General features: G+C 43.2%; 4 protein-coding genes across 20 annotated transcripts; 2 read left to right on the top strand and 2 right to left on the bottom strand.

The window, feature by feature from the left end:
* Positions 1 to 9,377: 9,377 nt before the first annotated feature.
* PTPRJ (protein tyrosine phosphatase receptor type J) lies at positions 9,378 to 37,796 on the bottom strand. The gene is made up of 24 exons (XM_037402590.1): positions 37,725 to 37,796; positions 36,229 to 36,247; positions 35,055 to 35,222; positions 34,036 to 34,302; positions 33,203 to 33,469; positions 30,012 to 30,278; positions 28,615 to 28,881; positions 27,150 to 27,416; positions 26,215 to 26,481; positions 24,163 to 24,450; positions 23,774 to 23,908; positions 21,004 to 21,214; positions 20,712 to 20,830; positions 20,053 to 20,140; positions 18,956 to 18,997; positions 18,106 to 18,114; positions 17,928 to 18,015; positions 16,719 to 16,809; positions 15,792 to 15,865; positions 15,504 to 15,638; positions 14,992 to 15,111; positions 14,064 to 14,224; positions 13,428 to 13,563; positions 9,378 to 12,672 (listed from the first exon to the last, which is right to left on the bottom strand). Exons 1-24 carry the CDS (start codon positions 37,794 to 37,796, stop codon positions 12,514 to 12,516), a joined length of 3,717 nt encoding a protein of 1,238 aa, XP_037258487.1. The 3' UTR covers positions 9,378 to 12,513.
* A 95,513-nt stretch (positions 37,797 to 133,309) lies between these two features.
* PTPN5 (protein tyrosine phosphatase non-receptor type 5) lies at positions 133,310 to 210,320 on the top strand. Of its 17 annotated transcripts, none has more exons than XM_037402389.1 (16): positions 133,310 to 133,703; positions 137,004 to 137,148; positions 138,144 to 138,304; positions 171,094 to 171,226; positions 175,770 to 175,951; positions 176,890 to 177,009; positions 178,859 to 178,942; positions 183,967 to 184,205; positions 187,073 to 187,262; positions 190,276 to 190,360; positions 193,322 to 193,401; positions 193,877 to 194,014; positions 197,184 to 197,294; positions 201,004 to 201,164; positions 204,392 to 204,505; positions 208,231 to 210,320. In XM_037402389.1, exons 5-16 carry the CDS (start codon positions 175,790 to 175,792, stop codon positions 208,322 to 208,324), a joined length of 1,578 nt encoding a protein of 525 aa, XP_037258286.1. In that variant the 5' UTR covers positions 133,310 to 133,703; positions 137,004 to 137,148; positions 138,144 to 138,304; positions 171,094 to 171,226; positions 175,770 to 175,789; the 3' UTR covers positions 208,325 to 210,320. The 17 variants fall into 17 exon arrangements, with proteins under 17 accessions (XP_037258286.1, XP_037258293.1, XP_037258285.1 ...); XM_037402388.1 differs by lacking the exon at positions 133,310 to 133,703 and adding an exon at positions 133,756 to 133,905; XM_037402390.1 differs by lacking the exon at positions 133,310 to 133,703 and adding an exon at positions 133,756 to 133,998.
* A 7,811-nt stretch (positions 210,321 to 218,131) lies between these two features.
* IGSF22 (immunoglobulin superfamily member 22) lies at positions 218,132 to 244,991 on the top strand. The gene is given in 28 exon segments (XM_037402588.1): positions 218,132 to 218,200; positions 218,583 to 218,730; positions 220,379 to 220,642; positions 222,176 to 222,446; positions 222,646 to 223,009; positions 223,011 to 223,170; positions 224,866 to 224,943; positions 224,946 to 224,964; positions 225,579 to 225,694; positions 226,970 to 227,164; positions 227,461 to 227,516; positions 227,518 to 227,563; positions 227,566 to 227,609; positions 227,612 to 227,701; positions 228,661 to 228,859; positions 229,954 to 230,053; positions 230,055 to 230,077; positions 233,224 to 233,412; positions 233,415 to 233,496; positions 234,326 to 234,392; positions 235,206 to 235,490; positions 236,331 to 236,422; positions 236,424 to 236,622; positions 238,122 to 238,380; positions 238,383 to 238,432; positions 238,434 to 238,568; positions 238,619 to 238,712; positions 241,454 to 244,991. Coding segments are annotated over 28 exon segments (3,762 nt in total). The 3' UTR covers positions 241,522 to 244,991.
* Positions 244,992 to 249,363: 4,372 nt separating this feature from the next.
* TMEM86A (transmembrane protein 86A) lies at positions 249,364 to 272,163 on the bottom strand. Its single transcript, XM_037402405.1, has 3 exons — positions 271,570 to 272,163; positions 254,405 to 254,669; positions 249,364 to 250,223 (listed from the first exon to the last, which is right to left on the bottom strand). Exons 1-3 carry the CDS (start codon positions 271,588 to 271,590, stop codon positions 249,796 to 249,798), a joined length of 714 nt encoding a protein of 237 aa, XP_037258302.1. The 5' UTR covers positions 271,591 to 272,163; the 3' UTR covers positions 249,364 to 249,795.
* Positions 272,164 to 288,153: the final 15,990 nt, after the last annotated feature.

The raw sequence follows: 288,153 nt of genomic DNA, 5'->3' as shown, positions 1-288,153 counted from the left end.
CATGTTTGCCAGACAGCTTGGTTCAGACCTTCGGAAGGCACAGGAGCACTGTGTCAGATCAGGGGACTGATGCATGGAAATGTCAGCCCCTCTGTGGGCTCCCCAACAGCCCTCCTGTCCCTTGATGAGGTGCCGTGGGCTGGGGAGACCCCAGTGCACCCCATAAAAGTGTGGTGCAGCCCACATGCACCCCAGAACCCTGACGTGAGGCCCGACACAACCTCCCCTAGCCCCCAGAATGGCGGGCCCCGAGGAGCTGCCTCAGCACCTTCTCTTGCCCACCGCAGGGTGCGCCTGCCTTGGATGGCCCTAAGGTCGCTCTCACCTGCCATGGGACTCCTTGTTTCTCTCAGCAACATTTTCACTTCATTTCTATTTAGAGGGAAACATCTGAAGAAGGGAGACCCACCCGCTGGGTGACACAAGGGCTGGGCGCGCCTCAGGGCTGGCTGGCAGCTGCGGGGTGACAGCTCTTCTCTGCCGGCAGCGGGGGGTGGCTGCTGTGAGGAGAGCTGGCGGGGGCTGCCCCGTGCCGGCCACGGCCGGTTCCAGCCAGTTCCTGCCACAGCACGGCGCCCAGCCTCTCAGGCGAAGCTGTGGAGCCTCCGGGAGGAGGTACCGCGACCTGAGCGCAGCGCGCCCATGGTGAGGAGTGAGGGGGCAAGGTGTGAGGGGGAATAGTGTGACGGGAATGAGTGGAAGAGTGTGAGGAGGAAAAGTGTGAGGGGGAAAGTGAGAGGAAGAGTGTGAGGGGGCAAAGTGTGATGGCCAGCACTGCCGGGCCAGACGCAGGAGAGGGCTGAGGGCTGCTTGAGCCGCCAGAGGCACGATTGCCCTTCCCACTGCCCGGGCAGGCGTGAGGAGGAGGAGGAGGGAGGGCAGAAGGGATCATGGTAGACACAGCCCTGCCTGGCTGTAGGGATTGGGAGTGAAGGAGCAAAGCTGAGCCTGAGGAAAAGGGGACAGGGGTGTCTGTGTGTGCTTTAATTTGTCTTTGTTTCTTGCTATCCAAACTTATTTTAATTGGAAATACATTAATTTTCCCCAAGTCCATTTTGCCCATGATGGTAATTGATAGGTAGTCTGCCTGTCTGTATTTCGGCCCACGAGCTCTTTTATCTTACTTTCTCCCCTGTCCTGCTGGGGACGGGGCTGAGAGAGCAGCTGGGCAAGGGGCTCCAGCCAGCCAGAGTCAACTCACTGCATATTACTATTAATCAAACTATTAACTTTGCACTTGCTCTTTTCTCTCCTGTTAGCTTTATGATTGTCTGTTCACTATTTATTTGTCTTTAGATTTGCTGTACATGTTCTTGTGGGCAACATAGACTATTCCCCTGTGTGTTTTGCTCTCTCCAGGGTTTCTCCATGTCTCTGCGTTTCAAGGTACATACCCTCAGGGTGGCAGGCACATCTTTGCTTCCACAGTAGTAGCACCTTTGTGTTTAGTCCACTCTTTTTCAGGGCAGTCTTATCTATCAACCCATGCAATAAGGTATTATGTACAGCGCAGCAGCTTTTCCTGTAAGCCAGTAGTGTCTTAAAAGCTGTTCTCAGCTGCCAGTGCCAAACGAACCTTACTTTAACTCATGCTCAAAAAGGTCATGCATGGGAGCTATGAAGCCTTCCCTAGAAGAAAGCCTTTGATGCCAGCCTGGTCTGTCCGAGTCAGTTCCTCAGCATGCAAATCCATAGGCAATGCCAAGAGTAAGGAAAAGTAAGAAATTACTACTGCTTCTGTAATTTAAGTACCAGATACCATCGCTTGCATTTTATTCCAGCCCCCATTTCCAAACAGCCACAAATAGATTTGTGTTTAAAACCCCCAGCTTTCTCCTCCTTTTAGTGACGGTGATGTGCTGCAGTGTAGGAGAGGTGTAAATCTGTTGTTGCCACTGTTCTGCTGGCCCAGCATCCTCACCTGTGCTGTACTGCAATTTCAGTTAGCACAGAATGCCTCTGTCAGCATCACAGGCAAATGCATCAAGTATAATGTGCTTTTTTTTAACTTTAAAGTCTTCACCTCCAGCTTGCATAATATCACTGTCATGGTTTAACCCCAGCTGGTAACTAAGTACGATGCAGCCGCTACCTCACTCCTCTCTCACCCAGAGGGATGGGGAGGAGAATTGGAAAGGAATGTAAAACTCTAGGGTTGAGATAAGAATATTTTAATAATTGAAATAAAATAAAACAAACACAATAATAGTAACAGTTATAATGAAAAGGAGGGGAAGAGGAATGAAATGCAAAGGGAAGGGAGAAAAGAAAAAAGTCGATGCACAATACAATTGCTCACCGCTCACCACTCTCTGACTGATGCCCAACCAGTTCCTGGGCAGCAGTCCCCCAGCCCTGGCCAATTTCCCCCCCAGTTTACATACCGAGAATGATGTTCCATGGCACGCAGTACCCCTTTGGCTAATTCAGGTCAGCTGTCCTGGCTGTACTCCCTCCCAATTTCTTGTGCCTCTCTAGCCTTCTGGCTGGCAAGGCCTGAGAAACTTAAAAAAAGTCCTTGACTTAGTATAAACATTACCTAGCAACAACTGAAAACATCAGTGTGTTATCAACATTTCTCTCACACTAAATCCAAAACACAGTACTATACCAGCTACTAAGAAGAAAATTAACTCTATCCCAGCCTAAACCAGGCAAATTACTCAGCTGATCTCTTAATTTTCTACATGCAAAACCAAGCTCTTTGTTCTGAAACCACACGGCTTTCATCTGCTGCCAAAGGGGAATCCATCTAGCTGCTGTGACTTCCCCCTTTGAAATGAGTCCTCCCCACAACCGTTAGCAGCCAGCAGGCCTGTGGCCTCATTGGAAAGCCTACCTGGTTTTGGTTTACCAGCAGAGTAGGGAGGGCTGGAGACAGCAGGCTGCTCACAAACCCCTCCTTGCAGCTACAACAGTCAGCTTCCAGGGCAGGGGGATTTGCCCAGGTGTAGCAAGACCCTAATCACCACTGTGTTTTCTGTTTGCTTTCTGCCTTTGCTGTGAAGTTACTTAGGAGTAGTTGGCATTTCATTTAACCATATGAGTTATTTTGGGGTTTCCTATCCATTGCAGCCCTATTGTATCTCCTGGTTTCCTGTGCTGTGGCTCTGTTTGGTGCGGAAGGCCGTGGGCTGCTCTTGGGGACCAGCTGTGATGGGGAGACAGAGCCCTGCCAGCTCCTTTGCAAGGCTGGCAATGCACCACAGTGAAACACTGTGCTGTCCACTGTGACTTCATGGGCTAGTCCCTCAACTGCTTTTGCATAGCAAGAGCGAGATCAAAAATCCAGGCACATCCTCAGATGACTGGTTCACCCCAAATGTCTCTTTCCTCACCCACAGCCTTAAACATCAGCAAGTCCCCCTAGCCTGGCCACCCTCACACCTGCTGCCTGTGACTTTGTGCAGCTCCGACCCCCACCTTATGTTTCATTGTTGAGGTTATTTATTGCTGTAATTAGTCAGTTGATTCCCCCATATGTGAATACTGTGCCATCCTGAGACTGTCACTTCAAAGGACTTTTGTCAGATTTATCACCAATAATTAAACTGTCTCCACCCAAGCAGACTGTGCTTTTGATCAGGAATAGGCAGTTTGCTCCTGACTGTGGGCCAAGGAAAGCCATGATTTGATCACTGGCAGATGTCCTAGTGAGCAGGGGAAGCTCACTTTGTTATGCTTAGCAGCTCCTGTCTTTCAGTCATGGGAAATCATAATTTGCCTGTTAGCATGTAAGAATTTTCCTTATGCATCAGCAAAGTTGAAAGGCCATTGTCAGCTTGGAGCACGAAGCCTGCTCTATATGGAGGCTGGTGAGAAACTCCACACTAATCTTACCCTGCTGTTTGCCCGCTGGTTTCTGGTCCAGTCCCAGGTTATTAAGATGCAATTAGTTGCAATGAAATTATTCAACTATGTGGAAATGCTTTATTTTTCCCCTTCTCTGTTGTGTGAAATAAGAAGAAAAGGCACCGCAGCTTCACATCTGCAAACATTTGCAGCACATACCTGCAGCGAAACATGCAGGTTTTCCCCTCCACAGCCCCTTGGCTCCGGCGCAGCGAGAGTGCATTCTGCTTCCTCCAGCTCATGGGAAAGCGATTCAGCCCCACAATGCAGCTGCTGGCAAAGATGTCAATTTGTTTTGCCGGTCCTTTTTGTGGTATTTCATAGCTGATTTGGTGTCTGTGTTAATGATACCAACATTCATTGTCCAGGCTTTGAATCGCCCATAAACCCCTCTGATTTTATTCCGACACCACCCACTTTACTGAAAGGAACTACTTCTGAACAAAACCACAAAAAATGCCTTCAAATGTCTCCTAAAAATTTTGTATCTAAGAAGTCCAGAAAATGGTAGACAATTGTAGATGCTGTCTATTAGAGTGACCATGGTCATCACACTGCTGTTTTGTGCCTTGTTCAGCTGCTGGTTATATTTATCTCCTGCATCTGGTTGTATCGACTGCAAATTCTCATCAGGAGATGAACCTTCCCTCCTCAGCAGCTCTGTCCTCAGTCCAGAAAGCAGCCAGCTTGACTCCTCCAGAACCATCCTGCCTTCGCCAAAATAAACTAAATAGCAAAGTCCTTTAAAGTTGAAATGTTTGCTGATTGAAAGCCCAATCCAAGGAAAAATTGTGGTGTGGTGTTTTCTCCAAGTGCAGAGAGAGCAGCCTCTGCAGACGGTGGTGCTGCTGGTTGTGTTTTCACATAGATTCTGGCTTTACCTAGTAAAAGCACTTACAACATATTGATCACTTTATGTAATAAATTGCAACTATAATAATATTTCATCTGGAACCAACTGACCGTGTTCTACAGAATAATACTTCCACATACCTCTAATATCATTTAAAGCCAGTGACCTTGAAAGAGTCTTAAGGCCCTGGTTTGGTAATAACATTTTGGCTTCCTCAGACTGACTTTTAAAATTTCAGCCTACCCAGCCATGCATGCTTACATGGCATTGGAATAACATAAGAGGAAAAAAAATATTTTAAAAGATATTTAACTTGTGTCTGTGAAATGGAAAGTCGAGTACCTAAATACACATAATGGATGGCTCAGTGCAACACTCTTCAGGAAAAAGCACATACTTTCCACAGCTGCTTAGAATAAGGCACTAACAAACCTATAAATCGCATAAGAGAATACCGTGGAAAAAAGTACGTGTCCTATACATGATATGTGTTGACCTACTTCAATATCAAAATCTACATATAGGAGAGCTGTCAGTGTTCGGGTAATTAGTCTTCAGTTCTAGATGACTCAGGTTACCATCTGCAGAAAGTTTAAGCAGCTGTTACTGATTGACATCCATATATATTCAGATTCCCTATTCTCTGTACCACTGTTTTCTAACTGGGTGCTTAATTTTGCTCAAAAAAATCAGCTTGGTTTGCCAAAGCTCTATGCAAGCTGTTTGCTCTGTGTATGCCTTCACTCCCTCTCTCCTCTGACCAAGGGTTGTCGAGCAGAGATAAGGGCATGCTCCACATGTGAGTGAAACTGGTGCTTTCTTTGCATTTCTCAGTATTTCAGTCCCCTTGACTACAAAACACATTTTAGAGAAACAAAATTGGAATATATTCTTAAATCCTGATTGAAACAGTCAACCATTCATCTTTACTTTAAATTGCTTTTAAAAAATGTCCAAATTGTGAAGAAATAAAATGGAAAGCAATTCCCAAGAAAGATTTTTTTTCAGTTAATGTGGAACTGTTCAGATCTTTGTTTGGAAGCATTTTTTAAAGGCAATGCTTTCTGAAACCCTAAAAAGTTCATTCTCAAAATACCAAATGGCAATATCAAGTGTCTTAACAGAAATAGTGTCACTGGTACTAATGTGCTGGCAGTGAGCTTGACAAATAAAAATATTGATGGTCTCACTTTGAAATCTATTGGCTGCCATTTCAGTCATATTTTAGGACATCATCAGGTGGAAGAAAACCAATCCAATAGCTTTAGACATGACTTATTATTAAATTACAATGGTTTTAAAGGTTTGATTGATCCTGATTGTCCAGAAATTTTTCTCAGCAATTCGGTAACTGGACTCCAGAGCTCAGCCTTCCTCCAGCATGTGCCAACCTGCCCTGCCAGTGCCAGCGCTGGGAACATCGATCTGGCCTGGAGACAATAGCTGAGAGCAGTTCAGCTCAGTCAGACCCTGCACAGAGCAGATCTTCCATGGGACCGGTGCTGATATACAAGCATGGGAAGTTTGGAGTTGAGGTGTTACTTCTAGTTTTGATTTATTCCTCATTCATTGCAAGCAGCCGAGTAGGTGTAGACACACTTTCCAGTAGATTTAGGGCATTTGCTGAAGGTCCCTCACACACTCATCTCCATTATAGCTGTGCTCGTGAAAAATCGCGTGCTTTGCATTGAAATCTTTCTGTATTTCAGGCTGGAGAAGGAAGAAGCCAAAGTAACTCACCAGATGTTGCCAGATGCTTTAAAAGGTGCATTTAAAACCTCCCTAAAGACTTGTAAAAAAAGGTGCGGAAGAAACTTCGTTAGTGTTACACACACATACACAGATTCATTAACTGAAATAGCCTTTTTACTGTTTTTTATGTTGAGCAGTATGAGTAAGGACGTCTTGCTGTCTTTATTGATGTATCTGCACTGCGTTCGGCAATCCTATAAATCCATCACTGCTGAGAAAAGCTGTGGAGCAGACAAACTGGGAAACGACCGCACAGCCGACAATACTGAATAACCAGCTTCAGGCTGGTCCAAGCCAGTCCTCACCTTGGACTACATGCACCATCAGAAAACACCTAGCAATGCTCAGGTGTTAAAAGCCAAGGATTATTTGGCATTGTCAGGCTATTGCTGAACTTAAGAGCTTTTTCAAAAAGTTACCTGATCAGGTATACAACACTCCACAGGTGAGCATGAGGTACCTAGCACCTGTGGAGCAGGCAGACAGCCTTAAACGGGCATGGTGACCTGGGTGGCATTGACGTGAGCCAGGGCTGGAGGGGACAGGCTTTGTACCCATAGCGTGGGGAGAAGAAAGGTGAAACAGCACATGGGGTGGTGGGAGGTTATCAGAGTCTGGGAAGGAAGTGAAAAAGCGAGCACCCTCGCAGGAAAAGCGTTCCCTGGAAAGAACAGAGGTATCATGTGCCATCTGGAGGCTTACAGCAGAAATGAACAGGCTGTATTTCCTTTCTGGAGAGACAGCGATCACCTTTTAGGTAGGCACATATCTTAATCAAGAACAGATGTTAGATCAGCCTTTACCAAAGAGCCTGTTTTCCTTCTGATAGTACATTCCCAGCACTAGAAGCACCACATCAGAAAACTGCCAACTAAAAAACCAAAACAAATGAGTCTAAGAAGTATCTTAAGGGAATACCAGTTGCCTTGCCCATCCTGCCCTGCACAGAAACAAGGGCAGAGTCACAGCACAGTGTGCAAGGAGTGCTTTTGTCCTTAGCACACTGAGCACACAGCTTTTGTGTCCCTAGCAGTTTTCTTGTAAGCATTATTAATACACTAGGGGTGTCTATGAAACACTAGCATTACATCCAGAACATTGTTCCACACAAGCTGGCTTTTCCCTAGTCACTTGGAAAGTTGACGGTAAAACATGAGTTAAAGTAACTCATTTTGGATCAAACTAGGCTACCTTTTCTTGGTGTGAGGGGCTGATTTGCTAGGTTTGCTTCTGGCTGTCAGGAGATGATGTCTGTTAACAAAAATGGAACCATTTAAAGCCAGAGTTTTCAGTGACACGAGGTCTTATGGGAAGAGCTGAAAGGGCCTCCCTGAAGCAGTGCCACAGTAACTGGGAAAAGGAAGCACAGTAACTTCCCTGGTGGGTGTGAGGAGAACACTGTACCTACCTGCCTCAGAAACAAACTGTTGATCCTTGCTTGCCCCTCATTCTGCCCCTGGACGAAAGTGATTGCATCTGCATTTCTTAATTAACTTTTACTCAGAACACCCAGGAACTGTTAACACCTAGCATCTTTGCCATAGCTAAGAGACTTTTTCTTTTTTGCTTGAAAAAAGCAAAGTGTGTGAAGTTTTCAGGTGTTTTTCCCTTCCAAGCTCCCATTTCTGTCCCTCTTCTGCAAGAACATCCACATCTGTTCATCTCCAAAATCCATTTGCTGCCTGATAGCACCCAGCCAGGAAGGGCATGCAAGGGAGCAGTATTCCAGACTACATACCATTTATCAAGCAAAGAACAGGACAGGAAGATTACATCCTTTCCTGTCTGAACTCCACCTTTTTATTCTCAAAGTCAGTAAACCTAATACATGGCACCACCAGGTACAGAATGAGACTTCCAGATACACAGGATCTGTTCTGCCCACCCCAACAGACTAACACTCCATATGACATCCAGAACACTTGGCTTTACTGAAGTTCTAATATTTCAAATCTGATTTAAGGAAAACAAAAAAGTGAGGGATTTTGCTCCCTAAAAGTGTCCCCGAGGCTGATTGGCCCTGGTAGTGGTGGTCACCTGCTGCAGGTCCTACGCTGGGAAGTTCCTTGTCACAGCTTCTCTTCTGCAGAAAGTCTCATGCAGCGCACTCTAACAACCATCATGTGGCTGGCACGTTCTCCCACTGGAAGATGATGAGACAATCACGCTTTGCTCTTCCCCTCTCACCATGTGGTTGTTTCAGAAAACGCACCAGAGTTATGATGGAGGATCATAAGATTTTACAGTAAGTGTCAGCACCCCGTGATAAATTGCAGAGCTATTGAGTGCCAGTATCACCCTCCAGGCATGTGATCCTCCTTGGGAGTGATTCAGATGGCAACCAGGAATGGAAACCAAGAATTTTAGAAGACACAAGATTTATATGGTAATTTTATATCCATCTGCAGTCAGGTAATCTGTAATCAAGAAGCCAGCTATAACACAACATTACCAAGATATTTCTGCACCCGCTTCTGTCATCACCCCCTGACAACAGGACACCTCTTTCAAGGGATGAAAAAGCCATCACTCTTGGTTTTGTGGAAGTAAAGGAGTCCTAGAAACACTGGTCCTCCCTCAAGGCTGTTTCAGTTAGCGGAAATCTTTTGACTGACCTTGGATGAAGTTATTGTTCCTTTAACCGGTACCAAGCTCTTCATTTAGAGAGACCACCAACTGCCAGAACACAACAGCATCAGGCCCTGTTCCACCAGGCAAGGCTCAATGACAGATTAACACCCTCGCAGGGAGCCCTAGTGACCGTAATACGTACCCAACTCATGTGCCACCCTACAGGATGGGAGCCCACTCTCCTTACCCATTATAAAGCTCCTCAAATTAAATGGGTATTCTAGAAAATTAATTTTATTCAAAAGGAACTGAGAAGAAAACCCCAAGAAAGGAAACACAAGTCAGAAAGTGCTCTAGGATGATGCTTTTTAATTGTTATTTTTATATCTTTAAAAACAAATGAAACCATTAAAACCATTATAGACATGTGCTGAAATTTCCTGTACAACAAATATGAAAACAATTAAGATTTATACATAATTTCAAGATATTCAGCAGTCACTTATTTGACACACATCAACTTTTCCCTTCTTAAGCAGGCCCCAAATGGAAAGAAAGAATTGAACAGAAATGCAGATGTAGTTGCCACACAGTGGAGCTTTCAGCCTGAAAAGCAGGTATCTTTACATAAGCAACAGCAAGAGAAAACATTGGCCAAAGAGACAGACCTCAGCGACTGTAACACACAGAACATCAGAAGGCAGTGAAAAAAGTATTTGCAGGAACTCACATCATCTTGACCAAGACAGATCAACAAGGTAGTAGAGCATTGCCTTTAATCCTCCTCTTCCTGCAGAGATATTCTATGAGGCATGTTCTACTTCCTCTCATCAATACTACGGCCAACTTTGTGTTTACCACATTTTAAGCCTTACCAACTTTTTCCACCTATACCTGCTATCAGCAGGTCATTTCCTTCCAACTTCTGTCTCTTCTCACAATGGGTCAGATTTGGGAATACACGTGTATTAAAAACAGATACTCATTAGATGGCAACACAAGGGAGAATTTGGCACCTGCTTCCAACATCAAAACAACAGGACAGATAGGTTTGCTTTCTCTAACAGTATCTGGGCAGTGACCAGGCAGAAACACATACCATTATAAGCTCGTTTTCTGATGTTCTGCTGCAATACAATGCAAACGTGATCTAGCATAGAAGATTAGTCTCCCTCTCTTCTGTGCTATACAAAACAAGGGCCTTCTGAAGCAAGAGAGCATTCAGCACCCTAAGGCAGCAAGTTCTTGGGAGACCTGCCGTAATCAATACTGTCTCTGCGCTCTGCACAGATGTGCAGTAATTGAAAGCTTAAGAGAGAAAAATATAACATGACTAAGGGGCAGACTTTCTTCCCTCCCAGTTCCTTTGGAATGGTTCTGTTTGGTCCAAGTGGTTTATCTTTGTCATCTGACAGCAGCTTAGAAAGAATGCCAGGTGAGAGATCCACTACGTGGAATGCCAGTTTGGATGGAGTTAGGCAGGATCATTAACCTCGTGGGGTTTTTTGGGATTTTTTTTATGTGTGTGGGGTTTTTTTTTGTTTTTTTCTTTTTAAGTATTTCAGAGAAAGAAAAAAAATATTCAAGAACCCAGAAGTGGCTGCTACAAAAAACCCCAAAAAACACTCCCCAAAACCCTGAAAGCTGAAGCACACTGTGGTTTGTCCTCCAGTTTTGTTCACACATTGCACACCACAATTTCACTCCAGGTTGTAAAAAATTCCACGGTATACCTGTAAAGTTACAGCTGTGCACCAGGAATTGCTACATTTTCCTTCAGCTGACAGTGGACTCTGAGGTCGCCAGGTTCCACTGTACTGTCACATACACTCCTAGCATCTGTAGCTTCTTCTGACAACTCTGCTATAACAAACAAAAACCCAAAACAACACAAAACAAAGCAGCAGAATACCAGGGACTCTGGTTATTAAACCTTCATAAGACTTTCACCACTTTATAGCTATTCTATAGCATTATTCATAAACTTTGTATTCCTCTGCAATGCAACCAGTGCAATGATCCAAAGACCAAAAACTACACCCCCCCACCCCCCACCCCCACCTAATTAAAATTAAGAAGTCCTTCATTGGTAATGCCTTCATAAGTCTAGCAGTTATGTACCAGCAAAATAATTCCAATCTGATCCTTGACTTGTAAAATCAGCAGCTAGGGGGTTTCTGCTTGTTTGTTCCATTTTTAAAAGGACCAGTTAAAACAACAGCAGCAGTATATTGCAGGTAATTATAAAACCATTACATTAGGTCAATGAGATGCAGGCAGGTAAGATGCGTCTCAGTTTTGAATGGCTAAAACAACTGAGAAATTGGTCTTTACAGGAGAATTTTGTGCAATTTGTTCTGGTAGAAACAGTAAAGCCTGTCAATCTGGGAGTGCTTGGACACATGGAACCTTCGTTTCGACATTTTCACAGATTTATATATTTGAGAAAAAACAACAACAATGATAAAAAGACACCAACCTGAGTAAAACTCTATTAGAATAGAGTGATCATTATTCAGTAAATTATATATTGCACCTTTAAATAAATCATTATAAATTGTATAAAAACAGGAATATCAGCCAGGAACAGGGAGAAGCTATTCTGTCCTTCATACACACCCACACATACCCGCACACACATTCACATACTCACTTGCTCAGTTTTTTTTTACTATAGTTAAAGCTTGGAGTGACAGACCACACTCCTTTTGCTCTAGCAGAGGCACCGAAACATTAAGGCAGGGGCTATTTGTGGTGAAATGCAAAAACAAAGCTCACCTCCAAACTTCTGGAGAGTCCTGCCAACAGTGCAACTACAGTTAAGTTTGACATAAGCCTTATTTAAAAATCTGTGTTCTCATTAGGAGTTTCAGTACAAAAATAGAATCTCTGCTGGTTTTTTTCTAGAGTAGCAACTGGAAAAGGCACAATTTCCAAATATAAATGTCCATTTGAAGGAGCTGTTTGTACTCCTTTTTTAAATAAACAGGAACACAGAAAAAAAAAAACCCAAAACTCACAGAGGCACATATCTATTAGCTAAGTAATCAGATACAGTAGATAAAATATGTTCCTGAAACTTATAATTAAATATATTAAAACAGCCCACAAGCCTGGTGTCTGTAAATAAAATCATATAAAATTGTAATAAAAAGCTTGTGTTATTATTTTAATATTAAATACTAGCTCACCGTTCATACTGCAAATGCTATTTTCACTTATCAGTACTGTTAAATTCCCAAGAAAAAGCAAGATTCTTCTGTTAACTTTAAATAGTTTTGCTTGGTTTGTTTTTTGTTTTGTTTTTCTTTTATATCAATCTGCAGCTCCTGACAGAATTGGTTTTCCTTCCGCAGATCACATCGTCAAATGCAGACAGAACTGGAGAAGCCAGACACTCCACACAATCCTGGAAAACTTGAGCAGAACATCTCCCTTTCCTATGTGCAGGTAACGCCTCCTGGAGACATGGCATTCCTTCCAGGCTATGCGTGGTAGCCATTTGCCTTCCCGAAGCCTGGCCCAGGTGTGAAATTCTCATAGATTGCCATTGCTGTCATGTTTTGGTAAATAAGATCTGTTTTCTTGTCTTTCTGGGATTTAATAATATCCATAACACACTGGTTTAGGAAGACGTACTGGTCCTGATGAAAGAAAGAGAGGGTAATACATTTCTAGAAAATAACTCAATTTTGGAAGTAATTCTGCTCCTGAATACAGATTCTGGGGTTCGGATGCACTGCGCTGAATGCTATCGGGGAGTATATTTTAGAAGTTGTACGTATAGTTCATGGGAAACAGGACTGGAAAGGACCTCATGACATCATCTGATCAACCCTCCGTAAAGAACTAGGATCAAGTTTTCCGTCATGCCTAACTCCCTCTTAAAAGACCTTCATGATGGACAGTTTACAGCCTTTTTCAGATCAGCTTGAGTTAATCCACACACCTGTCCAGACTGATGTCATAATTTCAACAGGAACATGGGTGTTCCTGCAGAACAGAACTGAGACGACTTGACTGAAGATAATTCTGGCTCACAGCTGTAAGGATAAAACTATAAAACTCACATGGGTGAAAGAAGCTGCAAAAAAGCCCCCCAAAACCAAAACAAACCAACTTTTTCAGGATTTGATTCTTTCCAGCTGCAAATGCCACTCCTACGAAGTACTCTGTAAAGAGATTGCTTGGATGTACTATGGCCCCTGGCTGCAACTACTTTCGTGGGAAGAGATGAGGCAGGAAGGAGGGAAGATAAATAAATATCAAATAAAAAGCAATTTCAGATTGCTTCTTAGTATCTAATCTTCCTATAATTTTGAAGTACACCTTGAGCCTACCCTTCCTGGATTATTACGCATATTGGAAAAACATGCTGCTGGACGAAAGACAGCCTTACCTCAGTTTGCACCATTAAAGGTCGGTGCATGCGAAGATCATACACCACTCCATAGACATCCACAGTGTTCTCCATTTCAATCTGCTGAATCAGGCGGTCAATGGCAATGAATGTTCCTGTCCTCCCAACACCAGCACTGCAGTGACATGGGGAAAGCTATTTACTGCTTTCTCTCAACCACCTGCTCACCAGTGGCCTGCCAAAACACCAGTGAGTCTAGCAAAATGCTTTCTCTTATTGCAGTGGCACGGGTACTAAAAGCCTCTGCAGCCCAGTGGGTGGTTCTTACTACCACCAACAGGGAGGGAGGACATGCTTTTGGGCTTCCCAGTCTTGCACTGGCACAAGGTTACCTGTAAAAGTACTGGAAAAGGCAGCTTCTTGAGCTAAGTTTTCCAGGCTAGGACACAGGGTCTATTCTAATGAAATTTTGTGTCATGTACTTTGCTACCTATATAGCATTGCTACCCTTCTGAGGCATGGGGCAAAGGTTTTAATTTGGCAGGATGATTAGCCCATGGCCTTAAGCAAAGAGACTTACTTTTTTTTTTTCTTTTTCTAAATCACATTGAAAAGAATTGTTTTTAAAAAAGCCAGAAGATAAAAATGTGTCTAACACAAATATGTTCTTCCTACCTGCAGTGCACCAGAGTAGGAGAGTCGATTGGATTTTGACTGCTGTACTCATGAACAAGGTGTCTGAAGTTGATGAGAAGGTCTGTTGTCTCCGGCACTCCATGATCTGGCCAGGAGGTGAAATGGAACTGGCGCACCGTGTGGCTCTCTGGCGTGTTAGACTAGGGGAATACACATCAGGGGAAAAACAAACAAACAAATAAAGAAACCGGCTCCAGAGGAGCAACAGTAGGGCTTCCAGACATATGTACTGGGCAAAGCTCAGCTTCACTAGGTGCCTGTTACAAACCGTGCAGTAATTTGATCAATGATATTTCAGTTTCCCTCCTCCTGCTCTGGTAGAGAATACTTCGAAATAATTTCCTTTTACTTTTCACTTTACTCCAAGATCATCTCTGCTGCATTTCATTTGCTGACAGAAACAGCTAATTGTTCAGTCTAGCAGACAGGACAAGTATCTGCGTAAGCAGAAGTTCTGCGTAAGGTGCGAGTCTCAGAGAAACACCAGCTCAGGACCACTGACAGGGCAACCAGCAATTCCCATTAGCAGGCCAGATTTTGCTGGCAGACCCCTTTATGCCACAGGGAGGCTCTTACTGACAACTCACTCCCACCACTGGATATGTTGCTAAAACAGCTGTGAGAAGCCAGGGCTTCCAAACATACACACAAGTACCACAGGAATCTCGTCGTCAGCGAATAGTGTGAAAGATTTTAAATCAGACTTCTGGCAGAAAGCAGTCCAATATGCTCCAAGCCTCAAATAAAAATAAACAACTTTTATCCTTCTCCCTCAGATAACTCTGAATTTCATTAAGTTTTAGTGAAATTATTATATATTATCACATCAGTGTTGCTTAACATGTGAAGTCATAGTGATGCAATAAATCACTTCTACAGATACACTAACAACTGGGGGGGGACTCACCTTTTCTACAGTGAAGTCCCTTATTGTCCATTCTGGAAGGACAACCTCCGAGACCATTGTCACAGTAATGTCACCGTAGCTCTTGGATTGTTTGTCTGGCCAGTATTGCTCACATTTGGTCTAAGAAGAGAGTTGCAAGATGAGGCACATCATACACAGCAGCTGACTCTAGTTTTAAGTAACACCCCACCTGAAGCAGGGCTAGAAAGCACGTCGCCCTTCCCAACAGCCCATTCCTGGGCAGAAGCTCTACCAAAACCATTCCTCAGGGAGAAGAACCCACCCTTAAAGGCAGCAATTCCACAACCCTCCTGAGATTATCTTTTCTAGTAGTCAGCAGATATAAAATGGGGAAAAGCTAAAAAAATGGGGCTTACTTAATTTAGAAAACAGTCTTCCAGTAAGTGGATGGTTTTTAAAAGAAAGAAGGTCTCCAGCCTACTAGGGTAACACCAAAATTAGAAGAGACGCAACAGTCTTCAAGAGATGGTTCAGTTTTAATAGAAACATACCCGGGCTTGTTCAACACATTTTGTCAACATCACAATAGAGTAAATATTCTTTTCCCAAATCATGCGCCAGAAGTCTTCTATAGTACTGGGTAAAGGGCCCTGTGCGGCAATAAAGGCCTTCTTTGAGTTATAGCCCTAAGACAAAAAGCCCAAAATAAATATATATATACACACACGCACACATGCATTAATGAGACAAAAAGCCAATTTTAAACATCATCATGAGCTGTTAAGCCTACATCATAAAAACACGCATTATATTTCATTTCAACTAATGAAGCAACTTACAGGCATATAGTTTGCATTAATATAATCGTCAGTTGCAGAGTTTTGATCTGAAAGTTTCACACGAGAAATATCATCTGCAGAAAGAAAAAAGGAAAAGAAAATGAGGAATTTCAGAACCTGAACCTTTCAGCAAAATACTGCTCATCTAACACATGATTTCTAAATAAAAGGTGTTTTATAACAGTGTGCATTTTAAGAATAAGAATATAACTTCAGTGATCACAAATAGCAGCAGTTTAGAACTTTTGTAATGAAAGCCTTCAGAAAACCGAGTTGTTAGGATAAAGACTCAGAATACTGAACAGATATTTTATTTTTAAAAAAATATGGTATGTTTTTGCATAGATATGTATTTTTAATCCAACAAGAAATTTACTATAGTTTTAACTACTAGAGAAAAATGTAATTTGTCTCCTGCTGCCACCGCAGCTGTTTTTCCTCCAAAGCACCCATAAGTACCCGTCACTGTTTGCCTTCCAACTCCTCCTTACATGCTGCTGCGCTGGGGTGCCCACAGCCAGCTTGGCCGGGTGCGGAACTCGGGTTCAGTGGCACGGCTGCCCAGCTGGGCCACAGCTCTGCGCATCTGTGTGGCCACAGCAGCTCTTACCCTCTTGGGTTTGCCGCCTGGGCTGCAAGTTTCTCACGAACAGAAAATTACAATTATTTAATTAAGGAAAAGCTCTTTAAGGAGCTTCCTTGAGGGAAGCTTGGGAAATTTAGGGAACATTCTTGAGGGAAAACTCCTGAGGTTTGCTTCTACAGTGATTTTGGGAACGCAGCAGCCCAAATTCATTCATTTGGCAATTAATGACATTAGCCCCTCTTTGAAACCTCTGGTTACTATTGAAGCCAGGTTAACTGAACCCAAGTGTTTTCATGTAAAAACTTGACCAGTAGAAGATGCAAAACCGAAGAGTAACTCACATGGTAGGACATTGTTGTATCTGTTTTTTCCCCTGTTCTCGGCAAGTTCAGCAGCAAATTTGGGCTGATGAACACCAGCAGACTTGAGTTCCTACAATAAAAGAGGGCCTTACCAGCACATGGTCCTGGTCTGGGAACCAGACACAACTGAAACAGACAAATGCTCCAAACACCTTCGGCCTTTGCTGTAACAGCAGGCACATTGAACTGGGATAAATGACAGAAAGAATCATCTTTTTACATAGCAGGAGCGTGACTGCGGCAGAGCAGACGGAGAAGGGATGAATAAGGAATGCAGGCACAGCAGCATGTTTAAAACCCAGAGGGGGGTTGTAAAGCCCAGAACCAGTTTTGCAGAAATAGACAACATGGACATCAATGACACTGACAGCAAGGGTGCACCCGTTCTGACCCCTGGGCAGCGACCTCCCTCGCATAAGCTCTGCATCACAGGGAGGAAGGGAGCAAGTACATCATGAAAGGACAGAAGGAAGCACAATCTCAGAGGAAGGCAAGGCAGAGCACAAGCCTGAAAAATGCAATCAAAGGGACAGAATTTCATCTGGAAAGAAGAAGAAAGTCAGTTAATAGCTTCAAGGAGATGAAAAAAATTGAGATTTTTTAACAGCAGACATGGCAACACAGAATCCTTACTGACACTTGATTTGCGTTTTGTACCCTGCTAACAGCTAAGCTTTAGCACATTTCACAGAAAACCATTTATGGTCCCTAAGCTAATCACAATTGCTGTTCCTCTGACTGCTCCGTCCAGCTATGCACAGGTGTGGTTTGCAAATCACACCTACACACTGAAGAAATCAGTGCTGTTAGCAAGAGACCTGTCTTGCTGTGTAGAAAAACAAAAGATAAAAAAACCCCAAAGTGCAGAGAAGTGAAATAGCTCTCCTGAGGCTGACTCTATAGTGCAACTCAGGCAAGGACTGAGGAGACGCTGCCTCTGACGAGAGCTCTGCCCAGCAGGCCATGCTGTAAGCTCACAGGGTGAGAGAATAGTTCAGGATGTGAAGTATTTATCATGCACTTTGGAGCTGAATCCGAGAAGGGAAGGCTACACACGCGGCGTAATAATCTCTGTTATAAAGATCCCTTCCCTCCCACTCCAGTCAGCCTCCTGTATGCTCCGTAGGAAAGCTAATTTGCCTTTCCAAAAACATTTGTCATGAAGCTCTCTCCACTGAGGGCACATACCTCATACTCTTCAGCAAAACCACAGTTGGAGTCAGCTTGCTGCTTCTTAAAGTAGGACTCGAAGTTCTCCACTTTAATGATTTTTGATCTGAAATGAGAAAAGCCATGTACTGGTAACTGAGATTACGTAAATAAACCATGAATTCAGTTAATGTGTTAGAAAGTATGCTTTACTTACTTCTTGATTCTTCAAGGGAGGGTGGGGGGGAAGAAAAAAAGGCTGATTAGACACATGCAGCTTATTTTTCACTATGTGAATCTAAGAATGAAAGCACGACTGTTAGTAGCAGCTACAAAACCGTGCATTTACAGGGGACAGGTTACCAAGCACAGGATTTAACTGATCTGTTAAACCAAGGTGAGAATAGCGCATCCTTCAGGAGAAGGGTATCACAGATGCCATCAGTCAGCTGCTTCTGCACTCCCCTCAGACTTGCCTCATTCCCTGGTGCATTTTATGTAAACTATCAAAGTCTGCACAGGTGGGACTTCATGGGCTGCTCTGGCCAAGACTTCCCACCAGCACAAAAATTCGATAATGTGATTCAATTGCACTGTCTGTGACTTCCAATATATTGTGGTTACCCTCCCACGGCAAAGCTTGTACAGTATCAGGATTGTCCGAGTTCATGGCTCAGCACAAAGTAATCATAAAGCAAAGGAAAATCCAGGACACAGTGCAGAACTGTGCCTATGTGCACTTTATCAACAATTTGGATTGTTCCCTCGATGTGCACGGAAGCCCACGTTTCATTCAAACATCCTCTTTTTTCAAAACTCCGTGGAGCATCTGTGCGTCTAATAACAACTCACAAAGTGAGCGCTCCAAATCCCTGCGGCAGCTCAAGAAGTGTCAATCAATGTCATTAAATAATTAGTCAGCAGGCTAGAGTCTTTAAATTCCACGAGGAATTAATATTGAAAAATTCTATATAAAACTGCACAGAAAACCAGGATCAGGGTTCACATTAAGTTTTGCAAATATCACTTGAGCTCAGAAAACAATGTGTGAAAGGATATGGACTTACTTAATGGGAGAAAAGGACACTTCAGTATTTCTTTTATCTTTCCTATATGGTGAAAGAAAACAACACAATACACAGCAGAATTTAGTGGGATGCATATTAAATTTGTGACAACAGCTATTTCCTGTGCAAAACAATTTCTTTTAAAGCATCTTATCCTGTGCAAAAAAACCCTTCTCAGGCAAACCCTACACCTGAAGCGAGAACAAAATACTCCATTCTTCATTCAGTGGTGCTGTGCAATGGGACCGTTTCTTTCTGTCAGACCCAGAGTACAACACCTGGACACAAAGCATATGGTTTGGTGGAACAAGCACATCCGAGGGATCCACGCTGTTAGCTAGCATCTCGGGAGAATCGCTGCTAACCCCAGAATGCCCACACTGACTGTTCAGCAGCCATGTGTCAGTGGTGCAGAAAGTGGCAGCTGAATGAAAGTAAGTGCTCCTAGCTTTAGAGGAAGCTCTTCTCAGTATTGTCCACAGCTACTGGACATGCCTGTAAATATAACAGCAGTTAATCAGAAAAACTAAGAAAACTGGACTAAGGGCCCTACAGCCAATTCTTTAGAAAGGATGTACCGCACAACCAGAAGCAGGAAAAGGACTCTGAAGTCCCAGATCATTTGGAAAACACTGGAAACAGGAACCAGCTCAATTCCTAGGCAACTCACCAGCTTCTAGAAACTCCGGAATAGAGATTTCACGTAACAGGCCATCAAGCAAGTAAAAAGTGTGATTAATGGTTCATTTAAAATAAAACCATCCAAGATATAATTACATATGTCTTTTAGCACAATAATTTGTGATGTTTTCTCACTTCTGACTGAATGACTTCATCAGCATGCATGAATTCAGAAGAGCTAAACAAAACAAATCTTAACTTGTCAGTTTGTAACTATGGGGTTTAAAAAAATAATTTAACTAGTTTGGCACATCCACTCTAATCTGTGACATACAAACAAGGCTTTTAACAGAACGTATTTTAAAACCTCATGACAGAAGCGCATAAAACAAAGAGAGGCCTTTATAGGAGAAAGATACAGAAGTGAAATACTTGTGGTTCCTCATCACAGCAAATGCATAATGAACACACATTACCTTCTCCTTCTCCAGAATATGAAACCCCCTATAGAAACTACAGCCAATATAGCTAAAAGGCATCCAATAACAGCTCCAGCAATAACACCTGGTAAAAGAGAACCAGTATTACTCATTACTGATTTACCTCCTTGGTAATGATTTAGCTCAATCAACACGCTACAAGAGAACCTCAGAAGTGACAGAGCACACTCCGCTCTACTAAACATCTATTCTCTACTGCGTCCTTTGTCAGTACCAGTATTGAAAGCTCATCAAGAATAATAAACCAAGCATGATAAATTAATACAAAATTGGCATCAAAGGACCAGTATTTGCATTCTAATACATCCGCTTCTAATTTACCAGAACTGTTAGTACATCAGCTGCTTTTTGCTACTTGTTTCTGTACCAAAGTCTCACTGTGCCATCCAATCCCTTTTAGTGTGTCATGAATAGCACAGCTTTCTGTTACTTCTGCAGGGGAAAGCACACATGGGAAAAAGAGGTCACCTGCAGGGCTATATGCAAGCTATGAATTTACAGAGCGGTTCACTGCAAAGCTAGAAAGAAACAATTCAATACAGAAAAAACAGAACAGCGTGTGTTTTGCTGTTATGAAACTTGCCACACACTGTATATGTGCCAAGCCACCAGTCCTGTAATTGACATTTCCATACCTGGATCCTGGGGTAGCAAAACTGCCTCAGAACAGGGTGAAAATGATACGTAACTATCTTCCCCCACAATGATGTTGGCCATAGTAAAGGTTATGTTAGTGAAACCTGCAATGCTTGCCCTGTTGGTAAGGGAGAAGAAAAAAAAACCAAAGACAGAGAGACAGGTACATTACATGGTTTTAACAGACATAAGCAAAATCTGTAATAAGCAAAATCTGTAATCTTTTAATCAGACAATCTTTTAGCTTTCAACTCCAGAAAAATTACCCAAACAGTGGTTTGAGATAAATACCTGTATGAATGAAGAGGAATCAATGGTCCGTTTTCGTAGGCATACATTGTGTTTCCCTTGCCGACATTAATGATGTTTGTACCATTCTGAGAACGGAAAGAAGGTGATTTTGCCTGCTCTATATCTATGACGTATGTTACATAGGTGACTGTCGTCCTCTTCTTGAAATCTTTGTATGTGTTGTTCAATTTAGACTTCAAAGACCCACAACCTTCAGGGAAAAACAAGGCCATATGTAGTATACATCACGCACTGATTTTTGTATTGCTTGGTGCGATGCCCGAGACTGTCACATTAACCACAGCTGCCATTATTCTGTAAGAGCTGCCTGAAATGAAAGCCTGAGCGCACCAGACAATCTCAGAAACCTCTTCTGCTGCAGTGCAATCTACTGAACTACCTCCCTACTCCCCAACACTGTTTGTTTTAATCTCACTGGTTTTACCTCCATGATGTATAGCAGAGCTTCTCTGTAAAGCGGTGTTAAGTAGCAGACTCCAGCGTCCTCGTGGACACCCTTCGTGAGACAAGCCAGCCATACCCATATGTGCTCTGTCAACTATCATATGTAGCCGAGTACAATGCAAACAGTGTAGAAAAAGTCAATTGGTATTTGCTAACACTGTGCTACCGAAACAGCATCAAGCCTCATTCAGGGTGACACCAAACTTGTCCTGAGCTATAGGTCCTTGCTACATCTTACAAGAAGTCTCACACCTAAACCCTAAAGAGACAAGAGTTAATTTCTGCCTTTTCTTGACACAGACAAGCACTGGCCAAAGCAGTATGTCTTCCAGAAGACAAAGAAGAATAGGCTACTGTAGTCAAACAGTGGCCAACAGGATACCACCTGCAGAACAGCATCCCTTTACAGTGTCTGTTGTTAGAAGATGAACCCTAGAAACTTGAGGCAGATTATACAGCTGATGCCCATGTGATTTAAGAGGTAATAAACAAGCTCAAAATAACAGTTGTCCAACAACTCAAGCGCAAACTGATGTAAATACTCAAAGCGTTGCAGGAGGAAGAATCTTGCTCATTTGACTGCAGTTTGCATACGCTGCTCCCTACCAACTGCCTTACAAAGCCAAAAGCTCCTTCTAAAAGCAGATATAGTATCAAATTCACCTTTAAAAAGGAGAAGCCTTGCAGGAGCTCTGAAAGGTGGAAAAGCTCCAGTAGCTTTTCTATAGTTGTGTAGACATGGTCTGACCTGCCACCAGCAGCAAAGCTCTCACCAACTATAACTGCAGGAACAGGGGGCAAGACAGCTTTTCTAAAGCAGTGGCTTGGTTACATTAAAAGCAGCTGAGGTTGCAATTAACTCAGTTGCCTAGAAATGGGTGTTCAATCTGCGTGAGATACGTTATATGCCCTGCCCAGTCCCTAGTTTCCATTCCAAAAAGATGTACATCTTGGGCTGTATCTGCAGCTCCTTGGGGATGTCTTGGCCATCACCTCAGGACGCCTCAAACAGCCACAGACACCATTGCTTACACAACCGAAAAAAGTCCCCTCTATCCAGCCTAAAGGTAATGAATGATGTCTGTTTTAAGACAGGGAAATACATCTCAAGCATATTAATGCTATTTCAACACTAAAAAGCTGAAGCTATGCTTGGCTGTAAGGATAGTTTTCTGCTCCTATCAAAGCACTCAGATTCTAAATTATAAACACGGGTGATCTTCCTTATTTCAATCACATCTTGAAAGTCCTCTTTCTTGAATAACTTGCAATCAAAATCACACAGAAGAACATGCTGAATCTCATCAAGACTAAACAGGACTGGGTGAAGGTACAAGCAGAGCTGTTGCTGCATGCAAGAGATCCGACATTCAAATCAGCAACTCTGGGGCAGCTACATAGGCATGTGAAAAGTAAGAATTTTCTACATATGTTGGACATATGTTGTATGGAAACCACAGAAGACCGACCTACAGTCAAATTGCTGCAAGATGAACTTCCACAGTGTTAAGACAAAGGTTAAGCATGAATGTGAAATCCCACTTGGGGGGAACAATCTCCAGCAGCTGCTTTATTCCTCCAGCGCACTGGCAGAGATGAAAAGAAGTTCAACTGGAACCTATGCTGCAAAGTTCGTTCCTTAATTTTACGATTTATCACTGGACATCCACCAAAGACACTTCTCTATTTTGATTCTTTAAAGAGGTGAGTTTGAAAGAGTACCCTCTAGCTTTCCATGGCATTCAACCTCCCACAGCGCATAATGCTGACAATGCTATTCAAAAGTGTTCCACTTGCACTGCCTCTCAGTTAATGAAGTATTTTAAGTAACATCAGAAGGAAAGTTCTCTTTTTTTTTTTTTTTTTATTTTTATTTTTAAAAGATCTCACTGCAGACATCTTCCAGCTAAAGAAGGGAGGGGGAAAAACATCCCACATTCCAAAGCTGCTTATTATTAGTAGCCCTGAAAATTACTCTGTGGGAGAAAAAAAAAGGATACCACACACTCTTGTGGCAGGAATCACCTGCAGATCAAGTTGGCGACAGCACAGTGGCAATACATATGACACTTACATACCAGGATAATTCAGGCTGGAAAAGGCTGAGTTAAAACAGTGGCTTTCTGAAAACAAGGAGTGATCTGACTTCAAGTAACCAAAGTATGTGCCTTGTGATTTTTGAAAGGTGATTGAAAATAATGAGTCAGCTTTTTCTCTATCCATTTAACTCCTCTTTAGAGTTTAAAACACAATGCTGTCTCATAATTGTTTCACACAGCTACAAGATACTATCATAGTATCTTACCTTGTTCTTCTGTTGTGATCATCACTGCATAGGCTTTCAACGGTCCATTCACTGACTCAAAATCAGAGAATTCAACAGATAATGAGCTGTGACTGACTGCCTTGACTAAAGGAGCTTTGCTTGGAGCAGGTGGGTCTATAAACAGAAATTTTTTTAGTACCTTAACAACTGATAAAGAAAAGTTTTCCGATCATGAAAACGCTGTAATACTGGTGCTGTTCATATAATGCGTATTTACTGTGAGTCACATTAGACTTTGCATGAATGTAGTGTTTTATTCATAATCTGTAGGCTGATAATGTACTGCACATCAAGTCTGGTATTCTGTAATCATTAAGTTAATATTTCGGTTCTACAAATATCTTTCATTCTCAAATGTTAATGCTCACCAGTAATGCTTGTATTACACATTTGCTGCACTGGACGGCTTTCAGAACTATTTGAAAGAGTTGCAATAGTAACAACATAGGTCCTGAAATAATCCAAAGACAATGTTCTGAAGGTTTCCTCTGAGCCTTCTCTCATACAGGATGGAGCCCATTCTTCTTTTTCCCATGTATCATTAAAGATTTTAATTTTGAAGCCGGAATTGTTACCAGAAGGACATTCCCATTTCAGCATCAGGGAAGACTGCTTGGCCACTGGTTCACAATGAAATGAATTCACTACTGCAGGAACTGGGAAAAAAAAAAAAAAAAAAAAAAAGAGAAGAAATCAAGTAACGTCGTAAATAGAAAAAGATGTCTATTTATAAGTTCTGTGTATACATGTCTGTAAAACTTGAGTACTCCTTTCCACTTTTAAAAAGGTGAAGCTACTGCCTAGAAGGACTTACTACCCTACAGGGGAGAGAAGTATTTAGCACACTAAGAACACAAACCTCTTCCGTGTCCTCTGACTCCGCTGCAGACAGGTTTACTGAGAAAATTTAGGTTGAGTATCTGACAGGATGAGCAAAGTTTCCAAAATACTGTTCAACCATTGAACATACTACTCCAAGAACATTTTTAGAGTAGTATGTAGATTGACACTAACTCCATGTATAATTACATAAAACTCTTAGTGGCCAACAAATTGGAAAACATAACCTCTGTGCGCTTTAGAGCACAGCAGCAGCCATCCTCAAGAGCAGCAGCAACATCATCTCAGCTTCTGTGAGTGTCCTATAGGACACAATATAAAAATTCCAACCTTATGATCAGATACAAAAAGACATTTTAAAAGTTAACATAGCAGTAACACTGAGGAAAGGTCCCTCTAAACTAAAAATCTCCTAAAACTTGGCCTTCAAGACCAAAACTCCTGTAACGTTTACTATTCTAACACACGGTAAAGTTACCCACGACTTTGATGAAGTATTTAATACTTCCAAATAAAGGGGTAAAAAACCCTCATGGATTAAGTTATTTTGTTATTAAAAATGGGGATTACTTTAAGAAACTAAGGAGAATCAGAACTGTGTACCAGAAGAAACAGATTTAGTTAAAACATAGCTGTGAGTGACTGGGACTTATTTCTACTGCATTTTATAAAGATTTCTTTTCCTCTAGTGACACTGTCAGCTACTCCTACAAATACGGTGAAATTATAGAAGGTTCCAGGGTTTATGTCTGTAATAACAGCTCTGGTGACGCTGGCTGTCTGGTTTCTAGAGGAGGAACCATGACTTTGTATCTCTCTCCTGTACGCATAGTGAGAAGTATCATCTGTGCTCCATGGGAAAAATCAAAGAACAGCAAACTCTAGCTGGGTATGGAACACAGGGCTGGGGTCCATGAAGTCAAGGGGAGACTCCATCAATGCTCACAAATACTTACTGACACACACAGACAGAAAAAGCAGAAGCACAGCCACACTTGCACATTTTGGAAAGACTGAGAATTACAAATAGCCAAGCAGCACTTTCACAGTACCAGACTCTCTAAAACAGGTTGATTCTGGGGCACCTCTGGAAACCCCACCGAGGAGCTCTGGGGCAGATTCACTTCACCTCAGACAAAACAGGACAAAACTAAGGAAAGGAACAGCAGCATATATTCACAAGGGGGGAAAACGGTCACGATGCCCAGCATGAGGATCACAGGAATACCTCAACCTTCTCTCTGCTGCCGAGCTGAGCAGAGCAGCGTGGCTGAGCGCCACACAGCACAGTACTGCTGACAGCCCAGCTGCAAGCCCGGGCCCCTCCAAAGGGGGAATTTCCCAAGACACAATTCACGTTCTGTGGAAGCCCTTCAAAATAAGAGCCTGAGGGCCTGCTCCACAAGGAGAAGGCAACAATTCCCCCACGCACATATTATAACATCACTGACTGCAGGTAGGCTGTGTACAGCAATTCCCCCTGAAAAAATACTGCACTTCAAGCCTCAGGCAGGTAGGCAGAACCCTGTGCTGCACAGGAACACACATCCCAACAGCAACTGCAAGAAACTGTGACTTACTTGTATACAGGCTGATGGACATCGCTTCTCCTTCCGTCTGACCATCAGCCGCTACTGCAAATACTGTGAAACTGTACATCGTCCCAGGGAATAACTCAGTAATTTCAACTTCAGTGACATTGGATGACAGGTTCCTAACAGAGGTACCACTTACAACCTCTATCCTGTACGTGTAGGAGCTGGAAGCAGTGGTGTTCACTGCCCATGTTAAGCTGACTTTCTCAGCACCAACATACTCCGCCTTGAGATCCTGGACTGGGCTGGGCTCTGTGAAAGGCAAGACAACAATCTGTTACCCTGCAGCAACACCTGCTCACACACACGGACAGAGGGAACACAGCACACCGCCACCTCACCCTCTTCACATCACTCACTGCTCAGAGTGCAGGGGCACCCCAACAGCATCACCACATGCTCCTGGATGCTTCTGCATTAATGGGCAGCTAAGAGAGACTGAAGAAAAGTCATTCTGAGTCATTCTGAGTGCACATCATCTCCCTTCGACACTCCAAAGGAGAAGCACAGGCCATCACTGACCACTGCTCCCAGGGCTTCCCTTGGGAATCCAGAGAGGTGGACAGGAAAGGAATCAGTATGGTGGGAAGGGAAGGGGTGCTTTTGTATGTTTGTTGTTTGGGGTTTTTTTTGGTTAGTTGGATTTTGGGCTGCTTGTTGTGTGGATTTTTTGTTTCAGGGCAGGCGGTGGGGTTAGAGGTGTATGGTGGTGGTTTATTGTTTGTTTGTTGGGGTTTTTTTTTCTTTAAATAAAATACAGTTGGAGTTATGCTTCCTCTACATATTCACACCTTATTCTTAGTAGGTAGGCCAGGTAAGCCTTGTATTATATTTCAACCCTTTCACAGGTAGGCATAGCCCTGTGCTGCACAGGAAAACACAGTCCACTAGAAATGGGGATCCAAACAACCGTGACTTACTTGTATACAGGCTGATGGACATCGCTTCTCCTTCTGTCTGACCACCAGCCGCTACTGCAAATACTGTGAAATTGTACATCGTCCCAGGGAATAACTCAGTAATTTTAGTTGTGGTGACAGTGGACGTCAGGTTCCTATCAAAGGTACCACTTACAACCTCTATCCTGTACGTGTAGGAGCTGGAAGCAGTGGTGTTCACTGCCCATGTTAAGCTGACTTTCTCAGCACCAACATACTCCGCCTTGAGATCCTGGACTGGGCTGGGCTCTGTGAAAGGCAAGACAACAATCTGTTACCCTGCAGCAACACCTGCTCACACACACGGACAGAGGGAACACAGCACACCGCCACCTCACCCTCTTCACATCACTCACTGCTCAGAGTGCAGGGGCACCCCAACAGCATCACCACATGCTCCTGGATGCTTCTGCATTAGTGGCTGGTAACAGCAAAGCAAAAAAAGAGGCAACTCAAATACAATCTTCCTTTCATGTTCAAAAGCAGCAGGACAGGTCACAATGGTGCCAGCACTCCCAGGGTTTCCCCTGGCAATCCAGAGAGGTGAGCAAGGACAAAAGAGTAGGCGGGAAAGACAATGGTGCCACATCTCTGCACAGCAAAAACTAAGGAAGATCAAATATCACTGGAAGAGGAACAGAGGTGATGGCCCAGGCTCCCTGTTTTTCTGCAACTCTTGTGCCCCGCACTCACTCCCGTGGCAGAGAGACCATCTCCAAAACCCCTCTTTCCAGCACCCTATTCTCTGCATCTTCAAAACAGGGCTACTAGCCATCAGGCAGCACAGGAGAAAATTTTGGGACTTTACTGGAAAGGTAGGGGCACACATGCAGGTACATTTCAGGACAACACAAATGACAAGAACAGGCATGTTTTCTTTCAAATACACCCTTTGGAATGACCGAGCTGGGCTACAGCCTTGCAGGACAGCTCTAAAATTGTCTTTCCAACACCATGTGTCAAGACTTGATATTCAACATGGCAAGGTACTGGATGGCCAAAGCAGTTCTCCTGAACTAGCGTGGCCTAAATCCCACTCTCCTGCTGCAGCCTGACAGCAGCTACAGAACCTCAACTCACAAAAGTTCCCCTGGCACAATACGCTTTCTGCGGGAGCCCCTTAAAACAAGAATTTCAGGCCCCCATCCTCTTGGAAATGAATGCAACCTCCTTTTCCAAATTTAAAGAGAGAGGTCCCTGGGGAAAAACATCTTCTCTGTATTGCCAGCCTTGGGGACGAACTTCACCAACAGCTTTCTATCATAGCAATGCTTCTGATGTACTTTAACACCCCAAGGTTGGCAGATCGGCCATCTCCAGCTCTAGGATCAAAACATCACCCCTGCCTGCAGCAGTACCCAATTACACCCCTCGGGCAGGTAGGCAAGGGCCTGTGCTACACAAATACAGTCCACCTGAAACAGAGCTGCAAGAAACTGTCACTTACTTGTGTACAGGCTTATGGACATCGCTTCTCCTTCCGTCTGACCATCAGCCGCTACTGCAAATACTGTGAAACTGTACATCGTCCCAGGGAATAACTCAGTAATTTTAGTTGTGGTGACAGTGGACGTCAGGTTCCTATCAAAGGTACCACTTACAACCTCTATCCTGTACGTGTAGGAGCTGGAAGCAGTGGTGTTCACTGCCCATGTTAAGCTGACTTTCTCAGCACCAACATACTCCGCCTTGAGATCCTGGACTGGGCTGGGCTCTGTGAAAGGCAAGACAACAATCTGGCAAGACAGAGAAATAAAGAAAGAAGAGCCACAGCCACATTTCCTTATTCCATATAAAACGAACATTATTTGCAGCCAAGCGGCACTCCTACAGTATCAATGACCAGTTTCAGACATTCATGCTGGGGCATTTCTAGAAAAGCCACAGAAGTTCTGGGGGGTATTCTCTTCAGTTAATTTCACATGCTAAAATTATTTGTTTCCACAGTGGGTTTCCAGACAGATGGAAATCAGGGAAGGAAGCAAAGTGCAGGGTAGTCTTGGTCTGTTAACTCAGAATTGTGCCCGTCCGTGTTAATCTGAGCCCTTCAGCCCAGAGTCACCTCAAGATCAGCATAAGGAAATGGGCTCCTTGAGCAGGCCCAAGAGCTGACCCACGCGGGGGGCTGTGTGTGCAAGGCTGGTTCGGCACCAACACCAGGCAGGCAAAACCCACCCCAGGCAGCTTAGACAAGCTCATCTACTCAGCAGCAGCTCCAGCAGACACTGCTTCCAATTGCTTTGTGGGGGAGTTGCCTGTTCCCTTTCTACCCTTGAGCTAGACACAAAAGAAAGACCTTACCCTCCCATCCGTCCCTCTGATCTGGGGAAAAAGGTGCCATGGCACAAAGCCAACAAAAATGGCACCACACTGAGTGCAGCCCTAGGCACCGTCACAGCAATGGGAGCTCCAGTCCAGGGACTCCATCAAGAGCTCAAACCAATCTTCAGGAACAAAAAGCTTCTGTGATCTTGGCCACCACATTGCTGCACACTATGTCCTTTGATATGAGCTGTAATAACCTGCTCCCAGAAACACTGTAGGGGGCCTATTCAGCCCTCAAGTCTAGAAAACATCATGCTTTTGTGGCAGCCAGATCTCTACGTACTCTTGAGCAGACAAGCTGATGAAATAACTGCTTTACAGGCAACACGGGCACACACAGATACACATAAAATCACAGTTATTTTCCGTTTTACCAAAGACCACTTGCATTCCTGTTCACAGGAGCGAAGCAACATCGCAATGATAAATAGTAAAAAGTTGCACACCGAAGGTAAAAAAGCAGGACAATTCGGTACAAGCTGAATGTTTACAGGCAATGGGGAGGCACTGCTTCCTTACTTGTATACAGGCTGATGGACATCGCTTCTCCTTCCGTCTGACCATCAGCCGCTACTGCAAATACTGTGAAACTGTACATCGTCCCAGGGAATAACTCAGTAATTTTAGTTGTGGTGACAGTGGACGTCAGGTTCCTAACAGAGGTACCACTTACAACCTCTATCCTGTACGTGTAGGAGCTGGAAGCAGTGGTGTTCACTGCCCATGTTAAGCTGACTTTCTCAGCACCAACATACTCCGCCTTGAGATCCTGGACTGGGCTGGGCTCTGTGAAAGGCAAGACAACAATCTGTTACCCTGCAGCAACACCTGCTCACACACACGGACAGAGGGAACACAGCACACCGCCACCTCACCCTCTTCACATCACTCACTGCTCAGAGTGCAGGGGCACCCCAACAGCATCACCACATGCTCCTGGATGCTTCTGCATTAATGGGCAGCTAAGAGAGACTGAAGAAAAGTCATTCTGAGTCATTCTGAGTGCACATCATCTCCCTTCGACACTCCAAAGGAGAAGCACAGGCCATCACTGACCACTGCTCCCAGGGCTTCCCTTGGGAATCCAGAGGTGGTCAGGAAAGAGACAGACTAACTATTTCAGTCAGAGGGGCCCTACAAGGATCACCTAGTCCAGCTGCCTGATCACTTCAGAGCTGACCAAAAGTTAAAGCATATTATTGAGGCCATTGTCCAAAGGCCTCTTAAACACTGACAGGCTTGGGGCATCGACCACCACTCTAGGAAGCCTGTTCTGATGTTTGACCGCCCTCTTGGTAAAGAAATGCTTTTTATTGTCCAGTCTAAACCTCCCCTGCCACAGCTTTGGACCATTCCCACAAGTCCTGTCACCGGATCCCAGGGAGAAGAGCTCAGCATCTCCTTCTCTGGAAGCTGGGAGAGCAATGAGGTTGCCCCTCAGCCTCCTTTACTCCAAACTAGACAAGCCCAAAGTCCTTAGTGGCTGCCCATAGGACACACCTTCAAGCCCTGTCACTGGCGTTGTTGCTCTCCTCTGGATGCCTTTCAAGGACCTTCACATCCTTCTGCAATGGCAGGGCCCAGAACTGCACGCTGTACTCAGCGAGGCCACACCAGCGCTGAATGCAGAGGGATAACCACCACTTTTCACCGGCTGGTTCTACTGTGCTTGCTGCCCCACGGGGCACGGTTTGCCTCCTGGCTGCCAGGGCACGCTGCTGGCTCATAGTGAGCCTGCTGCCAGCCAGCACCCCCAAGGCCCTCCCTGCAGGGCTGTTCTCCAGCCACTCCTCTCTCAATTCATACTTGTGCCTGGCATTACTCCGTCCCATGTGCAGCATCTGACATTTGGTCTTATTAAATTTCATCCTATTAATCATAGCCCAGTGCTCCAATCTACCTAGATGCCTCTGCAAGGCCTCCTGTCCCTTAAGCAAGTCAACAGCACCTCCCAGTTTGGGAGCAACACCAGAAAATTTGCTAATGGTGTGTTCAACTCCTGCCTCCACGTAGCTGATAAATACGTTGAACAGGACTGGCCCTAGAACTGAGCCCCGAGGAACACCGCGGGAGACTGGTTGCCAGCCAGATGCAGCCCCATTCACTGCAACCCTTCGAGCTCTGCCATCCAGCCAGTTCTTCCCTCAGCACACCGTGAACCCAGCTTATCCCACAGTTGGACAACTTGTCCAGAAGGATGCTGTGAGGGACAGGACCAAAAGCCTTACTAAAATCCAGAAAAACTACATTACTGCCTTCATCCACTAGGTAGGTGACCTTATCTTAGAAGGATATCAAATTAATTAAACAGGACTTCCCCTGTGTGAACCCATGCTGACTGTCCCTGATGATTGCGTTATTCCTTAAATGCTTTCCAGCAGTATCTAGTATGATCTTCTCCATAATACTTAGAGAAACTGAGTTTACACTAACATAGTTCCATGGATCTTTCCTCATGCCCTTCTTGTAAACTGGAATAACAATGGCTAGCTTCCAGGCAGCAAGGTCCTCCCCAGACTCCCAAGACCTTTGGTAGATGATCCAAAAGGGGTCCTGCTGTTACATCCGCTAGCTCCTTCAGAACGCTGGGATGAATCCCATTGTGCCCCAGGGACTTGTGGACATTCAGCTGATACAGCTGGTCCCTTACAATTTCAGTGTCCACAAATGGAAAGTCACTGGTCCCGCACACGTGGTCCTCTAGCTCAGGGGACCAGCAAGCCAAGGTCTATCAGTATTATGAAAGACAGAGGAAAAAAAAAAAAAAAGCATTGAATGCCTCTGCTTTTCCTTCATCCTTATTACTAAGGTGACCATCTTCAGCAAGTATCAGTCCAATGTTTTATCTAGACCTCCTCTTGTCATTAACATACTTAAAAAAACCTTTCTTGTTGTCTGACACAACATCAACCAGTTTCAACTCTAACTGAGCTTTGGCCTACATTCTTCTCCCTGCATATACGAACAACAGCTCTGTAGTATTTCCGAGAAGCCTGACCTCACTTCCAGAGATCAAACACTTCCTTTTACCTCCTGAGCTCCACGAGGAGTTCCCTGTTCAGCCAAGCTGGTCTTCTGCCTTGCTTGCTTGACATATGACACGGCAGAATTGCCTGTTCTTGTGCTTCTAAAAGGTGGTTAAAAAATCAGCAGTACTCGTGGACTGCTAAGCCCTCAAAAGAAGATCCCCATGGTAGTCTGGCTAAGTAGCTCCCTGAATAGCTCAAGGTTTGCTCTCTTGAAGCCCAGGGTAGCAAGCCTGCTGTCTTCCCCCCCTTATTACACTGAAAATGTTAAACTCGACCATTTCACAATCATTATGGCCAAGACAGCCACCTAGCACCACACCTCCCACAAGTCCTTCTCTATTAACAAACAGCAAGTCTAGGAGGGAATCTCTCATAGTTGTGTGAATCACACAGCTGAGTGTGAATCACTCAGTACTTGTGACAAGAAATTATCTCCTATATGAGGGGATATGAGGAGATCATGACGGAAGGGAAGGAAGGTGGGTTTTGTTTCATTTCTTTTTAAAGCAGGGATGTGTTTCTTCCACACATTAAGACCCCATTTTTAGGAGACAGCTCAAATTAGGCTCCAGGATTAAAACATCACATCTACACACAACACTTTTATATTTCAGCTGTCAGACAGGTAGGTAGAGCTCTGAGCTGCACAGAGGAACAGGGCTGCAAGAAACTGTGACTTACTTGTATACAGGCTGATGGACATCGCTTCTCCTTCTGTCTGACCATCAGCCGCTACTGCAAATACTGTGAAACTGTACATCGTCCCAGGGAATAACTCAGTAATTTTAGTTGTGGTGACAGTGGACGTCAGGTTCCTAACAGAGGTACCACTTACAACCTCTATCCTGTACGTGTAGGAGCTGGAAGCAGTGGTGTTCACTGCCCATGTTAAGCTGACTTTCTCAGCACCAACATACTCCGCCTTGAGATCCTGGACTGGGCTGGGCTCTGTGAAAGGCAAGACAACAATCTGTTACCCTGCAGCAACACCTGCTCACACACACGGACAGAGGGAACACAGCACACCGCCACCTCACCCTCTTCACATCACTCACTGCTCAGAGTGCAGGGGCACCCCAACAGCATCACCACATGCTCCTGGATGCTTCTGCATCAATGGGCAGCTAAGAGAGACTGAAGAAAAGTCATTCTGAGTCATTCTGAGTGCACATCATCTCCCTTCGACACTCCAAAGGAGAAGCACAGGCCATCACTGACCACTGCTCCCAGGGCTTCCCTTGGGAATCCAGAGAGGCAGGCAGGAAATTGATGAGGATGGAGGTGAAAGCGGGGAAAGAAGGTAATTAAAAACAAAACAAAAACATCTGGGCTGTTTCCGCTGCACACTAACATCCCACCCTTTGCATACAGCCCAGATTAGGCTCCAGGACTAATATATCACATCTACATACAGTAGTACTGAATTATAATCTTCACATAGGTAGGTAGAGCCCTGAGGTGCACAAAAAAATTACAAACCACCAGAAACAGGGCTGCAAGAAACTGTGACTTACTTGTATACAGGCCTATTGACAGTCCTTCTCCTTCTGTCTCATCATCATTCACTACTGCAATTACTGTGAAATTATACAACGTCCCAGGCATTAAGTCGGTAATATTAGTTGTGGTGACAGTGGATGTCAGGTTCCTAATAGAAGTACCATTTACAACCTCTATCCTGTAGGTGTAGGAGTTCGAAGCAGTGTCATTTACTTCCCATGTTAAGCTAATGTAAGTCATACCAACATATTCTGCTTTGATATCAAGAACAGGGACGGGCTCTGTGAAAGGCAAGAGAAGAAAAAAAATAATCTTTTCACCTGCAAGAATATTTGTTGACAAACACAAAGCACTCTTCTCCCCACCCTACCCAAATAACAGGTCTCTGTAAAACAGTAATCAGTCTGGGAAAATGATCAAGCCACCCTTACATGTTGGACGCACTTCAAGTATCACTTCATCTCAAGGAGTAAAACTGTCTAGGTGCAGCAGTGACTACCATCCTATCCTGCCTCAGCGGTCAACTTCACGCAGGGAGCTGAGAAAGACTTGAAACACACAACTTGCTGTTATGTTTCCTAATCTGACTATTCCAAAGGGAAAAGCCTTTCTAGCTGCAAAAATCACACACCTGTCCTCCAGACAGATGATACAGCACCCTCCACACCAGGTAGAGTACTTCAGCTGTGGTCTGTTATGCATGTATTCCAAATCTGTATGTCAGAGTATGTTTGAACTGTTGCAGCTGTAACCTAAAAAGCTAACATAAGGAGAGAAGGAAGCCCAAACCTAACAGTGATAAAACTGTTTCAAGGCTACACACTAATCACAGCATTAAATTGCACTCCCAGTCAGCTGTGCAGATACAATTCTTTGGCTCATTCTCTACTCCAGTAAAGGAGCTGGATCTGCACCCCTGCAAGGCTCTTTGCACTCTGGGCTGGAGTTCAGGCTTAAAATGCTAATGCAGTATAAAAGCACATCTAAAACCACCTTGAAAATTCACATCCCAGTCACATTCCAAGTGACTTACGTGTTACATTGTTCCGATCACTTATTGCTCTGTTGGATAGTGACATATCCCTGGTGGATCTTCCACCTCCGTAGGCTTTGTTCCCACTTGTAGAGTTTACTGATAAATTGTCATTACTACTGGTTCCTGTTTCTGCAGTTACATTTCTTGAGCTGCAATCCTCAGTGCCTGAAAGAAAGAATAAAAAGCACTAAGTATCATTACAAAACTTTGGGTTTCCCATTGGCAAAAGCATAGTCATTTTTACAGATACCATGCACAGACCCACTCACTTCTGTTTTCCCAGTTGTTCTCCTACAGATATTTCACTGCACATGCCCTGGTTTTACCACGTTTAACTCTTCTGAGATTATTTGTATTAGATTAAGAGATTGCCACATTGTTTTGGTCATGGCTTGAATGAAAGCTACCATGATCTGATCTTTTTTTCTGCGCAGTTTTGCTTGAAAGGAATTGAACAAACTTGCATCCACATTCAGGGTGTGTATTTTCCTCATATATTATCAGAAACTAGCTGCTTTATTTAACCTGGCATACCAATTTTGTCTCTTCCCCTCAGTGTATGAGCAAAAATTTTCATACCCTTGCAATGTGTTCCCCCAAGTAAGGAAGAGACATGGTATACCTACGAAAACAACTTCAGGTTGATGCAGCACAGCCCAGAGTATGCAGAGAGTTGATTCTGAAATTTAAAAGCTAACTCACTCAAGTCTGACATTTGATATTAAGGTAGAACTCAACTGCAAGTACTTTTGGAAATTTCTGCCACATGAAAATCTGCCATCTTAGCAAGTACAGCAGTTGCTATCCTCACTTCAGAAAATCGTCAAGGCATCAACTTCGGGTGTCTTTTTTTGTTTTGGGGTTTGTTTGTTTTGTAATGCCTTTAAGTATATTTTCCATCTTTCTAAGCACATTAAATCCGTACTAGATTTTACCAGAACTCTTTGCAAACTGAAAAGCAAAGGGATCAAAGTACACACTCGTATCTTTAAAAATCCTTAAATGCATTCCACGAAATGTCACACAGTTTTGAATACTATTTCTAAAAATTCTTTTCAGGAAGTTTTTTTAAATACTTAGCTGATACAGCTGTATCTTTCTTAAAATAAATTAAAAGAAATAAGAGGTATATGAAAAAAAATTAAAAATTGAGAAACAGAATGATACTTACAGGCAATTGTACATCTGACCTGGAAAACAAAAATAGCCATAGAGATTAGAAATTCAAAACTACCAGAAGTTCAAATAAAATAAGGACTGGTTTAATTAACACATGACAGGGGAGGTGGGGAGAAATCAGTTTAAGATCAAGACTTTTCAACCTGCAAAAGAGATACCTAAAAATCTACTGACATAAAAATAAAAACAAAATTATACCAAACTACTAGATAAGAAACCCAAACATGCCGGTAAAATGTCAGTTTCAATGTTGGGTTTGTTTTTGTTTTTTTTAACTGGTTTATTTTGTTACAAAACCAGCTTGCATAACATGTTCTGATTATTTTGCACATATACCTTTAAAAACAAACCCCATAAGATCTTAGTCAAAGGATAATTTAGTACCTTTGACACCACCCCACAAAAAATGGCAGATGCCAATTAGGTCTTTTTTATTCATAAGATTTTTCCTTTCATCCTATTGCTATATAAACTTTCTTCTCACAAAAGAATATTTTGCATTTTCTGAAACAAACCCATTGTAGTCAAAGTTCAAAACACTTAGTATGTGTTCTGAAATCTAGTTTATATGTATGTGCATCCATAAAGTACCCACAGTAGCCATTTAACTGCAGCCCAAAATGACTTTGCTAGTAATACTGACAAGCACAGCAGAATTTTGCTTTGAAAATGTTTTTTAGTATTTCAGCTTCATGCTTTTACTTCTGAATAAGCCATTTCCCTTCCTGTTAGTGTGTAAATTGGCCTGTAAATTGCCATCTTCATCTCCCTCGGGTGGCAGCACAAAATGCTCCCAAATGAGTGTAGTAAAAGCCCCAGACTGAGGTCTGCAGGTTCCCGAGAGGAAAAAAGTGATTTCCGAGGACTCCTGTAGCCAGCTGATACCGACCAACTGCAGCAGCCACTTCGGTAGTGTAACAGAGGTACCGCTCCAGCAATTGTATCAAGGCTTAAATACAGCTGTTCACCATGCAAAGCTACACGTGACCAGGCAAAAACGAGCACACAGAGAGAGACCGGCGTCCAAAGGACACACAGATCCCCTGTGTCGTGCTGGAGATCCGCAGGTTGCAGTGCCTTGTGCCAGGGAGGCTCGCGGGCACGGGAGGTTTCTGCCCACGCTCCGCTGTGTCTGGTTTTGGCATCGCAGTGGGTGCAGGTGGAGGCAGCCCCCAGCCCCAGCAGCTCCAGCATCACCTGCAGAAGGGCTGGTCTTCTAGCTGGACCTTATACTGTATCGCTCCTAGGAAATCCAGTTTAGCTTTATGTCAAATGGCGTGCTACCCACACAAAGCACCACTCCCTCTAACTGCAGAGGTTGACACACTTATCTAAAGCACTTGAAACTGTCTCGTTTCCTTTTTCCACCCTGTTTTCTTAGGCAGTTTCTTAGCTGTTTCTGCAATCCCATGAGCTAACTCAAAATAAGCAGCTGTATCACCTCTATATATCACACTAATGCAATGCAAAGCTTCAATCCCAAATTACTTGCCTCGCAGCTCTCATGTTGCTGAGGCCACAAGTAGCTCCATCAGCAGTAGCTCCCTGCATCACAGTCATGGGCCCAAGCAGATGCACCCTCAAAAAGTAGTCAGGAGATACTGTTAAATCTTGTTCTCTGTATGAGTATGAGACTACAAAAAGCACTCTCCACAAAGATGAGGCAGGACAGCCGTCCGGAAGCAACATCAGAAGCAATGTCTCCAGCTTTACAGTAAGGAGAAACGCAGCAGAAGCAAGCTTCACGTGGAGACAACACACACTCGCCCCCCTCCAGCCTCTTGGTGCCACAGGAAGAAGTTTGGGCACACTTTCTAGGGAAAAGAGCATTTACAAGCATCAAAGAACTAACGCCTGGTCTTCTCTAGCACAGTCCTACTGACAACTCAGCACACCAAGGACATTACTTGGGACACAGATGTCCTATGTACAAGTGTGAGGCTCCTCCTCAACCTTTCTGAATATTTGAGAGCTCAGCCAAACTGCAAGGTTATTAGAAAGCAAGGAAACATTCATCAGCACTCAGGTCAAGAGCCTTTCTGTATTCTTGCACAAGGTGGCCAAGGAAGAAGAGACTAAAAGGAAAAGCCACTCACTCTTAAGGCAGGAAAACACCACTGTGCAGCACTCAGAGAAGTACTAAGCAATGTGGAAACAGCCACTGAATGATGAGCAAGAGGTGAGATTCACTGAAAAGCAGGGCAATCTAAAAGCAAAGCCAGAAAGATACTATGTTTACTAAGAAAGGGAAATCACAAAATGAAGAGAACAACAACAAGAAACACCACAGGACTGAGTAAGTTACAGTGATTTCCGCAGCCCTCTACAGACAAAACAGCAAAAGCCTGACATCACTCACAACCAGGCCTTCAGTTACTTTCTCATCTGCCTGAAGATGATTAAGTTTCTCATCTCCCTCTCCCCATATTTTGGGTTCAGGGACACAGCATCCTTCCTGAGCAACAAAAACAGACATCACATGACTGAGAAACAGGTATGCCACTATCAAGTCCCCTGCACCCCTGCTTCTCACCTCCCCATTTCTTCCCTGCTAGCTCACAACAAGAAGCATGTTGATTCCTGTTTTACCCCCTGCCACAGCCATCTGATTCAACGGCAAATTATGATCAAGCTGCTAGAAACTTGGTTGTAATGTCATGCCTGGGTTTTATTAATGATGGCCAAACAGCAAAAGGAAAGTTATGCTACAGCTCCTGTCACATGGCACACAAACAGCTTCCCATCACTTTACTTGCTTTTGTGTATCACATACTTTGGCAATACCCCCTCACAATACCCCTCTGACTTTCCAGAACCCTATTGTGCAAACCAAATTCAAAAAAAGCACATCCCGTTGGCAGCAGGCAGGCCTCCTTCTGAAACCCAAAACTGCGCAAAACAAATGATCCCATTCCCAAGCATCAGCCTGCTTGACTCAGTCATTCCGTGCCATATTTTTCAACATAAGCCATATAAACTGAACTGTTCTGTAGCCTTATGTTTTTACTGAATGAGATGCTATTTATACAAAACATTTGTTTATTATTTCAGAGGATATTTGTGCTGAACACCTGATTCTCCTTGTGTTTGCATCTAATATATCAGGAGCCCTGCCATCTCTACTTTTTCATTCTATGTCACAAATCCATATGATTCATGTATAGAGTTGGGTATTCTTTTCAACAAAAAAACTGGAACTTGGGGTAAGTGTGGAACATCCCTCCCCAAGAAAATAAAAGCCAGCACAATGCTGAACACTGAACATTTCAACTGAACAGGAGATGTGTGTACACATACTCATTCCTGTCATTGGCTATGGCAAATGAATTTTTTCCACGTGTCACACAGCCATGATCAAAGGCTGCACATCCCAGAGGAGCTGAATAATCCATCTGCGCTCACGCAAGGTCTGTCCTGCGCTCCTTATGTGTGCAGTTTTTTATTGACCAGGAGTTGGTGGTATGTAATAAGATGCAGGATTCACCTCCATCCTCCTCAGCTATCCAGTGGGTCACCTAACTGAGGAATTATTATTCGTAGTCTCACAGATAATCTTATTGAGGAAGAAATAAGATGTGCTGCAGGAAAACATCTTCAAAAATATTAAGTGACTGAGAAGCCCAAGTTCCACAAATATCTGGTAAGACTTAGACTAATACTATGATATTCTCAGGAGCGGGATTTAAAACATACCTGCTCTACACATGCATTGGGGGAGGCATAGAAGCTGGTCAGCAGTGGAGAAGACAGCAGTGCCTCCCCTCCTGTTGGCCACAAGACTTCAGATCAGCTTGGCTCTGCTGCTGAACTGTACCCTCAAATGAAGTTAGGTTTCGGGGGGAAAGCCCTTGTCACCAGCAGCCCATCTGCCTGGGGTGCTCCAGTTTCCAAGACAAACAATGTGGTTTGGGTCATGTAAACACAAGGTTAAGCAGCTGGCTGAACAGTCACAGTGAGCAAACCAAAAAATGCTAAGTAAAAAAAAAAACCCTTAGCCACAAATTCTTTTTGAGAACGCTGCCTGAGGCCCTGCTTACTAGTATTTTTTGTGCTCACCAGTGTGTGCCTTATGACTCAGATGCAAAAATCCAGGAAACTAATCACAACCCTTCTCAAAGCTAACAGTGTTTCACATGTGTACCTTCAGATCTTCTCTCCTCCACCTACCCATCCTCTTGGGTTTGGAGGAGCTCCACAAAAGTACTGCCAAGCTATCACAGTGGTCTCCAAATTCTTTCTCAACACCCTTTCACGAAAACAACAGCACAGTTTACTGCTCCAGTAACCCTGGTCTCACCTCCTTTTTTCTTCCTGCTGTGCACACCTACCATTAGCCATCCCACATCCATAACTATGGGCTTTCGAGCAAGCCACCACAGTGCAATCACCACCACGGTTTTAAGACTCCAGGCTTCACTTCGGTGATGTTATCAGTCATCACGCTCAGCCAACAAACGTTAACTAGTGAAGATGCAGTAACTCAGCCACTCACAGACTGCTCTGCCACCTCTCGTATTTCATACTTTTTCAGAAAGCATTCCCACAGAAAGGTTTTATACAAGGTCAGTGAAGTGAAAATTAAACCCTGGCATGCCATTGGGAAGCCCCACGATAATGGAAGTGGGATTGCTCAGATACTGCACATGCAGACTGATACAGCTTTCCAGTACTTGCTGATTTTCTAGGATTTGTAAGGCACTGACTGCTATTCCAGCTGGGACATCTTCCCACTTCATTGGGAGTGTAAAGTTTAAACCAGTAGGGAGCGACACCTTCCTGCAGGAGACAACAGTCTCAGAGACAGGATGAAGTTCGGAAAGACGTAATGTTTCTGTCTCTTGCAACCAGTCTCAAGGCTGTTTCACCCCATTCATTTCAATATTATATCCAAACTAATGAAGTTTGTAGGCTTACCACACCAGGCAAGAAAAATGAGATCACCTGAACTGGGGCATAAAACTATGTGCCTAAACATGTATGAACCTAGTTCAAGTTAACATGCCTTACTTTGGCAATTTCTGGGGTTTAGAGTGAAAAAAAACCCCAAACAATACTTGAAAATGAGCTAAAATAAACTTGTGTAATATTTTGCCCTATTTCTAATTTCTTCCTAAAATGTCTTAAGTCTTCAACTGCAAAGCATTTCTCTGCATTTGAGCAGACAACTTCTAAGCACAAATTGTTACACTGTTATACTATTGTAAAATGCATAGAAATTCATATGCAATTCATATGTCAAGCCAAGAAAAGCAAGTGTTTTCCCCTGTACTTAATGTACAGAAAGAAAAAAAGACAATGTAGATTAAGTCTGTGTGCTGTAGATTCACTCCAAGCTACCCTAACAATTCAGTTACCAATTTCAGCGGCATTTGTGAATACTTGGTCCTCCTGTATCAGGTCCTTAATAAGGAGGAAATAGTCAACAGGTGGCTAAGTCAGAAGCTAACATTTAATTTTGTTAGATAGTTTCAATTAAAATTGATTACTTTCTGGATTTGGTGCTAGGGTTTGGGCGTTTGTGGGCTTTTCCCTTTTCCAGTGTATATTTACTGTGCTAAATTCATTTTAACTGTAACCCACAACAGTTTCTTTGATTCAGATTAACACTAGATGATCTCAATAATACGACACATTCACTTCCAATGAAAAACTGAAAACACACTGTGGCAAGTGTCATCTCCACATATCTTCCCTCTGGTATCTTAAGCAGGCACTCACAGCCCATCCAGAAAACACCATTTCACAGAAAGCTTGGTTTAAGTGAGTTTCTCCTGGGGGAGGAAAAAAAAAAGCTCTAATACTAGCAGCAGCAGTGCACCAAGTTTTTGCAACATTTTTGAAGGCCTCTCTTCTTTTAACCCTAAATGAGCAGCTCTGCTAATGAGACTGCATGAGACCAGATGGACATCCAGAAGAAAGAAACATTAGTTCATGTTCGTTATTAATTGGATAGGGCTGGACCCTCACAGGACACCGTGTTGTATTAGGAAGCTATGCAAAGTTCTAAAGCAGTCGACAGCCATACAAACTATGCACAGGCTATTTTGAGCTGTTATGCAGTTACGTGAAAGAGGAGAGACTATTTCCACTTTGCATGTATTAATCTTTTACCCCTGACATTTCTAAATTTTGCCTTCCCTGAAGCAAGCTTTTCTCCAAAGGCAGACCAAATATCATTTTTTCCACTGGCTTTTACAAAAACAGATGAGGAGATTCTGGTTTGTGCAGAAACTGCAGTGAACTAAAAATGTTGTGAAAGACAAAGCCTTGTAGGAAAGCCAAGATGAGACACCGAATGAAGATTTGTGGTGAAACATACTGGAGAAAGTTCTTTGTTCCTGTCCTGATTTCTCTCCAAATTTTACCTCTATCTGCTTCTCAGATGACCAGCCTAGGTGTGAGGAATCTTCTGGGCAACGGCAACATATCCAAAATAAACAGAAAAATATAGAATGGATCTCATCTGAACTGTACCTGTTAGATCTGTTTCCCCTTCCTCAGTCCTACCTTCAAGAAAAGGTTTCTCGCGTAAGTTATCCTGCAGTTTGGTACAAGGAAGCAGTTCACCTACCTGTGCACATATAAAACAAACAAGCAACAGAAATACCTAAAAACGAGCAGCACAGATTTTGGTAGGAACAGGCTGACAATAGGCCCAGACACCAAACACAGCTGCATTGCAACTGACAGCACTCTCACCACCGACCCAGAAGCACCATTAAGACTTCTTCCCAATGGCTTCCAGGTCAACCATCAGCTTAAAACTTTCCGTGCAACCCAGTGACTGCTGTCTGTTTCCCCCAAACCTGCAGGTTCTGATGAACTACAGGCAGAAGGTGTTGCAAACCACCTCACAGCTCAGTAGCATCCCCCCCAACATCCTGCAGTCTTTCAACTGAGAAAACAACAACAAAATTTCATTCCAGAGAAAGGCTGAGAAGTTTCAGCAAGTTTAAACTATTCGCATAACCCAGTAAGCCCTACATGTAATGTCTCTTCAGAAACGATCTTGCTGAAGGAGTTTACAAAGGTAACTGTTTATTTGACAACGGCAGTGAGTAATATAAATTATACATATATATAAAATATATATAAAAATAAAAAAAATAAAAAATAAAACAACTACCTACTGAAACACAAACTGTTACCCTACTTGAGCTGCACATCATACCAGTGTCGGTGGAACTGCAGCTGGGTGTGCAATGAGCAATGCCTGAATCAAAAAACCTCCTCTTTTAATAGGAATTTTCAGTTAACAGTGCCAGTCATTTTCTTTCAAAACTAGGAAAGCGTCAACCTCTATTTTATGTGAACAAGGCGCATTCCTGCATGTAGCCTAACAGCACAATTTTTTCACTCTGAGTCATTACTCAGGCACACCCTGGAAGGAGGAGGATACAATGAAAAAAAGAAGGGAAAAATTAAAAAAGAAGAAAGAAAAAAAAAAAAAAAAAAAAGACTCCTGTGGCAATGACACAATGCTAACTGTCCCCAGGTCAGCAGGGCTGGCCACTCGGGAAACACACAGCAGAGCCAGCAGCCACGTGGCCCTGCAGCACAGCCATGGAAATGAGGGGTGCTCCCTGGCAGGGCCCGATTTCAGATCTGCTTTGCTGACAGCAATTGAGACGCTCAAGTTTCTCTCTTACGACAAGTGGATTTCACTCTCCAGAGCCAGCCACTTTAGAGTCTGCACAGTCGCTGCTCGAGAAAGTGTTAAAAGACACTTTACAAGGAAACAACATTGAGCTGGATTTGGTTTGAGAGTTTTCCAAGTAAAACTAGCTGTAAAGGGATTTTAAAACTCACAAAAACTCAAATGTATCATCAAGAAAGATGATTTATATTGAAAATAAAGATCAAATTTTTGATCTTTCAAGCCTTGTCTGGCGTGTGAAATCAGCTCGCTCACACAGAACTCAAAACTCTCTTGCTAGACAGAAACCCCTTTTTTTGTGGCAGCCTTGATGCTGGCACATGAAGGGCTTGTTGTTTCCTGCCTTACTTCTATACTTTTCTTCAGACAGTTTATCTTTTTGCCCTTACCAGGATCCTGAAAGGCTCCTAATTTAAAAAAGCAACGAGGCATGCAGCTGGCAGAAACCAGCCTGTGACCACTGCCCCACATCCAGACCTTTCAGGCTAACTTTCATCTCCTCCTTCATGCTCTGTTACCGTTTATCACCATTTATTTATGCTCCTTCAGCACGTTCAGTTCTAGCACCATGTAAAATGCTCCACTAGAATCCAAGTACGTACCTGCACGGCATGCCCCGCAGCCGGCAAATCTGTGCCAAGCGCGGAAGGCGATCCTTCCTCCCAGCCTGGCTTGGTAATGCAGTCTTGAGACCACTAGAGGCCCCGATAAAACCATCAAACTTCAGCCCGAGTGACTAACCGCAGAGAAACATGCCTAAATTCCCATAAAAGTGACATATTCTGGAAAGTGCAAGGCTACGGATGACCATGCCAGAGCGTGAAGTGTGGATGTAGATAAAACCGCCAGCTCAGATGCAGATGGTGGGAGCTAATTACACCATGCTGAGCTGGCTAAGGCAGGCTCAGTGCATCCTCAAGCATCACAAACCTGTCAGGAGGGAAGTAATTTTATACAATAAATTACTGGCTGGACCTCAGAATTTCTTCACAGTGCTTATTTACTACATCTCACATCTTCAGCTGCACTGTTTTGTACTAAATCAGCATTTTTTGATGGGCCCTAAAACTAAAGTAGCATCTGATCAACTTCTTAAAAACAAGTGCAGATTGCCCCATAGCAAAAAATGTGACACTAACCCTTTCCAGTTCTAAAGTAAGTCAGAGATCTGGCTGATCTACAAGGATCAGATTATCACAAACAATTCGATTAAACAAACGATGTTTTCCCATATGCTGTTTTCACATGCAGCAACATGGGGCTAGGGGGACACCCCGGAGGTTTGCCTTCAACTGTCAGCCCGTGTAATCCTTTAATGAATTTCAACTGTAGCAGAAGACAAATGGACTGCAAGCGTTCAAACATGTAGTAGTAGTCCTGGGAGGGAACAAAAGATCTCATTGTATGGCTCTAGCAAGTTCATCTAGGGCTCTGGTAGAGTCTCTCTTTTCCTCCTCTTTGAACAGAAGCTGAATAGAAACAGAAATGAGAACTGGCTCTGCCATCACCCCATCACCAGACTTGCCTCTATGAATACACTGAGGCTGCATGAGAAGTTATTCACTGACAACAACGTGGGCTCTCTCTCACTTAGCAGTCAATAGTCATGTCTATCAAAGGTCAACTTCATGGCCATCTGGGAAGACCAGCTATGGTGGAAAAGGGCTGGATGATGCAGGGTCAGAACTGGAGATCAAACCTGACACTGCAGCCTGACCAGCTGCAAACTTTTTGTTCTAGAAAAATAATACCCATGGCTTCTTTCTCTGTCCGAGATACATAAAGGAGTCCCTGCTGATCTGTATGTTTGGCTTAGCTCTGATACAGATCAAATAGCTAGTAGCTCATTTCAAACTCTTATAGTTAAGGGGAAGATATGTTTATGTAATCTATGATGAGTCTTGAAACAGTCCTTGCAAATAAATCGCATATTGTATCATCACTGTGCAGTGTTTGCTTACACTTGGACATCACTTAGAAACAGAGGAAGCTTTAAAACTAAGATTCAATTTTTATAATATTCTGGTCAATGTTTGCTTAGAGTAATAACACCACTGATAGGGTTTCCCATAGCCTCTGCTATTTCCTTACAGTTAGGGATTTTCTGCTACCTGTATCTCCAGAACACAAAAGCATGCCTCTTTCCATTGCATAGCTTTAAGAGACAAATACAAAGTTTTCATAACAGATTACAGAATATAACCTTTTTAAAAAATGCAATTAAGTGAAATTTACCAAATTCCATCCAAACTAGCTGTCTTATCACTAAATGAATATCCACTACCAGCAAGTTTAATGATGAAGCACAATTATTTCAATCATAAATTCACTTTCCACTTGATAATGGTTCTGGCAAATTTTAAAAACGCAAGATTAAAAAAAGATAATTTCTGTAAAAGTTATGTTTCTGAAGGCACATATATAAATATATATTATACAGGCAGCCTTCCATTTAACAGATTGCCTTGGGAAAATATTTTAAAAGCACTTTGAAGATTTATTAGAAATAGTGGTCTGCTATTTTGTGTGTGAATAATTTTGTCACACAGGCCCTCCACAGCATTTGACAGTGTTACCCCTAATGCAAAACCAGAAAGGGGCAGCAACAAGTCCAATACCATCCTCCAAGCATTCTGGCAGTGTCTCACGTTGGCAAAGTCTGTCATAGCAGCCATTGCCTCAGCTGTGGCAAAAAAACCAAACAAACCAAAACCAAAAACAAAACACTGAGATATTAAAAAGAACTGATACTATCAGGCACCAACACTGGAGGAAGAGACTGGGGGTAGGGGAGGGCTTCATCAGTATCTCTCTTTTTCCTACCTATGTTATTAACCCATTTAGTCAAATTATTATTTTTTTTTTAAGTATACCTGGGACAGTTAGAAATTCAGGTCGAGGGATATCCCCCAGATATACTCAATGTATTTTATACAAGCCTCTCAATACTTACGTACAAAATGGAAGGATGAAAGTAGAAGCTACTAGAATCAATCGCAACTCCTCATCCTCGGGCCTCATTTTTGTTACACCTTCAACAACACCTAAACAGCTCCTTCAATTAACGATTCTTTGACTCGAACTGAAAGTCACAAGAGTAGACTTGGTTTTATTTCACCCAGATTATATGTTCAACATCTTTGAAACTTTAGATGTTATTCTCTTTTGCTCCCATGTCCTCAAACAAACCACAAACATGGAAACTGAAAAATATCACTTCTTCTCTAGAAGTTTTCTAACCTTGAGTTAAACCTAGACAGTTTCCCTGCACCACCACAAAACACCTTGGAAGCCTAGCAGGACAAGAACTTCATGATTTATATACATACAGGTTTATATGGATTTCACATGTTAAAGATGAAACAATGCCTACAATAAATAGTAGCAAAGCATTTCCAACCAAGAGAGTAATAAACGGTAGTAAAACATTTCCATTTTTGAGACATTTCTTTCTGGTCTGACATTCAGTGTTTCGTTTTTTATACTTTTTAGTATTGCATTAAAATATACCTAGGCCAGAAATGGGATTATGAGTGATCTGTTAAAAATACACTTCTGAACTTTCTTATCTGCATGTTTAAGGCCTGACAAGTTACCAAAACTTTGAAGAGAAACCCCACATAAGTATGTATGTTTGGAGCAAGAGCTATGGAGAAGGGTAGATCCCTTCTCACTGTAGTGCATTTCACCGTGCACACGTGGGACAAAGCTTCATCTTCCCACTCAAATACTAAAGCCACATTAAACTAGCATTTTGACAAAGATGAAACTAAGTCCTCCATGCCTGCATTATATTTTATGTGCATGTCACAGAACACTAGGCCATTTACTGTATTTGCTCATGTAATAGCCAGACTTCCTCCACATTAGAGGGATAACGTTCATCTTTGTAACTAACTATAAACTGCTGCTTGCCAACAGTAAAGCCTGTAAAGCAGCAATATAAAACAAGAGTCACGCAAACCTTAAGCGCTTTGTACCACACTGCTGGGTGGGATCTTCTTAAGCCTTTAAAGTTTAGCACATTAAAAAAATACGTGAGAAGTCAGGGTGCTGAGTCAGAAGTCAAAGTCTTGTATCAGATGACATAAATAATCAACGTTTGCTACCCACTGGGTGACTGTTCAACTGCATTAAATGTGCAGGTACAGGAGAGAGATAAGAGTGAAGAGGAAGTCAATTGCATTCCAGCTGCTAAAACCTCATAATCTTATACCTTTTAATTGATGTGGTTGTGCAGACTTCCACACCGCCTTCCCTGAACTGCTCCCTTAGTGGCCTCATGCTCTTCCGCCACCTTCCAGTGAGGGTTAAACCAAGAGTGATTCACAAGCTGGATTCCTTTGCACCTCTCCTGTTTCTAACAGAGATAGTCAAAATGTCACAAGTTATGTAATGCTGACAGAAATGTGACTACCTGAAAAACAGGTTTGAATAAAGAATGTAAAACTTCTGTAAGTATGATTACACACCAGAACAAAGGATTGCAAGCTTCATAGGCTATGGCAGCCTCTCATCATCTCTAGCAGATACTACTTCATCACTGCTTATAGCAACTACCTTACAGCAGTTCAACTGAGGATAACAAACTAACAAGAAAAAGCACTTTGGACCAACCTGCCTTATCGGCAAGAGGTGCTAGCAGAGTTTGATCCACACCCAGCAGGGTTTTATCCTTTGCCTGCATGGCAGGACCCCCACCCTGTGCTTCAGCACCAGTGAGGAGGCATCCTTCGGACACCAACTGGGAACAGTTTTATCAAGATGAAAGACTCAGCTCAGACGACACATACAAATGAGGCCAAAGGCATACCAAGCCAAGTAGAACTAAGGACCACTGTTCACTGCACCCAGACTGCCCAGTGCTAAAAGACTTTTCAAATGAATGAGGAACACATTAGCTTGAATACACTAGGACAGACAAGGCCCTAGTTTAGAAAGATGCCTCATCTATCACCTGACTCAAGCTATGAAAATGGAAATGTACCTGCAAGGCTTTTTTTTTATTTCAAGGGAGTATCATGTATTGGGACACACAAATCTCCAGATACTGAAAAGCATGAAGGCAGATGTCCAGACAAACCCTACGGGTTGAACATCTTTATAAAGACATTTTCTCATTTTCTTTTCTAGTGATATACCCTGTCCACACAACTCATAACCATTTAAAATCCTCCCTTATAACACTTTCTCCCCTGCACCATACAGAGGTGTTTATGTCTATGTTTCTTGTAACAGCAACTGCATGTTGTGAAGGCTGTGTTGAGAACCCACTTTAAATCCAGACTTTAAGATTTAGAGCCTAGCCCGTGCTCTGTCTCTCAAAGACACTGACCAAAGCACATTCCTTACAAGTAAGCCAAGCAAACAGAGACGTGTTTGGATAACTAAGGGGTTTCCTTCTTGTTTTAAAATGGAGAAGAGACCAGCAAGTGTGTGTCCCTGCACTGTTACCCAGGACACAGGCTGCCAAAAAGATGAGCTCTGATCATATATGGTGTGGCTGCGCATAACAGGGAAGACTTAGCATCACCCATCTCTCTGTAACATAGTTTTAAAAAAAACCCAAAACCAAACAAACACAAAAACAAAAACACCTAAAAAAAAATCAGCCATCAACTAGAATGTCTTATCAGGGGATAGCTCTAGCACTGCAGGTACTTCAAACCACCACGTTTCATTACAGACTGCAAGAACATGAAGTTACCTACTTTCATTCATTCACACACTACTACTCTGGAGACAGGAATACAACACCACAGAGACAACCCAAGCACAGAAGAAACCAAACACAAAAGAATTACCTTTTTCCTCACAGAAGTAAATGGCACAATCAGTCATTAAGACCAGGAACAATCCTGCACTAAAAGTTGCAAGTACTACAATAAAAGGTAGTAATTAAATAGGAAAGTCTCCGGTAGCGTCTTCCATGCTTTTTGATCCAATATCTACCACTGAATACTTCCTAGCCAATTTCTCAAAACCTGAAGTCAGAGGATATGACTTAATGGAATTTAACCTTCATATTTAAATGAAAGAAAATGAATTGCACTTGTGGTGGTGAAGCACTTATACTGCAGGTTTACCGAAACTTTCTCATTTGAATAATGTCCTTTGTACCCTACATTTAAACTACCCACACCGGAGACGGCAGTCAAACAACTGAAGAAGGGGATAGTATGTTATTCTTTCTACTCTTTTTTCCCTATTTAACTAGAATTTAATCCCAAAAGAGATTGCCTGTTTTCCTTACACCCCTCTTATCCCATTTCAACATATGCTGAAGCTCCCCACATCACTGAGTACTAGGACAGTAGTGTTTTAAGCTCTTACACTGTTCTTTCACATAACTCTCCCACATCATATGAACACTTCATGTACCTATCCAGTCTTAGCACCTATTATATGCAGACTGTGCAGTTTCTTCCATTAATTTCATTAACATAAATTTTATTGCAATTCCATCAACAGAATACATCAGAGTCTACTTATAGCAACTGTCAGAAAAGCTGGGTGTAAATGGTGGCTCAGTCATCCCAGATACACGGTGCCTGCAAAGCTGCACAACCCAAACCAGACAAAAACATCATCTTTTAACCAAGCTGATCTGCAGAAACAACCTTTCCAATAAAGCACCAGAGCCTCCTCCTTTATTTCAAACACTGAACAGACATCCAAGAGCCAGAACAGCTTTGAATAAGGATGAGTTTAACGTGACTAATCATTTCCTCTATTATTATAGGGAGCTTATGTTGCCTCTTAGATATCTTGTTTGTGTTACCACATGAGCTAGTTCCTTCTGCTGCAACACCACAGCTTTTGGTGCAAAGCTCTCTTTTTAAAGCTATAGGGTTATAAAACAAACAGAACAAAAAAACCCCCACTTGTCTGAGGGGGTCAGGTTTGCTTATCGGCTAAACCGGATCCACACACTGCTCATGACAAGCCTGAAGACTATGTAACAATAAAGAAACAGGCCTATCAGATTTTAATATTACTATTTCTGGAACTCCCCCTCCCCCACCCCACCCCCTTGCTGAATCATTTATTCATTAAAAAACACAGTTTCAGGGAAAACCAAACTATTCATGAATTTGGGCTGAACTTACAGAAGGGTTCACTCAAGGACAACCCCCTCTGACTTGTATTGAAGCCAACGCAGGAGACTGGAATGAACTATTCCGATCATGACAAAAACGTTCAGATGCTGGGCATGGGGAATAAAAGCCAAGGCCACAGGAGCCACATTCAGTCATAATACGGCACAAGTAGCTCCCAGCAGCCGAGTGGCTACAGCACTCGGCTGGCACGAGTAGATGCAGGTTGAAGTCTCCTCGCTGCGGGGCCAAGAGGCTAATCCTTCTTTAGGCAGGGTGAGGCTTCAGAGTGGCACGCTGAGCTGCCTGCCAGGACCCTTCGAGCTGCCTGCCAGGACCCCTCGAGCTGCCTGCCAGGACCCCTCGAGCTGCGGGCAATGGGGGATGCAGAGCGCACGGCTCCTGCCCCAGGAGCCATCATCCTGGCTCTGACCTGTCCTCCACCGTGTGCCCTGCTGCCCTGAATACTGCCAGGCCCGAAACACATTCCTGCTGCAAGGGAGACCTGTGGTCAAGCCCCAGAGAAGAAAATGGGCTTCAACAAAAGGCACAGAGGGACGCGCTGCTGGGGCAGAGCATGGGCTGCCCTCCCCTCCCACTGCATTCCCCCCAACTCCTTCCCCTGTGGCTCTTGGTTTCAAAAACACAAGCCACACAGGCAAGAAGCCCAAGCTAAACCACTCAAACATGAGGTCACACCAAACAGTCAAATTAATTTGAAACTAGCCAGACTCGGGTTTTCTGTGTTTCTGTAGGACTTCCCCCTGTCCCCATCTCCCCCCTGCAATACTTAGTTGAATTGTCACAATTTTTTCTCCTTGAATTTTTTTTTTTTTTTGCGGTGGGGTGTGTTGTTTTCCCATATCTATGCCACCAAATGCAAAAATAAAGATAGATGTAGATTTTTGTTTTTCTTTTTATGTCATACCAAAAAAATATCTGGCCACTGCAGAACTGCATGCACTTAGGAGAGGTTGAGTCTGGGACACATTCACATGTTACTAGCACCTACAGGCCAACAGTGCTGGGAGCAGAAAATACTGTAAAAATAATAAATAGATGTTAAAAAGAAGTACTAGGGAAAGGCATCTGTTTGCACGCTGGGGTGGAGTAGCAGCACAGTACAAACGACAGGCATAAATTGTTCTTTTTCCTTTCTTTTTAGCTTTCTGCGTAATCCCAACAAATGGCAGTAATTTGGGGAACAGCATTAAGTTCCTCTATCAGAGGCCACTCAGTACATTCCCCTCATTCAAAAGCAGCTGGAGCACAATGGTAAGAATGTTATTCATTATTTCCTATTACTCAGGGTGGGACTAAATGCTACTCAACAAGCCTGTATATCAGATAGAGACAGCTATAATAAGTTCACTGAAATAAATATCCTGGGAGGGAGAGGTCTGAACCATTTAATACCAATTTTGTTTATAGTCAAAAACAGTAAGAAGTTAGACCCAAAAGTCATCTAATTAATCAACGTTATGGGCAGGACAACACTATGAAATAACAGGAGTGAGATCATAATGCAATGCTCTGATTAACACTAGTAAAGGCGAGTCAGTGTACGCACAGCAAAGCAAGATTCTCCAGCCCATGGTATTTTGGGAATCTGTGTTCTAATACATGCTCAAACTGCAGCATTCCCAGCTCTCACAACTAGATGTAAACAGCCCCTTTTATTACGTTATCTTTATTGGAGAGAAAATACTGTGGCAGGTGTAGTTTCTTACCTTGAAAGTAGTCATTCATACACAAAACTACTCTTTCAGTATCCACACAGCTTTCATGAGGCATTATATCCAATTATGTACCACCAGGGATGCTGTTAGTGATTACTCAAGAGACTGGATGTTTTCAGCTCTATGGCTTCGGACACAAACTTCCAATTAGCTGAAAACACTGCCCGATTTACCCATGCTTGCCCATCTCTCGCATCTTCATGATTGATCTCCAAATTTAGACCTCTGATGACAATGAAAACTAAACAGATAAATACAAAAAAAGGGGGCAGCCACTAAGGTTGAGCAGAGTTTTGCATTTCTCCCGTATCTGACAGCTTCTGTGAACTGCTTTTCCTAACTGCTGCTCTGACACCTGGCCAAGCTGGCAGGACTCCCAGCCCCATCTCCCAGTCCTGAGCAGGTGCATCAGCAGCCGCTTTGCACCAGAGACCAGGCAGAAGCAAAGGACAGCCTCACCCTGTGGCACAGCTTTATCAATCACCGGTCAGCAGCAAGGCTTCTAAAAACAAGATCAAGACAATGAGAGATCTTAGTGATATGACGGAAGCCAAAACGGCCTGGGTTTTTTGGTGTGTTGCGTGTGCCTGTGCACGTGTGTTGTGTACGTACGTACCACACAAATGAACCCAAGGTGTCTCTGGCAATGCCTTCCAGCACGCAACGCGCAGCCAGCGGCACACGCCACGCTGGGGTGCGGAGCTGCAGGCATTCATGGCTCTCACTGGAAGGACACTCAGTGCTTGTCAGGATCAGAGTTCTCAACTTCCACTCTAGCAACTGCCACTGCAGGAAGAGGTGGGGAGTTACATATATATATGTTTATTGTTTAAGAAAAGTTTGTATGGTTTAATAAAAATAATCAGTATTTGAGACATCTTTTCTGCTACTGATTCCGGATTAATGCTCTGCCCAAGCAGCAAACCTCTGATTTTTGCAGGCATTGGGATCTCTCGTTCTTCCGTACACACATACACAAAAAAAGCTGTTTTAAAATAATAGGGAAAGAAAAAATGATGACTTTCAGCATTTTTTCCCACAGTCCGCCCCCCCCAGTAAGAGCAAGGCTCTAAATATATAAATAGCCTGGCAAAACGTGTAGTATAAACCACACCCCATTTCAGGGCCACTGTCTTAAAGGAAACCGTTAATGTTAAAAAACCAGGGATGTGGAGAACGTGGTAAGGCTTGCACTTGGTGTATTTCTGTACTTACCTTTGAAGGACACCAAATACCTCTCACAAAAATGCCAGGTCCTGTCCCCCTGCCCTCGTTCTATTTTTCATCACACAGAGACTTTTCAGCAGCTCTCCCAGCCCCTGTGAAGCCACGACCGCTTTTAATTAAGAACAGTGGCTTAACAGGACATACACCCTGGGGCTTGGAGGAGGGAGGGTTCCCCCAGAAAACCCCATACACAGAGTTTCAGGATGTTAAGGCAAGAAGACACACAAAGTCCATCTTTTTGCACAACCAAGGTCCCATTCCACTGCTGAGGGGTTCACTCCAAACCAAGGGAGATGCGACTGCCCCAGCCCCGAGCTTGCTCAAGGTTTCCAGAGCAATTGCACCAGCAGGAGCTGCAGTCTCCCCTTGTGCAAGTGAACACTTGACACCCAGAAAGCGTATTTCCCAGCAATGCACGCTATTTCTGTGGAGCTCACTTATTATAGTTATAGGAAGTTGCTGAGAAGTAAGATCTCAGGAAGCTGAGAAGAGGAACCAGAGCTTTGTAGGACTAACAAGAAATCAGGAGAGTTGTAATAAGATTGCTAAAAAACAGAAAGAAAAAAAATACCTTAAGGGTAGGATTAAACCTTGCACTTCAGTTATAAAGGCAATCGCTGTGTTCAAAGGAGACGGGGGACTAATACGGAGTTTCTCTCCACAGCTGAATGTTAAGTTCCTTTGTTCTACCAGAGCTGGATATATCTACCTTTCACCAGCACCTTCCCCTCTTGCTACACAGTTTAAGTGATGGGTGAATGCCAGCCTCCACGCCCCCCATAAAAGCCAGTTAGCATTTTGCTGTGCATCGAGTCAATACCAGGACTCCCCAAGACACCAAGACTTCACTAGCTCTGCCGAAACTGGAAACTACAACCTCAGCCTGTGCTGTTCTGTGTCTGCCAAAAGGCTTTGAAGTAAGTTCTTTGAAGCTGGCCAGAAGCGGCTCTGAACTGGAGAGAGCGAGGAGCTGGGGGGCTGGGGGGGGCTTTGATTCCCACACAGTCAAGTCCAAGTCAAGCCTGGTTTCAGCAGATAAATGTGCATTTTTTAAAAGTCATCATTCCTTTCACAGGTAAAAGGAGACTTACATTCTAACTTACTTTCACAAGATAACCAGTGGGTGAACATTAAGTTTCAAGGGTAACAAGATACGGAAGTGTGAGCTCAGTTCAGTCTCGCCCACTACTGCAAATACCATCCCCTGAAAAGCAACATCTATGATGGGACTGGACTAGGCACCAAAACAGTTCACTATACATATTTCTGCAGAAATGACTGAAAATTCCCCCAAAACTCCCTGCAGCATTTCTGCTACAGGGACAAAAGGAGCACTTAGTGCAGGCTTGATTTTCTTAGGTACAAGTAAAGAGTGGGAGCCGTTTAAAACTGGCCTTTTCTGGAATGTGTCTGCAAAGGACATCTCTGACCCTCACTTTCAGTACATAACCTAGTATCACTCAGCCTGTAGTTTTAAGGGTTACAACTTTGGAGAGCAGTAATAAGAAGTCTGGCTTAAAGTAACCGCCTGCATGAAAACAACCCTGATCCGCTGGCCCCAAGTATACATTATCCCTCAAAGCAAGGAGCAAGGGAACGCAGTAATAAAAACCCAGCTGAAAGTATTACACATTAGAAACATTTCATCCTCCTTATGATGGCTAAGGACCAAGGGAACAGAGGCAGTAACTACAGTGCTGAATGCACACAGGCAGACGATCTTTTAGCAAACCGATGGGAATTAGCCAAGTTTCTGTTGCACTGAGTAAGGAATCAGGCACAGCAGGCAGACCGGCTTTGGCCAACAGAATTATGAAAGTGTTAGACATGTTTTGATTCTTTAAAAAAGAATATCAATAAATAAAGTAGTTAAAATGAAACCGGTTGCACGTAGAAGACTGCACCAGAAGCAAAGTGCCTGAAATTTTGGGACACTGGGTTTAGTCATATTCAAGTATTGGTTCTGTTTTTCCTTTCCCAAAAGCTGTATATTCTTTAATACAACTAATTTCCCTCATAATTTAGGGCTTATTGTAGAAGTGTTTTCCATTCAGTCCCTGACCAACTGCACATAACAAGAGGACAGATGAAGATTTTCTTTCACTGTTAAGGTTCTCTTGCTGTGTTTTATAACCATTACTCACAGGCCTTTCTACAAGCCAGTATTTTTAATAATCATAAGGCAAAGGAACCTGTCAACACTATCTCCTCTTTATTTGCTCTGCTAACTTTGTGGCTTTCCACAACAATCTAAATCAAGTCATTCGTAATTTTGAAATCTGAAAATGTTTTGGTTCTTTTTTTGGGGGTTGGGTTTTTTTTTTCCCTTTGAAAGTTTTAGTGTAGACAACTATTCAAAACAACATCAGAGCACACAAAGTGGCAGTCTTGTACTGAAAGGAAAGCATCTCCCTGTGATAAAAACAATGCCATATTTATTGTACAGCCCTGAGTGTAAAGTTCTTGTAAGGCTGCTACAAACGGTGCAACAGGTTGCTACTTTATCGTGTCCCGGTGATTTGTACATTCAATTTGCAGAGTTTGCAAGACAAGTTGCCAGTGTTACTCTACTCAACCTCACTGTTTTGTTGTTGCTGCTGGTTTGTTTTTTAATTACTTAAGGTGTGCAATTTGAAATCACTTAACCGTTCCATTGAGCTGCTTCTAGGAATGATTCTTACCTACTTGCGTACCATGGCTTGCGAAAAATGACATGAAGAAATATTACAGTTACATGGCAGGAAGAAGAGATTACTCAAAATACGTACGACAGCATATGAGTTCAGTAAATATATATATTTAACTAGCCTGCTGCCTGTGGCCAGATACTAAGGCCATGCAAAGTAACTCCAGTTAACATCGCATTAAAATCACCTAGTGCTATTTTAACAGCTTTCAGTTTCAACAGTACTTAACCAGATAAAGCACGGGTCTTAGCACTAAAGTCTCTAAGACAGCCTCCAGACATAACAATTTATTTTCCTTAAGGACACCTTAACACGTGTCCTTAATGAAAGGACTTTGAACTAGACCCTGAGCTAAGCCCTCTCAAGTCACTTGCTGTGTGCTTGTGCATTTAGCATGTCATCAACACAATGAGCCAATAAATTGCTGCCCCTTCCTTCCATGCTTTGTTTTTAAAGGCTTCATTGTATTTTATTTAGTTTATTTAAGCAAGATTTCTATCGCTGCTGGTACAGAAACAGGCAAATCTTGTTATCTTTGCAAATATTTAAAAAGACTCTAATACACATGCATATTTTTTCAATTGCTCCGACCTTTACAATTTAACAACTTAAAACTTGTTTGTTCAATCAGCAACCACAAACCCATAAGCCTTTAAACTTCGACAAGTTATGGAAATTAATGACATCAGGAGCAGCACTTTTTACATTTTCAGGTTTTTTCCATGACAATCTCAGAGATCAGCCATAAAGCCAGGCAAAACATCAGCTGTAGAACTATTACTGAGCATGCAGTGCTCTCCTGAACATGCAACCTTTGGGAAAACCTTCACACAGAAGAAAAAAAACTTTCACATCAATGAAAAAGTTGAAGGCTAATCACTGCAAATTGTGGGGGCTTCCTGCAAACCCACAGACACCGTATCTGAAGAACGGATCTGACAGTGGCTTCCAAACATTTTTTCAGATCAGCTGCTCAGGTTGTGATGCTTACATGAGGGTCAGCAGTTCTGAGGGTCAGCAAGAACTGCTGACCATGGCATATGCTTGCTGAATCACCCCAGACATTCAAAATAAAGACACGTGACTTATTTTCCCAACCAACTGCTTACAAGGATTATTGCTGTCATGGGTCATTAGACACGTTTCTGCCCTTTTTCATTGTTTCTGCTGCAGAGTGGGGATGGTAGTTCAGCGCTTCCAAATTAATTTGGAATTTAAGAGCAGCAATGACAGAGATGCCGGGGGGTGGGGGGTGGGGGGGTGGGCCGGGACAACAGTACATTTAACATAAGAATGCCAAGCCATCTCTTTCTTCCCAAAGCGCCATAAGGCAACAACAAACAAGAGGAGGAGTTGGGTTCACTAAGGAAAGAGCTGCAGCAGAGCTGGGAACTGTTTGCTTCCCTGGATGTGGGTAAACAGACAAACGTTTGTATGACTAACTGATCCTCATCATTAGATTTGTGTGTAAACCTCCCTATATATATATATTTTGTCTGCATATATTTAGAAGAGAGGTTTTTGCTGCCTTTTTTTTTTTTTTTCATAAGCATAGAAGAAATGGGGCACAGATTACCCTTATCCTGTGATTACTTTTTTTTTCAAGTGGAAACTCATAATTGAAACATGGTCAACAATACCTCAAATAGATGAATATAGGTAACCTACATCCAACTACATACAAGAAGGCTTGCTTATGTTATGAACAATAGTATATAGTACTTCTCTGCATCAGCTACGGCTGGATGCTTAGCACAGGAAGCGATGGCAAGTGGCAATGGGAGAAAAGAACTTCAGTTTAGCTTTGTTCTTCCCACTCCAACCTGTCATTATTATTTTGGTCCTTTTTAAAGGACCAAGTCTGCATTTTGAGGTCTGTCCTGTGTGAATGGACCAAGCACCTCTCTCCGTAGGAGAATACAGACAAGCGGCAGGCTTGCCTCCCATTCCTGATTACCCGTAATACTCCTACAACCGCTGTCCCTGCAGACAGCCTGGTGCTCTGTCAGCCAAACCACTGCTCTGCTCCCCTGCCACCCTGCTTCAGGTGCAGGATACAGGGCAAGCTGAGAAGTGCCAAGTTTCACTGTGTAAGTTTGAAATGTTACTGAGCCCAGCTACCAACTCAGCCTGTGCTGGGCATGGCAGGTAATAAATTACCAGGACAAATTTTGTCAAAGGACCTTCCAAATCCTTAGAATGCCTTCCGCTTGGCCCCTCTGACCCATGTAGTCCAAACACAAGTCCCAGCTTAGGAGCCACCTGCAACAACAGCCTGGGAGAGGAAAATGCACCACAAAAAGAGCCCCAGGTTCACCTCACCTAATTGCTCCCTTTAACCACCTCCCACCAAACCAAGATCCAAAAGCCAAGATGGGTTCTTCCTACCATTTTTATTTAAAAAGTTACTTAGCATCATGTTGCAAATGGAGCTGTTCACACAAAGAAAGATCCAAGGCTACAAAACCCATAAATTTTTAGAATATTTCTATCCATTTTCACAGTGGACCCATATGGACATAACATTTACACGTGAAACTATCTGGCAACAGTAGCTTAAGACTGTCAGAGCTGGAGAGAGGACTTCAGCCTGATCCACAGCTTTTATTAACTGGTTAAAACTAATAGGGTCTTCAAACCCGGTCTCCTAACCAGAAATAATTCCTTGCCAGCAGGACTACAAGAAAAGTCTAAAAAAAAAAAAAAAAAAAAAAAATCACGTTTTTTGTTACAATGTGTACTAAAGGCCTCAGACAACATGAACATTAAGCCTCAAAAGCAACAAAATGTGTTTGGGGAAACAGATACGAGCCTTTGGATAAAATAAACAACAAAGAGACAGAAATTAATGCCCTAATGTAAACTGCAGGAAGAAGAAAAAGGATTTTGCTAGTAGATTCACATGTTTTGACCTCTGCATGAACTCTAAGTAAGCAGTCCGCGATTTCTAACAGCAACAAGAATGGAAAGTGCATAGGAAGATACTGAACAAGGATCCCAGTCCTTCCAACTTTCGATAAGCAGTTAAGGCAATAATCAACTGAAGAAAAACCACAAACTGCACAAAGTTGCAACACTGTTGCAAATCTCCAAAATGCTTCACTGCCAAGTATTATAGGCAGAGCAGTGCAAGTCACAGACCTTTATATACCTTAGAGCCTATGGCTTCGACTCCTTCTGCAAAGGCTTTATGCACAAAATCTCTGCCTTGGGGTTTAGTTAAATTATCAGTTCACGGAAAAAACTGTTTGATTTAAAAGTAGCAAGTCCTGGAGAATCTACCACATCCCCATGTTAATGATTCCACAGTTTAATTAGTTTTAGCATAATTACTTGTATCTACTCCCCCCCAAAAAAATGTGTTTAGACACAAATATTCAAACTATTTATTACTTGAATGTTGGGACTTTTTCCAGCTCATGCTAAAATCTGTACCTACTGAATGTATCAGAAAAATGACACCAGACCTTTAGCAAAGTAGGTGTTTTGCCCCCATATCATGTTAACAAGCAATAACTCAAGTTAATGGGGACAAGCTGGTGTTAGAAGTGGCACAAATATCAAAATAAGGTTAAGGTCAAGACTACAGTGTCTAGATTACACTACACATTTTCATTAAAAGAGAGTTATCTCTAAACAATTAAGAAATTAACCTTTGCCGCTAATCTCAGGTTCAACAAGGCACAAACATACTAAAACTTGCCTTCTCAGTAACACATGGCCAGTAGCAGAATCTCCAAAAAAAGCTGGTAAGTTCATTTTGGTTTGGCTGTCGGGAAATACTAGCTTCTGCTACAGAGGTGTGCAAGATTGTCACCACGTTATTTCTGTTTTTCTCCAAAAGACAGGTGCAGAAATTATCTTTAAAAGGAAAATTTATTTTTATGCTCGAAAGAGCTTCTAGTCTTTGGAGCTGTAAAGAAAAATTTGAAGTCTGAAACAGACTCATTGATCCTCAGCATATTGTCATTACCAATATGCTGGGCTTTGGTTTGCTCTATTAAAATAGTTCAGGCATTTGGCTCTGAAATTGGTATTTGATTCTAGGTTTATGGAGATGGATGATAAGACACTGCATAAGAAACTAAAGTACCACAAATATAACTTTTACTACTACTATTACAGAATGTAGCTCTCCCTACGCAACTTTGGTTGTTGGTGAAAGGGGCGAGCCATGCCTCCACCCCTCCGGCTGCCCCCCCAGCCGCCCTCACTCACCTGCCTGCTCACAGAATTTGTTTAAGGAGCGAACTCGGCAGAAAACCTTGCTGACAGGATAATGGGAACAGCTTTCTGCTAGTTCAGCTATCCACCCAGCCCAACGCGGGGTCAGGCGCGGGCCAGCGGGGTGAGAGGGGGCAGCCCAGGTCACTGCAGGGCAGCAGGGCGGTAGATGGCCGTTAGATTGGCTCAGCTGCCTTGTGAGGCCTCACCTTCTTGCAAACATGAAGGAAGAGATCTAGAGCTTGTCCGTCTCAATGGCAGCTGAGGCAGGAAAACGTTCACCTTCTGCCAGCAACAGACACCTCTCAGAGGTCACAAATATTTCAGTAAGGTAAAGGAAGCACACAGAGTCATTTGCCTATCTTTCTGTCTGGTGAAAGCTCTACCAGCTGCTTACCAAATGAAGGCATGTCCTTCACTGACCAGGAATCTCAGAAGGATTGCCTCTACAATCCACTCATTCCCCACCTGCCTGCCTGTCTTTTCTTTCTTCTGTCTGTGGGAGCCAGTTGAAGGCTGCAAGAGGGGCCACTGACTTCTTCACAAGTCACACAGACCAGGGTCCTTTTGCCATAACTACATTTCTGGACATGAGCACATGCTTTTAGACAGACTGTTTTCAAAAGCACTTACTATTCCAGGTAAACTAGTTTATTGTCATTACTGAGATGCACAAGGCACTTGCAGAGGGATCATTCTCACAGTGCAGGGATAAATCATCTTTCAGCCAGCAACAACAGTGAAATGAATGAACCAGCTGGGAACCACATGATGCAAAATATTTCATTAGATAAACTGCACTACTCCTTAGTAGAACTCAGTAGTTTTTATTCACAACAGAAATGGTACCATGTGTTCTTCAACTAATTGCTATAAATACTGCACAAATTAACTGCTATGAAATACTTTTTTTAAATAAACTGTCCTCCTTCCTCTGCACAATAATATTAGCAGAGAAGACAAATACAGCAGCTCAAAACAGAAGAGCTTGAAGAAAGCAGGAGGAAATTTAGCACCCTTTATTTTGCCTCTTCATGCAAATTGCATATATCTGCACTTCAATAACACCTAGAAGAATAAACTGGGGCAGTGTTCTGCTGAAAACCGTGCTCACATCTGGCAAAAATGGCTCCTGCTCATTGTCCTTCTAACGTAACTACAGTAATACCGTAGGGTCTTTCAGGTAGTGGGCATTTGCAAAGGATTTCCCCCTTTCCTTCAGAGGAAAACATTAATTCTATTTCCCACAACATATTTTTGAAAGTGAATTAGCATTTGCTACACAGAAACACTTCATGATCCAGCAAGTGCTCAGCAAGGAATTCACAGTTTGTGGTGCACATGGAGGGTCCAAAATGTAGGAATGACAAAGTGGGATAACCTACCCTCCCCTGTTTTAGAGGTCACTTCCAGACTACTGCTTCTTTGGCAAGGAGACACCAGAAAGTTACCAAGATTCGGCGGACCATGCTTAAGAATTAAGGACAACCCAGTTTTGCAAAAAAAGATGATTAAGCCATATGTAGAAATGCAAAACTAGCCTCAGGAAAAAAAAAAAAAAAGTAAAAATCTCATTTCCTTTAACATAGAAAGGGAACAGGCAAGGGAGATGTCAGAAGAGCTGAGTGGTCACAGCCTGCAATTCCACTTCCCATCATCAACAACCAAAAGATGTAAGGGTTCACTTCACTACATAACCAGACCTTTAGTCTTCCATTAGGAAAGGGAGGAAATTTCACCCAGGGTAGGTGGTGATGCTGAAAATAAAATATAAATTCTAAGAGGAAGGACACAGTGAATGACTAAAGCCCTCCTGAGACAAATGAGGGAGTCAGAAAAAGAGGGCAGGAGAAATAATGACCCTGGAGCTCTTCACAGCTGTGTGAGCCATTTTATGAAATGGTAATTGCACTGTACACAGCCAAAAATGCATAACAGGCTTTCTTAAGTTATTTACTAAGAATATCTTCCCTATCATTTTAATAAAGTTTTAAATTTAAAATTTAAATTTTAAAATTTAAAAATACAAAGAAGTCACACAAGAAAAAGAGAGGCTGCATAAAAGTCACGATGTTAAAAAAAAAAATGCAATGGCAGAACCAGTATTAAGTGCGATTCTTGCATATAATAGAACCTTATTATGTATAATCACAGAATACATTAAAGCAACACAAAACGCCACATATGCATCTAAAGATTACACAAAGTTCAGTGCAAAGCAATGCACCACCTTGTACACTGAGCCCTTCTGGTGAGCAGCAGAGGAGCAGCAGAATTTCTGTGGCTGCCCACGCCAGACAAATCATGCTACTGTAATCTTTTTTCTAGCATATTCTTAAGTTCTCTCTATTGACAGAGGGAAAATACAAGCTGGCCCTCCTTTCACTGAACTCAGCATAATTTTAGCTTAGAAGTTGCACTACTATTTACTTTTTTTTTTTTTTTCCTTCTCATTTTAATCAGTTAAGAATATTTTCAGGTACTGTGCTTATTCCTGATAATCTACAAAGACTTTTGGGTTTACAGATGTATCTTACTGTTCTCTACAGTACTTCTGTCTTCTCCATTTTGACCTTGACACATGCGATACAACTAAATACACAGAGCAAACGTGACACTGACTTGGTCACAGTGCTGCCAGAAGCTCCAGGAGAAGGACGTACATGTTTTGGGGTGGTTTTTGTTTTTTAAAAAACTTCCAGTAATCATCATGTTACAGTCACAGCAGTAGAAAAGTATCATAAAAAATATAAAATGAGAAGAGCCGCTGCTTCATGACTTCATAATGTTTTCCGGATGAGGTGCTAGAGAAATCTAGGCTAAGTTACTGCTTAAACTTTCCCCAGAAGATCTCCCAACAGACCACACCATGTGGCAATTTTTAACCCCTAGAAGCTGTAACTGTTCTGGGATGGATCCAAAACTTCTGTGAAAACATGAAGGCTACAGTTACAACAGTCACCTACACCTTCATTTCTTTTTCTATATGCGCACTGGTAATTAAACTAACCTCTCCAGACCAGGGTGGAAAACTGAAGTGAAAAAGTGAAATATACACTCAGATGTTCTCTATTCAAGTATCTGAAAGGAAGAAAAGTTTACTAAATGTTCATAAGCAATACTGAAAGCTAGAGCACATACCCCAAGCTGAATGACACACTAAGAGCACAGTATGCCTTACTCTGCAGTTTAGGTTTTATTTCATAAAGATTTGTAAGGAAAACATGTACCTTAACATTTAAGATTTCCTTAATATTTAAAAAACTAAGAAGCAGATTTAGCCAGTTATACGATTGCAGAGCTCTGTGCGTACAGGCAGCTCCGGTGAAATGAAGGAGAAGTAACCCCACACTAACACTGGTGAGGGGACGGGAAACGATAGGGCATTGCCTAAGTTTACACCATAGAATTGTGATTTTAGCTGAGTGGATTCTCACTGTCATTTACATCAGGGTTGTTTGCCATAAGGTCAGCTGGGCTGCCCTTGGAAGTAAGTGTTGGTGAGACATGAAGAGGCTGCAGAATTAGGAGAACAATGAAGCATACAAAACAAAGCCTCCAAATTCAGAATAATCTTATTTCTCTGTGTTTGGTATGACAAGAGCTTCTTTGTGGTTCATGTGGTATGTACTCATAGCAATCCCTGGTTATTAATTCATATTAGAGAGTACTGCATGACAGGTGCTACTTTCAAGGAGTAAGGTGGGGGGCAGCTGGTTACGTGGGGGAAATGCGGGGGGCTGTTGAGAACTTCTTCTGTTAATGAGTAATAGGCTCTCCTCATCCCCTCCACAACTGAAAAGTCAAGGAAGAAATGTAAACACCGAGTAAGGTTACTGTTTTCCAATTCGCCTGTGCTTCTTCTAGTTACTCATTACCTTTCACACATATTAACCAAAGAATAAAAGAGAGACAGAAACCCTCCCCACCAAGAAGCAAATGAAGCAAACAGGCAGCAGGTTTAGAAGAACCAGAACTGCTCAGGCGAGATGCATCCTCCCACGGACAACAGCAGTGTAGCCCAATCCCAGCTGAAAACTCGATGATGGATCCTTACTAGCACCACGGGGCCACAGTGACAGCAAACGCACAGTCCCTGAGCCAGTTTTATCTGAAAATTCCCAGTCTGTAAGACAACCAAATAAAACACAATCAAGCAATGCCCAGAGAAAAATAAAAAAAAAACCAAAACACCTCAAAAAAAAATAAAATCAGGCATTGCTGACCATCCATTCTAATAATGTCATAGCCAAAGTTCCTGTCACATCTGCTTGATATGCTGGATTACAAACAAACCCCAACCCAAACAAAAAACTCAACAGACACCACAAAACACCAGTTAACTGTAATTTCAAGCATCTGACCTCTGAAAGTATTCTTGCTGTTTGTAATACAACCCACCACGTCCAAAGCAAGACCTCAAAAGCAGGTTTAAGGGAGACTATGTCAACGCACAGATTTTTACATTAGACAGATACTGACTTCAGCAGCTCTCAGGATTTAAATTTTGCCCTAGGCAGTATGTGAGGCTCTAGGGACAGCTCAGGGGAAATTCCAAGAGCAGTCCCACAGGTAAGGAGCCGGCTAACAGAGAAGAGCAGTACTGTGATGAGCTCCTGACATCAGGTAGCAAAAGAAGAGGTACCCCTCCACGAGGACACCAAGCTGGTACAGGGTCAGCACCCACCTGAGAGAGATGCCAGTACTGCCGCCATCCAACAACACTGGCATCCCTACAACTGCAATCAAGCGAAATCACAGCAGGTGCTAAAAGATTTGTCCCCTTAAAGGGCTTCTGTCTATTAGCAAAAAAAGATGCCAAGACCACGAAGCACAAACCCCACTGTTGTGACCCCTAAAATGATGCACAGTCTACAAAAGACAAACTAAAACGGACAGAGCAATGGACCTTTCAGTCCCCTTAATTTAATTCTCTCCTTTAAGTCAGTGCACTATTATTACCCTTGCAATGAGACTGTAACATTGAAATTTTTCAGCTTGATGGTAAAATCACGTAGTGTCCATCCATCTCCAATAATAGCAATATTGAGACAATGAGCTCTATTGAGGCATTTAATAAGGCAGATAGTCATTTGCATAGTACATTTTCTGTGACTCTCTGTAATACAACATCTCAAAGACTCAATTCAGAGTATTCTCCTTTCCCACAGACGTTTTAAAAAAAGGATTCTTTTACTAGAAAAAGAAACAATGACCCCTCCCATAATAGAAGAAAGCAACAGAAAGGATTTTCCTGCCTATGATGGGTGCACACTTTTGTCTGTGTATTTTTATTTGGTTGGGCTTGCCTTATTTTTGGTTTGGTTTTGTTTTTTTTTTAACTCTATGTGCTTTTCATCTCCGTTGTGGATTGAATACTCAGAAGTACATTTCTGAATTTGTTCTAACGGACTTCTGAGCAGGAAGCACTTTGGGATCCCCACCCACCAGCACAGGCAAATTTGATCTTAAACTCCCCTGCCACAGTCTCTTCCTTCATCTCTCCACATACTCCTCTCCTACATGACTCACTGAATTATTATTTGCTGGACATACCATGGTTATGTAGATACACTAGCCTGCCTGTGAGTCCTGAGTGAAAGGACGAGCTCTGCAACGTAGTACTTGGGTAAACTTAACAAATCACTTCCTCTTCAGCAGGCTGCAACAGCCTTGACGACAACGTACATGCACGTGGCGTATGCTGCGCCTCAAAGTTCAGCTCCAATAACATCTCCAAGTACCGCCACATAGAAGCAGTAATGATTACGTCCTTCCTCTTCATAATCCTTCTGTCTTCTCTGCTTTCAGTAAATAGTCCTGGACTTTGTCAGTGTTTTATTTAGCATGAGGCGGCACATATTCCTGGAGGCAACTAAGCTACCTCTGCAGGAAGGACACACGCAGAATACCCAAAGCAGCTCGGGTCTGCTCTGCCCTCTGTCCCTCAGCACAGTCACAGGCAAGCTCCAGCAGGTTTTGCTAAATCCTCCGTCCAGTTTCCTCTGCCAGAGGCCACAAAAGGAGCCCCGGGAGGGAACACATCCCCACAAGTCACCACCCCAGCCCCCACCTGCGACAGCGAACGTTAATCCACCTTCAGCCGCGAACACAACCCCTGCAGCCGCCCCTGGCCAGGGCGCAGAGGGGACGGCTGCCAGGAGGCCCCCGGAGCCCCCCTGCAGGACCACCGCGGCTCTTCAGAGGGGTCTGGCACGGAAGCCCCCCGGCAGAAGGCTGAGCCACAGCACTGCCCTTAGGTTAGCCCCGGGCAACCCGGTGTCAGGCCCCGCGGAAAAGAAACTAGCTGGCACTTCTGGCAAGGCAGGGGAGGTCAGCGGAAAGGGAGAAAAAGCTGCCGCACAACAGTCCCATCGAGGAACAGCGCTGCACTCTTCGTCCAAGTTTCTGATTTTATCAGATTATGCCACAGTGTTAACATTGTTTACGGCCCTATTTTGTATCTGTGAATCACCCACTCCCAGAGAATCTTCCTCCACCCCAGTTTATAAATAGCAGCACATACAGAACAGTTTGTGAAGCAAAGGAGAATTGCTGAAACAAAATAATGTATATTGAACTGACAAAAAGTCTTTCAAAAGCCTTTCTCATTTATTTATAGTGCTGGCTAGATAGGCAGATTCCCACATTTTGTAAACCCTGTAGGTCACTAACTCCATTGCTCACTCACAAGCAATTCTGCTAATAAAAAAAATAATCCCTACAGTTATAACTGAACTTATTCCTCATTACACTGCTTCTTGGCACATACCTTCTGAGAAGAAAAAAAAATTAAATAAGCAACATTATGTATTTTTCCTATTTGAAGGCAACATACAACTAGACCGTGATAAGATAATATTGACATTATTTACATACCTGGAGACATTCAGACTTTGAAACCAACCCCTTGGGGCTCTATCAGTACGAGGCAAGTTATTTTCTACCATGTCATAGCAAACTGTGACATAAGTTTCCATAGACTGTATTTTCACAGGAAAATACATTCTTGATTGCAAGCATAAAACCCATCAAGGGCTTTTTAATTCCCTCTTTTCTTCAGGAACCATTTGCTTGCACTGGGAAGTTCACAGCGCTATCATCCATATAACAAAGCAGACAGACATACGCGACCAAAAGCTTCAGAAACAGTTTCCTGGAGCCTGCCTGAATGCACATGACACCTTGTTGAGCCCACACGTAACCTGCTGTAGCCTCTGGGACCCAAACAAGCAGAGCCTGGGTATTAGAGAAACCCAAATTCCCCATCAGATGGGCTGGATGGAAAGGGAGCTACCAGACTCCATTCTGGCAAGGAAAACCTTCAGTGCTGGTGCTGAATCCCAGGCAACTCATCCCATCCTTCCATCCTCCCCCCTCAGATGTATTTGCAACGCATCAACGTGACACCAGAGAATGATCTGGACTGGATACGTGCCAGCCTAGCAAGGGACTGCTGAGCTCATTAACACCCACGTCAAGCCCACACTTGCAAATATACACCACCACAATGTCCCCACCAGTTCCCCAGCCCTGTTTTGCCAGGCAGCCACATCAACACCAGTGATGCTGGGGCCGGAAGAAGCCCTTAATTTTTCCACCAGTTGCAAAGATGTGGGTACACAAGATGCCGGTGAAAAGACATCCTGCCCAGATTGATTTAGCAGAAACCAAAGAGCCACTGAAACAACACTGGCATGTTCTATTGACAAAATTCCTTCTAAGGTGAAAGCAGTAAAGTACTTCTCTATTCAGTCACCATTTTTTTTCCCCTGCAATTAATCACATGGTTATTTGTCAAGCTAATGGTTCCTTAATCAGTCATAGAAGCTAAAACTTGCTATAACAAGGCTCCTCTTTAAACACAAAAGATGTATAAAACTATGCACTCAAATGCATATTTTGGGAACAGTTAAATGTATTAACTGTGGTTCTTTTTTGTTATTTTGTGGACAACAAAAATCAACTGTTTATAATCTTAATAAAAAAGGAAAATAACAGTGCTTGGAAAATATCACAGTAAGACTGGACATCACTTAAGCCAAGCACATGTCTGTCTGTTTTGGTTTTTTTTTCCTCTTTTAATTCTTCTACTGCTTATCTCAACACACAGTTCCTTTTCCTTTAGCCTCTTTCAAACAACACTCGATCCTAAACACATAAAACTAAATACTAAAATAAATGATTTCTCACCAAAGCCTCGTTTCTTCTATCCTGATATACATTCACAAATACATACATGTATGTGAGTATACACAGTTACACAGAAACATATACGCACATGTATATACTTGAACTGGGTAATGCTACTAAAAGTATTATTACCTTATACAAAAGCTGCCTAGCATCAAACATGACTTTCTGGCAGAAAGAAAAAATAAGAGCAGGGTCCTCTTGGAATGAGATAGCAGCACTGAAATTCAGGAAGTCCACGCTGTGTGTCATCAGTTCATTGTGTTACTTCCCACCCTCATCCCTAGTTCTCCATATTTATGAACAGAAGCCCGCTCGGGAGTGGGGGGGCTCAGTCTTATCATTCTGAAATACTCACCAAAGAACTCACAGAGGTAATATTTAACCTACCATAAACTCTTTCCATATAAAGAATGTGTTTGTAATCACAGTCTTTGGTAACATGTCTGATCAACACAGAAGGAAAACAGGACTATGGCATGATAATGACGATGGGGATCTCCCACGCACAGAGGGGAAACCACTCAAAATCAGGGAGGAACAAGAATTTTAATTAGAGCTGACTGAAAAGTGAAGCATATGGTCCACAGGAATTTTTACTTTCAATTAAAACACCTTCCTCCCCCTAGGCAAACTAAATAAATACAAATTAAAACAAACTATTCTGTGACATGTACATGCACAAACAAAGACAAGTGTGACAGAAAATTTGGGTGGAGCTGCTCCATATACCATGTACAATTACAATCCAAGTCCTGCCACACTCACTGTTTTGTCACTATACTACACAGGCATTACTCCTCCCCATCATCACTGCATGAAACTATCCGTTTCCCCCACATTATTAAAAGACATTCCACCCACATACCTAAAATTTGACTCGAGGTGTAGGCTGAAAAGCAAAGGGGGAGAGATAAAGGTGTAAAGAACAGGACTGAATTTTAGAAATAAGACTTATAAAATATGGAAACAGCCAAGTTTCTACAATAATATATTAACAGGGAACAGTATAAAAGATGAGGCCATTAGGGAAGTATTTACAATCAAAATGACTGACATTGCACCTACAAAGATACAGAGAAGACTTCAGTAAACTGGATACATTCAATTCAGAAAGAAGTAGACTGCCGTGAGAAACAACATCCTTACTTGCCTTAACAAAACTCAAAGATTTTACAGAATGGGTAGGACTTTCACCTACTTTTAAGTTCTAACAGGATTCTTTGGCCCACAGAAGGGAATTTAGGGAGGAAAGGTTGCAACACCAGGCTGTGGCACAGCTCTGCAGGGGCAGTCCCCACCAGGTATGCTCAGAGATCTCGCCAAAGCATCGCCACAGTGACTGCTGTAACTGAGGACGCCCATGCACACTGTGCATCCAAAACCACAAAGCTCAGCTGGGGACAAATGCCTACAGCGAGACAAGAGGAAGAAGTAGGAAGAGTAGTTTTGTATGAAAGGGAGGAAGGCGCAGATGCTCTGAAGTCAAAGGTAACTAGTTAAATGAGAAGTTTGAATGGTAATAGCAGAGGGTGTAATGTGACCTTGCCCAGGGTTTCCTAACAGAAGACCCTTTTTCGTTTGCTCACAACTTACCCCAAGTGCTTCAACTTGGAGGGAAATTTTTAAGACTACATGCCAGCATCTGGCTAATTATATGCACTTAATTATGAAATGTTGCAGCCAAAAGGCTTCAAAACATTTGAGAAAATGAGAAGAGAAGGAAAACACGTTGCTGCACCATTACTAAACACCACAGTGACGTTTCTCCTTCTTATGGTCCAGCAAGAAATTACCTTCCCCAACCCTTTTAGAGCTCCCTTCACTAAGGTAGCCCTTGCTATCACTGGGAAGAACAAACTTACATCAGAAACACCTGGGATATCCAAAAAGTCCTGACTTGTGCCTACTGAAGCCTTTCCAGAACTGGCACAGAGGGGAATAAACACAGCATAAAGCTAAACCAAGCACTGAAAGATGCTCTGTAAGCAACCCTAATCATCCTATACATGGAAGGAGAGGGAGACTGAGGAAGAACAGGGAAAAATTAGGTGAAATAACCAGAAGACATATGTCAGGAAGGTGCATGAGAAGGCAGGGAAAGGGGAGGAGGGAGCTGAGCAGGACAGCACAGCAGGAAGCGGAGGCTCTACCAGTCAGCAGTGCATTGCCATCACACATGAGTATGGCAGGCCCTGCAATGAGTGGTATCCAGGGTTAGGATCACCAGCCATATCTGCAGCAATGAGCTAGGTCCAAGGTCAAGCCAGGAAGTTCATCCCATGCTACAGGACCCAGGTCAGCAGGGCACCCAGTGGGTCACCCTACCAGGCACCCGCTCAGCTGCCATGTGCCCACAACCCAGCTGGGCACTCTCCCCTCAGCTTGAAAACCGCTCCAAAATGAAAGCAGGGGGAACACACTTCTTGGCAAGGCTGTAATAGGGGGAGCTGCACAGGTACATCATCCATCTTAATTGCAAAATGCATCCAGGCAAGCTGAAGCTTCCCCAGCAGCACCCCTGATGAAGGGGCTGGCACGGAACAAAGGCAGCTAAACACGGCAAGAGGGGAGAAGAGTGCACACTCTGGGCCCTGCCTCCAGCCTTCGGAAAGGGTAAGATTAAAGTCAAATGGGCAGCTTTAATTCCAACACTTCCTAGCTTTTCAGAGACTAATTTTGCAGCCATAGAAATGTTTCCTAAATACAGGCTGTGTGTTTGCACATGTGCATGCTTAAAATAACACACATTCAGCCATCTCAGAACACAGACTGCCTTCCCTATGCATTTTCACAACGACAAGCAAGTTAACCCCACTCTTAGCTAGGGAGGTTGAGTAATACCCTGATGTATACCTATATAAGCAAACAGTAATACCTATCACATCCTCCCCTCAACAGCGGCAACTGTAGAGACTGGAGACTCTGCTACTGTGTAGTGCAGCAGATGAATCAGAGGCTCACTCCTACTTAAGCTCTCAGATGATCTTAGTTTTGACCATCAGCAGACAACAATTATCATCACCTTATTGTAAGCAGCGTGCAGCTGGTAACCTCACGTAGCAAGAGCCTGCAAGTCCAACACTAACTGTCTAGAAATGTCTTCTATCACTTCTAAGCAGTATCCAAATTACAGGGGATAGTGTCTGTCATCACAGCTGTCAAGTGTGCGAAGGTTTGGGGGGGGGGGGGGGGGTTGAATCCTACCTTCCTCCCGTTTCAGGAAGGGATGTCTCATCTCAACAGGATCTAATTAAAAAGGAGACAGCAGACTGGTCAGTATTATTTCAGAGATGAACACAGTCCAGCTCTATGTAATACAACAGCACATACTTGGGCACTGCTGTAACAGCCGATAGCACTGTTAACTTACACGGGCTGCGGCGTTCTTGCCTCTCATGTACACCCCGTGTTTATTCATCACCTCCCTCAACAACCTACCTCCTTTTCTTCAGAAACTTCCGTCTTTGCTTTTAGTTTGAACACGATGAAAGTGCTTACACCCTGAACCCAATTAGCCTCTCATATTCTTGCTTTTCCATGTCCTCCTCAGCTGCACCCACACATGGTTCTTGTTTAGCTCCCTTCAGTGCATTAAAGCAGCGATAGGAACATTTCAAATTAGAGTCCTTCAAACACCACCCAATGCATACAAACCACAGACTGCCCACAAGACCAGTCACTGCACTATGGGACATCCAGAAACAAACTATGGGTTTTCCTCCTCAGCTAAAAGAAGTATTTGCTGCCCAAAGGCAACAATCACATTTGTTTCAGTTATGCACAATACACACAGTTTGAACAGCCTGATGGTAGCCATTACTAGCGCACTGATTTTTGCACCATTTCAATATAACGGGTGTTACCTCTAGCCTTGATTTCTCAACAGGATCTGCACAGCCATGCACCATCCCTTCATAGGGTCGGAGGCAACGTTTGCTTCCTACCACCCCAATCCCCCTCGCTGCTCCTGCTTGCTTTGAATAGCTGTTTCACAACTCAGGACTTGCTCTATGACACACTGAGCATCCAGGATAAAATTTGCTGTCCCACTAAATGCCTGCCAAGGTTTTGTACTGCCTCAGTCACAGTCCTACCCCTTTCTCCCCGAGCACTTGTGTGGTTTACCACAGGCTACCCTGTGTCTAGAGGTGAATGTCTGTCTCACAGCATAAGAAACCCTTCCCCCATCTGTGCCTGATGTAAGGAATGCCTTTCCTATCTACAGATCGACCAAGAATTAACCAATTCACTTAGAGAAGAAAGGGACAAGACCCCACAACCCAGCGTTTGTCTGATTTATAACCCATTCATGGCCAAAAAGGAATACTGTATTCACAAAATACCGGAAGTTGTGTGAGGGAAGCTTTTTTCCCATCCAGCTCTCATTTTTAACACAGTTTGTGAGCAGAAGCAAATCCTGGTGGATACAGATGTGGTGCGGCACTATGCTGACTTCCTACATGCACCTGGCAATTAAGAAAGATTTCTTTTTTGAAGTCATCGCCAGAGGTCCTAACCCCGATCAAGATTGCTTAGTATTAGCCATATACAAATGCACAATGTCCCATAATATTTACAACCTCCAGGTCACAAAATACAACTGGTGCAACAAGGGGGAAGAAAATGTGGAGAGAAGATATGAGGGGCAGCAGGTGACCAGCTCTGGTGCCCTCTGACAAATCTTGACAGCACAACTTACTGCAGGTCCTAAAACTTTGCAGTCATTTTGAGTAACCTTCAAAACTCTAGCAGGATTTCAGAAGTCCTAGAGACTTCCTGGAAGGTGGAGCAGCAAACGTCCAGCTTCAGGACAGCACAAAGTAAGAGGCCTTTGTTCAAAAGGGGAACTGAAGTTTTGCAGTATCTTAGCTCCTATCTTTTCCACACATTTCTACAGGAGAAGACAAAATGTTCAGCTGACCAGTTTTCACTGCAAATCTCAGATTAACATAGCTGGAATGAACTTTGATGCAAACTTAAAACAGCAGTGACAAATACCACATGTAGCAATGAATCTGAATAAATGTCTGGACACGAGACATCAGTTTTCTTACTCACCTACCCTTTTTTTTAAAAAAAAAAAATTATTCAGAAGAGAACAGAAGCAGCTAGGGTAGCCAATTTGCAGGAACAGGAGTGCAGGGGACTCACATAGTCTGCAGCAACTGGTCTTTGGCATAGATGGGCATTACAACTTATTATTCTTCTTACCTTGAAGAGGAGCTGGAAAATAAATAAAAATGAACTATTGTGTCAGTTGTCATAAATAGCCTTAAACTGAGGCTCAGGAGGATTCACTGCACACACTGCTTACAAGTCAAACCACAAATGCACTGCACAGAATTCTGCATGTAAGCATAACCTACGGGGCACAGTAGAAGGTTATCATAATAAATGACCTTCTGCCTGATAACTGCACAGCAAGCCAGCAATGGGTTTGATAGGGTGGCACAGGGGCTGCTCCGTGAATCACCAAGAACTGCTGCTACAGAAACAGCAGTCCGTTCCTGCAAATCAAGTAACACTGCAAGTGAATGAAAAGGAAAACTGTTGTACTTTATTTTTTTTATAAGCTGTTTAAACTTTCAGAAATTTAGAAAAGAACTATTTATTTGCACCTCTTCCATGAAGTCCTAACCAATTTTACCATATAGAGAACTGGGGTCCATTACCAGGAGGTCGCTGGGGTGGAGAAGTGGGAGAAGTACGCTTTGCAGTAAATAATTAGCAGCTCTGGCCTTCTGCTCGCTCCTCCTGCAGCATTATGCTTCACACTGAACCAGGAAATGGTTGAACAGATACATTTAAAAGCATAAAAACTGAGTCAGAAGACAATAGTTAAATAAACACCAGTTAAACCACATACTGTAGGTCTGTCTTGTAGTATTTGGAAATTAATACCACTAAAGACTGTTCCAGATACTGCTTCCACCTGCAAAGACTTGCTGCTGGCTAGCAGTCAGCACATAGACGTTCACTAGCAGTGCCAGTACTTTCCAAAACATTGCAGACAAGAAAGAAAAATAAAATTAGCTTAATATGAAGTACAATAAACTAATTATATGCTTTAATTATCAAGCACATATAACACCTGGTTGAGGGGATATATTTTTTTTAAAGCAGGTTCCGCAATTATAAAGTTACTTAAGGATATCGCTGCTTTTTTCCACATTTTAAGCTTTCAATTCCATGAATACAGAGAGCTGATTGTTATCTTCTTAAACGTGGAACTTTTAATACGAGTGTATAGCAGAGATCAGAAATTACAATGTCACAGAGGAATCGGGCACACACTCACAATAAAGGCACTGAAGCAACCACACTTTAATTACATAGTCTCAAATGCACATATTTTAGATCAACTACTTCTCAGCAATAATGAAAAATCATTACAGCTGGAGGAAGAGACAAGAAGATTAAAATGCACTGACATGGTGCTGGAGGACATTGGCCATTAATGTCTTGCCTTATGAAGAAACAGCCCAACACCTTACAACAGTATTTCATCTGTAACTGTTAAGCTGGAAGAGATACCCGTTTCTGAGTGGATTCAACACAATTTTTTTTTTTTTTAATTTGCTTATGCTGGCTAGCTTTTTTGTCTACAACTATCTCCCACAAATCTTAACATCTCCAAATGCAAGTCCTTGCTAAGTTACACAGAAATGAAAGTTTTCTTCCCTTTAACAGGGACAAAGGAGAGTACTGTTGAGATTTATTATATACATACAATTACCTGCATTGTTATGGAGATTAAAGGACAAAGGGCCAACAGATCTAATTCCAGGTCTTACAGCCTTGTCCCTTCCCATAATTAAGTCTTAAAAATGAGTTTCAGCTAACAAATTCACAATACTAATATCTACAAATGTCTTGCCTGTAGTTAGAGGTAATTTCAATAATTTTAATGTGGATGCAGTAATACATTTAATTTATCATTGAACATTCAAGTGAACACACTCAATTTAATAGTACTAATAAACTTTTATTTCAGTTGGTTCTAAGAAAAGTCATAAAACTAGTACAAACTTCAAAGAAATAACTGGCTGGGCTGTTAGTCACTTCAAGAAAAAGAGGCAAAACAAACTTTCACAAAAAATCTTCCCTTTTTTTCTTCTGTCTCAGAAATATTTGCAGAAATATGATTTTGAACTGCAGAGAGATACTGAAAAAAGACAAAGTAAGTATTTTTATTTGGCAGATATTAATACTGCCCCTTTATCTCATGTCAGAATATGTCTGTCTCCTTTCTTCAGCTGGCAGATACAACAGCTATTGGAAACCGAGTTTAAAATACCAGGGCTGTGTCTGTGGCATCCACAGTATGCCAGCTAAAAAGGCTAGACCCTGACCTCAAAGCTGCCCTGCTTATTTCTCCCTGGTACCCAGCTGCACGAAACTAGACCCTAGAGGTGAATTCCCCTCAAAAAATTATGCAAACTGAACCAAAGATAATGGACTTCCCCAAAGAAAGAACTTCGATTTTTTTGCCCCTCTCTGCCTGCCTACCCCCCTTTTTTTTTTTTTTCAGTTTTGTTGAAGATACACATTTACAAAAACCGTGGGAAGGAAACTGTGGCTACGCTCTTTATTTCTCCTTTACAAAAAAAAAAAAAAAAAAAAAAAAAAGTGTAAATGCATAGAAGGTGAAACCATCAAAGACCTGTTAACCAGGCACAACCCACTCTGAAAGAAAAAAAAAAAAATTGCGCTGGAATTGACCAGATAAGTACGTTTGTATTGGTATTGAACTCCAAGCTGTTAGAAGAAGTGGCTGATCCTGCAAGGAGACTGAAAGAACACCAGAATTTAGAAAGCATAATTCATATAGCAGGAAAGCCATGAGCTATCCATTCCCCAAATCCAAATCTGATTATAAATGGGTGTTTATAATATGTGCAGCATCAAGACGACATTAGAAGTCCTGTACCTACTTTCGCTGGAGAAAAATAATTAAAGAAAACAAAATCTGATGACTAAAAGGACCCTACCAACTTATCACCATTCATCTCCCTCCCCCGGTTTAAGGCATTTATAAGCATATAAAGTTCCTCCAGAATCAGAGAAAACAACTAAGCATGACCACAAAAAGAAGAAACCCCTGAACTCCCTTATTAATATAATACAATTTTGCATAGGTAAATTTGATGCCAGATACAGGCACCCACTTTTTCCCTTCAGACTGGTTTTCGTAACAAGTCACATTTTAATGTTTAAAAAGTACACTGAGTCCATGGTATTCCTAATATTGTAATAAAACCATTGGCAAGGGTGACTCAATCTCTTTTGATGGTTCCACATTGCTACTTTCTGCTATGGTAAAACTACTAACACGTTTCTTTCACCTGCAACCCACAGGTTAACAGTGGAAAGCCTTCTCTTTCTCAGCCAAAGCTACATCTTGGTCTCAGAGAGAGGTCACTTGCCCCAAATCCCTGCCAGCACAGAAAACTGGTCCCCTTTTCAACTGGGACTATTCTTTTTTCTAGATGTTGCTAGTGGTGGAAGCCTCTTCTATTTTCAGCTGGACACCACCTACCACCAGTATCCTCCCTGCCCCTTCCACTTCAAAATGCATAGGCCATCTTGCACAAAGACAAGCAGCAGAGCAAGTCAGATAGCATCTAACAGGTCATCTGGCCTTGAGCTGATACAGGCTGCGGCCAGATGAAGCTAATTAAATGAACTCTCTCCATTTCTCCCTTTGTCCCTCTGTATCGTGATATCTATTGCAAAATTAAGTTCAAAGTTTCAAGGGAATGCTCTGGGAATCACTTGGCTGAGCTGCTTTGGGCACAAGGAAACCCTGGGGAAGACAGGTAGCAAAAAGAAGCAACCTCCATTTATCTACAGGGACTATTGACACTGCAGGCACAACAAGCACTAGCAGGAGGCAGCAGGAAGCTTTCACAGTCTGTAGCATCACAGAAGGTTCCATGTTTTGCTGCATATGTAGGCTGGCCTATCCCAAAATGAAGCCACAGCCTTCTCTGGCCATGGCCTGATGCCCCATCCTTCGCAGCATCCTCCTTCTCGTGAGGCAATATAGCTCTCCCAAGCCAACCCTCCGGCTGGCACCCACCTGCCCTTCGCATGGCTCTCTCCTTATTTCCATGGTCAGAGTTGGCAGAAATCGTAATTTGAAAATGAGGACTCAAAAGCAGGTATGTAGAAATAGACTTGCCAGCAGTGACCTGTTCAGGTGTGTATGTAAGAAAACAAATAAGGAAACATTAAAAACGCTCTTAGTCGAACCCAAGTGCACAAGAGGAAATAATGAAAGAAAGCCCAGTCTAAGCTCCACCATGATGGGGAATGTAGAAACAAAAGTCACTGGCATTCTACTGAGAAACGCCCTCCAGGGCCATCTCCCACTGCAGAGAGGAACCATCGGCGAAGCAAGACACATAATGTCATAACCTTTGCCTAGCAGCCTTCACAGAAGTGTGTGGAGTCCCCTGTCTTACCAGCCACTTACCAAGACATCCTAAACCCGCAAATAATTCATCTTGATAGCCTCCATTAAAAAAAAAAAAAAAAATTCCCACAGAACTAGTAAAAGCAGAGGCTTTCAAACACGCATGTAAACCCATCAGAACATGCCAAGCTACAACCCCCCAATGATCAGGGACAGGCTGGGCTTCTACAAAGCCGGCCCACACAAATAACCCCTCTTTAGGGAGCACGCCCATTCAGGCTTGGTTCAACCCCATTCCTTGCAAGCTGGCAGACAAAAAAACCCTATCAAAATATTGCCAAATATCAAAAAAGAAGTAAAGAATTAATCTAAGAATGCAACTCATCACAGAGCCAGCTGTGTTTTAGATACAAACTATAAAATTCTAACAAGGAAAAGCTTCCAAGTTCTTTAAGTCCCTCCTCTCACTGGATTGTGAGAGGAGAGGGGGCTCCAGCACCTTCAGGCTCAGGACAGACCCACTCACAAGGCCAGGACCAGATGTCACTCTTACCCTTTCTCAAACACCCAGAGCCTCCAACACAGATACGCTGAGAGACTGTATCTGCCTACCAGGCTACAATAGCCAGACCGTAGTTTACAAAAAAGCTCCAGACCTGATGTTCAAGTCTTTACTCAATGCTTTCGTAGTCTCAGGAGCAGAAATTTCTTACCTTCAATGGGGGAAATAGGGATGAAGTTCCCACAAATTGTTCTTTATACTCGATCACTGGCCCATATGTTGCACCGTAAACGGAAAACAGTACTACAGCATGTAGATGCCATTCTCCTGCACACCACAAAGCCAAACCAATCAACCAAAAAACCATTAAGTCTTTCCAATAAACAAAGCACCCAACTCAACATTTAAAAATCCCCATAGTCTAAAGCCGAAAGTAGAACTCCAGATGCAGTACACAACAAAAACCTCTGCCTGCATTAGGAAGTCATCAATGACATACTAGGTATTGCATTTACTCAGTTTGGCTAGAATTGTACTAAACAATGAGGAAAGTCAGAAGCATACCAAACAAGTGGGAGGCACAAGACAAATAGGAAAAGGAAACCAAGAACAAGCAGTTGTGCAGTGCTGGAGACAAAGGGATTTCTAGGCATCAGCTAGGAGAGCTCAAAGGTAATCCTTCCAGTGACCCTTTCTCCTCCCAATAGGCCTTACATCAAACACAGGCCTTAGTCCTCTTGCCCACATGTACCAGCTGGGTTTGAAGCACCACATAAAGCCACGATCAGTTACAGTCCCCACAGGTCCAGTACCACAGCAGATGACATCGTTCCTTCCCCCATTTGTAGCTGAAGGTGCAACTGCCTCTATTCTGAGACGCAGTTAACAGCACAGATTCCTTTTCTCCCATTACATTTCTACAGGTGGAGAAAGAGTCTTTCATATGTGGCCCTAGGTGTCTCAGATACATCACAGAGAGAAAAAAGTGATGGCTGGACTGCATGGTTTCTAATACCAAGGGATTCTTCCAATTTCCTGGTGATGGTAGGAAAATAACCTTAGTAACATTCAGTGATGTGCCAAATACCAACAACATTTATGGGAAGATATGGACATTACCCTGTGCTGCCCTGCCTTTTCCACTGAATGCCCATGAATGGCACAGAAGATAACTAAATGAGGCCACAAGTATATCAGTCCAGCTCTGGGTGGACCACATGTACGTGTCCATTGTTTACTGGATTACAGAAATACCTTTCCCACTTAATCCTGGATTTTCTCCTGGAATTTTGGATTAATAGCCCCAGGAGGCCTGTTTATGTGCAGATACATTTGGGAACAGCTGGAAAGCACTTAAGAGAAAAGCCTTAGTGCAGACTTCCAGAGCAGTGCATCTGTTTTGTTCTTCTCTTCCTGCACATGCCTGATTGCCCTTTCCTCCCCTGACATGTTGCTTTCTAACATTTCATACTAGCACATGCTCACCTACGCTTAGCTGTCTTTTTCCCCCACAATTAAAAGTCCTGCTCTGCAGAGTCATCCCCTGCAGAAAGTTAATTTCCTACTGACGGCTCCATTTAAGGCAAGGTTCTCTTTCACCTTCCCCTTTCTGCATAGCAGTAAGCTGCTAGAGAAAATTCAGTTAGCTCCTCCTACACTTCCAGCGACACCTTCAATCATGTTCAAGGTACTATTTACATTCAAATTCTGGAGTCTAGCTACAAGCAATCACATCAGGCTAACCCAGATGTGCAGTCACTGACTGTTCTAATAGCTTTTCTCTCATTTGCTCCTGTTGTGGATCTTCCTTCAAGCAAGCAAAATACCCAAATAAGTGACATGAGACAGGCTTCATACCTGCAAACATCAAATGCCCAGTCCCCAACCACTCTCTAATATTGTTGAAACACCCACTCTATGACACACTGTAATTCGAGCAGGAAGAAGGAAATGTGCAAATTAAAATTATCTGGACGACACCCTATACGATAAACAACCAAAGATTTTCATACAGTAGCGATCTCTCTCTCTCATATTTAGAAACTCCAATCAAAAAAATTTACATGCCATGAAAATCCTCAAGAAAGACTTGCATGTAGCTCACATAACTGAGGAAGTACTAATAATAGTGTCGCTGTTTGCACAGAGATTTCCACTGTGGGCCTAAATTCTGATCTCAAACACACAGAAGAAGATATTTTGTTGTGTGTTGCTGGCTGCAGACTAAAATCAAAGTACTGGAAACCATTTGAGTGTGCTACAACGTGCAGTCAGCCTGCACAGCTAAGGAAGCGCAACATGCAGCCATGCCACACTGAAAACAAAGCATCTGTTGAGTATGACAGAAGGTGTGCATGTAACGAACATAGAGAAGTATGTGAAATTAACCTGTTGCAGTTTCAAACAGAAATTAAAGCCTTTGCATTTCAGTGTCAACCGTCAGTCACCACAGAAAACAGTTTGTCCCAACATGTGAGAATTGTATTTCTAAGCTCCACCAACACAAGCAAACTCACCTCACAGCCACAGCTTCCCTTTCTGGCCTACGCTGCATACATCCAGGCCTGCTCAGGTCTCGAGATGAATGATGCCCATACCTGTGTTTCTAAAGGCAATCATTAAAGGTCACAAAATACACAAAGGGTGTTTAGAGTAGCAGCAAGGCAGCCTCACAGTTCTCAAGCTTTATTCTTTTTAAAAGCACTAAACGAGCTATATATAGACCTACGTCACAAAGTACTTGCAAAATATTTTTGCAAAACTTACTTTTAACTTTTTTCTTTCATATGCTGAATATTACCCTGAATAATTTCACAAACTAAAATATAGAGCATCGTACAAGAAAAGACTCAACAGGATGATGATTAGCAGTGATCAATATACAGCAGAAATTAACCAACATGCAACATACAAACACTGCAAGCCCATATTAGGTATGATGGTGCTTCATTTAAACTCCTCAGCTAGATATTCCTCAGCCATAATCCTATATAATCGACTCACGCAGTATCAGTAGGAGTTCTGTGCGTGGAATAAACTGTAAGAACAAGTTATTAGGTCCACATAAAACGCATTTAGAACTGTAAGCACCAAAACATGCACACAAAGACTGAAGCTTAAAAATCCATTGTTCTTGAGTAGTAGATGTTATGTTGTTGCATCACTAATATGACATTCTCATTCTCAGGTCACTAGCTCCCATAAGAAACACACCGCAAGGTGTGTTTTTTTTTTAACAACCCCAGCCTTGCCCACTATGTTGTAATTCATTAAAAATAAGGAAGATGCTTATCCTTGACTGAAAGATGCCACAGAAAGATCATATGCCTGTCACACCGCCCAGGAGCTGCCATGACACAGCCATTCCACAGCTCAAGATGCTTCCTAGCCCTTGGATGCATTCAGGCGACAATGCTGTCTGTGTTAAGCGCACTGTCCCCTTACCAACCCCACAGACATCTGAAAGGCAATGTGGAGAGCAGATCCTGCCAAGAGCCACGCCTACCAGACTCGCTGACTTTCCTCTCGTGACCCAGCACGGAGACTGTAGACAAGGGGCAATAGCTCTTGCTGGCAATGCACAAAGTCCAGCTCATGCCATGTGCCTGACAGTCTTGCCAGCTGCTGTCATCTTCTTATACCAGCTAAACACCTTACCAGGTAGTCCCATGCCATGTCCCCATACCTGCACACATGCCACACCACAAACAACGCTGGCCAAGCCTGACATCTCCCTCAACCTGTGCAAAGAACCCACCACAAACAGCGAAACTGTTCCCTTATAAGAAACCATCCTGAATTTTAGAGTGCAAGACCATGTGAACACTACTTGCAAGAGCCAATAAGACCACTGTGCTCTGAGCAAGCAATAGCTCCAAGCGAGGCTTTATTCTGCATCCTTATTGCTGGCAGTAATGGGCCATATAAACATGAAGTTTTCTCACATGAGTTATACCTCCCTACCTGCCATAAGTGGCTGAAATTTAGTGATTTCAAATGAGAGCGACTGTTCAAATTAACAATTTGCAGACTCACACCAGCAGCTAGGACTTGGTTTACATTCCGGTCCTCCAAGGGGCCTCTTCCCCCACCTCCCTCTAGATCAAGCAAGTGCTCCCGATGTTCAAAGGTGCTGATCAGCACAAGTTAAGAGGTCTGGTGAACACCGACTTCCTTGCACTGGCCTTCACATTCCCCAGGGTAAAAGTCACAACTGAGACTGTCAAAAACTGTAGTCTTCTGAACTTTCAGATCATGACACCATGAGCTGGGAAGCTTCCACATAAAATTATGAGCCACACCAAAATCTGCAGATCTGACCCACATCCTGTAGCACATTGACGGGAACTCTGATACTGTCAGGGGATGACAGGACCTACTTGAGGGTCCCACAGGATGTCAGTGGGGTGCACAGATGGGCCCAAAGATGATGAATGCATACATGTAACTACATGTGATTGAGGAGAGGAACCATTTCATTATTATTATTAATCACACTAGACACCAATTAAGAGCCAGACTTAAGAAGACAAGTAGATCATTATGTCACAAGATTTTATTTCATGCTTGAGAAGAAAAACTACAAACCATAGCAATCATGGCTGGCAAATCTTCACACAAAGGCTGCTCTGGTTCAAGGGAAAGCAAACACAAGCTATATGCCCACACAAAGCTCCTCTTGCCTGGGGAAGCCTGCAAGGCTACAGCCAAGGACAATGCAGGCCTATCCATAGCTTTTCCAAAATGCTGGAATACTTTGATTCCCAAGTCAGTCTTAGCCCTTACTCAGAAGATTTTTTTCAAACCCAGGCTTGGTACAACAGCAGAGGTGGAATGTCTAAACACTCCAAGGTACCCCAAACTGAAGGAGACACAAAAGGAGGAGGAAGCAAAGGTTTACAGTAGCCACTGGCTGTAACTGCAAGCTGGTGCTGGTGTAAGATAAGGAAAAAACAGTTAAAAATCTAGACCAGTGTATAGTCCTGCTCTGCAGCTCTCAGGGTAGGATGGAAACACAGCCCAGGCAGAACCCTCACTGCAGATTACTGAGCATCGTGGTCCATACCAACACATGTTCACACTTCTGCTGCAGAAAGCACTGAGGCAGACACCAAGCAGGTACACCTGGAAGCAAAAGTTCAGCATGCCCCAAAACATTAGAGTTCACAGCAGCCGTAACGCGTTCCTACGGGAATGCTAGGTAGCTATCAGCCCGGAGAAGCACGGGGTGAAAGTCTGTGCCAGCCTGCGACGAGTGAGTCACCTGGCAAACGACTTTCATTTACATCACTGAGAGGTGTTCCTGGCACACCACCCTGCAGCCCTGCCGCCCCGGCGGAGGCCTCCCGCTGCCCCGCGGCCCAGTGCCGCCGGCGCCGCACCCCCCGCGCCGCAGACCGATCTTTCCGTAGACGCCCCACGCCGCCCCCGAAGGGGCGACCCGGCGGCTGATACGCGCCAGCGGCGCGGCCGACGGGCACAGAACGAGCTACCGATTGAACAGCAGCGACACGGCGCGGGCGGCACCGCGCTCCGCCACGGGGAAGGCGCCGTGCCGCTCCGCCCGGGGCAGCCTGGCGCCCGCACGGGGCCACCAGCCGCGCCAAGGGCCGCCCCCCACGGCCGGCGGCGCCCCCCACGCTGCGGGCGGGCGGGCAGGGAGCGGCGCGGGAGGCCGCGGGGAGCCCGCCCCAGGTGAGCGCCGCCGCCGCCGCCGCCGCGCCGGCCGCAGCACCCCCGCCTCCCCCTCCCTTCCCGGGCGGCACCGGCGCAGCCGCCGCAGGACAAAGCCCGAGCCGCGGCGCGCACCTGCCCCGCCACGGAGCGAAGCGGCTCCCAGCGGGGGCAGGTGCGGTGGCCGCAGCAAGGCGCCCCGCCGCCGCGCCCGCCCCGGCCCCGCGCCGCGGTCTCACCTCGGCCGGCGGCAGCAGCAGCAGCAGCGGCGGCAGCAGGCAGGGCAGGGGCAGCGGCAGCCGCCTCATGGTGGCGGAGAGCGCTCCCCGCCGCGCGCACGGCCGCTCAGCCCGACGCCGCCTCCCCCGGAGACATGGCCGGGCCGCGCGCCCCGCACCGCCCGGCGTCCCACCCCTGCACCGCCCCCGCAGGCGGCGCCGCCGCGCCCTCCCGCCGCTGCCCCGCCGCGGCCCCTAGCGCTGCCTGCCTGGAAAGGCGGCCGCGGGCCGCGGGGCAGGGCCCGCGTGGGGCGGCGAGCCGGGGGGCCGGGGCCGTCACCGTCCGCCGGCGCTCCCCCGCCCGGGGCTGAAACGCCCCTTGCGGCGGGCGGGGGGGGCTGCGGCTGGCGCTTCCCCGCCTCCCCTCGCCGGGCCAGGGAGCGGCTCCCTCCGACAGCGCCCCGCGCACCCGCGGGGGGAACGGCACGGCGGACCGTGCCGCCCGGGCCGGCCTCGGGACAGAGCTCGGGGCAGGCCGCGGTAAAACGCCGCCGGCCGCGGCCTCGCGGGCCCTGCCGCCGGGGACGGGAGGGGCAGCGCTGCGGCGGCCCGGGCGGCTCCAAGGGGCTGCCGAGCCCGGCGCGGGGGCCGCGGCCTTGCCGCAGCGAGTGGCTCCACTTGCGGCGCCGCCGTCGCCCCCAGGCCGGCCCCCCGGAGCCCGGTCCCTCGCCAGGCGCTGGTCAGGGCACGTGCTGTCCCTGCCATCGAAGGGGACGTGGCATCACCAAACGCAATCACTTTGATAACCTTAACTTACTTCCCAGCCTTAACGCACTGTTTCACCTCTGGATGAGGCAAAAGGAGAGAGGGTCCGTTTACAGCGCGGATCTTTAATTATGGGAACACTGGCAGTCTTCATTTTCTCAAAAGTTTTAAGCTCACATGTTTGTAATTTCCCTGTCTTCCCCAAGCCCTCAGAGCACATGCCTGACACTATGGAAGCAACTATTTCCACAGGAGTTCATGGGAAGACTCACAAGAATAAGGGCGTTGCGGTGGTTTAGCCTGCAGAAGGGAAGGCTCCAGGGAGACCTTATGGCACCTCCCAGTAGCTGAAGTTACAAGAAGGAAGAGGACAGGCTTTTTGGCAGGGCCTGTAACAACAGGACAAGGGGTGATGGTTTTAAACCGACAGAGGGTAGATTCAGGTGAGATATAAGGAAGAAATGTTCTGCGATGAGGGTGGTGAGACACCGGTGCAGGTTGCCCCGAGATGTGGTAGATGCCCCACCCCTGGAAACATCTGGAAACATCAGCGGTCAGTTTGGACGGGGCTCTGAGCAACCTGATCTAGCTGAAGATGTCCCTGCTCATTGCAGGGGGTTGGGCTAGATGGCCTTTGAAGGTCCCTTCCAACCCAAACTTTTATAATTCTGTAGGGGCATGCACATATCTCAGTGTTTGGGAGGCTGAGACTTACAGCTGGAGTTAGATAAACGGGGCGGGGGGGGGGGCATCCCTTCATATCAGTAAGATTTGTAGAAAATATATAATTACTTAGGAAAAGCACTTAAAAAATGTTAGGGAGTATTCAAACAAGGAAATAAACACTATACAAACCCCATTTTAATAAACCCACCTTTCCCACACTTTCTATTCAGTGCAAAGCACCTGATGATTCTTTTGCAGCTATAGACTCCTGGCAAGCTACACACCTGCCAGAAGTCTCGCTGGCTGCAGTGAAGTTGTTATGCTGAGATAACTTCTGCAGATCATACCCTACCATTTGAAAATTACAGCTCCGGCTCTTAAAAGGAATTCTTTGTCGCAGCTCCCAGTGCCTGGCCAGAGCCCCGATGGGTCTAAGTTGCCAAACTGCAGCTTCTGGCCAGGCCAGGTTTCACTTGCATCTAAAATGCAATCAACTGCCTTCATGGTGGCAGATCAGGGCTACGCTGCACGGCTGCACTTGAGCTATCATACCTGGTCATCTTCGGCTCCAACTTGGTGAGAACAACATGGCTTTTTTAATTGCATGCCTTTCCAGTACAACAGCCTAGTAATTAATCCAGTTACCCCTGAAAGTTACTGGGAATCTCTCCACTGATTTAAGCAGTAATTGCAGCCAGCCCTGAGAGAAAATAATTCTAAAAAACCAAATGCACTGAAACAGCAAGAAGTGGGATTCTGACCTGTTCAGTTATAAGAATCCTCAAATCGATGTTGCCAACCCCGGACTCTGTAAGTCTCTGGACCCTCAACTCAAGTTCACTCATTCTTCTTCCCTTAATGGGCCACGTAACCCAACTCAGAAGCAAGGGGCATTGTGTTTCTTAGGCTATGTCAATTTCTTGCCCCAGAGAGCAACTCGGCAGCTACATCACTATTAGAGGAAGCTAAACTTCCTCCACCATATACCATGTCTGCCTGGATCTGGTATAACTGGTGGGGCTTTTCACACACAAGCTACATGGCATCTGTGATTGATTAACTGATTACTTTCTTATATAACACTTGTGGCTGAGTCCTCGCAACTACTCGTTGTCAAATACCTGAACCAGGAGGTCTATGAAGTGTTGAGAGACAGGCTCATTTCTGGAGCATCCAAAATAGTAGAGGACTGCATTAAACTTGCTTGTGAAGGTATCTAAGCAGAGTATTTCTAGGACTGTAGTATAAAGTTACCTTAATGCATATTTTCAATTATAAGCATAACTACTGCCAATCATCAGTAGGATTTACACGCAGTCAGTTAAACTGGCACAAAGAGAACATAGGAGGTTTGTTACTGGTTTAGAATACATCTCTCACAGACTGTTACCGGACACCAAGGAAAGGACTAACTCCTTCCCCGAGACATTTCTTGGATGCGGGAAGTATGCTATCAGGGACACAGCTCTGTCTGCACCAAAACAGTAATCTACCAAGATTCACAGACATTTGAATGGGCTCAGACACGCTGAAGATGGCCACAAAAAGTAAAAAAAAAAATGTGTCAAGAAACATAGGGCACCAAAAAGTGTGATTATTTTGTAACATAAAACAGAAGTGCAATTTCCATTTGATTAATTGGGGAAAAAAATCCCAACTGGTAGCAATCAAACTTTTTTTTGTATGTACAAATTCTGATTAAATGTTTGTCTCCTCCAGGTTGTTTAAAATTCTGTGAGGAACCTTCCAAAAAAGCTTTTCTGATTAGATTTTGAGAGCTCTGTGGAAAAAGAATCACATGTATAACCTGATTGCTTCTTTGGATCAATGCCTCTGCTTTTTATAGCATGCTATGGTTGACTGCTTAGCCATGCAGACCTCAGGGAAGAACTGGATAGCAATGAGCTGTGATTCATGCTAGAATCAGACACTTCACGTGCTGAAAATGGAAAAGAGAATTTAAAAGCCAAATTTTTTAAAGTGTTCCAGGTGTTAATGGTTCAGCAGCAATAACCATCACAACACAAATAATTTCCTAGGAATTAAGAGGCTCAAGGTTGCATTTCAGGCCACAGGCTCTTCACAGTGTGTTACTAATCTGCTGGAAATAGTCTGAATTACAACTGCTGTTGCCTAGGTGTTTCTATAGGTAAGTTTTGTTTATTCTACAGGCTTTTATTAAAGCTGTATGTGTGACAGGATTATAAAACTGGGTAGGTGTTGCTCCTGGGCTAAAGCTTCTACTATACCTTCATCTGAAAGTTAATTTGTGCATCTGAGTCATAAAACCTCTTCAAAAAGAAGTGTCAGAAAGAAGTGTTTCCACATCCTTATAATCAAGTTTTTGAACAAGAGACCCAAGTTTAAAAGTCACCTTGGGCTCTCACACACAAATCCAGGAAGAATGTGCAGGCATATTATATATGGGTGCTCTAGTTTATACGGTAAGGTACACTACTTATTCTCTGGGCAGAGAGAGAGACTGCAAAAATATAGCGACCCAAAGCTGTTCAGTTTGGAGCAGTTGCCCTGACTGATAATATTTGTCTTTCACTGATACTGGCGATTAAATACAACTTCTTTTAAAAAATATATATAAAACCATTATGGCTATATTTAACTGCATAGCACAGCCAGCCTTGATCACAATAGCATATTCTCCTTAGTTCTTCACAATTTCATTCATCAGCTCAATGTGCAGTGTCAGCTGAAAGAGGCATCAAATTGCTGAGCATCATCAGGAAGGGCGTTGAGAACAATGCAGAGCGCATCATTTCGCCCATGCATAAACCCCAGGTGCACCCACATCCTGACTAACACACACCATTGCTCTCAGCATTGCAAGGAACACAATGGACTGAGAGCAAGTCCGAGAAGGGCAGTTAAAATTATGTGGATGATGGTGCAGCTGTCTTACCTGGGGAGACTTAAAAAGCTGAGAGAGAAGGCAGCTACCTGGAAATAAAATAAATTAAAGACTTGTTCACTGAATCCCACCTAGAAATAGGGATCACTAACGCTAATAAGAGATTTGTTTAACAGATAGAATATAGTGCTTTCTTACATGGCAGGCTGAACTTAGGGAATATGTAGTCAAGAGCAGGTTTTAAAGGCAAACAGTACAAAAAACAGGGCGGACAAATTCATGGACAACATGTCCATAAACAGAAAAAAGGCAGAGGTGAGTCTGTAACATCCCTAATTGATGACCGTGGATGCTGGGAACAGACCTCAGATATCAGTCAGGTTTGTTTGCTCTTCAACAGAATCTCCTAATGTTGCTGCGGGAAACAGGATACTGGTTGGATGGATTCATCACTGGTCTGACCAGGTAGGGCATTTCTTAGTTGCTTACAGTAGCAATGTCCAAAACAGACCCTCACTGGACAAAGTACTCTATAAGCACATAGCCAGAAATGAGACTGCTGGCATTAGCTTGCTATTTCAGTAAGACAGGTAAAATGGCAAAGAAAGTATACGTTACTATTGTCATTCGTAAGAGAGGAAGCACTATTATGATTTCAGACCGAGAGCCAGTAAGTGCTGTGCCGTTGCAAGTCCTTAGATTCAAACAAGATGGCACCTACATGGCATAGGGACTTCTGTCCTGTCTGTCACTGCTCCGCGCCCTGAAGCTATGCAAGCCCAAAGTACTCTTTCTGGTTGACATTGCTCTTACTCTTATTTACACTACTTCTTCTGACCCCAAAAGGGCCCTTCAGGTTTCCACGTACCGCTGAACTCAGATGAGTCTCTTGAGAACAACTCAAAGCTGGGCCACAAGTCCCTTTTACATTGTAACAGAGGAATAAGGGGAGAGTAAACTGAACTGTACACAAACACAATGTACAGTGTTGTCCCAGGAACAAATGCAGTTCTAGTTCTTTTAAAATTACTTTGAAATTGAAGAGACGGACTAAAGTTCTTGATCGTGGAAGGGATTTTTTTTTTTTTTTAAACATATGGACAAAAGTAGTAACACAAGAAACATAAATTGTTACAGATGTGTTTTGGTTCATATGTTCTTAGTTCAAATGTAAGATCACAGCACCCAGTTCAGTCTTTTTGCCTGAGCTTATGAGGGACATATCAAATACTGGACATTAAATTAGAAATCCTCCTTGAAAGCAGAGCAGTCCATGGGAAAGATGTTGCACTCGTAGGAAGATTATCGAGATGAACGTCTTCATGAGTGCTGAGAACCTTCCTGGGGTGTCAACCTGCAGGCAGAAATTACAGAATTTACAGCAAACGCTACACTAGCCTCAGCAGCAGCTTTGGTGGAAAAGCAGAAAGTGGCTAAATACTGCACCCAGGGATGGTCCTATTGATCAGAAGTGATTCAGAAAGGTTTCAGATGGTGGATGTGGCTCTAACCTGGTTTCTGCTGGTACAAGCTCTCCACAGCCTGTAGCTGCAGGAGGTACTGGCTGGGGACTGCGATGTAGTATTTTAACTCCTAAACAGTATGCTTTTTTTTTTTTTTTCCTTTTTTAAAAGTTATTTTTCTTATGTTCCTCACAAGGAATTAAAGGTGTACTGAGCTGCTGGCAGAGCCATCTTTCAGATGGAGAGTAAAACACAAACAGACAGGATATTCAAAGGCAACATTTCACCTTTTACAACAACGAGAAAGTTAACTTGAGTTCTGGTTAGGCCAGGTTTGGGAAGATTTTGTCTTGAATGATAGGGAGGAGAAAGACAGTTTTTGTTGTGGTGGGGGCTAGGAAAGAGAACAAATTAAAAACAAGCTTTCGGGTTTTTTTCATCCAACTTTCAACATGACTTCAAAGTGCATTAACTGAAAACGACTTCTGGAGGTGGCTAACACCTTCTATCTATTACATTCATCCGCTGCTCTGCGTGGGAAGGCAGGTGGGCAGGAGAATATATTTTACATAATAATTGAATGGAAAATATGCATTAAAACCCCACAGACTAGCACACTCCAAAGCATCTGCAGCACCTGAACTACTTCCAACACAACTTCTTTACTTTTTTTTTTTTTTTTTTAGGTGACTCGGGTTCAAACAGACACAAGCCTTTTAAATAAGTCACCTTCTACCCAGCAACAAATGGACTCTGTTTCCACGGGAGCAGGGAAGAGGTTCATAGTCCTATAGCTTGTCTCACAAATGCAAGGTCCCATGTAATCACTAGGCTTCAGCCAGGAGTAATGTCATGGGTTGCAAAGGGCTCTAGCACAATAAATATACACCACAGTTTTACTCAGACATGTAGAAAGGGCAGGAGGAAAGTGATGTTTGTGATAGGCAGTCTCTGCAGGGGATATCGAAAGGCACAGCCATAGCTCAGCTGTCCCACACAGGAGAGAGAGGTCTGAGGCCGCATATGGAGCAAGAGGAAGGCGTGACTGGTAGGATTCTGGCAAACACCAGAAGCTAGCAGCCTGTGTAGCTGGCAGAAAGATTTCCCCTTCACCACCCGCCTATTTTTTTGTTCTTGCCTTCCTGCTTGCTAAAGAAATACATAGATGTTTTCCAGTGCTTTCAATTACTGTTTAAGTCCCCAAAATGACACCATATAATCCAAATGGAATAACACCAACTCATTTCTTAACTCATACTACAAAACATTACAATAGCTGAGTCTGCTCTAGTGAATGAGTGAAATCACCTGTCTAGTGTAAACTAGCAGGTGTGTATGTGACTAGGAACCTCTATCAAGGGCAGTAGAAAAGGGAGTGGCTGAACAGCTCATGCTGTCCTGAAGTCCCATCTACCGTGATCTCCTACAACACATCCTGCCACCTCTAAGAACTGAAACCTTAAGAAACTTGTCAGCAAAAGCATGGTTCTGCAACACCACTTGCAAAACTACTGATACTTTTAACAGCACCGAGATTTCCACATCAGAGGATTGTCATCTCTAGAGTCACAGATGACTCAAATCCAGAGTGATGGATACCAAATTAAAGAAGGAACAAATGAAAATATTAAAAATTAAATGTGTTGAAGTTGAAAAAATAATTGAGCTTTTTCCACCCACAAATTGGGTGGTGGGCATAGTCTGAATGCTGGGCTGTTCAATGTCTTTTGCTTATCTCTCTCAAGAAATACAAATAATAATGTGTAGAAATGATGCAAAATTGCATGAGTCTTCCAAGAATGATGTATATCAACTGTATCGGGAAAAGACCATTTGTGGACATCCTAGGAGATCAGAGTCTTCAGGGTCATTTAATCCCTGTTCCATGGCAGAGATTGCCCCTAAAAGTGATGTAGATACATCTTCTTGAACTCATTTCACACATGGTACTGAAGCATGGACTGTTTTCATAGCAATCTACATTTGGCAATACTGTAATAAAGTGGGAGAAGCAGTTATCTGAGCAATAAAACAACTGTCTGGAGCACAACTGGCTTGTTTACATACAGCCAGTATTATCCTGCACAAATACCTGCTTTACGCTAAACACCTTTACTTTTTACAAAGGTATGCAAAAAATGTCAGGAAGCAGAAAGGCAAAAAGGAAGAGGTGAGACTGAATCCCCGGAGTGTTCATATCCGGCACTGAGAGACCAAGATCAGCAAGATATCCTAAGACTCCTCTTGGTTGATAACAGGTCCTATTTACTGTGCTCATACCACTGTGATTGAATTGGGATGGTTTCAAGCATCTTGGCAGTAACGCTTAGCAACTGAGCTTGAAAAGCAAGATGGAAAGAAGGCCAGGAAGACATCTGCCTTGGAAGAAAACAAAAGCTGACATAAAAAAAAAAATCATCAGTTCACGTCACAGCATGGCTGAGCTCCCCGGATTTGAATTTGCATCTCTGCACTTGCAATTCTAATGCCTGGTGATGCCCTCTGATCTTTGCTCATTTACTTGTCCTGTCTGACTGGAAATGATGTTTTGGCAACAGCCTGCTATTTACTGTGACACCACAGCCCTAAACAGCTTTTAAGACATGCTGAGGCTTAGCTGGCCAAGTTCTTATGCTGGCCTTTCAACTCTCAGTGAGAACTGAGTGCCTAGCTTGCTTACATCCTTTTCCAAAATCCCAAGTTCTGTTTTTCAATAACATTTTTAAAAATATATCTATTTTTTAAAAACTCCCTGCTATTTACCACTTGAACAGTCAGTATTATACAGCTTCTTGATGCTACTGGAAAAAGTTCTTATGCTCACTAAACTCTTGTAAATTAAATAATAAGCTACGTATCAAATAATGAAGTATTGATATTGCGGTTCCTCCGTGTTCTAATACTATGCACTTGCATAAGAACAAAAATGACGCACCAAAGATTGCTCTTTGGATTAGCAGTTTCCACATGCAATGCTTCCACCTTCAATCCCTCAGTTAACAGGCGGTTCTGAACAGTACTTCTGCCTCCCCAAGAAAACAAGGGTTCAAAAGGCGAGCAAGCAACATCAACAACTAATAATAAATCCTGTGGGAGGTATACACCCTTACAAAAACTGATGGATTCAATTCAGCTTGCTTCAATAGGTACTCACCAGCAACAGTTGAAGTTAATATTCCAGCTGACAGCTTAAAAAGGTTGGGTGAATAATCTCTTCTCTTAAAATGGAAAACTTCCATTTTTCTAAAGATCTTGAACTTCCCAAAGTGCATCTATACAGCTACATGCTGTTGCAACAGCTTTGCAGGATATGAAAGCAAGCAATCACTTGTTACTTCCTATACTTGTCCTCCTTGCTAATTGCTGTAGAGCAAGGTAACCCCAAAGAAAGCTAGTACGGAGGGCAATGACTGCACAGGCCATATTCTCTGCCACAGGTGATCTGAATTTCTTCTCTCTTTTAGGCCTCGTGAGTGACTGCTTAAGGAGCTGTGCTTGTCACCTCTGTTGCTAGTTAAGAGACTAAGCATGTAACTCCCTTCAAGTATAGACTATACATGGTTCTACAGCAGTACAGTTACTCAAATTAACTATGTCACCGTCACTGTAAAAACACTCGTTTTTGGCAAGAAATAACTTAACCGTGCCCATGGAGAGAGGACATGGGAAGAGAATAGGGTGAGGGGGAAACAGATATCAAGGGCATGGCAGAAAATTACTGCCTAAACAGAACTCATACCTCCAAGTGATACCAAAGCAAGGAGATAAAGATTTGAAGCAGCTGATCAGGAACAAATCAAACTTTCTCGAGCTTCAAAATGAAAGCAGCAAGTCAAAAGCAGGGAAAGACTGAAACTAGTTTTTTTCTTGTTGAAGGAGCACTGCTGCTGAACCATCAGCCTAAGTAAATACTCAATCTGTGGCTGCAAGCACTGCAGAAGTGGCCGTAAACACATTGCATGGGGTTTCTGTCAGACCGTGCAGTCATCTTCCACAAACCAGAGAGTGCTGAGGCCTTCTGCTAGGTCTAAACTCTTCATTCTTAGCCACTGGCTTCTTTGCTCTAATGCACTCCAAGAGGGTCACTTAACAACGGATACAGGGAAAAAATCATAGTCACGAGAACACTCTCCATGCCTATCTACCACAACGATTTGACCAGACTTGGCTGGGTCCCAGGCAGGTGGATGTCTTGGAGTTTCAAGGTGGTATGTTCTTTTGAGAGATTTCTAATCCTTACAGCTCAGGAAAGCAGCAGATAATGGAGAATGTGCTTGTGCTTCTTAGTGATTATCAGAGGGAATCATAATGGAACATTCCCACAATTAATTCATTTCCTATATTCAGCATAATTAATTAATCTAGGGAATAAAACTGATTATGCTTCTCTTCTACAAAGCATATTTTTTCTGCACGAGAATTCGATCTTGCCTTTACTATTAATACATGGCTTGGTGAGATAAATACGATCCAATTTAAAAAAAAAAGTATTTGTCCCAGCATCCATTTTACCTAGTCTATTAGTCAGTCCTGATTCTACAGGAAGTACCTATCTCCAGGATGCAGCAGTTCTTTCTTTAAAGGTAGAAGATTCAAAATTAAAATTAAAACCAGAAATATGTTGATTTCAGTAACCAAGAGATTCTGATTAACAAACAAACTTCTACTTACTGTTCTCCTTCTGAAGAGATTGTCAGACTTTGGGTTGTCCAGGTCTTTGAGAGACATGAGGATTCATCTTGATTGCTGTCGAAGTGCTAATTGAAAGTTTTTATTTCCTAAACAAGTCTTAGATTTAAGAGAGATAATCTTGATTTTTATTTACAGGATTTAAGACAGGAAAGTAAATAATCTACTTAGTTTAGTGCAGTAATCTATCCCTTTCTGGTAGGAACTGACCTTTCTGGTGTGTCTTACTGGAGTTCGAGACACTGCATACAAGCATGGGCTGTGATAGAGGTTAAGGCATGCATAGGCAAAAGAAAAGCAATAGCAGCAGCAGAAAAACAGAATAAATAAATTTCCCAGTTAGCGGTGGTGCTATTCCTTTCTAGAGGGTAGTTGCCAAGCAGGTTGCCCAATTTCCTTCCCCTTGTTCCTCAGCCCTCATTTTCTGGACACAGAAGACTGCTGTACATGGGCCATTACTTCTGTAACTTGTTTATCCACAAATACGGGCCATTTCTCATCCTGGTATCCCACTAGCTATGGACATGCTTTAGCCATGCAAGCTTTACTGCCTTGTCTAGGCTCTGGTAGAATAAGCTGGAAGGCAGCTGTTAACCAACAGATAACCCTCCTCTCGGGATACTCTGCCAGTCCCCATTCCCTCCCCAGACAGTATCAGGTAGACACAAGTATATTTTCTAAGAGATACCTATTGCCAAGTAAAGCTAGTAAGGAAGTAGAAGCTACCTAAATGCAATGCAAAGACTGATGTTGCTTCCATCCAGCTATAAATAATTATAGTCATCTCAGTTTCTTTGATTTGATTTCACTTTAACTATAGCACCACCATCTTTAACAGTTTGACTGCTAACCTCATGACAGTTGTTTTTTCCCTTGCAGAAGGACCTGCATTTCTGCATTTGCATCAGAAGCAGGAAAGACTTCCAGCTTTTCTTTAAAATGAAATATGACTGGATGCCTTGTGATCACAGGAATAAGCTCCACCTCCCTAACGGTTCATAACCCAGAAGGCAGTGCTGGGGAGGGATGGGGGCGGGGAGCAAGAACATGTGATTTCATGATTTTTAAGTTCATCTCTGAACAACTGGCAGAGCCAGTATGGAAGTCTGAATGGAAGTCTGGCTTTTGAGGAGCTTTTGACACTTTAGAGGTTGCAGACTTTCATTCAGTCCCTTGTCATCTCTACCTTGGATTGCAAACAGACATTCAAGATGCATAAGGTAAAGAAGGACCAACTTGAATTCCTATGTTCCTGCCACTGCTAAAGCCATTCAGTGTCTGAATCTCTGACCCTAAAGGCTTGGCCTGGCTAGACAGTGCTGTTTGGACAAGGAAAGTCTGCCCAGGTGCTTTTAATTATTAGGAAAGTAGTTTCCCAGAAATAGCTGGCTGGCTCTTTGCCAGATCTATTTCTTCCGTCAGGAAAAGCAAAATGTAAACATCCAGCACTTCGTAAGAGACCATAGAAGTCTCCTTCCAACTAGAGCAGAACTTTGGAAAGACTGTGCTATCCTCTCATCTCTTTTACAGAATGCTGGGCTAGCTCATCAGCAGAATTATCCCACATATAGGGAGGTTCTGAGAGCTACTTCACACTGCAGGAGACATGGCAGCGCTGAAGAATCTCCTCAGTCTTGATACAGAAATGTTTCTTGTGGGCTTGTGAGAGTACAGCAAACAAGGAGCTACTGCCATGCAAATACTTAGAAAGCTCTCAGGTACTGCCAAAAGAGACCATTTCCACCCAGTTGCCTACCAGTGGCGAAACAGGGCCCACCTGCAACTTACTAATATGGCTCCTGTCAGATTTGCCCGAACTTCAGAAGAACTACTTTTTAGTTACATTGCAGCGTGCTTACTGATGACACAGGTATAGAAGTATCTCCTGTGTTGTAACCTCTCCCAGGCTCCAAAGACAACTCTTTAGGGAGTATTTCACCTTTCCCTTCCTTGATCTGTACCTGGAGATGTCTTACAGGAGGCAGAATCTCAGCTGCAAATCCAATAAGAAAAAAAATCCCCTAATAACTCTAGGCATGACACACATGGGGAGGCAAGAAAGCATGTTTTCTGGGTTCTCCCGCCTATGCACAATATTCTGGTAGGAAGAAAATGAGACAGAGAATGTTACAGTGAGTAAACAGAATTTCGCTCTTTGCAGTAACTGCCAGGCAACTCACGGCTCCAATTCTCCCTTTGCAGCCTTGTGCCCCACAGGCATGGCATCTGTGCTCAGCATTTCAGCATTGAAAGTCCCCTGCTTCTGGAACCTGTAGCCAAACAGCATGACAGGAGATACATTCTTATTAGCGCTTTAGTTTTTCGTTTGGCAATACTTGGAGGACGTCCAGAGGACATGTTAAAGAACTGTAGGTTGAAATAAGGAAATGGTATGGTTTGATAGCTCAGATATTACTGCTTTATTCTTAATTCCAGCAATGCTCTAGGGATTACCAGAAGCAAAGTTCCTTTGCTGGTAACTGCTATACAAATATGTAGGATGACATTTGTAATAAAGAGGTGATAGATAAAATAGGAGACACAGAAAAGGGAAGTTTTTTACAGATGGCACAGTGAATGATTAAGTAGCTTGCCCAAGGCTACAGAAAGAGATCGTGTGAGAGCCAGAAACTATGTCTGCTGAGTCATAAAATGTGAGTTTACTCATCTGAATTTTTTCCCATTATATAAATGCCAAGGAGCTTGACTGTGATATAATATACATAAAGTTGCTTAAATGCAACTGAACTCAGTAAACAGAGAGTGGTTTCATTAGCTTAAAGAAAAGAAGGCCTTTATGTTACAGAGGGTGGAAAATAAACTACTTATTTGCCAGAAAGGCAGTGGCCTGGTCTTCTGGGTCACTGCTGGGCAGTGTCACCATTGTAGTTAGTTTCAACAGGGAAATAACTCGCTAGTGTTGACACTGTGGCACTGCTTTTGGTCTCTCTTGCACGTCTGACTTCCTTGCTTTGGACAATTTTTACGACTCTTAGGTCAGGAGGGAGCTATGTGAAAATATTGCCTATCTGCTACAGGTACAGGTAGATGCCAAGGGAAGCTTGAAGCTAAATGATGAAGTCCTTGCAATTTACAGCAAAGAGAGGAGGGAAGAGGGCATCAGGAGGGAATTGCATTGCAGAGCACCGCAGATTGAATCAGGGATTTCTTCTCTGAAGACCAGTTGTTAAAAAAATAAAGAATCATCTTGCTTCCTCTTCACAGGAGGCGGGGAAAGGCAGAGAGCTGATGTGAGCCCCAGCCAGCTGAAATTAACAAGAATTAGCAAGAAACACAGTGTCCAAAAGTAACCTTTATAAAAACTAAGACCCTTATATGGCACCAAAATAATGGAATGGAGAACTTCCCAGGAGGACTGTGGAAACATTAGGACTGTCCCATTAGACAGTCCCTCTTGTCTGCCTACAAGGCAAACAAATAGCTAATTCAGTCACTAAAGAGACTTGACACTTTCTGTGGGGGCTTTGGAAATTGAAGAGGTGGTATGACACAGGATGGTAAAGTAAGAAACAAAGCTGGGGCAGAGGGTCCTACTGTGTATGAAAAAGCCTCCAGCTGGCAGGTGTTTGTTTGCTCTGTCTGTCAGCCTCTGATCTGGCAGAGCACTCACAGCTATTTAACTTGCAGCATTTAAGCAGTTCATTGAAGGCAATATGACTGCATCTGGGCTCTACTGTGCTGTTGTCTTGAAGTACTTCCCAAAACTGCAGGAATCAGCCTCTCTGGCATTGCCTAGGCTAGATTTTTGCTAAACGTTTCCCACCAGTCCACATCAGCTCTGATGGGGAGACAGCAGCGGTGTGGACTCTTGAGCAGAACAGACTTTGAACTTGAATGTTAAAGGTCTGAGTCCTTGAGGAAGGATTTTCAGAAGGCCTATTTGCACAGTCTAGAAAGAAAATCTGTACCTCAGAATCCATTTATGTTTCTAGAAAAGTAATTTGACTCTCAAATTAGCACCTATTGTCATCTTCAATGGGATTTCCACCTGTCCAGAAATTATGAAAAAGCAATATAATCCTCTATAGGAGGCTAAACCTAAATATTTGTTAACATAAGTGTAGACATTCGCATTTGTAAAATGTTGGCCTTGCTCTAAAATATTGTTTTACTAACGGATTTTTCTCATTATCTAAAAGTTGTACATGTGTGGCTTTCTAATTACACCAATAGGTTGAGTGTGAAAATGAAGACTATTAAAACAACCCTAAAAAAAATTTCTTGAAAATTTGGGTCTGTTTGGGTGGTTTCTGCTTTTTCATAAAACGGCCTCCTTCGTCTGGGTAAAAATGCTCTTAGTTTTTGAATGTTGTGCAATGAAAATTTCTGAATGTTATTTTTTTCCGTTTGAGAACAGAAACATGTCCACTCCATGCTCCCCTGCCCACAGCTGTTAAAAGATATGTAAAAGCACAGAAAAAAGCCCAACCCAAAATGTTAGTTATTAAACTTCCCCCTTCCTCTTATTGTGCAATAACAGTTCAGAAGCATGCACAGTTAACTTTCCATCATGAAAAATATTCTCATCTAAGTTGCTAATACACCCATAGAACTGATAAGCTAAGAATATTCCCTGAAACTTTTTTTTTTTAATTTTCACTTAGTATATATTTCCATGGCATGCAGAAGTGTGCTCTCTACCCACTCTGAAATTCATACCCAAAGACACATTGCCTGCAGAAAGGCATACTTGAAAAGGCTATTTTTGTCTATTTTTTCCTATCTAATGCTTTTGATGGTTATGGAAAGTTGTTGAAGACTGATCACTCACAGTGCTCTGAAAGAACTTTTATTAGTAACAACCAAGGCTAATATGCCAAGGCAGCACATAAACAAGAGGTTTCTTCTTTTAACATCAGGGTCCCTAAACAAAGTGTTCTATTGATCTTCTAAACTATAATGCAGAGCACTCAGCTTTCTATATTTTGCCTACAAAAGCTGCTCTAACTTCCTGCCAGGAAAATGATGCCAGGCTAACTTCGTAAAGCACCCTGGAAAAGGTTTGAGCTCTTACTAGAACTCAAAATTCCATGGCTATTCTTAATACTCTTAAAAATATTATTCATATTCTCTGATTAATATTATGTTAATATTCTATATTATCTTACTCTATGAGTTTTTATACAAGCAGTGTTATACTGAACCTTACTAAATAAGCACACTTTGTTAGCGGCAAGAGGGGAATTTGAGCACCTGAGCACATACACCCACAACACTTGTCACAGGACCCTGACAGGACCTCAGCAAGTGGAAGCTCTGTTTCTGCTCAAGGGGCAATTTCAGTCTCATGAGCATTGTTAGCGTTGGCCTTGCTTGAGTAAACTGTCTGCCAGCTGACTCCCCACATTTAGGCGTCAAGCCAGCTAGCCTTGCTATCCCAGGCACCATGTTCTGCCACCTCGGTGCTGTGTTGTTTGGGATTTGAGAAGTTTGGTAGGACTGTTCACGCTGGAACTCAGCCAGGCGAATAGTGACAGCTCTGCTGCCATGGCAGGTGTTTGTGTTATTCAGGAAGTGAGACCTGACAGATGATACAAAAATCTCCTGTTAGCCCACTATCCTGTAAATGACAGTGGCCAACAGCAGAAGCCTAGGAAATAAAAGGACAACAGAATAACAGCATGATAAGCATGTAGTAATGCTTTCCCAGTTCTCTCCATCAGGTTTTCTCCAGCATCTAATAATCTGCGGCCCACAGCTCTGGGATGTAAAGATACAGGAATCAGTAGCAAATCTTCATGGTTAGACCAAATAAATGCTTTTTTTGTGTGATAGAACACAATTCATTAGGAAAGTACAGGTGTTTCATTCTTCAAAAGTTAATTCAGACTTATAAATACCAGAATCATTTGACAAAAGCCTGGAGAATATACAGAAAAATAAAGAAAAAGCAAGAAAGAGGGAACTTCTCAGCCTGTCTCATGGTCTCATATTCCCTTGATACCGATTAAGCTAAATTGGTATCAGTGATACGGTAAACTGCAAACTAGGTGAGGTTATGCCAGTAGTATAGCCAGTCATTCTGTCTCAGCTAAACCATTTTCAGAGGAACAAGAGGAAGGACTAGGAAGACCTTTGTAAATGTGCACAAGTATATCAGTGCTTTTATGGCCTGGTGACTTGAAGCCCTACACAGTTTCAGTTGATAAGACAATTACAAGGCTTTCATTCTCATCTGAGTAAGAATATTTAATCTTTGCAGCATTAAGTCCCATGTGCTAAATTAAATTTCCTGCCAGCTCAGCAAACAGTTTTGATAGTTTGAACTGTATTGTACAGGCTTTCCTTTCATCACAGGATGCATTCTATCTCAGCATCAACAGCCAAGAGGGGAAACACCACTCAGGCCGGGGAACTACATCTGCTTCAGCATAAGCATCAATACAACGCAGTCAGTGAGCTGTGGTGTTCAGAGACACCATCAAACAGCAGACAACCACAGTGGGATTCAGATGACCAAGCAGAGGTACCTGCAGTGGGGGCAGCTATGTCTGAACAAGCCGCTGCAGGCTTCTTTAACTGTCCATGGAGGTAACAGGCTACTTGGCTGGCACAGGGCAACATCTGATGCAAGCAGCTGGGAAGGCAGCGTCCTAAAATTGCCTCTTTCTCTGCATTGATTTTTAAGGCTGCATAGAGAATTAGCTCAGGTGTAAACAGCCAAATTGCAAATCTCTGTGGTCAGGAAGGAAGAATCTGACTTTCAGTTCCCTCCCAGTTCTAGACAAATAGAAGTCTTTGCCACAGTAAGTTTGGGGAGGCTTCTCTATTCCCCCTGCTGCAACTCACTCATCTACAAGTTTATTTCAAAATGCTTCATTACTTACAGGCTAAATTTTGCATCTTCATTCAAGAGTTGCCTAAAAACGTAAAGCAGAGAAAGCTGGCCATATTTTTCTTCCAAGGGAAGGGAAGGAAGAGGGCAAGCAACTGATGGCATTATCAAAAAAGCAAGGGATTTTTCACATCATAAATTCTTAACAAGTTTAAAACATTCCATCTTGGTAAAGTTCACCAAACGCTCATGCTTATTTTGTAAACAATGTTTTAACTGTTTTAAATCTTTGTTAAATTTCCCTTATTTAAATTCTTACTAAGTAAGAGTGGGTAATAGTTGTGATTAAGAAGATTTTAAAGAAACAAAAGTTCTATGGATGCTACAGTACAAAATAAAAGGTTAGATTGGGGAAAAAATACACACTGGGGAAAAAATTGTCAGGGGACAGAAATTCAGTTGTCTTTTGGTCAGCTCTATTCACAGATCAGTCCCTTCCCAACTTTTCTTGCATAATCTGGAGTTCATAGCATTTTAGAGATTTGCTGGCACTGGTTCAGAAGTATAGGGGGTTTAAAAATCAACTCGGAAATGCACTTTTCTTTGTTACACCAGTGAAACATCACAGGAAGATGAGTTTGTCCTGCAAGCGTCAGTTTCTCAGTATCCCAAACTCTAGCCTTACTTGATCAGAGTAACTGAAGATGCCTGAAGATGAAAAGCTTAATTTACTATAAGAAGGAATTAAATATGTATAAACAGAAACTAGGTTTTGGCAGGCTTTTTTCCTAATCCTTCAGTATTTCCCCAATTACTACACAGCCCAATCATTCTACATAGGTTGTTTTTATTAACACTACAAGAGGCCATCTGTCTACAAATACCCAGGCAAATAATAGAAGCCAACACAAGAATAATCAAATTCAGCTACTGAAAAATCTAAAAGTTTTGTGTGCAGAATAAATACTTATTTTTTAGGCACTTCAATAACATTTGGAAGTTTTCCAAGCATTTATCATTTCAGGGTGGCAGGGAACTGTAATAATTCTTTCTCCACCCATTTCAAGAATTTTACTTTTAATCACCAAAGATGTTGTAACGTGAGGCCTTTCCAATTTGCATCACCCACCCTGTTATCACACCCCCAAAACACTGTGCATGCTGTGAATTTTACAAGCTTATAGAAAACATAACAGCACACTCTGATCCCCAAAACACTGTAGCAATGGGCTGGTCCCCTGAATCAGTTTAAATGCATGGAGTTTAGTAATCTAAACTACAATACTTGAATTAGTTGAACAGTTTCTGTTAAGAACTATTTTAGATTTGTTTTTAAACACACCAAGCGTAGAAGCTTCCTTTAAAAGCTTCAGTGTGAAATCAGCATTGTTTATCATATTCAGTATTCCTGCTAAAAGGAGGGAAAAGAGGAAGAAAAATGGGGAGGCTGTAAAGAACTAACCTGCTGGGCAGTGCTAGCAAATATAGCGACTTGATTCATATTGTGCTGTTATTTTCTGCTATCCAAAGTTTCCATGGGGACAGAAGAGATTGAAAAGATTAACTATGAGCTGCAATACGTCCCCGAGCAATGAACATAACAAAATGCATGCAAGTGTGGAAGAGGGTGGTTTCCCTTCCTGTTCAACAGTTTAAGAAATGATAGTGATCCAGTAGTGTGTAGCTAATTTTCAGCTACTCCTCAGCTTCCATGTTTCACCACTGCTCAGCCAGATGCCTGACAGAGAGGAATGCCCACTTGCCCTATGAAAGAAGTACCCTGGCAGTCACAGCATCTCCCAGAGCAGGCTGTTGCTCCACTGTACACAGAGAGTTGTACAAGTGTGCACTTCCCACTTTGCCACATGTAAGCTACAGCCCCCCAGCCTGTCAGTTGAGCAGTAACGTATGTCTGGCCCTGGTGTTGGGAGGTAAAAATTCAGAAATGTTGCAAGCACCTATAATCACTCTGTTAGATAGATTTTCACTGACTTGCCTCTGAACTGAATTTGCCTCGGTGGCCATGATTCTAACCTATAATTGTAAGTTTAAAATTAAGTGTCAAAATATATTAAAAGCAGTTGATCACAATGAAAGCAAATTTAAATATGATGAAGAAAGATCAGAAGAGTTTAACGGAAATTGACTAGATTACCTCTTGAATTACTATCTCTGCTTGAATATGCAGATAATTTAAATAAGAGCCTGTCTTTCTTAGAAAATCCTGCCTTCAAAATATATCTTGGGATTTATGGCTCTTAAGAGAATGAAATATACAGGAGGGCTATCTTTTCATAACTTATGCTATAGAGTTATGATATACTGAGAACAATGACGACAGTAACAAAAAAGGTACACATACAGGAGGTTTGTATAAAAAAATTACATAAATGTTTGTAGTGTGGTCCAAAGTATTATTATCACTGCTTAGGGAACTAAAACATTTCACCATAGATAACTACAGCAGCCAAAAATCAACTATTATGTAATAGCTGGGGGGAAAAAAAAGAGGGAAAGGAAAAAACCAAACCCACTCTGTATCTCTTCATGGTCCCTGGGCTATCTATCCAGACCAGATGTTAGGAGGGAAGGATGTGCTTGTACAGCCTGCTGCACAACAAATGACACAAGGACTATGCTTCTTGCCGTAGTGCAAGTAAAGACGTGTCAGAAATGCTGAGGAACTCACGCTTGTGGAAGGCAATAGGTAGAAGGAAACTCCTGTGCTTACTTGTAGGTCTCACCTTCAGAAGATGAGGGGCCAGTTCCTGGCTGTGATATTTGGTAAATCAGCTCATCTCTTTTTCTGCCTCAGCTGCCTCAGTATGATGGTTTAAGCCAAATAGCAATTTTATATTATTCAGAGCAATGTTAAAGAAAGGAATAATTAATTTTAGAATCAAATAGTCATACTAATAGATACAAGTTATTGTATGTTGCCATACAATAATATAGTTGTTATAAACTCTATTTCTATCTGCTTTGCAGATGAAACAGTGCATTTGGAAAACAGTTCTTCAGTCATGAAAACTACACTAATAAAACATGTTCCCCTTCCTGCATAAGCTAGTTGTAAGGCACTTACCACCCACGTAACTGTGGCCACATTCAGGAGTTGTTCCTTTTTTTACTAACTCAGTAGAGTGAATGCAGTATGACTTCAGAGTGCAGAGAGAGACCAGCCATAAAAAATGCTCTTCAGCTGTTAAACCCACACACCATTTTGCTGGGCCTGAGAAAAGGATGGACAAGTAGCAGGAGAGTTAATGTCAGGAAATAATAATAACACTAATACTTCACTAATTACTCTTTTCCTCTGCACTCGATCAAAAGTGAGATTAGGGCTTCAGATAACCAAAAAATAACCCCCCCAAAATTATGCTAAGAATAAGAGGATACATCTGTTTCCTGCCTTAGCCCGATCTGCTACTCTTGTCATCAGAATAGCTGCACTGAGACGCGAAGTTCTGAAGATTAAAGCTGAGGGTCACTATTTTTACCCAGAAGAGCTCAAGAATATGCGTAAGAGTAGTTCATTATGTCATCCCTGCCTGTGACAACGCAGAAGTATTGCCAATCAGGGAAACTCCTAATTGTAAAAAGCTCATCTGAGTGAATGCAAGCAAGAGATTAAGGAAATATCTGGCCCAAAAGAGTTCTTTACTCCATCTCTGGAAGTCAAAAATACAAGTTTACCATGGATTTAACTAAGCATAGCACTGACATTTGGCTTCAGCAGGAATTTGTCAGTATGTTAAATGTGTCTTAGTTCCTACAGTAGGAAGTCCTTTCCTGTTACTTTAGAGCTAGGAAAGAGGTATTTTGAAAATGGAGCCCGTCACTTAATTTTTCTTTTACTCACCTACAGTTTGGGCCTGTTGGCAGGGTTTTTTAAAAGATGAAATTTGCCACAAAAGCTATCAGAATGGGAATACCTAGTCACACTGACAACTTACTACCATCTGTTCACTGGTTACTCATGAGTGATTGGAGTCCCCTTTGTGCTAAACACTGCATATATGCATAGCAAATGAGAAAGTGCCTGCCCCAAATAGCTCAGAACAGACAGAGCTAAGATTTGCCCAAGACTGCAAGATGTACATGGCAGAGCTGGGAAACAAGCCCAGGTTCTCCCATTTCAAATCTAACTCAAATTCATTTTTCTTTCTGAAATGGCCTGGAAACTGCCCTATATCTCTAGGGAAAAAAGGTCCATATCACTGACTAATACGCACAGGTTAGTAGTCTGTAACTAAGCACAGGAAGATGTGGAAAGGCTATATTATTATTTAAGCTGAATAAAGGTGAAGTGCTACAGCCTGCACTTGTTCAGAGTGACAGCAGCAGAAGTAATCACTTCGTTTCACACAGACATCTGTCCCCCTGTGAAGTCTCCTGTCCTAGAGGAAATAATGGCTTGGGTTTTGCCATCCTTTCTCTCCCTTCTCTAATATAAACCCCAAATTATTGCTATTCTAGCAACTTTCTATCTTCAAAATGCCCAAACCAGGTGAGATTTACAAAAGAAATATACCTTTGGAACCCCCTATTAGTTTTCTTTGTCTTTTTTTGTCCAGTATCTGAGGAACTGGTTGGGCAGTGGGAAGATCTGAGCAGGGAGGGAGAAAATATTCCTACTCAGACAAAACAGCCTGTTCCTGGCTCCTCACTGGTCCCTTGCCCAAAAGATCTGCTAACATTACAGAATCTATGTAGTACAAGGTTTTCACGACATCTTGAACCATTAATGTACAGCGCCTGGTGTTACTGCACTCCTAACTCAGTCATTCAGCTAGATGGAACAAATCCCAGTCCAATTTATGCCTGGATTACTGGTATATTGAAGCCCCAGGGCCGGGGAGGTGCAGAAGGTCCAGAGAAGCAATGTGCAGGAATTGCATGCATGAACGCAGCAATTCGTTCTGTAGCGGGCAAACAGCAAGAGCTGTCGTGTGCCCAAGGAAACGGGTCTCTGTTTATCCTACTGATCTGCAGTCTGGTCCATTTCTCAAAGTCCCTCTACAGAGAAACATGGAGGAGGTCAAAGCTGCTACTGCAGTCCAGGAGCTGTGGTGATGACCGCGAAGCTAGTCTATGCTATGTCTGCAATAACATTGTATCACCACCGATTCCTGAGCCCGGGAGGTCCTCACGCAGAGGTCTTTTACCCTAGCTTTGCAAGGCATTAGTTTCTGAACTAGGGAAGGTGCTGCCTAGTTTTTTGACAGCATGATTCACAGTGGTTACTTTTGTCCTTTCAATGAAAGCAGTATCATTAAGGAAAGCACAGTCAGGTCAAGTTTGCCTTGCAAAAGGAGACAAAACTACAGGTGACTGAAGCACAAAACAGAGCGATGTAAAGTCAGCATCCCTTCATAGCTCATGCAATGAAGCACTCACAGTGTCAGCTTTGAACTATTCTGCAGTGTGTTTTGAATAACACATCACTTATATGCCTGGAATAAAACTTAGGAATCTTAACACTACATTGATTAGACTTTGTTAACTCATAAATCCTCTTCATCAAGCGTCCAGGTTGAATATTAAGATTGAGTTAAGGATTTTTTTTTAAAGTCACCACTGCAAACTTTCAACTGTAAGGGAAGGTGTTATATGTGCAGTTTCTAATGGTACTGCTCAGCCTGCAATGAGATTATGGTATTGTTAAATTGAAGGAATTCCTGTTCTGTGGTGTTGGTTTTGGCTGATCCAGTATTTTGGGTTAACTTCATGCGATGTATTTTCTTTAGAACAAATTTCCTTCAATTCATCTGAGGAGGTTCAAGCTGCTGCGCTAAGAGTTTGTGACATTTTTTTGGAATAGTTACAAACACACCAATGAAAAATTAACAGATTTTCGGAAACACTCCCTTGGGAATGACGTTTCTAATTATTTTTTTTTTTATTCTTTATCTTTTGTTTATCCTCTTTTCTCTTTCAAGGCTATCTATTTCCAGCCCAGCAAAACTGCTGCGTGGAGCTTCCTACTTATGACACAATCCTAGAAAGCTGCAGAAGAATGCAGACCAGGGAAGAAGAATCTAATTATCCACTAGAACAGAGGCCTTTCGCAACAGAGATTCAAGGGCAAACCTGCAGTTAGTGGTTACTGTAGACTCTTGTACCTGACTCTGTCACAGGCTCATTGGATATACATTGCTGATTGATAACAAATCAGGTTATTTCAGACCCAGCCATAAACATCAACAAATTATCAGTGGAGCAATTGGTGCAGAACAATCAGCACGTCACCTGTAGAATTGTCTCTAAACAAAAATAGGTGTGTTCCTATGTGTCCTTGGTTCACAAAGGACAGAAGGAGCCAACACACACAGTAAAACTGAAATGAGCTCTCTGACAGAGTCCTCTGGATCATGTCAAGAGTATGCCATTAAGTATTTAGTCAGTGGGAAGAGGCATGTGATCCTAAATAGCATACCTAAGTCATCAGTCTTGGTAATTACAGGTAAGAAAACAGTATACTCAGCCAAGCAGTGAAGAAAGATGGATTAAAATAATATGGTGTCAGTAGGGACAAATTTGCTTGAAAGCAAAAGAATGCTTGCTACTTATTTTCCTCTGCAGTTCTCTATATTTTATGGAAACAGACCATTTTGAAAAATTCTAATTGCCCACTTAATACAAATGCCTGTCCAAGCCTCTTCAAATCCACTGAGAGGGGCAGAAAGGACAATTAAGAAGAAAAAACCTAATGGAAACAGACAGTGGATGACCCTTGTCATATAGTCCTGTTCAAACATATACTTTCCTCAACAAGTGCAGTAAACTGCAGCTTTTTGGATACGGAAAGAAATACCCCCCAGAAAAGTTAGATGTATCTCAGCCTTGAAAGCTGCTCTCTTTAATGTGGCAACGACAGGAATACATGAGTTTCACATTCCCCTTTTATATGTTTAACCTTTGACAAAAAGGTTAAACACTTCCCTCATAACTGACTCACATCAGGAAATGCAAGAACTATACTCTCCAGATGAAGCCTGGCTAGCTGCAAAATGCAATGTCAGCGTCTGAAGTGTAGTAAAACAAGGATTCCTTGTGCAGTTCCTAGTATTGCTACAGGGGCAGGAAGTGGGTCAGCAAGAGGGTCTTTTCCAGATGGGAGAGAGCTGAAATGGTAACAGGAACAATGAGGAAGTTCAGGGCAGAGGGAGAATTGGCTTCAAACATCTCACTGAGATCTATTTTAATTGCGTTGATGTATTAAAATTCCCCTAGCAACATAACAGGAAAGTTTACAAAACATTAAATGGAATACCTGTGAAGGGTTTCCATGTTTTCCATTCTTTGCCTTACAGATAACTTAGGGCCAGATTCTCATCTGGTGTCAATACACCTAATTCCCTTCACTTGCCTAATCCCCTTCAGTTGGTTTCACTAAGCTCAGGTTTGGCTGGAGTGTTGGTTTATTCGTTGGAAGACTGGTGGCCAAACTCCTGAACCGCAGCAGCTCCAAATAAAGTCAATCAAATCTGCAAGTACTTAGTATCTCTGAAATTCAGGTCTGGGATATTCACTTAGTGCCCTAACGGGCTACATATATACTCCAGTTATTAAACTGAGTTAAACACAGGCCCTGTGAGGTGGGACAGAGCTGCTTGCAGAGTGCTGAGGAACAACAGCTGCAGGAAACAAAGAAGTGCTGAGCACCAACCTCTACCCAGGATAAAGCATAAAGGAATGATCAGAGTTGAGTCCAGGTGTGACTCCCCTCCTCAGCTTAGTATCTGGAGGGGACCACCTACGTGGATATGAGTGAGCCTACAGGACATGGCATAGGAAGACCCAGGAGTGCAGTTCCTCCACATGGAGTATGTTGGGGAATGGGAAGAGAAGAGAAATTGTGATGAACGTGGCAATCAACATCTGGAAGTAATGTCTGCTGGCATCTGTTGACAGACCATAGCTAGTATGACAGCCAGGCAACAAAGATCCTGAAAAGGTCCTGATGGGGGTAGATGTCACTACTCCCCTTGCCCACAGCATACTCTGGGAGGGGAAGAGGAATGTAGGATGTTAAGAATCAAGCACTGTTTTCAGGAGCAGATCCTCTCTGAGGTGACTCCTGAGCAGTGAACTTGCCATCAGCCCCAACTTAATCCCTCTGCTCCAGCCCCCACTGCTCTGATCAGCCTTCTTACTTCTGCATTTTCATTTGACTCATTGTTCCCTGGCAGGAGAAAGCCCACTAGAAAAAGTCATAGGGCTCCAGGACTTCTTGCTCTTCCATGCTTAAGCTGCCCCACCTTTCCCTGCTACTACCAACCAGCCCTCCTCTTGTGACATCATATAGCCTCATGCTACCCATACTTGTGGTGGTGGCAGCAGGCAGCAAGACACGGGGGAACACTTCTCTTGCCTGAAGCACGCATTTTAGGGTAGAGGGGTGAGCTGGCACTTCCGCTTGGCCCAAAACACAAAAGCTCTTGAAAACCACAACATAGTGCAGGGAGCTTAGGAAGTGGTTGTGGCCAAGTTCCCTACTCCCTTCTGCACAGTAAGGCAATTGTGAAACTCTCTGTAGCACAGCACAGCATGGGATGGCGTACGGGTGTTGCCCAAACGTATTCCCTTCAAGACAATGCGCAGAGAGGATGTGAGGAAGAGGCCATTCCAGGACTCTCTTGACTCAGGCAACAGAGCTGCTTGTCACCACAGCACAGACCCCTTCAGCCAAGTTGGTGTGGATGCAGGCTTCATGGCATGTTAGGGTATGGAAATAGACTCTCTTCTGTATTGAGCCTATAAGGTGGTGATCCTAAACCATGAAATAAAATATAGGATAAAACCAGATCTGTAAGTGTGATCTGTCCAGCATATCTAGAGTGACAACACTCTACTATCTGCTGTCCTGATGGTGTATCTCCTGCTTCCTTCATCATATGTGCAGTATAGCAAAGGGTAAATCCTAGCTCTGGAACCTTGTGAGACCTCCCTCACGATCAAGAACAAATTCACTTTAAGGGAAGCAGAAACTGGCTCTTAACTACTGATTCAATTTCCCTTCAACACCAAAGCAAAATAAACAAAAATAAACTCTTCTGCATTTGAAGAGTATTCAAAAATCAGTTTTCTTGGACACTGGGATGAAGAAAGTAAAGAGGTACTGCCGACAGACTGATCTGCCACACATGTTGTACTTGCACAGTGCTAACAGGGGATGCAGCCACCACCTCAGGAGATCCACCACTGCAGTAAACTACAGGGTTATACTAGATTTACAAACAGCAGTGAGGTCTGTGACAACTAGCACATTCCAAAATCATCAGACACCTGAGCTACGGCATTTTGGTATCGACCATGCCTATCCTGCCCCTCTTACAAGAAACCTTTCAAGCCCAATATTTTACATTAATCCCACTGCATTTGCTACAGCAATTGTCATAGAAACACTGCATTTTCTGCAGATTGGTATATGATGCAAGCAGGCACCAGGTGGCGGTGTAATTACAAGATTAGCAGTGATATCACAAAATCATATTATAGTAGAAATCTTAAAATTATTATCTAGACACTTTCATATATCATTATTGCTATATTGATCATATAAAATGAAAATTTTCTCACTACAGCAGTTGCCTCATCTGACACGCACTGACTTTTTGATCCTCTGTAACAGGATAGATACGACCCTTAAAAGGCTAAAAGGAAGGTTACCCCAGTGTGGGATAATAGACAGCTTTCAGCAGGAGTTTTTGAGAACAGATTCTGGGTGGGTTTGCTCATTTTTTTGTGTGCATGTGTGTTTATGAGTAGATAAATCTTTTGTATGGGCAGCACGAACTCTTGCCCGGCTCATGTAAATGGCGTCCTATGCATCACTGTACTTTGCAGCGATTCTCCACTAGGGAAGAAAGGGGGGAGAAAGGAGTAAGTAAGGCATGTAAGGGCTGACTCAGCAAACAAATGTTCACTTAGTGGAAAAAACACAAGAAAGTAATAAGACAGTAACAAACATCCCAGCTTGCTGACAGGAATAGCTGGCGTAAAGTGCTCAGACCTGTAGCACTAATGGGCTCTCCAATTCAGGATCAGGAGCAAACAGACCTCAGGCCTGTTTCTCCTCTCATCAGGAGCAGAACATTAAAGTCAGCAGAGCTGTTCTGACATACATTCCCATATCTGGATGCCAGATGGGAAATAAGGAACACATTTTTAAGAGTGAGAGTGACTAACCATTGGAACAGACTAGCAGGGGAAGCAGCAGATTCTCAGTTTTCTGAGCCCAAACTGGATGCCTGCTTTGTGCAGGCTGTGTTTTAGTGAAACACACAAAGCTCACAGCAAGGACAGCAGACTATGGACTGTGATTAGAGAACACATTATTCAATCTGGCTCTTAATTCTATTAATCTGTAACAGTCAGAGCAAATGGAGGGAAAATCAGGCCCTGTATTATTGTTTCCCAAGTGGGTGCATGAACCAAACTTCTGGCGTAAATATTTGCAATGCAGGATTCAAAGTTCAATTTTTTCATAATTCATTTTTTGGTATAATCACATAATTGGAAATTCACATTAGCTCATCTAAACTGGTTATAATACAAATGAATTCATTTCCTTTGTGGACTGAGTAGCTTTGCTCTGCATTGTGATTTTGGATAACCAAGATCAAACCTAATTTACAGGCAAAATCTGTGACCCAAACACTTTGGTTTTACTATTGCATTTCTGCTGGATAATCCCACATAAGATTCCAACCCACTTGCAACAGATGAGCACAAATCATTCAGGTAGAAACTGCCTCTCTCTACAATAAAGTATGACCTTGGAAGTTCAAAATAAATAATAGCCATATCAAAGATTCATTTGCACATAATCTCTTCCAGACAGCAAAGCCTGTGAGCAAGTTTAAAATTATTTCTCATTAAAAAACACATGTATTTCTCTCCAAACAACTGATATAGTTTGTAAATGTTTGTCTATGTGTACTCGGACACACACATTTACCTCTAATGAACTGTGGTACAATGAAGATGGTTCCACGCTACTGTAACTGGCAACTGGGAAAACTGATTCTGAAAACTTCATCAGCTGAGTTTTATAACAAGTTCTAGATGAACCAGTCATTGATAAACGGACTAGATTGTGCCTGCGTGTCCATTCCTTTCAACAACAATGAACATACCACCAGCCATAAAGTACTGTACTGGTTCAATTAATTCTGACAGTCTAGTACATGGAAGAGCTAAGGCATATCTCTATGTGGCATTTTATTCTTGGTGTTTCATTATCATTCATTCAGTATTCATTACAATGCATCTCATCTTGGTTAATGCAGTGGATATTGATGTGGATCTTCCTTTACTTCAATTAAAACTGTTGTAATTCATGATTGGCATAACTAATCGAAATAATGCTTCCTTTCTCAACCACATAATCTACACATTACAAAGGTATATAACAGCTTTTTTGTCTATTCATTAGTAAGTTGCATAAAAAGAATAGAACAGAACTCTGTTTCTTGAGATAAAAGAGATTAAAAGCTTACTTTCTTCTGCCGTTTAAATATGTAGATGGCTACGAATAATATGTGAATTTCCTGTACGTGTATGTGCCCATCACCATCTCCAAGTACCACTGCGCATAAAGGAACGATCCTGTTCAGAAAGCAGTGGTCCCGAATAGTCCCAAGACACCTTGCTGGACTGTTTGCAAGGGCACACAGTGAATTAGCCTTTGTGGCTGTTCATCAACAACCTCCGTTTTCAGTCACTGTGCCATTCTGCCGCCCTCTGTGAAAAACCACTGAAAGTATTTGGGATGTCTGCTGCCTTGCACTTTCAGAGTTCAACATAAAAGACAACTTCTTTGCTGCTCCCATGCAGAAAAGCCTGAATCGCAAAAGGACTGACAGCAGTGGGGCAGGCCAAGAAGTCTCCCCTGACACCGCAGGACCCAACCTGTCAGTACTTCAGCTTTGAGTCTCAAGGTATTAGTGTTCTTTAAATGTTGAGATCAGACATAAACCTACGTAACAGATGTCTTTCAGGAATTAAGTTGTGTGTCACGGTCAATATGGTGAATGAGCCTATTTTTTTGGTCCCTATTTCACACAGTGCTGCAGAAAATGGACTCTTCTTCTGTTCTCATGATTTCTAATTTTGCCTGCACATTTGCAGTCTCTTGGGTCATTGCCCCTTCTCTTGAACAGTGTGTTTTGTTCTGCATCAAACAATAAACTAATTAAGCACTTCCTCACAGTACTCTTCCAGTCTTTCATCTCCTTTCCATTGAACAGGATTTTAAAACGCTGTTTCAAACCCATTTCTGACACAGTCTTGCACTGCACCGAAGTTAAATTGCGCATTCCCTGGGGTAGGCAGATGCTTGTTCTCTCTTCAGTTAGTGGTGCACTTTATAAAGCACAAACAACAGCCAGCTATTTCAGTAGAGCTGAGCTTAAGCTGTATTCTCCTGGAAAAAATATATTAACAAGCAGTAACAAACACAGCTGTCTGGTTTTTGTTTTGGGTCAGGTGGTAGGAGATCTGAAATTAATTCAATCTCCAGGATCCAAATCCTGAATAAATGCAGATAATATGAAAATCTACCACTTGGGGAATTATATACTAATTTTTCACTGCCTCTCTTTTAGGGACAAATTCTGCTTCCTATTATACAAACTTAAATTCATAGCAATAGCATTGGCATTGGTAGTCTTCCACTGAAATACACCCTTGTATATCAAACTAGGGTATGGCACTGCCTCCAAAGGTGAAAGGCATGATACAAAAAATGCCGGTTACTTATTAACAGTGGAGTGCCTGCAGTGTCATTACCAGCTGGGCTAGTATGCATTTTCACGTTTTTGAGGATCATTTACTAACAAAGCTTTTAAATATATTTTGAGATGCAAGCTTAAAAAATGGAAATCCTGAAGAAAGCATGCATTGTTTTTTAGTATTTCTCCTTACAACTCTGAGAAATTTAATCAAAATCCCAGAGAAAAGCACTGCCCTGCACTGTATCCCCTTAGATGCACTACCGTGGGCTAGCCCACGCTAGTGTGATCTCATGGTCAAACCACTGGCCTGAGGATCCCAGCAGCCAGACCCTACTGCCTGCCGTGCCATGACCTGCACCTCTCCTAATCTCAGCCTCTGATCTCTCCATCCTGTTCCCTGTGCCTTACTTAAATGTCAAGCTGGGAAAATACTGCTGTTTGGGGCAGTCTCAAAAAAAGAGTCCTGAGTAGGGATCAAACGAAGCCTATGTCGAAACACTTTCCTGGGACAGATGAGTGTACGTTTCCTAAGTGCAGTCTGTTTGGCCAGGGCTTGCCTCCCGGAATCATGGCCAAGCTATAGCTGTGCTGGCAAAGCCCCTTGCAGATACTTGTCCAAAGGACTAAAGGAGTTTCTCTGAAAGCATGCTACGTTGGGGTGCCTTCCTCCCCTCCTCCCCATGCCTCCAGCTGGCAGCTACTCTAGCCAAATACTGTAGTACAAACCTGTCCTCAATCTATCTGATGCTTTCCAAGAACACAACAGCAATCAGTTACAGCTTTTCCTCATTGATGCAACAGAGATCAGTTGTGCTCAGAGTCCTAAGCAGGGGTCTGATTACAGGAGGTAATAGCCACCCAGTGCCACCAGGTATGTGTGGTGGGACAGTGGCACAGACAAGCACAGCCACCCACTCCAGTGCAGCTGCAACTGCTCCACTTGGGAGTCAAACCTGAAATCTCTGTGGTGTTGCTGTAGAGCATTCAAACAGAGTTGTTAATTAATTAGTTAACTAGGCTACATTATGCTCCAAAAACCTCACCTCAACAAGCAAACCCACCTCCTTGTTCTCTGTTCCCCTCCCACCTTGCCCTATCTTCACACCTTTGGCTCCTTTTGCCAAAAATGATGACTTAGCACCTAAGTCATCCTCTGCAAGGATGTAAGGAGTCATTTCCCTTCTGTACTTTTTTTTTTTTTTCCTTCCCTTTTTGGAACTGCCCTTGCCATTTTGCAGACAAGTTCCCAGCTCCAAGAGAACACTGCATGCCTGCTGTGGGTGTTATGTGAACGGAAATTATGTGGTTTGGATTTTTACAGGACAAGGCAAAATGTTGCAAATAACCTCCATAAATCATTTTAAACAAAGCTCAGGAAATGCCATAATGATTTAGACCGCAATATCTAAAAAGAAGTTTACACTGTTCTCTGACTCCTGGTGTATGCTTGCTTAAGATGTAATTGAAAAAGTATTGTGTTACTGTTTACATTTTCCATTTTCTATCTCCTGTCCAGGCACAGCTCATTGCTGGCAGCTCTTAATTTGTACTATGCAGTATTTCATCACCCAAACAACAGTTTCTCTAGGCCTACCAAAAAAATGGCCGGAGGGAGATAGGTACCAACCATAACAGTCGACTGAGGAATGCTGTAGTGAAAGGCTGGTGACATCTGTAGAGCTGTGGAGTTACTGCAGTTTCCATTGCCCTTCACTTTCCTCTGTCATTCAGGCTGAGAAACGACAACCCTCTACTCAGTGTGGGATTCCACACTTAAAACACCAATCTGGTTATTTGCTGTCCTGTACTGCCTCACACACTGAAAATCGTGCCTAACCAGGTTACTGCTTTTTAAGAAATGCTCTTTGCAGGTGGATAGCCAGTGAAAACCCAGGTTTGTTTAGTCCAAATCAGTGATGACTATTGGTTGGGAAGGAGATATATTCTCTACTGTAAAATACCAGTTTTAGTAAGCAAGTTTAAGGAAACAATATTACCAACCAGAGACGTAGTTTCAGGACAGCAGCATATGTCTTGTTGCCTTCAACCTTTGACACCCAAAGTCATGCTGCAATGAGCTATGGAAAGAAAAAGGACAAACTGGAGCACAACAGTAAAATCTGATTGTTTGTGATCATTCCTCTTACTGATCTTCCACCAGGCTTAAAGACAGGATAGTGCATGAGCTGTTTTGGGAGCATATGCAGTTATAAATTTTTCTCTTGCCTCATTGGTATTATATGAAGAAAATAGCTGTCTACAGTCAAATCTATTTACTTGCTTGTCTCTCAGGTAAATTTTATACCATTCAATAAAAATTCACTTGTCTTCATAAACAGATAATTCTTACTTACTTAGTATATAAAATGAATATCAGAATATCCCACATTAATTCCAAGGTATTAGAAATCACTTATTTACCTTCTTACTACTATTTTTAGTTCTACTTTTACTGCTTAGCTGCCTCAGGAGGGCTGGGGTTCAAATACATCTATTGAGTGAGAAATGGCCTCAGTCTAATTCTCTGATACAAGACAAAGTCAGAGAGAAGAAAAATTATCATCCTTTTTTTTTTTTTTAATCAGTAGGAACTGAGGCACATTGTAATTTGTTCATACACTCCAAAAGTCTGTGTCAAGAGCTGGAATTTTAATTTAGATCTCTTGAGTCTCTGCAGTGCCATTTCTAATGTCTCAGTAAAAGCAGACCTGAATTTGTCACATTTCTGATGGCAGCAGGCCTCAGACAGGCCTGCCTCAGAGTTGCTCTGAGTGACAGGAGGCACTTTGTTTCCCTGCTGGCAAGATAAGTGTGTCTATTATTTTCCCAGCTTCCACATGTCCATTGCTGTGGTGCCTCATGTGAAGTGCAGTACAGCTGCCTTGTGCTTCTTTCCCCTTCAGTCCCAGCTATCTGAGATCTCCTGTTGATCATGAATGGGCACAAAGCAGGGCAACTAACACAGCATGCCCTGGGACTCACCTGACCCTAGGCAATTTAGAGAAACCCACTGGGTTGGCATGACAAACTGAAATCATTTAGGTGACACAGAGACAAGTCAAACTGAATCCAAATCAAAATGTTCCTTTTCTGTTAAGGAAACATAATACAACCAATTCACTTTGGGACTACAGAAAGATCTGAGCCTCCATTTCCTAACCAGCATTCATTGAAACTTTTCAACCCACAGGAAGGAAAACATATCGATATTACTGTGTTCGGCCCAATTCCTGATAAAGACAAATTCTCAAATACCAGCATTTCACATGGGACGATATGCTTACATTTATTTGCTCTTTTACTGCAGAGAGTGGGGAAAGAATCCTAAGCATAAATGTATCAACCTCCAGATTATTTCTGCTTTCAGGTGGAAAGACGGAGGCATTAAAGAGACTGAACTCTGACTGATCCAAGGACAAAAAAACCAGTAAATCACCCAAACTACTCTCAGCAGCCAGGAATTCTGACTCTTTGTTCACTGCTCTAATGATTAAATGATGATGACAGTCATGACAAAAACCATGTAACAGGGGAAGGTGAGCATTAGACCACCTGTAACTGGCAACAAGTAGGCTAATCATATATAGTCTGTGAAATCCGAATACTTCAAAAAACACTTTCTCCAACCCACACAGGAAAACTATCACTCCATACTCCTACGATGCATTGTGCTATATTTCTTCTTGTTAAAACTGTATCAACAGTTTGTGTTATACTCTTACTAACACATTCTTAAGTTAGAAATAGGAAGTGTATAATAAGGCAAGCAAGAGCATCTCGAATTTGTGTATGCATGCAATATGTTAGTGATATGTGTCACTACTCTAAATCAACAAGAGGTATTAGATTTCTTGATTCCTGTGTGGCATTAAATTTAAACTGAAGGTCACCTTTTTGTTGCTCTTCTGCTCTTAGGGAAATTGCATCAATAAATATAAACAAGGCTTCCATGTTGTGAGTTAATGTCCAGAGAATCGACATTTTAATAAATGGATTAAAATGCTGTAAATTTAACATGCAAAATGGATATTAGACAGAAGGGAGCTTTCAGTTGATACTTCAGCAAATAAACAAAAACTCACTCTTAACTCTTTTGTTTCCCAGCTGTTGAACTGTTAAATAGCTACTTGAATTCCTCTAACCAGTCACAGGAAGAACATGGAAAGAGGAAAATCAGCTTTAGGCCTTTTAAGACTTAGTCCACTCTGGATATAAGGTGACAGAACTTGCATCAGCTTCAAAAAGAATTGCCCTGGCTCATGTCATGGACAAGTGTGATCTTAGAGCATATTTGTTTTATATATCAAGTCAAATATATGCAGATATGAGCTCAGAATAGCACCTTTGCAGTTAGGGCCTGGGGGCAAGAGGTTAAGGAGGCTATAAGGCAGGCTTTGTCCACAGCTGTACCATCTCAGTAAATTACAAAAGTTCAAAGTCAAGTCAGCTCTGAAGAATTCAAGAAACTCCAGTACATAACAGCTTTGACTCATTTAGTTCTAGAAGGTATTTTCCTATTACTTCAGGAGGATTGCTGATATATCTGAATCTTCAATGACACTAATACACAAAATAGCACTGCAGCCTCATCACACAATGCCCTACCTTGACCCTCCAGACCAGGAATGAGACAGTCTCCAGGCTGAGAGAACTTTTTCTTCCCTCATATACTATTCACTCTACAGAGAATTATCTGGCTGGAAGTTGAAATCTCCTCACCCAGGACTTCAGCACAATGACCACATTGGAGCTCCTGCTCCCTTAGATGTTGTGCTTCACCACAACCCTCGACCCTTCCTTCATTCATGATACCCTGGCATCCACAGGTAGCCGCTGCCCCAAGAGGTCTGGACCTTCACTAAGAAGATGGAGCCACATTACAAGAAAAAGAGCCATTTCCAGTTCCTTCACCACCTTGTTGCTAGAGCTGAGAGGCCAAATGGCTCTCTTGGATGGTCCAGAGCATGACCTAAGCTCTGGAGAGATGCAATTCTGAGGAGGTAGAAGCAAGAGAATCACTAAAGGTTCAGTCAGAGTAGGATCAATCTGTGTCACAACACAAGGATACTACTTAAGAAGTGCTGTCACCTTGGCCTTTTGGTACTGTGTTAAATCACATACATTTAGATTCAGATACTGAATTCCCACCATGTACTGTTGACTACCTCACATACCTCCTCTTGCTTCTGCTATTACACCTTATCCAGACTAGAGGATCCATGGGTAAATGCTGCTATTTGTTACAGCCATGGAATCCTACTGAAGTTAGCAGGATTGAAAGCATTCAATTAAAAGAAGAGTTAGCCCAACTTATGCTAAACAATGACAGTCGCATCTGATGTTGGTTTGGGGGTTTTTTTGTCCTACTTCAGTTTTGGTCTCATATTCCACTGCAGCAAAGCAATACAAAACCATGACAATGGCAGAAAAAAACCCCACTAACCATTTAAAATCATGAACTGTGGTTCTTTTTGTTCTTTTTCTGGGTTTTGGTCCCTGAAGACTCAGACCAGAAGAAAAATCTATTTTTACTTTAAAAGTTAAGATTCTTATAATGTAGCTATATTTAGCCATAACAGCATCAAGTGCTGCCAGACCTGTGGCAAACTGTTGCAGTTTCTTGTCTTGACACTATCTTTGAACTCTGTCATTACACAAGGATTGACTCACGGAAATGCCTTTCTCCCCATCAGTTCCGTAGGGCAACAACCTCTGTACAAAGATTCCTCTCACATCATCAGCTAATCAACACAACACTTTCTGAGGTAAAGCTTCACCAGTATTCCATAGATAAAGGAATGACATGCTGAGAGATTAAGATTCAAGATCATTCCCCTTCTCCACACTCCAGATGCAAAGTTTGGCAATCTCCCAGCTCCAAGCTGAGTTGTTACCTAGGCAGGTGCTGTTTCCCCACTATCTTCTTTACCTGATAACCTGATTTATGTGGAGGAAAAAAACAGGCAGTCAAGCCTGAAGAATGACAGTCCTCTGTCTGGGGCCCTCACTGTTGAAGTCTGAGAGCACACTGAGTCATTAAGCACCCTTTGCTATTCTTCTAAGTCTTCATAGGGATTTGGTGGCACAACGGGGAAGTCAATCTGCAGCTTGTCCCTTTGACAACTCCAGTCAAAGGGAGACTTGATTCTCAACAAGTAATAGCTAAGAGGTACAGTGCTGAAATTAGTCCCTCCCTCTTTTGCAGTACCAAGCTATGAGGTGGGTATTAACAAGCCAGGTAAAACCAAAACAGTTTTTAGCAGCCCACTTTCAATTAACCGCACTCCATTTGCCTGACAAAGCAGCACTTTGCGATAAGCCCTAATGATCACTGCTCCTGGTTCTCAAGCTTGTCTATTGCTTTGTTCTTACAACACTTTTATTTAGGAAATAGATGGAAAGATGAAATGTAACTATTGCCATTCAGGAACAGAGCAATAGTCCAGTTTGATCTGAATCCTGCTCTGTATTTGGCTTACAAAGAATGCTTTAAAAGAGGACATGAAAGAAGGCGTGTGTGTATGTGTGTGTGTAATCCACCTTCTTACCCTCTTTGCCATGCCTTAGCCAGTTTTCTTAGAAAACTCTACCTGACCCCACCCTGTCATGAGCTGCTATCATGAAACATGAAGACCAGTGTTGTTATTTAACCCCACCTGGCAATTAAGCACCACACAGCTGCTTGCTCACTCCCCCTCCAGTGGGACAGGGGAAGAGAATCAGAAGTGTGAAAACTTGTGGGTTGAGATAAAGACAGTTTAATAGGTAAAGCAAAAGCTGTGCACACAAGCAAAGCAAAACAAGGAATTCTTTCACTACCTCCCATCAGCAGGAAGGTGTTCAGCCATCTCCGGGAAAGCAGGGCTTAACCACACTAATGTGTGGTGCCTTTGGGAAAGCAAAAGCCATCATTCCTTACGTTCCCTGCTTTCTTCTTCCTTTCCTGGCTTTATATGCTAAGCACAACATCATATGACACAGAATATCCCTTGGGTCAGTTGGGGTCAGCTGTCCCAGCAGTGTCCCCTCCCAGCTCCTTGTGCCTCCCAACCTACGCACTGGTAGGGTGGGATGAGCAGCAGAAAATCCCTTGGCTCTGTGTAAACACTGCTCAGCAATAACTAAAACATCCCTGTACTATCAACATTGTCTCCAGTGTCTCCACACTAGCTACTGTGAAGAAAATTAACTCTGCTTCAGCCAAAACCAGCACAACCAGTAAGCATCAGGCTGTATAGCTCGGAGCAAGTGCACCTTCCTTCTTTAATAACACCTGTATACTTCTTACCTCCTCCTCTGAAGGCCTCTTGACAGTTCACCTCCTGCTTCATTTTAGGAAGACACAGCAACAGGGTAGGGATATAGATGTTGTATCACTATGTATAGTGATACAACAATTGGCCACAGGTAAGTAAATTTTTTTTCTTAAGATAAAGCTCACCCTCCAGTTTAAGTTTGGATGGCCTTTCAGTTTCTCTTGCTGAATCCTATACTTGAGTGCCACATGGCTCCTACGTCAGTTACTCCTACTGTAAGTATCATACACCTCAACCGGTGTGCATTACCCAACCACTAAATAATGGAAATTGTTACTTTCTCAAATGGTTATTACATAAAATTAAAATTCTATGTTTCTCGCAGTATATAAACTTTAGCAGCATTGATGTTTTTCATGTAGAGAGGTACTAAATTACATAGCAGCCAGTACTGTTAAGCAATAGCTTTATGACTTTTCAAAAACAGTTACTTGCAGTTCCTAAGTTTTAGTAAAGGAGGCGCAAATCAAGTGTTCTTGAGATTGTATATTTAGACCCACCATATATTTTCCAATCAAAAGCAAGCCAGACTATATGATGGCTATTTGTGGAGAAACAGTTTGTGTAACAACAAAAACACGCTAAGAATTAAAGATACTTGTATGCATTAAGAAGACTGTTTCGTGCATTCCATATTCTGTAAATAGCATTCTAGGAAAAGTTAGCTTCATCTACTGCAAAAGGAGTATCTATGCAAGAAAAATGCCAAAGTTGCACCAGAAAACTTTCACCTGACATAGGCTATTGCTATTCAGGTTCTTTTATTGTCATTCTGCATTACTAGTATTTTTCAAATGGGAAAAACTTAATTCATAAGCTCCCATACGTCACAATTTGAAGTAACTTCTGAGCACTGCCTGATAAACTAGGCTCTGCTGTAACAGGCAGATAGAAAGGGAGCTACTGCTGCTGCTGGCAGTTCAGTAATGCTAAGTGACGAGACTGGGAACAAATACCAACTAGAAGAATTCAAAGAAAAAGCCTAAAAACAGCTTCAGGGGCCAGACAAACCAGTCTTGCAGAGCATGTGCCAACTTCTGATGACTACATACAATGTGTAGGTCCTTGGTTTCTTAATCAAGTTATTTTCAGCAAAGGAATATATATCTTTATGTTACCTGCCATAACATACAAGTTAAAATTCTTAGCTGATTATATGCCCTGAAACCTAATTAAAACCAGAGACAAATCGCATATTTTTCCACTATACTGAAGGCATTCTTTAAGACATCAAGATACTGTTAAAACCAAAAAAGTTGTTTTCTAGCAATCTCTTAGAAATACAATTCCAAACTTAATTCTGCTCAAGGTATTGATCATAAGGCCCTAATCCAGCTTGACTCCCCTGGTTCAGTATTTTGGCTTCCATATGTTGAACTCTTGGGGTCACAATTATTCATATAAATATTTATATATATGCATCTGCACAGCCATAATTCCTGGCACATACTGACAATGAATGAACAACAGTAGCAAAGGATACTTATTTATTCCAGACACCTGGAAATCTTAAGAAGTATCACTGAAATTATTATTTTCTGAATGAGTTCTGAAATCCTATGTTTTCAAATATTCCTGACCTTGGTAGGACTATCCCAAGTCAGAAGATACTTTCTATGTAACATTTTCCTATGTGACTCTTGGACCATGTGGTCTCTTGCTACTAGAGCTTGTATTTCTCTTCCCAAGGATGAATTTTAACATTCATTTTCTTCAATCTGGAGCAAGAGGACTATTAAATCAGAGAGATAAACAGTTACAAGTCTTTAGCCATACCCAGTTATACAGACTTCAGCTATCTCAAGTGTCTATCAATTCCGCTTAGCAGCAACACTTGCTGTGAAATGCTTGTTTGCTAATATTTGCAACACTGCAACAGATGTACAAAATCAGATAGGCTACAGTGAACATTAAGAAAGGGCAGATGATTGTTTAGAGAGAGAGAATATGTTCTCTCTAATATATATTATATATATAATATATATAATATGAGAAAACACCACTAGTTGTTTCCTGGCATGTAAATTTTTATAGTCAAGAGGCAATATTCTCTATAGCGACAGCTCTTCCCTTCAGATTTGTGCTTTTGCCTCCCTTCATTCCCCCTGAAATCAGCAGCTGAAGCTAGACTGGATTTTTATGTATAGGGAGATCTGGCTGGTGATTGCTGTTGTTTTTGCCAAAATTTCTGTGATTTGACTATTTTTATGTAAAATATGCAACAGCAAGAATGCAAAAACCATGCAGAGCCAATGTTCTGAATGCTAGATTTGAACAGAAGAGATCCTGCAGAAGCTGAAGAAATTAATCTGGTGATAACTGGGGTATTGTAATGCTTTGGGAAGCTTGACATGTATCGAAGGACACCATTTCAGAGCCAACTGTATACATCTCATTGATTTCTTTATGGTTGTTTCCTCAGAAGCCATTAGTCTTTTTTCTTGTTGGCTAATACAACATTTTTTCATGGGCTGTGAGTGTGAGTATAGATATATATCTGTCTGCAAAAATAGACGTCTTTTAGCACCTAAAATCCAGCCTGTGTAGTTACATGCTTTTGTAAGAGTCTCACCCGCTTTGTTATGATTGAACTCTGTTGAGTTGGTATAGAAAAGTACAATCCTGGCCTTGGGAATTTACTATCCAATTTAGAAAAGCAGTGATAACAAATATTGGGAAAATGGGGGAAGAACAATACAGGTGATAAGACCAAGCAATTACAGATGCTAATAAAATTACTTTGATTTTAGAATTTCCCCATCAATTCTTAATACATACTATTTTGTTACCTTTTTTCTACCATTTCAAAACCAGCCCTGCACAAACTGAGCAATCCTGAAATCATGAGTTCCAAAAGTGCATTTGAAATTTTAAATACACTGCATTTGTGGATTCTGTCTTGAACTATCTCCCAAGACCTGGTACTGACAATGTACAGAATGCCCACCAATTTCCTTAAGCAGTCTTACACTGAGCAGTTACTAATAACAAAGGTCCCACAAACACCAGCTGCCTTTGAAAAGAGATGCATTGCCCGTTTTATTTCTGTTCCTTCTCATATCCATGCATAAAATGGTCTAAAACTCTTCCACTTCTCATTATCAGACCATTTTCAAAACCGTACATTCTCACAGTATCTGAGCAGGTGTTCTCTCCTTCAGCAAAGGTATCTTTCATGCTGTAGCCACAGAGGTCTGCAGGCATGATCCCCTGAAAGCACACTGCCATCAGCATGCTTTTTGTCCCCAGACAAGGAATAGCAGGCTGCCATTCTGATTTCCTCCGAGCCATATGCTTCAGCATCTTGAAAGCATCCAAGCCAAGACTTCTTTCGCTTTTCTTGAACCTCTAACGTGTGATACCCTCACAGTCCTGGTCTTTTGATTTTTTTTTATTTCTGGGTTTTATGCAAATTGAGTTTTTTACCCCAAGCAGAAACTATGCTTCCAAAGTTTTGAATATGACCATGTTAGCCTTCTGTAGGTGTGCGTTTATCAAAATAGCTGCTGGTGACACAAGCTGAGAGAGGGGAAACCCCAGGACATGCACCATATGGTGACAGGAACAGCAGAAGAAACAGCAAATACTAATTAAAACAGTTCTCATGGTTTCAAAATGGCTTTTCCATGAAGTATTAACAACTGCTGTTTAATCCTTCCTTATGACTACTTAATTCTGAATGAACACATCTCTCAACTTTGGGAAAAGTTTGGGGTTTTTTCCTCATTCTGCCTTTTTTAACATCTGAAATATAAGGAGAATTATAGTAACCATGGTATCCTGATGACATAATGGTTACCATGAGAACAAAGCCGAAACAGTGTCATCAGAGCCCCTTCTCTCTGCTGTGTGTTGAGTTTTATATTTAATAGAGGTGGCCAAACTGCTGCCACCCAGCCTGGCCAATTCTATTCTGCTTCACTTGAGTTTCAAAGCTTGTAAAAGCAAAGCTGCCCTGCACTGCTGCCTTACCTTAGCCCAGTTAGTTTTGCTTCAGGGCAGCAGTGCCACTGGCTTAAAAATCTGCATAGCAGCCAGGTAAGAAGATAACTGTGTTGTAGCAGATTCCCCTAAGACAGTGGCATTTGTCATGTCCCTAGGACACACTGCAGTATAGCCTTTGGCTATGTATGAATAGCAGTTCTTGGTCTTCACTTGCGAAACAAACCAGATTTTAAATCACATTTGCTTAACTGTACTAGATTTCTTTGCTAACCTGTGCAGGGTCTCTCAATGCATGATGGTCTGTGGTCCAGGCCTGCAATAAGCTCTGCCCAGAGAGGGATCTGCTAGCTTCAGGGGGTACTAGCTGAGTGCAGAGATGCACCACACCCAGTCTGTTATAGGACAAGAGTGCTGAAGCAGACACCAAGACTCAAGACAACACTGTACTCAAGTTGCACATGATTCGTCTTTATGAGTGCTCCCGAGTGACGGGAACACAGAAATTAGTTCAGATTCTCTGTTACCATCTGACTGCTGTGAACACAAAGTACTATCCTCCCCTGGGGCCAGCACACAACGTTGCTACAGGACAAACTGGCACTGCCAAAATGCTGTACCTAGAGGGCAGCTCCAGCTTCAGATGAGCAAAAGCTATTCCCAGTTTGTTTCCTTAGAGAAGTTCCACTTTTATTGCAGGAACCGATGGACACAACTCACTGCATATTGTTTGTTCATTTTGTTATATATATTTCCCAAATGCTATTTTAAATCACATTTCTCCCTTATGCTCCTACCAAGTTTACTGCATGAAAATAACCCTCTGATTTTAATTTCATATTTAACCAAAACAAATGTGTCGTGGCTCTGTTCACTTCAATAAATCTATCCTGATTTATATCATGCATACAGATACAAGAAAAGTGGTCAGAGGGGAAGACCTGGAGGATACTACAAAACAAAGGGGCCAGCTAAGCAGGCAGCATTTCACACAAAACTCCCTGCATTCTGCCTGTTTAACAAAATGTTTCCACACCAACCCAAGTCAGTTCCTGCAGATGGTTCACATACATTTCCTTCCTCTTCTCATTGGAGCCCACTGCACAGGCCCTTGCTAAAGCTTCTGGCCACAAAGTTTCTATTGTAGCCCCTTTTTAGTATGTGCTACCTAACTTTTTTACCACACTTCCACACAGTTCTTCGTGTTTCCTTGCCTTAACCTTACAACCCCTTCTTGGAAAACCAGGATAGAGAGTCATTGACAAAGACTAACTGCAAAGTACCCTCTAAAACCACGGCCTCTAAATTCAGGCTGGAAGGGACCTCTGGAGGTCATCTGGTCTGATTCCTACTAAAAGCAGGACCAACTTGGAAGTTAAATGAGGTTGCTTAGGGTTCAGTTAGACGTCAGTCCAGCTGACTTCCGAGTACCACCAAGTATGAAGATACCACAAACTCTCCGGGCAGTCTGTGCCAGTTTTTAACCATGCTCACAGTGCAAGAGAAAGTAGTCACAATTCCCTTATATCTGGTCAGAATGCAGTTCTTGCTACAACTTAAAGAGCACTTGCCTCCTGTTCTTTTGCTATGCAGAATCTGATTCTGTCATTATTACTCACCGTTAGGTAGATGAAGACAGCACTATGATCCTCCCTTTGCCTTCTCTTATCCAAGTTAAAACAAAGAAAACCTCAGTGCTCTCAACCCCTCTTTTACAGCAGCACACTCCAGATCCTAACCATCTTAAAGACCCCTCCACTAAACACTCTCCAGTTTGTTAGTCTCTCCTTTGCATAGGGAGACTCAGAACTCCAGATGCAGCCTCACAAGCCCCTCACAGAGGGGAGAAATCAATTCCCCCAGCTGCTGCCTATGCTTTTGCTAATATAACCTGGAATGCAGTTAGCCTTTCACTGCTGCAAGGGCACACTGCTGATTGAGGTTCAACTTACACACTGGGATTCCCACTTTCTTTCCTGCAAAACTGCTCTCTGGCCAGATGGTCCCCAGCTTGTACTGTCACATGGGATTACTCTATCAATACAAAAATATGGTACAAAAATACAAGACTGCACAAATTCACAAAACTTTACGTTTGCCTCAGAACATCATGAAGTTTCTATTGGCCCATTTCCTCAGCTTCTTGACAACCCGCTTGAACAGCAGCCCCAATTTGGTTTAATTTGTGAAATGAAGGTATAGTCTGTCCTCTCATGTAGGTCATTGATAATGATGTTAAACAGCATCAGCCCCAGAGGAACATCACTACTAACCAGTCACCAGATAAATTTTGAATTGTTGACCATTACCTTCAGGCCTTGGGCTCAGTCAATTTTTCACCCACCTTGCAGCTCGCCTATCATTCCATACCTCCCCAACTGTATACAAAGATGCTATAGGAGACTAAGTCAGAAGCCTTGCTAATGTCAAGGTAAACAACATCAATTGCCTTCCTCTTGTTCCCTGAACTAAACATTTCATCACACAAGACAATCAGACTGGTCAGGTATGGTTTGCCTTTGGTAAACCCATTCTTAATGTTCCCCAACCACCTCTTCTTCACATGCCTAGAAACTGTTTCCAGGCGAGTCTCCTTCATAACCTCCCCTGGGACTGAGGTGGGACTGACCAGCCTGCAGTGCCACAAATCTTCCTCCTTGCCTTTTTTGAAGATGGGCACTGCATATGCCTTTATCCAGTCACCAGGGACCTCCTCCACTTGCCACAACCTTTCAAAGACAGCAGAAAGCAGCTTTCTACTGACATAAACCACTACATTTGCACCCTCAGATACATTTTGTCTGGTCCCATGGACATTTATTTATAGATATTTTTTTTTTATATGAAAGCTAAACTTGTAAAAAAAAATCAACAGACACAGTAGGGCATAGCTCCAAGTCAAAATAAACATAACTATATGCAATAGTTCAGCATATTTGGAATAACCTAGAAAACCCCCACAACTACTAATCCTTCGTTACTGAAGGACCTGCTTTTGCTAGTTGGAGATGGACTTACTCTGTCCAAGTGTCCTCAATCACTTTTTCTTTGCTTTACCTCAAGACAGGAAAGAGATGGACAGATATGTCTGGACTTTGAGGCCAAATGTAAGATGGCCCTTATATGGTTTGGAGAAGCCTCAAGGAAGTGTGGTTATATACATTTTGCATGACCTCACATATATGATGCAGAACTACTGAGCTGGACTGGAAATGTTTCTCCCATCAGTGCACAATGGACTTTATCAGCTCTCTCTGCTGTCTCTGGTTAGCCCTGTGGCTCTTTTATTCAACCATCTCTCCATAAGGTCTGTCCTGTTTGAAAGAAGACATAGGCTGAAGTAACCAAGAGAGGAAAAAGAAATAGAAGCGCCTGCCAGGTTCCACTGGACTCTTCCCACTGGAGGCAAGATTCATCCTTTCCTTACACTGCAAAGCGAAGGGTACAAAAAGAAGGATGCAGCTCATATGTATTAATGTGGCCAGATAAATACAGCAGGTTTGGCTCATTTGAAAGAACTGAGCCATTTGGGAGCAAGGCCCAGAGCTGTTGCATTATTTATTAACTGCTACTTTGCTACATTCCCCCAAGACAACACAAGTCCATTGGAGACTGCACTGTTTTCTCTGCTGTCAATGGGACCCTCCTTCTCTTTTTAAAAAGAGAAGAAGTGGCAACAAGAAGCGTGAAAGCTACACCTGAACAGCTCATCGTTCTGAGGGTGTCACCTTGGTGTTTGGAGAGGGCTTTCACTGGAGAAAGCTGCTCCTGCTCTCTCAGACACAGATCCTCAAAAAAACCCACAAAGATTACTCTCAATGGTACCTGTGATTATACAGGGTTTGCTCTTACATCTAAGGAGAACTAGGCTGATGTTCAGTCCTGGTTGCTAGTGGAGGTCATCTGTTTTGCTGCAGATGAAATGCTGAGAAAGGAAGCAACCTCACCAGTGCATCCCAGGTAACATTTTGACCTCAGTGTGCCTGTCTTGTCATAAAACTGAAACCTTCACTGATTTTTTAACTCCAGAAGGCTGATTTGCATTTATGAACATAAGGTTTAAAAATATATATGTATATATCTGTGTCAAAGACAGTCCCAGAGAGCAGTCTCAACTCCCATCCCTCATTCACTAACAGGAATTTCACCAAAAGAAGCATGTTGTGAGGGCCTGACTGCTTTTTGCTGCAAGCAGTTGGAAGGTCAAAAGGGAAATAAACCAAAGTAATTCATAAACCTGCTGGACTAGATTTTCTAATGACTTCCTAAGCCACAAAATCAAAAAGACTTACAGCATTAACCAGGACACAAATACAGCAGCATACCAATTTCAAATGTTACAAATTCCAGCTATTCCCACCTTAACCCTTATCAAGGATCCTTTACCTGCTCCAATAGCTGCCTCAGACCCATCACAGTTTAAGTGCTTCACTCTCAGCAAGATCAAACTTTAACCCAAATTTCAGCTATAGCTCTACTCCACAATCACATCAGTGGATGTCCCAAAATTATTTAGGTAGCACTACTTCAAACCTGGCTCATCAGCTGTGCTTCACCCAAAGTTCAACGCTGATCCCAGCTGTAACCTTAAGGCAGCAACCTCTGCCTGCCTAGCAGCAAGCTGCTGCCAGGGTCAACGCTTAAGTCCCTAGCATAGCTAGCAATAAACCCAGCTGAGTGGTCACTGAATCACTAACCTTCACCCTCATATCATTACGTTAACCTCACCTCAACCTCACACTTAAACCCTTCCTAATTGTGGCAGGCTAGTGACTTCTGTCTTCCCCAGCAATGATTCCTTCCCATTGGCCTCCACAGACTCAAGCCAGGCACTAATCCTGCTAGACACTGACCGGCAGGGTGACAAAACACCAGAGCAAAGTCTAATGCCAGATTACAACCAGCCTCAGTTTAAACTCATCACGCACTCATGGCTCAGCCATATACCCAACCCTAAATGTTGGCTCCTTTCCTTCTGGCATAATTTTAACAGAGGAGCTGGTTCGCTGATTCCAACATGTTCTCTGCAGCAAGCAGTTGGCAGAGTACAGGGTACCCAAATTTTGCTATTCAAAATCAGCTGGGGCAGATTTGGACTGTTTTTCAGCACAAAAAAAAAAAAAAAAGCAGAGACCTACATGTAGCAGCACATGTAATTTTAATGTCTTACCTCTTGCACTTTGGTAAGCCTAGGAAGCAAAATGGCTCTCAGAGTAAAGCAAAGAAACCCTGCTGCCTCTCAACTACTTACTTCTGCTAGGCCCAACCCCCTGAAAAGCTACTGTGCACCCCACAGCAACAAGCAGCAGATGGCTGGTAAAGTAGCTAGGAGCATTTGGGAGCAAGGAGCTAATTCCCTGCTCCACTGCAGTCTTTCTGAACTCCAAGAGGAGTTCCCATCACAGGCTCATTCCAGGTTTTCAGGCCACTGACTTTTGGAAGGGAAGAGGATACTGAGCTAGTCCAGTAGTAACTGATGAGTCCAGTTTTGCCTCTTACATCAAACTGACTCACCCTGCACTGATACCAACTTGCAATTCTCTTTTAATTGGGAAAATCACTAGGATAGTACTCACCACCAGAATCCTGGGTCATAAAGTCAGTCTCTGACTCAGAAGGAGGTTTACAACAGCTGTGGCAACGATACGTACTGTAGGTGAGTCATGTTGAACTACAGCACAAACATAATAAAACAAATACATAAAGAATTGCACTGACCCTTCTAAATTATGTTACTTTTGTTATTCTGTAGCAAAGGACAATATTTTATTTTGCACTCAGTTTTTAGGAATACAAAATCTAAAAAAATAAACTTACTAAGACACTTATCATATGAGTCCCAAGCAGCTTTTTTAAATTCAGAGACTAACATTTCAGCTGATATAAATTTTCTGGCAGGCATTAAATTTGTGGAGGCATACAGAATTAAACCAGCTCAGAATCCGATTCTAGATTCATGGGATGAAAACCCATGTTTATTGATTATGTAACTGCAAATGCAGATACCTCTCAAATGCAGTATGCAATGTACCTAACAGCACATAACAAATGATTTGTGCATTTTCAGAAGTGGAAAATGCCCCATTCAATTTAAATCGTAGGACAGATTTAGATAAATACTATTGGGTTTTCCAATCAAGGATTTCAATAAATCAAATTAAGAAAATATATAAAACATTATGTAACTTAGAGGAATTACTGCCCTTCAGTGAATAGATACTGAGGTAGTTCCGCTGACTTAGTAGGCCCCCACCGCCTGAACAATTAATCCTTTAATTCTCCAGTAAATTAAGCTAGTAAAACTAAAGTCACAAATCAAACTCAACAATATTCATGACAAAGCACTGGGAAAAACCTCTGTTCTCCAGTCAGAGGTTGTGAATTATGTGTTTAACAAGTTACAACTTTAAGGACCACTGACGTGGGGAACAGGATTACCCCGAACAGGCCACCCCACAGTACAAAGTAACCACTGTAAAAAACAAGTGGGTTTAAAGCAGTCTTTGAGATGCTTTCCTCTCTCCTATTACTTCTGGACAAGTCTTAATTCAGGTATTAGGTGCTGGGGTTTTATCAGTATAAAATGGTTTGCCTTCAGTGAAGCAAAGTAGGTTTACTGGAGATGAGGAATCAGCCACGCTGTTCACATGTAAAGACTATGGTCATGGCTCTGGTTTGAGAAGTCAGCCTCCTGCCCCGAGATTCTTCACCCAAACGTGAGTTGACAAGAGGCATGCTCTTCATCCACTTCAGCACAAAGTCAACCACACTAACTAAAGCATTTGCACTAATCCCCAAGGGCCCACCGCCACCGCTCTACCCAAAGTTCAGATGCGGCCCCGGGAACCTGGGGCCTAAATGGCAGGAAGAAACCCCTGAGGAACAGTAGCAGCGTCTCAGAGCGGCCTCTCGTCCCCCTCCTCAGGGGGGAGCGTGGACAGTCTGCGGCCGCCGGCTCCTCTTCACTCGGACTCGGGAACTAGCAGCCCACGGAGGCGAGGGCCACGGACGGCCCGCCGTCCTACCCGCCTGGGCCTGCCGGCGGAGCCCCGCCGCCACCGGGGGGCCTCACTGCGGCAGCGGCCGCTCCGTCGCCCCCGGGGTCCGGGGCCGGCTTCTCTGCGGGCGCTCCCGCTCGCTGCCCAGCTCTTCCATTCATGCTTTCGCCGTCTCCCTCTTCGGCTGAGGGGAAACGGGAGCGCGCGTGGGCGGCCGCTGGAAGGCTCGCTGTCAGTCAAGCGGCCGAGCTGAAAAGAAGGCGAGCGAGGGAGAAGGAGGGAGAACAGCTTTCCCGGGGGAGGGGGTGGCTGTTGTCGCTGCCAGCCTCGCAGCCCTTCCCGGGGGCATCTGCAGCGACGGGGCGGGGGGAGGGCGGGAGCGGTTTCACCACAGACCTTTCCCGCCTCAGGGAGAAGCGGGGGCGGCTTCTCTCCCGCCCGCTCGTTACCTGTCTCCTCTCCACACACACCCACTCGGCGGCGACGGGGGGGGAGGCCTGGCGGCCGCTCTGTCTGGCGAAAACGCCGAGCGGAGGGGCCCGTGCCGCCGGCAGCGGGGAAGCAGGGCGCTGTGGCGGCCTGCGCGTACGTATCTACCGGGGGCGGCGGGCGAGGCGTGGGGGAGGGCCGCCCGCCCCCGCCGCTTTCCGGGGGGAGCACGGTGCGTGTCCGCGGCGGGGCGGTACGTGGGGCGGCCGGCCCCCTTGAGCTCTCCCCGGGGCTGGGGAACTTCTGAGGCTGAATGGCACCTCGCAGTCCCGGCGCCAGCCGCCCTACTCGGAGGGGGGTGCGTGAGCAGAGGCGCCGGGCAAGTTACAACGGTTTTAACGGTCGCAGTGGTTTGGGGCGGGGGGCGGCCGGCGCGCGCGCGCCGCAGCGGGTGAGGCGGGAAGGGCGCGCGCCGCGGGGAGGGGCGCGAGCGGCGGTGCAGTGCGCAGCAGGGCCGGGGGTTCGGCGGCGGGAGGCGCGGCGTGCTGGGGCCCGCTGTCCCCGCCGCAGCGGGCCGCTGCCGCTGTGCGCCCCCGCACCTGAGCGCGGCGCTGGGAGGGACGGCGCAGGTGAGGCGGGCGCGGCGGGCAGCGGCGGCCCCCAGAGCCGGGGAGCGGAGGTAAGGCTGTGCCGGCGGCGGCCGCTCCCGGGCTTCCGGTGGGTAGAGCAGGTCCCTTTCCCGGCTTTTCCTGCAGCCGCTTCCCGCCTCGTCCCGCCGCATAGAGACGCGGCGGCAGCATCCCGGCGCCCGGGGAGGAGGATGGCCCCGGGGACCGGGCGAGGGGCTGGGGGAGCCGCCGGCGCGCGCCTGCTCCCGCGCAGCAGCCGGGGGGGGGGGCCGGGCCCGGACGGGGATCGTCCCTGTGCCCCGCCGGGGCGGGCGGAGCAGGCGCCCGTGTCCGCGCGTAGCGGGCGTCGCTGGGGAGGGCTGGGCGTTGCGGGAGGCTGCTCTCGCACCGCTGTCGCCGGGAGTTGGCTGCGGGCTGCAGCCGCCTTGCGCGGCTTCCCGGGCGCCCCGCTGCCTGCGAGCCGGCCTGGCGAGCAGCCCGCGGTGCGCTGCCGCGCCCTGCCGCACGGCGGCGCTGCAGGCGGGGAGGGGCCGCGGGCGGGGTGCGGGGCGGGCTTGGCGGAGTTACTGACGGGTGGAACAGAAGGGGCTTCGCGTGGGCCCGGTCAGCTCCTTTGCAATTAAGAGGATTTTTTTCGAGCTTTACGTACGGCTGTCCTGTTGACGCTTTAGTGACACTGTAATTCTTACGTCGTGTGTGGAAAGGAAAAACTAATTTAGTTGGTTAAGCCTTTGTATTGCAACGTTATTTATGGGCTTTCTGAGGTTTGGCTCGAGCTCCACTGGCTGCCACCTGATCGGCAAAGCTAGGGTCAGGTTCTGTGCCTGAGTTAGGGCAGTAAATTACTGACTCAAAAGAAAAGTGGCTGCATTACCCTCTTTTTATTTAATGAGTGTTGCATATACTGAGGAATCAGTATTTGGGTTTGATCACAGTGTTTTGCTAGGTAGTTTGAGATAACTTCTTGGTTGTATAAAATACACAGTTAATAGATCAAGTTCAAATCTTGGATAGACCCAGAGCTCCTGTTGATTTAGCAGAAGTTGTGTGACGTTACAGAATCCTGAATGTTACTGTGTGGAACACTTGCAGTAGAAAAATTTTCTCTCTGCTTGCCCTACGCTTGTTTTCCAGTTTGTTCCTTTGGAATAGCAAAAGGTAGTGCTTTTGCCAATCTTTTCACTGATAACAAATTTGACAGTTGAATTAGGGTTGTATGTCTAAAGCCAGGGGTTGTTCTGGGGCTCAGTATGTGCCCATTGAGAGACAAAATATTTAGCCTGTTGACTTGAATGTGAATAAAATGGACATGAGAACTCTTATTTTACATTTGCGTATAACAAGTTCCCAGCATTTCCAGCAGGTATGTGCAGGAAGGCAGGCACATCACATTTGCCTGTTTAATTGGTTTTGTTATCCTCAAATAGGCATTATTCTTCGTAGTATTTTGTTGGGTTGTGGATTTTTTTTGTTTCTTTGTTTTTTTACTTCTAATTTAGCATTATTGTTTTGGTTTAAGGACTAAATATTAAAATACTTGTAACTCAGCTGCAAAGAGAGTTGCCAGCTGGATGTCATGCATGTAAAACTAGAACAAGAGCCTTTAAATAGCAAGACCATCAATTTAGTAACAATTCAGTGTGGTAAATGATAGAATACACAAGAATACAATTCTGAATGATTATAACATGCATCTTTTGATATTAATATTGATAAAGTACAAGGCAGAAAAGCAAATAAACACACCCAGCTTTTAAGTACTGTAACTGGTTTGAAGTGGGAGAGCTGTATTCTGTTATGTAGCTTATGCTTGAAAGAAAAGCAGGGAGGGAGGGCAGAAAAGTTAGTTATGAGCATTTGTTTTGTTTTCTGGATCTTGAAATTCTGTTATGTAGTAGGTTGCTTTCCAGTCTCTGCTTTCTCAGTGTCTGGAAAGGCAGATGTTGCTGCAACAGGAGTAATTACACTGGTTTGCAGCACAGGAGGAAAAAAAATAATTTCTGTTCTAACTTTTTGCATCTGCCTAGAAAGATCAGCCATTCAGCTCTGTTTTGGGCTTGTCAACAGAAAAGGTGAGATAGGGAAGTTAAGTTTGTTCAACAAAGGTTGTGTAGTTAATGTACAAATTAGGAAATTTCTGTTTCTAGAATAAAATGAGTAAATTTGCCTAATAGACTTATGTTGAACAATTCCACTTGCTTGTCCACAAACAGAACCTCACCGAAAATCAGGAAATTTTCCTAGGTTTTGTTGATTCCTGGTTGCTTAACCAGATCACACTGTTCCATGGGATGTTGAGTCAAAGGGCACAAGAGGCAGCGGAGGCTAGAGCCCTGTAGGCTTTTGTAGGATAGGCTTTCTGAATTGTATCTTTTTAAAAGGTGCATCTTCATTACAATCAATGAGAATTTTTCTATCGTGGTTCTCTTTCAGTTCGCTTCTTACCCTATGCAGACCATAGCAAAGTGTGACTGAGGAGACACAAGATTCAGCCTATGACAGGACATGGGTTCTTGACTTAAGCTGATGCTTTGAGGAATTTTAGTTTTCAGATGTAAAGTGTTTCTGCTGTAGAGGATATTTGAGACTGTCTGCAAATGAGAGTTAAGAACTGAAGAGCTGATTTGAACTAAAACGTCTTTAGCAGAATAAGGCCAGAAGAGATGCAGAATACGTGTATGCTAGATGTATGTGTGCTACCACATAGTGAGTGAGCTGTGATATTCAAGAAGGGCAAGGGTCTTGAATGTCTCTGGAAGGCAGCAGGATTTTTTTTTTTATCTCGCCATGTTCTCAGACACAGTAATTCTTTTCCCGCTTTTTTCAGACTCCTCCCTTAATGGTACGGAACCAACTTGACCTGTGATTTTGAGAAACACTTTAAAGAGCTAGTATGGTAATAATTCATGTTAGAAGTCAGATTCAAGCTCTTGCATTGTAAGACTCCTGATTTGTCACCAGCTAGAATTACAGTAAGTCGTTCTGTATGTTCTTGGTTTGTGTTTTATTTTTTTCCTCTTAGCCCTTCCTTGCTTAGTGATCTGCTGCATGTAACCTGACTCCTAACCTGTTTGGGGCCGGAGCAGCTTTTCATAACTTTTTTCAGTGTGGCTTAAAACCCTGTTTGCAGTTCTAGTAAGAGACTGGTGTAATAGAAAGTAACAGTCTGACCCTGATTTAAGGTCAAGGGTAGCTGCCCAAAATTTTTAGTATTTTTAAGACACGGACCCCTAGCATAAAAAAATTAATAATAATTGTTTCTTGTTTTCATTGTGATTCCATATCATAACTAGTTTCATTCTGTGTTTTACTGCTGTGCTTATGGGTATAACAGCTAGATAGTGTGACCTGTGTTTTTATAGCAGTGCTGACCTGTGGACACAACTGCACATGTTAACACAGGAACTCTTTATTTTTGACACAAACTTACCCTTAAGCGACTTGCTTAAGTTATGGGGAAATTGTGATCTCCCTTATCTATCATCAGATAAACACCTTTAGACTAGCCTTGTCAATCTCTGCAGTACAATAAAGTCATTCAGACCATCTTTTCTAGAAGAGTTGAAAATGCAATGTTGGATTCAAATAGCAGTAAGTGCTAGAAATATTGACAACTGCATGTAATATCTTTTATGTGGATGGACTTGTTTAGGATGATACTCATCTTTATAATCCTCTGTGTGCAGACTTGGTACTTCTGTGTGTGCCAGAGGTTCAGACAGATTTTGAAAGTTGCAATGAAGAGTTAGTCATAGCTGCAGTATGCAGAGCCTGCTCACTAGTTTGGCCTGCTGTCACACACAGAGCTGACATGTCACTATCCAAACTCTTGTCTGTGTGCATATGCCACTTCATTAAACTTCATAAGCTATGACACAACTAGTCTTAATTGCACTTGTTTTTTAAATAATTCAAATGTTGTAATTCATGTATCACTAGAACTGTTCTACTGCTTGTTTGTCCACAGATAATGTTTCATTAAAAGTGCTGGTGAGCACTCAGGACTCTGAAGACAGCAGTTTTGTGCAACATAAGAATGTTCCTTAAAGAAGCTGATGGAGGATAGAGCTCCAGAGTTCCTGAGAGACACTGACAGCATAAGATGGCACCATAGTCTAGTCTGAAATTGTAAGTCTTAAGGAAGACTAGATGTCCTTGACTTTACAATAAAAGTTATTGCTCTAAAGAAACTTAATAGCGGTCTAGAGTCTGCTTTCAGGACCTGTATAGGTGTTTGTTACTGTTCAGTTACACTAATGTGACTATGAAGCAACTAGGTTCTCTCAACATCTGAGTGTGAGTCGAATCCCTCTGTGTTAGAGGAAGTAATTTTACTTACCCAGATCTACATTCAGAAATCAGTCATTTCTGAATGGCTTTGTTTCTAGAACTGCTAGGAAATCTAGGAAATGGATGGTGTAAGCTTTACAGCATGACTGAAACTACTGGTTCCAAAGGAGGCTCCATTTTGAAAGATGTGTGTTCTAAAGTTGTTCGTTCATTTGTAGAAGGCTTATTTGAAACCGGCAGTTGACAAAGGTCATAAAATCATTGATAACATGAAATGTGCAAACTTTTCATATGGGTGATGTCCATACCCTTGCAAGGTTTGGTTTATTTGTTGTTTTTTTTTTTTAATCACTGAGGCTTTTTGTAGTATGGGCCCCTGTCAGTGGGGAACAGGTTACATGTGGGGAGGCTAGGACACTAACACTGCATATTATAGCTTGAAATACATTACACAGTTGTAACTCCAATATTAAATAAAGAATAACACTATACTTGGCAGATTCAAGATTGATAACTGCTCGGGGGGGGGGGGGAATCTGTATTAGTGAATATTTTAGTGGGCAAGTCCAGTGGACTTAGATTTTTCCATTTCAAAAAGTGGAGGAATCTTATCTCTGGCTTCCACATCTTTTTACCTTCATTGCAGAGTTCTTATAAGAAACACTAAATGCAGAAAGCAACCTTGCACAGTAACGTTTCTGTTTGTAAGTGGGCAGTGATCAAATCCTGTCTTTCATTCCTATGTGACCCTGAGAGTTGCAGGACATGGATGTATTTCATTGAGAAATGGAGGGCTAATTTAGATATGGAAATTCATGATCATTAGTGTACCAAGCTTATTTTCCACATGTGCACGCTTCCTACAGAAGCAGACTGTGAATGTGGAAATGTCTATGCCTAAATATTTAGAATGGCTATTCGTAGCCCTGTGTAGACAGACTCTTCTTAAATGTGAATTGCTATTCAGAAGTTGGTGAAATCTCATCTAAACCTGAAGGAGGATAAAACAACAAAAGGAGCACAATAAAAATGCAAATTGAAGTGTAACAAAAGAGAGATCTTCAAAGTACATGTGCTTTGGTAAAGATAGGAATTTTCATTTGTAAACCCGATATGAGAAGTTACAGTTAAATGTCAGCTTAGATATGCACTCCTTTGTTTGTTCTATGTCTGTATAGAAAAAAGAATACTTCCTATTTACAGTTGTAGCTGTTTAAACAGGTAATGATGCATCTTGTATTACTAGTGCAGCAGAGAAGTGACTCTTGCAATGTTTGTTACTTCTTGAAATGCACGTTTACTGATACGAGAATTACACCTAGAAATCACGGTCTCCCTAGATCTTGCGAGTTCTCTGTGTCTGGGAATGTATACCCTTTACTCAAATGCAAGGGGTAAAGGTAAAGATAACTTATGTTATGTGTCATTAAGAATTAAGTGTTGAAAATTGGTGTAAGAACACCACTAGTCTGTAAACTTAAGTCAGTAAAGTATAAAATTGTTTGCAATAAATGGAAAGGGAGCAGACATGGGACAGTGGGGGCTGTTGATGCATGTAAAACAGCAAACAAGATGCTTGAAGGAAATTGTTTTCAAAAAAATAGTAAATTATTTTTAGGAATTTTGGTAAAACTCATTAAGTATTTCAGGGTTTTTTTTGCAATACATGAATTGTAAGTTATGTTTTTCATGTCAGGCTCCTAAGTACTTGTTAGTGGAGTGTTTGTACTGTAGGACCACACCAGCCTGTGAAATCATCACAGATGAGAGTCAAAAGAAGCATTAAAACTAATTCAGTGTTGACCTGTGAGTTAAAACACATTCTAAAATTGTGATTGCACTTAAATTTAAATTGAAAGCTTTTAGGAAAGAATATTTTTGTTGAGGAGATACAATTTGGGATGTTTCGGTTACCTTCAGTTATTTCATCTACACTTCCTTCTGCTGGGTCATTGGTGGTTTTTTTTTTTCATAGCCTACCTGTATTGTTTCTGACATTTTTAGAACCAGAAACTTGAAACTTTCCAGTCCTTAAAGACTCAAACAAAGCTTACAGGACCATTTGTATTAACCAGCACTAAGTTTATGTGTACCTTCTTCCATTATTGAAACTATAGCATACTACTTATGTTACTGTTTAATAATTCTCTGCAGATTTCACCTCTTCGCAGGGGTGGCTTAGATTAATTTAGATGCTGAAATCATTTGGATTAATGTATACTTCACTTCCAAAATGAGGCTGTATCTCATTTTTTCCTTAATTCCACATGCTGGTGGTTTCTACCCTGAGAAAGAAGCATTTCCTTTTTCCTTGGAGATAGTTGCTACTCCTTTTCAGTGGGAGAATATACTCTATTTGTAACACCAGTGATTTCATGAGCCTCTGATGGTATCTTAGTGTTTGTTAGGAAGTAATGCTGGGATTTTATAAAGATGCGGAGAGTTTTTTCAGGTATCATTGAATAACCAAAACTACTAAAAAATACTAAAGAATTCTGCATGGTGAGGATATCTGTTCTGAACTGTACCTCTCAGGTGCTACAAATAGTAACTATTTTCGTAACGGATAATTTGCAGTCTGTAAAAGCAGGTTGTTCCAATTACTACCTTCTTCCTGCTGCCTCAGTAGTGGGAGATTTTTAGCAACCAACAATGCTACAGACTTTGTTTAGGTGGAGGTGTATACTTTGTAGGTGTGGGTAAGGGGAAGGCTCATTGGAGTGTAACAAATTTTAGATCATTTGGAAAGCAGCATTAAAGAAACTGAGGTGGGGTAAACGGTAACTAGCTGGTTTTGGGTTTTTGGGGGGGGGTTCAGGGTTTTTTTTGGCAGGTAGATACTTAACTACTTTCAGTCTTAAAGAAGGATTTTTTTTGGTAGGCCCATTCCTGCCTCTGACCAGCTTGCCAGGACCACAGCTATACTTCACATGTAGAATGACCTTGGAGGGGAAGGGAGAGGAGTTGAGAAGTTCCTTCTTCGGTTGAGGGAAGTGGAATAGTCTATTGAACCTGCTCGCTGATCCCAGCTCGTTGTTGAAAGTTGGGTTGTCACAAGCAGTCCATGGGTTGTAGGTTGGCAGTTGTCATGTGCAGCTGTGGTGACAACACACAAACACTGAAAACTTTTCCACACAGCTGCTCTGGAGACCTGTTCTTACAGTTCTTACTCAAAAGGCAGGCAGCTCAGTCTCCCTGGATGCATTCCATGTGTTTCTCAATCAGTAATGAAATTTTGCATATCATAGTGCTGTCTTGGATTTGACCAACATTTGGGTTATTTAAAATACAGGCATATACTCCCATAAAATAATAAGGCAGGCAGACTTATTGTAGGCTGCTAGTGGCAGTGAGAATCCTTATGGGCTTGAGGTTTCATTTTTCTCCACTCCTGCAAGATTTAGGTCATGCTGGTTAGGTCAGAACACTTAGAAGCAAGCTAGGCATCTTGATTCAGCCTCCAAGATGGTACTTGTTTTGCCAGGGATGTTATTTGAAGCATTCCCTTGGATGTATGTTACCACTTAAAAATTTACTGGCAGTTAACTGAATTACACTTGCTTGTTCACTTTTTGGGGTTGTTTTTTTATTGTGTTTTTTTTTTTTTTAAATACAGGTAAGATAAATATACTTAATATGTTTTTTTTTTCTAGCATCATCCAGAGATTCTGGGAAAGGCAATCCATTTTATTCAACAGTACATTTTTTTTCTGACGGTTCTGCAGAGCTCTTTTTATTCCTAAGAACAGAGACTTGGCGCTTCATTCCTGTACCTTGACTTGTTGAGTATGGCTAATTTGTTTATTTTCGTTTCTAGAACATCTTCCATTTCATACTCCAACAGCATCTGTTCCCTCATTTTCAGTCTCAGTAACAGTGCATATTACCAGCCCGAGGCTTGGCTGTAACTGCCTCCTTTAGGAGCAGAGCCTCCCTTGCCAGTACAGATCACTGCCACCAAAGCATTTGCTCCTTAAGTTTGAGAACAGCAACACAGAGAGGTGGGATCATTTAAGTAGCTGGCTTGTTTCAGTCTTCCTCTAAACAAGGAAATCAGAGCCTGCAAACATTCATAACCTGAAACACTGGTACAGACACGATCATTTCTGTGAAATTGCCTATGTGATTACTTTGTTATGAAACTGCTGGGAGCTTCATGAATTACTATAACAAATCCTGTGACTAAAAAGCATGTAACGGCTATTGTATTCTGCTGGTGATTGTTTCTGCCCTTCAGAGCATGTTTAGAATGGCCACGTTATTGAAATAGTTAACAGATTCTTTTAAATTAGAGGGAGACTTCTCCCATACTTAAATGATGCCTAACTTGCTCTGACATACAGAAGGAGTTGAGTGCCCAAATGCTGTATTTTAGCATAAACCATGTTTTCAGACCCTTAAGTGCTCTGTTCTTTCTGGTAAATTCCTGCAAGCATGTGTAACATTCTCCATGATATATATGTTTTATAAAATCTCTAGTTTCTTAATTATTTTTTCCCTGAAGCAGGCACTGCTATTTTTTCTTAACTTTTATCTCTTTTGAGCTTTAAGCATCGTGTATAACAGTGTATGTCATGATTTTTTTTAGGAAAAAACATTGTCTTTGCAAACCCTTTGAGTTTCTTATGCACTCTGGTACCCTTACCTCTCAAACTCCTGATTGGAAACACTACAGACCTTACTATTGAATGTAGTTTTGGCCATTTGCTGCAATTCTGTGTGTTGGCAATGGGCAGCAGTTCACAAATGGGGAATCAGTGCTCTAAAGTTTTGTAGTGATGACAGATAATGAGAGAGCCAGCAATTAAGCCACAGTGTTTTATCTGCAGTGTATTCTGTGCAGCTCAGAACATGAGTTTTCAGTCTGTTACCCTTCAGGATTAGGTTACATTATAGTAATTTGTTTTAGATTAAATTGAGAATTGTTGCATTGTGTTAGTGCTGGGCATGACTTTAATGCTACATAGAGGTTTTTTTAAGCCCCCAAATTGTGCCAGTGGCAAGATACTGATTCAGGCACGGTGCTGGTTCCTGTGTTTGGATAGAGGAGACCTGTGTACCCAGCTGCTTGGCAAGCTTTCTTAGAAGTCAGGTCCTGCTGACACTGTCTCTGGCTTTACTGTGTTCTGTCACAGCCTACTGGCATTTATTTGGTGTCCTGGGATTTGTAAAGCTGTGTCTGTGAGTTTGCTGATTACACTGAGAAGAGAAGGCAGTCCAAAGCTAGCTGGCATAGTGTCTGCTGTCATTTGGGAATTTACTTTATTAAGGCATCCCACTTCCTTGGTTGTTGATACCGAACAGAAGTAGAAATTGAGAGCAGATCTCTAAGCTGATTTACTATCTTTGAAACAGGATATTTATTCCAGTTTGGAATATTGTCTCCTATCTGTGTTTAGCAAGCTTTTCCTCCTTCATTTTTTTCAGCTGATACCAGTCTCTGCTGTTCTGTGCATGGCTCTCATCCTTTCCATCTGTCTGTCACCTCTCCAGCCCATGTGTCACCTCTAGCTATGTATTTCTTTCTTTCACAAAGACCTGAGTATCCTTCTGCTGCAAAAGCTTCAAACCAAGGAAGTGCAAGCTGCCCTCTTTATCCACTACATCCTCTCAGATTAGCAGCTTCTATCTGATGTTGTCTAAGTACTAAAGAAGCAGCTTTTCCCTAGAAGCTATAGAATCCCTTGTTTGTAAGGGACATTGTCATGAACTGAAATGCGCTGATGGCTACCACTACAGGATACGTAAAAGAATCATTTGCTTCTGGTCTGTGTTCTTCTTTTGCAGCTGATTGCTATGGACAGCTTGCTCTTCGATTCTGAGAACACAGTGGGTATTTGGAGGTACCATCTTGAAACCAGTATTGGTCCTCGAAATTGCCACATTAATCCAGCCAGCCATTTGTAGGCCATTTCCTGAGATACTGAACATTGCGTCTATCTATTTGTGATTACCAACTTTCTTCTTGGGTTGCTGCATGACTTTAGGAGCTAATGCTTCCTAAATTACCAGAGCTAGAGATTAACATAAATCTGAGATTTTGCTAACATGTCAGGTAGATAAAGCCTTGCTTGCTAATCATAGTGATTTGCATTATATTGGTCCTTTGTCCTAGAGAAGCATTTTTTTCCTGTTCAAGAACTGGTCTCAGTCCTTATATCAGTGTAAATGTTAAAGCTCCTCTGCTGTACTAATCCCTTACTGCATCATTTGGAGGCTGTTAATTGATGATTATTCTGAATGCTTAACCAACTTTATTTGAGGGTTTCTAAACTTTTCTCTGCACAGACTATTTCTCAGTGACACTGGTTAATGTGAGGAATGGTTTTAGGGAAGCAAATGGACTGGAAGGCAAAAGAAACTGTTTCTGTTTTGCATCTTTTGTGTGCAGTCGTGCCATGAAAAGCAAGGTCTGGAAAAGATGCGAGTGATTGTTCTTATCCCCCTCTGCACTATCTCCCTCTGCCTGTGCCAGGCATTCACATTTGAAGAATATGATGCAGAAGCAGAGCCCCACCTGCTGATGTTCCCCTTTGTGTGAGAGAGTTCATTAAAGAAGGGGCCTTACATAAATTATTTTGCTGACCTGTGTTTCTGTGTATATGCTGTATCGCATCTGTGGGTGTTAACTGATGCACAGGAAAAGAAAAGTGTGAAATCAAGTCAGTGGTAGAGCTGGAGAAACTAAACACCCCCTTTAGTTGTATGCGGGTCATTTCTAAGCAAGGTTTAGCATCTTCGCAAAACTTGGACCAAGATAACTTCAGAAGTTACCCCAAAATGAAGCTTAATTTCTCTTTGTGTTGAACTTGATGGCAGAAATCATCTGGATGGTGGAGGGAACAAGATCAAACTACATGGTGATGGCTTGCAAGCTGTCCACACAGCCATAGGTATTTTTTTTCTGTCTGAAAGGATCCTGCTGCTCCGCTGGGGGACCAAAGCTGCTGTTCTGTTTTGACTTTAAGTGGTGTCTAGGGAGAAGAAAACAGTATTGGCAGAAGCTTCTTTTGCTTTGAGCATTATGCCTCTATACTCCCTAGAGAACTCATTAATTTTTAAGGCTGTGGCAGCAATAGGCTAAACGGATACAGCAGCGATACACTGGTGGTTTGAGGTGCTGTATTCATCCTTTTGAGATAACCAGTTCAGCTCCTTTCAGCAACGTGTAGCACCCCAAGGTCAATGGGGCAATTTGACCTGAGAAGGTGGCCGTTCAGCAGGCAGGAAGATGCCATTTGGTACAATGATGGAAACCAGAAAACTGCTCTCTTTCTAGAGCATTGTCTGTTTTCTGATTGAGTCGTTCTTAAGATCAACGTACCATGCTAGTAAACTCAACCTGTTTGTAGAAAGGGAGGAATAATGGAAGGAGGCCAGGCTCACCGTGGTTTATGCAGGGAAGATGACAGTGTGTGAAAGACACAGTTCTGAGTTACAGTGTGATTTCTGATTAGTAATTGCTAGTCAGGATGAGTGTCTTGATTGTTGACTTATGGGGTCTTAATGTTGTGAATGACTAAGATTTCAAATGGGTGTGTTTTGAGGGTGGTTGTATTTAATGTACTTGTGTATGTGGCCCATTTGTAGCTTGTAGTGTCCAAATACTTAATACAATTAAGGTAAAATTAAGACATTGCTGTCTTAACAGTGGGAAGTCTTATATTGGACAGGGTGGGGAGCTCCTGAGTCCCCACATAGAACCTGAGTTCTATGAGTTAGCTTCCTCTAAGAAAAGTCGTAACAGACTGCCACTGCATTTTGAGCTGCAGCCCTGGACTTCGGAAGAAACCTACTGTTTTTGCCATGGGTAGATGCTTTGAAGCGGTAGTAATCAAAGCTGAGTTGGCAAAACCCAAGCAGCGAAGTTGTGGCATGGCCCCGGGGGCCTTGATACTATTTTACTTTCACCTGAGGACACAGCCAGAATGCAGGGGGCAGGATAAAAGGGGGATTCTCCCATGCCCTGCTGCCTGTTTGCTGGGGTTCACAAGTGGGACAGACCTGGTGTAGCCAAGGGCTGAGGCACTCCGAAAGCTATTCTTGGGCACATGTGCACCTCTGTGAAGGTAACAACTACTGAAGGATACAACATGGGGTATCACAGGACATTTAGGGGCACCAGTGCATGGACCTCAGGAGGATGAAGGATGGAAGCAGTTGGCAGATAGGCCTCTGTTTGGTACTGAAACCACTTACTGGCCTTACTTTAATACTGAGATCACTTACTGCAGACTTGGATCGTCATGAAATGCCTCTGTCTGCTCTTAACACTAATGCTGCTTCCCCCTCCCCACTACTGCAATCGATTTCCAAGAATTAGGAGTTAGAGGCATGTAGTCTGCTCTGGCTGATGGGGTTGGAAGCTATAGGGACCGCAAATTTGATACTAAGTATTTTCTAATTAAAGAAACAATGCCAAGATACTGTGAAATACACATGTAAACATCAAAGGGAGAGTAATGCTCCATCTAATGCAAAGTATATTCTGCACATAAAGCTCTTAGTATATACTGTATGTTTCATCAGGTTTGGTAGTTCATAGTGCTTATCTTCCTGACCCTGGACTGTAGACATCATCAGCCCTGTGATGGAAGCAGGATCAAGCTCTCTAAACCCCAAATAACAGAGCAAGTACAGATGGACTATGATCCAGACCCCATAAGCAGCTACACGCTTTAATGCCCATTGATATAATCGAGTGCTTAGACAAGGGGTCCCTGATTATTTAAGGGGATGCTAACCAGCCATAATGCCCCACTGAGATTTGAGTCAAGGGCATTTACCACCTCGAGGATTCAGCCTTAAATACTTGCGAAAATGCTCTCTGGTCTTGGAACTTGAAATTATTCCAAGCTTCTCTTTTTTTTTTTTTTTTTTTTTTTTTTTTCTATTTTCAAATTAAAATGTGAAATCCAGTCTACTCTAGTACTATGTTTTTCTCCCCACCTCCCTCCCAGATTCTGTCTTTCTGGACTGGATCCCTATATATCATGTTGCAGTAAGATTTAGGATTGTTGTGATAACATATAATTAGGGATTTATAATATAAATGCTGGCATAACCTCAACTAGCCTATTGCAAATGTGAGGCTATTCATTAAGGACTCTCTAGGGTGCAGTATACTCCTTGGTGGGTTAGCTTCCTGGAAATGTAATCGCAGGTTGCAGATTGGCATCCAGTTTGGGTTTTAGTCTCTCTCTTGCTACTGTACAAAGCAGTTTTGATTCTGATAATGTAGAGATTTTGGTTTACTTTCATGCTGTTTTTTAGGCAGGAGGATGAGTCATCTGGGGAGATCCTGGAGAAACAGTGCAAAGATACATTGCTTTGTGTCCAGTTAGTCTTCTAGAAATTAAGCAGGATATTCATGCCCAGCCTTCAGTAACCAGTTTAATTCCTATGTCACCCGTTAGTGAGCTCAGCTAAGTTCAGAAGAGGCACCTGAGATTTATGTGTAATTCTAGCTTATTTCGGGCCAGTAATTTTATGGAGGTTGAGATAAGCATTATAGGTTGCTGTGGAATTTACTTAGTTCTTGGTACATCTGGAAGCTAGATTGATTTCCTTCAACTCAGAAAAACGTTGAATTGTTTTTATTGTGGGATGCTACAATATTGTGTACTACTTACAGGCTATCCATATAAAATCACTGTGCAATAACCTTCTAAACAATTATATGTACGGAATATTCATTTGGGAATAGCTATTCTTAAAATACTCATCCTACTATATTGTGACATAACTTGTATCTGTAGACAAATTCATAAAAGTTTAATAGTTTTATGGAGGTCTAATTGTAAGAACCAAACTGGCCTATGCAGAAGAAATTCTTTTGTGTAGAATTACTTAGATAAACTGTCATCTTTTATAAAGATCCACATTTATTTAGCTGTTGTATACTACCTTTCAGGGTGTGCCACCTTAAAAATTACCATTTTGTTTTCAAATTATTTGTTACTAAATACTTTCCAGCCAGTTCGTTTAAATACTTAAGTGAGAACTAATCCTTCTTGTAACACCACCCACCCCCACCCCCCGCCTCCCAGTCCTTTAAAATGCTTCACTCTCAAACAACTATCCCTTTTCAGGCATTTTTATAGATTCAAAATACACACACATACACCCAATCTAGCTTTAACCATGAAAATAGCTTAATTTTTTTGAAATTTTAGAATACTACTGAAGAGAAAAAACTTATCTAGGGATGACATCTATTCTTCTGTGTATTCTACTGTGGGTTGACTGGCTTGTGAGTGTACTTGACTGACACTGTTTGAAACTGTATGAGTGCTGGGAACCCTGAAAATTTTGGCTGCCTTTACCCATGCCATATGCTTTGCTAGCATGATGCTTGCTCATAAGCTGATCAGGCTGTTTTGATAGAGACTCAGATGCAGAGAGATCGTGAATCCACATGAATATCTAATGGTAAAATAGTCTTCAGAGTTATGTTGCACATGAGAGCAAAAATAATATTCCAAAATGAAATACCGCTCTGAAACATTCTTATGAATGCATGTAGTCTGTGTTCTGAGTTGGCCTGATCATCCTGAGTAACCCTATCAACCCCACTTGATGGCATGACACAAAGGAAGAGCAAGCGGATTCTGGGCTTCTTCAGATAGCCAGTTCCCGCAAAGGATAAAACTTGGTGAGGCAGTTATGACCTGCACTGTGAACGTAACTGTCAGTGGAAGGCAGGTAGCAATGTGTCCAATTCTTTTAAAGTTAGGCTGGTATGGAGAGGTCTTATAGTTTGCTTAAAAAGAGTCCCCACATCAATAAGTTTGATGCAAGTCCTTAATGTGAACTTAAACCATCTAGCAAAAGTGGCTCCAAGTATTTCTCTCTGATGTTTCCACAAACGATTTGTCAAGCTCTCTGAACATATGTTGGCTTCAGAATTTACAGCACTTGCATTTGTATGTTGCCTGTGATCTGTTTCTGGTCTTTGTTAGTTTATAACCTGTACTCTGGCTCACCCAGAAGCATGCAAACACTTCCTTACCTGAATCAAGTTAGAATTTCGTGAGCAGTGCTGCACTACTTGAACTGAGATTCATGTGGGTTCATTTTAACCCAGTGGTTAGCTTAAGGAGTAAAAGAATGGGGAAGTGCTGGCTGTGCAGAGATGGAGAGGCAGAGCTAAGTAGAGCTGGTAGAAGGGTGAAGGGTTGCGTGACAGGACGGTAACTCCTTTTTCATATAAAATTTCTTTGACACAGCTGCAGTGCATATCACATGGGTCAGTGCTAACGGCCAGAAGGTGTTTACTCCCTCTTTACCCTCTTAGAAAGATGGTCATGAAAGACTTACGTGGATTTTGGTAGGGTTGTAGGACTACTCAATACTGTGCACTCTGTGGATCTAGCATTCTTAATACTCTTAAGAGTCCTAGGCAGAAGAATAGTAATTTTGATGATTGCTGTTCTGTTTTGTGAAATCCAGTGAGAGGGAATTACCCTTACTGCCTAAAGACTGGGAGCTGGGGAGGATATTGTGACCACTTGTAGTGACTGGCTCTGTAGCAGGGTTTTTGCTTGTTATGTGGGAGGCTTAGGTTTCATCGGAGCATATAATTTTTAATTTCCCCATTTCACTGAGGCTGGATTTTTACAGAAATGTAACTCTGTGTACCTTGCGAATCTACAGGAGAGCAGAGCTGATTTGTGTTGAGACAGATCTCCCACATGGCTGTGAAAACAAGTGCACAAATTCAGAGTAGCTGGTTGTAAATCTGAAGTAACTGTCATGGAGATTCATGTTCTTTCTAGGAGTTAATCTAGATTTTGCATCAGGGTAACTGTGACCAGAATCTCTCAAGATGTATCTTTGCTAGACTTTAGTTGTTCACAAAATTAATTGCTAATTAACTTGAAATGGTTGATTATTGTGAGTGCTTCACACATATTTCTTCTGTCTTACCATGATAGAATTTAAAGACAGAACTCCACTAGATCAGACCAGATCTTACCTGTTTGGAACTCCTGCTTGTCAAAAGCTGTTCCTTCCAGCTAGATACTAACACACTGAGCGCAGTGAGCAGACATTACAGCAAAGTGCTGCACTCCTCAGGAATCCAAACTTTTGCACATCTGGGGGAAAAAGAGCAGAGACATGGCAGCCTGTATTGCCAAAGGTCCTTAAAGTAAGGAAGGGGGTAGGGGAGGTCCTGCAAGGCAGTCCCAGGCTGCCTGTGAAGACTGGCATTGCCAGTTTCCACAGTGGAGTGGGGCAGTGTGAGATGATTTCTTGACATAAATACAGTAGGTGGTGTTACGTGGATTCACTGCTGAGATACCTTAGAAGCAGCGTGAGCTACTTCCCCTCAAAACACTTCTTCCCTTGTGTCAGAAAGCAATTGAATTGGTGCTTTGCTAATTCAAACAAAGCAGGTTGTAACATGAAGTAAGCATCCAGGGCCATTGGGAAGGGAAATGTCGCTCCTTCAAGGTCTGACAACACTGAGGCACCTGGAAATTCTATCTCCCTCTGTTCCTCTGTATACTGTTTCACAGTCAACATTACACTAAAAAGACACACTTTTCTTTTATGTGTTTTGTATGGTTTAAATGAAATTGGGATGCCAGAAGGATGGGATCTAAGTGATCCTGCTGTAGTCTGGGTAAAGAGGTATTATGACAGCTACACTTGAAAACTAAATTCAGGTTTCCAGCTTGCCTCCATTCTGGAGGAGAGGACAGTTAAAGCAATCCAACTGAGACCTTCTGATGCCCTTGAAGATAATAAAAGGATCAGTGCCAGAGCTGAAAGCAAAACTAGATTAGACTTCGATTCAATGAAATGCCTTTATTTGTAAAACAAACATTTTGTTAGGGCCCACCAAAAAAAAGTGTTTAAGTAGCATAAAGCTAAAAGTCACCCTTGTCTACAGATGTGCTTAACAACCTCCAGTCCTTGGGCTTCACTTTGAACTGGTCTGTCCTCTAACAGCTTGTAGTTTGAATTGGGAAAGCCTGGTCATACTGACTGAAGAGCATGCAATGAAGATGTAAGAATACAATAAACAGGCGATCATCTTTCTTGCCTGCATAAGAAAGTAAAGGCGTTGTGCCAAGCAAATATGCGCATTAGATGACTAACAGAGCTCCCACACTGTCAGTGTAGGCAGGGAATATGCAATGCAGCCACATACGTGTCTCAGAACCATACTGAGTGCTTTTTTAATTCTTAATGTTTGGTTTTGCTTTTAAATAGGAGTTCAGATCCTTGAGCAGGATGTTTATCTCTATGCACAGAAAACAATATTGGTCACAGTTTTTAATATACATTAAGTTTTTATAACTACCAGCTGATAATCTCTGTTGCGAGTGACATGAGAATTTCAAATAATTGCTGTAAATGTCCACTAGGACAGCTGTGCGTGTCATATGTAATTCTCTGAGTTTACCTTTTAATTTTTTTTAATGGCTGGAAAAACCCTTCTGTTTTTTCCAGTGGGAATGTTGTTGGAAAGTTTTGTATTTATCTACCCTGATTAAGATTTGATCTTTCTTTTTTTGACAAAATGGGTGTGAGGTTTTCACAAAGATTAGTATGCTGTAACAGAGGAGTTGAATTGCATAGTTTGATACTTGCTTAGCCATAGTTTGTAAAACATACATGCAGATACTACTGAGCTGAACACCCAGGGAAATTCTGTAAGTCACTGTAAGCAGAGTGCAGTTCAACGTGGCATTTAATCTAGCACTGAGCTTCCACTGAAGATGGTCCCCTTTTCACTCCCCCAATGATGACTAATCCACCCCCCAAATTAATTAGTTTTCCATCAGTTCTGCAAGCTGAAGCAGCAGCCTCGTTGCTGCATAGTTAGGTGAGATGGATGGATATGATGCAATAAGAGGAGAGTGAACAGGAGGGAACAAACCCCTCTTCTTCTGCAGCAGTGTAATGTTAGGTCATCTTAACTGCAACATGAAGCTAACCTTAAGTGTTTGCAGTGTCATTTAAATTCCCCAAGAAATATTAAGGACACACTGAGCTAAGAACTCTGCAAACACAGAATGGGAGACAGTCTTTTGAGCTGAATCTCCAAAAATGGGGATGCTGGAAACCAAAGACAGAATCCCAAACCACCAAATTACAGTTCTGTGGCCTGACAAGTAGATAATCAGGTATTCAATGGACAGACCTCTGTTATTCCCAGAGCTAAATTTTTTCCAAATTTATTATGCTTTTCACTGGCTTATCTCATTCATACAAGAATCTCTCTTTGTAGCACTGAATAACTCTCTATCTAATGACAAACTGATTTCTAGGAGTTCAAGAAGCAACAAAGCCGTATTTCCTTTACAGAACTATGTAGTAGCTTGTGTCATTTGGATTTGTTTCTATTTCCTCTGTTTTAAAAACCTGTCTCTTCTTTCTTGATCTCTGTGAAAGCTGGCATCTAGATCCCTCATCCCAGTTACTTTAATTTTACCAGCAAAAATTGCTGTTACGTGGACTAGCGGTTACAAGGGGCTGTGCAGAATGACGGGGGTGAGAGTCCACAGATAGTCTGCGTTATATAAGCTACACTTTGCTTTCCACTCAGGTGGTTAATTAAACTTTGTTTTCAGATTCCAAGACAGAAAACATTTCTGTGCAGACTTTATTTTAATAACATGTTTCTGTTCCTGTGCCCCAGGAGACTTGGCCCTGTCTTCAGGGTCATCCATTCTTGACATGGAGAAAAGGGAGTATAAGGACAGAAGGAGAATGTATGGCTCTGTGCAGTCCCTTCTTGGGCAAGTAATCTTGTCTCATTTGGGGTCATAGATGGAATGAGGGAACATCTCACAACATAATGTTGCTACAGATTGCCTGAATGTGTTCTTTGGAATATATTCTACATCCTTCCCAGAACAGTGAAAAAGTAAACAGTAGCAATAAACAGTTTTACTGGTTTGGGTTTTGTGATGATGTTCCTGCCCACTGACCTGCTTTGCCACTCTGTCAGTGCTAGGGTGTGCATCCAGGTAATTGTGTGCACAATTTCTGCTTGTGTCTAGGCTTTGCCAGTGTTTTCAGCAAAAATTAACCTGGTAGCTTAAAACCACAGAGTTTTGCTTATGCAGAGCACAAGATAAAGTCACTCTTGCTTCCATGAAGTAGTCTGAATGTGCTGCTGAGTACTTGCTACCAGAAGTTCTGCAATTGCTTATCAGTCCTCTGTGACACATCCTTTAGAGCTTCATAGCGAGCAAAATGAAGTGCTGAAATCTCTTAACTCAGAGCCTGATTTTGCTGGCACTTACACACATGAGTAAGTGCTCCTATGACTAGTGTTCACTGTCAGCATAACAAAGGACACACGGGAGGTTTAAAAGGAAGGTCATGCAGTTGTATTGCCTGTATTGTTTAAGGTGACTGACTTCCCCTAAAAGTACTCTGACTTCAAGGTTTTCCTAGTAGTCATGGGCACATTGCAGCATGTTTCTTCTACATCAGACTAAAGTAGGTGTAAAACGCTACCAAAGCTGAATATTGTTTTCACATCAGTTTTGCATTGATGATAACTGCAAGATGTAAGGTAATTGAGAATAAGGCTGTATGCATTTTCAGAGATAGGAGTGATTCCAAACTGTCCTTGCTTTAGTGGTGTTTTCTTCTGATCATTCACATGCTGTTGGAGGGACAGAAAGATGAGGTGTGTTAGGCCATAGACGGGAATATTTCCTTCAACAGTTTAAAATTATGTTTGTCCCTAAGTTACTTGGTGGAAGAAAGAGGAAGAAGAGGAGGAATGCTTGAATTTAGAGGCAGTGTAGAGAGAGGGATTAAGTGTGAAGTCTGGCAAGGCACCTGTACTGAAGGCAGACTAAAACGGTTGCATGTAGCTTAAGAGGTAACTCTAGAAGCTCCAAGGACCTAGAGGTACAGGCCTTGTGCCTGCAGGTTCAGCATTAATTCTTACTTGGCCTCCCTGGAAATGTCACAATACCAAGTTCCTTGCACAGCAGTGTGTGTAAAGAAAACACTTCTATATCAGCATTTGGGTATTGGTGGATGGCAGGCACTAAGAAAGGCCAAAGAACAGCATTTGGGGCTACTGTCATTGCGAACAGCTTTATGTTAAAAATTAAGATACGTGTGTGATCAAGTTACCTTGTGTCAGCTGAACCCCTGTAACTACATGTACACCTTCTTACTCTGCTATTGTAAAAGCACTGAGCACTTCTTGCTTGAATCTCATCAATCTTGTCTTCTGTTCGCATTGGACTTGAGAGCATGCAGAGTCCATTACACTTCCACTTAACAGAAATAATAACTCTGTGTACTGGGGTAACTCATTCAGATACTGGAGCCCTTTGTGTCAAGGTAGCATAAGGAGAACTATATAGAGATGTATAGCATATTTTGTTAGACCATTTGATGTAGTTTGGGGATATAATTTGTCCTTCAGTAGTGAGTGAAGAGGTACGATTTCCTTTTTTCCAGTGGCAATCACTTGGGAAATACGGTTACTTCTTAGTTCTGCACCTCGTGGACATGCTGCTGGAGTGGAATGGGTGCAGTGAAGCCTGCTTCTCAGGAGCTGTTGCACACAGCTAGCGATTATGCTGTGAGCAGAAGTTTCAGAGGAGCAGTGGGGGTGCTGATGGTGGGCTTGGAACTATCCACAGTCTTTTCATGGTGCTTGTTACTTGTTTTGAATTGTACCTGCTCTGTAAGAGAAGGATGACTCCCCTTGGGACTTGCCAGCAAGACATCTTTTCTGTTTTTAAGCTTTGACTTAAGAAAATGGATCAGAAAACAAACTTAATAAAAACATATAGCTTACTTGATCTTTATAGTCATAGACTATATTAATTTTAAAGCAAGATGTAAATGCAGTTCTGCTTGTTATATAAAACAATGAATTCAGAAATCACTTAGCAGAGTTTATCAAATTTATCACTGCACTGAAATTTGTAGTAAAATGTAGTTAAAAGGATGGAGCTAAACCATCAGTGAATCTGCTCCATCCACCAACACAGAAACCACACATACATCCTATTTTTAACTGGGTAGTTAAAAAAAATAGATTACATTTGTGTGCTTTAAATCCTCCATGTATGGTTCTTCCAGATACTGAATATATGCAGAGGTCTTTCATGTTTCCTTTCCTATTTCCTGCCCACCAATATGGCTGCTTTGGAGGGAAATAAATGTGTGAGTCATTCTGGTACAGTAATGCTCCCACCTTCCCCCTCCTGGTTTTTTGTTCCTTGTGGTTTATATATGGGGCTACACTTCTTCCCATTGTGTTTTTACTTAGGCTTTGAAACTGCCCTAAGAGAAGCGTTCCCTTCTTTATTTGCTTCTCCTCATCTCCATTGAATTCTGCTTGGCCAAAATATCATATGTTCATGCTCATAGCCTACAGGTTGTTCATTAAAAACATCTTAAATTCAGCGGTGATACTGACTTACTCTTTATATGTGAGCAATACAAAGGGTAAGTTTTTCCAGCAGTTTTGTTTTTGTTGCAGAATGAGATGTGGGTAGTTCTGCCTTGCAGAAAAGCTTAGCCTGGGAAAACCTGATGTGGGAGGGAAGAAAGAAAAGATCACACATAATTTATCATGTGACATAAAGTGGAATAGTTCCAAAAAACCCCTGTGTTAAATCTTTCCAGCTGAGTGTGAGCTTGAATGTCGTGCACTTACATTTGTGTTAATGTAATAATGTCAGCATGGAAACATCCATAAAGTACTGTGGAAGAAACTGTGTGTGTATAGGCTGTCTCTGGCAGGTATGCTTGCTGAAAAGGTACCCTGGAAAGGCCTTATTCTGAGGTGGCTGAATGGACACAAGAGGCAAAGACAATTAGAAATTATCAGTGATACTAATTTGAGTGAAGGCTCAGGAAATAGTGCATGAAATGCAAATCTATGTCTTTGAAGTTGATGGGAGGTGCTCCAGTAGATGTTTGAAGTAGAAGACATTGTCCAGGCATTGTCATAGGACTGTAGTCTGGTCTTTGTTTCAAATTTGGCTAAGAAAAGGGTATCATTCTGTTCAGCTGTCACAAACATGCTAAACTTCAGTATTGCAGAAAATGCTGTGTAGATTGTGGTTGAGGGTTTCCGGTGTTTTAGTGCCCAAGTTGAGTAGTCAGTAAGACACATGCAAAGAAAATATTGTCATTTTCATTGCAGGGCACGTGAGCTAGTGAGAAACATTTAATGCATTGCTTGGTTATGGTAGGTTGGAGGGCAAATGTTAAACTAGTGTTAACTTTCAAATTCTGAAAAATACCTTGGGAAACTTAGGATGTGTTTGTGCCAGTCAGTGAAGAGGGATGGTGAAACCATAAAATGATGGACTACATTGAAAAACTGTCCTTTTAGGTAACCAGAAGGCTATTTTTTCACAGAACTGCCTCGTGTTAGGTTTTGTAGATGCTTGCATCTGAGACAGAGCATGAAGCAGAAAATGTGGTGAACTAGAACTGTATGGTGTTCCTGGAGACTTGAAAAGTTTTGTTGTAGCTGTGTGACAATAGGCCATGAGCTGCTGTGGTGCGGGTGGATAACATGATACAGATAAAAGAGGTCGCATGAGTCTGTGGGGATGAGCAAAATGAAAATGCTGTTTTTGAAGGAGTGTGTACTTGGGTTGACAGTTTGAAGTTGAAGTCTTTCAGTTAAATCTATGTTAAAGCAAGTTTCTTCTGCAGTGTGTACACAAAACACTGTAGAAAATTAAACTGATTAAAATCTCAGTCCCTCTCTGAGCAGCATCAAAGAATCGGAGAGAGGATGAAAATGAGGCATTTTGCAGTGCTAAGGTGCACTATGTCTACAGGTCTGCATCCACAAGGACCGTGATTTCAACAGAGTTAAATTAAAAATCAGTCTCTTCTTTTTGACAGGTATCTGTTTGGTAAATTATCATGTGCCAGTTTTAGTTCTGCAGTCCTTACTGCTTTAGTAGTTTCTTTCAGGATTATATAAGACAGTTTGCCTCCAAGGAACTTTAAAAAAGGTATTGGCTATCTGCAGTACGTGAGAGAGTAAATGTTTCTTGTGAGCCAGTTTGTAATCCCTGTTTCATTTGGTGGTGTTGCACAAATAATCCTGATGACTTCGTGAAGATTACATACAAAAAGAAAAGAAAAGCAGTGAATAAGGAAGCCTTAGTCGGCTCTGTGTGGTTTATACTGCTTCTGTTTGAGAAATAAAATAGAGCAATATACACTCAGTGGAAAGAATCTCTGTGAACATCGTGGAAGAAGAGCTTGTTTTCTTTATTTAATGGTTTGACAAATATAAGTTGAGAAACCGTTCATTTAATGTTAAGCTTTCATTACATGGATATTCCAAGATTTCACTGTAGTTTTTATAAACAGTAGTCGGCATTTCTAACAAATGCTTGATTCAGAAAGAGATTTGTGCTTACGAAATGTTTGTATAGTAACATGAGCAGAGTTTGGCTAACCGTATGTTTGCATGTGGAATGCAAATAGCACCACAGAAAAAGCCACTCTGGCATGAAATAACCTACCCATTTTCTTGGAAGGTTGTTTTTTTTCCCTGTTCCATTACAAATCATGAAGAAGTGGTATTCACAGCACACTAGATAAAAGTGGTGAAAATTTAAATTGCAACAACGAGGAGAATCAAAAGAAATGTGATTGTGACTGGGAAGTTTAGCGTTTACCAATGGATTAGATATGTGAGTAACATGTATTTGCCATCTTATATGCTATATGGGTAGCATGGGTAAATGCTTATAGCAAAATTTTGACTTTGTCAGGACCCTAAAGAAAAAGGAATGACTTGGAATATGTTTGGAAGATATTTTTTTTTGGGTGTGGCATGCCTTTATGAAGGGCTGGACAAGTTCTTAAGCATTTTTTTCTTTTAATTCTTCTTGTACTTCATCCTTTCTCAAGCTGGACAGATGGCAAGTGTGTTGACTTGATGGACTTCCTTCTCCTATCCTGTGCATAAAATGGTTTTTGCTCCTACCAAGTAAGGGGTGTAACTCTGGTAAACCACCATTTGTAACTTAGAGAAGCTTAAACCTGTTGATGCTGCCCCCAGGTGTATGTTTGTTCGTCTGCCAGCTCCCTTAGCCTAGCATAGCCGTATCAAGGATATATTTTTGTTTAATACCAAAGATTATTTATTTAATTAATCATTAATGCCAAAGATCTGTTATTCAGACTGGGATTTTGTGAGGCATTTAAGGAAACTAGTTACTTCTTTTCTGCTGAAGTTCTAGTGGAAGTTGGAATCCTGGAATCCTTTGGTTGCCTTTCAGGTTCCCATGTAAAACACAATAGAATCCATTAGTGTGGTGATACTTTCCCATGTGGGACTTTCTCAGGTTTTGTGCAGATGCAAATATCATAATCGTTGCTGGAGTTTAAGATTTGGAATGCTGGGCTGTCCTCAGACTGCCCAGTTTGTAGTATTTGATGTTCTCACAGCTGCAGCTATGCTTTAGTTGTGAGTGACAAGTAGACACGCATTTGTGTGCTGTATCTGTAGACACAATTAAAGGAAGCAAAAGCATATGGTAGGTAGCATTATGAAAAGCATGCCAGTCTCAGTTTCAAAAGCAACTGTGTGGTATTGTCTGTATTGTCTCATTGTCTTTCAGTATGAAATAGACTCCATATCTTTAAGCCACCTTTGAAAATGGAAGTTAGGCCCATCTACTGAAAAATTATTGAAGTTGTTTCAGTAGAAGTGAAACAGTCCAGTCCTACCTGGTTGGATTGGTAATTTTGAAAATCTGGCATCTGGTACCTCTGTAGGTACCCACCAGCATGTTCCCTGATAGAAAAATGGATCACAAACAGTGTTTAGTTTCTGCAACTTTGCCTTTGAAAATTTCCATTAAGAGCTCACAGTGGGAAATGGGAAATTACAATCACAGAAAAGTTTGACTGGATTTTTTCCTGCTTCGGAGTTTAAAGCAAGATATTCCAGAGGAGATGGAGGGAAGACTCTCTACCCTAACTCTGAGGTTACTTAATCCCCAAGAGGAAGGAAGTTTTCAATGTACTGCACTTCTTGCATATGCTGCCTTGTTTGATTTGAGCTGCTGCCAGATGCTGTTTTTAGTCTCTGCGCAGTCCTTCTGCCAGGCTTTTACACTCCTACTCCTCCTGTGGGCTTCTCTTCTATGGCCTTGTATTTATTTTCTGTCTTTCATCTCTTCTCTCATCAGATACTGTAATTTCCATTAGTCTTAAACATACCTGCACTTTTATGATCTTTATTTTATCTTCTCCTTTCTCTGCTTGTTGCTGCTAGTCTGTTGTCTAGCTTAATCTCATCTTTCATGTTAGCATATGAGAGTGGTTTTGTAGGATGTGATTTAAGGCCATAGAACAGACATTTTAGAGGTCAGAAATACCAAAGGGCCTGTTTCAGGGATGTGGGATCCAGAACGGTACAGTGATTTCAATTTGGCGCATAGTTACCTACCAAATGTTATGCATGCCTCATGGTCACTCGTTGGGTTGGTGGATTTGGTGGTTGATTAATGGACAAATTATTCATATTACTGCATGCTAAAATATGCTGAAAATCAGCCTGGTAAAAATGCTAGTTATTTTTGAGAACAAAACCTTGCTGACATGTGTCTTCAACAGTCTTGCAAACTTTATTTTAGCTGAAGCAAACCGCCCTTTAGAAGTCTGTTGTCACAGTATCTTAAACTTGTACTGCCTTTGCAAATCATGCTTTCTAGACCTCTGCCTTACCAGTCTGCAGATTGAGGTTTCATACTTTACTTATGCATGCTGGTGACATATCTGTCACCATGGGAAAATACCAGAAACCTCAGTAAGAAAAATATTTCAAGAAGCAAAGCATTTAGAAGAGAATGGGAGAGGAATACCATCCACAAGAAATAAGAGGTTTTAACAATGTAATATTCTCTTCATTGTATCAGAGCTCTTTCTCAGAAAGCAAGTCTTAAGAACCTGACACTTGCTTTATCTTTGTGCATCTTCTTATCTCTTTCCACCTACTCATGGTCTCTGATCTTTGTTAATCTAGATTTGCTCTGCATGTTCACAGGGAAAAGTTCTTGAAAAGAGGAGGGACTGCAAGGACTGAAAAGTCAGCAAAGCTGATGGAGAGCCAGCATTGAGTCATGCTCAACTGTCCAAAAGCAGTGAGGAGCTGTCTCCCAACCCTGCTGCCTGAGAAGAGTTGTCAAAGCAGAAGTGATCATGGCATGGTCTCATCTAGTTGTTAGATTTCCAGCTGCAGTGTGTTGCAGTAGGAAATCTGGTTGAATGCAACCCAGGAGTTATGGCTCTTTCACCACAAAATGCACCTTCCAATTGATATCTGGCTCAGTTGCACAGAAGAGCCATATTCAAGCATGTTATTGAAGGAAAGACCAGGAAGGGGAGTCTGTATTGACGAAGCTTCCTTAGGAGCATTCAGTGTGGAACTGAGGAGCTTAAACTCCCAGATTTAGTGGAAAAAGGGAAGATTCTGGTACTCCATGAGAAGAGCTTTTGGGAGGACAAAAGATGAGTGGAGTAAGTATTGACAAGTTTGACTTTTTTGGGGTGCATTTTAGCAACATCTGTCAAGCTTCCTTTAAAAATAGCCTGGCAGCTGGGGCTTGACTGGATATTGTCAATACTTACTTCCCAGCATAAGGAATTGGCCTTTAAATTTCACAAAAATATCTACCAGCTTATTGGATCCATCTACCTGCTCATGGAAGTGGAAACCCAGTAGATTGAGTTTGTTGTCATGTGCTTTGCCATTGTAGCTTTCTGGTTGTCATCTGAGCTTTACATAGTCTATTCTGTTCAGGTTTTGTGTTGCACCATATGTGACTTCATCCCTGAAACTGCGCCCCACCACTAGGCTATGTGCTAGCACGGGGTGGTTAGACTGTTTCTCACCAGGGATCTGAATGCCTCTTCACTGTAGTCTATTTGGCTTACGCGTGCTGCACCTCATGCTGTGGTAGCAAGCTGCCTGCATATAACTACACTGTGGTTCTTTGCACCTACCAAAGAGCATGAACGCTTATCAGGTGTCCCTTAATAACATGACATCTTGCATTGCTTTATTTTCAACTCAGCTGTTTAGCTAAACGAGTGTGTTATTTAAAAAGAAGGAAAGCAATTCACCTGAAAGTAAATGGTGAATGGAATGTTATTCAGTCCAACAATAGAGGGCCATTTGCTGTTGATGATTGCCATCATGGCACGCTTTAAGTGAGAACAAACATACTACCCCACTCCAATACACGCAGGCCTTTTTTCTTAACAGATTTGTTCATTAAGCATATGTTCAAAGACTACAGCTATTACCACTTTTAAATAGAACCATTTTTTCATTGCTTTTCATAGATGCAGTACCACAGTGTTATGAAAAACCCATTAATGTTCCAGATTTGATTAACCACAACTATTCTATTAAAACTCCTTTCTGCTCCAGCAGTGTTTGACAATAGCAGATAAATACTGTGTGTTGGAGGCTGACCTTCAAATGACAGTCCAAAGTTGCTACTTTGCAAGTCTTTAGCAGTTTGAATGCCTTTGTCTTCCTATGTGTATATTAAAAAGGTCTCTTCTGAGCCCAGAAATAGGACTGGAGGTGTTTAGACTGCAAAGGCTGAGTCCCAGCTTCCTTGTACAGGCAACATTCCTGCTGAAGTAGGTAGAAGTTTCATCCTGACCAATTTTGCAGGCTTTTGGGAAGAGGGATGGCACTCTCCTGAAGACACACAATGTTGTATGGCTTTTGTGGAGGCAAAGGTAAATACAGAAGCTTTTCAGAATAGGTAATTTTTCTTCTGTCACATTTTGTGCAGGGGTCTCTGAAAATGCCCGTTTTAGCACCCTGTGTGCTCACTGGTACCGGCAGGTCTGAATGTCCTTTGCAGGACTTGAAGGAGTCTGTGCTATTTTCCATAAGGGAAAATGCTCTTAGGTGAAGCTTCCTTTGTATTGAGGTTTTTCCTGCATGCTACGGAAGTGCTGCTTCTATTGGATCATGTGTGGATTCAGTCTTTTCAGTTGTAAGAACCATTTCAAGAACCTGTAGAAGTGAAAGGATGGACTAATAATATAATTATCCCCCAAAGCGGACTTTTTATTTTCCTTGATCTCTTTTGTGTCCCTGCTCAGCATACCTGAAACAGATAACAGTGCTTCTACTTGGGCCATGCATAAAACGTAGCTCTTTCTTGCCCATTCTGCTTATGATCTTCCCAGCATAATTAAGGCTATCTTCAGGAAAAAGGACCAAGAGAGTGGATTGCACGCAGTTGTCACTGGGAATTGAGGGGTGAAAGGAGAAAAATCTTCCAGTACAGTCTGGCTGCTGTGGAGGAAAGGCAGAGGTGGGATAAGTTTGAAAGTCTGTATTGGTCCTTAGAAGCTAAGAATGAGATTTACAAGATTATTCAGTGCAGGTTTAACTTTTTTATATCAAAGTGAAGCGTATACCTCAGTGCGGGAAGAGAGTTGGTATGAGGCGTTTGGCATCTCCTGTTGATGCCAATGAAGTATTCTGGATAGCATTGCAGGAATACAACTGTGGATGAAATCTTGCTTCCCATTGACACCTGCTGTAACATACTTCATAAAGAATGCACTATGGAAGGCAATTGACTACCAGTATTTCAAAATATGTTATATACACAGCAGCATTTCAATATGGAAACAGAACAGTGGGACAACTATATAACATATATATGAGTATAGAAGATAGTTTGGTGCCTTTGCGGTGACCTGCATTGTAATGTTACAATATCCGGAGCACCTGAAAAGGAAGAAATTAATCGAGGCCTGAGAAAACCATGGTTTTTAATAGCTCCCATCTGTGTTGCATAGATGAGGTGGTAAAATAACTTGCTGTCTTTTCATCCTCAGAATAGGAGATACTGTCAGACCTTTTATACCTGTAGCAATGGGATGTTTTAAGTGACAAATACAGCATACCTGCCACCTGCTTCCGTGTAACATCAGATCATATTCAAGTCCTCTCCAGAATGGTCTCAGTGTAAGGTATTGAAGAGCATTTCTGCACTGTAGGGAATGAAAATTTCAGAGCTAGCTGATACCAGGCTGGCCCTGGAGCTAGAATTAGAAATGCTATGCTGATGCAGTATCCAAAATGGTGTTTCCACTGAACTTTGCTTACCACCTTGCAGACCTGTTGATTAATGTCAGCTCTTGCTAAGGTAACTCAGTACAAGGCTGTGTGGAGTGAGGTACAGCTGCTTTATATCAAGCAGAGCCTCGAGATGTATGCGTCCATGGGAGGTTTGCTGCTTTGGATTGTTTTGTAGAGTGCTCATGACTGCAGGCAAGTGGTGCAAAATCTTCCCAGTATAATTGCAGAGCTCATCATCAGCATGTGCTTTTTTTGTCACACCTTCTCTGACATAGATCTGTAACAACTTGTGTGTGCATGTCTGCTTATCTGTCTAGGCAAAACATTGCTCTGTGCATGTTCCCTCACTGGGAAGAGGATGAGAAGGCAAGCTGTTGTATTTTTTTAGTTCACTACTTAAGGCTGTGTATCCGTGTTGATGAGTGCAGTATAGGAACCCATATAGAGGAGACATGAGGAAACAAAGTGGACTGTTACCACCTTCTTCATTCACTGTTCGCTTTTTGTGCTGCTATGTGGTTAGCTAGGGGGAAGGAGGGTTTAATGAGGCTGTTATACTTAGCACATTTTAATAATTTAAGCATGCCCCTAACATGAAGAGACTGCAGTTAGAGGTAGTGGGGCACTGAACTGGAAGCAGTGATGCTTAATTTTGCAGGCTTTGCATTTGGGCCCATGATGGAGTAGCCCTGGGTGGAAATAGCACTCTAGTACAAAGATAAAACTGAGTGTGCGTGTCCTGTTTCTAGGTGTCTGTGCCTTTATCTATACAGGTGCTTATTCTGGAGCCTAAATTATAGTACCTGAATGACACCGTTGCTTTCTGAGGAAGTAGTGCAAGCATAGCCTTTTTAAATGCACGAAAGAAAGTTAAATGCTTATACTTGGCATAGTACCCTTGAGGCATGGTGTCGGGTTTGTAGCTGAAGATGATTGTTGAGACTGGTCTTGATGTAATTTACTTTGCTCAGGGAAGAAAGTGTCTTTGAAATAAATGTGGAATGTAATAGTGGCTTTCCAAAATGTTTTTTGCTGAAGTCTCTGGGGCATAAGATTTTAGTCACTTAGTAAAGTAGGCTATCCTTAAATGAATGACATAAAAATGTTCACATTTGAACCTGGCAGGAAGCCAGCATATCACTTGTCTGTTTCAAGGTGCAAACCCTCTTATTCACCAGAGCAGAAAGCAGATTCAATACCTACAGGATACCATGCTAGTAAGTCACTGAAGATGAATTGGGAACACACAATGGTATTAACATTAAAACTGTAGACATTGAGCAGAAATATGCTTTTCTGCTTGAAAAATCTTTCAAGCAATGCAAGCATACTAACACCAATTCAGGTGATAGTAGTATGAATAATGAGTACTTTCAGAAGTGCATGAAACCAGAATGTGCTTGTTTCTTTTGTCAGATTTACTCTTGTATCACAGGGGCCGTTTGACCAGTTTTAAATAACTGCTGCGATTTGTTAATTATGTATTCAGGCACATTTAAGTATATCCTGTAGTTAAAAGGCTAAAGTCACAAAAACTGTTATTTGGGTTTGGGAAGGGAGAGTTGGTTATTCTGTTTCAGAAAGAGAATTCAGTCCTGTACGTCTGAATCTGCATTGTTATTGTGCTGCTGACAGTTTTCCCTAGCTATGTTGTCTGTGCAAGGCTGATTCATGAGCAAAGCCATACCTCTTTAAGTGTGGAATTACAGAGCTGCTTTGTGGGTTTCCATTTTCAGTGTTAAAGGGAGTTTGCAGGCTGGAAATAATTTGGGACAACCACCTCCACTGAAAGCCAACTTGCAAGTCTGTTTACAAAAGCTCAAGGCACCTCCCAGAATTATCACCAGGCACTTGGTAACTTTCACTGAAGAAAACAGCATAACAAGAAATTGTTGGGGTTTTTTGGTGGGTTTCTTTTTGGGGGGAATTGCATCTAATTGTTAAGTGGCAATCGGACAGACCTTCTGTAAGGGGTTTAATGGAAAAGGTGGAAAGAGCTTTATGCAAAAAACCCTAAAGATTTGAACAGAGCCCTGATTGAAAGATGGCAAATGCTAATAATGTGTGGGTGTGATAGAAGTTAATATTCACTGTCTCTGCCCGCTGAGGGTCTACATTACTTCAGGGCTGTAATTTGACACTATATTAAATATTTTACTTGTTTTGAAGCAAACACTGCTCTAGGGGCCCCTAGCTGCTGTGAGAAATAGCTTATCCTTTAACTTGACATGTTTTGCACGAGAGAAGGGAAAGGTACAGTGCTTAACCACACATCTTGTGTTGAAGACCTGTAAGCATTATTATAGCCGTTAGATGAATAAACCTCTTGTTGTTTGATGTAGTAGTGGAAATACAATTTAGATGTGGACAAGGGCATAAGTAATCTTGTGTCAGAAATTAAGAGGAACTCCCCCATTATTAGTAGATACAGCAGTGTATAATGTACTCATTACTCACTGGAGGAGAATCAGACCGCAGCAGGTGGTACAGTACCTCTCGTATACTTCCCATATGGGTGCTTTATCTGACAGTTCCTTACTGCTTCTGCTGGCTCCCAGCAGTTCATTGTTGCTGAACTGGGAGGCCTCCCCTTTTTAGAGCAGAGAGCCTGATGATTTTGTTTTCTTCTTGCTCCTGTGTAAGTGAGGCTTACACCTGATTCAGAGTAGTGTCAGCCAAGCGTGTTGTGAGCTGCTTTGCCCTTACAACTCTGTTTCCTATGAATTATTATGAACTAGGGACTTGATGTGATGATCAAGTAAGTTACTTTCTCTCTTACTAGATGGGCTAGGTATATTAAGCAAGCAATAGCACTGTCTAGGACTCCGGGTCTGCAAGGAGTGCTGGCTTGAGCATCTGGTTTCTTCCAGGAAGGGTTTGATGGCAGCTCAGATGGAATCTCCCAGTCTGACTCTTCAGTGAAACAAATTCTCTGCTGGCAGGCTGCATCCTTCCCTCTTCAGGGATGACTTGATAGACCAGAGTCCTGTCTTGTAAATACGTGTTTTGCAAATTCTTTTGATTATTTAGAACAAACTGTACGGAGGCAGGGAAATTTGAGAAGGTTTTGAGTTTTGTTTTTATCTTTCCTGTATTTACTTTCCCCTCCAGTTACATTTTTTTTTTTTCATGAACTGTTTCTTGAGCAGCATGATGATGAGCCAGCCACTCTAGGGGGTGGGAAGTAGAAGTTAATATAGAAAAGCATGTTAGTGTGATGTCATTAAACTCTTCTGAGACTGGATTTTGTCTCTATACTTCAGACCTGTACAGCACAAGCATGTTTCAAGCAGACTTGCACCAGAAGAATTACTGGGAAGCAAGGCTGAACATTACTTAAGAACAGGCTTTCTCACAGGGAAAAACAGGCTTACTTTTTGAAGCGCTAATTCTGCTTAATGAAACAAAATCCTTATTTAGTTCCTAACAAGCCCTCAGTTTTTCTTCTGAAAAACTACAGTAGCAGTAGGTTAAAAATTGGTCTGTAAATAAATCACAGTTGTCCCGGTTTAGTCTGAAAGTCAGTTTCAGAAGTGTTTTTCTAGATGCTGATTTAATAAACTAGGAAGCTTCTGGGCACTGTCTTTTTTCAATATGTGTACTGTCCAGAAATCTAGTTACAGAAAAGATTACTACCTTGATAATTCAGTGAAATGTATGTTTCTATATGTACAGTCCAACCTACATAAGAATTTGACAGGTAGGAGGAGAGTTGGCTCCTGCTATGTGTGGTTTATGTCTAAGCTGCAAGAAAATGGCCGAGACTTTCTCTTCATCTTCTTGAATGATGAAAGTTGGGGCTGGTGGACATTTCCACTGCAGCAACTCAGATGAAGATGCCCTTAGGAACTGGAATCTATCCAAATGGTATTGTCACTTACCACGATGGCACTTCCCTTGGCAGCCAGTCATTTACTACACTGTACCGGTTGGACTGTTGAAAAAATCACAGCACCTTGAAAGCTCTTCTAAATCACAGAAAAGAAGGAAAACCTCGAGGCCTGATCTGAAGCCTGGAATTTGCAGAACATACCAGCAAGCACGTAACATCAGTGACTGATTGGGAATTGAATGAGGTTTGCAACTTGTTCACTGGCCAGTCTCATCTTGTTGAAGAAGAGGGGGAGGCAGTTTGTCTTGCAAGCTGATATTTTTCTCTATCCCTCTCTAGCAGCTTGCAGGCTTGCTTTTATATGCGACCCTGCAGTATCGTGATAATGGTCCCGGGTGAACATGAATGTTTTTTCTGACTTCACCTCTCTTTCTTTCCTCCCACCCATCCCAGATGAAGTGGCAGGTGGACTGAGTGGGAGCAGTGTGAAAATGAATGCAGAGAAAACGTGTGACTCAGCAGTTCAGCAGGGAGCTGCCGAGTGGAAAGGCAGCTATTCTCCTCGCACACTGGCATCAGCTTCCTGCTCCCTCAGAGATGAGAATAGGCTGGGTGCGGATGGAGCTGTGCAGCCCACCAGCAGGGAGAAGGGGCAGCATATTCTTTTCAGCAGAACTTGAATTTCAAGTAGAGAGGAAAGTTTCTTCTCCCAAGTTTAAAAATGTTGCCAGTGAAAGGGGAGAGGCATTGAACTAGAAATGCGTGCGCAGACCTCAGTTCACTGCCTGGCTTGCTCACGGATTTTCTGCATGACTTTCCTCTTTCCTTTCTTTTTCTGTTGATATGTCTTTCCATTTTGGTAATCATTTGGCTTAGGCAGCAGACACTAGTTTTCAAGCTACTAGTTGAGCTTGAAAAGTGCAAGCCTCCAGCACTTTTCCTGGCTGGTAGATTACACCCATTTCCCTCTGCACTGTTGTTCGCAGAACTCCGCTGAGAACGTTTCCCTTTCTCAGAATGAAGCTGCTGGCTTTAAGCATGCTAGCTGATACTCATAATCAAGCAAGTGCAAAGGAAAATGGATGTTATTTGCTGGTTTTCCTCTGTCACACAAGGGTAAATTAAATTAACCTTTTTCTCAGTCAGTATTAAGGAGGGGCCATTGCAGTGTCTTTCTAAGCAGTTTTGTAATGATGTGGTATTTTACTGTTTCTGTGGTTTTCCTTCAGAAGGGAGGGTTTGAAGCAGGTTTTTACCTGTAGACTAAGCAACAGCAGGTAGACGTTTTATATCAGTGGTTGCACTTACTTTTAGCTTTTAGCTCAGTTTTAAAGCTGTGGTGTGCATTGTTGTCACTGAATTTTCCAGACTTCTGTTCCAGAGTTGGATCTTTCAGATTAACTTCTTCCCTTTCAGCTAACGTAGATAATGTGCAAACCCACCTCACACACCCCATCCCTGCCAAAAAAAAAGAGGGGGCAGAAAGGATGGGGAGGTGTTCTCTTGAATCTTCAGAAAGCCTGAAACAGTGTCACTTTGAGAGCTCCTGAGCAGCTGAATTCCTTTTGAGGGGCGTATCAACCCAGGAATCAGAGTGAATTAAATACTAATATTCTTAGCTACTTCCAGTGTGATCATTTCAGTAAAAACATTCCGCTTTCCCAAGTAGAATCCCTGAATGTTATAAATATCAGCTGTTCCTCACAGCTGTGAATACCTGTAGCTTGGCCCAGCTAATTCTGGTGCACTTAGTGTGAACTGAAAGCACCAGAAACCGTAAGCTGAACTTAATCTCAGAATAAGTAAAGTAGGAGACTGACAGCCAGGTTGCTATTACGTAGACGTGAGTCTTGGTGAAGAGTTTTCCATTCCTCTGTAATGTGTTGAGAGATGGTGTAGTTACAGTTGCTTGGACCTCTTGCCTGGATTAATGATATGTCAGGCTTATTTTTTCGTTAACCTCTGTTACAGAGAGGAGGATGAAACCTGCAATTACAGTTTTCAGTGCTACGAAGAACCGCTGGATCAATCTAACTGGCTTCCAGTTAGATACAAAAGTGATTTAAAAATTTCTTTGGTGCTTTGCAGTGTTTAGTGGTAAACTTCATGGGATATGTGGATCTGTCTCAGTTGTTGCTAGTGTTTGAATTAAGCTGTCTGATGTCTTCTGAAGTAGCTCTCTATGTGGTTTTGCATTACAAATGCAAGATCTACCAACCACAAGTTCTTGGCAGCTAAAACTGAGGACTTTTTCCGGAGTGGAATTGGAGGTATTGAGGCAGTTACATTGTTGTAAATCTCTCCTATCTCCAGTCAGGCAGTAGTGTAGGTAGCTGTAGGGTGCATTTGGGAATGTTTTTCTTTTACTGGATACTTTCGGGGACTGGATGCTCTCTTCCCAGTCAGTGTTTTATTAAGCCGTTTGGGAAAGGTAAATGTATTGTAACTCTTGTAAACACAGCACGTTAAGGATCAAGTAGAATAGAAGCAGTCAATACTGTATCATGACTGAGGAAGTAAAAATAATAATAATGGAGAAGCCAGAGAGAGGTGTGTTCTTGCAGTAACAGCAAGTGTTGGAAATTGCATGCCCAGCTTTCAACACAGCTCATTAGATCTCGAGTGTGATTTTAATATAACTTGTCAGGTGAGTTAGGAGTGTAGAGAGCATCAAGAAAAAAACCGACTTCCTAGGTGGTGAATTGTACCCATCTGTAAACAGTAATGATGCAGCTTCTGTGGGCTGGTTATAAAGAAGTTCAGTAAAAGTTTCTGAGTTGTGGAATAGTGACCCACCAGTTGGTTTCCCGTGGAGAGAGGAATGTGAAGTACACAAGTTGTGTTTGCTATGCAAGCATGAAAGGTCCCCATCCTCTTACTCACTTCTTCGCATACCACTGCAGTTCTAAAGAAAGATTGACTTTTGGTCCAAAAGCTAATTATTCTGTTTCCATCCTTCTCGCACTGTAGTGGCAATCAAAAAAGAAAATGTCTGCTTGGCCAACACCTTCCTTCTAAAGCTCCGGTCTTTGATTAGATGAGCTGTATTTTTACCATTCAGCACAAGCTACCTTTCATTCATGTGTACTCTGAGGCAGCTCATTCAGCTTTGATGTGTCTTGCTGGCATCTGCACTTGCCTGCAATCAGCGTGTCTTACAACCTGCAGATTTTATAAGGTCTTGAGCAGATACATGAAGTACCATGAGAGGGCTGTGTCCTGCATATGCGGTTTAGGTGCATGTGAAAATAAGCAATTCGTTTGCAAACCTGTATCAGTAGTATACATTCATCTGCTGTTCTCTAATCAATAGCAGGTCTCACTAGCAGTTAAATAGAAATTGGAGGTAATGATTTGAGTAGGCAGTTGCATTTTGAAGTCTGAAGATGCAGAGGCTATACATGGATTTAGGACTCTGGCGTGAAGTGTTGGTAGTCTTGGTAGATGTGAAGTATTGCGGACTTGTTCACACTTTGCAATGCTTCCACACTGTGGTCCCTTCTTATAAAGTAAACCCTTGCTGTGCACAGCTGTCATGAAGATACAGACAGGTTCAGAGGAATACGGATCTCCACACGTGTAAAACAAATATGGGACAATGCAGCTGAGCTGCTGTGGTGTGTTGACTGCTGCAGCTTGAGAACTGACAGAACAGGTGAGGCCCATTTTTCCCTTGTCTTGTGTGTCTGGCAGGCAGTTCCGCAGAGCTTGAGGATTCCACCACAAATGAAGAAGCCACCATTAACAAAACCTGTATTTTCCATTGAAAAGGCAGTACCACACAATCCCCCAGAAGCATGATTCCTACAGGCACAGTGTGATGGATGTAAGTAAAAGTCTAATAACAGTATGAGCACTGTATTTTCATTGCTGGGGTATGTTTTATTTATATTGTAAAAATCCTTTTGATAAGGAACAAGTAGTCTTTGATCTCAAAAATACATCGTTAAATTAAATCTGCCAACAGAGGTGTCTCAGTTCCCGGAGCATTAGCACCCATGCACAAGAGGGGACACAAGTTCCTTTTAAAGTGCTATGTTCATTAGGAAATGCAGCCAGGATATGTGGTCCTGGGGGCTTGTTCCTTGATTTGTTTTGTGTTTCTCTGAAGGCTCTGAGTATGAATCAGTTCAGTTACAGAGCTGCTGATGCCTCACCTACCCCACAGCAGCATTCGACTTGGATCATGGCATGTTTGTTACTCCAAGGCATTGTTGACTAACTTACCATTACTACAGTGCCTTTTAGTGTTTCAGTGAAGTCTAGTACTCTAGGCACATGTTTTTCTGAGAGTGTATATAGGTGTTGTTTCTTCTGCCTTTTATGTACCCACATGTGAAGTCAGAAAAAGAAAGAGATGGAGGCACAGGGGATTTAAAATGGGCATTGTCTGAGTTACGGAAGCCAGCTGTTACCTTGTGCGTGGACAGAGATGTTTCCCTGTATAGATTATCCCATAGCAGTGTTGTGCCATTTATTTTTGGCAGCTTGTACTGGTGGCTACAATTCAAGAAATGATGCAGGATGAACGGGTTACTGGCTTGATCCAGAAAGCTCCTCACCTCATCCTTTTTCAGAGAAAGTTTATGGTGCTGTTCTGAAATTTCAAGTTGCTTTAACAAGCTTATGGCTGCTACAGATGTTGGAGACCTTTTATTTCTTCTGCCAGAGGGTTTTTTCTAGCAAGTATAGTCCTCCGTCAAAGCAGAAGTACTTGTGGAACTTGAATCCCAATCTCTGTGGTGCAGGAATTCAGGAGAATATCACATGGATGTTGGATGTCATGTCAGTCAAGTCATTAGCAGAGGAGAGGCTTAATTAGCTCCTCCTTGGATGTAAGTTACCCTTGTCAGCTGTCTCAAGACCTTCAGACTGACCTTGACACAAGAAAATTTTACTGATACCTCACTCATTTATTACCTAATCTGTGCACTGAAAGAATCCAAGGCCCATTAGGGCATATAATACAGGAATATAGGGTCACAAGTTGAAGTGTGAATGGTAATTGAAGTATTGTTTAAGGATGACATAGTTAAATCAATACAGAACCCTAGGTGGGCATCATGTTTGTTAGAATCTAATAATTTGTGATTGAGTAGCAAGTTTTTGAATGGACTTTAATTAATCCAAGGCACTTTCTTTGTATACCCAAGACATGAATCTTAATCTATATATTTATACATACGCATTCAGACAGATGTCCATTATTTTAGTTCTTACCCCTGTTGTCTTTTACTGTATTAGTGAAAATACCTGTTGATAACCGTATCAATTCAGCAAAGCTGGAATCCTGGGTTCCTAGGTCCATAGACCAGATCTCTGCTGTATACAGTGAAAATAATTGAAACTAGTAGTAGTCTATTGTCCTTCCTATAGGGCAGTTTATAAGAAGGAGAATGTGATTCCTACAATTGTACAGCTGGTGCTAGACAACACTGGAATACTGGGAACTGGGCTTCTGGGCTGTGGAGGGGCATAGATCCCCATGGTTACAGGTACAGTGCAGTCCCCTGACTTTGACATCTTTGTTCCAGGAGGCATGTGGTTAAGTGGCCTTCACATTGTCATACTGGAGTCACAGTTCTGTTTCCAGCCTATACAGAAGTGACTTTGTAAAGTCTCAGGCTGTTACTGATACGAAATTCTGTTTGCCTGCTGCATAAGGCAGCTGAAAGAGCTTTTGGTCAATTAAAAAAAAAGGTCTTCTGAAGTATGTAATATTATGACTTACAAAAAATAGTTGAAGGCTGAGCTTGAAATCTGTTATTACCTGGCTCCTTGTTCTGGTTGTCTTCCCAAAGATTTTGGGTGTTTTTTTTTTAAAAAAAAATTAATTCTGCTTTGTCTGTATTTTATCTTGAACTGTGGGGAAGAGTATCCAAGAAAGGAAGTTGTTAGGATTTGGAAAAACAGTAAATGGGTTCATTGACCATTCTTAGGGACATAGGTGCATTGTTTAATGCAGGTAAAGGAAAAGTAACACTTAAAATGTGCATAGTGAAAACAGAGGGTTAGAGACCTTAGAAGCAAGCCATAATAAACTATATGTAAATAGATATTTTTGAAGGTTTACATCTCAGTCACAGGTGCATGTCTCTTTTCATGGATGGCAAAAATGATTTCTGACATCAAGATTCTCTCCCTGCTAAATTTCAAATTTCTGTTCCAAAATACAGACCATAAACATCCCACAAAAATAGCAGGGAAAAATTGACAATTGTTAGCAAGGGTTTTGACCTGAATTCTTGTCCAAATCCAGTGAGACATGAAGCAGTTTGCAATCTTGAAAATTTTCAGCTTTTAAGTGTTAGGTTTTAGCACATCATAGAAAATGAAGGCCAGCATGGAAAGTATTTAGGCAGCCTTAACTGTGGCTGTTTACTGTGGCTTCTGTGTTGTCCTTCTGGAGAACATTGAGTCCAGCTCTGTGTAGCATGGTATGAGAAGTCAGGTGTTAAGTATATGGTCACTGTCCCTGTACACTGAGGACTGCATGTGGGCTCTCTGTGTTTCTTGAAGGGGTTTGTCACAGACTGTAGATTACTGGCTGGAGCCTGAACGACAGTGGTAGAACTCCCAAGAGCTCTTGAGCTAAGTTCCAGAAACTACTTGCTTTTCTTTGAAAAGTGATTATTTTCAAGTGGTTGACTTCCAGCATTAAAGATATACAGATGAAAGTGAAGGGAGTTTTACCACTGTGAGAAATACGAGCAGGGAATGATGACACTTCTGATTTGGCCTCTTTAGTTCCATATTTTATCCACGTGCTGTTGACCTGTATTTAATATGAAATTTTGATAGTGTCTATGCAGATCACTGTACTGAGTCCTTCCGGGCAAATAGTGAATTTTAGCATATACCTATGGTATGACATACATGGGTGTATGTCTGTCTAGCTGCGTGTTCTCTATGCTTCCTCAGAAACACCCGTGTAAAGACAGTGAAAAGAGCTACATATAACCAGTTATACCAAGCATACCCTGCTGAGGCCACTACCCATTGTAACCTGACTGGAGACATCTTGAAAATGAGAAACCAGTAACTGAGCTGCTGGGGAGTACTTCCCCAAGGTAGCACCTTGCAGGTGCTCCTTCTTGTACCTCTGGGTCTCCCCAGTCATTAGGCAGTGGTGACCCTCTTGCTGCTGGGCAGCTGGGGAATGGGGAACCTTGCTGAGGGAGCAGGCAGTATTTCCTGAACACCTTATTCTCTTGTGCAGGGATGGATACCCTAAGATCTGTTTCAGTGACAGGAGGGAGAATAATCACAGAGTGGGGACAAACATGTCATGTTTCTGTCCACTCTCACATTTTGGTACTTTAGAAGTCAGAGTGGGATATTTTCATGACTTCTTAGTGTATCAATGGCCGGACCCTCAGCTGATACACTGATCCTATGTTGTATTTGCCTAATTAGAGCGGTGGCTAGCTTATGGTGGTTTAGCTGACTTAGAGTTACTGTTGTGAGACATGTAGAGAAGTGTCTGATAAGAGGAACATTTGTAGAAATCTGACCTCAGCAAACCATGGAACTGCTGATGATGTGGCCTTTCCCTGGGGCACAGGTGGCTGGGTTAGGCTTAAGGCTATAGTCTTGTTTGTAGGGCAGCCTTTAGGCTTTCCATCATGTAGAAAGATACAAATCAGTAGTATTTACATCAAACAGGCCTGATCTTTCACGCCTTTTAGCTTGTAAATGAATTTATCTACACAGACTCTGTTCAAAATACTGTTACTGAGGGACTAGCCACTCCAGTGTGTATTTCCACTGAATAGAATAGCATTGCAACTTTATTAAATAGCTCTTGAGTATGAATTAATCCAAGAAGTAGGTTTAGTATAAAGGCTATTTTATTAGTACCTTAAGACACTCTGCCAAAACCCAGAGCCCGTGAGCGCTATTCAGACGCATAACATGAACCAGTCTCTGCCTCAGAAATATATAGTCAAATTAGACAAAGCAAACAAATACTGGGAAATAGAGGCAGGAGGGACAAAATGGGTTCTTTGCCAACTTGTAGCCAGGAAGTGTGGAGCTAGAAAATAGCACAGATGGTTCCTTTTAAAAAGTAAAAACGAAAAGGTGCAGCGATGTAAATGAGATTTTATTAACAACAGTAATCTGCAGAATCTGCACCTCCGGAAAGAAAGGGAAAATAATTTATCCACCCACACTCACTTTTTTCTGACGAAGGCAGGTGAATACAGCTGCACTAATAGAGTGTGACGCTCACAATCCTGAGCCGCGCTTACCGATGCAGAACTGAGAGGTAACCATCGCCTCTAAGAAAACAATAGCCCTTGCAGCCTCTGCTGTGGCTGCAGGGTTACATACTGTTCATTCCCTGCACATGTCATTTTCACGTGAAGGTCCTTCCAATCCAGCTGTTATGGAGTCAATGGATGAAGCTGAAGGACATCAAGGAAAGCTGAATAAGAAGGAGCAGTCCCTGAAAACCTCCCAGAAAACAGCACTGCTTGGTTGGGCTGCCCAGTGGAATGGATTAATGCCTGGAGACAGCATGTATCTGTTTGTCCTTTCACAGATACTGGTAAGATGGCTTGTCATCACTTTAAAATGCTGGGACTCTTCTTTTAAGCTTTGTTGGTTTGGGAGGCTTCCTCCTCATGCATTGCAGATGTAGCAGCGGACATAGCTGTTTCTGCAGCCATTGTCTCACAGCCTTGCTTTGCAAACAGCCTCTGCTTTTTGATGTCCCAGGCTCCCAACCCTATTCCCTGCCCCCCTGCTAATGCCTCCTTTGCCAAGTGACCCATCTCCCAACAAATCCATTTTCTGTAGCTGGTATGTCTGGGGGTAAATAACAGTCTTGTTAACAAGTGGATTGGGAATTGTATACTTTAAAGTTGCCACGTGCCCTTCATGGTTGGGGATAAGCGTATACGGGGATGAGTATACCTCTCTGTGAGGGTGTTAAATACAGCATCGTTGCTTTTGTAGCTTTATGTTAACTGTTGTGTGTGCAGGAACCTTAAGCAGTTCAAATTAAATGTTTCAACATGTGTGTGTTTGTGTGTGTATATCTGTTTACAGAGATGCCTATGTGAACATGGCTATTTGCAAGAACTTTACATAGTATGAATATGTCTTTTAATAGCATACCAAGTTCACTGAATTACCAATTTTGATCTAAAAGTAATAATGCTGAAAGTTCAGAAGTCAGAGGAACCTGTTGCTCTTTCGATGTACAGGCTGCCATGAGCCGTCCTTTTGCTAGTTTAGATCAGAGTAAGCTTGCTTAACTCACTGATACACATCTAGTTAATAATAGCTGAACATTTAGCCTTCGGTCTTTTTATTCTTGTTAAGCTACAGTCTAGAAAATACCTGACTTAGTACAGCAAAAATGATCAACATGAAATCAAGGAGAAATAAATTAGTTAATAGTTAATTATGCAGTCTTGAAATGAAAATGAATGTTTGTGTAATGAGAGATGCTCATTATGTATTTTCTGATTGATTGCACAGCTTCTCTGCATGATGCTGTGGTACAGCACTTACGGGACCATCCCAGCAGCTCAGAATGCCTTTGACTTGCTGTCTTACCTGTTTACCCCATTTAAACATTTTTTGTCAGATCAAGGGGAGGTAAGTCCCATTACTACCCTGATTTATATAGGTGTTGTCAGTAGCCTTTGTGTGGTGCTTCTGATATCTTTTCTGATTAAAAGTATTATATACATGTACTTCATGTAATATAGTGATGTCTGCATTGTGCATGTGTCCTGAAACAGAGAAAAGAGTTTTCTGAAAACAGATCCGTATTTTATCTTCAAGATACAGGGCTGAATTTTTGGCTGTGACGTTAGATCAACACAGCAGATTTTTCGTACTGTACAAATGAAAAAAAGCAGTAAGAAATCAGCCCACTAGGGTTTAGTCCACAGTAATGGGAGAGCTGGAACTTAATTTATTAGGATGGATAGAAGCTTAAATTCTGGACAAATGAATCAACCCTCATAAAGGGTGCAAATCACAAGATACCCAGTCACAAAATTCTAATATCGTTGAGTGTTTAGAGCGCATCTGTGTGCAGTAAAAGTATTTCAGGTGTACTAGGTGTACCGATTCAGTTATATCTACAAAGCTACCCTAGTAAAATTGCTTAGCTTCTCACTGCGACGTAATGACCAGTATGATTCATCTGATAAATTACTGGTTTAATTATACCCGGTGCAGTTTTCTCTAGTGTGGACAGAACCTTAATTAAATGGTAAGCAGCTACTTTCAAAAATCAGACGAAATAATTTTGCTATCAGAATGCTTATGTTCATTGTACGTATCTTTGTAGCAGAGGCTATGCAGTACAAATAGGAAATCTGACTCGGTGCCTCTTGTGGCTGAAGTACGGTGTACAGTACACACTAAACACAGTGGCTGTTTTCTGTGTTCTCTTAACAGTGTTTGAGCTGCATGTCAGATGCTCTTTTGTTTATTTGAAAGAAGCACTTTTTCTTTGCCCTTTTCCAGTTGGATTTATTATGTGCAATCAGAGCTCTTCATTGAGTATTGTCTGTACCTTATTTGCAGTGGGTCAATCATTAAAAAATTGCTTCTTACAGAAAATCCCTGATCTATAAGATTTTGACTTAAAATAAATGTTCAGTATGGAGGAAGCTGATTCCTAGAATGCACCACAAGAACACCCCAACTATGACTCTGTGCAGATGTTCAAGCGTATCTTTGAGGACTGTTTATTGTAGCACTATTTACTGTGCAAATTTACACTTGAAAACAGTAAAGGCGAAGAAATCTTCTGACATTAAAATAAGCGAATGAAAGCTCTTAACTCTGAATTTCTCTTTAGCTGTACAAATGGGTCAGAAACAGAGTAAAATTCCTTGCCCACTGAAGCCCATTAGAACCGAATTTTGCACCTTCTACTGAGAATAGGCTGAAATCTGAACTACTTAAATATGACTAAGTCATCAGAGTAAATTTCACTGTCAGTGATGTGAATTATCTTGATGGTATTTCACAGAATGTGTAGAAAATGTAGAAAAGTCCTCTATGGCTGTGTTCTATGTAAGGACCCACAAACATGGGAACACTACTCAGCTTTCTTCAAAGTCCTTTGCCACAGAATAAAATCACACTGACTCAGGCCATGAAACATTGGTGCAGGCTGCAAAACTGAGTGGTGGGTCCAGATCTCAGTTTTGACAATGCATGAGGCTAGGAAGCAGATTTTCTTGTTTGCCTTCACAGCGAAATCTAGTTTTAGACCTTCTGAGATGCTGAGACTTAGCAATGGTTTCAAATTCAGTCTTTTTTTCGTTGTTGATGGTGGCTGTTCCACAGATTGGGAGCATGGTATGACTGAATCTGCATGGGAAATCCAAGAATGAATACAGAAGCTTGCCAAGAACATGCATGCACATGCTATACTGTGCCCCTAAATACTTTATGAATCATTGTCAATTCTGTCATTTCGTAGGACCTGACTAGAATCGGGAGCATTGTGGTATTATACATCCTGCTGTCTTTAGCTTCTCTAGGACTGTTATTTGTAGGATCTCTGGTAAGTTATGCTACTGTACAAACTATATTCATGATCTTTTTCAGTGAGTTTTTATAAGATGTCTAATTCACCTGAAGTTGTTGGTGATGTCCAAGCTGATTGTAAAGCAACGTCTTTGGGGCTATTTCTATAGAATTACCTGCTTGCTTTATGTAGAGGAGTTAAGACTACACTTAACCTTACTCAGTTTTATGATGAATTGGGGATTACCGTGATGGATGGGTTTTATTCTTTCCATCCACAGGTGGGCCAACAATTTTCACTTAAATAGAAGGGATGTGGTCCAGTAACAGGACCATCTAATATTGCTGCTTTATGAATTGCCTGAAGAGCATCCATTGATTTAAGTGGCAGAAAGAGCTGTTCCAAAGCACCAGTGCACTTATGAATGTAACACCAAGGCACCAGCTGCAGAGCAAGATTAGTGGCACAACTGCGATTAATCTAGTTAGCTGTCAGCTCTTTGGGAGCAGGAGTGTGTGGTGTTTCTCCATTGATTGGGTAGCTGGTACAAAGTTGTGTCATAGATGGGAAAGCTATGGAGAATTCTTTCTTTTTAGGAGGAAGTATTTGATCATGGCTTTTCATACCCCTGTGTACCGTTCTGGGAACAGTGGGAATGCAGCTACTGAACATGCAGGTGGATCGGATCGCCTCCTGTCCTTAGAGCAGTGTACCCTCAGGGTAGCTGAGGAAGCTGAAGCTGTACTGTGTGCATGCCATTTGCATGCACAGTATAATGAAGTACATCATAGATTCATGGGACTGTTGGTGGCAAGGGACCTGTAGAGATTGCTAGTCAACATCCTGCTTGAAGCAGGACTGCTGCCAACACCTGATAAGGCCAGCCATGCATTATTTTTCTACACAGGTTTTGAAAACCTTCAAGGACGGAGATGTATCATCTCTCTGGGTACCTGTGTCACAACTGCATGGTGCTCTTGGGTAGAGTTTTTTTTCCAAATGTCTGATCTGAATTTCCCAAAGCTGAGCGTCTGAGCTGAGATGTCTGCAGCTTGTGGCCATTGTCCCTTGTGGTATCAGCTGCCACTACCAAGAAGAGTCTGGCAGCATCATCTCTGGAGCTGCCCTTCAAGTAGTTGCAGGCTGCTGTTAGATTACCTCACCTTCCTCTTCGCCAGGTTGAACAAGCCCGATTCCCTCCACCTTTTTCAAAAGTCATGTGGTCCAGACCTCCTTTGTAGCCCTCCTCTGGCCCCACTCCAGTTTGTCTGCATCTCTCTGGAACTGGTGGGCCTAAAATAGGACACGGTATTCAAGGTACAGGTGCATCAGTGCCAAGGAGAGGGGAATGCCTCCTTTGATTTGCTGATCACACTCCCTGGTAGGAAGTTTATCATACTATATACCATGGTTAAGTTCACTCAGATGCAGCACTTCTGTTTAATGTATCAGGTGAATGTACCTCTTAAAACCAGTCACAAGGCAAAATAATTAGTGTTAATGCTTCCATTATTGTGATCATTGATGTAGACAAGGAAGTCAGCCAGGTTTACACAGTTTTCTGCTTTTTTGATGCTTCTGTTCCTTATCCAGATGAATTCCCTGCTCAAAAAATAAACTTCCGGTGTTTTTTGTGTTTGAAAATACCAAAGAATAAAAATGAGACATCTAAGAATTGTGATGAACTGTGTGAATTCCAGGTAACTTTGCAGCAAAATGTTCAGAGCTGGAAATCAGAATAGCACAGGTGTGATTTTTCTGCATATCCAACCTATTTCTTGGTGGATGGAAACACTTTATTGCTGATCTATTCTTAGCACAGAAAGTAACATTAAATAAAAACTTTCTGTGCCCAAAAATTTTGATCTCATTTTGAAATGCTTTGCATATGTGGTAGCTTCTTGTAATTGAATGTTTATACCAGTGTAGATGAGAGCAAACTTGGCCCATTTTTAAGTGTTGGTTAAAACTTGTACAGAAAACATTTTTATAACAATTTCCATGTAGTCAAGTTTGCTCTGTTTTGTATTCCTTTGGTTTGCGCTAACAGTCTTCTAGCTGGAGTGGAGGCACAAATGTCAGTGTGTGACCGCCTGTTCTGTGAACAAGTCACAAAGCATCAGAATATAAGAAACATCCTGTGAGTTCAGAGCAATGGTCCTTGCCCAGTAAGTTCCCTGCAACAGTGGTATTAGGAAGAAGAGGCTCTTCAGAGAAAGCGCATGAGCCTTGTCCCTCCCACCTCCCTGTTACCTTACTCTCTGACATCTCAGGTCATGCTGCTTGGCAATTTGAAAACATCTGCTTCTACCAGTATTTAGGGGATAATTATAAAATAATAATAAGCATAAAATAGTCATTGGCAGAACGTTGAAAATAATGTAGTGATGGAGCTAAGCAGGGATTCTAGAATCCCAGCCTGGTGGACAACAGATAGTTGCATGAAGACAGTTTATTTTCCCCTCTGTCTCAGTGGAGTGATCTCCCTCACAATGGGTTTTATGTGATGTGCTGCCTAGAAGGGACCTTGAGGGGGTCTTTGATGTTGCAGGGTGCCTTTTATATTGCAGCGTGCCTTTATGATGAAATCTTTCTTTCCCAAATGCGCCCTTCTCTCTAAAGATGGACCTGATGCATCAGGCCCACACTGATGTATGTACTAGGTGACATACCAGTGAAAAGCAGCTTAAGCATTTTTTTTTAGTTCATCAACTGTGGTAACTTAACAGTAATGCTTTAGTAGTTCCTTGGAAAGGGAGAAAATGTGCCTGTTGATGCAGGTGCTTTGTTGCTGTAATGTAGAGCAATAACTGTTGAGCTATGTAACAAGGCTGAGAAATGGTGGTCAAGCAGATTCTGAGAAGTGATACCGAGAGAACAGAGGCCCTGTCTGGTCTGTGCACATGCTAAAGTCCAGCTCATTCCTGTATCGGGATATTGTGACTCTAATACATGTAGAGTGAATTTTTCAGGAGAGCAGACCTCAGCCGACATTTGAAGCACTTCTCTGAGAACACCCAGGTACCAGACTGCATTGGGAAGCTGGCAGTCACAGTGAAAGCAAAAGGCTGGATAGGGTGCTTGAGGCTTGTATTAGCACTGCTGTCTGTTTTCTGTCTCATAAAACACTGTGTTAAGACCCAGGCAGCTGCAGAAAATCAGCATTGAGCTGCCCAGTCCTCCTGAACAGGTTTTCAGAGCTGACAATCTTTCCATTATTTAGTTTAACCCCATCACTTTCAACTATAACTTAATTTCTTTTGGTGTTTTGGGCAGCTCCTTATTTACCACACGCTTCCTTCAACCTAAAGAAAAGCTGTTTTGTTTCTTGGGTGAACTTTTTGTTCCTTTGGATTTATGGTGTGTTAAATCACCCGAAAAAATCAGCCCTGTGTCACCGTACAAGCTCTAGGATCTGTAACATATAACGGGTACCTAGATGTTACACTTGGCTCTCTGCCCAAGCGCCGATTTTAGTAACAGCAGCACTGTCCAGCAGTCCAGAGTTGTTGAGCGAATACTTCACACTGTGAACTGCTCAGCTATTACAGTTTTGCGGTACGTGAAAGAAGCATGGCTAGTCCTGTGGGACTGCCCAGCTCTAGAAGTCATCTTGGGGAGTGAAAATAGAATGATGTCTTGGAGCTTCTTGCTTGCCCTCCGGTAGCCCAAGCATGTAGGACAGACTTGGTTCAGACTCAGCCCCAAAGCTGTGTAAAACAGAAGTCTAGTATATGTTTGCTTTTGTAATTACTATGTACTCTGATTAACTGAAACAAAAAAACATTTTGAAGTAACTGTCAAATGAATACTGCGGCTTTGTGAGAGTCTTAACATTTCACTAAAGCTGACTGTGGACAGAAATTAAAATTGGCTTCACTTCTTTCATTCTTTACACTCAGAGAAATGAAAGTGCATGAAGACACCCAGGCACAAGAAAATTGTCATTTAAAATCCAATACCAGACAACATGCTTTAGTAGCCTAGGAAGAGGTTTGACCTTTTTAATGACACATTTTCTAAATTCAACTGACCATTTAAAAGCCAGTTATAAGAAAAGTTTGGAAGAGGTTTTACTTTGGAAAATAAGACCTGTTCTTCTTAGTCTCAAAAAAATGTATGACAGTCCAATATAGTTTGTATAACAATCAGCCTGAGTGATATTGCTCCTAGTTCAATGCTAGAGGGATGAAGTTGGCCTAGGGTTCCAGAATTTAGACGTGGCCTTGAAATTTTTAACTGAGGCCTGTGTGGAGGATTAAACAGTCTATCAATACAATCTCCAAATCAATCTAGTCTGCCGCAGCATCCGTGCAAACCAATATGATACAGCAATTTTTTAGATTCATGCTATTTCAAACCTTTCACTATTTTATGTTATAAACTTTAATATTACATGTATGTCCTAGAACTTCACAAGATGAATTATTTAATGTCTATATCATGTTTAAATGAATTAATTAGATCACAGAACAGTCTGTGCCACAGGCCAAAAACTGGTAGGGGCATTCTGAGCCTCAAAACCAGATACATCAAAATCATGGCCTCTTTAAAAAATGATTGGTTTATACGTGAATTTGAGGTACAGTGCCAGATTATCAAAGATGTGCAGTTCAGGAAAATTTATATTTACTTAACCCAGCTATATCTAAATTTTAGATGGAAAACAATTAAGTCAGGAGAAGTATGATTTGTAGAATAGTATAGTAGATTTTTATTTTGTAAACAAGCTTAGGAAGGGGAAGAAACTGAACAGTGATATCACATTGGCTTGCACATGGTGTGTCACAAGCACAATCTGCTTCCACTGTATCACTGAGTTAAGCCTGGCCAGCTCTGTGGAAACCTCTGTGGCTGAAAGCAGGTTTGAATGGGTAGATGTAAATCCATGTAACGTATCACAAAGCTACTCCTGCATGGAACATTCCTGTCCTCTTCAGTACTCTGCAATTCTAATACGTTATAGTGAGCTGCGATGTTGCCCTACAAACCCATCCTCTAGGCTGCATGGAAGGCCTGGCAGCAAGCAGAAAGCTTTTTCAAATGTTTGTTTCCTCCAGTTCTGGCATCTGCTCAGAGCCCGTCCAGACCCCCCCTTTCCACTACAAGAGGACAGACGCCAATCTGTGAGCCGGCAGCCTTCATTCACGTACTCAGAGTGGACAGAGGATAAAAATGAGGATGACTTCCTAGATTTGGATCCTGTACCGGAGACTCCGGTCTTTGACTGCATAATGGACATTAAAGCGGAGACAGATCCAGCTACTCTAACAGTTAAATCCATGGGCTTGCAAGAAAGGTAGGGTAGACATGACTAATAGGGGAAAGTCTGGTCCCAGATTTTGTGGATTTAGGAGTTCTGTACCTAGTAGGAAACTTGAATGCCTTCATGAATGTCACTTTAAAATGTGGTTTTAAAGCCAAGCACCTGCTTTATTTCCTGTCTTATTTTCAGTCCAGTCATAAATGTATTAGCCAAAAAAAATACACAATTTTTAGACAGCTGTCAACAAGTGTGATTCAAAAGCAACATTTCTTTCCTTTGAAATATCCATCTGTGTTTGATGAATCTCTTGCCATTCCCTATGACGGCAGCTGCACAGCATGAAATCCACTATAGGGTGGTGAAAACTTTTACCTATGAAAGTGGTGTGGGTCTTGTTAATTTTTTTTCTGTCACTCATGCTGGAGGATTAGTCCTTTCTCCAAAAGCAAACCATAGGACAAGTGGTAATGTACAATGATTCTCATAAAAAATGGGTTAGCCCAAAAGTAAATTAATTCCTTTGAAATTAACCCAGTAATGAAACTTTGGGGTAAGCTGGTATTCACTGCTTGAACCATCAGGGCAATAGAGCTTCTCAGAGATTCACAGCTGAGAAAAGGCAAATTTAAAATAAAAGGAAGATATTTTTCTGTTTTGTTTTCTTTCAGTTGTCTTAGTGAAATAGAACAAAATCTTGATGGTAGAAATCCAGTGAGGATACTCTGCTGCAGGTGATGATGTTATGAATAAGAATGACATTACTGAAGGACCCAACATAGCAAAGTATCACCTCTCTTTATTTCTAGGTTTTCGACCTTAATTGAAGTGCTAACCATAGTTAATTCTCGTATCACAAACTTAAAACCAAAGGCAGAACTTGGATTTTAAAAAGTATGATGCTGTTTCCAAAGCTCTTCGTGACACAGTGAAAGGGGAATGTTACAGAAGAGGCTTTTCATTTGCACTCCATGAGCTTAGACATTTTTTTCTCACTTTATTCATGGTTGCATTTGCTATAAAATTTCCTAGCTTTTCTTATGATATTCTTTAAATATGAGATTGCAGTAACCTCTGGGGCTTATCCCTGCACCTGCTGCTATCAGTGAGTTTTGCTGCTGTTTTTCATTACGGGCAAGATTGGGCTTGAAATGCAACAGTCATTTGTGGTTTTGCCTATCCCTGATTTCATTCCTTCCCTCTCATTTTAAAGATGCTGATGCTTCTTCTCAGGTAACTGCTAGCCTGCAGGAAAGATACTCACTGTTTCAAGGGAATTGGGGAATAAAAATTTGGGAATATCAGTTAGGGAATATCAATTGGTTCAAGTAATGAATTACAATTAAAATGTCAAAGAAGTAAAGATGGGAAAAAGAAAGCAGTTCCTTGAAGTTCTCATATTAGGTAGAAGGTGTATACTTTTTCAACCATACACGTGCGCTTGAGAAGCCAGACATCATTTCAGGTTTGAACTGTGCTTGGGCGGATTTCACTTACATCAAGCACGGGTTGCTCTTCCTTTGAGTGTTGTGTTGATTTGCCTACTTGTCCGTCTTTTGCATCCATTCTGCTTCTCCATCTCTCCATTTTATTTCCTTCTCATTCTTAACCACCTACACCATTAGAAGGGTAGTCACTAGCTAAATTCAAACAGCACTCTTAAGAAGAAACCCTCTCATTTCCTCGTGCTGCAGAACTATTAATATCTTTATGTGTGTAGCTCTTCTACCTTAAAGAACCCAAAGCATTCGTTGTCAAACGCAGCTGTTTCTGGGGAAGGAACATAGTAGCTATTTAACAGCACACAGGAGGGGAGGGTCAAAATCTTTTGAAAGGTGTCACTAAAGATTCAGTGTCTACCACTACTGGTCATGTTTCATCCAAAATTATTTTCCCATGACTGTGAATCATAGCAGGAGGCTGGCTGTCGATTCTTTTGGAAGAACTCCTGAATCCAAAAAAAGGCTCTGATCCAAGTAACAACTTCTACTGTCTTTTCTGTGAGCTGGTTGTGCTTGCATGTTTATGTGATTTTTTCAACAGCTCCTGCAAACATCTCCTCACTAGATTTTCCCAGTTGAGAGTCATAAAAAATAAGTTTACTGTGTGGTTGCATAGAACATTACCCCTAGTAATAATCATATGATTTTATCATTTATAATGATTTTATTATGTTAAAGATACTTAAATACAGATCAACTGATGATATTTGAATCTTTTGTCTGTGGTATTTGAGATTGACAGAAGATCAGAAATGATGTAAAACTGCATTCAATAAACAATACAGACATTTTGACTTTGTTTTGTGGTATGCCAACTGACAGTAAAGCCACTACAAATTCTACACTCAGCAGCATCTCTGTTTTTACTCTAACTGTTAAAAATGTTGGGACCTTCATTTTACCCTTCTTATGATGTACTGTTGTGGAAAGAAAGTATTTCAGATAGAAAAATTATTCGCTGTAATGGTTGGCTTCTCATGTCTTTATTAATGTTGAGCTGGTAATGTTTATCCCAAGGTCTTACTCTACCGATGTTTTCTGTGCTACTAATAAATGGTTATTCAGTAGGATCTGGCCTGATGAAAATGAAGACCAAGACTTTCACCTATGGTGCCTAAAATGTCAGTCCATATTTAGGCAATCAAAAATGTGGTGTGGTTTGCAAAAGTGCAACAACAATTGTTGGCCTTCGTATTCCAGTGTACAACATAATCTTCTGGTCTCGTCTACCCAAGAAGCGTCGCCCATTTTCCACAGTTAGCAATCAAAACGTAAACAGCAGAACCAGCTGGGTGCTTTTCTAAAGTTGCTGTTTATCTGTCACTGGGACTGTGTCCATTGCTGACAATTATGGGTCAGTCTGTTCTGTTGTAAGCAAACTTCGATTGCTCTGTTTTGCAGGAGAGGTTCAAATGTTTCACTCACACTGGATATGTGTACCCCAGGCTGTTCTGAGCAAGGTTTTGGCTATGTTATGTCACCACGGGAACAGTCAGCCCGAGAGTACCTCCAGACGGCATCAAACATCCTTACTGAAGAGGAACTACACAAAAAAGCACTGGATCCTTTCATACTCCAGGCAGAGTTCTTTGTGAGTATCTGTCCTGTCTCTTCTAGGAGCATCAGGAAAATAGGGTGTTGTCTCTCTTCTGTGAACCTTGCTATTTTCTGCAAGTCTAAAATTAGTACATACAAACTCCACTTCCATCAATGAAGCATTTAATGGAATTCCCAAACTCATCATCCCTTGAAATGACAATGTCGGAAAGCTTTCAGTCATATTGTCACTTAAAAACTAGAGAATTTGTTCCGGCAACAAAAAACCCCCTTTGTTTTCACAAATCTTTTTTTTCTTTTTTTTTTTTTTTTTCTGTTGGCATGCTACTTTTTAACAAAAAAAATCAAACTTTTTCATTGGACTACTGAAGAAAAGCCAGATTTACTATAGGCATAACTTCTTGAAATGTGTCTGGAGTTGCCCTGGGGGATGAAATTACTCAAGTGCATACTCTTTGCTGTTGAGTACTTGGCATGGAGCTACTTCCCAAGCTTGAATGTCCTCCAGTTAACCAAAGCAGAGAATGGTTGTGTCACTCAGCAGGAGCCGTAGGAAGTATGTATTACTGGGTTTTTTTCTGCACAAAAATTATTTATTGCCTTTAGGATTCTGCAGTATGTTTCCTTGGCTCACTGTATCCACTGTTCTTTGAAAGAATTGTTCACCTCATTTTGAGAAAAAAAATTATGTACACAAATGAAGCAAACAGTCGAAAATTTGGTTTCTACATAGTTTAGGATAAAGGCCAGATACATTTCAGTGTGGTGAGTAGACTGGCTTTTTAGATCTTTGCATTCAGTGAGTGTCTTCCCTAATTGCTTGAGTGTCCGTGTCTGTTATACCAGGGTGTGGGGGGGGTGCAGATTGCTGTAGCGGCTGTGAGTATTATGCCTGCTAGGCAGGGTTGTAAATTCTGCACAAGATGGGAGGTAACCAGGGCACAGTCTTTGCGTGCTGGGATATTTCAGAACACGTGATCAAGAGCTACAGAAGTTAATGCTACCAAGTCAAATACTCTCTTAAACACGTAACCTCAGCAGAACGAGAGGAAGATGATGTTTTGCAACACAACAGCCCTTTCAGCCAGTCCTCTTTATGACCTGTAAGGATCTGAAAGGGTGGAAGAAACACTTTATGGCTTGCTGTCCTCCCTTCTTGTGCAGTTTCAGGGTTTTTTTCACTTTACAAGTACAAGGGGAGATGAGATAGTCTGGACTTTTAAAACAGACCACCAGATATCTGTGGTCCTTAGTTCACTTAGTGCTGTGCAAGTTGAAGAAAAGCAGCTTTTGTGTAGACAAGCCCTGATTCTTTTGAAGTAAAGCATCCATTTCTGTTATAGGGAGGAAGTGTTCACTTAGTGAGCATCTCAATTGACTGCTGAAAAGTTCACATACAGTTTCGTGAGTCTCTGAGGTGCACTGTGGCTTTCAAGCACAGAAAATAATGTTAGAAGTAGGAAAAAATATGCTTCATTTCTCTGAGAGTTTTTGAATTAGTCTTCCTGTTGTTCAGAAAATCATTCAACAGCCAAACTATCCAAGCCATTTCCATTCTTTAATGAAGGCTGAAAAAGCATGGATAAAAATAGCTGTGTAATCACAGTGTCATTTCTGTAATTAAAAATTGTAAGCTAGTTGTTTTGGGTTTTTTTTGAAACAGTTACTGTGAGCTAGCTCTGCATCATGTAGTTTCAGTCTGTCTAACCTACTTGATTTTCAAAGTTCAGATCCATGAGAAAGGAAGCAGTGTGTTTCATTTTGGAAGAAAAGTCAGCGGGGATCTCAATCGCAGAGCTGAGTCCTGAAATTCTTACAAGATTTAGAGTTTTCACTCAGGCGAAAGTCCTGTCCATTTTGCTTAGAATTTGCTTGAGCAGTGAATAAGTGAGTCCCCAAAACAGACCATACCTCTTGGCTCAAGAAGATTTTTGGGTGACTAAATACCAAGTAGGAATTGAGGTAAACATGAAGGTTTTGTTGCCATGCCATTCCCCAGATTGATAGGAGATTACTTCAACAAAATATTTTTATTATCAATTGCCTCTGCTGAAGTCCAACAGTACACTCAGTGCTGTACAAGAATGCAGGTGGTCAAGTCTTCTAAAGCTCCAGAATTTAACATAGTCCATAGCTCTGCTCATCTTAGTTTCTTCCCAGAGTGAAGCATGTCTTACTCAACCCTGACTGCTGTTACCAGAACGTGCATTATGGGCCTCTCATGTCCGCTGTGCAGCAGCTGGGATGACCAGCTCTGGTCCCAAGCTCCCATGAGCCCTTTCTCTGCCGAGCCTGGTTAGCACATCCCGTCTCATTGCATGCCTGCCGACTCCGGTTGGTGGAAGGTTCCTGTTTCTTCCTGTTGCGCATTGGCCGCTTGCTTGCAGGAGACAAGTAGTGGAGAATAAGAAGCCCCTCCATCTTTGTGTGTTCTTTGTGTCAGCAGTGTAGAGAGCAGGTAATCCCTGAACACCTGTTTGCTGTCCTTGCCTGTGGAGCTTTAAGTGCAGTGCACAAAGAGTGACTCCCCCCCAGCTCCATAGAGTCAGGTCAGTACGCCAGCCCATCATAATGTGTGTCGTAATTTGTTGCTGTCAGAGGGTCACTAGCATATTATTTCATTCCATCCTCAGAGGAAGAAGGAATGTGTATCAGAAAGAATGGTATCTGAGGTCCATTGCTTTTTGGAGCAGAGTATCTTACATACCACCTTTTGTTCGGTTCCGTGCCCACACTTGCAATTCAGTTCTAATAATACTAGAAACTAATGTTAATGCTGTTGCATATATTACTCCAAGAATTAGTCACTATGAGCATTTTCATATTAAGGACTTCAGAAAAGAAAGCCAGTGATAGTAAAAGGAAACATCAATCACATTGTGGTGGTAAATTGCTAGAAGTACTGTACCACGTGTCTTGGTTGATTTCATCACTTTGTCTCCCTCACAGGCAGGACATAATGGGCTTGGGTTTCTTATTCTTTCTGTGAACCTAATAGTAGTATCTACTGTGTTTTGTGGGTTTTGTTTTTTCTTTTGTTTTTACAGGAAATTCCAATGAACTTTGTTGATCCAAAGGAATATGATATTCCAGGCTTAGTGCGTAAGAATCGCTACAAAACAATTCTCCCAAGTAAGTTTCTGCTTTTTAAGTCACTGAGGCAAGGTGATTTATTCTATATGCCATAGATCTTTGCACTTTCCTTTCCAGAATGCATGAAGTGTGTTGTCACTACAACGTATTGTCCAAAGGCCATATTTATGAAGCAGAAAGATGGCTTCAAAGCATAAACCAGATTTACAAAGAGTTACAGAGCGTGAAGAACCTAAGATTCACTGAACATCAGCAATAGTTGGTGTTGCTTTTAAAAATTCCACCCATGAACTTGGTCTGTTCATTCAGGTGTTACTTAGTGGTTTGTTTGATGAAACTCCTTTAGAAGAACTGAATTCTAGCCATGTTATTTTCCTGGCTGATGTTTTTCTCGGAATCATGCCTCAAATGCAAACTGAGAATATTGGGAACTGACCTGATGGCATTAAGATTATGTAGAAAATCAAAATCTTTTTCTGTTCTATTACGCTATTTTATATGTAGCCAGGAGTAGAGTTTTGAGAAAAATTTTGGTACAGATTTTTACAAGTGTCATTTTCAGTTCTGTAATACTAAAAGTTACTTTGAAAAGTGATGTGATTAGATGTCATGTCTCTTTTTTTACTCTAAGCCATTGTTGGAATATGCCACTGCTGGCCACAGTAAAGCCTGCAAAGCCTTAAAGGTTCTGTGTCAGGTTAGCAAAGATAAGTGCAGAGAAGTAAAAAATGTCCTCAGCTATACCTACCATTTTAGTCAGCAAACCTGGATTGGAAACAGTTCCAGAAGAGATTTTTTTTTTACCTAGACTTACAACTCTTGGCAGCTGCAGCCAATGATCCAGTGTGTGCGACCCTCCTGATGACTTTGTACTCCACCTTGGACCAGAAGTGTAAAAACATTCAGCCACATTTCACTATTGATGTGCTAATGACTGAAGTGAATTGTTCGCATATGAATTCACTAGTTTTGCTGGAAAGGGAAGATTGCAAAAGTGGCTAGTGATTTCAGGTACCTAAACTGCTAGGTTTTGAAGTAATCTATATATTCTGAATTGGGTATCTAATGTGTACTTTGAGAACTGGGACCATTTTAAGTATCTCATATTGGATGTTTAAAATGAGACGTCAGAATTGCTGCCATTTTGAACACCCTGTTCCAGAGTTGTGAACAGATGCCAGCTGGCCCACTACCATGTATTTTTTAAGAATGATCACTCAATGGGCTAATTATTTGTTGCAAACTTCATCTCAGCTGTATGGATATCTGCTAGCAGCCATGCTGTCCCTTTGACCTCTCCAGATAAGGTAACTGGTTCCTACCCTACCATGCCTCCAAGGATTAACAAACTTACATGAAATAAGTTTGCAACTATTCACTAACACACTAACTTTAAAAATGTAAACACTACGTTAATAGAAAAATCACAAGGCAAGTATGATAATTTAAAGTAAAAGCATATTCTGAGTAATGTTTAAATATTAGTGGATGCAGAAGTGAAAAGTAACTCAAATTCTACTGCCGCTGAAGAATACTAAAGGAAGCCTCTGCTTAAAAATATGTGGTACCTGTTGATAGAGTTCTTCAGATCCGTTTTATTTTTCCCTAAAGAGCCTCCATGAGATGGGCAGCCTAGGATTATTGGTATTATTAATAGGAGAAAATCACATAATTGTTACTTATTCAGCAGACTCCACAGATGACTGCATAAAACCCAGGCAAAGGGACTTCATGCAAGGGGTCTAACTACCCAGTGCAGTGACATTTGAACAAACATCTGGCAACCAATGTCACCGTTTTAAGTGTGACCTGTTTCAGGCTATCAAAATTACTGATGAAAAAGCAGATTTTATCTTTTGTCTCACCATCTCCCCAGCACTAGAGATGTGAGCAAATTTGAGCAGGAGGGAACTGTGCTAAAGAAACTCGCTGGTTTCACTACTTCTGTGCTATAAAACAGTATCTTTGGTAATGTCTTTGCTTTGCTGATTATGATCATACTGTCACATAATAGATAACATGAATCTGTTCTGTCTGGGAACAGCATTTCATGCTGTGTCTGTGTGTCTAGTACTGTAGAAGTTACTGTGTAACTAGTCCTTAGTGTGAGATGGGGTAAAGTACAATTTTTGGGGGTTTGGGGTTTTTTTTTTTCTGGTTTCTAAGCAGGCTGAACCTTTCTATTAAGAAGTCATCTGTGGTTTGTTTTTAATATTCTCTTGGTGATACATGCTGTTGCTGTTTGCTGAGGCCTCTGTCAGGAGGATGTTTCTTGTCAGTGATAAGAAACTGTAGTACTGGTGAAGGTGGATGTGTGTCAGCTCACAGTAAAATCAGTGGAACAGCTCCTATTGACTTCAGTGGAATTGAACTGAACTTCTCAGGTGGAATGTTTTCATCTGTTAACTTACTAAAACAAGAATAATGCTTCATAAACAGCCCTAATGACGGTCACTGTAGTGAAGAGACTTAAGCAGAGTACAAGAGACTGTTAATACTCTTTAATTTCTCTAACCATTGTATTTGTTAGTAGTGTATCTTGGCATTTAGTGTCACTGCAAGACAAGACAGGGAAAGAGTTACTGTCATCTGGCTTGCCTGTGTGCAAGAAATGTTTTTATGGTTTGGGAGAAAAGCTGTTTGCTGTCATTTCACAAACAATGTTCTAATGTCTTACAAGCCAGAATGAGTCTGTTCACCTAACAAATTGAGAAATAATTTCCTGGAGCGGAAAACTGTCCAGAGTCACTCTGGGACACTGACTCTGCAACAGGAACAATTTAAGTAGGCTTCAGAGAGCAGGTAAAGCTATCAGAAGCAGCCAAATTACCCCAGCCATCCTTTCTGGGTTTTTTGTGGTAACATTTTAACATGGGAACTCTCCAAGGCCACTCACATCTTTTGTGATGGCCGTGAATGCATGTAAATGTCTTGCTGTACAAAAGAATCTTGTGTGCTTTTTTCTGTCCTCTGAGCAGCTTATCTCTTTACACCTTTCAGATCCTCACAGCAGAGTGTGCCTTACCTCAGCTGATCAGGATGACCCCCTCAGCTCTTACATCAATGCTAACTACATCAGGGTAAGAGCTTAATAGTCTGATGCGTCTGCCTAGCCTCTCTCAGCCCTTGTTAATGTAAACAGAGTTGCAACATCCACTGGCTTTAAAAGGCATCCTAGCTGAACTGATTGCTCGTCTCTCCTGCTTATGTTAACTGAAAATCAAGCCCCAAAGTGCAACTCCACAGATTCAGACTAGACAAAACCACACTTCTGCCCTTCTTGATGCAAATTGCTTGTCAGCTGGCCTGACCACGTGGTAAGACTGAATAAGGCTCTTGACTTAGCCAGAGTCACCTCAAGGCTGTTGGACTCAAGTGAAACGAGTGTCCATGTTGTGCTTTTGCTCTGTGTACACGTGCAGGAGACAGAAAGGAGAAGAACTGATGCCACAGAGTCACTATTTCAACCAGTGATAGCTCTGTTTTAAAGACTGAACCATCAAGGTTGTGGTGGACATCCCTGTTAAAATTCATCTCTTGTTGTTTTGTTGGCAGGGCTATGGAGGAGAGGAAAAGGTATATATTGCTACTCAGGGACCGATAGTTAATACTGTCAGTGATTTCTGGAGAATGGTGTGGCAGGAGCGTTCTCCCATCATTGTCATGATTACCAATATAGAAGAGATGAATGAGGTAATGGTGTTACATATAGTCTGTATTTTTGTCTGTACTCTAGCAGATACTTCCAGCATAAATGCTCAGCCAGTAACCAGAAGTTAGTTCAGTGGCCTTGAGCCATCGGAGCCAGCATTAAATTCTTCAGGCTCAGAGAAGATGTGGGCTGCTCTTTCAGTTCAGTTTACTGTAAGTCTTGTTTTACCGTCTGACCTAGCCTACTGCTGGTTTTGCCATTTTTCCTCTCCCAGCTGATGCAAAACCTCCTCAAACCCAGCTCTCTCTGCAGACACTCTTAAATTCTCTCTAAAGGAATAAAAACAATAGTACCCTGTAACTATTAAGGTTGAGTATCTTTAATCAAAAGAGTTGGTGCAGCTTTATCTTGCATTTATTATGATTCAGTGTCTATAGCCCCATTTCATTGAGGCTGTTTCTGACTTGCAAAAGATGCTAGTTAACGATAATCAGCAACCAGAGCTGCTGTCCACCTAGCATGATGTGGGTTTTTTTGCAGTTTAAAATACTGCTGCCCTCCAGCTGTTCATTACTTACCTGCTGAAACAGTTGCCCCATAGCAGAGTTGCAAGAACCATGTGTCTGGGCTTCAGTTCACAGACAGGTAGTTGCACTTACGTCTGCCTTTATTGGCAGTGTAAGATGTGAGACAGTGATCTGAGCATGTGTGGGGCTCTGCATCCCCACTCACCACTGGCAGCAAGTGGAAAGGTCCAAATGGTGTTTCTTAAGCTGCAGCAGCAGTATTTGTTTAAAGCTTGTCCCTGAGAAGCCATTAGTAAGAAGCCCAAGAATATGGGCATACTTCTGTCATGCACACAGAGTTATAATGGCTTAACTGCTAGCTGGAAGCTTAGTGTCCACAATTATGCATGTGCACAAACCTTTAACACAAACCTTTAGCTTTTCCCCAGTTGCGAAGTAAATAAATTTAACCTTGAACTTCAGAGAAAAAAGACATGACACAAGACAGAGAATTACCATGCTTAGCAAGTTACCAGTGGTCAGTTATTACAGCTGGCTGACTGGACACATACTGTCAAGGCATTGCTGATGCAAAATACAGTATTTTTGGTTTGCACTTTTTACACTTTTTCTTTGCACTAACATTTTAAACTTGCATCTGCCTCTGTCTGAGAGGCAGCACTGAAGTAATAACTTACATGTTGATCAGAGTTGCCAGTTTATGGCAAATGAGATGTTAAAATGTCACGACATAGTACACCAGAATTATTTAAGGACCTCAAGGTTTAAAGATGATGATGCAGAGGAAATATTGGTCCTGAATGACATGTCCAGTGATAAGTTCTTCCGCTATAGTTTTCATAGCAAGATTGTGTAACAGGAATGTAAAATAATGTAGAATTCCTCTTATCCATACTGAGCAACTATTTCACTCATCATGTGAGTCTTGAGATGCAGTGCACTGCAATGCTGATATACTATATAACTGACCCTTGCTGTAGCCCATTTGTCGTAACAGAGCTGCTGAGTATTTTCTGATACCTTTTGTGTCAAAAATTAAGTGGTGTCAGGAATCTCAGCCATAAATATAGGGTAAGTCCTTTCATATAAATGTCTTCTATATTCATCCCCTTTCTTCTATAACACATGTATTAATGAATAGCAGGACTCAGAAGTACATAGATTCAAAACCAAAACCTTTGTTCAGCAATGATGCTAGTGACAGAGGCTTTGTGTTCCTCCTCAGTGCAATGACTTTGCTAATGTGAGTATTAAAAGCTCTTATCTCAGCCCTCTGTAACATCTAATCTGAACTGACAGACAGTCCACAGAAATGAGTGGGCAATCGTACTCCACTCCTTTAAGCAAAGCAACGTCTGTGCTATTGATAGCTGCTAGTGCTCTTGACAGTCTTTACAATGGATTCAGCAGTTTAAGAGTACAGGAAGAAAAAATGCAATCTGCATAAATAATTTTACAGAGACACAGTGGGCCACACTCCCAGTGGGTTATTAACTGATGCACTGTGCAGATAGAACAACACTGATTCTCCCCCACACAAATTTTGACTCTGTAAATTTGCAAGATACTTCTCTGTTGTTAGTCTTTCTCCTGAAATAGAGTTATTTTTGGTGGGGAAGAGCAAAATGATTTAACTCACTTCCTTCATTGTTGTGTACAGCCATATAAAAGAGGAAGCTTACAAGCATAATCTTTAACTGGATTTGTCTGATAGCAGATTCTTATTCCTCTGTGATAACAAGATTGCTGCTTCTGTTATCACAAGGGACCCTTTTTCTCAGTCCCTGCCTTGTTCATGTCATTCCTTGTCCATGAACTAGTTCATGCACCATGTTGAAGTCCCTGTCTCTTCCTTTCCATATTGATCTGTTTAAAGAGAAACCACATACAACCAACCCCAATCATTTTCAGTCCTCCTTCCAGGATAGGAGTGCTTACAAATTCTCACCTATTCATCTCTAGCGTGTCAATACCACAGTGTGGATTTGGAAATGGATTATGGTTTCTGCTTTTCTAATTGCCAGGTTGTGCTGGCTGCATCTCTGACTGTTTTTTGGCAAAATCAAATGTAGTAGTGTAATAGCTGTCACAGCAGTTGCTTCCTTTCAGTTCCTTAGCTTTGAAAGTTTCTCAGTGTCCATTTGAAGTGGATTTTGGTACATAATCTAATTCCCAGTCATGTTCTTTTGTACAAAAAAACCTATGCAAATGATTATCTTATATTCAGAGGGCATTGACCCTTTATAAAAAATAGGAAAGACCTATTTTGTGTTTCTATGTCAGTGTATACATACCACAGAAATATTGGTAACTAATGCGTATTATACTAACAATTATTACCTTAAGAAAACGATTAACCTCAAAACACAAGCACATTGCTACTGGCCTTTCTAATGAACCTTCAGTATGCACATCAGTTGCATAAAGATAAATAAGGGTGTCTGTATTTAAAAGCAGTGGTTAGTCATTCCTTGATTTGCGCATTTTTAATCATGCAATCAGGCTGTTATGAACGCAGCAGAAATCACCTGAAATGTGGTCCCTGTTTAGAAAGTGAAAACTTGTACTTATAGAAACAAAGTTTATTCACATTCCTCTGTGCATGTGCTAGATCCAATTTCAGGAGTAAAAATGAACCTCCCTTGATACCTGCTTAACTAGATTTATTTTGTATTGCACACAGAAATGCACAGAATATTGGCCAGAGGAACAGGTCACCTACGAAGGAATAGAAATCACAGTTAACAGAGTCATACAAGCAGACGATTACCGTTTAAGGCTCATCACCCTAAAGGTAAATCATTCCAACATACTGACAGTGGTTTAGCTGTCTAAACCCTTAATGGAGATGTTAGTGGAGAGTTGTATAGAAGTCTTCTGCACAGTATACTGCTGTACAAATACCACTTTTCATTACTGAAGTCATTATAGCTTCGCCCAGTTCACTGACATACAAAGACCTACAGTAAAATAAGCAGTCAGAGATTTAGACTGCGTATGTACAATCTGAAAGCTACAGGGCCCATTGCAGTAGTATGGGGTTTGCTCAGTGGAAGAAACCAGTGACTCATTCTGTGCCTGTCCTCTGTGTTCACTGGTCATTTAGAGTGACACGTTAGCTCATGGGTAGCTGCTTACCAGTCCTCACAAGTCATACTACAGACAGCACTTTGGGCCATGGGCTTAGGCAAAGGGTTACTTGATTACAAGCGGAACTTGTACCCGCATGGTGTCTTACAGATTCTTTAGGATGGGGAGAGACCTAGGAAATATTTAGATTGTGCTTCTTCTCTTCTTACGATCATTATTAGGATGCTGCCAGACTGCTGGATGCCCACCCGCTGTTTATACCTAAGATGACTTGTGCTACTAGTAAGAAGTAAGGGAGTTGAGAACTGAGCAAAAGGCATTTTAATTTTGCTTACCTGTTTTCAGTTTCTCTCGGCAGTGGGACTACTGGTCTGCTTGGCATTTGGTCAGTGGTGTGGTAGCACCACTTCTGTTCACCTTTTCTGAAACCCTTTTAGTAGGTACTGTGCTAATTTATTCTTTGAGCCATTTGGCCAACTTGACTTCGAGATACTTTAAGGGACCATTCCATTCCAAGACATTAAAACTGTTGACAGCCTTTACAAACACTTCCACCACAGCATGTTTCCAGCTAACTGTGTATGTAGTTTTACATACCAGTGACCATTCTATCAACTTCTGGCTAGAGAGCTTAAACACAGGTTTAAGAGTCTACAGTACTAGAGTTTACAACTGCTTTCATTGCTGCGTTCTAGTATCTCGAGCTACATGTTTTAATAAGAACAGTCTTACTTACATAAGCTCCATACATCTTTCATCTACCAGATCTACCCTGACCTCAGTATACCATCACAATTTCTTTACAAGCTGAAAAAACTCTCCTTTTATCCAAGCAGTTTTAATTTTTTTTCAGCCATATGCTAACAGGCAGAAAGCCAGCATATAAAATCCCATGTCTGGATTGAGAGTGTGGAAAGTCTGTCACTCGTGCTTTTGGCAAAGGTGGCAAGGAGAAAATCACACGCCCTGACAAGTGGGAAGTAAAGAATATTTACAAGTATGTTGTAGACTTGCAGCTCATCCCAGTTTGTTTTTCCAGTTAAACAATGGTTTTGTTTTCAGTACTAGTGGGGCAGTTTCTCTTTCCCCCCAGTCCCAAATGTTAGGAGGTGAACTGCTGAGTTCTAGAGCCAGAAATAAAGATTCCATTTGTTAAGTTACCATTGCCTAAAGGTGTACATCTATCATTTAACAGCAGTAGTGGAGTAGCAGCTCTGGACCATACATATGCTAAATTGACTTGATAGTAAAAACTAGAGAAGCCATGAAGTGACCAGTTTTCCCTTAAACAGGAGTGGTCAGAAACATGTGATGCCACCACCAGCAATACGTGATTACTGCATGTGTTACAGGGTGGGCTGTCATACTTCTTTCAGAATAGGGACAGGATTTGGGAAGTTTTAGGAATTTAGAAAATGCGGAGGCAATAGGGCAAGGCTTGTTTTCCTTTCTCAAAGGAACTTGCTGGTGTCCAGCCACTGATCTATGATCTCAGCTTCAACTACAGTGTGTATGTTGGTAAACTTCAAGCCATCAAATCTTGCTTCCTCCTAGGTGTTCCTAAATCTTATCAGTCTCAGGGAAGCACCAATAGAGAATATTTTGTTGAAGTCAAAGCAGAAGTGTATAGAACCACAGGAGTCAGGGTTCTCTATGCTGAAGCGTGAAACTCTATGAAGCATAGACAAAACTAAAGACATCCAGAGTTCATCATTAGAACTTTGGCTTTTTTCTGTTTCCATCAAATGAGTGACTTTATTGATTGATGTTTTTCTTAGATAAATTATACTTTTCTCTCAGTATTATTTACAATGTTTTCATTACAATTTTTCACAACCCACTTAAGAATCCAGTGTTCATAACTTCTGTGGCTCACAAATAGTCACACATTCAGAAACTGTGTAACTGTGTATGTTCATGTTTCAGAGCAGTGTTGATTTGATTTACTGTAGCAAGCTCAAATTCATGACAACTGGTTATGCTCTCTTAACCAGAATATCTTCTCACTAGGGTGAGTAAATGGTCTGAAGCCAGGCTCTGTGTTATGATAGTAAGACTCTCTTTCCCTAAACTGAGCCTTAATGTTCCTACGTACCCTTAATGTTCCTATGGCTGTGCTTCAGTGAGCACTTTAAACCCAGTATTAGCTGGAACTTACAAGCAACTCAGTGAAGCCCAGCCTCCCTTTGTGCCAGCCTCTTTTTGTGCAGCTCTCTTGTTCCTGCGCTTGTGCCATCTCCCATGTGCCCACACAAGCATTTATGTGACTGCGTAAGCCAAAGGGGGAAATGGATTGATCCATCTGAAAATTCATCCAGCATGAGAAGGAAAAAAGATTTAACTAGATCACTTCCCCAGTCTATTTCACTGTGAAACTATGCAAAAGCTTTGTCAACCATAAAGAGGGATGGAAAGTGGCACAACTACAGAGCACTTGTAACATCCAGCAACTGACAGTTAGAGGGATTTAGGAATACAGATAAAATAAACTATTTCTAGATTTTTGTGCCTGGTTCTTTAGAAGGAGACAAATTTGTTCTGATTTTTCCTCCACTCCTAAACTCAGCCAGCTATGTGTTTAAGGGAAGATTGTGGAAGCTAACACTTCTGTTCCCGGACCTTTTGAAGACATTTGCTTAGCCAGCTCGCTTATGTAGTGGCTGAAAGGGTAAGGCCAGTTCCCTGAGCTTCATGTTACTGTTTGGCACCTTTAGAAATCATGCAGAAGGATGTCACTTTGAACACACAAAATTGGAAGTACACAGTGCTACTTGGCACTCAGAAAAGTAACAGCACATTTGCTATATCGTAGCCATGCTGAGACAGAGATTTGGAGTTTGTCTCTCAGAAAGCCCGGGGCTGCAGCTGGATACAATTCCCACCTTCCTGTCTCTGAATTTCTCACCTTGTTTAAGAGAAGAGTAGAATTGACAGGAAACTTACATGAGTCTGTCTGTCAGAAGAGACAGAAAAATAAGCTGTCATCTCTCTCCCTCATCTAGGTAGCTAGCTATCGGAGACAGACATACGGCTCCTGGCTCTTTGTCTGTCAGATACATTATGAAAGCAGTTATGTCACAAGCACAGCTCTGGGTTTGCTGAATGAATCTGTCAAGAGGGAACAGACTGCCTGGAGTGTTTTGCACACAGCTCTTGGCACTAAAAGAGCAGAATACTTTGAGGGGTGGGGGAAGGGGGAGGAGGGTTTTTTTTTGTTCCAAAGGCAGTTTACTGAAGTGCAGACATGATATTTGAAATCCAGATTTGTGTGTTGTGTAGCTTGCCGTTTGGATCTCCTGTTCCATTTAGCATTGATTTACTCATCTCATTCATAAAGGGAAGACCAGGTTTTAGTATCAATTTAGAACCGGAAGTTCTTTTAAAATTTTGTGTTTGTCTTAACTGGATTGCAGAAGGGAGAAGAAGTCAGAAACCTGAAACATTACTGGTACACGTCTTGGCCAGACCAGAAGACACCAGATCAAGCTCCCCCTCTGTTGCAGCTAGTTCTGGAGGTGGAAGAAGCCATGCAGAGCGCAGAAGAGAAGAATGCCCCAGTGATTGTTCACTGCAGGTAAATAAGATCTGGCTTCTGAGGGCTTCTTCACATACAGTGGCATATGGCAGATACAGTCGTACTGCCCATCAGTCAGACGTGGGAGGTCTTGTCCAACTGCTTCTGTGAAATATGCTTGGAACTTCTAAAATTTAGTGACAATAATTTTCTATTACCAGGCATTGCATTCAGATACAGACTGAGCTGAACACAGAAGCTGGTGGTGGCTCAGTTACTTGTAAGAACAGTCTCATTTCACTTGCCTTACTATTAGAATATGCTTTTAATGATCATAAAAGGGCCAGGTTACCAAAGGTTAATGTACTGTGAGTGAAACTGAATAGGAAGACACATGTAAGCACAAAAATGAGAACATCCAACTTTAAGCCTCAAACCCCCCTGTTTTGTAGATTTCTTTGATTTTTTTTTTTTTTTTGTAAATGCTTATTAGGCCAAAGGCAATAATTTAAGTGTAACACAAAACAAATAAAACAGGTGGCAAAACTGATTGCAGCAAGTAATTGTCAAGAAATGTACGCAAATGATGGTAAAACTGAAGTATCTATGAAAAGTCCCTGGCAAAGGTGAAAACTTCTTATCTGGAAGAAGCAAAATCTTCACAGTGGTTTGAATTGTGATGAGAAAATTATAATTATGAATCACAGAGCAAAAAAAAAAAAGGTGACGATGGATACTTCTGTCTTCAGAAAGAAGTAGAATGATGTACTTATCACTTGTAGACATTGAGTACGTTCTTTTGCACTGATAACTAGGGAGCATGTTAAGCAACAACTAACCATTTTTAAATCAGCTATACTGGATGATTTCCACCCAAGAGTGTTCAAAAAAATTGGACCACAGCCTCTAATCCATTAAAATTTACTATAGCTGAATTCTAGTTCTTCAAAAATTTGAGAAATTCCAGAGGTCTAAAAGCAAGTCCTGTTTTGCCAGTGTTTAGAAAGGTTAAATGTGATTACTTGAAAACTACAAGTCAGTTCTCAAAACACTTATTCCAGGTAAATAGTAGAAAGCCTTGTAAGTGATGCAGTAACCTTGTCAGGGTAATCTTCCATAATTTCAATAAAATATGTTTTGCCAAATTGACCTTTGGGATTTCCGTAAGGAATTTTACTTATTTTTGCACCACATCTTCTAGGAAATGGCAGGTGGGTGCTATCCAAAAGCCATGCTAAACAGGCTGTTATCATACAGTGGGAATGTCTTGGCGTGAATGGTTGGTAGCCCAGTGTCATCAAAGATCCACCTATAAGCTAATACGGAGTAATCACTAGTAAAACGTTCATATGATGCCACATGTCCAGTTTTTCTGCCTGTGTTTTAAAACAGATTTTGACAGATTGGGGAGAGTTAAGACAAAAGTAAGAAATGGTTTGTAAGAAGGTCCCCTTTGCCCTTGGAAATCTGTGACTCTCTTAAGAGCTTCTTGAAGTATTATGGTATTTGCTGCAGGTAAAGATTCTGGTCACTGTGTCACTCTTGCTTTGCATACGTGTTTCATTCCTCTTGTATGGTGTCATTCCCATGACCCAGTAATAATTTGGGGGGAAATGGGGCATTTTAATTTGAAATAACTACTAAGAGACATGGTGATAGGATTATGAAGTATTTTATGTGGTAACTGCTAGACCAGACCCCTTCCAGATTATCCTCCGTTGCAGTCACTTTGTCTGAAGAAGGAATTTAATACATTGCTTCTATTTGAGAGTGCTTTATGCAGCAAGCCGTTAGCCAAGGCCTGTGTTACATCGAGTACTGTAGCTCCTTTGACACTTTGGGAGATCCTCAGTAGAGCATAATCACTGTGAGTTTGGCCTTCATTGGTGTAAAGTAATGCATCTTCTGAAAATGGGTGGTGTTCCCTCCCTTTGCAAAACATGCTGAGGTCTGTGGATAGGAAACAGTATACAAGAGCTGTGTACTGTGGCCTGTTTGGTTATGGCATCAATTGGATGATGAAGGCCCTTTTTTTTTCTTTTTCTTTTTTTTTTTTTTTCTAAATCACTGATGTACGTTCATATGCAGCCGAGTCATCTGAAACCCTGAAATATTTGAAGTCGTGATGAACAAACTAGATACAGTAAAGAAAAGAGAAGTCAGGACATGTGGTACAGAGCTTCAGGGACAAAAATTTCAAGTTGGGTGGGTACCGCCATCACAATTATGTGAAGACTGAGATAAGTTCTTAAGTGAGTAAGACCATCCTCCAAACTTCCCTTAAATTGTTTTTATTGATCAGTAATAGAAGTTAAAACGATTCCAGTGTACCCAGCAAGCATAAACTCAGAATAAAAAAACCTGTTTATACAGTCAGAGAAGCAGTATTAAGACTTTCAAGCAGCACCTGGCTGCAAACTCCATTGTTGCTTGTACATTTGTTGCCAGTGTTTTTGTATTACAGCTTGAGCACAATTTAAATGGAAGCAGGATTTCTTGCAGTTGTGTCAAGTAATTATTCCTGAGTATACTCACTTAATTATTTAACGCATAAGAAGGGCTTTTAGCTTTTGCTGCTAGTTTTTTATTAGGTGATAAGAAGAATTCACAGCTTCGGTAGCAGTGTGCCCTTGAAAAAAAAATATCAATTCTGGTCATTAAGCAAGGACTGAATTAGATAAAGATGTTCAGGAAAGACAAAGAAATTGCTTTAATAGTGAATTTGTTTTATCTTACACTAATTCAGAGAATTACTAGATTGTCAATCTGATCAGCAAATGGCATTGCACTTACCATACTGCTGCTAGCTCTAATTATTTAAGCTCTGATATTTTAGTTCTAATAATAAGAAAGGTTTTAGGTTTTTTTACTGTACCTATGAATGAAAATGGCTTTCAAAGAAACCGTTGGGATTCAGACTCTGAAAGCAAGTGTTGCTCAAACCAAGTCTAAGTAAGAAATACTGTTTAACTGCTTATTTTCAAAGGTTAAATGACAGCTTCAAGGACATATTGGGTCAAATGGTACCTAATAGTCCATTTTTAGCACTGTATGTGAGATATTCACTCGTTTGCTGTGAGTGGCTTTCGCTTAATTGTGTTTTCCCATTGAAGTTAGTATCTTTTCCTAGTTACGACTTTATATTCACAAGCACCCACATGGCAAAGGTTGGAGGGACGAAAGGGATAATGGAGTTTGATTGTGGATTTAATGGTGCTTGTTTAACAAGAAAGTTCCAAAGCCATTCTGACATCTCTGCTGCCTCTCTCTGCTTTTCCCTCCCTTAGTGCAGGCATCGGGAGGACTGGCTGCTTTATTGCAACTAGTGTCTGCTGTAAACAGCTGAAGAGCGAGGGCATAGTTGACATATTGAGAACTGCCTGCCAGTTACGGTTAGACAGGTAAGAAAGCCTGTTTCCTTTCCAGAAAAATGAAAAATGGTAATCTTCCCCGTTATTTTAAGGAGAAACAAATGGGAAAAGGGAAAGAACAAAGGCAAACGGAGGCCAAGAGAGAATGTTCCTTGAGGGAAGTTGTCATGTTCTAAGCAGTTCTGACTTATAATCTGCCTATTTTATGAGCAGTAAACCTAATGAACAGCTCTAGAACTGAGCTAGACTCACAGCTGGCACCAACATCTGCATTAGCTGCACAGCTCAGTGCAGCAAGGGATTACCTTTCACCAGCTGAGGAGCTGGCCCCATGTTCATACAGAAGCAAAGTCTCATTTAAGCTCAGCGTCACAGATCAGCACTTGGCTCCCAGGAGGGGTGAAGAAGTCTAGCCTTGTATACTGGGAGCTGGGAGCACTGTTGGAAGGGCATGTCTGCTTGGGATGCTGTGGGGAGAGGGAGAGTATGCAGTCTAGAGTGTTTGCAGACGTATGAAGGAGCTGTGAAAATCTCCAGAAATTCAGTAGTTTCCAGTTAAGCATTTCTTAACACACTACCTTGAGTTTGATTATGAGGTAAACAGACTTGAATTTTGCACCAGAGATGTTATTTTTCCTCTTCCACTGGTTTCAAGTGCCATCAAAACATGTCTCAGTGCTCTCTGTAATGATGATAAATGTAGTCGGGGGAAGAGATGTCACGAAAAACATACCAAAGATTTTTCTGAGGGAAAAAAAAGAACCTCAGCCCCACACTGAACTTCTATTTCAGAGGAGAAATTATGCTCAGTGGGAGGCAGAAAATGACATGCTTGCTGCCCTGCTGAGGCTCCGATAGATAGGGACCTGCAGGGGCTTGGAGGTTTGGCTACTTCAGTGGATTTCAGGCCAAGCAAGGAAAGGCTTCTTGAGGAAAAGAAAACCAGAATAGAAATAGTGACTGCTGATTATCTGTGGCCTTCTGAAATATCTGTCTGGATCTGAAATATCTTGTCACTGTGACTAATGTTACATAGGAAAATAACCATACAAATGAAGGTTGAAGACACCTGCTTACAAATGTGCATGATACAGAAAGCCAATTAAAAATACTAGCTTTGCAGGGAGAGGGGAGCTGGCAGTCATTTTCAGAGGCTGAAGAAGAGAGATCACTTTAGGGATGCCATGGAGGGAAAGGAAGGCTGCAGAGACCTGTGTAGCAGCCATGTACCTCTTAAGAGTGGGATGGCATAGGAAAAAGCCATTTAAATGTCATTGGAGAAGATACTCAGGATGGAAAATCAGTCAGATCACCGTCCTTGCTACAGAAGAGCATGGTTTCCTGATGTGCTGAAAAACGGGGCTTGTAGGCTCTTGGAAGTCATGCTGCCATCCACTGTCATTTTCACTAAACCCCCACAAAAGCTCTGGGTGACTTCAAAAGCGGCGTGAGAGGATGAGATGGTGTGCAAGCAGCTATAGGAAGGAAGACCCTCTCTGTCTTCTCCTTGTCTGGTCATTACTGGCTAGAGAAAATAGGATGGATGGGAAGGAGTCACCAGAGACTGAGGGAAAGATGGTTGGATGCAAGCCAGAGCAGACGTAAAGGAATGCACCTCACAATGCACCTCACTGCTTCACAGCAGTAGAGGGGTTGACATTAGCCCTGAGAACCACCTTTGAGGTTACTCTGGACGTGAAGGGAAGAAATTTTTCTTTCCCTTTATTCCCTCACATATCCCTTGGAAAAATCCTGTGCACTGGGCTTTGCAGCAGTGGCCAACAACTAACTGGTCTTAAAATAACTTAGTATGACTATGACTAAGGAGGGGAAGTGATCGCTCCTGCATCCTTCCCACAGTGTTGAGAGACATTTGCTGTCCTTTCCCACAATGCAACTCAGATTTGAAAGGTTTCTGTGGCAAATAGGGATGAAAACATAATTTCTCTATTCTGTGCCCAAGCCTGGACAGTGAGCACATGTCACAGTGTGCATGTGTGTGGGAGGGGGAGGAAGCCACCACATAGCAGGGAATCAGATAAATTCTTGTTAAATTTCTCCTGTGGTCTGAAACTTGATGGCCACGCTACTGCTTCTGTTGCTACAACTTCAGGGTTCAACCTCACCATTAATGGAGTTGCATGGGGAGTAATTGCCAGATATGACTAATGTTTCCTGTGTGTTGTGGACTGACATAAATACATTTCAGTGCTGTGTGCAGCACAAAAGGACTCAGAAACAGATTAGCTGTGAGCTTATATTAAGTAGAGCAGTTGGGGAGATGCTCAGCTAGGGATAGTTTCTTTAGAAACACAGTGCGTGTTTCCTACCTTTGCTTATTGATGGGAGGCTGTAGCATGGATCCCTGCCCTTCGCTACTCATTGTTAAGTGTTATTTCAAGCAGCTGCTTAACAAAGTAACTGCAAGAGGCAGGAGGAGGAGGTTGTCTTTCCCACTCATCTACTTCTTACTGGTATGGTTACTGTGTGACCCACAATTGTTAAGGTGGACCCCATCGAAGAGGGAGGTCCCCAAGGAGGGTGCTAGCACTCTGCTGTCCATTTGGCTCAGAGGAAGCAACTTTTCATTAGTTTCCTCTGGTGAAAGTTTCTGAGGAAATGCACCACGTATGCTTTTCCTCAGGCTGACACAGTGTGGTTGCCTCTGGCCGCCTGCAGGTTCCCATGTTCCTCACCCCCACTTGTTGCAGCCGCCTTTTGGCACTGTGTGCCTGGGATCTGTGCACCAGCACCGGTGCTGGCACAGTTCTGCATACACCTTCTGGGAGTCTGAGCCACAGATACAATTATTTTCATAATGGATTGTCAAGAGATTGTATCGCTGTTGATGAGGCGCTCTTAGCAGAATTTTGAATGTTAGTAAAATCTGCTTCAAATGGACAACTTAATCCTTCTTTTTTTTTTTTCATTTCTGTCTCCCACTGTAGTACTCGTGTTGATGAATATGCTACTTGCAGAAATACACAGGCTAACGATACATGAAAAAGCAAACTGTTTCTGCTCCTGCTTGCATTTCCTTTTAGGTTTGCAGTTTTAAAGAGAACAGCAAAAGCTGGAATAAAAGCTGAACCAAAAAGATTTCTGTGCTGGGAGTCTGTTACTGGTCAAGGTGTGCATGGTAGTCAGTTCAGTTAGAAATCTGAGTCGTCTTTTGTTAAAGTTCCATTGTCTGTTCCAAAATCCTGCTGGTCATCCCCTAGTTCCCTGGTGAACTTGCCAAAAGCACAGCGTGGAATGGCACACTTTTCCAGCATGGGAAAGTTGCACGCTCCATCAGTTGTCTGGCCTGGCCCTCTATAGTCCGCAATTCAGCTGAGAAGTCTTAGATGAGCCACTTTCCCTCTTTGTTCCCCCTGCTCCCATCTATTTGTCTAGAGCTTTGCTTTTCATGGCATTTAAAATGGTGCTTGGAGTATGTATAGGTGCTCCAGTAGCACGAAGGTAAATGATGATGGTGGTGCCTTACTGGCTGAGGGCCTCTGCCAAGAAAAATGAAGGTAAAGCCCTTTCCTGCTCTGCCTACCTTCTGTTCCTTGGTTAGCAAAGACTTTCAAAATGGAGCTTGAGGTCAGGCTGAGAGCTGGTTGCAATCAGGGGGCACTTTTCACTCATTTCAGGAAGCTTTGGAATGGATCTTTTGTGTGTAACAAGCTTCATGCTAGCTGTGCCATTTCTCATATGTTTGCATGTAATAAGGCTGCTGTTTCCCTCCCCTTTTTTTCTTTCCGTTTCAGGGGAGGAATGATCCAGACTTGTGAACAGTATCAATTTGTCCATCATGTCATGAGCTTGTACGGAAAACAGCTTTCTAGAGCAGCCGAAGAATAAGTGTTCATGATATTCCTAAAGGCTAAAACCAAGAGAACTTTTGACTTCATTCAGATATATTTCAGATCTGATAAGAGACACATGATAACCTGGCTGTCTTAGCTGGAAAGAAAGACATATTATTTTACTTTGATATTGCTTTTATGCTCTTGTTTGCATTGACATTTAAGAGCGGAGGTACACCTTGTCTTAAATATATGTGACGGGACATGATCTTCACCAAAAAAGCTTATTTATACTGTAAATAAGTATAGTAGCTTCATTTGTTACAAAAGCAAGAAAAAAACCAGGAAAAAATAGTCTTCAGTTTGCTATTTTTAAAAGAACATTGCTAATATATCTAAATACAGTGTGAAACTTTTTGGATTGTCATGCTGAAATGTGCCGTGTGTTGACTGAGCTTGAAAGTAACTTTTTGCTTCTTTCTGATTGTTTTTACATATAAAATTACCGAATACTGTGTATATCGTAAACCTTCTGAGCCCCTCTGCATTGAAAGATTCAAGTAGATTAACATTGAAATGACATTTCACACATGGTTTGCTTGTTTATTTTTTCTAAAGCAGTCCACCAGCAGTGTTACCCAGAACTAAAGGGGAAAAAGTATTTAACTGATATGAATCAAATTCTTACTTCCAACTCTCACCAGCAGTGTACCCCAGTACCGTGACAGCTGGCTGAATGAGGTGAATAGCAGAAGTTAATCTGAACGTAAGTTCTTCACACTTTAGCTTTTCTTTGTCAATATTTTGCCATCTCAAGGCTGAAACCAGATTTGATTTTTGCAAATAGTTTCTTTTTTTATGTAGTCAAACCACAATCCGAATACAATTTCCCCATAAATTTGAAGTTTGAAATCAGTTGAGGAATTTTGTGAGTTGAATTCATCCTTATTAAAAATATAATAATAAAATCACTTGTATTCTATGAATTTAAACTTGCTTCAAAGCTTTGAGAGTGACCGAGTGCCCAGCACTCATTAAAACTAACACAGACCCTATAGGCAGCTTTAAAAAAAATCAGTCTGAGCATGATGGCTGCTTTTTGATAAATTTACCCTCAAAACATCTTTAAATAATCGCTAGCCCATTCTAATCACTAGTCCAGGCAGCAGTGTTTCCTTTTCAATAATACAGTTGCTGCCCATGCTTTTCTTTCTAGACCTCAATAAGGCTGTAGTTTGTTTAATGCTTAGAGGTAAGCACATGTGTAAGTCCTGTATTAAGCAGAGAAAAATGGATGTACACAGGACGCCTAACATGAAAGATGAGTATTTGGTGAATAGAAGCTGTAATGACCTACTAAAAATATTTTTGCTTCTCTTTATTTGTAACAATAACCAAAACCCACTACTTCTGTCAGTGCAGGAGATTCTGAGAATTTACTGCACTTCCTGATCAGGGGAAGGTAAAGCAGCTCTTGGAATGATAAGGGCTGATCCTGTTCCCACTGAGGTTTTGCTATCGATGTCAGCAGGTGCAGGGTAGGGCCTGAAATGTTATGCCTACAACTTCATCACTGTGGGGAAAGTTTCCCAATATTTCAGTACACATCCTTTGTGTTTATTCTGTATCCATGATCCTCTAAAAATCCTGTCAGCAGGTTTTGCATGAATGTGCGGCAAAATGTGTTATCTTTAAACCACTTGATTTTATTGCTGTATTTAAAATATTTCCTTCAGTGAGAAGCTAACAGGAAGAACTGGCATTCTTTTTAAAAATACTGGTGGTAGTCATTAAATAGAGCAATAAACTTAAGCTTTTGAGCATAATGTGACTGTTAGTTTTATGTAAACCTTGCTAGCTGTATTCTCCCCTCTGCTACTGATTCTTTCGAAGGGGTAACACTATTCCATCTAAGCACTTCTTAAAAATAACAGAAGCATCACGGATACTCTGAATAACATTGTAAGTGGAACTCCCTATGAATGTTTTCAGCTGTTCAGTGCCCTTCAGTGTCAAGACTGACTCAGTGAATAAAATTACTTCTTCTGTCATCAGCTTTCTGTGCATCTGCTAAAGAATTTTGTTGATGATTGATAGGAGCGGGCATATAGGAGTGAAGTTCATTGTGTACATTGCCTCCTGTGCAAGGAGACTGTCTAGAGGAGAATTGCTTTATGGAGAACAATGTATAAAGGGTTCTGAAATACTGACTTTGAGGTCCTTGTGCAGATCCTCAGCAGGTATTAGTTGGCAGTGCTTCACTGAATTGGGTAGGAGTGAACAATTGATACTGATGAAGGAAATCTAGCCCACTGTCCACTCCCATTTTACATATGTGGAATGTCCTGAGAGAGTGGTCATGATAAAATCAGGCTGCTTTGCTTCAGTTCACTAATATAAAGCAAATGTCAGCCTAGTTGCACAGTCTGCCATCTCGCACCAAGGCAAGAGCATGCCTCTCAGTCAGGATCAGAATATTCAAATGCTTTTTGAAGCTTTATTTTGTCTTAACAGATTTGGAGCTAATCCTCCTATTTACTCTTTGGCCTTACCATAATTAACATATTTCTCTCTCTCTCTTCCTTTTTTTAAAATAGAATTTGAGGTCTGAAGTACCTTATATCAACTGTTCTATCTCTTCTGACGGCAGAGGTAGTGTTAAGAAGTGCTTAAGATCAGCAGAAAGGAGCTCTGGCCATGCAGAAGCACTTGAGATGAGTAGGGCTGCTCTTTCTGTAATCAGTAGGTTTGAAAAGCCGACAATAGGAACTAAACTAAGCTCTCTGTCTGATTAGTCTCCCCTTTTTACTGGGCACTCTCTCTCTATTAAAAGAAAATTCCTAGGTCAGTTCATCCACTGCCTCCAGCTCACGGCCCAGACCTCTTTGTACCACAGACTACAGCATTAATATCTACAATGCAGTTGTTTCCTGGAGGACTGCATTCCCCTTTTCAGGTGAGTTAGCATGTTACAAATTTGAGATTATTTTATTTAGAACCAAGTGTGATGTCTTCTGTTTCATAAGCTTTTGCGCGCTTTATGGATAGGGCAGAGCCCAGCTCAGTGCCTCTCATTTGCTGGTCATTTGGTCACTGGCCATCCCACTTAAGCAGGCTTATCCTGTTTATGTTTCTGTCATGGTAACAGACTAATGACACACTCTGTCCTTTTGTAGGTACTCTGAGATCAGCAGATACACAAAGTTGTGTAAAAACAAAAACTAAGATTGCACTTGAGAATAAGAGCTGTCCCCAGTTAAAGCACATGTCTGTCTCTGAAGGGTCAAGATGAAGATGACTTGGTCAAATTACCCTGAAATTAGGTCAGCTACCTAGCAGTCGTGTACAGTAGAGTGTTGCATTTATTTGCAAGGCTTTCAAAGGTAGCTAATGATTCTGGATGTTTCCTCTACAACTAGTCTACTTCGGAAAATCTTATCCTCAACCTGTGAATTTGCAGTTGCGAAAGGGCTTAAGACTGAAGAGATCACTAGATAGACCTTGGTTCCTGACACTTCCCTGCTGTCTGCAGTGGAGGAACCATGCAGCTTGCACGCAGGTGGTCTAAGAAGGTGTTTATCTGTTGTTTGGTGAGTTGGCAGGTTTTAGAAGTGGACCTGCACTATTATTTTTGATGTGCTCTTTCACCAGAAACTATTTTAAACAAAGGGAAATGGTAAGTTTACGGTTTGTTAATCATAACTCTGTGTGTCTATTTTTGACATGAAACATGCTTTATATGTTTGCCAGGGAGAAAAAACAAAAACACTTTTTCTGAGGTGCATTGGGGTTAATCTTGTTTCTTCTGCCAAGTCTGTAGATACATATTTGCTGATGTCTGCAAGAGCAGCTATCAGCTTAGGATAATGTAGGACAGCTCAAGAGTCCTGCAAGAAAAAAAATTGCTCCATTCAAAAACACGGAAGGAATAAAATGAATGAAAGCAGCGTTTGCAGATTTGTGCATAAGGGACAGGCAGCCAAAGAGCAGCATGCTCTAGACAACACAAGCATTGATTTATGATGTCTCAAGGTGAGTTTCGTATATTCATGAAGAGGTGAATTCCCTCTGTTAGAAGGAAAGAGAAGTCTACTGTCCTCTGAGTAGTGATACAGATCAGGCTCCAGCACCCAAGTACCACAGGTGCTACATTCTTGTGGAGCAGTGTGAAAGTCACAAAAGGTGGTATGATTAAGTGGTGCAGAAGACCTGCCCCAAGTTTGTGTGCCATGTAATCCCCAGCAGGGCAGCAGTGTCAGGTTTATTCAGTTGATAGCAAAGCTGAATGCAGAGAAAGTCTAAATTATTTACTCGGGATTAAAAGCTGTGTTGGCACTAGAGCTAGCAATATGGCTCAAAGCATTTAAGAAAATAAAGATTAAACACTCTGGCAAAAGACTTGGGTATTGCAGTTCCCGGCCCTTTCTCCACTGCACTGTGCTACTTGTGTTCCCTGTCACTTCTTTATCTCTTAGCTGCCTTTTGCCTCTCAGGGTTAAAATAGAGTTAAATCAGTCACTGTATTGCACTAGTTTTAATCCAATATGCTGATAGCCAGTGTTCTCCAGGGATCATCTCTTCCCTTGGAGAGAGCCTGTCTTGCTAGACACTCTTCAGAGGGCTCAGCGTCTCCTGCATACATTTTGATCTCAATACATCTCAGAATTTTGGAGAAAGAGAAGCCTGCAGTCCTGTGTATCTTACTAAAGGTATTTCTCCTTTGGGAAATGGTAGTGTTTGCCTGAGTCAAAGTCATCTTGTTATGTCTGACCTTAACTCCCCTAGCACCAGTAGCAGCTGTAAGGTGTCTGCTTTCCTCTGGAAGGGCAAAGACAACACTTCTCCCCAGGGATCAGAGGGAAAAAATCCTATATAGATCCTTTTGCTCTTTCTGCTTTGCTTGCTTAGCTTGTTTGCCTCTGGGGTGGACACAAGGAAGACTGTCAGGAATTCAGTCAAAACAAATAAGGCACAACAGAAACCTCCTATTGTAAATTTGCTTTGACTCTTTTTGTCTTGAAAGAAAACCAGATGTAATTGGTTTCACTACATCCACTGTAATCTTCTTGGTCTTTAGGCTGTTATAAGGAATATGGAGAGCAAACGCTCAAGCATCACAAAGGCCAGGCCAATGAACAGATCATTCAGAGTCACTCCTCCGCATTTTGAGGCTCATGTCTGGCAGTGTGGCCAGACTTAACAATCTGAACTGAAAGATCTTCTCATTCCATTCATGCACATAGGTTTTCCCCCATGGGCTGTGTGTGCATGTGTGCACATACGTACGTGCCCACTCAATGTGCCACAGTAGCTGGTGTAAGAACAGAAATGCAAGGGGGGATGAATATTGAAAGGGGCTGCCTGGTTTTTGGGTCAGTTTGGATAGGTGGGAGGAATTGGGTTGGGCTCGCAGCGTTTCGGTTTTGTTGGGGAAGATGTGACTTCCAGCCCAGATACCAGGTTTCTGTGTGTCTACGTTGGGCTTTTGTTCATGAATTAGAATACTGAGGAGGTAATTGAAGGTTGGTTCCTTGGTAGATTTATTAGACAAGCAATAAATAATACCTTATCCACTTCACAGCATGACCGATCCCATTTCCACGCGCTTCTGATTTGATAAATGCATCTGTGTTAATAAGAACGCTGACCTCTCGAGAAGGGAGCACAGAAGCATTCTGTCTTGTTGGAATCCTTCTTTAGCCTGCGAACTACAGCACGTGTTTGTTTTTGCTGTCTGTATATGGTATTTTTTGCTCACTGGTTTCAACCTCTTCACATTTTTTCTTAAATTTTTTTACTTTCCTCTTTCTTTCCTAGACTAGCAGAAGTAATCTTAAAATCATAAGGAAAGGTGGTATATTCCCAGGGGGTTTTGCCATTGCTTTTCCAGAGTTTACTCCTAGAATTATTCCTGTCAGCCTCTGGAGGTTAGCGAGATATTGATGTTCTTTGGTTTTCCAAGTTCCTGTGGTTTTGCAAAGCATAACCCAGGTGCCTCCTGCACTAGACTCCCTTTTCGTTTGAATTAAACGTAAGTGCAGAATAGGTAACAGCAGTCTGCTCCAAACAGAAATCAAATGCCCTCAGTTAAGAGAAGCAATTTATTGCCACTAGGTCAGCCTTTGTTGCAAGCAGGATGTGTAGCTGGTGTCCTTCAGAATGGATAGACCCCTATACACATAAACCAGCTTCTTGTACCTGCACTATTTCAGCACTGCTGCTATTAATGCTAGCAAAGTAAAAGAGAGCTAATTAATGCAGGCTGAGATCTGTAATTCATTCTCTTGAGAAGTACCTTACTTATTGGGAATGAAGTCGTCCTCCATATGAAGAAGGGTGACATAATCTCAGACTTATTAAGAAGTAGAAGAGAACTGATGAAAGGACAATTTCAGTAATCTAAAGTTATGAACTGATTTTCTAAAGAGCTTAGTTCCTGTTTGAGTAGCTGAATAAACTGGCTGGACTTGGAAACAGTGGAAACTGCTGTCTGTATAGCTTAAAAATAAAGTTAAAGCCTGGCGATTTCACTGAGGTGTGAAAGGAGCACCAGGTACTGATTTAAATGCCAAAGCAGGATTTGTTGAATGTTTAATTGTTTGAAACCTGGACCCACAATAATTTTTTTTAACATGCAAAACAAGACTGGTAAATTGTTTAATAGTCTGCTTTTGGTCAAAGTTTTGAGATGGAGTCACAATCAATCATAAGAAAATCTGGGATTGGGGAGGTAATAATTATTTTTAATTAAAAGGTATCCTTTTGGCCTGTAGAAAATTTACCACTTTTAGCCTCATACTTGAAGTTTTATTTTCCTGTTATTCCAGGAATGAGAAACTGCTGAAGCCAGTGTAAAGGATGTAGCAACATGCCCCACAGGAGGCCAGCATGTATTTAGATTCTGAATTACTCAAAGCCATATTTGTCCAGTGTACAGGGACCCAGGCATCTTCCTGGGAATACAAGAGTCTACAGAATGTCATGCGAGCTGAGGGACACAGAAGGATCAGTAATGGTCTTGAAAGTTCCTGTCTATTTAGTAGGAACAATCAAGACCTTAGCAGCTGGGGAGAAAAAAGGTAAAATATACATAAACGTATATTCTCAAGAATGCCCTGATATTTTGTATTCCATAGCTGTGGGCAGGCGGGAATGTGGAAATAGGCTGTGTGAGATCAGTAACTTTTGTCTCACAGCTGCTTTGCTTTTTCTTTTCTTTCCTCCCCCTCCAAGAAAGGCACCTTGTGAAGTACCACTCTGAATTATAACTCCTTGAGACACTTAAAACCAGGAGTAAAAGAGCTGCAGAGAGCATGTTGTAAGGAAGAGTCTGTCACGTACAAAAGATATAGTCAAACTTGTCCAAACTCTGTCTTCTGTAACTGAAACTAAAATTACTATTCACTTGCACCCAGTCTTTGTTGTGTGCACTTCAGAGGTACTGTCAAGTCTTGAGAGCTGGTTTGTCTTGTAAATATGCGCTGATGCTGTTAGCAGCAGCCATAGTAAGCACAGAGGGATAGCCACACTGTGTGATGAGTGAAGTTAATCTCTGTGCAGAGTGGCGTGGGTTGACTCATGGTGTATCTGTGTTCCTCTAAGCACAGAGGGTTGTCTGCATTATTGTTCTGTTTTCTTTCTTGCCCACAGTCGAGGTATAGGCAAGTTGAGTTCCCTGTTACTACCATCACTACAATCTCACATCCTTCAAGTGCAACCTTTTGGGCTCAGGAAGTCGGTTCCAGGTTCATCAATTAACAGGAAATCTTGTAATCTGGTGAGGCTTCCAAAAGCTCATTGTTTACTGTTAAGGGCAGTTTTTATCACAAAGTGCTTGCTCTCCCGACTGAAAGATAAGAAAATGTAATACCCCCAGCAGTTTAGAAAAAATCTGATTCTTACCAGCCACTTCTGCTTCTTAGCTGGCACAAGCACTGGATCTTAACCTGTAATATTTTCATTTTCAGAAAATCTGTGGCCAAGGATAAAAATTTTGATCAGGCAAAAGAAAGTAAAAAAAGTAAAGGGAATTCCATTTTTAAGGTGAAACAAGGAACTACTAAAATGGTAGGCTGGCTTTTAAACTGTGTCACTATGAGCTTTGCAGGATTTGAAAATCCAAATAAATCTGAAGTTATGCAGAGAGTTGTGCAGTGGAGCAAGTGAGTAAATTAGCAGGCTGTGTGCCTTCCCCTTTTAGCACTTGGTGCTACAGGTGTGGATTTGCCCCACAATGACTGAGGGCAAAATATGCTCTTTTCTAGGGCATTTGGGATTATAGAGTGACATCTTTTCCCAACCAGCCCCAGTCGTTGCTGTCATCAACACCAATGACCACTGGTCTGCAAGAGTGAAAGGGTGAGAACAGAACAGGGAAGGGGGGAGGGGATGAGACCATCTTTGGGCAGACCAGGTGAAAGCAGGAGTGATCTTTCTCTTAGTTTTGTGGTTTGTAGGAAAGATTTCAAAAATCATGTCTCTGTGAGAAAACCTCTGAGCAAAAAGACGTAACAGGGTCTAGAGGTGCATCATATATACCCCTGTACAACTTTAGAGCGTGTATGGAGATAGATAGTCATCACTTGTCTTCTGTGCATAAGGAGCCAGAGAACATTGCTCTTACACAGGCAGGCTGGGAAAGAAAGGCCAGTTCAGCAGGGAGACCAGGGTGTGTATATTCTGATAAGGAAAAGTATCTCCTTGGGAGGATGGCCAAAACAGAGCACTTATGCCATAGCTATAATTTCTGCTGATAACAAAGCAAAGTCTCAAGGTCAGATGGTCTTGATACTGTCTTCCCTGTGGACTGTGTCTTCTAGGTTGTAATGCATAAGTTGCAGCTCTATAATTTGTGCTCTCAAGCCTTGGAAAGGCTTGTGGTTTGGCTTGATTTCCTTCTGCCCCAAGATCCTTCAGCAGCACACAGCTGAGTCAGAGACTTACCAGTCCTTCCATATCTGTCTTGCTAAGGAACACTTTTTAGGAGCTACAGTTTCTAGATGACTAGTCCTCATCCCTCAAGTACTAGAATCAGATAGTCCCTTTTCTTCAAACTGCCTTTCATACTGGGACCAGTCTTGGCATAGCTATAGGCAGCAGAGGCCCCACTGTAAATGGGCTATATGATGACAGCTTTTTCCCACAGTATGATGGCATGGCCTCCCAAAGTGATGCACACCAAGCTGACAAAACGTGGGCAGTATCTGTGCAGTGGGGTTTGCCTTCTGCTGAGGGGGAACCGAGTATTTTTGTTTGTCTCAAATGCCAGCACATGGTCTATGTGCTATTGCAAGACTACAGGTATTGCCCCTGAACCAGCCATTGCCTTTGATTAGAAACATTTTTGTCTTGTTTTGATTATCTTGGCTTAAAGCAGCCTCCTTACTGTCTCGGCACTGCAGTGAGGATGATGAGACAGTTCCCAGCCACATCCACTGAAAGCAGGGTGTGCACAGGCCCTTGTAGCATTCACATATCCTAACGCAGGTGATGTACTTGGGAGAGCTGGGGAGGTCCTTGATTAAAGAAAAGCACAATGCAATAGTCTAAATGAATAAGCTGGAATAATCCAAGCTGGTGGTAGAGTTTTTCTCAATTCTCCTGCTGTGAAATGGAGACCTTTTGCTATCAGCCACAGAAAAATATCTCAGTACCAGTGAGGTATTTGCATGGAGCTTTAGCAATGACTGTTCAGGGCCAGTTCCTTACTAATCGGTCTGGCTGGAGTAAAAGTACAGTTTTGACTGAACTGAAGGACTAGTTCTTACAAAAACAACTAAATGGCTTCATTCTGATAGAAAAGTGCAGCTGTTTGGAGTCTCCTGAAACAAACAGTTTAAAGGAGGAGGATTTTTCTTAAACAATGGGCATCTGTCTAGACATAGGGCAGGAGCAGCACTCAGGAGCTCAGTACAGCTTGTGTGCAAAAGAGGTAAGTCCTAATGGGCCTTTTGTTATGTCCACTTTTTATGCCCTTTTTGAATGACAGCTAATGTCAAAGCACCTTACAGCACCCCTGTGCAGCAAGGCAGCTCGTTGTGTAGATGACAAGACAGACAGGTACAGAAAGAGCAAATTGATTGCCAAGAATCCTGCAGAAAGATTGGAAAGCAGCAAGGAATCGATCAGCAGTCTCCTATGGACCGCTGCCGCTATTACACTGCACTGGCCTTTCTCTCCCAAGAGTTTTAACTGACTGGGGCAGTTCTCTGTGTAACTTTTGTTTCAGTGCTTCTTGTTGTAGCCACCCTTTCCCACTCTCAGTCAACAAATCCTTCCAACAGTACATCTCTGTTCTGCTTGATTAATGTATTTTTTCCCCAATCAAAGAAGTTGTTTCTAGGAAGTCTTCTCCCTAATTGGAGTCTTTTAGCATGGTAACCTGCTTCTTCAAGATCCTTGCTGGAGAAAGCATTCCTGAATTTGTGGAGAAACCTTGTCTACTGACAGCATCAAGGGTGAGTAACAATTTCTGGTGAAAGTATACCTAGTATGTGCCAACAACTGACTGCATTTTCAGGTGGTCAATAATATATTCACCCACCTCATGCAAGAATATTTGGTCCATCATCTTCTACAACTGGAAGAGTGGTAAACTAAAACAGATGCAATCTGCAGTTACCTATACCCACACTCACTGTTTTTAGAGATTTATCATCTATCAGTCAAAACCAGCGGAAAGCTGCTGTTGATTTTAGCTGCTGGCAACTTGTCCTTATTGATTTAAATGCAGCAGTTCTTGTTTATGCAAAACTCATGATTGAATAATTTGGCTAGGACTGGAAGAATGTGACCTTTAATGCATAAGTAAATAAGCCTTTCCATCATGTATAATCTCTCCCATATGACAGATCTGTGACTGTCTAAAGTGAAAGATCATATGAGCCTTTATGGTATATCACAAAAAATCACAGATCATTCCTGTCAGTGCACAGAGCACTGCTAATGAATAAATGTCATTCCCAGAGTGGTATCTGTGATGGATATAAAGTTGTAAGAATTACAGTAAGTAAAGCAAGGTTAATGTAGTCTCCTCCATGAAGCAGACGAGAAAAGAAACCATGCATTTAAAGTAAACCTAAGCAGAGAAAGTAGGTAACAGGCCCCAGTTCCATTTCACTCGTTCATTCGTTATTTCCAATGTTTTCCTTGAATATTAGGAGACAAAGCAATATTCTGAGCTAAAGTTAAAAGTAAACCAAAGCCTAATTAACACAGAAAAGAGAGAGTGGTTACCAGTGGAAGAGGGATCCAGAACGTTTTGGAAGTATTTTTAAGAAGTATGTGCTAAGTTAACACATCTTTTTTTCTTGCCATTACCACATATTTATTTTTTTCACACAATGAAAACTAAAAAAGAAAAAACTTAAGCACTATAGTATTCCTCAGCAGCAATAAAACTGTCCTCATTTGCAGTGAGCCTACTGCAGCAGTGCTACTTTCAAATGCTACTGTGTGATCATATGGTAGTGTTTTGGATCAACAGAAAAAGCATCAGATCAGGAACTATTTTTTTTGCTGCCTAGTTTTATGTTTAACATGGCAAGACCCTAATGCTTTTGGTGTGTCACTCAGGCAAAACCAACACTAAATCGTAATAATTCATAATATTTTTCAGGACGTGTCCCAGTTCAGCCCTGTTTAATTTGTGATGTCCAGTGACTGCAGAAGTTCTGTCCTGTTGTTGTTCTCCTTGCTTGCATTGCTGTGTCCCTTTCTCTCCTCAGTCCTTAATTCTTAGTCCGCTCTAATTCACTTCTTCTCTCAGGCAGTCCTTTGTTTACAAGTTTACCAGTCAGGGCAGGTCAAACTCTGCGAGTCTTAAGTCCAGCTGCTTCCATTCACCCTTCTCTGGTCTATGTATTGTTTATGCAGTTCAGGAGTGATACTCACTTCCAGTGCAGAGCACCAGAATAAAAGGATGTCTCTGAGAAGAAATGTGGCTTCATTTTGCTGCCTTAGGCCAAGAATGCACCTGATCCCAAATAACATCGCTGTTAGTGGGAAGACTTCTGTCAGTTTCTGGGGCTTTGGGAAGGCAGTGAGGGATCTTTAGGGAGGAGGGAGCATTGGATTTGGCCTCAAAATTTTTGCCTTCAGGGATTCTGAGTTTTCCACAGGTCATTTTTGTTAGTGATTAAATACAGTGATTTAAACACAAATAAAAAAAGGAATTCACTAATACATTTGCCATATCCACTCACCACTGCCCCAGCCTATGTGGAGCTTTTGCTTTTTGCTTTCTCTGTGGTTTTTTTTTTCCATTACAATCTGAATGCTTTTACTGTGATGATACAGGTTAACTACAAGTGTGTAGTGTCCAATACCCACACTGATGCCATCTATACAGTATCCTTGATCATAACTAAAGGTAAACTCTAGAGGTCTGGCTTGACTAGTGGCTAGGTCAGCTACTAACAACTAAGCTTGGAAGAATTTTGAAGTTAAATGAAATGGAGGGTGAAGCAGGGTGAAGAATCCTATCCCCTGCTGACTTTAAACTGAGAATTTTGTGTCTTGCATTCTGTGTCCACTGCACAAAAAAAGAATGTGTTTCCAAAGGTGCAAGTGTTGTGCTTATTATGGGGAAGAGCCTTTATGTTCCCATACTCCCTGAGAAAAAATGATACGAAGCCTCTAGATATGAAATCCACGCTGTGTATCACCAACGTGAAAGACCTAGGCAGCTACAGTCCTCTTGTGGCTGATGAGAAACTCCCCATTACATTGAGTTATCAGTAATCTTTGTTCTCAGATACATGAGGCTCTGTATACAGTGTCAAGATCTGCAGACACTTGAGGGTCAAAATTGGTGGGCCAAACTGTGACCCACTTTCTTTCCTTACATGTCTTTGCAACATTAATGATTCACTGGTCTTTTTAGGCTCAAACAGGTATCTAACATTGTACAAGTCATAAATCAACCCACAATTACCAGAGCACACATGTGAAAACACCTTTCATGAGATAGATTTCAGTTTGAAGCCTAGTTATTACACGTAATAAACCAAATTCTCCACTGACATCAGTGTGGCAGGGGCATAAGTAACTACTGAATTTAGACCAGTTTTAATAGAAAAGATGGGAATTACAAAACAAGCCCTGGCACTGCCCTTCTAGTGGAAGTTAACTTTGTTCAAACATGGTACAGAACTTGGGAGTGAATTAATGGGCCTGGGCATAATGAGAACAATCTTTTTTCATCCGTGTATGCTTCTTACAGCCAGCCAAATGCATGCCTGCTGTCTGAAAGAAAACCAACCACATTATATATAGCAAACTTGCTTTAAATCAATGCTAAGTAAAAGTGATGCTGCCCAACTGCCTTTTATTGCAGTAGGACCATGCCTTAAAGATAAGCTTTCCCATAAGTACTGTTTTTTAAGTATAATACCTTTTCGATAAAGCCCTTTAGCAGGGCTTGGGCACAGGCTGTTTAGGAGTGTGGTAGGTTACCTTGCGTAAGCCAAATAGTGATCTTGTGCCAGGCACTGCAGCACTCTTCACAGATAATGCAGGAAGATATTAGTCCTCCTTCTGCTTGCCAAATGGTTCCAGGCATGCTTGTGGATGTCATGAGCACTTGTCTGAAACCATCTACTTTATGATGACTTACAGTAAAGGAGAGGGAAAAAAAATAGCAGAGCTAAGACAGAAGAACTGAACAGAAAAGCATTGTGTCTGTTGGTCATTGGCTTTGTAGGATTACGTGCAACTTCTGCTGAACATTATGAACTATAGTTAGCTTAATTTCCACTGAAGCTGAAGGAAAGAATTTATCTTTCAGCTACCACTCAAGAAAGAAATTAAAATTACTTCACTGACATCTTGCTATTTAGTGTAGGAAACTGGAGATCAGGAACTAAAAATAACAGAGTGAATGTTTGTCTTTTTGGTGCTTTAACAGGTGGGCCTGTAACTTCTGACAGACTGAAACTACTGAAAGTGACTGAAAGACAGACAGCAGCATTTGGAATGCACCTGCAAAAGAAAGTGCAAAACTTCAGTTGGAAGTTCAGTGGGAAAGAGTTGAAGTGGGATGATGACTATGAAATTATCCCATCTGGCAATGGGTTGGCCCACACTGTGAAAACTAAGGGCGTTCAGTCCAGTGACTTTAAAGAACTTGTTCAGACTGGAGATCCAGCGCAGAATACTCTGCTCTTTGTTGATCATAAGTAACGAAAAGGAAGCATTTTTGAGCAGTGGGTGGATCAAATGCAAGATAGTAGGGTTTGAGCTGCAGAATCCATACAGCTAGAACACAAGACCCCAGAGCCTGGGCTGAGAAAAATGGAAGCCACAGTCTCATAAAGCTACCCTGTGGGCAGGCAAGCAGAGGAGCAACAAGACCTCTTTTTCACACTGAAAGTAAAGTCCCAAGCCTGGAATCTCTCCTGCACAGGAGCCCGTGTTGTATCCTGCAAAGACAAAGCCAACTGTTTCGATTTGTAAGGTGCTTGCTGGTACGCACCATTTTTTCTTGCCAACCTCTTCCCCTTTCCCAGGCATTCTAATTCAATTTGTCAGCAATCTCAGGAACACCCAAGTCAAAAAGAAGGGAAAAGCCTGCCTGGAGTGCGTGCTGACTTCTGAAGGTGTCATGCTGAAGGGGGTGAAGAATGGATGAATGATTGAGACATGTCCTAAGCACACCATGAAGCATGAAGGGAAGAGAGCTGAGCTCATCATCATTAATGCTGCTGAGCTGAGTGACTCAGGAGATTGCGCAGCCATTGTAAGCTACACAAGATGGTGACCCTAATGAGCAGTATGGCAGTGCCAGTGTAACTGTGGAAGGTAAGTGTGAATGGCTCAAGAGAGGAAGAGTAGAAAGAATAGTAGTATTTACACTGTTCTTCAGTGAACTCTGCAGGAGAGCAATGCTGCTTTGCTGTAGCGACTAGGAAACGGATGTGTAGTAACACTCCTCTGCACTGTTTGTTGCTTAACATGTAATAAGCTGTTAGTCCATGCCCCCTCTTGGTAGCATGAAGGTAATAATAAAGAACTTTCCTATGCTGTATAAAGTGGTAGAAGCATAAAGCAGTAAATCTGTCATTGAAATCCTTGCACGTGTCACATAAATCAGCCTAGTAAAGTGTACCATGTTTTTTATTTTAATCAGGGTTGCTTTAGTGAATTCTTATACTGGTTCTTTAAAGTGACCCATGGGACATTTGGCTGCAGTCTGCTGAGGACCAGTAGCACGACATGTGGCTGGTAAATATGTAATATCACATATGTTTTGTACGTTAATTTTGCAGTAGCATTATTGATGCTGTAAACTTCAGTCTATGATCTTTACAGAAAGATACAAGGTTCTTAAGAGCAGGAAGAAAAGTTGGAAAGCTTAGCTTTATGCTCTCGGCATAGGCTGGAGAAGAATTTCAAATTTAGGGTATAGATTTTAGTGGCTGTTAGTATTTGAGATGACTTCTGTTAGATGTAGACCAGCTTTGAACTATGCCCGTGTGCCTTCCATGAAAAGTGCAGCATTTTAACACCATTTTAAAATGAACTGCATGGAAGGAGGATAAAATTATGTTAGTGCATCCTTCACAGGTTCAAGAACAACTAACTGCATATGCATTTGGTAGGATGGTATGAAGGAAACTTCAGGGGACAAAAGAAGTTCAGCTGTGAGGTCAGGCAGATTTTCTCGCATGGAAGATTGATCTGTCTTAGTGCCACCCCAACAGATGTCTCTGTGAAGCTGGTCTTTTCCTAACAGTCCTGCATTTTCTGTGTCAGATGATGTCCCCCACAAACCCTGTCCAGATGTATGGACTTGGGGGGGGGGGGGGGGGGGGGGGGGTGTCTCTCCATTAGTTGTGACCATGTATTTCTCATTTTGTTTTCCCAAAGCCAGCCAGAAGGGGACTGTTTCCCAGTGGCATCCCCAGCCCTGGGCTTTCTAGGTGTGCAGCCCTGCAAGGATTCCACAAGGATTCCATGGCTAGGGTTGAGTGTGGCTAGCGGTGGGCAAGGAAGCCCTGGGGCTGGGTACTAGGCCTGGTATGTGAGTGCTCTCTGTGGGCCATGACCAGGGTGGCCTTGAAGGGACAGTGTGCAGCAGGGGCCTTTTCTGACCACTCCTCTGGGACAGAAGCCACTTGTGTGGCACCAGTAACCTGGAAAGCCATGGCTGAGCTGCTTCTGACTCCTGTGCACACTGGAGTTGCAGCCTGGTGCCTTAGTTATAGATGCATCTTTCCCCATGTGAGGTTCAGGTTCAGATACAAACATTACGTAGGCAGTAGAGGAAAGTGTTCAGCTGGTTTGACAGCGCCTCTGGACCAGCTAAGGGTGTGGAGCAGTGCCAAGAGGCTGTTTTCTGCCTCAACTTTAGGGTTCCAGTAGCTGCATTCCCTCCAGTGAACATGCATAAAGAAGGGTAAAAACAACTTGGCCTTTCTCTGGCCCACTTTCTTCCAAGGGTATCCAATTTACTAAACTGGTTTCATCCAGAGGGCCTGTCCATTTTGTTAGGAGGTCTCCACACTGTTAAATACCTACTTGGTGTTTGAAATGCTCAGTTGATGATTATTCTGCACAGTTTTTCTGTTCATGTGCTTCCACTGGTTTTTCTTCCAGAGACATTTGCAACCATGTATGTGTGTGACTTCCATGCTCTAACTGGGCATTCTGCTGAGCTCTGTGTTGTCCTGAATGATGCAAAGTGGAAGGAATATGGCTCAAGGATGATAAATAGGTAAAATGCCCATGGTATTATCAGTATAATGAAAGACTGCAAAACCCTAGTGGGAAGTTTTCTCCAGATAGGTACTGTGGGACTTGGCATGGCTTTAATAAACAGCTTCTGACTAGGGGCAAACATATGGACAGATCAGCCAAGAACAGATCTAATCTTTTCCAGTCTCCTACACCCTTAGTCTTACTAAGTTTTGGCTTTGGATCTTGGCTTTTTAAAAATTTTCCTTCCCAGTCTCCTGTGAAGATGCTTTCACATTTGCTAACAGATTTTCTCAGCCTGTAGACTTGCTTTCTTTCCCACAAGTTTGGCTTCTCACCACCTACCACCCTTCTCCCTCTCTCAGTCTCTGATTTTTGGAGTAATCAGTAAATGGGTCCTTTGCATGCAGTGCACACCCTTCAGTACATGCCATGTGGCTCATCTAGGCAGATACACAGATTGCTCTATCCATGAAATCTAAATTCATTTTGTCGATGGATGACAGAGCATTTTACCAGAGCAGGAGCTAGAAATCCTGATTGCTTAGTCATCTTAGAGCTGGACACTCTGGTAGAGGATTCAGGGGCAGCGTTGGAGATGGTGTTGTTTGCAGTGTGGGTTGTCCCCTGCCTCAATCCTCTTGTCAGATTACGGATATGAAAGGAATCTGGATAGTGAAGCAGGGAGCCACAAACCCACTGACAGAACGGGAGAGGAGTGTGAAGGGAGGTAGATGTTGAGAGCCAAGGGGGCAGAGAGTGAAGCAACCAGTTGTCATTGGAGACAGCCACCCCACCTCCTTAGTGCTTTTTACCAGGCACGCACAAACACTGAGAGTATCAGTGCTTCACCAGTCTCCTTCCCTGGGCCTGTACAGCCTTAGCTGTGTGCATGAGCAAAACCTCTTCTTTCTGCTGCTTTGTTTCCTGAGGGGAAAAAACTGAACAGTTGTATTGGTTGATTTTAAGAGACTAAGCGTAGGTTTATGTGTTTATAATTTGGCGATCAAGAATTTTAGCCTGAGCTTTTACTTCAGACGTTGTCATGAGCAACGAGAAAAACACCTTTTCTGAAATTATATGTAGAAATACATAAATAAACATATTGCTCAGCTCTTGGCGGCCAGATGGCGCCTGGTGGGTTTTCAGACTCCTCTGCAGTGTGGAAACGAGTGTCTTTCTGTCCCTGAATCAAGGCAAGGTGGATAGATGCTGCTGCCCAGGACAGCGGGACAAACGCAGCAGTAAGAATGCTGTGTCTGCAACACTGAGTATTTATCATACCTGTGTTGCAGTAAGAACTCATCCACAGCAAAGCTTTGGTATAGGGAGGGTTGATTTTCCTTCATTCAAACATATTTTTGAATGCCTTTTTACCACTTTCAGCAGATGACTATAATTTCTAAATGTACACATTGTGTGACAAAAATAAAAGGAAAACCACCAAATACATTTTGGAACCTGGTTTGGGGTTTTTCTATTATTATTATTGTGTGCAGGACATCCTTATCATGTTCCCATATTACTTTGTAACAAATGAGGGAGCATTTTCTTTAGAAGCAGTACCTAACTTTGAATCTACTATCTTTATCATGATCACAGATACATATCCCGGTGTAGCCTTAGGGAAGAACAGCACAAACGGCTGCTTCTTGTGCCTTGCAAAACAGAAACTGCCTGGAATCAAATCTCCAGGCCCTAGGGAAGTGAGGAGCTTTGGGGTTTGCTGTTTCCTAGAGGTCCCACTTCTGCTGCTGAGCTGAACAGCTAAAGGAGGACAGCCAGCTCCCTGTATAAGAAACAGAACTAAATTAACTGAATCAAGACATGCTGAAGATTGTTAGTGTCCCCAGAGGCTTTCACAAAATACAGAATTCTTACAGTAAAAACATGAATTTATGAAGGGCCCAGCTTTGGACCACCTTTTCTGGGAACTTGCAGGTATGGGAAAGATGTCGCGCTATATTTGCAGCTGCAGCTTTCAAACATCTTCCGTTCTTTCCAGATTCTCCTGTTACTCAAAAGCCTGTCCCTGAGCTTTTTGCTGCACGCAGCATTACTGTGAAAACTACGCATACAGCAAGCATCAAGGTGCCTTTCAAGGCAAAGCCAATGCCCAAAGTCACATGGTTCAAAGATGGCATTGCGGTGGCAGAAGCAGTGATGGAGAAGGCCAGTGACTGTGTTATAATCAAAACCTGAGTGGAGCCGTTATGCTGAATCTGAAAAATCACTGTGGCTCCAGCTTCTAAGAATCCTTACCTCAGCTTCATTGGTAGGTCCTACATTAATTGTAACAGGACAATCACTGGTAGATATGTTTGCTTACAGGTGCTATAATTCAGACTTTCTCTTTAAAAATCTTGCAGTGGGGCAGACTCTGAGTTACCAAATCAGGTGGTTCAGGTCAGTTTAGTTTTGCTGTCATCTACACTGATTTACACCATGAGACGATATGACCCTCTGAATAATAGCCCTCTGTGTCACTCTGGTCAGCGGCTCACACTGGAGACAAACCAAAATCCCCACAGGGGAAAGTAGAGTTCCTGCAACACGTGGGGAAAATGTAAAGTGAGATGGAAAGCACCCAAAGGTAATGGAGAAAACAGGTGACTCTGTCAGGCATAGAGAGGAGGATGGCTGGAGAAAAAAATTGTGGATCCAAGTAGGGGCGGAGAGCAACTACACCACATTTGCTGTGGCAAAAGTGGAGGAAGGGAAAGAATTCAGAATGCATGTTTGCTGGAGAACCTATTAGTCAGCTGTTTTTAATGTGGTTTCACAGTCCCACTTCCCATTATTTTTGTCCTCTTCCTCCTTGCCAGTCCCCAATAGAATACTGTCCCCTGTGCTTCAGGGGACAAGTTCTAAGGACAGAACTTAGAGGCTGCTTTTGTGCTTAGGCTGATAAGCAAAATCAAACAAATACCCAGGTCCTTTCACTGCAAATGTTTGTGGACCCAGAAACCCCTTGACACAGACTGGCCGCAAGAGAGGACTAACATGGTATTCCAGGGTCAGCTTAGTGGGGTACAGCAGAAATGAAAAGTGTCTTTCTCTGGAAAATATTGTGAGGGAGCAGAGAAGATAATTTAAAAGGGAATGCTTAAAAACATTTTGGTTTGTGGCCAAAAAAGAAAATAAGTCAGCCAAAAACTAACTTGGTTAGAAAACATTGCTGCACTATTCTCTGGCAGTTGTAGTTGGGGTACCTCTTGTTCCTGGATTTCCTTTGTGGACTGGGATCCCCAGTGAAAGGGGGATTTGCAGTCCTCTTTCCCCAAAACCAGAGTATATCACAGAAGATACAGTGCAAACAGCAAGCCTGGCTTATTGAAACATTTCAGAAAGAAAGTTGTTACCAACTTGATGAAAAATTACATACATTACTTCTAGAACTTTGCCTTTTTGTCCAAACCTATGGATTACGGAAGGTGTTTCTGAGCCACTCTAATGCATTGCAGAAAGAGCTAGTTTTCTGATTGAGTGCAAGAATCTAAATGTTTCAGTGTTTGAAACGACAAAGGGAAGTAGAAGGCAAAGAAAAAGAATCTTTAGAAAAAGGCTGTGGCCATGAATAAACTTAAAAATAGAAGTTACTCTCCTTGACTTCTTGCTATACATACATATATATATTTATACACACACACACATAACGCATACACAGAATTTGGAGTCAATGAATTCTGACTGTACTGTGCTAATTTGATTTTTTTCAGTGTAGAACATCTGAGACGGGTGTCTCAGCCTCAGGTTGTAGATGTCAGGAAAGAAGCTGTCACCATCACCTGGAACTTCCCAGCCTGGGACAGAGGTTCCCCAGTGCAGGGTTACATCATAGAAAAAAAGAAAGGCACCAATCTTTATATCCCAATCACCAAGGAGCCAGTCCAAGGTCAGACCAAGATTATTATCTTGTTTATGTAGGTAAAAGGGAAGTTAGATAAGGTTTAAATGCAAAGTGGAGTATTGATTAATCAAAAAAAAATTAATCGTGACACCTAGCAAAATACACATTTTAACATACGCTGTTCAAAGTGAGATTTTCAGCCCTCAGATAGAAATGGCTTGATACTCAGGAGCAACAATGAGAGGGCAGAACACTCAGCACCTCTGAAAGTCACATCTGTGGATTTGGGTGCCTAATTTCAAGCATCTGTATTTTACATTTCTCCCTACCTAAATCTGGCTGCTTTTCCTTGCCTTAGACCAGAACTGAATTAGACAAGTGATTGATTTTGTTGTATCTATCAGATAGGAACCATATGATCCATGCTTAGCACAGCTTATAGAACACATGGGAGTGTTCCTATCAGCAACATCTGACTAACGAGACTTTTGATTTTCCTTTTCTGTTAATATTTTGGTTCTATCTTGGATTCTTTCCTCTGTCTGATTCAAAATGTGGACTTTCATATTAATTAAGTTACAATCAATCACATTATCCAGCAGTATCCTCCTTAAGGCACTGACAGTACTCATGGTAAATAACGGAAACACTTTTTAAGGCAGATTATTCAATTCCTGAGTATTTTTTCAAAATTGAGTGGACATTTAACCTTGCTTGAAGGCTAGATTGTGCAAGGCTTGGCCACTCTGTTGAGTTCATTACATCATGGGAAATCCCACTGAAATCAGTGGAGCAAGACATGAAGATATTTTTTTCCCCAGCATGTATGATTATGCCAGGCTATAGACCATAATTTAGTGGAAAGAAAAATATTTATTTTTCCTCTTATTATATGCATCAAAATTCCATCTTCTCCTTAGGGAGAAAGATACGAAAATGGAGCAGACCACTGGAGAATTAAAGGTTAGACCTAGTTAAGGGGCTCCCTGAACCCCTGAAATTTATATCATTTTCCAGCAGTCTGTGAGCTGAAATTTCTTCTTGGTTTATCTCAGTCAAAAAGCAATTAAAAAAACGCAACATTCTGACCACTTGGGAACACTATTATGAGTTGTGTAATTGCAACATTGTGTCTCTAGGTACCAGATTCAAATGGATGGTTTTCGGGAGGATGCACAGTGAGTTCCATGTAATAGCTGTGAACCACACAGGCCTTGGACTTTTCAGCATGCCCTCAACTCCTCGTTGCAAAGGATCCCATCAGTATGTTTCTTTCATTAGTGTCTAGTTTTCTTAAACGTGTTTGCAATTACCAGATCTGTGCTTTTATGACTGAAGTCTGAGGGAATGTGGCAGTTCCAGCCTGGCTCAATGTGATGGACTGCATGGTGTTTATAGCTTGTCTAAAGATTAAGGTAGGCCTTAATACAGGTGGCTATAAATGTAATTATAAGTGCCTGAAAGTGTGACGTTATTCACTTAAAATGTGTAGCTATTAAGATGAGGATATTAGTAAGATAGATAGTAAGAGATTCCTACCTGGGGCGAAATGAGTATATGCAAACAGCAGAAAACAACACGGTAAAGGTGCTAGAGGTGTAGATACCTTTAGCACTTAATGTTTACATATAGGTTGCCAAAGGCCCTAATGTATGACAAAGAGAATAATTTCTTACCTGTGTTACTGTGCTCCTGTCAACAGTCCCCCGTCAACCCTTTTAAAAGAAGAGAAAACTCTTGCAGAATTCATTAAAGTTGCTTACATTATTTTAATACTGGTTTTTTAGTAGTAAAGAATCTGTGACTAATTCTGGACTGATCAAAATCACAGACACACTCCAAAGGACTACAGTAGCCTCAGAAATGCTGAAATGGGCAGATGACCATGAGATTCTGTGTGGAGGAAGCAGGGCAACAAGTAGGATTGCAACCCTGGATTTCAGGAGAGCTAACTTTGGCCTCTTAAAGGACATACTTGGAGGAATCCCATGCATTAGGGCTCTAGAAGGTAAGGGGATCCAAGAGAGGTGGCTAATATTCAAGAATCTCTTTCTCCAGGCTCAGGATAGCTGCATCCCCGTGAGTAAGAAATTAAGCAAAGGGGGCAGGAGACCTGCATGGATGAGCAAGGAGCTTCTGTCAAACCTCAAACAGGTGATTATAGGACGTGAGAAAAGGGGCAGGCCACTTGGGAGAAATATAGAGTTGTTTGCAGAGCCTGCAGTGAGGTGATGAGGAAAGCTAAGGTCCGTTTGGAATTAAGTCTGGTGAGGGAGGTCAAGGACAACAAGAAGGGCTTCTTCAAGTACATCAGTAGCAAAAGGAAGACCAGGGAAAGTGTGGGCCCGCTGCTGAATGAGGTGGATGTCCTGGTGACAAAGGACACAGTGAAGGCAGAGTTACTGAATGTCATCTTTGCTTCAGCCTTCACTGCCAAGGCCAGCCCTCTGGTTTCCCAGACCTACCCTGGAGGCAAGAGAGGAAGTCTGGAGAAAGGAAGACTTTCCCTTGGTTGAGGAGGATCCATGAGTGCTGAGGGAGTTGGCAGATGTTATTGCCAAGCTATTCTCCATCATCTTTGAAAGGTCATGGTGGACAGGAGAGGTGCCTGAGGACGGGAAGAAAGTCAATGTTACTCTGTCTTCAAACGGGGCAAGAAGGAGGACCCAGGAAACTACACACCAATCAGCCTCAGCTCCATCCCTGGCAAGGTGATGGAACAGCTCATCCTGGAGGTCATCTCAAAGCATGTGGAGAAAAAGAAGGTTATCAGGATCAGTCAACATGGATTCACCAATGCAAAATCATGCCCAACCAACCTGATAGCCTTCTGTGATGGAATGGCTGGGTAGACAAGGGGAGAGCAGTGGATGTTGTCTACCTTGACCTCAGCAAGGCTTTTGACACTGTCTCCCGTAACATCCTTGTACATAAACTCAGGAAGTGCGGACTAGATGTGTGGACAGTGAAGTGGGTTGAGAACCGGCTAAAGGCAGAGCTCAGAGGGTTGAGATCAGTGGCACAGAGTCTGGCTGGAGGCTTGCAGCTCGTGGTGTTCCCCAGGTGTCAGTGCTGGGTCTGGTCCTGTTCAACTTACTCATCACTGACCTGGATGAGGGGACAGAGAGTAACCTCAGCAAGGCTGCAGGTGATACAAAACTGGGAGGAGAATTCTTACTCTGTATGACCATATAACTAAAGCATTGTAAAAACAAAAGGCTGTCAGAAGCCATCAACAAATAGCTTAAACTATTGATAGAATCTTGTGATAGATACTTGAGTGGGCCTTAGTCGGTGCACATAATTTAGAAAAAGATCTGGCTGAATGTGGAAGCTGGTAAATGAGAGTTTATGTAGTAGATGAGAGCCTTGAGGTTAGTTACTCAGATGGGAAAACTACTTTTGCATCAGAAGACAACACAAATCCAATTTGAAGCCTGAAGCTACGATTCTTCTCCTGTCTGAACACTTGCACTATCTAAGATTAAGCCTAGGAGAGTACGTACTGTCCATGTGCACGATATCCCTTATGACCCTGTGTGCTCACAGGAGCGTTCTGTATACAAGCCATTAGCATCAAGTTTGTCAGGGCATGCTGCACTGGTTGAGTTTCTTGGTTTGGGGCAGGAGTGCGGAGGGTCGTTGCATTTTAGCTGAGGCTTTCAGAGCAGAACTTGAATTTGGATACTTTACTCCCTATTAATTTGATTAAAACCAGATATTTTCTAATATTCCATCTTTTGCTCTTCTTACATATTATGGAGATCTAACTAGACTGCTGCAAGGTGGACTAAAGAGCAAAAAGCAAGATCTGTATTTTAAAAAATGACTATTAATTAGGGGTACTGTAACCTTTGGCAAATAAACTTAAAGAATATTCACAGGATTTTGCAAGCCAGTAAGCAAATTCACTAGTCCAAGCAGTCCAGATAGCACCTGACCACTTTACACAGGACTGTAAAGGGATTTATTAAACAAGGAGAGACATAAGGCAGTCAAAGCCATACCAGACAGGTTATAGGACATGTATTGCACAGCTCACCAGTCAGCTAGGAAGAGACAGAAACAAACCTTTAATGCTAGACACCTCTCCCAAACACCTGTGGAGAACAAGTGGTGGTCAGTGCTCATAGAGGGTGCCCTTTCCCAGCTGAATTCAGATGGTCCCATGTCAAATGGTGCGAGCATTTTTCTTAAATGGCCAACCTTGGAACAGGGTCTACATGTATATGCTATGTTAGAAACTGCTTTGTTTTGTTGGACAGAACTTGCTCTGTTTTTATTAAGGCTCCTTTCACCCTAAAAACCTTGCTGGTTCAGTGTCTTAAAATAGGAAGAGCTCTGAATTCACTTACACAAGCATAGGCCTGTGGGTGCAGTAGCGTGTCAGAGCTCTCCTGCTGTCACAGAGCCTCCAGGACTGCTGAAGGTGGTGGATTTTTCCAACTCCAGCATTTCCTTAGCCTGGCAGGAGCCAGACCAGGGGGATATGCTGTTAGGATACGTACTAGAGGTGTGAGCTGAGGACACCAAGAAATGGACAAAATGCACCAAGATCCCTCTTTCTAGTACCACTTACACTGTGGGAGGTTTGCAGGAGACAAGTATGACTTCTGAACCTGAGCTGTGAATGAAGTTAGTATGGGAGAAGCAGTGGAAGGAAGGAACAGGAAGGAATTCTAGCAATGTCACCCTCAAGCACGACATGCAGTATCCATCCAGATGGAATTCCCATCTATCAGCTGTTACTTTCTGTTGGTTTTAGCATATACCACACTTTGTAAAGGATTATCAATTTCGTATTTCACAAAAGCACATTTAGCGTCACAGCTGTGATGCTTTTTGCTGAGTTTTCAGAGGTGATGCAAGGAGATGGAGAGCAGCATAAGGTGTGCAGTTCTTAAGCCAAATCAAAGTCATTTTGCCATCCTTCTTGCTGAGCTGTCCCCTGAATTAGTATGTTAGGTGTAACGGCAGTTGTTTCTTCTACCGTCTGACCTCTCGCATTGCATCACATGTGTGATTACAGCGGTCACTGTTGGAAGATTCTCAGATTACTGTCATGGATACTGTAGTCTAAGTATGGGTTAGGAGGGTAGGCAGTACAGCAAATAACCCCATCACATTTGAAATGCCTGTTGTAAATATAATGGTACTGAGACAGGATTATAATTCTTTCAGTCCCTCAGTTTGAATGGGATGACCCGTCAGGGTGCCAGCATGCTGAAGTTGAAATAATATTATCAGAGATCATGCTTCAAAGACACTAAGTGTGTCTTGAGAACGAAGGGATCATGACCTGCCATGAAATCCCTGGATAGCTTCCTACTTGAGGTAGCAAAGTATTTAAATCTTTATTGTTTAGGACTTGCAATTGCTTAATTATTAATTAGGAAATTCAGACTTTTATGTCTGAATACACACCCAGGTAACAAAGCATGATGCTGACTACCCTCAGTAGCAGTAACACCAGCAAGAAAAGACGCATAATTCTTGAGTCATGTTATGTAGTGCTGATTCCTATAGAGCAGAAGGACATTCAGGCTTGACTGAAGAAGTCTCAGAAGGCAATATCCAGGTGACCAGTATAAAAAATGGTTGTTTCTGTGTCTCCGCTTTGGTGCTACACAACCCATCTCCCATCTGTGCAGCATGGCTTTGTTACCACATCACCAAACAGAGAAACACCAGTGCTTTAGGTTCATGAAGTCCTGCAATAAGTCTTTACTCTCTTTGTGGCTAGTCTTTTTGTAAGCCTCCCTGTGGTGGTAAGGGTAGAGGGACTTCTGTGCGCAGAAGCTTGTCAGCTGCACAATCCAGCCCTCTGCAGCTGGAGCAACAGTGTTCAGCAAACCATTAAACACTGGGGAAGTTCTCTGATTCATCATAAGAAGCAGAATTTTTTGAGCACACAACTACAGTTCGTGCTAATTGAAGTGAAATCATTCTTGATTAAACCTTGAGTGACCATGGGGAGTCATTGGGTTGTAAAGACAATGCTTGAGGTCCCAGTGCTGTGCTTTCTGAGGTACAATTTCTATTAACATGGATGTTGAGCTCACTTCTGTATAGGCTACAGGCTAATTTCTGTGCTTTCCTTTTTTTTTAAGCCTAGGCTAAAAAAATACAGGAGCTGAGGCTCTATAGTACCTTGCAGAATCAGCCCCAATGTAAGAATGTAGCTCTCAGTATAAGTTTATCTGTATCACATCAGCTGTTTTCCCTCAGCTTTCAAGATAATCAAACCAATGAACTGTACAATAAGGCTTATGTGGCATCTCCGAAGCCAACTCTGTGCATTTTGCTGGGGACAAAGCCTTCCATTGTCTTTACAGCTTAAAGAAATCACTAGGATTGTTGTCCTTGAAACGTTTTTCTATCAGGCTGATCATGTACAGGTGGCTCCTGTACACATAGATGTCCCTTTTATGCTCAAAGACATGGTTTCTGTTACCACCCAAGTCAGGAAACAGAGCATTATAGCTACACATTTGTCTTGGCCTCCCCACCACCACCAGTGATGTGGCAAAATAAGGCTTATCAACAAGAGGGAGGAGGACAAGAACCATTCCCAGTCCTTACCAAGCGATCAGTTTCTGACCTGTACCAGATTATCCTCAAGGAGAGTTATAAAGAAGCCCTTTATGATGTTCAAATGCACGTTGCAGGTACTGTATAGAGCAAACTGTATAGAGCATCTCAGTCACATCTGGGTATTGACAGGAGGTATTCCTTTGCTGACAGAAATTTCTTGCAATTTCTGCATCCATGCTGGAGTTGGGAAGGCTTTTTTCTTGAAAAAAACAAATAATCCCAATCATACACACACCTTATCCAAAATAGGCCACAGGAGCAATCCAGAATGTTAGTTTCACTCAAGGGGAAGAAAACTCCCCAGTCAGAAGGGATTTTCCTACCTCTTGTCACTGTGTTTCCCCAAGTCCCACCTTCACAGTAGCTCAAAGCCAGACCCAGTTAGCTGAGCCAAGCAGAGGAGCAGCATGGTTCAGAGCTGAGGGATAAGGAATAAAGAGTGAAGCAGTTATTGCTCAAGACATCCCCAGATGCTGCCTTGGTTTTCATGCCATTATTTAATCAGGCAAATCCCCTTAACAGGACTAATGTAACAGTGTCTGTCCCCTCAGCACTCTGGTCTCATCATTTCCATTGCAAGTGGGTCTAAGCAGCCACGTGGAGGCAGGCTGATTTGCTTCTTAGAGGGATTGCTATTACTATAATGATCTGTTGGGACTTACGGAGCCTTGTAGTGTATTTTTGTACTTGTCGTCTCTTCAGAGGGTCCTTTTTAAAACTTAATAGCCTTATTTTTTCCTCAGAAAGGAATTACACAGGGCAAGTCCTCAGGTTGCTCAGGGTAGAAGAAATCAGGGATGGTACTTTCCTAGACACACAGGGACTTTGGAAGGGAGGGACTGAAGTGCAAAATATTTGCCCCATAAAAGGACAGAGAGAGGGTCCCCAGACAGAGGAAATGATACTTGAATGTGTTCGTTAGTTCATAGATTTCCCCTCACCGCACACCTACCTGCAGCTGGTTGGAGAATTCCCAAACACTGTGACCCTAAATCACAGCTCAGATGTAGAAGACTGATTGTGGTGTCCTGAAATGTGATGTCAGTACCGCCACATGGTTCAGCCACAGAGAAGGTCTACAGCAATAAGTCACAGGCCTGCTCCCAGGGAGGAAACACTTCTGAGTCATTGTGCGCAGTGACACTGGGGACACTGGCCCTCTAGATTCACAGGAGCAGTGGTGCATCTCCAAAGACAGATGCAAGCGTAAAAATTCATGATGGCACTGGAGGAAGATGGGTGCTCTCGTCCACAAGACTGTAAACCAAGCTCAGGCTCCCTCTATGGCCTTGGGTATTATCGCCAGCCTGTTCTGCACCTCAGGTCCTCACCTGGGGAACAGAAATAAGAATACATCCTGTCCTATCCCATCTATTTGTTAGCAGTCTCTTCAGGACCAGGCTTCCTTTTTCTGCGTGTATGTGTAGCACATTACATAGCAGTTCATACAGGTGTGTTTAAATTAAAATTCAAGACAGTAGAGGCCATCTGCGTGCAGTGAGGTTGATACTATCATGTCTTGACATAACAGAAGATTGGTGTTACAAGTCATTTGTCTTGTAGGATATTTCCAGTCTGACTGGGATTTGTTTCCTAAATGAAAAGCAAACAAATCTAACACATGAAGGAGACCATGTGACAGTCTTTCTAGGCCAGAAGCTATAAGAAGTCCCTAAAAGCACATTAAATTAAACACTCAGAGGTCATAGAACCATAGGTATGTTACTTCAGCTGCCTGTGCAGCTGAGAACACTTCTACTTATGTGGCAGTAGTCATGTTCTTGTATGGAAGTACTCTAGGCTTGGATTTCACAGAGTCTGAAATAACTTCAGTAACTTCTGTGTATGTAGGCGAGTACAGCAGAGTAGTAAGTGGATAAAAGGTAGGTTGGTTGTGCCTTGCAGTGCATTCCCTTGAACGTTCCTTTGATAACAGCCTACCTGTCTTCAGGCAGGACAGCAGGACATACACAGATGCGAACCGAGTTCCTGTTCTTCATTATAAATGGCAAGTCACAAAGTTTATTTGCACAAACCTGAGAGATGCTAGAAAAACTGAAAGATAAGGAGGAGATAAACTGTTGCCTGAGAATGAGGTCTCATATGAGAATTTTGCCTCACAGTGCTACGTTTAGGATCCAGGGGATTTACCTAATGGGACCCCATGCCAATGCAAAAGGAGATAATAAAGATTTAAATAAATGCATTTAAATAGGGGCTGGGTTTGCAGTGGACACTGGAAGTTAAATTGCACGTGCAGTTCCCCTTGATTCCCCCAGAGCATTCTGTAGACTGTTAATGCCTCAGAGCAACACCAGCAGAGCAGTAGCTCTTCCTTTACAAGATCACCTGCTTTGTTTTATAATTGGGTGTAATTTAATGCATTTCTAAAGCACCTTAGGAGCCAAATATCCAGAAGCACTTTACAATTTAATGGCTTTAATAACAGAAGGCATCAATATATCCCCATGGAGCAAAAACCTGACACCTCATTCACAAACCAAGAAACAAAGAAATTAATTGCTTGCTTACAGTTGCATAGCAGAGTAATAGAAGAATAAGATTTCTGATTCCTCCCTCTCTTACTTTTCAGTTTGTTTACAATGTTGAGATAGGTATGCTGGTCAGATGCTGAGAGTAATGCAGTGTTTTGTTCATTTTTCCCCCCTCCCTGGGTTTTCCCTGGTCAGAAAGAAGGCCCAGGTCATGAAAGGTCATACCCAAGCTCTTTGGATTTGTACTGGTGCAGGAGATCGTCTTGATGGTGCTGGCTCTGTGCTTGCATGTTGGCGTGTGCAACAGACAGTGCAGTGCGAAGCAGCCCACAGTGACTCTTCCCTCAGCAGAGTGTTTTGACTTCAATATGGAGCCCCCGAGGAAGGACTGTTCTTCCCATTCCATCGCCCCTGTGAAGAACCACAGCACAGGTCATGGCAACAGCCACGCCATGAGCTGTACTTTCATCAGCAACCCCACCCAACAGTGACCCTGTACAGGGGCAATATTAGCCTCACATCCAAGTCTTAAGTTGTGGTTCGACTCAACAAATAGCATCTGTCTGCTTATGGTCCCTACAACTTGGACCTACAGGTTGATGATCTGTGGTAAATCAGATTTGCAGCCACTGCAATTTGTTGGGGGTGATTCCTTCCAGGTTGAGTAACCACAGATTTCAAGTCTGAGTGTAGTTTACACCTTGTTATTTTCCAGGGCAGGGGCACTTGCTGGGACTGGCACTGTGGATCACACTTCTCTGGGCCAGTTTGGCTCTCGTCCACAGAGAAAGAGATTACACAGCCTGTAGGTACTGCAGCTGGAGCTGCAAAGGCCACACTGTAGGAACTTACCTTCATATTCAAAAAACAGCATAACTCTTCGACTTCGTCTTCCACTGAAGTCACTGAGATTTGTCTTCAAGGTTATTTTTGTCTCTAATCATTGTTTCTGGACAGCCTGCTGACAACTGCTGAGCCACCCTTGCCAGGGCTTGGTTCTCCCCGCTGATGCAGAAGTAGCTCAGTGTGGGCCAGCGGAGGGATGTGCACACTGAGTTTCCTGCTCTGATTTTCAAGCACTCATCTGTGTTTGTCTGTAGAATACATGCAACACTTCTTTCACTGAAGCCAGCCACTGCCCACCTGGAAGACTGAAAGCAATTCTTTACCATTTTTTAAGAATTCCTGGTGCTATTGGGTCTCCTACTCCCCACAGTCCCTGATACACTCCTCCCTGAAGCCACAGTTTCAGGCCAGAGCTGGAGGGCATTTTCCTAGTCCCCGAGATCAGCGGGAGCTTTCCCTGGCCCGGCATCGCTGCCAGCCAGGCTGATGCAAGAGGCACCCTGGCAGCACTGCTTGCCTCAGCTCAGGGAGGGCAGGTGGGCCTGCGGGGCATGGGAACAGCGTTCTGTCCCCTTGGAGATGCAGTTGCTGGGTGAGACTTGCCTTCTGCCTCCCCACACAGAGCTTGTCGGAGTAAGGACTGTTACAGTAGGAACATACCTCTTTCAAAGCTTTTACAGGCAGAGCTGCCTAAGGGACAAGGCTTGCAAAAGCACTGTGTGGGTGACGTGCTCATTTGTATTCAGATTCCTTAATGGGAGCCTATTTCTGAGGCCTCCCAAGGCTCCTTCTTACCTTGACCTGGGCAGTCTCTTGGATGGTCTCTGCTGCTAGGGCTGTCTGCAGCTGAGTGAGGTGGGAAAGCAGGAGTCAGATTCTAAGAGACTGTAAAAATTATTTTAGGAGGTAAGGAATTCACTTCAAAGTGAGCTTAACTGCAGGTTTATTTTAGATCTTAGGAACTATATTTTTGCTGATTTTAATTCTGCAAGAGGGGTAGTTACTGCTGGGAGTCAGGGGTGAGAGGACATTGTACCTTGTGTGAGCACTCTTAATTAGGCTGAGAGCTCCTTCATACCTGGACTTTCTTTAGGGACTTTTTTTACAGACTGTCAGTGGTCTTTCCTGGTGACAGGCTGCCCTAAGGGAAAGGAGTAAGGACTGATCTAAGGAATGAGCAAATCTGCTCATTTGAATAGTGATGTGGGAGTCTCAGCTGCTGATCTCTGTGCTGATTCTGTGGGAGCTAAACTGCAGTTTCTCGAATATCTCTCTCCACTCCTCTTAATGTGTTGCACTGGGTTGACCCCAGCTGGACGCCATGTGCCCACCAAAGCCACTCTGTCACTCCCCTCCTCAGCTGGACAGGGGAGAAAAAATACAACAAAAAGCTCCTGGGTGTAGATAAGGGTGGGTAGATTACTCAGCAATTACCATCATGGGCAAAAGAGACTTGACTTGGGGAAATTAGTTTATTACCGATCAAATCAGAGTGGGATAATGAGAAATAAAACCAAATCGTAAACACACCTTCCCCCCACTTCTCCCTTCTTCCCAGGCTTAACTTCACTTCTGATTTTCTCTCCCTCCCCTGCCAGCAGCACAGGGGGACTGGGATGGGGCTGCTGTCAGTTGATTACATACTGTCTCTGCGGCTCCTTCTTCCTCAGGGGGAGGGTGCTCACACTCTGCCCTGCTCCAGTGTGGGTCTCTCCCATGGGATGCAGTCCTTCAGGAGCAGACTGCTCCAGCAAATCTGCTCCAGCGTGGGCTGCCCATGGGTCACAGCCTCCTTTGGGTACCCACCTGCTCCGGTGTGGGGTCCTCCACGGGCTGCAGGTGGAGATCTGCTCCACTGTGAACCTCCATGTGCTGATGGGACAGCCTGCCTCACCGTGGTCTTCAGCATGGGCTGCTGGGGAATCTCTGCTCGGGTGCCTGGAGCACCTCCTGCCCTCCTGCCCGGACCTGGGTCTCTTCAGGGCTGTTGCTCTCACATATTCTCACTCCTCTCTCCTGCTGCAGTTGTTGCAGAGATATTTTTTTTTCCCCACCTTCTTAAAGGTGTTCTCTTAGAGGCGCTACCACCATTGCTGATGGGCTTGGCCTTGGCCAGCAGTGGGTCCATCTTGGAGCTGGCTGGCATTGGCTCCATCGGACATGGGGGCAGCTTCTGGCATCTTCTCACAGAAGCCACCCCTGTAGCCTACTGGCTTGCAAAACCTTGCCATGCCCCAACACATGTATCGTCTTCTCTCTCTTCTTTATGGAAGGGCGGGGGCATTCTTGTGCTTAGCCATTTTTTTTCAGTTTTAGCTTTTTTCTTAGTAGTTGCAAAACCAAATAGAGTATTGCTCCACCTCTGGGACACACAGCAGCATCTTTCTTGCTGCTATAGCTCAGAAGAGTGGATATAATATTCCTTAGGCTGGGAGGTGGCCGGTTGCAGAGAACACAAAGCCTGTTAGACCCAAAGTGAATTATCTGGAAGAGTGATGAACTGAACAAGGGGAAGTAAGAATGAAAATGAGAACTCCATAAATTTGAACTGTTCACTTCCTACAAAAACTGTGACAACTGCTTCCTTTATACAGTGGAAAGCTTTATAAAGCTTTTTAGCCAGAGCTTTGTGAGACATGCACTCAAATGGTTGATTGCAGTAATGGTGGCACTTACCCACCCACCCCACCCCACCGCCCTTGAGAAAAGGATGATAAAGGTCTCCTGGACATACCGACAGAAAATTTCCAGAAGTCAAAACACAAGATGTAATTAGTGGAACTATCTCTGCCAGGTCTAACATGCAAAACAGCATTGCTGTGGCGGTATTGTTTGTCTGTGTGTGTGTGTGAGAGAGAGAGACTCAAAATACAACTGCCCTTGCCTTCTGTAATGGCTGGTGAAACCAGCTGGTAGAGTGGGGCTTCTGCTCAGCAGGGACGCTTCTGATGTTTCCTTCCTCTAAGTGGTTTCAGGCAGCAGGGTGCATGTTGAAGGTGATATTTCTAATACCATCTGTTAATGTATCTCAGTGGTAATAAAAGGGGCTGGAGATTGCAGTTCTCTCTTCCGTGTATCAATTTGCTTCTGCACTGGTCAATAAGAATCCTGTTTCTGAGTTCCAAGAGGAAATTCATTTTCTGTCTCCATATCCCCAGATAGCCTGGCAGGACCTCCATAACGATCTAGGCTTCATTATTATGTCAGATTGTATATAAACATAGGGCAAGCCATAAATCTGAAGTGATTAAATCCTTGCAATACCAAGACAGTAAATACAGTCTGCAGCTTTGCAAATGAGGGAGTCACTTTGTAAAAAAGCTGGCCGTAGGTCAAACGAGATCCAGAAGGGTCCAGTAACTTCACTGCTGGTGGCCAAGACCAGATAAGGAATTGCAGAATATCTGAACCACTGAGGGATCAACAGATTGACAGATAGATAAATACATACAGATAGACAGACACACACACATGTGGTGTTAGTTCTTTTAATTTGGAGTGAATTCTTTCAGGAGCCAGTTGTGGAATAAAAGCATAGCAGTGGCCAGCCACAGACACACACCCAGTCTGAGAATATTTTGCCACCTTTGTTCCATCTGGAGCTAGGAAGGAGGTGTGAGGAAACGGGATGCTCCTCCCAGCAGGCCTCTAAGCTTTTGAAAGGAATTGTAAAAGACCAAATTAAAGAAAGAGGAAAGAAGCACCCACTTTTGCCTGCTACTAACACCTTTAGGCCGCTTTGAAAAGAACGTGATGATACTTCTGCCTGCTACTGATTCATTCCCACATCAGAAACCACGCCACTTCAGAAGGGGAGTGTGAAGAAGTCTCTGTTAAGCCTGTGAGCAGATCCATTTAATGGACGGGGAGCAGTTACACTGTTTCTATGCTATAAATCCTTCAAACCTCTCACTGGTGACAGATGGCCTGGTTCAGGATTAATGAAACCAAGTATCTGTTCCACTGCATCAAACAGCTGAAGAAACTGGCATTGGATGCCGAACCAGAGAAAAATGTCCACACTACCCTACTTTTTCCTCCTGGAAGTTTTGCTGGGGTGGGGGGAAGAGAGACGTGGCCATTTGTCTGGGATTTCTGGGCAGCAAACGGCCTTCCCAGAGCAATCCTTTGCAGCAAGCTGCCTCCTCCCAGGAACTCTGGACAAACGGCCATTGTATGTGGGACTGGCTGTAGCAGCAAGGGGTGAGCGTGCTTCAGGGCTCTGCATCCCAGGGCACCCATGATGGATTGTGACACGAGCCAGGTGCCATCGTCACAGTGCTGCCTGGCTGGTTTGTGTCCGATGTGCTCTGTGGGGTGCATGTGGCTGTGTTTCAGGGTTCCCCAGACAGGAACACTGTAGCCGACTGGGGGTGTCAGCTTCAGTGGGGCACTGCATAGCTCCAGGGCAGAGCCACACAGCTGATGGGCGTTACAGCAGCACCAAACTGCCCACCACAGAGGATCAGCTGGCTGTATACTCCATGCTAAAACTGTCGCAGAAACAAAATGAGCAACAAGACATTATCTGCACAGTAAAAATGCCCAGTAAATTAATATTTTTAATTGCTGTTACCCACAGAAGAAATGAAGAAAAAAAAAATACATTCCAAAGAATTAAACCAGTAAAATCAGCATAAAAATGTGTTAAGAGAAGATCCTAGATCAAGTGGCCATGTTGCATGTGGTGACCTTTACAATGATAGTAAAGGAAGCAAGTGCTAGAGACTTTCAGAGGTGGCAAAATGCTTGACTCCCTGGGGGGGAGCAGCTGCTTCAGTCCTATCTTTCAGTGCATTCTGCCTGGAATGTGTGGGAGAGGGGCTGGCACGAGAGGCTGGCATGGGTACAAGACACGGAATTAGTGTTCAGGACAGACCAGTCAGTCTGCCGTCTCAGTCAGGCAGAACTACCACTTACCCAGTGGCATTTGCTTTTTCCTTCCTTCTTGTTGTTTGTTTTCTGGGTTTTGGAGCTTTATTTAACAAAGCATCAGGTGCCGCTGGCCTGACCCTGCCAGCACCACAGGCTTGAAGCAAAGCTCCCCAGGTGGATTAGGAGCAAAGGCTGCCCCAGCAGGAGCCTGCACAAGCGAGGTCTAGATACGTGTGTTTGTACTGATTCAGCACTGTCACCCAGCAGGCTGGCTTTGGTTTCTTGCTTTTTGTCTGTCATGAAAAAGCTTCTTTTATTTCCTGATGCGCTTTCTGTCTTTTGACTGATCCAAATTGGCCCAGTCGTGCTCCCACTGCAGTCTCAGTGGCTCAACCCATCCTTCTTATATGAGACTGGTCTTGTGCTTCAGCCTCACTGTTGAGCCATCACACCACTCCATCAGCTTATCCTACAGCAGCATAGCATCACCACAGAAACAATACAAGCCACACAAGTTTTGGCATTTCTGCCAACTGGCCACTGTTTTTTTCATTTGTAATCTATCTAGAGTTGTATATTTTTATTCTTTACAATAACAGCAAAAATAAAATAACATTAAGAAAATTTTCTCCAAACTAAGAAAACTAAAACCATCAAACATTTTAAAGAAACCATAAAAATTTGCATTGTGTTTGCTTCTGAGTTCGTATTAAGATTTTACTGCAGCTGCTTCAAAATTATGGTCCATTTCACATGTACACAATTCATGTTCCTTGGTGTATAATTCCTCACCTTCATTTGTGTTTGTACAGTAGCTAGTGCTACCAGAACAGAGTAGTTTGTAGCTGTGGTCCAGATTTGAGATCAGTGAATAGTGGCATTTTTATACTGGTTGAGAACATGGTGATGGTTTATTTCTGTTTAAAAGCTGTATTTCTAGATCAGCTTTTGTTCTGGGCCCTAGGGCTGCTGGTACAAGCACTTTCTTCAGTACAGAACCTGCCATTTCTTTGATTCACATGAAAAGGAAGTAATTCAAGAAGGATCTGACAACTTCCATTGATTCCATTGAGGTGAGGTCTTCCCTCTCTGCTGACTTTAAAGCCAGTAAAACTTAACAATCACAGAAATTAAACATCCCTTTGCAAGCTGTCCCATGAAACCTAGCTGACCTTCTGCAGAATGAAGGTAGAAAAGAATGATTTAGTTTTCTGTTCCAGTCTTTTCAACAGCCATAGCAGACTGTGAGAGCACTGTGTTTTGCCTGGATTAGATTTATTCTAGCTAACAGTAAGGGATAAGGCCAGACTGCAAAATCTGGATGCAAGGTTCACATCCAAGAGTTTGATTGGGGCTTTTAGAAGAACTAAAAGCCATTTACAGAGCTGAAATTAAGAGTTCAGCTAAATCCTTCTCAAAGTTCAAGCGCAGCTGAGCCCTGAGCCCATCCTGTTAACCAGTATGAATAAATATTTTGCATTTGCTTTCCATCCGATGCAAACTGAAAAGGCAGTCACACATTCCATGCTTAAGAGAAGTCCTGCAGATCCCTAAAAGCATTTTTAATACTAAAGGTAGGATAATACTTGGTACTTTGTAGCACTTTACATCTTCAAAGTACTATATGAGCATTAATCCTTACAGCATCCTTGTGAGGTACGTAAGTGCTAATATACCAATTTTAGAAATGGAGTGGGTGCTGGTCCCCCACTGTTGTAAGGTGGCACAGCACTAGCCCTCATAGACTTGTGCCTTTTTACACCAGATGAGGACCTGGCCCCAGAAAATTTAAGTGACTGACCCCCAAGGCCACAAAAGGAGCAAGCATGGATTAAAGGCAGGAGAAGTACCCAGGAGGACTTCTGTTCCAGGAAGTCGGCAGCTTCCCAACCTCTTCCAAGAATGCAATGACGATGCCTCTGCTTAAAAGAGCTCCCTTTTGTATCCAGAAACCAAGGAAAAAGAAAGAGCCACCTGCCAGTGAGCTTTACACTTGCTGTTTGCTTTGATCTGCTTATTCCAGAACAGCTCCCAAAATTACCATGCTAACAGGCTGAGAATATGCAGGTGTTAAGTGTCAAACTATGGGAACAGAAAACTTTGAAGAGCCACTCAAAATAAGAGCAAAGTTTGTGCTGGGAATTTTATATACTTGTGTAAAAATATATCAGTTACCTCCACTGATTACAACATGAAACTGTCAGCAATCTGCTTAAAAGCCATGTTAAGAACAATTCTTAAACCAGTCAGTCTTACAGTTACCTCAGTACGGAGGAGTAAGAAGCCAGGTATAAAGCACAAATACAATTTTCTTAGTAGTAGAACTACAGCTGTTAAAATCCTCTGGCTTTGTTCTTCTCAACCCATGATTTCTACCCAAGCTTCACCCTGCTGACATCAGTGCAAGTGGCACAGCCCAGAAGCATTACTAGCATTTAAAAACCAGTTGCAATTAGCATTGCTTCATTGACTTCATTGGGAGTTAGTTCTGTGTGAGGAGGATCTATCTACAGAAAGAGATACAAGGCTGAAGTAGATGTGCTGCATCTTCTAGGTGTCTATATAAGGAGCCAAAGGATCACCAAGAGGGTGATAACTACAGAAAGGAAAGACAGCAAAAGTAAGTGGACCATGTGCGTAACCTGAAGCGACCACAGACAGGAATTGCAGAGAGGTGTTTGAATACAGCAGTGTGCAAAGCAACCCTCTCTCTACTTAGCAAGCAAATGAGCTGATACTGCTGGGGCCAGACACACTACCCCACTGGGTTACTTCATTCCTTCTGTGATGTCCCTGGGCCAGGGACCGGGTGCTTCTCAAAAACTGTACCCCTGTAAAGGAGAAGAATGGATCAAATGTCACACTTTTACAGCGCAGAGACAACAGGAAGGTCCACACAGGCAGTGCCACAGACAGTCAAGTCATTCCCATTTCTTGTTTGCTCCCTTTTCAAAGTGAAAATTGCCCTCACTGGGGTTGAGGGAACAGTTTTAATCCCAAGAAAAGGTATTTGACAGACTGTCAGCAACTGGTTAGTGTTTTGCAGGGTTTATGAAACTCAAAATTGTGTCAAATCAGTGTCCACAGCAGCTGGTCTCTTCCCAGCAGGAAAGTGTCTCCAGGAAAATGGCCTCATTCAAGTAATACAGATCAAAAGGAGGAATGCAGATCAGGAGAGAGATTTTGAAGACCTCAGAGGCTTCACTGGCAAATCTCTGAGCCAGCCAGGCATCTTCCTGAATTGGTGTGCCGAGGGCTCTGCCCCACCTTCCTGGGAAGGCTAAAGCAGCACTGGGATGGAGCCAGCGTGGCTGGCCAGGATGCATCCCAGTCAGCCTGCTCCAGGTTGAGGGGACAGCAAGAGACAGGCCACTTGGGCAGCACATGTTTCTGCTGTTCCAGCTACAGCCACCCAGAGACCTCTGCCACCAGAAACTGCACCTCCGATGGCCAGTGGTGAGCAGAGGGCAGGCCTCCCAATGACACCTCAGAGATCCTTTTCTGCAAGTATCCAGTAGCTGATACTGGAGCAGGATAACAAAGCAAGCCAAGATGAAAAAGCACACAGAAAAGCACCTCAGCCATCTTCAGGAAACTGAAGACTACTCGTTTCTAGAGGGGAAGAAAGAGAGAATCAAAATTCTAACTTTTAAATAAAGCTTACTCTATCACACATGCATTTTCTGCAAAGCAAACAGAAGCTCAGGGTGCAGGGGGCTCCTCTGAAGAACTGCCAGCTAAGGACTGAGTGTGTTGGACTGACCCATGAAAGGGAGCTGTACATCAGACTGAGAGACACTGTTGGCTCACATGCTGGGAAAACAGTGGGGTTCACCCCAGATGCTTAGATTTCCTCATAGCTGGGTCAGTCTGTTGCAGGAAGAGATTTGCAAACAGTCAAGCTGAGTAACAGCAGGTAACATCCGCAGAGAGCTACACTGCAGGGCTCAAGCTGCAGCCAGGAGATAAGCAACGCTGATGAATGAAGATGTTATAGGGCTCTGAATTCCCTTAGCAGTTTACTCCAGCCAGGCCCCGGCGCGCCAGTGAATGAATACTGACAATATTACACAACAGCATTAAAGGGAAGAGATTACATGGGGCTGTGCTATTTACAATGCTTTCCCTCTCAATAAGGCAGCTGACCTTTCTGATCTCTTGACTGAAAAGCAGCAGATGACTCCAGGGGGTCAGGATGGTGAACCTAGATTTTTGTAATACTGGCTGCATTTACACTGCTGCAGAAGTGGGGAGGCAGTGCCTGTTCCCCACCCAGTCCCACCTCTCGAGGCCAGGAGGAGTGGGAAACCCACTCAGCACCTCACCACCAAGGGACAGGCTAGCAGGGTTGGTAGGGTCTCCTCAGCTGCCCCTGCCCCTGCTGGATCCCTTGCAGAGTGCCAACAGTGCCAGGCACTTGGTGCCAGGCTTTTGCCTGGACTGGTCTGGGAATGCTAGATATGGAGACCACGGTGATTTTCAGCCCGTAAGGCTGGTCTTGAGGGCTTCCCCTCCTGCTCCCCCTGCCCACCTGAGCGTGTGCAAGGTGCTGTTGGAGCATGTCTGGATTTGAATTGTGCAGTCTGCTCTGGCTGGCTGTTTGGCTGCCCGGTTGAAGAGGTGCAGGAACCCTCAGCAAGCTTTCCTTGCACACCTGGGTGCACTCGTATCCTAAAACAAGCCATCAGGGGAGCATCTCAGCCCACGGGAGCAGCCCTGGGATGGACAGAAGGAAAATGCACACTCAAGACAGTTCCAAACAGAAAGAGAGCTTGCTGTTAAATATCCTAAATAAGAGAAAAAAGACCCACACATGATCACAAATCAGGTCAGCCTCTTCCTATATCTTTTTAAGAGTCTGAAGTAATCTTGCTTCAGCAGATGGGCCGACAAACCAACAAAAGAAACACGGATCAGAATGAAGCAGGCTTTCCCAGCCCTGATGGTGCATTCTCACAGTATCCATGTGAGTTTGAGAAGGAAATGGCAGGCACTATGAGCACACAGGACAGTGCATTTCAGGAAGCTCTGCTGAAAAGGGGCTTTCCAATAACAAGCGGTACACTTGTTTACCACCAGCTGGCAAAAGAGAGCGATCTGCATCCAAAATCAGGGCCTTGACCACAGGAAATGCTCACAAAGATTTGAGAGAGACTGTAAACAGCAGTACTGTAAAGCTTAATGAGTATATAGAATACTATTTCTTAGGATACTAAGGAAAAAAGGCGTAAAGGTTAGATTCCTGTCTGCCATACTGAGGGCAATTAGAGTGTACATTAATAAGAGACATGTTCAAGGTCCTGCTGTAAAAATCAAAGTTCCTCATCTGCCCACTACATCTCAGCTGTCACTGGTGGCTGCAGGCACCATGTAACTGCTCACACAGGGCCAGGGGAATGCACTGGCCTGGCTCCCAGATGTCCCTGAAATCCCACCAAACTCCTAGCTCTGCCACAATGGCAACACTGACCTGCACCTACAGACCTGCCCTGGAACACTGATCAGCTCTGATCAAAGCACACAGCACTGCATGTCAGCGTACTTCTAGCTCTGTGCTCTCTGCTTGGTGTTTTGCTTTCATTCTGGTTCTGCTGGGGGCTGCCCCACATGCTGCCGTTGACTCCAAAGCTCAGCCCCCATCTGGGCACACTGTTTTTTGTCTACCTCCAGGCTTCCTCTAAGCAGAGGCAATACCTTCAGTTTGCATATGGAGTTTGTAATGCACAAAAAGAGACAAGCATCGGTTAAATTCATTTTTACCTTTGACTTTAGTAGAGATCTGTGCCTGTCTGCCAGTATACTATTAAAAGCAAGTCTAACACAGTGCATGGCCAAACCTCCTTTCCATCAGCCCTCCCCTTCTCAGACATTCAGCATCAGTTTCAAGACTAACAATTAAAATGCAGTAGTACAGCACTTCAAAGGAGGAAAAGTTGAATGAGTAGCTACTGCAGGGACAGTCTAAGCTTTCTGATGTGGACTCCACACTGAAGTAAGCTGTATTCAGAGAAAGCCATTGGGGAAAAAAAAAAATCCCCAAAAGTAATGCTTCAAAGAAGCAAAACCAACATCACCAATGTGCTCAGAGAAATGGAGATCTCTCTCAGGGGTGAATGCAGCTACAGCACCTGAGATATAACCCACGTTGTTCACAGATTATTGGCACTCCATCTAACTTCTCTTTCTGAAGTCCTCTTCATCTCTGCTCTCTACAGCTGACAGTGCAATAAGCATTTGGGCTGCATAGTAAGTAGCCATGATGATGAAGCGTGAGTAGGGCACAGGAAAGCAGAACTTGTTAAGTGCAATGGTCAGATCTGACACCATGAACAGCATCGCACCGATGCAGGCTGACAGCTTGGTCCATGTCCAGAGGTCGTTGCACAGCTGCATGCCGGCAACTGCTCGCCAGCCCATGAAGCCGATCAAGGCGATGTAGACAGCTACCAGGTATGTGAATGGGCCCGAGAGGTAGGAGTACAGGAAGGCATAACAGGAGCTGGAGACAAGGCCCATCAACAAGCCAGCTTTGAGGTCCAAAGGCTTCATGCCGAAGGCTGAAGAGTACAGGATGTGTGTGATGGCAAACATCAGCAGACCTGGAAAGAGGCATTGACTTAGCAAGTGTGACCTTTTATCGGCAACTGACAGTTGGCAGCGGAAGAAAATGTGGCAATATTGGGTCTTAAATATACCACAACAAGCACAGGCTTAGAAGCGTTATAATCCTTAACACTGGTAATCAGTGGGAACCATACTGACCACTTGGGACAATTTTGGTATAAAAATCTGTGCAGAGGAGACCAGCCTCGGCACCAAGCTCCCACCCTAAGAACGAAGCCCCCGCATCTACAGCTGCAGCCAAGTACAGCTGTGTTGTGATGCAAGCCTTCTTGCTGAGAGGCCAGGTGAACAAAGCTTGTGTTCCAGGCTGTTCCTCCTCCCCTGCTTCGGATGGAAGGGTAGGGGCGAGGCATACCAAAGATCATCCCCTCTGACTGTCCAAAGTGTTTTCCTCACAGGTCACATGTGGAACGGGAAGGCTGGAACCAGAGCAGTGTAGGAACAAAATGTGAAAGAAGATACCAATCCCTCTGAACCCAGATACAAAGCCTGACTGTATTTAAGCCACAAAATCCAAAGGCACTTGGGGACTAAATCTGGCTTCTACTCATCTCTGCTCATAGCTAGGAGAAACCTAAGCTGAAAAGAAGCAGCTGGCATATTTCAGGGACTGCACTGACTTCTTTTCAGGGACTCTGCCAACAATTTTATGGCTATTTGCAAAATTCAGATGAACCTTAGCTAGAATGAATCAGTGAAAATAAAATGGCAGCTTCCCTTTGAAGTGCAACACCCCTGAGAAATGCCAGATGTGGGTGTCAGAAGGTACCATGCATATGTTGCTCACTTGCCACTAATCCATTTAACAAAAAATGTTACAGTGTATTGTACAGCTGCTCACTACTAGCTGTCATGCCAGTTGTAGGGCCCCAAACTGAGTCCAGCTCCTCTGCTGCTCTGGTTCCCCGACCCACACGTGGTGCAGCTGCAGGCTACCCCACTTTATCCTGGCAGGGTTACTAGAATAACTGAAAGTTTTCAGGCAGCTCTAAAGCATGAAATGGAGAAAAGGATCTGGGAAGCCAAGTCCTCCAGCAGGACACTGGCTAGCATTTAAAGCATGATGCTGTGGTGTAAAGGGCAGTCATTAAAACCTGCCACTGGCAGACAGTTCTTCATCCTAATATTCTTGTGTTGAGGCAGCTCAGAGAAGGGCAAGTGTCTCCCTGCCTTTGGGGAGGACCAGATCAGACATCCACTGAAAGCTCAGCCATGTTGGCATGAGAGGGGAACCCACAGGAGGGAGAGGGCTGGCAGAGATCTGATCTGCAAGCTGAGGCTAGAGAAAATGGACAGTGTAAAGGGGAAGGAAGAGAAGTGCAAAGGAGGGCAATGAGAAGTTGATGTTTCCATAGTGCTATTACACGTCATGGGCACAGCACTGAGGAAACCAAGGTGGGAATACAGGACGAGCTGTTTGTAGTGTTTAATGCAGGAGAGGTTAGAGCCCTGGGCTCATAAGGAGAAGTTACTTCATCCTAGCAGCGAGGGGTGGTTTTTCCTTCAGTGGCATTATATGGAGATTTCTGGGATGGGGAACTGAAAAATGTTTTGTCCTTCATGCAGGCAGCTGGCAACAAGGAGGAGGAAAGGAGGACAGGATGCAGAAGCCAAGCAGAAGCCCAGAAAGGCAGGAGGAGTTTGGCGATACACGGTGGGGCTGGTTACAAACAAGGGAGGCAGCTCCCAGATTTGCTCATTCAACATCCACAAATCAAGCCAGGAACTGGGGAAAGCGGCGACAGCTGCACAGGGAGGGGGAGTGCATTCCTCAACCTTTGGCTTGGTCCTCCCAACCACATCAGGCAGAACTTCTCCTCTCTGTCCACTTCCTTCCCCCAGGTTTCCTTATCCCTCCCTACCCCTGGAGTCTTCCCTCAGGCTAGCAATAAAGCCTTTTTGTTAGTCCCTGTCTTCTTCAACAAATGCATAAATTGTTTCTAGGTGCCTGCTAGCAAAGGAGGTGGATGCTACCACAGTGAAGAATCTTCTACGTGCAGTAAGACACTAGTCAGAAAATAGCATGTTATTAATGGACTGAAACAGCAAAAATGAAAAAAAGTCAAGTGTGCCAGGAGTAGCTCCCAGGCTCTCACTTCCCTATAAAGTAATGAATAAATGTGCTTTTATAAACTCATTATCTCAAAAGCTATTCAAATCACCCCAGTTCTCAACTTTTTTTTCTTCAGCCCGAAAGCTGTAGAAATTGAACAGAAAGTACATTTCTATGTAGTATTTCCTTAGTCTCCTGAAATTTCAGATTCCCATGAACGATGATATCAAAAAGTTGAATATTGTCAGTTGTGAACAACCGCAGCCTGCTGTGTTTTAAATAGGAGAAAATACCTTTTGCAGGAGAGGTGAAGGATGAAGTGGGGTGGTGCACTTGTATCTGCTAGCGGCTGAAATGCAAATGTTAACACTTCACTACTGAAGATAGTAGCTCAGATTAGCACTGACTGTGGCAGGAGACAGCCAGGATGAAAGCAGAGATTTTCAGAATGCTCCAAGAGAGCTTTTCTTCTCCGTAATAAGAAAAATGTGTCTAAACCCGCAAAGCAACATTTCTCAGTTGTAAAACTAGGGTCGACAATCCAACTTACTTGCAGATTAAAACACATTAACCAGATACTGAATTGCTGTGACTGGTTGATCTTCCTCTAGTGCTAGATTGGAGAGGGAATTCAAACATATCCCAGCTACGTGGGAATGGAAGATTCCATGTAGAAAAACAGTTGTGGTGAGAATCAGGCCTTGAATGTTTTACAAGCCACAGCTCGAGGAGCAATTCCAGGAGGCAAAACAGAAGCACAAGCCGTCGGGCTGAGGTGACCTGTGCTGAGCCAGGTACCCTTGTTAGGAAGAGGCCAATCAGTGGGAATGCCAACACTCAGCCCCAAGGGGATGGCACCCCAAGAGAAGGCTGGAGCTCCTCAGCAACATGCCTGAGGTTCAGCCAGAGATCCAGTCCTCAGGGCCTAATCTAAACCCCACTAAAATCAGTAAAAAAATTTACATGAACTTTTAATGAGATTGAGATAAGCCCTTGGGAAGCAGGATTAAAACCAGATTCAGAGCATTTGGCCTTTCCTGTCTGGCATTGCACACACTTCCCTCTCATAAAGAAAGAGCTTGTGGGAATCCCAGAATAAAGCTAAATACTGACCTGAAAGAGGGAAAAAATAACCCTTTGACTTTCAGAGCTGACAACAGCACAAGTCAGAAAATGTCCCTCTTATCACATTTTCCAGTGGGCCAGTCACAGCAGCCAGTTAATGGTGGGTGTTAGGTGAGATCCCTGTGCTAGATAAATTAACTTGAGAAACCTGACCAGTCAGTTTAGTCAAGGACTCAACTGCTGCTGATTTCTTGTGACAGTCCAAGGCCAAGGAGAATGTTGCTGCAGGCAGGTTCATCGTGGCTTTAAATGATTAATCTAAATCATTAAGTTCCAGTCTGCAAACTAGCAAGATCAAACAAGCTTGTTTTGCTCTGAGAGATGTGGATCTTTTTGTCTGGCCATTGTGGTAAGGTTTGTCCTTGATTCCTCATCGTTTACATGCCTTGCAAAACAGACAGGTCTTGTACAACAGGCTGCATGATTCATACTGATGAACCCGCAAGCAGGACAAGATCTCTGATGCTTTTATTTCTAGTATCCACTTAAACACCTCCCCCAGGCTACGGGCTTGTCTATCAAAACATAAGGGTCTTCTCCACCTGTTTGCCACTGAGCACCTTTGCACTGTGTGTCCTATTTCTGATCCTTGTACCAAAGGGCTGACAAATCTCCCTGCAGAGAAAGAGGAGGTGAATACACCCTGTAGCTTCATGAGAGCTGCCAAGAGCATTTCCTTCTCTTCCCCAAGGATTCTGCCCACGCCACCTTCCCAGTTCCAGCCAGCTGAGATGCTGGGAGCACGTGCCAGGAAACCAAACGTGCCCCAATTACCTCGAGAAGCTCAAGAGAAGCTCAAGAGAACGACTCATTCATGATGTGACTTCTCTAGCCATGACAGATTTTAGTCAAGGTATGAGTGTTTCCCATTGCCTGAGGCTTAAGCTGTACATGAGTGAACAAAACATGTGGCCCAGTGACTCATCACTAAATAAAGAGGGTAACAGCTGGACACTGGCACCCCTTTAGGACACTCACCATGAATGAAGTAGCCCTGCTCCTGCCAGATGAGAAAGGCGTCTCCCACTGCTGAGAATATGAGTCCTGCTAGGATGCGACTGGCACTCCGGTGTGACACTAAGAAGTTAATTCCATGAGCGAGAAGGAAAACCCACAGGCAGAAGATGGGCAGACATTTGATGAGGGCACTGAACCAGGAGGGGCTGGAAGTTGGCAGCCAGAGAACAAAATAGACACAAGTGGCTTTAAAGAAGGGCACCAGTTTGGGGCCTTCACTCTTCACCTATAGGAAACAAACATTAGAAAAAGATAAATGAATAGGATCATCAGAAGCATCAGTGGAATAAACTTCATAACAGAACTATCTCCTTCCTTTTGCAGGCTGCTCTTTCATGTGTACTGTTGACTACCAGCATATCTACCCCAAGAGAGACTGGTTGAATGTGACCATGATCCTCAGCCTAGAACTTTGTGACCCCCTCTGCTGAAAACACTTCTCAGCTGGCAGGATGGGTTTTGGGTGGTGGAGATGGAGGAAGTTTTAGATACCTTTTCTCTTTATTTGTTCTACTGAAAACATGTAGGCCATCAGTCAAACACCTCTGGCAGTCCTTGCCACCTCTCTTGTGTTTAAACTAACCTCTTTGATACAACTCCTTTCCAGAAGCTGAGAAAATGTCACACTCCCCAGGAATATCCCAGCAGCAAACAAGACAATAAAAGTGCAAATCTTCCATCCCATTTTGGCAAATTCTCTTGCTTAGGCAGTTGCAGATCACCCTGAGGATACAACCTCTCTTCTCATCTCTCCTGCCCTGTAGCTTCATGCCTGGACATTGCTGTTGGCATCGCCATGTGACTTCAGAGCTTACCACATCAACCTCCCAGGTGAGGATGTCACTTCCTCAGCTGAGTAATATCAACATCAATCACATGTTGCTTTGTCCTAGCATTACACTAATAATACAGCACCCAGATTGCAGGAAACATTTTGACTCAGGGCTCTACTGTGTATATCCAGACACAAATATGCAGCATGAGCACCAGGCTACTCACAACAAAGCCACAGCAGAGGCAGGGCACAGAGCTACAGACTCCACAGGCTGGGTCTGCTCTCAACATACGCTTGGCTGAGACCACTCTGGTCAGTGGTAAGAAATACTGCATTCACCTGCCCCCCTGCCATACTTCTGCATTTCAGTGCAGGTGAGGAAAACCCTGAATGAGAAACGAAGCTATGATTTTATTTTCTCCTGGAGTGCAGCTGAGGGCCCAAACAAGGAGCAAAGGAAGAGTTTGCCTCATGTGCCTGCCCTTTAGGAGTCTTTTAGGAGGCCTGTTTCCTCCTGCATCTAAGGCAGTACAACCTCCAAAGCTCCCCTGCAAACAGGCGTTCACTCTCAATCTTCTCATTACCTTGGGTCAAGCAAGATTTAGTTGCTTAGTACCACGACTTCCCACTACTCATGGCCAAAGCACACAGAGGCCTCACACACTGGAGAAGAACACAGGAGAAAATTTAGAGGCGTCAGAGCTGGGTTGACACTTCAAAGTTCCTCAGAACCCAAACATCCATGTCTGACACTCTCAGGTTGCTTGTCTCACACAAGGAGCCCATGCTCCAAAAACCTGCAAAAGAAACATCAGTCTTTTTTTCCCAATGTATGGGATGCTCCCTGCATCGTGTGGCATTGCCATGACACAAACCCAGCAGCTACCTTTCTTTGATGCAGTGTGCTTCATTGCAGATACCTAGAATGGCTGAAGACTGCACAGCAAGTATCTCCATGCTTACGGTGCTCAGTTAATAAAGCCTAAACTCATCAACGTTCAGGAGCTTTTACAAACACAAGCAAAGGGAGTCTGGTGAAGCTGGAAGACAGAGGCAAAGGCAGTGAAGAGCATCTTCACATGCAGTGTCTTAAAAGGGAATGCAATCTCTAAAGTAGGAAGACCTAAATAAAGGGCATCCCAAGAAGACTGCTTTCAAAATCGTGCTCGCATCCGATAGAAATTTCCCCAGCATATCAGCCGTTTCTTAGCAGTAAGGTATTTCATTATTCCTGTATACATTATTCATAGGCTATTGCCAACACAGTTTTTAAACACTCCATTAAACAACCAGGCTACACAATTCACTCACAAAAGGACATCAGCAAGCCATTAACTTTCTTGTATTGCATGGGGAGCCCGTCGTGGCTCCTCTACTTAGGCTGCCTAAATTAATCACCATTTACCACTTCTTGTCTGCATTCCTTGGGAGAATTCTGGCAGCAAATAGCAAATGAACTTGAAATAAAAGTCATAAAAGCCCATGTAGTCTCACAGCACTGAGGCTGTCCAGGAACCATTAAGTATCACAGGGGGAAGAGTGGAGCCAAGTTTCCCCCATCTTCCCATCTTCAGACCCAGCACCTTGCCCTTCTAAAGTGACACATCAGACTATCCAAAGCCAGTGCCTGGTTCCAGCTCTGTCTCCCCCCCCCCCCCCCCCCAGTTAAAAACATAGTTGATCACATTCATCCTCTCACAGTTGCAGACAATAGATGACAGCACTTCTAGCAGGGTTTCCTCCTCTTCCCCCACCAGTTGTGGAGGATCTCCACCATGCTGTAATGAACCCAAGATCTTCAGCACAGAAAACTAACAACCTCCAGAGCTACAAAGTGCAAAAGAATTTGCAACATCAGCAGTGCTCCAGGTCCCTGTAATGGTCTCAGCTAAGGTGGGTAATTTTGTACCTCTGAAGACAAGGATATAGTTCAACTTCTGCCTTGGTTGCAAAATATCACAGAGGCACTGTTAGAAGCATACAGGAGAGTATCTGGGTTAATAAACACAGGAAATTTTTAATACCTCATATTAAGAGAAAAACACCTGCTAGGAGCAGTTACCATTACAATCACAGCTTGTCCTCCCCTGTGTGCACGCATGATGAGACAGGTTTTTAATTACACTTGTAATTTTCCCCAGGAATCTTGCCTTACTGAATATAAGATATGCACTTGTACCAAAAGATTATGTTTGCCTAGTGAACTTAAATTGCTATTTTTTACTATTTGAATGTGAATTTTCCATGCCCAGCCAGCATAATTTTAAAATAATGGTTTGTATTGTTTGTATTATTTCCATCCTAATAATAAGGAATTTTTCAGGCATAAGGGGTCAGATTCCAGTCTCAGCAACTCACCCATAACCGGAAAATTTAGTGTTAACGGAGTCCTCTTATAAAAATAACCTCATATATCTGGAAGGGCTACAGCCTTCTCAACATTAACACTTTATTCCTCAACACTTTTCCTACAAGTATACTTGTAGAAAAGAGTTATTTCCAGACATGCCCTTGCCCATCACTGAATGCTGCAGCTCAGTGGAGCCCTGTTGTAGCTCTGACCAAAATGGGTGCCTCAGGAGGGACACCACTCGCTGAGACAGAGGTACCTGTGCAGCTGAGGGCTGGGCAGTACATCCTGCCAGGATGGTGTGGCACTGGAAATCCTTGGGAGAAATCTCCCAAGAAAAGCTGAGGTAACCAGAGGGTGAGGCTGGGGGATTTCCCTCTCTTTGGTCACATGGCTAAGCCTCAGGAAGAGATGATAGGGCAACTTGCCACCTGGAGGACAACTCAAGGCTGGTTATTGGGAAATTACGTACCAACTTGAGTGGAGGCTGTGGCTTGAGGAAAGCCAAGCACAACCCATGACTGGACTTGCCTGTACCTCAGGGAAGGGAACATTTCTTGGCCACGTGGATAAATTGCATCAAACCACCCATCTCCTTTGCAGCTGTGTCTCAGAGATGGAATGTGAGATAGGGCTGTGCCATGGCATTGGAAAAGCAAGCACTTCATGCAAGTGACAAGATAGTTTCTGCTAATGTATGTAATTGTCACAGCTTTAAGCTGGGTTTTGCCATTTAGTTACAAATTCTGCGTCCACTGCTAATATGCTCTCTGCTGAAATGCAGTACAGAACACATCTTGAATACAATGACAAGACAGTATTTCCAAGTTTTGAATTTCTAAACTGAGCAAAACTTAGGGCATTTTCCTAATTGCTATGACTACTAAGTTTCTTAGAGTCTTTAAAAATTAGTTTAAATTGCTGTAAAGCCACTATCTCTGTGGAATTACAGTGAAAGTATAATTTATTAAATTATCTGTATCCAATGAAATCAAATTTAACCCTCCAAGACTTAGGCAGAAGGAGTTGTGCCCTGGCTCTCACCAAGACATTTTGGACCAGATGACCTCCAGAGGTCCCTTCCAACATCAACCAGTCTGTGATTCTGTGATCTTCAAACAGAACATGGCACTGGCACATGGCAGGTCTCTGGAGGCTCAGAGCTTGGATATCTACCTCCCTACTAGGGATTCACGGGTTGACAGTACCCCTTCTAGTTTTGTGTGTTCTCATTCTGCTCCTGTTCGAAATATTGCTCTTTTCCTTGTTGTTGTTGTTGTTCAACAGTGACAGATGACACTATCACACAAGTATTCCAAGCATGTTGTGATTTGTTATTGGTGTAAGACATCTTGAGAGGTTAAGCTAGCCAATGAAGAAATACAGTTAGAGGAAAAGTGGCAGACCTGAAGAAGTAACTCCAGGTAATAAGGACTGACAAAAGTAATGCTCTTCTCTCTGCAAGTCCCCTGAATCAGCCTGCACATAAAATGAGTATACAGCCTCTTCCAGACACCAGCTGTATGCCAACCTGCTGCAGGGATATGGCTCATGCCCACTGGGCTGTGAAATGCTGCTTTCCAGGAAAAGCATTTTAAAAAATAACACCCCAGCTATTCCACTGAGCAGCACTTGAGCACAACTGTGCGCACTGGCAAAAAAAGCTGGGCCCTTGTCCTCCATCCATCCCTCCCTGCCGCCTTGCCTGGCCAGGTACCATTTTTATATATCCTTAGCTGAACTGTTTCTCCTGGCTTTTGGCATCCTGAATTGCAGATCCTACCTTCGTTCTGCCCTACTGTGACAATAGCTCTTAACCCCAGTTGTGTGCCGATAAATATTCACATAGCTTTGTTGCCATGTATTACGCTGCCACTGCAAGCCCATAGCTCGTGTCTCTCATTCCCCAGAATATGTGGCTCTTTGCAAGGCACTGACAATCCTCTGTGCAACGAGTCACAGAGCGAGCTGCTTCAGCCAGCGGATGGACCACAACTGGGACAAAGTGTATGTATGTGCAACAGGCTCCTACCTACAGAGCAACAGGGAATCAACACAATTCCCCATGAGGCTGAGCCTACAGAAAAAGCCATCTTTGTGCTTAACTAAAATGAGAAGAACATAAGCAGAAGCCTGCGTGTGCACAGATCCTAGCCAGAGGCAGCAGATTTTCCCCTGAATTAAACAACCTTTCAGCTTTCGCTGAACCAAGGAGGAACATAGCAGTGCTGGGCGATTTCTGGCCACAAACCCGCATGAGCTGACTGAAGAGCCGCCATCCTCCTGAGCTTACTTGCACATTCCCACCTTTGCCTAGACAGTGCAGCCCCAAGACTTCTGAATGCATACACACTGAAACTGATACAACAGAGGGAATTTTTAGGCAAGGGACCAGATGTGTGTGTGATAGGGAGGATTCAGCTGTTTGGTACCCAGATTCACCACTGACACCTTCCCTATCCTGGCTGGACATGGGCCATCACAATGACCAGCTCTGGCATGGACCCTTGCTCGGCCACAGACCCAAGGCCCCAGTGGCCACTTTGGCTGCTCAGCTCTGCATCCCTCCTGGGCAGCTTGCAAAAGTGAGAGAGGAGGAGATGGATGAGACAGATGAGACATAAAGGGGCCATGCAGTCAGCATTTCTTGCTCCATAGGGTTGCTGAAATATCAGGGCTGGCTGGGACAGCCCTAGCTGGTACACTCCAGTGAGGGCAAGGTGAATGCAAAGCACCTCACCTCCAACTCTGCTCTCCTGCAGGAGTAAACAAGCTCCTGGGGAAGAACCAATTCCCCTTTGTTGCCACAAGTTGTTTGTGAATAAAATTCTGAGAAAAAGTGCTTGTTTATGGAGGGTGGGAAGGAGTTACTGAACCAGCCAATCAACCTGCCTGAAATACTGTGTTGGTGCAACATATTTGTGCAATTAGTAAGAGAGTTTATGTTTGTGTTGGAGGTGCCACGGGCCAGGCATACCAGGACAGATGGCTCCTAAACAGGCTCCACATGCTGCAGGAAATTCAGGGTAATAAATAAACCCTCCTCCCTTCAAGTGGACGCAAGACTGTAGAAGCTTAATCTAAAATGGACTTGTAAAATTGGTAATAAATCACCCAGAAGATGGTACATGATTTGCCTCTGGGGGAACGTGCGTGCTGATAACCCTGTCTCCATCGTGCCTATGCCATGCAATGAGTTTCACCAGGCCTCTCAGTGTTTTACAGCAGCTGCTGGCACTCCCCAGCACATCTCAGGGCCTCCATTTCCCCAACAAGGGTAATGCAGTGAAATTCAGCTCATGCTCAGCTGTCCAGCCAGGCCTAGTCGCAAGTGGTCAAAAAATTGTGGTTTTGTCTGACAGGAGAGCCTCTGTCACTCAGCATGAGCCAGAAGGAACAGGGCTCAGCCTGAACCCTTCCCACCTGCAAAAGGACCATCCTCCCAGCTTGGCTGCATGCAGCAGGAACAGTGGGTCCGCGGCAGCTCTTCCACCCCGAGGGTCTCTTCAAGTCCTCCTGCAAAACTGGGCTAGTTCCTTGGCTTCTCTCATCCCTCCCCCTACCCAACAGCCTCGGTACTCTCTTCCTCCCTCCAGTTAAGCAAAGTAAGCTCCAGCTGCACTTCCCAGCTTTGCTCCACAATAGACTGACACAGAGTTGACAGCTAGAAATCCTCGACTTCTTTTTCTTAAGACCAATGTATGGCTATTTGCCAGAAAAATACAATTAAAAATTTGGCACAGGCCCTCACAGTCCTTGGGTGGTGAATTCAGCTATATTGCTGCACAAGTTCTTGGCATCAGAAAAGCTGCCCTTTGGTGGAGGCATCCGGGAGCAGGCCGTGGATGAGGATTAATCAAACTGGCATCTAACAAGGGCCCCTGTGCAGGGCTGGGCTGCTACACACACAGCTGCACAGAGAAATGAGAACCACAACAAAAAATTTCATTTCCAAGCCAAAATCCTGGCTGATTTGCGGTCACATCAACATTCAACCTAATCTCTGGATTAACCATGGTGGGATGAAAATGTATCAGCACCAAGGTTAAAATCTTCCAGACGAGTGTCTTCCCCACAGATGCAGAAAGGAGGGAAGAAATTTGTAGCAGCAGTTTCCTCGCAGCCACGCGGCAGCAGGGCATGTGCCGCCTGGCAGCCAGGCAGCGCTTGCCTGCACCAGCCTCTCCCAGGGGAAACCACAGCTCAAGGCCCCACAGCACAGCAGAGCGCCTGGGCACAGCAGGGGCACGACACTGCCACCCAGCTGAGCAGCAGCAGGCGACTGTCAAGAACAGGACGTTTTGTACCAAGCCATCTGGGGAGCACGTGAGCGAGGCTCATCGTGTCATGGGAGTGCCAGTGATGCGAGATTGCAGACATGGCTGTTTGCAAAGGTCTCCTTCCCTGATGTTTGCTCTCCAAGTGTGGCTTCTCCACCACAGACTGTTGTCTGTCCCTAGCCGTGGACACTGCCTAAGAGAAGCCTGTGCTACCCCATGCTTTGCCTTAGCCATGCTGTGATCTACCGCCAAACGCCCTGTCTTCTTCTGTGTGGGAGTAAACTTCTGAGGGGGATTGTCTAGGATAGGTTTTAGGAGGAAACTGCACTGAACGCACAATGTATGAAGGACATTTAAACAAATGGCTCAGGAAGGTAAAAGAAGCATTGGACATGTTTTGTGGCCTTCTCCAGAGGACAACAAAATAGCTACAACTGTGAACCCTTGTGCCATGGTCAGGGCAGGACATGAGTGGTAACAGGCAACAGGGGCAGGCAGCCTTCACTTCTGCCCTGCCCGCATTGAGGCAGGAGTAGCCAAACAGCCACTCAAGTAGAAATACCAAGACTGCGTTAGCAAAGCTGCAATACAAATACAACAGCATTCCTGTCTTGTCTTCAGGTGCTTAATGAAGAAATTAAAAAACAACAGGTGCTGAGCAGTCACACTGACCACACTCACAGAGCTACTGATGAAGCCAGTTTGGCTTAGTAGCCAATGCAACCTGGGAGCTCTCAGACATCACAGCTTCTGCTGCTATACCCACAAGTTAAAAAAAAAAAAAAAGCATCTGCAAACACCTGAGATGTAAAATAGTGTGGGAGGAAGTCACAAATAGGAAACTGGAGTCTCACCTTCAGAAGACTCCTTGCAGGAGGCCTTAGAAATGTGAGAGAACAGTCCCATAACAGCCTAAAGTAGAGGCAGGTGGTTCTGGAGCCAAGGAAATAAGCCCCACCACATCAGAGCACTGCCTGCACCACATGGTGGACCAGGACCCAACTCCTGCTTCTTGCCTTTTAAACCATGACATTGCCCAAAGCTATCTTGAGACACTGGGCCATGAAGTTCCCTCCAGCGGTTAAGGAAGCTAGAGCATCCGTGAAGGTATCTCCTGTACTGAAGAAATCATGTTAGCGTGACTAACTGCGGTCAACGAGCTATGCAGCAGTGTCGCTGGGACCTTCCTCTGCTGTGCAGGACCTACTGCTGTCAGGACAGGCAGCGAGATACTGCCACACCAGCCAATACCTTACAAAGTCACTGCGGCGTCTGCTTTTGGCTTTCTGGGACTGCAGGGAAGCCTTCAAGATGGCGAAGCCTTTCTTTAGCAGCTGTTAACTCATAAAAATCAACTTACAAACACATTTCACCCTGAACTAAAGACTCAGCTTGGATGTATGTGGTTTTTGCTAGGGCTTGTTTTGTTGGGATTGGTTTTACTTTCTTCCATTACCAAGCATCATCTGTCCTGTCTACTGGACTGGCATAGGACCACGAGCAAGGCTATTTGAAAAACCTTTTCTTAATCTGCGGTAGTAACGATTGACTATATCCGTAGCAATCCTATAGCCGCCTTCTGAGTACGGTCAGCAATGTACCATTGTCAGTGACCAACAATGTTAAACCAAGAATTCAAATACAGTCCCTGCAAGGCTGTAGGAGCTGTTGTCACAGACTAATGCTTTCAGAGTAGTCCACTGGCTCTCAGAAATGAAAGCAAAAACACAGCATTTGCCTGCCAGCATCTTATCTCAGAGCAAAGATCACTTTTCCCTCCTGGGCTTCCAGATCTTCCTTTCCGCATAGCGGAAAGCAACCCTTTCTGAACATTTCCTTTGCTTTAACACTCACAAAAGAAACCCTTGCAGATGTTTAAAAACCTGAGCCACAACAGGTCTGTCTTGTCATTTTGCTCCTCGGAGCTGCAGTGCTGCCACTGCAAGGGCACATACCCTTGCTCAGTGAGCAGTCAGGGGAGGCTGCATCCCCTGCTGCTGCCTGGGGTGTCAGGAGGTGCTGTGAAGCCACAGGGAACTTCAGGAGCCAGCCAGCCAGCTAGCCAGCACCCTAAATGCACAGTCAGTAGCTGTCCCAGGCAATTTCTCTCAGGATGGGAAGGGGCAGTTACCTGGCTTCTCACAGTAAAATCCAGATTAAAAATTTCTGCTGCTTATGGAAACGTCTCCACAACCCATCCTGGGAACGGTTTCCAGGCTATAAACACACACACTCAGGAGACTTGTCATTATTTATAATCACACTCTTCTGTGAAAGAGAATGCAGATTTCTGTTACCCAGGAAGAAGTGTTAGGTTTTACGTTGCTCAAAGCATTATCTAGGTAGTAGCAGTGAGGGATCTGCATTTAGAGTGTTCTGTCCCCAGGGCTGAAATCAACCTTTTGCCTTCACTCTCCCATCTCCAGCCTTATCTGCAGCCCACAACCCACTGCAACATTTATGTACTCGTTGGAGGGCCTCAGCCACCCTGTCGTTTGGCTGCAGCAGGGGGATCTATGGGAGAATGGATGCTGAGGGAAAACAGGCACTTGGCAAAGCTCTGCCCTGCCACATGCTGTTTTGCTGATAGGGACTGGTTATTTGGGAGGCAAGGCAAGCCCTTCCGTCCAGAAGCGACTTCAAGACCTCACCCTACCGACCAGCTATGGGGAATAATGCAGGACTAAATGAAGAGCATTGCAGGCACCGGTGCTGTCACAGCCCTTTATGATAACAGCTAAGGAGCCATCGGGTAGCAGAAAAAGCAGGCGGCATGACAGGCTGTACCAGCCCTACCAGCCATTCCTAAAGACATGCCGAGGGTGAAACCACCTCCGGCACCCAAAAGGCACTTTTGCAGCTCACCTTTCTGGCTCACCCAACAGATTGTGCACACCTGGCAGGTAAGGTTTTTGCAAAAGCAGCAGGAAGGCAGAACTGAGAGAGGTGGCTGCCAGTGGCTGGGAAAGCTGGCAGCTTTACATAACAGACTTTCACAATATGAATCCTCACAAGGAACTGCAATACGATCAGCAAAATCTGGAAAAAACTAGCAGGGCTGTGCTGGGAAACCCAGGAGGGACAGCTCAGCTTCTCTTGTGCCTAAAGGAAAGCTGAATGAGAAGTTCTATCTGCATATCATGTCCTGCAGGCTGAAAGCTTTGAAATGCTAAGTTTGTGAAGCACTATGAGAATTAGGAGGAAAAATAGCAATGTACCCCAATAAAAATGTGTATTTAGAGAGGGGCCATTCTGCTACCTTACTGAAAAGCAGCAGCTCTCCTCACATTATGGGACCAATATGCTTTATGAGACAGGTGTATATAAGGTCAAAGTATGACAGTGGAGTCAACAGATTTTATTTCCATTATCTATTCTTGTGCCAAGATGTTCTGACCTGGGCAGGTCAGTATGAGACACAAATCACATGACGATAAATTGGACTTTCCCACGCAATCTCAACACTGGTGGAGCGGGCAAGTGCAAACACTACCCTGCGCAAACACTACCCCACATGCTCCCAGGATTCATGCTAAGATATCAAGGGTTTTATTTGCAAAACCCCTGCTCTAATCAGGCTGCGTATACAAATGCGGACCATGCTCACGAATGAGCATGCAGCTGCTTACCAGTGTTATGCCCTTTATATTGAGGGTGCAAGTCCACAGATCCATGGGAGATTAGCCCAGTGGAAACTTCACAATTAAAGTGATAAACTTGTCATCACACTTTTATACCAGGGTTCCAGGCAAAAGCCATGAAACTTCCTTAGTTTCTCTTGCAATGGAGCACAAGTCAGCACTGCTATCGATTTATGCCGTAACAAAAACTGAAGGACACAAGCAAAGAGGGATATAGTAGCCAAGCTATTGTCTCAGCCAGCACAAGCCTACTTCTGCTGAAGCCATGGGAGACAAAATGGCTCACGTAAGGCTGAGGATCTGCCTGGTGTGTCTAGTACGTGCTGAAAAATGTGAAGCTGGCTTAACATTAAACTTACCCTCAGTCTCAAGCAATGATTCAATCAGAGGCTACTTGCAGCTAGTAGAAATGCACTTATATTGATACATAATGGGAAATGTAATGCCTGATGCCAACTGGCAGCATCTGTCTCCAAAGCTGGTGTCTGGTGAGGAGCAAAAAAAGAAACCTCACCATGCAAACTTCAATGTTTGTTGTCCCAAGGCCAATTCAGTAACATGGCTAGTCTCATCTCCCCTCAGTCTTGGAAAGTACTTGGCATGTTTAGCAGTAATCTACAGGAATTCGTTTTTTGGGAGAAAGTGTAGCCTGCTGGTAGACAAAAAGACATTTCCATAAGCTCACAGCAAGGTGAATCAAAACAGCCACCATCCTCATGAGCTAGCAGATTTGCAACACAAGAGTCTGCCTGCAACATCAAATTAACACAAGGGACACAAGCTACACTTAGTTAGAGAAAAAACACGTTTTTGTGCAGTTCTGGGTCAGAGGCTGTGGTGCGAACCCCTGGACACTCTGCAGGTATCTGAAATCCTTCCCACCCTAGCACACTTCAAGTCATCCAGGAAAGCTCTCACCTAGTCCATCTGTCACCTTTCAGCTCTGGTGGCATGTCATCTCCTAGACACGATTTTCTGCTCCGTGTCACCTGGATACTTGTTCACCTTCAGCAGTACAAGGAGGGCTGCTCTAGACTGACACACTTGTCATACAGAAACCTGTCATTAGCTTAAAGGCTGTTTGGATTATGGCAGTTTAAGAATGGACATAGGAAGGGCACAAGCGGGCTAGAAGAAGTAATAACCTTCATTTGGGCATGCTGCAGTAAGCAAAACCTACATCTCCATTGTAATGATGAATCTAATGGGCGTCATGTGACATAAGGGCAGCAGAAAAAATAAGTGCTAATATAATAGCCACTTAGGCCTCTGGGAAGGAATGGAGTTACATAACTGATCTTTTTTCTGTTCAAGAGTTTTTCCACATGCTAGCAGAAGACGGGTTCCAGATGCCATCTTTTTCTAAGAGTCTAATTTCACTGGAGTTATTATTTCCTCAGTATTATGTAGTTACCCACAGAGAAAGATAACTTTGGCTTTTCTGTCACACTCAGTTTATTTTGGAAATAGATGCTTGAACAGGAAAAGAGAACAGAAGAAATGCGTCTGTCCATTCAGAGGAATTGTGTTAAGTACAGGCTTCTGAACTGGACCCATAATCTTAATGCAGAAAGCACACTTTAAACAACGGACGCATGTGACTTGAGTGATATACTTGAGTTAATGAAGCTTTTAATCTACAGCACTGCCTGCAGCAGGAGTCGGCACAAACTGCTTAATGCAACCACACTGGGACTGGGAGGAGCGTGAGAGAAGCCCACACTTTCTACTCTCCAATTTCAGTTCAATTTCAACTACCCATATCTAAGCCCATCCTCACACAGCAACAGCTACAGCAAAGAATGTTGATGTCATAGCAAGAATATGCAAGTTCAGTCTGAAAAAATAAATTGTGGCATGTAACACTATGCCTGGGCTCTAGCTGGCATAAATCAGCACAGCCTTTTGCTCAGCAGGACCAAAGCTTTTAGGTTTCTCCCAAAAGGCGTGACTGACAAACATTACTAAGATTCAGCTAAGCTTACCTAAGATAACGATTCCCTCCCTTATTTCATCAAGTTCAGATGCTTAGAAATCTTTTCTATAATTTATTGAAATTTATTTGGGGTTTATACAAATCAATTTTTTCCATAATCATCTACGTTGTATATAGATGTGCCTCGTGTCCACAAGCCTCCTGCGTAGTAAAATCCCAGTTTGTGATGTATTTAAGTAATGGGCAAAATTACAATGAAAGCAACAATGTTACTTATAAACAAAGACAAGTAAAATTAACCTCTCTATACTGTAAGAGTTACTTCTTATTTAGATGGTTGCTAACACTAATGATTAATGCAGAAATAATACATCCTGTATTTAAGAAGAAAAGGCTGAAATACTTCAAAGTGTGATCTGGCCTTCTGGTTTTGAACAGCAGTGTGACGATTGTGGGGTACACGTTTTATAATAAACCTTTAAAACTATGCTTAGACCTACTACTGCTACAGTTGCCCATAGCACAGTCTCTAAGCAATGTGATTTACATCAGGTTTCTATACTTGCCTCAATCAGTGTGGCTTGGCCCCTCTTCAGAAACTCAAATGATACTCACCCAATTCTCCAGCCCTATTCAATGTTTGTCACTGGTGAGTACGCTTCCAGATCATATCTTTCAAGGTTTTTGCCCAGTTTTTGTAAGTGACCTTCATACTTCCTCATAGTGACATCCTGCATCTACCCAGGGGGTCAACAAGGGCTGTTCTCTGAAGGGTTGCTGGCTGCTTCCCACCTAGGGGGGACAGGGCCAAGGGCTCCACTTCCTTAATGCAGCCAGACAACATATTCTTCCCCAACACTGCTGTCTCTGTTTAAAGATGCATATACATCAGAGGACAAAAGGGAAGGGAGGGGGATTAAGGGATGGTTTCGGGGCAAAAATCTGTCCCAAACAGGGAGTTTCACCTCCCTCCCACACACAGGACTGCGCTAGACCCAGTAGAAGTTAGGTATGGAGGGGATGCTGTAGGGATGAGAGCCCATAGTTCATCTCGCTGAAAAAAAGACACACCAATATCATCTACAACTGCCCCCCAAAAGAGACCTATTCTCAGCTAATTAACGTATTTGTATTTCCCATGCTCTGCTTTCCTCAAGGTGCTGTGAAGCCCTATACTAAGTTTAGCCCTATCTTTAGGGGGGAAAAAAGGTCCTTTTGAGCAAGGAGCATTATGCAAACGCCAGAATGACTGTGCATCTCCAGGCTCATGTCCTGCACGCTTGTGGCCCTTGCAATCATGCTGCCTCCTGTGCAGAAAGGTTCTTAGGGCAAGGACTGTCTCCCACAAGCTCACACTAAAAACTGCTTAACCAATGGAGGGGGATGGGACGGGGATGACAAGGGGAGGGTGGACGATGACAAAACAGAACAAAAATCACTAACGAGGCTGTCTCAGAAAGGACGTGTATTAAGATGGGACCAGTGATGGCTGAACAAGAAGGGAATTAAACCTCACATACCCTGAAGTAAATGCACCGTTTATTAATACAGCTGTCCAACCGCAGGCTCTCAGCCCACACTGCTTTGTGCAGAAAAAAACAGCTCTTGATCAGAGCAGTATCAAGAATAACAGTTTTTAAGAAGGATGCTCCTGCTTGCCTAGCAGAGTAAGCAGTGAAAGCTTCCCTTCAAGGTGACTTCCAACCACAGTGAGCATTGCCCACCAGCTGGAACAGGTTCGGCAGACAAACTCATCTTCTCTGCCACAGCCCAGCACCACGCAAGTCTAGACTCTGGCATCAGCAGGACCCCAGAGCTTCATCCCAGCTGAGGACCTGGTGTAATACGTTAAAAGGTATTTTGGCCCCAGACTTGTTTATTTGTGGGCATGCTGCCCCCTCAGCACATCTGAATTGTGCGGCACCAGAGACAACAGGTTGGCTAGCTCTGCACAGTGCTGCGGGTTCTCCTTGCACATGGGGCAGACATGCCAGCCCCCCCAGGCCACAATCCACAACTGGCAGCCAGCACAAACAAGCAGTCCTATAGCTGCAGTCTCTCCCTAGCTTCCTCTCCACAGTCCACACCTTCTTGCGTGGTTTCTTCCAGCTATCAGTTGTACAGCAGACCTGGAGCTCAGGGTTTCTGACTCTTTCTTACAAAACTGTCTTGAAGTAGAGGAGGAGGCACACAACCTGCTTTCCTGTATAAGTAGTTGGGACTATCTGCTGCAGTTGTGTACAAAGGCCGTTGCTTTGAAAATGGGAAGCAAAATCATGTCGCTCTCAGCTGTGCTCTTCCAGGGTCTTCCCCATTGAGGCGGATGTGGCAGTGTACCAACAGAGGACATATACTGCAGACAAATTCCTCTGGCTAATTTGATGATGCCTCAGATGCTGCCTCCATGGAGAGTGCCCCCATCATGTGTCACAGCAGCAATAGCCATGCTGGCTCTGAACATCTGGCTTGTCTATGCAGCAAAAGGCAGTGTGGTAAGAGATAAGGGCTGGGCCCCATGGGTAGCACCTAGCTGAGGCCAGATCAACTGCCCACTGCTGTTCCCTTCAGCAAGTGACTTGCCAGAGGGAGCCCCCCGGCCATACAACCAGCCTGCTTCTTGCCCCCTGCCCCAGCTGGCACCTGTGCAAGGGCCACACGGTGTTCCCCTTCTGGGCAGGGCACACTGCTGTATGACACCCTTCCCACTGCCCTGCACAGCCTGCAGCACAGCTGCTGCCGGAGCAGTACAGTGCACTCCTCTGGAGGAACAGCAATGTGAAAACCCACTGAAGGCGATGTGCAAAGACCTCCTCCTTAACAGGCTGAAGGCTTGCAGGTTTTTTTTTTTTATGAGCTCTTTGGAGGACCAGACGCCCTCTCCTCCCACCTCTACAGCTGTGGTAAACAGCTGCAGCGCTGGTCACAGCTCTTGGTCACCTCATCCCTCCAGCTCTCTGCAGCTTCACACCTGTGTTAACTTGCCTTTGGAGAAGCAAAGAGTCAGTACATCAGGGAGGAAGCCAGAGCAGTGCTTTGTTATGTGTCAAAAGGGCAACCGAAGAAGGCAGGGTGTTTTGGTTTGGGGGGGGGGGGGGGCGGGGGAAAGGGAAGTGTGTGTGTCATTTTCCTTCCCAAGTTCCCTTCCTAAAGTGTAATTTCTCATGTAGGTAAAGCCTTCTGTCCTGAACTATGTACACCCCTCCCAACACATACTCATGCTGGATTTGTGAGTTAAGAACGGGGAAGTCACCAGGTTTATACGTGCAGGAGGGGATGCAGCGCACTGGCTATTAACCAAAATATTTCAAAAGGGGACGGGGACGGACCCCCGGGAAGCAGGGTGCCAGCACTCCCCAGGGGCTGCAGCGGAGCACCCGGGGCACCACCGCGAGCCGCTCCCGCGACGCGCGTGCCTGCTGGGGCACCGGAGAGGCCCCTGGCTCCGGCGGGGTACACCCCAGCAGCACCCCGGCAGCACGCCTAAGGCGCAGCGCCGCCGCCGCTCTGCCCGGCGGGCGCTCTGGCTTCTGTCGACGCTGAAGCGCAGCCCCGTCTCCCTGCAGGGCCGGGCCAGGTACCGCCGCCGGGAGCCCCAGCGGCCCGGCAGTGCCGCACGCTCACCGACACCCCGGCCGGGCGGCGGGGACCGCACGACTGCCCGGGGGCCCATGACCGCCGCCGCGGCAGGCAGGGGACGCGGCCCCCGGCGCCGGGAGCGCCGAGCAAGCCGCTGAGGGGCCGGCGGGGGTCGCCCGGCGCGGCAAGGTCTGCCCGGCCGGGCGGGCGACGCAAGCCGCAGCCAACGCCGCTGCCCGGGCGGTGAAGCCGCCTCCGGCGGGGGCTGGGGGCGCGCGGGGCCGGCGCAGCTGCGCGCAGCCGAGGGGCACGGGCAGGGGCTGCGGCGCCGGGGGCGTACACGGGCACGCGGGGCGGAGGGTCCCGGTCCACGGCCGCTGCTTCGCGCCCCGGGCGCGCGCGGGCAGCGGCGAGAGGCGGCGGCTGAGCAGCCACCGGCCCCGGGGACCGGGTAGGGGGCAGCGGCGCGTCGGGGGGGGAAGGCACCGTCTGGGAGAGCGCCACTGCCGGCGGCCGTGGGAGGGGGCGCGGGTCCCGCTCCCCCTGCCCGCCGTGCGGCGACACTTACCACGGTGACAGGGGACACCATGACGGCGGCGGCTGTTGCTGGCGGCAGCGGCGGCAGCTGTTGTTGTTGTTGTTGTTGGCGGCTGCTGCTGAGCCGTGCCGCCGTGCCGCTGCCCTACCGGCCGGCCTGCCTGCCGGGGCGCTTTTTTAGGCAGCAGTGACGTCACCGGCGAGGGGGCCCCCGCGGCAAATGCACTGCGGGGAGTGAGGGGGACGGCCCCGCCCCGGGGGGGCGGGCAGGCAGGCAGGCCGGCAGGTCGGTCGGTCAGTCAGTCAGGCAGGCAGGCGGAGACGTGGCCCGCTCGGGCCCTGGCGGCACTGTCCGCCTCCCGGCGGGGGCGGCCGCAGCGGCGCTACGGTCTGCGGGGTCCGGGGGGAAGCGCGGGGCCGCGCCGGTCCTTGCGAGCCGCTGCTGCAGCGCAACTGCTGGGCCCGGGGGTGGCGCGGGGGCTTCCTCCGGCGCAGCCCGTGTCGGAGCGGGGCCGTTGCGCTCCGGTGCGGCGGTAGCGGGGCTCGCTGCTCCGGCCGCTCGAGAAAAGCGCCGGCCCGTTTACCTCAAGGGCCTGCCAGCCTGTCCAGGGGTGCCGGCGGCCCGGCCTGCCGCCCGCTCGCCGGCCACCGGCCCGCCCCGCCCCGGCGGGGGCGAGGGGCCGGGCCGCGTCCTTCGCCGCGGTGCCGGCGGGCCCTGGCAGGGGTGAGGGGCAGCGCGCCCGCCCCGCCCGGCCCCCTCACACACGTGCCTCTCGAGCAGCCCCCCGCGCCCTGCCGCCCTGGCTCCCCCTCGGCTCCTCGCCACCCCCTACCTCCCCCCCTCTCCAGGGCCGTCCCGGCTCGCCGCTGCCCCCGTAACGCTTCCCACTGCCCCCGCCCCGGGTCCCGCGGCCCCCGCCGGGCCGCTGCTGGCCCCGCCCCCCGCGGCCCCGGGCCCCCGCCAGCACCGGGCCGCACCGCCCGCCTCTCCAGAGCCGTCCTCCCGCCGAGGCCGTCCGGAGGCTGCAGAGGCGTTAGCGCTGGCACAGGGACGGGGCGAGGGACGTCTAATGTGGGGCACTAGAGAGTGGGACGCAGCAGCTTTGGCGTGTTGAAGTGACCCGGGAGCTACCTTCGCTCTGTTCTTACTTGGGATTTAATTTTTAAGGATGCAGGAAACCACTTGATCTTGCTCAAAAGTTTCACTTCATAACAAAACAAACAGGTATTTAAATAGGTGATTAAGTAATCTGCTATTTGCAGCCTGAGCAAAAGTCATGTTCAGTATTTATCGTATCAAGGGAAAATTTTCTTTTATAAAGTAAAAAAAAAAATCTTGGCAATTCTTCTGCAGCCTTTGTGCGATAGATTAGTATCGTGTTTCCGAGGACGAAATGTATACCAACAGCAAGCAGTCCCAAGATGCTACACAGGCAACCCGGTTTATATCAGCAGAGACGCGTGTGTGAATAGGGCAGCGTCTGGCCCATCACTGTGCAATGGGACTGGGGCGGTGGTCGCCGCGACCTCTTCTGGTCGCTTGCCAACCTGAGGGGGATTTCTACCCAAAAAAAAAGAAACTGCAAATCTGCACTATCAGACCAGAGAGGCATTGCAGTGAAATCTGTGACAAGTAAGCCTCAGTCAGATCAAAGCAAACTGTTCTCTGCACAACAAAGACCTGTGTGGCCACAGCCAAGGGACTGAGTGCTGTTCTTACTATTTCAGTTAAAACAGTTCATAGGGCAGTAACATTTTCATTAAGCAAGGAGAGAAGGATAAGCTTTCCCTTTTTTGGTGGGAGCTAGGTGAACCAGAGAATGGGAAGAAATTTCACAGCTCTTGACAACGAAGGCTTTCCCCTGATGAAATCAAGGAGGACAATCCCTAGCAGAAGCAGCACAAGGAAACAGAGATATGCAGATGTCCAAGGATGCAGTTAATTTGATACCCTACAGGAATCTTGAGGAGGACCAATGAGCTCTCAGAACCTGGCTTCCTAATTGCTTTTGAAAATCCTTCTGGGAGCTTGGTTATGTCTTGTCATTTAAATACCTCAAAGAAAAATCTGCTCCTTGGTCCTTAGCCGAACTCTTTGTTTGCTTATCCTGGCCTTTATTTAAGTGATGAGCCAGGCTGCACACTGGGTAGGGGAATGTTTGCATTTGGGTATTGTCTCCAGTACTCCGAAGGCGAGAGATGATATCAGGATGGATGCGGCTTTGCGTTCATTCTTTTTTTTCTGATGACATACCTGTCTTCAGCGGTTACCAGCTGAAGCTTCGCCTGGTCTCGCAAGTGAGGTATGTCTCTGTGTCATCGATACATTCAGAACATGTTAACACTTCAGGGTGGGTTTTCAATGCTGCATTATTAGCTCAAAGAAACCTATCAGAGAATTGGCCTGGAAGAGGGCATGGTAGTTATTGGAGCTGTAGTAACCTGACGTTGTTTGTTTCAGGTTTTCAAAAGTGACCAGTGGCTTTCAGTGAACGGTCTAGGTACCTTAAATACCTATTTTTCAGAAAGCATTTTCAGAAATTCTGCTCTGTTCTCTTTTACAGCAGCCCACCATAATTTGCAGTATCCAAAGTCACTGATCACCTCTTGTCTGTGAGCAACAGGGATATTCTGATTTACTCTAAAATCAGTCTGAGTCACAAATGAGTTCAGATAAAGTTTTTTACCACTGTGTTTATTTAAAGCCAATCACTGGTTCCATTTCCCAGAGGAAAAAACTGCCGGCACTGTCAGTAAGCAATATATTGATTTTAAATCAGCAAGACTGCCATTGATCTTAGTAGCTATTTATTGCACATGTTCCCAGCAGCCACTTTCTAATGGAATTTTAACAATTCAGTAGGGTCACTTGAAGGTCTCAAGGAAGCAAGGGAAAAATTAATCTCTTGCAGGAAACACCTCCCTAAGACAGTACCTTCACTCTCAGTTGTAAGACAGAGTGGTGTACTTCTTGAGTTTTGGTGAATTCTAATGGTTAATTTTCAAGAAATACATAGTTTTTATTTTATTCAACTTGTCCTGGCAATATATACACAGTTTCATCTCTGTCTTCTTATATATCCGAGCTGCTGATGGTGGGAGGCTGGGTATATACAAAGCAAATATGCCTAGCCTCTTGGCTTCTTCTAAGGCTCTGCAGCCATTCGCTGCTGTCAGCTTCAGGACAGAGGAACGCTTAGTCTGGCGCAGTACATCTACCCTTACATTAGAAACGCCACTATAAGAACTAGTCGAGATATGCCTCTCTTTCTGCTTTATTTCCTCTAGAACAAGGTGTTTTTCATTTGAGTTAAATGTTGCACCAGAAGGGACAATTTTTTGTTTGGGTACACCATTTCCAATGGTTTAACAGGAAACAACACACAAAACATTCTTCTCTGACAAAAACTACATTTGTTACCAATCTTGCTCCATTTTCTCGCATTTGAGCTCAGCTCTAAGGTGTCGCACAGGTACATGGGCAAAGATGGGTGGAGTAGGAAGTGAATAATTGTAAAGTATTTAAGAAAAATGCTAGTTTATCATAAAACTGAAAGGGATAGTGCTTGATTAGGGGCTGGAGGAGGTGGCCAATGTATGCGCTGAGTTGGGCTGGTGCCCTGCCTTTGGAGCCAGAAGAGCTTTGGCCAGCTCCATGCCACCACTGCTTTCTGTTTTGAAGTTGCTGCACATGCAGTGGTGCCTGTGAGGACCATTGTGTCCCTGTGCCCCTCAGGCAGGTGTCCTTGTCCCTATCTGGTTGGCTGGGTTTGCTGAAATTGCACAACAAACGGCACCGCAGGCCACAGAGACCCTCACTGATGTCTGTGGCCTCAGGTATGCCTGAGGGAAGATGTTAAGTGCCAGACCTACTGAAACGGTTCCTGAGATTTCTGCAGATAGCACAACCGAACTTTTCTCTACCTCTTATGCATGCATAATGCTCATAACCTAAAAGCTATAAGTGACATAAGCACTTGACAGGTACCTGTAATTGTAGCCAAGACTTGACTTGCAAGAGTTTTGTGGTTGTATTTATTTGCCTACTACAGACTGCAACATAATCCAGTGGATAACAAAGGACAGGGGCAAACAAGCACCTTGAATAAGTGGTGGCTTCCATCACTTGCAAACCTCTACTGCCTGGCATCGAGCTGAACCTGGCAGGTGTTCTGAGCCGCTCTGGCACGCTTCTTACATGTTACTGCAAGGACCAGAAGAATGATATGATTGTGTGAGGTTTCCTAGGTCCTTTTGGGAGGTCTGGATTATATGCTGGGTGGAGGTACCCTATATGACAGGTAGCAAGAGGGCAGGTGGGAGGCAGCACATTCTAGTAAATGAGAATTAAATGGGACCTGGGATTTCAGCCAGGCTCCTTTGCTGACTTGCCGGATGATCATGATTATGTTTCTTATTTTTCACACCAGTCTGCATCAGTAAACAATGATTGACAGCTGTCATCAAATCTGGCTTTTCCCTTACAGCTAAGTCCAACCGGAGCATGCTCCTTTTTTGGAAATCTATCATTTTACCTGCTATTAAGCAAAGCTGTAGTGTCATGGGGTAGTACAGCCCACAGGCAGCTGAAAGTGTGGCTGATGGGCAGGGAAGGCATCTGAAGCAGAGCCCTGCTGTGAATGCAGCAGGGGCTGGAGGCAGGCTGCTCTGGAGCTGGCTGCACTGCTGAATTTCTGGCTAATACCCGGCCAGGGCTTTCTGGACCTTCACAATGGTGCCACAGTTCCCCATCACCATGGAAACCGGTTTTTGAAAAGGCACTAGTTTAAAAAAGTGATCTGAAACCAAAACTTGTGCTTTGTCTTTGTCCCTGGCTCTGGGGTTCCCCTGGGAACACGGGAAGGCTCCTGGGAGTCTGGCCTGCCTCCCTAAAACCCAAACGCAAGTTCCCCTTCATGAGAGAGCCACAGCTGAATCAGCAGCTGATTTTTCCACAGATATAGGCAGAAACCACGAGAGCAGTTAAGTCAGCAGGAAAGACCCCCAAAATAGCTTGAGAGGAACCAAAACCAGTGGTTTTGTCCTGCCTGTCCCTCCTGCCATTACCTGGCCCACCAGGTAGGTCATAAAATTGTGTACAGCTCAGACAGGTTCATCTGAGAGTGTTAAAAGACTTCAGGAGACATTTCTTTAAATTGCTTTGTTCTCTACAGCCTTGTCAAGGCTTAGATGGGGAGCAAGCACTGCTGTGCAGTTACTGAAGGAACAGGGTAACAGTATGGGGGGGGGGGTCCCCCTATGTATGTGCTCAGCGCTCCCAGCTGCTGGGCCTTTCACAGTCTAATTCAAACACAGCAGGGACAAGGGTAACCAAAAGGCTTTTACTTTCCATGTGTGGGCTATAAAAAGGTCCTTATTGAAAATGGCTTTGTCTTGGAGCCTGCAGGTCAGACCTAGATGTGTTCAGCCATGCCAGCTGTGAGAGAAAAATAAACAAACGGGATTTTAAGGGCTCTCACTGCAAAAATCACACAAGACACTTGCATGTGGGTGCCGGTCCCAGGCTAGACCTGGTAGCATAGCCCTCATTTTAATGGTCAGTACAGTCATTGCCCAACATTAAAGAATCATGCCTGAATCTTGGCACTAACACTGTCACCTGGGAATCACAAAGCACGGACAATGTGTATTTTCAGCTCAGGAGGCATCACTGGAACATAAAAGCCCTTTGCAGAAGTTCTGTGAGGGCAGGAGCTTCTCCCCCTGCCATCCCTGCTCCCTTCCTTGATTTCATCATGGTGCCCATGTAACATTCTGTGGTGCTCTGCTGAATTAAAAAGAAAAAACTGAGGGCTGGAGAAGTTCAGGAGGGGGTAACAAGCAGCCTGAGGTGCAAAAAGGAGGGACGCAAACTTTGCACTAGAGGAAATTCTCACTTAACTACCTTTCTGGGCTGAGTTAAAGAAGCCTTACACAGGGCATACCCCACTTGCAGCCCTTGCAGACACCTAATTAGCAGGTGCCAGGGTCCAGGATGTGAGTCAGTGTAATTCATTTCCACATACAATTGGCAGAAGGAAGTGAAGACTGCCCTAGGGGAGACCCAGAAAGCCAAGTAATTACGAAGAGCTGGAAAGACAAGGCATAGTGTTTCCTTCTCTCTCTGAAATTTCAGCACCCAAACCCCACTCGCTTGCTGTGTTCTGAAACAATAAATTCATGTTTAGGACAAAAGATGGAGGAGCAGAAATGCTACAGCCCCATACAGTACTGATTCAGTAAAAACAGCAGAACTAAGCAGCTGGGCTTGCTTTTTCCAGCAGACTTAATGCTCCATTACCATGTGGCCATGCTGGATGGCCTGGACCTCTCAAGCCTTTTCACTATCCCTTCCCACTTGCTGTGTGTCCGCAGCTCTGCAAAGAACCTGCAAGAAGCCCAGGGAGAACCGCAAGTGAGTCCGCGTGGGGAGGTGCTGTTGCAAGGAGGTGCCTGCTCACGTGCAGAATCATGGTGCGGACCCTGCTCTGGAGCACAGGGGTTATTCCCAGCCCAAATGCCAGAGGCTGCCCCTGGTCCAAGGCCAACACACCATCTCCAGGGCAGGTGGCAACCTGTATGACGTGGTCAGGGACTGCTGCAGAGGACAAAGTCAGTGGTGGGAAGGGCTTTCTGAGCCCCAGGTGCCCACAGGAACCCTTGGACCAAAGGCATGAGCCAACAGCTAACAGCCCATGTAAGGCAGCCTTTGCAGGCCCCTTCCACTCACATTTATTTTTTGGTCCGTTTTGCTTTCTGTCCTTTAGGATTTTCTCTTTTCCTGGGCATGCTGTCAGGCCCGGGGCACTTTGCCAGCAGTGCAGTTCAGCATTGCTGGTCATGCCACGCCTCAGCCTGGGAACTTCTGCTCCCAGTGTGGTTGCTCCAGTCTCCTCTAGCCAGAACTGCATGGGGGCATTTTTCAACAAGCTAATGCAGACATGCACCCATGCAGCCATCCGTGGTGATGCTCGTTGCTCATTCTAATCGGAAGTACATTTGGAAAAGAGAAGTGAGGCAGGATCCGTGTCTGGCCTCTTTCAGAAACTACCAGTGTGCCAACCTATCGGGAGAGTAGCTGAGGATAGCTACTAGCATTGCACTCTTACCTGGAACAGCACTTTTTTGTCTATGAATGTCCTAGATGCTGCAGTATACAGACTTGGGAGGGGCTCCTTTTTTGGCCATACTGCCCTCATACTTCACCTGTTTTAAGTTGCTAAGCTGGAAGGCTTGAACTTGGGCCAGTGTTTCTTTACCATAAATATCTGTGATAGCAGCCTCAAAGGCAATGGTTTTCCCCTTGCTACCCTTAGTGGCTTTTGTTAACATTTAGTATGTTACCAAGCCATTAGACTTCAAAGTAGCATTTGTGGTTCCCACATCTGCACAGGAAGGGCAAATGCTTCAGAGGTCATGAGTCTCCTGATGGGAAGGGAAGATGCCAGTGCCAGTCCTTTCTACCTGGTGCACCAAGGCTTTCCCACAGCTGCCAAGAGCAGAGAGTGAAGGCAAGAGGAGACTTTAGGTTAAATAGCAGCGCAGAAGCACCCAGCTGGCACAAGGAGCTGCTAGGCTGCCTCTGGACCTGCCTCATGCTCCTGGGGCAGCAGGTGGAGGAAGGACAGCAAGCTTACATTTGCCTCTATCAAGGCTCTGTCCCAGGAATGTGGGGATGTGAAGCAATTCAATCATTACTTTTTGTTCTTGCAAGTATGGAAATATTTTAAGCTCATTTGGGACTTTTTTCAGCTCCTCCAGAGGTATACCTTAAAAATGCCCAAGCTTTAGACATTTGTCTGTGGACGAAATACATAGGAATATTAGCAATAAGATCAGCAGTAGGCAATGCTGACGTTAACTGATGCCTTTGGAAAACAGTTTCAGGCCCTGAGAAACATAAAAATCTGGTTACTGGTGGCTCTTGGGGCAGTTGTCTCTGACTGCCTTACCAGAAGATTGGTTTTTAACAAACACTTTTCATTTTAGGAAAGAATACAACAGTTGTACCTTGGTCACTGGACCATAGCCAATGTGTAATCTCCGTTGCCATTTTGCTTGTCCTGTGCCTCACCTTCTGCAACACTAAAACAGTGTTTTTATTAGAATTTTTATTTAGGTTATTGAAGATTTTTAGCTAAATAAGAAAAAATATTTTACGGAAGAAAACCTGGATGGTGCCTACAAATTCCTGTCCCTATTACTAAGCAGCTATAGAAGGCAAGTAATTTAAAAATCCCTATTTTGGCAGCCAAGAGTTTAGGGAGCATTTAGGAACCGCAGTCTAAGACAATTATTCAGAACTATCAGTGTTAGACTGCACTCCAAAGTCACTCTTATTGATCAAGTAAATAATGTGTCCTTGCAGTTACAATCTTCTGCATTTTTGCTAAGCACAGAGCTAAGCTGGCTTTCTCCTACTCTTTCATCCTTAGGGCAAGCAGAACATAATGATGCAAATAGATGATAATGAAGATCAGCATACCCTTTAGGAGAAGTCCACAGTGCTTCTCTGCACTATTATCAGTACTGTCATATCAGATAAATAGTTTAAAATTTTTCCTGTTTGGCACAGGAGAAGGTCTGTTTGTCACCAGAGTTCATGTAGCCTCTAAGGCAGGGTCAGCAAGTGGCCAAAGAACAGTGGACAATAAATCCAGTATAAATAGCTGAATCTAGATTTAGATCAAAAGGCAAATTGCAAACATTTGAGAAGCTTAAAGAAGATATTTGAAACTTATCTTTATTGCTAAAAATAGGGCTTAATTTTTTTTTAAAGTGTTTCTAGTTTTTAAACCTTCTGGATGGATAATGTTCATTTGTTTTCCTGACGTGGAAACAGACAGAAGATGACAACATGGGTTTTCTGTGAAGTAAATGTGCTGAGATCAGCTCATATGTCTGTCCAGAACTGCTGACTTCAGTACTGCTAAGTGCCTGCTTTTCATTTCATGATCTCATGTGTGTTTCGTGCTGCTGCTGTGAAAAAAATACAGCTTTTTTAGCAGTTAAGGCTAACTTTGTAATGAGATCATGATATACTTTCCAGAAGGGTTGATGCACTAACACTAATGTTTTTGTTGTGAGTAATTAATAGGAACAAGGATCTGGTTCAACCTGAGCTGGAATTTTTGTTTTCACCTCAGTCACAGATGGCTGCTTTCTAGCAGGACCATAAAAACTGGGCAGCAAAAGTCCCTTCTGCTCAAGCCTCTCCTCCAAGGCTGGATATTGCAGTGCACCTGATAATGCTGAGAAGTGGAATCGCAAAACTATCAGGAAACTTTGAGCCCTGTGAGGTGTGTATGCAATGCAGAGCCTTGTTATTAGAGAAACATGGGAAAGACCTACTATTTGCTGACTGTGGCAGAGTCCATAACTGCTGCTATCCAAGCAAACAGCACTGGGGTTGTCAGAAACACCCAAGGGTGAGCCCTTCCTTTTGGACGAATGTTCTGCCTCCTCTTAACATTACCAGACAAGGAAATTATTAGAAAGTATTGCACTGGTACAGGTACACATATTGCTGCGCCTCAACAGAATGAGAGGTATAGCTGGGAGAGGGACAAACACTGAACTCGTGCTGACATTATCTGGATTTAAGTCTCAGTTCTGCTGCAGCTGATGAACTGCACCTGTTCATCTCTCACTGTCTGTCTCTTGCTGGTGCACGAGTGAGGCACAATGCAAATCAGAACAACGCAAACCTCTGCTGTGTTTGGCATTTCAAAGTACTGTTGTAATAAACGTAGTTCAGAGTTTTACATTCCAGTGTTGTTCTGGGAAGAGTTTTGCATCAGTATCATGAATTTGTGGAAGCCAGCTTTAATAACAGTAGAAACACACAGTAACACAGGTGTACTTCAAGTCCTTGGCCCATGCCTATTAAAGCATTTATAGTAGGTCTCATCTGCAGCCTATTCACGTTAGTGAGAGTCTGTGCATTCACCTCCATGGGCTCCAGATCAAGCCCAATAAAATGAATCACAGAAACAATTTGCAGGAAAGAAAAAGAAAGCATAGTACTGGAGGATGCAAAAAAGAACAGTGGCAACAACGCTTCATCACTCAGAATTGCTTAAAGGCTTTTTTAATTAAATGATCAAAAGTGTTGATGTAATTATTGTGAATATGATGACAGAAAAATGAGATTTTGTATATAAAAATTATTAGATTAGACCACTGCACACTGACTTTTGAATAACTGAATATAATTGACTTTATAGCAATAAACTGACCAAAAGAATGACCAACCTGTTAATAAAAATAAGGTTGTAAGTAAAGTCGTAAAGATGGGACAGCCTTGCTAGATAGGGTGCAGGCTACAGGCACTAATTTCACTGCTCTGGTCTAATGCAGTGGCATCAGAAGATACAGCATTTGGCAGCAGTATTAGTTAGCAATATGTTCCTTCCCAGCTCCTGGGGGTGCTCCATTTCCCCCTTGCTCCTGTCTGCCCTCATGGCAGCCTGGATCTTGGTACAGCCTTTCCATGAATCACACAGGGAAATGGAGCCCACTTTCAAACATGCACACGCACAGAGAAGCAAACATATTTTGCTGGGTTATTTTTTAACCCAAATCACTCTCCACCCACCTCGATCTGGCTCAGAGCATGGGCTTTCAAGTGCTGGAAGCAGTGCCAGGATAGCACAAGGTGAGGAGAAACAGGATGGCTGGCAGGGGCATGGGGCAGGGGCTGGTGGGCAGCCCTGAGGCACCAGCCATCCGTCAGCATTTCAAGTCAGGTTCTTCTTTGCTGTGGGTTCCACAAAGCTTTTACGTGATGTAAAGCTCACCAGAAATACCCATTCTTTGGTTTCTCTTTGTTTGTTTCTTTTAATGCGATTGGTGGTGGTGGTTTTACAGCAACCGTTTGCTTAAAAAAAATTTAACCTTGTAGGAATTGATGGAGTGTTGATTACTCATTCACTGAAATTCAGGAGTTTGAATATAAAGTCTCCTCGTGCTCCCATTCCTAGCATGTCATTATTCCAATTAGGAGAGTGTTCAAGATATTTAAATAATTTCCCATTCAGCTACATGTATGAGACAACGCATTCACTCAATACAATAATGCAATTGTGCTTTTCCTCTGAGATGGCAGAAGGGGGTTGTTGGAGCCATTTTGAGAAACAGTAACTGAAAAGCAAAGGCAGGCATTGGATTGGGCATGCGGAAACATAAAATCAAATAGCAGACGTGTGAAAAAGCCCCTATACATCCACAGACAGCAGAAAGCAAAGCTAATAAAGCAACCTGTCTGAGATGAGAAACCACATCGCTCCACCAACTAGAGAAATATGTCGTTTTGGGTTGACTCTCTTCCAAACTGGCCGAGAAAACAGAGCATGGGCAGACACTGATGCTCTTCTGACTTTCACTGAGGCAAATCAGGAGCAACTATGCTCAAGCAGCTCATTTCAGCACAGATAGACTAACATAAAAATTATTTATGTGAAAAAAGGTTCAGGCCCAAAAGAATAGGTGCAAAATCTGGCAGTCAGTTCTTGCACCTTGTAATAGCCATAATGTTTTTGTGGTGCTGACCCAAAAAAACACAGAGTCCCAGCGACGGTTATGCACAGCAAGGACACTGGGACATCTACTATACAGGCAAAAGTCAACAGCAAAGGAGATCTATGTTTAACCAAAGAGAACAAAAAAACATTTTTACAGTTGTTTATGTTTATATGTTCTATAAATATGGAGACAGGATTCCTTTTTGGCCAGTCTGTGGATCCAATTACTTTGTTCTTCAGTTTCATTTTTGCAACTCTAAGTTCAGAGGTGATTTAGGGTTGCAATACACAGTGACCACAGATGCTAAAAACAGACCACAATAATGTAATACAGACAACAGCGTTTAACTGCCACGTTGCCTTCTACCTCAGCTCTTTTATGTCCCTATACTTAGGGAGATTCATGTATTTGGAGGCATGTAAACCTGTTGCGGTTATGAATTACCATGTCCAGAATAACATGGGGAAGAGACAGGAAGAAAAGAGCGTGTCCAAGAGGCATGCCAAGCTGCTGAACAGACACGTGGCTGAACACTGTTCTGTCCCATAGGGATGGGTGGCGAAATGCCTTCCCTTGGGAAAGCTGGGCTTTCAGCCTTTTCAGTGTTGCCTGGCATTGATTTCAACTGTGAACAGTTATTAAAATAGCAGCCTCTAAAATCAAGACAGAAATGAAAGAAAAGGGTGTGATGGGAATCAGAACAATGCAATTTTGATGGGTTTTTTTCTTGCAAAGTCGCAAGCCTAGAAATACATCTTACAAAACAGAGTAAAAATTCTCCCCTTTCCGATAGCAGACTGTGGCCATTTTTATCCTTACAATTTTCAAATAATCAGATATAAAACAGCTCTGAAGAAGAGCTATTAACTCAGTGATGGTGGGGGTGACTCCCCTAAGCTATGGAGCCCAGGGCTCTGTTATACATGGCTTGGCCCAGCCGGCTGGGCAGGGGGAGCTCCAGGTGGGGTGCAATGGGCACCCCAAGCAGAGGGCAGTGCATCGGTGCCCTGGGAGCAGCTCTGGGAGCAGCCCAGGACCTTTCCAGCTCAGCTGGCAGTGGCAGAGCCAATGTTCTGCCCACTGCCTGCTGCTCTTCTCTGGGTAACTGAGCTGAAGAAGTAGCCTGCATGGGGCAGGAGAGCAGCTACTAAGCCAGGGTGTTGGGCCAAGAAGAACAGGACAGCTACAAGGCAGGGGATACAGCTGGAGGAATTCAGGGAAGGCCTGAAGTCATGGGAGCAGAGGTGTTTAATCTAGCACGTGTCAAAGCAGACACAGCAGAGGCCAAAGAAGGGCCAGTTAGTGGGACCCACTGCCTCAGAAGCTACTTTCTGGTATTGCAGCTGGGAGCAGTTTCATGACTGGCAAGTGAAGGTCTGGGTGACAGTATCTCACCTAATGACATAACTTAATGCCATTCTGTTTGGCATGTTCTCTTTGTCAGACCAGGAAAAGAGGCTTTCATAGGAGAAGCATCAAGAGTTTGGGTTTGTGCAAGGTAAGGCAACATTCTTAAGCTGGAAGGGTGCCAGCCAGTATGGTGGGGATGCAGCGGACATCTCTGCTATTAATGGTCTTCTCTCAGTTTTTTCAAGCGGTGCTTACCTGAAGTTGCTTGTCCAAGTAACTTCCACAGTATAATCAACACCAGTGCAGAAGGTAGCCTGTGTTTCCTTGCTCTCTGACAGTCCCCACCTTCCTCATTGCTGGGGGGTGGGCAGGAATGTCCTGGCTGATGGACCAGGGGCCAATGTGGTGACACAGTCTGACAGCCCGACAGTACGGCAGGACAAATGTTATGAGAAGGGCCGTGTTCTGCAACTCAAGAAATGAGCAATGCATATCTGTCGTGATTCACCATGGCAGGCTTTAGGTTTTTAGGCTGCCTGTATTTAGGGTCTTAATTTTGTATTTAGAGCCTTTTATTTTGTGCTTATGGCACAAATTTGGCATTCATGCAATACTCCAGATGACCAGCTGAAGTCCTTTCTCAGCTCCTCTTTCCTGGCACTTACCTCTCTTTTTATCCCAGCTCAGCCCTGCCTCTGCCAGTGCTCCAGTGATCCCACAGGATCTCAGAGCAGCTGGTGACAGGTGGATGGAGATCCCTCACAGATGGGGAAAATGTAGCCTGACCCAGATGTGACATATCTGGCAGAATATCCCATTCCCCCTAGACAGCCCTTTGTTCCCATCTGTCTCCAGCAACTGCTGCCTAAGCCATTCCTGCCATATAGCTTCCTGCATGCAGCAATATTTGCATGAGGCATTTTGCAAGACCATGTTGTGTGATGTGTTTATGCTCTGGATTAGTTCAATAGAACTGCAATATAACCTGCAAGACAGTTTCCCAGCTGGCAAATTGTGTTTAAACAGTGAAAACCAAACTAACTTTCTTATTGCTCCAGTCCTTTCACATCTGGTTGCTTAGCATTGTTCCTGTCTCACATTCGCTCTGCAGTGCTTCAGCAAGATTGCCAGACTGGCCAAAAATCAATTTAACAGAGACCAGGAGAAAAAAGCCAAAGCCAAACAAATGAGATGTAACAGTCGCTGGTAGGATACACAGACATATCAATCTGGCAACTAGTCAAACTTCTCAGAGCCATCAGTTGTGCTCATTAAATGTCAGAGTTGTGAATTTGCCCCAGGTATTATCAGCAAAGGCTTGAACGTGGCCCAGCTTGGTTGAAAGAGATTTTTCTCCCCCAAATTTCAGGTAAATAGGTGAATTAGAAAAGATGTCAACAGCAATTCCATACCCCAATTTTAGCTCCAGAACCAGATTTCTTTGCCACAAATCCAGGTTTTAAACTTTTCCTTTTATTCCAGATAAAGCTAAATCTTTTCCCTAAGTATTTACAGGTACTTCTCAGGCAAAGGCTCCCAAGTCATATGGATTTGAATTTAAATGCCAGTAAAACTGGTACCAAATTTTTATTTTATAATGTTCATCTATACGGCAATGTAAGCATTTACATAGACGCATTTGCCTCAAATCTTTTCCCATACACATCAAAAATGGTAGGGTTTCTAAGTTGGGTTTGGTGCATTTTTTTAACATGGAAGATTCAGGAAGCAGCAAACTTTCTGTAAACACTCAACTTGGAAGGAAGGATGCTGCTGTTACTGGCTTTTGTTTTCTTTAATATCACAGCAGCTCATGTATTATATGGCCACTGCCAGGAGGTGGCATAAAATTGAAGACAACTAGAGTGAGGCAGAGAAAACTGAACTCTTCTAAAGGTCAGCAAAGAAAGAGCAACAGCTCCCTTCCCTGCTAGTGCCACTGAGCAGTGTGGGAGCAGGCATGGCCAGCGCCAGAGAGCTCCTGTCAAGTTGCTCTGCTATGAACATCAGGAGGTTCTTACTGCTTTAGGTTCAAAAAGCAGAAATTAGAAGACCCAGTGGCTTGCTCTTTTGTGTAGGCTTTGGGAAAAATTTGGGACAAGAGTTTATACTGAGCAGGCATCAGGAAGGTCATCTTTTTTGCACCTGACAGGGGCCTTGACAAGGGCAGGATTCAAGCCAGATATGATTCAGGTGACTCTACAGAAATCAGTGGAGTCTCCCACTGATTAACTGGTTACCCCATGTGGCCTAGGTTGTGAAAAGCACGCTTGGCTAAAAGCTTTGCCTCACTAAGGACCTTGGGATTTGACCTTCAGTTCTGAAGGTGTGACTGTATAAATAAGCCATCACAATTTGTCTGTACTGTGCTTGTCGCAAAAGCCATTTACACAGAAAGGACCTGGAGGTAAGCAGCAGGCAGGGGCCGTTCTTGTAACACCCAGGCCTGGCAATTTCTCTGAGGGCAAGAGACCTCCCTACCTTACCATACAGGTGGAAAGCTGCCCAGCTTTGCAGCCGGAGCCCTAAGCCCTCTGCAGATCCCGCTGGAGGACAGTCTTTGCCTGGAATCTTCATTTGGAGCATTTGGAAAAACGTTCAAGAGTCAAGCATTCCCCTCTTTAAGGAGACACTGTTGCTCCTGGAGTGCAGCATTACTGTTGCATTCGGTAAATCACCATCAGGGCTCTGACTAATGCTGCCTGCTTATATCGTATTTCAAAACATGTAAACAGATCTGTGGCCTTTGCTCTCAGCAGAAGTGTTGGGTGGATTTGAACAGAGACAGGGAGAGTGGCTGGCAGGAGGGGGCCTGTGGACCAGCTAAACAATGCGCTACTGAACAACGGAATCAGGCACTGCATTTCTCTAGTGCCGAACCCAAGAAGGGTCAGTATCCTTTGCTCAGCTGCTGAAACGCCATAGCACCTTCAGCAGGAAGTGGCATTTACTGCGCAAATGCTGAGTAGCATTTGCAATGTATACAAGGCTGTTATCACAGATACTATTTACTAGAAAGGAAGGCATAAATTTTCCACCGCTAACATGCTAGCTCTCAGAAAGAGTTAAAATTTTAACTGCAACCCCAAAATCTGCAGCTAGTTGCACCTTGTTGTTGCGTCAGCTGTTTGCTTGTAGAGGAGCCCTAACCTCCTCACCTGCAGAGGAAAGTCCAAAGCTATCTGCAGAAGGTTTTATGGTTGTTTACCAAAAAGCAGAAACCCACATAGGGAAGCAGCCTGGGAATACAAGCCAAGAAAAGATGTTGTAACATGGTAGAGGCCTCCGACTCCTAAGAAGAGAGCACAAGTCTTGACTCATAACTTTGCAATGCCCCTCAACCACTTGAAACCCCAAGCACAAGATGTCTTCTTTGAGTGACATGAACTGAATCTTGCTGAATCTATGATTCAGTGCCATAGCTGCACTGCATCCTGCAGTCTCTCTGATGCTGAAGAAAATGACCTGCCTATTATCTTTACTGTTAAAACCTGAATTTCCTGTGCAGGGGAAGACCTCATGTAAAAAAGCACAGAAAATGCTTTAGAGGAGGAGAATGTGCTCAGATTATGAAGCAGCTGATCTAAAGGCAGTGAGATCCTTAGGGAACACTGGGCCACAATAGTTGACATTTGAGGCAGGAAATGATGGTTTATTTAACTAACTGAACTAAAAAATGCCAGGGAATTTATACAAGGGAAGCAGAATTAGTAAGAGCAGTATTTAACCAAAGCAGACATAA

The sequence above is a fragment of the Falco rusticolus genome, chromosome 10 (assembly GCF_015220075.1).
Source record: "Falco rusticolus isolate bFalRus1 chromosome 10, bFalRus1.pri, whole genome shotgun sequence".
NCBI classification, from domain to species: domain Eukaryota; kingdom Metazoa; phylum Chordata; class Aves; order Falconiformes; family Falconidae; genus Falco; species Falco rusticolus.
This window is presented reverse-complemented; position numbering and strand designations above follow the sequence as displayed.

Excerpts from the sequence above, each read along its gene's own strand:
- PTPN5 (XM_037402396.1), top strand. The coding sequence starts at position 175,790 with ATGGAGTCAATGGATGAAGCTGAAGGACATCAAGGAAAGCTGAATAAG. Across the intron at positions 175,952-176,889 it reads TTGTCCTTTCACAGATACTG|CTTCTCTGCATGATGCTGTG; the intron begins GTAAGATGGCTT and ends TTGATTGCACAG. Across the intron at positions 184,206-187,072 it reads TCCATGGGCTTGCAAGAAAG|GAGAGGTTCAAATGTTTCAC; the intron begins GTAGGGTAGACA and ends TCTGTTTTGCAG.
- TMEM86A (XM_037402405.1), bottom strand. The coding sequence starts at position 271,590 with ATGGTGTCCCCTGTCACCGTG. Across the intron at positions 254,670-271,569 it reads TGGTGTCCCCTGTCACCGTG|GTGAAGAGTGAAGGCCCCAA; the intron begins GTAAGTGTCGCC and ends TGTTTCCTATAG. Across the intron at positions 250,224-254,404 it reads GCAGGGCTACTTCATTCATG|GTCTGCTGATGTTTGCCATC; the intron begins GTGAGTGTCCTA and ends GCCTCTTTCCAG.
- PTPRJ (XM_037402590.1), bottom strand. The coding sequence starts at position 37,796 with ATGACTGTGATGCAGGGAGCTACTGCTGATGGAGCTACTTGTGGCCTC. Across the intron at positions 13,564-14,063 it reads CCTACTCTGGTGCACTGCAG|TGCTGGTGTTGGGAGGACAG; the intron begins GTAGGAAGAACA and ends ATGTCACTGCAG. Across the intron at positions 12,673-13,427 it reads CTTTAATGGTGCAAACTGAG|GACCAGTACGTCTTCCTAAA; the intron begins GTAAGGCTGTCT and ends TTCTTTCATCAG.